The sequence below is a fragment of the Cryptomeria japonica genome, chromosome 6, assembly GCF_030272615.1.
Source record: "Cryptomeria japonica chromosome 6, Sugi_1.0, whole genome shotgun sequence".
Classification (NCBI taxonomy): Eukaryota; Viridiplantae; Streptophyta; class Pinopsida; order Cupressales; family Cupressaceae; genus Cryptomeria; species Cryptomeria japonica.
The window spans coordinates 173,776,034-174,064,391 of record NC_081410.1 but is presented as its reverse complement, the minus strand read 5'-3'; the positions used below and the strand labels follow the sequence as shown (position 1 = coordinate 174,064,391).

The window sequence follows — 288,358 nt, the reverse complement described above, 5'->3', positions numbered from 1 at the left end:
CTTCGAGAGGAAGGTTTTCCCAGGGTAAACTCTGTGCATTTGTGTTTGATTCGTTGTCTATCTAATCTTATCATTAAAACATAACATGGTATCAGAGCCACGGTGAAAGAAGATTATGATCAGATTCCCTACAACTTCTAAGTATTCTCTCCTCTTTCTCTCTCCATCGAGCAGTATCTCTAAGTCTCGAAAATGGTGAACGATCTTAAAATCGAAGATAGGTTTGAAGGCGCATCTAACTTCACCTCATGGGAGTTTAGAGTGCTCATGCACTTGAAGAAAATGATCTTCTTCAATTCGTGGAGGAAAAGGATTTATCCGAACTTGAAGATCATGAGGAGAAGCTTCAATTCGAGAAAAATGCCATCAAAGCAAAGAAGATATTAATCGACTTCGTGAGGGATCACTTGGTGCCTCTCATATCCAAGATGGCAACTGCAAGAGATATGTTTAAAACCTTGGAAAATTTATATGATATCAACCACATGAGTAGGGCTCTTGCCCTAAGGCAGCAACTCCACCAAGTGAAGATGGCAAAAGGAGATTCAGTCATCACCTACTTCATGATAATTTCATAATTGAGAGATCAACTAAGCACAATTGGGGATCAAGTGATTGATAAAGACCTTGTAATGCTAGCTTTGAATGGCCTACCTCATTCATGGGAGCCATTTATCCAAAGCATAAGTGGAAGATCCAAATTACCTAAGTTTGATCGACTCTGTGTTGATTGTATTCAAGAAGAATCAAGATCAATCGCTAGAGGAATTATCAAGAGTTCTGAAAATGAAGATACTCATGTTCTTGCCACTCAATCTACCAAGAAACGTAAGTATTGGAAGAAGGGTAACTTCAAAAAGAGTAAAGATTTCAAATCAGATTCTACACCTGATTCTAGGAAGAGGAAGAAAGATCTCTCTCGCATTTAGTGTTTTAGGTGTGACAAGTTTGGTCACTTTGCAAAGTATTATTTGACAAGACCTAATCATCAAGAAGCAAACATCAATGAAGTCTCATCTCATGAAGATGTTGAAGATAACTCCAATGGTTTTCTTTTCATATCAGCATTATCAAGCAATGTTCCTACGGACAATGATACATGGTTAATTGATAGTGGAGCCTCTTAATATATCACTGGTCATCGGGAGCACCTTTCTGATCTAGTGGAGAAAGAGTCACATCTCCAAGTTATTATTGGGGATGATGCACACTATGATGTAAGAGGATTTGGTGCTACATCTCTAAACCTTGAATCTGGAGTTTCTCTACACCTAAGTGATGTATTGTTCATGCTAGGGATCAAGAGAAACCTTGTGTCTATTTCAGCCTTGGAGGATAAGGGCTGTCAAATTACATTTTCTGAAGGAAGAGTTCTTGCTTGGCCTAAGAACTCCAGCATCAAGACTGCTCGTGCGATCGGAAATCAACATGAGAGTTTATACAAACTGTCCACTCTCCCTGTTCAAGCTCTTATTCATTATTCTTCCAGTTCTAGCAAACTTTGGCACAAAAGACTTGGACATCTTCACTTCAAGGCTCTTCCATCATTGGAGAATATGGTAAAAGGTATTCCTAAACTTATTCATGTAAACGATGGTACTTGTAAAGGTTGTGCTATGGGCAAAAATATTTAAAGTCCTTTTCATAGCAGTGAAAGTAGGTCTAAAGAAATACTAGATCTTGTACATTTAGATTTATGTGGTCCAATGTCAATTCCATCCCTAAGTAGATGTTTGTATTATGTAACTTTTATAGATGACTACTCTAGGAAGACTTGGATTTATTTCTTAAGGTCTAAAGAGTGTGATGAAGTCCTAGGTAGGTTTAAAGAGTTTAAAGCTCTTGGAGAAAATTTATCTGGAAAGAAAATTAAAATTTTAAGGTCTGATAATGGAGGTGAGTACACCTCGGGTAGCTTTCATGATTTCTGTATTGAAGCAGGGATCAAGAGGGAGTTATGTGTTCCTTACAACCCTCAACAAAATGGGGTTGTTGAAAGGAAGAGCAGATCTATTGTTGAAGCTGCAAAAGCTATGATTCATGATCAAGGCCTTCATATTTTTCTATGGGCAGAAGCCTCTAGAAAAATAGTGTATGTTCAGAATAGACATCCTCATCAGATATTACAAAATATGACTCCTAAAGAAGCCTTTTCAGGTATCAAGCCTGATATCAACCACTTGAGAATATTTAGTTGTCCTGTGTAAGTTCATATTCCCTAGGACAAGAGAACCAAGTTGGAGCCTTCTGGCAATAGAGGAATATTTTGTTACTATTTACTAAGTTGTCATTAGTTTTATGCCCAAAGTCATCCTATATACACTAGTCGGTTTATACTACCGAAAAGTCCAGTCGGTAAATACCAAGGCTACCGGTGTCGGTTACTGAAGAGAGACAAGTAACTAAGATGATATACACCGAGCTATGAACTGAGATGAATACATATGTCTACCGAGCAGCAAAGAAGGTATACTAAGTTAATCTGAACCGAGTGGAAACGTGTTACCAGATTCAATGAACCTGGACACACATGTGAAACATGTTACAAGATTCGAGAAGATGAAACCGTTATTACATAGGAAATTGCATTTAAAGATTTTGTATGATTTTGAGGAAGAATATCCAATGAAATAATTTCTATGTTTATTCATTCAATAAAACATGTTTGTATGATCGAAGCATGAACAAATCACCGTCTCAGAGATCTATATAAACATAATGATTTGAGTATTTGAGACATGAAATGGAAAATCAAGAGAAGTGATGATATAGTGAAGAAAGAAGATTGACAGAAATATTCAGAGGTCACCGAGAAGATTTCAAAGAACAGTTTAAGGGACAGAGTATACAGAAGTGGTTACTGAGTTTATTTATCAATTATCGAGGAATGTTATGAGCAAGGTAATTTTATATTGAGCACATAGAGTCTGCTATAACATTTCAGATGTGAAGTTGTAGATATTTTGTAAAGATTTTGATTGAATTATTAATTTGTGTTAGAAACCTTTAACAGGGTAAAAGACTCTAATAAAGTCTATAAATTGTAAAGTCTTTAACCAGGTACAACATTTTGTAAAAGTGTTTGTAAAATCCTTTAGCAAGGTAGATCTAAAGATCTTTATATTCCTAACAGGGTAAGCTATCAGAAATAGCTAAACATGTAGCTCTAACCGAGCAATCTTGATTACTGCAGTAGTGAAGTTGTGGGTGCCATCCCCACCGCAGTTTTCTCTCTAACCAAGAGTTTCTACGTGACCAAAAATCTTTGTGTTATGGAGTGAAATTTTGATGGATGTTATTTCTATGATTATGTTTCAGTGTTATACATTTATGAGATCAGCAATACTTAGTTTGTGTTTATCTGTAAAATTGTTTTTCAAGAAAAGTTTGAAGTACTGATTCACCCCTCCCCTCTTAGTACATTATCTTTCCAAGTCAGACCTAACATATTTGTGGGCTACAATGAAACCTCCAAAGCCTACCATATTTACATTCCTGTCAGAAGCAAATAGAAGTTTGTAGGGATGTCACATTTGAGGAAGATGTTGCATTCAGTAAATCAAAGGGCTCATGCATGGAGATAGATGATGAGACCCCTCAAGACATGGATGTTGATCATGCTCCCGAGATTCAGAGGGAGACTATAGAACCTGATATGAGTAATGACCCAATTGGACCTTTGGATCCCACAGATGGGCCTAGAGATATTGTTGTGTCTTGAAAGAGACCTCTTTGGGCATGAAACACTATGCAGGAAGCAGAACAATTTGCCGCTCCTAGAGGCACATTCAGAGAAAGCAAAAGACCACAAAGATTTTCTGGTTATGTTGCATTAATGTGTAATCTTATTGAGTTTGAGCCTTCTAGTGTAGAGGAAGCCGCAAAACAACAAGTTTGGAAAGATGCAATGGATGAGGAGTATCAATCCATTCTAAAGAACAATGTGTGGGATATTGTGCCTAGACCAAAAGGGAAGTCTGTTGTATCTTCCAAGTTGTTGTACAAGATAAAACATGTAGCTAATGGTAGCATTGAAAAGTACAAGGCTATATGTGTGGCTCGTGGCTTCTCTCAATAAGAGGGAATAGACTACGAAGAAACATTTGCTCCTGTTGCTCGCTATACTTCCATTAGAACCATCATTGTCATTGTAGCAGCTAAGGGATGGAAGTTGCATCAGATAGATGTGAAGACTGCCTTTCTCAATGGTGTGATTGAAGAAAAAGTTTGCATCGAGCAACCTGAGGGGTTCATGATTCATGGGAAAGAGTCTCATGTGTGTAGATTGAAGAAAGCCCTATATGGTCTTAAACAAGCTCCTTGGGCTTGGTATGAAAGAATTGACAGATACTTAGTGGGTTTGGGTTTCTACAAGAATGATGTTGATCCAAACCTTTACTTCAAGATATTCAATGGTGATATGTTGATCTTGGTACTTTATTTTGATGACCTATTTGTTAGCGGAGAAGATCATCTCATTGATAGATGTAAGAAGGAGTTAACTTTCGAATTCGAGATGAAGGACTTAGGACTCATGCACTTCTTTCTAGGGTTGGAAGTTTGGCAGAGGACCAATGGGATTATCCTAAGTCAAGGAAAATGCACCATCGATATCTTGAAGAGATTTGGAATGACATATTGTAAATCTATGTCCACACCAATGGAAACTAACTTGAAGAAATTGAGGGAAGCTGTAGCTAGTTCAGATCTTGTGGACCCTACTATGTACAGGCAATTGATTGGGTCCTTGATGTATCTAGTTAACACTACACTAGATATTTGCTATGTAGTGAGTGCACTTAGCTAGTTCATGAGTAAACCTAAACAGATACATCTAGTTGTAGCCAAGCATACCTTGAGATACTTGCATGGCATAGTTGGATATGGTTTAAAATACTCTTCTAGTGTGGACCTAATTCTTGAAGGATATTCTAATTCTGATTGGGCAGGGAGTGTTACTGATCGGAAGAGAACCTCTGGTTGTTGTTTTAGCTTGGGATATGCTATGATTTCCTGGTGTAGTAGGAAGCAATCTCCAAAAACTCTGAGCACTACAGAGGCGGAATACATTGCAGCATGTGTGGCAACTCGCAAAGCAGTGTGACTTCGTAAGCTCCTTGCAAGATTGTTTTGACAATCATTGGAGCCTACTACCATGCATTGTGATAACCAAATCTATGTGAAGCTTTCAATCAATCCAATATTTTATGACAGAACGAAACATGTAGAGATTCAGTACCACTATATCAGAGATATGGTACAAAGGAATGTTGTTATGTTGAGACATATTTGTATTGAGGAACAAATGGCTAACATTTTCACCAAGCCTCTTGCGAAAGTAAAATTTGTGCATTTTTGAGACAAGCTTGGAATTGTGGAGAATGAATTCCTTGTTGAGAGGTAGTCTCAACATCAATGATTACTTGATATGTATTATAATGCATTCTTCTTTGTGAGAGAAGTTTGAGGTTGCAAGCCCTTGTCATGCATTCTTCTCTGTGAGAGAAGTTTGAGGTATCAGCCCTTGTTGAGCATTCTTCTTTGTGAAAGAAGTTTGAGGTATCAACCCTTGTTATGCATTCTTCTATGAGAAAATTTTGAGGTATCAACCCTTGTTGTGCATTCTTCTCCGTGAGAGAAGTTTGAGGTTTCAGCCCTTGTTCCACCCTCTACGAGTAGGTGTGGTGGATGTCATGAGAAAGGCTCCATGACTTAGCACTTGTGCTTATTCACCCCCTGGGAGTAACCATGGAGGATGCCACTATGTAACTCAGATATTGAGAAGGATTCCTCCCTAGCTTAGAGGGAGTGTTGATGGATAGCATCATTCGGATTCTCAAAGCTGACTTTACCATCAAATGTGTGAAGGACCTTTTCGGTCTTACACATTTAATCAAGTTCAATATATTTCCGACTTTCATATTGAAATGAGTTGCTAACAAAACATAACTAATTATAACATGCCACCTTGGAAGACATGTTAGTGATTGAGATGTGTCATTTGGCATTGGATCGGTTCTTGAAGAATATGTGATGATTGAGCCAAATTTTGGAAAGGTCGTGTTTCTTGGCGCCACCCATGTATGGGTTTATATAGATTCATTCCCTCTCACTTCCAAATCATCAAATATATACAATCATTATTCAGGAGTTCCGAATATATTCATAAGCATATTGAATAAGTCTCACATCTAGCAGATCATAGAATACATTCTCTAGCAAATTGTATATCATCCTTCAGCATATCGAATAGCAGTAGTTCATATTCATTCATGACAGTTTGATAATTTATCAAGGAAGATCGAGTTCATTGTAGATCATACATTCTATATTGCAGATTGGATTTTCTCTATAGCAAACTATTGTAATACATATATAGCTTCAAGTGTGAAGCAAATTTCTTGTAAAATCACTTGACATAACTAAGATAATAAAGACACATTTCATTGCTGGGTTTTTTCACCTTCTAGAGGAAGGTTTTCCCAGGGTAAACTCTGTGCATTTGTGTTTGATTCGTTGTCTATCTAATCTGATCATTAAAACTTAACACTGGGATCTGCACCTATTTGCACACATTTATCTTGTTATTGATTCAAAATTCTACATATCTATTATTGATTGTGAGAGTTAGGGTTGCACATCCCATGCTATTTTCATCATGTGTAAGATTGATTTCACACAATATGGATATGATTTGAAATTCAATTTTTTTAAAGTTAAATCACCAACTTGCACCCTTTTTCATTAGTCATTGGAAGTTGGGCTGGTTTATAATTGTATGATGAGTTCAAATCACCAACTCTCACCTTTTTCCATTAGTCATTGGGAGTTGACTTGATACACAATTATGATGATTCCTTATGTCTTAGTTTTTAAAGACATTCATTTATGCATTTAAACACATTAAAGGCTTGTTTTTTAATAATCATTTACATATTCTAAGAATCAACGACTATTCTTAGGAAAATATAAATATAATTCATTAAAGAACAAAACTTGCATTAGAATATGTATTTACATCATTTACACAATAGCTTGTTGTTTGCAAACACTTGCCCAAGGCCATATTTGTTAATCAATCAACAAGGTTGATTTAGGAGAATGTGAACTTTCAAAATTCAACTATCTCTCTAAAGTATTTTTAAATTCTACTAGTCATTAACCATCAATAGAAGTGGGAATCGATGCAAATCAATTTGTAGAAGAATACTAGTTACATAGAAAATCCATATAGAACAAGATTGATCCAAAGTCATGGAATTGACCATAAAAAAGTCTTGTATCTATAGAGGTTGAGAACAATTTACACTCCAAGGTCACTAATTTTTATATGGTGAATTAATTTTGTAAGTTAACAACAATCATAATACATCTTTGATGCAAGAGATGAGTACACCATTCATTCACATATAGTTTCGTAAAATGGGATTCAATTATTCTAATATTTAGTCAACTCCATTATTTAGGTTAGTTTTGTGTTTATTGGTAACATTTATTGAATTAGCCTAGATAACATATTTAGGAAAAGTATTTTTCCATTATATTTTTTGTGGAATTATCTAATATTAAAATACCTTGTCTAATATGAAAATACCTTATGAGTTTTTCTTTACGATCTATACTTCATTTCTTTTTAGGGTTTCATATCTACATTTTCTAATTGTTGTGCCATTTTTTAGAATTTGCTAAGGTTTGGGTTCTTACCTATCATTATTTTATTGCTATATATATTCCAATTTAGGGGAATCTCAGTTTGTGATCCTCATTCTTGTCAACATTACCCACCCTTGGATATCATATTAGGAATTCATCTTTAGATCTAATTATTCACTTTTTACTCAAATTTCAAAATCTAAAAGTAAATCATGTTAGGGTTTTCACTCAACTCCAAGAGCCAATCTACAAACCATCCTTCACAACAAAGAGAGAACCAAAAACTAAGATGCTATTTCACCAATAAAAAAATGTATTGAGATGAGAGGTGAGAAGTCATGTACATAAGCCTTTCTTATAAAGGCAAAGGCAACAGGTAGGAGTACACAATATTTTGACATGTGTCTTAATCCTATGTGAGGGTAGGTAAAGTACAAATACCCAACTAAAACTATTAAATTCATTTGGTTACCTAAGTTGGACTTAAGTATACATAAATAGAATTAAAATATATTGCTTTATCTCCCTAGCTCTCATTGTCATCTTGTAATATTTAATATCACAAGTTACTTGTCATCCCAACATTCCTTTGAGAAGGAGAACTCGCCTAAACCCTAATATGGTTTCCCACTCTAATGATATTAGATTTTTCTTCAATAATCATGTTGAGAATAATGCACAAATAATATTGAGGTCATGAACTTGCTAGTCTGGGTAATAAAGAAAAATATTAAACAAATAGAAGGCATGTTTCATGTTGGTAAATAGTTTGGAAAATTTTCAAACTCAAGTGAGGTAAAAAATAATTCTATCTTTCTTAAAATAAAATCAATCTTCCACAAGGTGTATATTGTTAGGTCATTATCATGTAGGATAACTTACTGATTTATGGCATTATTCCAATTCAAATGGCCTATAGTGTGATGATTATAGCTTAGTTAAAATACTTGTTATTTGCCCACGTAAATTAGTTCTCTTCATTTTTTATTTAAAACACATTAATTCGGTAACTCATTGTATTGTAACATGTAAAAATTAAGATTGCAGATATTCTGGGATGCAAGTTAGGATCTTTGCCTGACTCCTATCTTGGATTACCACTTTGCTCCGACCCGAAACCTGATGTTTTTGGGTCCAATTTACTTAATCGGTTTCAAAATAAGTTGGCGGGTTGGAAAGGTTCTCTTTTGAGCCAAGTCGGTAAGCTTCATCTCATCAAGGCCTCCTTACAGAACTTACCAATCTATGTTATGAGCCTCTTCAAGGTTCCTTCAAAATTTACTGAGCAAATTAAAAGAATTCAAAAGAATTTCCTATGGACTGGTACTGAATCCAAAAACCACCTTCATCTGGTGGCTTGGGAATAGGTTTGTTTGTCAAAGAAACTTGGTGGTCTTGCTCTTAGGCATATTTGTGATTTCAATAAAGCCCTTATGGTGAACCAACTTTGGAGATGCCTGAAAGAATCCAATGAATGGGCATCCATTGTCCATTAGAAATATCACTAATGGTCTTCAAAGTGTGTTGGAAGACTATAATTTGTGCCTCGCTTCCACTACTCTATGGGGAAACTTCTTCAACACCAAAACTATTATTCTACAAGGAACTAGATGGATTCTTGGGGATGGTAGAAAAATTAGTTTTTGGGAAGACTGGTGGGCTGGAGATGGTCCGCTGATTAAATTTCAATGGGCTACTCAATTTAGAGGGAGATGTACGATGCAAATTGGTTCTTGGGTTGTGGATTATATTAGAGATGGGACTTGGATCAATCTTGTTGGTCTGGATCCTTCCTTGCTTCCTCTCCAGATTTGGCTCTCCTTTATTCATATCCCCTCCTTCCCTACGGAGGACTATGTGGAGTGGATCTTCTGCAGGAGGATTCTCTATCTCTAATGCCTTTCATCTTCTCATGAGATCCTTCTCTCCTACTCCTTTCTATTCTTGCATATTGAACAAGCTATTGATTCCCAAGATTAATATTTTTTTTTGGCTCTTTATGCAGGATAAAGTTCTCTCAATTGATAACTTGTGTAAAAGGGGAATGGCTATTCCTAATAGATGTTTCTTGTGCAAGGAAGATGCTAAAGATGTCTCCCATTTGTTGCTCTAGATTGTTCCTTCTCTAGAGATGTTTGGGCATATATTTTTCAACTTTGGGGTATCTGGTGGTGCTTGCCTAGTAATACTCATGATTTTTGGGCCTAGTGAATTTTTCCTTCGGATAACCCTCTCTCAAAATTTTATGGAGCTTTATGCTACCTCATTAAGCATGACGATTATGGAAGAAAAGAAACAATCGAATCTTCGGGGATATTGAGTCTTCTGCCTTGTTGGTTGCTCGTAGGATTCAGAATGGGATCAAGGAATTTTTTTTATCAAGTGCTTCCCTTCACGTAAGGGTGACCCTCCCCTTATTACCCTATCACGGGATTGGGATATCATCAAAAGGTGGCATATCAATTGGGATATTTGTGTTCCTAAGGGTAAGTTAAAACAAGACAGGAACAATATTGTTTGGATCCCCCCCCTTCTAGTGGGTGGATCAAAATCAATGTTGATGGGGCGGCCAAGGGTAACCCTAGGCCGGCTGATTGTGGGAGAGTTGCTCGGAACCACATTGGTAAGCTTGTCGCAGCGGTGGTGCTCCCTCTAGGCACCCAAACAAACCACCTCACTAAGGATAATGCCGCTTACATTAGACTACACATGGCAATCAAGAAAGGGTTCTAGAAAGTCTAACTGGAGAGTGACTCAATGAATATCATTAAATATATTAATAAGCAATCTGATCCTAGATGGATGATCAAATGCTTAATTGAGGAGTACCATATCATGATTGATAAACTATATGATTTCAAAGTCTCCCACGTGTATAGGAAAGGTAATATGGCGGCGGACCACATGGAAAATTTTGGTGTGGATTACATGGAGGCTCAGTGGTGGACGAAAAGGGGAACTATCCTGAAACACTTGTGTGATCTGATGAGAAAAGACATTGTTGGTATCGACCATTCATTACTCATTAATGATGACAAGTAGGATTATGAATGGTGTGTTTTGGTGGGATTTGTTTTCGAATCCCAATTTCAGAGTTTCTAGACTTTTATTCAATGCCTAGTTCTACATTATGTGGGTCTGGTTTGTTGTGTATACCTAGAAATGTAGAGACAGAGATTGGATGGGTGGGGACAAAAATAGAATGGAACCCACATCTTATGAAAAACTAAAGATGAATACGAACCTAAAATCTCTAATGGGGCTCTTGTTCCCTATCTTGAGAGACTCCATGGGAATGATCCCAAAAAGACTGAAGATTTTGTCAAAGGATGGAATAAGGGCATTCTCACTGCATTTGGGGTGGAGTTCAAAATTGATGAAGCTTTCATTGCTAATATCATGGGTATGAAGATGGAAGGAAATAAATTCTATCGTGAGAAGAAGTTGGCTGAGGAGGCTATATCCAACTTCTTTGATAAGCAAAGTGAAAGATCTACATGGTTCACAAGATGACAAATGGCGGGTATAACAAGAAATATTTGCAAACCCTATGGGCAGACATGGTGGAAGTTATTATGAGGTATATTACCCTTTATGGCTATTTTGCTGGTATATTTTCTTATCATTCCATGATGATTAATCATTTTAGGAATGGTAAAAGGATTTCCATTCCCTTTTATTTTCTTTCTTCCCTGGAGCAAAGTCTGGCTAACCATGCCAAGAATCTGGTTAATCCTATGTAACATGAAGGATTAATTGTTCTTATCATGGACTATGCTAAGGCTAATGAGGTTAAGCCTTCCCCGGCTATCAAAACCCCCATGTCATCCACCAACCCTAAGGTACAGGTAGTGTCGGATACAAATATGGAGGGAGAGGAGAGTGCTATGGCCATGGACTGGAGGGATATTAAGATTTTAGAAGACCCTGACTAGTGTCCCACTCAAGAGGAGGATATCGCCCATATGACCCCTAGGACTGGCAGTACTAGGAGGAACAAACATCCCAGATGGACAACTAGTAAATATAGGACTCTTGGAGCCAAACCGTAGGATTCTGACCCACCAAAAACTTAAAAAACTAAGTTGGGGAAATCTGGTGATGGCAAGGGAAAGGAACGGGAAATTAAGCTTGAAACCTCTATTAATGTTGACCAAGGAAAATAGGGGATGACCACTATTGCTTCAAAGTTGGATAAACTTATCAATAATTCTATTAGTGGGCAAGAGAATTGCTTCCTGTGGGTTGGCAAGGAAATTAACATGTTGAAAGAGGGTATCAAGGGTATCATTGATATGTTTGTGAATAACCCTGAGCCAAGTAAAATTGATGAGCTAGTCCAGATGACACAAAAATTGACTGAAGATGTGGAGAATATGAAGTCTAACCATGAGAGTAGAATTGGTTATCTAGAATCAAGCGTGCAAGAAATAAAAGGGAACTTGAGGAAATTAGTGAACATTAGTAAGGAAGCCATGAACAAGAGTGCAGAGGGCCTCAAGAAGGTCAATGCAATCATTGTTGATCACAAAGCTCGACCTTTAGCTACCATTCTACCTCTAGAAACTAAACAGAAGAAGAAATTACAGGGTTCGAGTGTGCAAGGTACGAGTTCTCAGACTATGACTAGCCCATATACTAGAACCAGAAGAAGGAATTAGGAGAAGGGTACCTCCAGGTTCATTATGGATGATCTTGAAGACATAAATCAAGAGATGATCCAGAAGAACTCGTAATTGGTGCACTCTTTCCAGTTGGGTGTTGGTGTTTTGTTTTGTGCTTAGCTTGCTTTTTTTTGTAGTTTTTTCACTTTGTGGGCTGGGCCCCTGTCTCATGATCTGCTGGTGAGCTATTGGTTTTGGTATGTTTTGTGTCTATTCTTTGGTTGTAAAAATTTGGGTTTTGGGTCCCCGTAAAACCCATTTACCTTAATCAAAAACATGTAAAAAATTTAAATTGGTAATGAATTAAAACTTTTATTCGATAAAAATATATATTTAGTTTTAAATTGTGCATGTAAATTTCTAGTTCTAAACTTGGTCTAACAATGTGCTAAAATAATTATTAAAACATTAGGTTGAAGAGAGAAACAAGCAGATATTTTATAGAGATAACAAATATGACACTATTGAAGTAACAAATCCCTTGTTAAAAAACCAATCTTGCTTGGTTAGTATCAATACAACCATGGGAAGAAGATGGTGCAAAAGTATAAAGGAAATTAGCAATGAAGAATAATGAATATATATATATATATATATAAAAGGCTGAAGCCAAAGAATTTTATTAATTAAAAAATAGTTACAATTACAATTACACCTCCATTCAGTGTGGGCACCGGTAGGAAAGAATGGAGGAAAGAAAACCTCTGGTCTAGCCCAGATCCTTTAAGGATCAGAAAAAAATAAAACTTAAGTTACAATAATGGGGATGATAATGGTTCCTTGTCCAGGATAGTCTTGAAGAGGGCATGTGAGAATCCTTCCTGTAAATTAGAGCAACAACCTGCCGATCTCTTGGGGTGACCCTTCTTCATGTAAGCGACATCCCTGTCTTTACCTAAAATAATAGGGTGAAGCAGGACCTACCCCCTAAGTTGCACAAATACTCGAGATATTTCTTACCAGAGTGTTAGAAAAGGAAAAACGAACAGAGGTCAGCTTCTAATCTAAAATTCACAATTGATCATACATGCAGGATGGTCACCCTGTTAACACAAAAACTCAAGATATTAGACCCAAAAAATTTCCAAAGAACATAAAGTATTGTCATTGCTCAAGACCCCTTGGAGATTAATGGATAAGCTCAATGTACAATCAAGAAGCAGTCTCCCATTAATAATTCTGCATAGAGAGCACGGTGGGCTACCATCCATCATAGAATTTAGTTCATATAGAGAGCCATCCATGCCCTAATTGTATGTCATGGGAAAGCTTAAGTGAAATGAAAAACTATCAAAGTGGCCCCAGTCCTAAAGAGCTAATACTAGAGATAACTAAGAAGAAACTGAATTTGAATGAAAGATTATATATATCTGAGCCTATATATCTTAAAAAGCTTGAGTAAAAAGGTAGACATTTATGTATATATATGAACACATATAAATATATCTATATATAAATATGGATATATAGATGTATGTCTATATATATTCCTTATATATAAATCTATATTACGGCAATAAAAGGCATTTAAAGCCTGAAGTTCACAAAGAGATAGATGTAGCAAAGCATAAACATATTTATGAAACATCTTATCAAAGATTTCTAAGCCAAGTAAAACATCCAAATGTCATTTTGGTCTGATACTTATGCAAAAATCTGGATGCTTGCCATCCAGAAGGAGCATCAACCCTTCTTGCCTGGCTTGTGAGGAGGCTTGGAGCCGGAGCTCTCTAGTTTTGTTGCTGAAGGGCCAATAGGGGAGCGAGGGATTGGCACATTATCCAAGATAATCGTGATATTCTCCACCTCTAGATAATTAATCAGCCATTTCTCACGAGGAGGTTTTTTGACTTGTAGAAACCATGAGAGGAAAAGGAAGTTTTTGCTTCTGACAGGGTGGTGGGCTTTGAAGGCCATGGGGTCGTTGATCAACAGAATGGGGTAGCAGGGAATTGGGTAATTCATTCTAATAAGAATATCATAATCCTGAGGTTTGGGAGCCGTAATTTCCTCATCTATGTTGATAACCACCCTTTCTAAATCACCCAGGATGTCTTTTATGAAGACATTCTTGCATAGATTCATCACAATATCCATGTCTTTCTCAAAATGCATTGCAAGGGCTAAAAACATTGCTGAAATATCAGGGTTCGCTCTAGTCCGCTCCTCATTCATGATGAAGTCCTTCCCTAGAAATTTCATTACAGCTCCAGAGATCAGAGGGTTCTATTGGGAAAGAATGCCCCTCATTCTTTCTTCCTTGATCTCACCAACAAAGGCCATCTGGCGCTTCAACCCTAGAAGCCTGAGAGGGGTATCCATGACAAGGAAGACCAGCTTAGCATTCTAAATAGAACTTTCTCTTTTAATGCTTCATAATGAGTAGCTAGGTTGGTCGAAGATGAAGGATTATGATGCAAGGAATGTGATCTCCAAGGATCATGGTCATAATTACCACCGCCTTTAGCCATCAATCTGAGGGTACTTCACCTATCAAATCAGTGAGGGAGCATCACCTCGGCTTTGCAAAGGAGCCATCATGAAGATTTGATCGAGAAAGAGAGCTTACGTATGATGTCTGACCCAGGACATTTCATACAACTGCTGGGACTGGCTAAATATAGAGGTTCTTTAGGAAAATGGAGAACATGATAGCTAGGGAAGTTTTAATCCTAGTAGAAAGCAGTATCTGCATGAATAGTAATACCTATATATCCATGACTACATATATTTGAGTTGTGAGATATGCAGGCACGTTTATATACCTATGCCTATTAATGTTTGGTATTGCCTCCTCCTAGTCTTAAAACTTATCCTTACTAAGCAACAAAATTGTATAAGGCTTGGTCGAAGAATGACTAAATTCAGGAGTTCTCAAGTAATTAAGAATAAATGAGACCTGCGAGTATATATATATATATATATATATAAATAAATAAATATGAATCTATAAATATATATATATATGTATATAAAATATATATATCTATACCAATGTGTATATAAGTGTGTATATATATATATATATATATATATATATATACCAAGAGAATATTAATACATGGGGAGAGATTCACAATTGATCCTATAGTTATACCAGAGTATGTGAATGCCTATCTATCCAGAGTTAATTCTGTAAAAAACCCCAAACTAAAAGAGTATGCGAATATATCTACATATATATATAGGGATATGTGTGTGTGTGTGTGTGTGTGTGTGTGTAAATACAGATATAAAGTTGTAGATGTTGATATATATATATATATATATATATATATATATATATATATATATATATATATATATATATATATATATTTCAAGATCTATATATATAAATATCCAAATGTATCTATGAAAAAATATTGTAAATTGAACCTCTAACCAGGCTTAAAGGATGGAGTGTCTAAATGAGTGAGAATGAGAGAATATACTATGTATATATATGTATCCATATTTAATGTATATACATCTCAAAAGAATTTACCTAAATGTATGAGTATATGTCTGTGAATGTATATATATGAGTATACTTATATGTATATATATATATACACTTATATATATATATATATATTATATATATATATATATATATATATATATATATATATACGAAAGATCATGAAAAGGTCTTCTTGGAGGGAAATTAAGGCGAGACTGGGATTAAAAGTTGATCAATAAAGGAATGGGAGGGAGAGACATGCTAACGAAATCTGGGCGAGAAAAACATAAGGAGAAGTGGTCTTAGGGAGGATCATAGAGGAGTTTGATGCCATCCGCTCCCATGTTGGCCAGCTCATCCACTCTTTTGTTACCTTCCCTATAAATATGATTGACTGTGAGCCTATCAAAACCTTTGCATAAGTCAATAGCCTTTGACAAGCAAAGTGTTTAGTCTCCAATTAGGCATGTTGCCTTTCCTGAGAGCATTGACAATTATAGTCGAATCCCCTTCAATATCCAAATTTTTAACTCTTGATTTCCTACACAGGTACAAACCCTCAACCAGGGCCATCAATTCTGCCCAATTGTTGGTTTTTATGCCTACAGGGGAAGCAAGGATAGCGATTTCTTTTCTTTCCCAATTATGAACAAAGCATCCTATACCTGCTTGCCCCGGATTGCCATGCACTAATACATTTGGACTAGATTTCCGACTAAGGTTTCCAATGGAGAAGGTATATTGAGGCCAAATTTGATTTTTCTTTTTAAAAATACCCGCATTCATCATAATTCCGATGGTAATTTCCCATTTAGTTTCGTCAAAGAAGGCATTAGCAATGAGAATTTTCTTTTTTTCAAAAAATTGCTCGAGTTTGTCGTAATTTCAATGACAACGACCATTACTTAAAAAAAAAGAAGAGGGTAATTCATTTGTGCATTGCAATCTCCCGTAGGTGTTTGTGATGACTTCAACCCCCAAGAACATCAAACCCACATCGAAGGCATTTGTGGCAATGCTTGCAATCCCGTGCAGGAGGTAGATTCAAATTTCCCTAGTTCTTAATTTCATGTTGTAAAAAATATACATGTGGTGGTTGATTGCCCTAGTTTAATCTCGTAAAACTATAGAAATGTGATTGAGGAGTGAGCGTTCAATTTTGTAGCAGCAATCCCTTCCTCCCGTATACACGTGTGTTGATTGTTCACATGAGATCACATCTCTTTGCGGCATCGTATCAAACAATTCACGAGCCTTGTCCATGATTCCACATTTTGCATTCATGTCAAGCAGGGCATTTGCAAGTACAACACCTAACAAAATTCCTCTATCTGTTATGCTTTGATGGATGTCCATACCCTGTTCCAAAGCTCCCATTTTTGCACAGGCAGGGAGGATGCTGGCAAAGGTTGTGGAATTTGGCTTTATGCCTTCCAATTTCATTTTCTTGAAAGTGTCTAAAGCCTTTTCGACAAATCCATTTTGTGCATATTCAGCAATCGTTGCAGTCCACGAGACAACATTTCTTTCAGGCATTCTATCAAACAGTTCACATGCCTTTTCTATGCTTCCACATTTTGCATACATGTCTACCAAGGCAGTTGCAACTACAACATCTGACAAAATTCCTCTATCCTTTATGCTTCGATGAATGTCCATACCCTGTTCCAAATCTCCTATTTTGGCATAGGCAGGGAGGATAGTAGCAATGGTCGTGGAATTTGGCTTTACACCTGCCAATTGCATTTGCTTGAAAGTTTCTAAAGCCTTCTCAACAAATCCATTTTGTGCATATATGACAATCATTGCAGTCCACGAAACCACATTTCTTTGAGGCAATCTGTCAAACAATTCTGGTGCCTTGTCTATGCTTCCACATTTTGCATACATGCTAACAAAGCAGTTGCAACTACATTTGACAAAATTCCTCTATCTTTTATGCTTTGATGGATGTCCATACCCTATTCCAAAGCTCCCATTTTGGCACAGGCTGGGAGTACGCTAGAAAACGTAACTAAAGAAATGCAATGATCAGCTCCAAAGACATCAAACCACTACTGACAAAACCGAGAGTCTAAAATATGATAGGGAATAGTGTGAGTTGTCCTGAAATAAAATATTTTATTTTCAATTTCAACTAAAACATAATTACTCAGCCATTTAATGTTATTAATAAGTGTTTAATTTATGAAAGAGATAAATGGTTGGCCACAAGTACATGAGTTACTAAATGCACACAAATAAGTGAATTTGATATTCAAAACTATCTACAATGAATTCAATTCTTGTCCATTAGTCATTTATGTTTGCAATAAGCATCTTTCTTAGTTTTTCTTAATCTTTATTCATAGTTATGTGCATATTTCACATTCTATAATTAGGATATCAATTTCTATGGTTGAACACTAGCATGATGTTTGTGTTGTAGTATAGATGCGTGGAAACATAATTATGGGATTGTTATATTATAGAGATCATAAATCTAGATATCGCATATTAGTTCTAGCTCTTCTTCAATTGAGTCTAAAGTTGACATACAATCATAAAGCCATTATTAGCAGATCTATCCATTTCCAGTAAAGACAATTGAGAAAATCATTTTGATATTGAGAGTTTCTTATCTGTTTACCTATTCATCATTATTAAGCCATAATATTTAGGTCTATTTATCTCTCTTGCAAAACCTCTGTAAGTGTCCTAGATTGTCCCTACTACTCACTCTTCAATGAAATAGTGGAGTTCTAAAGATTTGTTGCACAAGATGGTGTTGAACGTATCAACAAGGCTAGCATGGAAGGCATGTTCAAGCTTCCACTTGTACAACTTACAACAAATGATTTGTTGATAAAAGAAATTGTTGAAATAGGGATACAATCAAAAGACAAGTAAGTACATACAAACCTCCTCAGTTGAAAGTAAAATCTGTGTATAAAAAGAGTAAATTGAATCCCAATCCATAAACACAATAGAGATACCGATGGAGACTTAATTGGATGTATCATGTCGCACCAAAGTTGTTAGAGTACTCTAAGATAGTACATAATGTTTCCTAAAGACACATTAGTATTTTACCTAGATCATTATCTACCAAAACTAACTATAGTAATCCTTTTGAGGATTCATTTCATGGTGCTAGATCTTCATTTAGTTCCACTTCTTGTTGGAGAAAAGAACAATTATTTCTTGAGGTAGATGAATATCCCATCAACAAAGTACAAGACCCTTTCTAGAATATAACAAATTCTACTCCAACAAAAGATCATGGGGGTTTCACTAGAGATATTGAATAAGAGATAGACTTTTACTGCTGCATTAAAAGAATTGGCATGTTCTTCATTTATTGATGTAAACTCTGTATGATGCCACCACAAACAACAAAGGTGTAAAAAGTTGTTTGCAATGCATGGATTTTTAGGATTGTCCTTTGAGAAAACATAATTAAAGTATGGAAGTAGGATCTGCCAGCTCCTGAGGGAATCTTGATGAAAAATAACTGTAAAATATTTGGGCGAGCTTATATGCAAAAACTCATGCTTCTTGATGGGTTTATGTACATAAATAAGCACGAATTAAGTGGTAAAGGGGCTTCTGGAAACAAGAGGGACAAAGAGGCAGTGGAAGTGAAAACTTCTGGTGTTGTGTCTGCTCCATATCAAAATGGGAATGGCGAAGGTGTTGTAAGAGGAGCTAAGAAGGGTGTTGGAAGAAGTGGGGGTGTTTACATTCGCCCATTTAAGCTGGCTAAAATGATGAAAGATGTGGAAGAAAAGAGCAGTGTCGAATACCAGAGCATGACATGTGATGCCCTTCGGAAGAGTATCAATGGGTTAGTAAACAAGGTAAACACATCTAACATCAAGAAGATCATTCCAGAGTTGTTTGCAAAGAATCCCATCCATGGGAGGGGTCTATTTTGTAGGTCTTGTATGAAATCCCAAATGGCATCCCCTAGATTTACATATGTTTTTGTTGCGTTGGTTGTTGTGGTAAATACAAAATTTCCTGAAGTTGGCAATCTACTTTTGCAAAGAATTATTTTGCAGCTTAAGAGGGCATACAAATGCAATGACAAGCACATGTTGATAGCAGCAGCCAAATTCATAGCTCATTTAGTGAATCAACAAGTTGCACACGAGATAATTGCCTTGGAACTTCTCACCCTTTTACTAGAGAACCCCACAAATGACAGTGTAGAGGTTGTTGTTGGGTTCATGAAAGAATGTGGTTCTTTGTTGCAAGACCTTTCACCCAAAGGTCTCTATGGGATTTTTGAAAGATTTAGAGGTATTCTCCATGAGTGGGAAATTGACAAACGAGTATAGTTTTTAATTGAAGGCCTTTTTGCAATTCGCAAAGCTAAGTTCGAGGGTCATCCAGCTATGCGTCCAGATCAGTTAACACATGAAGTTTTCCTAGAAGATGAACATGATCAAGAAGCTGGTTTGGATGTTTTCAAGCCAGATTCTGATTTCTTAGAGCATGAGGCGACCTGTGAAAAACTAAAGAAAGATATCCTTGGAGATGCTTCTTCAGATGAAGCAGAAGGGGAGAATGATTCAGGTGATGATAATGATGATGATGATGATGATGATGATGATGATGATGATGATGATGATGATGATGATGATGATGAAGAGTAAGGTGAGGAAGCACTAAAAATACAGGATGAGACAAAGACAAACTTGGTCAATTTAAGACGTACAATTTATTTGACAATCATGTCAAGTGTTGATTTTGAGGAAGTTGATCATAAGCTACTAAAGATCAAGCTTGAACCTAGTCAAGAGAGAACATAGCTTCGTTATAATGGTCTTCTTGGGTAAAGATTTTGTATGATCAATAAAATTTATGAGGAATTTTTTGATGTGTTTTGTACAACATTATTCTATGATACACAGACTGGAAACAAATAAACTATGTAATGTTGCAAAGTTTTTTTCCCACTTACTTGGCACAAATGCTCTTCCATGGCATTGTCTTGCTTATATATGTCTGACAGAGGAAGATACTAATTCCTCTTCCCGTATTTTTATAAAGATTCTCTTGCAAGAGCTGGCAGAGCAGCTTGGTATATTGTTGCTTAATGAAAGGTTGAAGGATCCAACAATGCAGGAGTCTTTTGATTCAATTTCTCTAAAGGACAATCCCAAAAATTCATAGTTTGCTATTAATTTCTTTACTTCTATTGATCTTGGTGGTATCATTGAGAGTTTATGTGAGTATTTGAAGAATATGCCAAGGTTTGTAATGCAGCAGAAAAAGTCTATTCCTGAGTCAGATGAATCTACCTCTAATGATGATTCTTCTAGTTCATCAGGTTCATCAGATTCTAATACATCATACTCAGATTCTGAGAGTGAAACTGACAGTAAGAGCAGTAAGGAGTCACCAAGAAAGAAAATAATTCAAAGCATGACAATGAGTATGAAAAAACAAGAAGAAAGAAAAGGGCGAGGGCATCTAACTTGGAGGATGGAAGTGACAGTGAAAAAATCAAAAGGAAAAAGAAAAGGAATTAAAAATCTTTCAAGTCAGTTATTCAAGGCTCCAGTAGACATCGTTTTCCTAGACTGTAACAAACAAAAGAATCACTCCCAAGTGCTTTGGTTTTATAACAAATGATTATAAGATGCTACAATGCTGTCTTGTGTATTTTAATAGCCATGGGTTTTAGAGTTCTATACTTGACAGGTAATGGATAAATAGTGTTAGGAGGAGAAAATATTGAAGGCCAAGTGCAGATTGTGATAATACTAGATCAATGAATCCTGTTATTTATTGAGTATTTCTTGTTTTCCATGTTGTGTGATGTACCATAATCAAACTAGAAATATAAATTCAATAAGATTTTTTGTTCAATGATGATAATTTCTATTTTATTGCCTGTGAAGAAAGACCATGTCAGACAATATCAACGAACAACAAAATAAGGAGACAATTGCTAGATTGTGGTCTAACTTGAAAAGAAAAGGTGATGGAAAATGTTATTGTCCGTACAAAATTTGTAAGGGGTTAAATACTAGAAGACTTCTAATCAAAATAGAGAAGAAACATTGTAGGCTGCATGGTCACATTGAAGGTGGACATGATTATCATCCATTGGTAAGTTTTTCATTATATCGTTTTGACAATTTATATACATAATAAATCATGTGATGATGAGATCATGATCATGGTTTATTTATGTTTATTAATTTTATATAGGTTGAGTACCCCAGAGCACATGGTATGGATCAACACAACCCTAAGAATATGGTTTTCGAAGTGGACGAACATGGAGGTGTGAATATCGAAGCTGAAGATAATGATCCCATAGAAGATGACAATCATGAGCCAGAAAACACAATTGAAGATGATGGTACAAATACATTGATCTATGACTCATTTAGTACTCACGCAACTGATCATGATGATGAAGATGACCTTGATGTTGTTCATGATGTCCCTCTACTTGAGAAGGCATCTGAGGCCCTTTATGAAGGCTCGTAGGCAACTCTTCTCTCCGTTGTATTGTTGTTGGTGAACTTGATGTCACGAATCATTTAATTTAATAATGTGCAATTTAAAGATGTAATGTGATTTTGAAATTTAAAATAGATTAGATCATTCATAATCTAGTATGAGGAAATATAGTATGCTTTTTACTCCTGCAATTGATATGAAATTCGACATTTAATATTCTTTTGGGTTTGTCAATACTGATAAATTTTTGAGTGCAAGTAATGCAGGATGAGGTGAAGGAGGTCGAAGGTGAGAACATGAATTAGGTAGAATTGCTTTTAACTAAATGACTTCAATGGAAAAGGGAATCTCTCACACACCACATTAGGATTTATAATTTGCATCTTGAAAATATGGATGATTTAAATGACCTTATTTGAGTGTTTGTTCAAATTGAAATGATGAATTTGGAATGAGAAGTAGATTGATTTAAATGTTTATACATGTGCATTAATTGCATGATGTGAGTAGTGTTTGAATTAAATCTAAGTTGTGTGAGTAATTGTGAAATATTATGCTTTATTGTTAAAAGAGATAAAATGTATAAACAATTCAAAAAAAATGAATATTGACCCTAGGTTTAATGTTCTTTTTAGATATGTATAAATGTATGAAAATTGTACTTATGAGTTTACCTTTGTAAATTGAATAATAGTATAATATATATATGAGAAATTTATTCAATCATATACATATATCATTATCCAATTATCGTGAAATTTGACTTCGTCAAGAATTTTGTCTATACATACGTAATCATTTGAGATTAAAAATATATACGCATTATATATATATATATATATATATATATATATTTGTGTGTGTGTGTGAATTCTAATAATAATTTGATTATGTACTTGTAAACATGTATGTAAATATTGTATATGTATTTTTGAAATTAAATTATGTAATGAAAATCCGATTTATATATTTTATTAAAAAAAAAGGGGGGGTGGGGGTTTATCAAAGAATTTATTAAACAAAGTTTAATGTTTAATATTAATGAAAAGTCATTTAATATATATATATATATATATAATATTAAACATATTAATAGTAAAAGGTGGCAGGTTAAGGTAGTCGACCGTTTGAGGCCGAAGGAAGAGCCGCTTTGGTCGGTTTGTTAGCAGACTCCCTCCACCCACGGTAGCCGCTGTCAAAGCAATTACGCAGGCCAAAGCACGATGGAGACTTAAACACTCCCACAACCCCTTTATGGGTGACTTGGCATGCAACGTGACTCTTCGATGGATAAGCTGAGAAGTCGATAGATTCCATGTTCGACTGATGCAGCAATCAAGCTCCAACTAAAACAATTGGAGGTTTTTAACAATAAAAGACTTGAGCTTGCCACAAAACGAGGGTGGTATTTAATTCATAGAACTACATGGAGATTAAAGTTACAACCACATGACAATAGAAATAGTGGAACAATAAATAAGACCCAAAGGATAGTATCAAACATAGCTAAAGATTAGAATAAATAGACGTATAAACACACACATTGGGCATTCTTTCTCACACGAGATTAGAAGAGTGATAATTTCTTGAAGGGAAGGTTAGAATAGTTGGATATAGAGGAGAAGAATAGTTGGATAGAGATAAGAATAGTTGGAGAGAGAGAGAGAGACTTGTGATCAAGGCGTGGAATCATTTGACGAAGAACGATGAGGTCAAAATATTACAATCCACTCTAAGTTTCCAAGAGGTTAGAATCCTTTGTTTATGTTTATTTTATTTGTTATATTTGGTATAAAATGTGTAGAAATGGAAGTTTAGATAATAGGTATGTTCGTCCAAATGGGTAGCAATTATTATTATCTTATTTGAAATGCTTTGTAAACCATTGTGGAATAGAGGAAAAGAATTTGGAGAAAAGATGTTGTAATATCGTATTTTGCATAAAAATAATTAGTTCTAATTCTATTTTAAGAATGTGTTTGCGTACTTTAGGTTATATATGAGATTAATTTCATACATGTATAACACCTTCTTTTGTATGTACTTTATTTTAGATGAAAGATTGATTTTAAGATTATTGCTTATAAAAGTTTATCGTTTTCCAAAATATGAAAGATTGTCTTCGATAGATATATTAGACAAGTAATGATTATTAAGCAAAAATGATATCTCTATTTTTGTTTTAAAAGAAAGATTGTATTCTCAATAGAATTTGTGTTTGAAGGAATCAAGCTAGGGTTAAGCTTGAGTTAGAAAATTTACCTTTCGGGACGGGTGCCGAATGTGGATGTTTTAGGGAGAATAGTTGTTTTTTCCAACTATTATTTTGCTATGCATGGCATATACTTGGCTGAGTTATTGTTTGAATTATCCGTAGAAAAAGATGGAAATTCCTTATTTATACTCTCTACCACATCCTAGTATGATAGCGAATGTTTGTTTCTTAGAATAAAGTAGGAAAAATGAAAATGCATATATTATCTAGGCACGCACCAGATTCCCTCTTGCTTTCAAATTCTTTGGTTAAACCAATTCATGTAGGGTCGGCTATTCTTGATTGATCAAGAATTCCGAGGAAGCGTAAGCTTCAAGGTTGGGCGGAAAAAGCGCCTAATTCTTGTTCTCATCTGTGTTCAAAAGACAGAAGGAAGCGACTCAGACTAAAGATCGACGGATGCATCTTCTTGTATATTCTTAAGGCAATTTGGAAGCCTAAGTAGGAAATAAGAACTTCTTAGTATTGGATATTGTATTATTCATGTGCATTATTATGATATATTCCATGTTTGCTTATATCTTGTATAAAATATGCTTAGAGATTGAAATTTTAAGTTTATTTATGAATAAAGAGTAGTTTAGGGTTAGATCCTAGATTGATGTCTTTACACTTGAAGGTTTTGAATGGTTTATCCAACATAACAATGTCACGTATGTTAAGGTATGTCATATATGTCATAATAAACTGTGAATCATGTTGTACCATTAATATTCTTTATTATAACAAATTATATTTTTTTATTGTAGATTGATAGGTGAGTTTTTGTTACCACCATCAAATATTCTACCTCACTCATACTGAGAATTATCTGTCGTTAAGAAAGATATTGGAATGGAGTATCAAGCAATAAATGCTTGTCTCAATGATCATATTATATATCACAAACAACATGAATTTCGAACTGAATGCCCAGAATGTCATATCAGTAGATATCGAACAGATCAAATAACAAAAAGGGTTCCTCGCAAGGTTCTTCACTATATTCCCATTATTCCATGTATGCAACGATTATTCAAGTGCACTAGCTTGGCACAATTTATGGATTATCATGCATGCAATAGAAGTCGAGATGATATTATTCGAATGCCTGCGGATGGTTCAGCATTTATGGACATAGAGGAAAAGTGGCCACACTTTAAAGAAGAACCTCGTAATCTCAGGCTTTCATTGGCAAGGGACGGTGTCAATCCATTTGAAGAGATGAGATCTATTTACTCAGTGTGGCCTATTTTTGTTATCAACAATAATATTCCTCCATGGATGTCAATAAAGAGGGAGCACATAATGTTGGCAATGATTGTTCTAGGTATTTTATCATTTAAATATAGTCATCTAAATTTAATTATAAATATTGCAGTAAAATGGTCATAATAATTATGTAATGTTTTTGTTCATTCGATTAGGTAAGTACCAAGTTAAAGATATGAATGTATATATCGAGCTTCTTATCGACGAGTTGTTGGAGTTATGGAATGGTGTCACTATGTATGACATCTCTAGACCAATAGGACAAAGACAATTTCAATTCCATGCGATGCTTCTATGGACAATACACGATGCCCCAGGGTTAACACATTTTTGTGGTATGTTATAGTGTTTAAGTTGTGCATGAACATTATAATTCAAAAAATTATCATATTTAATCCAATTATACATTATCTTGTAGGTCTTCAAACAAAGGGAAATTTTGCATGTCCTGTTTGTGGTCCAAAGATGAAATCTCGTCATTCAAAAAGTTTAGGAAAGTAGGTGTTTGATGAGTATAGGCACTTTCTCCACAAAAATCATAAGTATCGAAATATTGAAAAACATCTTTTCAATGGGAAAGAAGAGAATACATCAAAGCCACGAAGAATGACACCTCACCTATGGAAGTTGGAATATAATAGAATTAATTGTCAAGGTAATGCCATTCCATCTATTGGTTTGTCATAAAACATCTTTTCTATTTTGTTTTGTTTACTGATGATGTGATTGATGATCATGAAGGTCGTGAAGGCATAAATAACCACCTTCCTAAGGAACTAAAAAGTTATCCCCGACAATTTAGTAGGTTGCCCTACTACGAGCAGTTACAAATTGTTCATTTGTTTGATACTATGCATATTGGAAAGAATATAACAAAGAAAGTATGGAAAATATTGGATGGAAGGCATGACAAAGAAAAAATTGTCAAAATATGTAGTCACATTCAAGATTCCAATCATGCAATGATAAATGTCATTCAATCAAATAGCCATGGAGACCGGATTAATATAAGTGATCTTCCTTGGTTATTAACGGACCAGAAAAACAATGCTATAAAAGAAGTCATACGAAAAATTCGATTTCCCACAGGATTTGCTGCGAACATAAACAATCTCATATCAAAGAAAAGTGAATTTGGGCCAGGGATGAAAACGCATGATTGGCATACCTTCATTAAGGTAATTCATGTTTTTGTGTTTTTAGTATGTCTTTAAGTACTGCGCGTACGTGTACTTTTCATTATGTTACAAAAAATAAAAAGATAATTGTTGCAGTGCATTCTACCTCTATCTCTCCCAGACGACTTCAACAATAATGTCAAGCAGGTCATATATGATCTTGGAAAATACATGAGGTACGTAGTGATATTTTTTTAGTTCGTTGTATAGATATTATATTTGCGATTTGTTTTACTTGTTATGTAATATATTTTTTTGCGTCTTGAATACCTTGTAGGTGGTTGTCATGTAAATAAATCCATAAAGATGATATAAAATATTGGAAGAGAAAAATTCCTCATTTAATGTGTGAAATACAAAAGTGTCTACCTCCAGCTTTTTTCAATGCACAAGAACACTACCTCATACACCAAGTTGAGGAGATTGAATTGTGTGGACCTGTACACACTAGGTCAATGTAGATGGTTGAGAGGCACTTGAAATTTTTGAAGGCTTTGGTTTGACAAAGAGCACATCCTGAGAGTTCTATGGTGGAGGGATATATGGTATACCAGACTGTGGTGTACATTTCTGAATATCTTCCTAAGTTTGCAGCAAAGATGCACGTGGATTGCATTTGGGATCCCAACACCATTAACAAATTCAAAGGGAAGTACTTGATGGGGAAAGGTAGATTGAGGAAAGTGAGAGGTAATTATAAGATGTTATTGTAGTTAATTAATTCTTAATCTTCAAAATAAATCGATTGTAAGACGTTTATTTATTTTTTGTATAGTTGGTCAAGAGTGGGATGCACTACATTTGTATATTGCAAACAATCTTGATTGGATGACAGTATGGATTGAACGTTGTCAACATTATGGACGCACGTTAACATGGGAAGGTGTGGCTTCATTGGTTAAAGAAGCACATCGTAATGGAGATTCCAATGTTACGCAAAGGGAAATTGATTTAGCATATGGTTTAAGAGATAAACAGGTACGTATAAATTTATTAATCACCCATATGTTTATCAACTCACAATGCAATAAATTTTACATGTTTGGCATATCGCAGGTAAAACACCACAATGCTATGTGCTACAATGGTCATAAATTTTGCATAAAAAGTTGGATGACACAAAGAAAACTTGTGATTCTGGCATCACTGCAGTCTTTGAGGTGACAAATATTTCATCAAGAAATGGCATTCATCCTCAACAGTCTCAAAATTGATATTATGGCATTTTGGATTATATACTTGAGTGTGACTTTAATTCCTTCAAATTAGTTTTGTTTGTCATCAAATGGTACAGGCTACAATTGAATAAAAATGATCCTGATAGAACTGTTATTGAACATGATAATGGTTTTATAATGCTAAATACAAGGTCATTTGAACTAGTTGGGGATGAGCCCTATGTTCTTCCAAGCCAATGTGAGCAAGTATTTTACTCAGAGGTTCCACATAAACCGGGTTGGTCATTTGTTGTTAGACATGATCCAAGAGGAAGGCCGATAAAGTATAATGTGATGGAAGAAAAAGATACCGAAGAAGAAGATATTGAAGAAATAGAAGATGAAGTGGATGATGATCACGATCGACAGTTTCTCAATGATGATGAAGAAGAACAAGAAGAAGAAGATGATGATGATGGTGATGGTGATGGTGATGGTGATGGTGATGGTGATGGTGATGGTGATGGTGATGGCAAAGACGTTGATGATGATGATGATGATGATGATGATGATGTTGGCGATGATGACCTTGATGTTCATGATGATGAAGAATGAAATGTATGAGGTATGCAATTAGTATATTATCTAATTCATTATGTTTTGAATTCTAATGCCATTACATAATTAATTCATGATGCACCTTTTAATATGGAGATGGAGATGGCGATAGGGAGAGTGACTATTTATGTGACAATTTTTAAACTGTGTTTATTTATGGAAATTGGATTGTTTATTAGCTATGTGATGGATGTTGATTTAAAATACATATGTGATGGATCACATGTTTATGATGATGCATGTGACATTTTTTGAACTTTGCGTTTATTTATAGAACGTGGGATTTTTATTACCTATGTGATGGATGGTGATTTATGATACCTATGTGATGGATTACATGTTTATGATGACACATGATATGTGATGCTAATTGTGATGATCAATTACATATATGATGACACATCATGTGATGCTTTTGATGCTTATGATACGTATGTATTTATTGTTTATCAACTTACCAATGTAGTAATGCTTATGATGCTCAATTGATGGTGTTGATTTCAGGTATAGTCCCTGTGTGATGTTGTCACCCTTGGTGGGAACAGGTCATTGACTACAGACATCTTCAACCATTTAATTGAGGATCCTACATAGTCTACATAAAGTAAAGGTAAGGAATTAAAAAATTTACAATGATTTTGATGACATCATTTTATTATTTAATACTCTTTTTGTCTACAAAGTTCATGTTGTTCATGTTGTGTGCTATGTAATTTTTAGCTAACATAAGATAATTGAATTACATTGTACAGGACCCTGAACCCCTTTGACGAGGATCCTGCACAGTCTCATGGATGGATGGGTATAACTAGTCAATACACCCTATAGAAACAGTTTATTTTTTTTAAATTACTTGGAAAACAAACTTCCTCAGTTTTTCAAACCTCGACATTAGCAGCAAATCTAATACAGTTATCAATACTTGAGGCCCCGGTTGGACTTATTCCAATTTTCATCCCAAAATCAACTTTAGGGCTGACTTCTTCATCAACATTACCCTCATTTGCAAAATTTCTCTCTCATTACCAATTAACTCTCTCATTTCATGGAGTGCAGGTACCCCCAAATAGGTATTTGTCAGATCTGTCTTCGTCGAGTGAGGAAAATGAAGTAATAGAAAATGAAAGTGACACATGTAGTAGGTCTACAATAGGGAGATCAACAAGAGGTCAAAAGATTAGAAGAAAATTCAATAAATTGCTCAAGGGGGGTCATGTTCTTATGATGATGAGACCAAAGGTGACATTGAGGTGCCACTGAGGTACAAACATCTACAGAAACAATGGTTGCCCAAGGAACTTCCTCCAATAAACACCGATTTTTGTGTTAACGATAGGATATATCGCATAGCACCTTCGCCATTACATGGTTTAGGCTTATTTTCCATGGATGACATAAAGGTCTATTACAATAGAGTTGCAGAATTGATGGATTTTGTTGGACCTTGTTACAATTACAAACATTGGATGCAGATTGTTAAATATAAAAAAAAGTATGCATAGGTATCCATTGTCAACAAAATATATACAACAGAAAGATAATGATCAAAGTAAACTAGTGGCTGTATACATTGATGGTTGGCCAAAAGTAATAGGGAATATTGCAAGTTTTATAAATAGTACGCGACCTGGGTCAACTAATAAACAACCCAATTGCATATTTGAGGCACGTGAGGGAAATCATGTATTTGTATGTACGATAAAATCAACAAGTGCAAGCGAAGAGCTTCTAATCGATTACAATTTGAATTGTATAGATACAAACAAAGTTAATATCATGGGGGTGGTATGTACTATATACCATTTAAATTAACCAACCTCCAATTAATGAATCCAATATACCATTTTATTATGAATTTTTTTTGCTAATTCTATTGGTTTAATTTCACTAATGTTTTTAATATTTTTTCTTTGTCACAGGCCGACATGGATCCATCACATATCACAGATAGAGATGTAGCTTGTGACACTTCTACCGAGCAGGTAAACCTCATTATAATTGTACAAATTAGATAGAAGCAAACTATTACATTATTATGTTCTTTTTTTTAGTGATTTATACTAATTTTGTAATTGTTAATGATATTCTTGACACAGACGGATGTTCGGGGAAAGGGAAAGGGAGTTGCAGTACCTGAGCACCTTCCTAGGGATGTGGAATCATTAGGTTTAAGCGATGATGACCCTGAAGATCCCACATACCTTATGAAATTCTTTAAAATGCCTCTTATAAAAATTAGAAAAGAGATTGTTTCTTTGGCAGTCGTGCATCCTATCACTGATGAGATATGAGAGAGGGTGGAATTATTGCTTCAGACAGTAGAAAACTTACAAGTAAGTAGTAATGAAAGCTTTAATTATAACAAAAGTTCAATAATGGTTTATATTTTATTCTATTTTATGTCATTAACTAAAATATGTACGTATTGTTTTTACAGCAATTTATCCGCCCTCATCAAAGTCGTTCCCACGATCAGGGTGTTGTAGGATCTTCAGGTGATGATGATTTTCTTGTATCATCACTTGCTTGGCTTATCACTCTGAGTACCCAAAACACATCATACTTGATACTGTCAATTTTCAAAATAAAGGTTCATCCTTGTTTACAATTCTTGCACTTTTCATATATTTAATGTTTGATATATTTAATGTATTATTCTTTAGGTGTTGTCAATGTTACTGTGCAAATGCCGCCACCACCTCATCAGAGGTTACCCTCACCTGTATTGCCAACTACAATGTCGGCAACACGTAGCATGCAAACATCCTCTAGTGCACGTCATATTGGCCTGCCCACTGTTGGTAGATCCCTCTTTTCCTCTGTCTTTTGTCATGTGCTTATTTCCCTTCAAGCATTCTTTCTTGAATTCTAATGCCATTTTATAGTGGATTCATTTTTTGCAAGAGGAGATGCACATGAGGATGTGCCAGAGGCGACTACTGCTGATAATATACCATCATTTCCTAGATCTTCTCGTATTGCTAGTATGGGAATGTTGCAAGCCACATTGGTGGTGAGTGACGAAGAAATGATTCCCTTAAAGATGCAAAAGGTTCCAGGTACTTTAAAATTATTATTATATATACTCTAATTGTAATTTACTTTATGATCACTCGTTTTGGACTAATGATCCCATGAATGTTTTGCAGGCAATGATATTTTCTATAAACATCTTAGTGACATTGCATTGCAGATATTTGGGCCCACCATATGTAAAAGGTGGCACATCATATGTGAACTAACCCTAATCCACTTTTGATTTCATATCATTGATAGAATAGTTTTCCTTTGATCCATTTCTTGAAGTGTAACAAATGTAGCTTCAGTTCATTTTTGAATCTAACAAGTTTGTTTTTGCTTTAAAAGGTGGAATGACCAAGAAAAAAGGTTAAAAGATGAATTGACAAACCAAATGGTTGAGTGGTTTGGAAATGACACCTTTGACAAAACCAAGCTCCTTGAAAAAGCTGGCACATATCTAAAGTATGTGAGGGACCAATACAGGACCCATTTGGAGAGGAACCTAAAGTACGAGCGTCCCCCCATGATTCCAGAGAGGGAGTGGAAGGACCTGATTTTGGATGCCAAGGAGAAAATTGAAAGGAAAAAAGGAAATACACCACTAGACGCCAGAAGAAGGTACGTGATACTATTAAGAATTAAATTATGTACTAATTAATTACTCTTTATATTTATATAATATAACATATTTCAAACTTTTTATAGACTGAGTGACATGTCAAAGGCAACAAAGACAAGGCAAGAAAAGCACAAGCAACACAAACTCGGCTCTGGTGGTATCATGAAACTTCTGCACGAATTGTAAGTATCTCATGTAAACGAAATATTGCATCAAAATATTAATAAATTGCAAACGTTTTTTTTATCAAACAATGCAAGAAAAATTCACGGTACCAAGCAAAAATGTAGGGCTCTGAATTCAATAGAGCACCCATAGAAGATGAAAAGAGAATTGCCTACCAGTAAGGCTATTCAGCCATGGCTGATCGGCTACGAGTATTGAGTGGGCATATACAGCATTCGAGTGCATCCGTCACACAGGTAAATATGCTAAATGGAAGTTGTTTCAAATTGAATACTTTACCAATAATCTAATTGATGTTGAGTTCCAACATAAAGTGACTATATTTGTTTTAAATAAGCAAGCAATGATAACAATGTGCATGCCATTGGAATGCAGCCTACTAATTGTGAAACACCACCTGCACATGAAGATCTATATGTGCATCCTAGTAGTGGATGTATTCATTTGCTATTCAAATTTATTTATTTAGCTATTAATACAATTAAACATCTTAATTTGTAATTAGAGTAGTAGTTAATGTAACCTTTTTTGTTAATATTTTAGAGCATGTAGTTAGTGGTGAGCAAGTGGAGCATGATCTGGGTACACAACATCAAGAACGTGATGTTTCCCACTCAGGTAAAGAGGACCACTGTTATTGCTTTAAACAAATATAATTGCAATTGGTGTTCAGCATTAATATAACCTTTAGTATTTCAACTCCAGATGATCTAGAGGGTGTTCAGCATGTTGAGGTTGAGGCTACAGAAAATGATGTGGCCCCATTAGGTAAAGAGCACAACAATTATGTTCTCTAAATTAATGAAATACTTGTAACAATAATTTTTATTTTTTTTGAATTTAACCCATTTCTTTGTTATTGCAAAGGACCCCCCTTCGCTTCAATGTCCTCGTCCTCAGTATAGGACTAGGCATACATCGAGATCATGAGTAGTTGGCGGAACATCTGCAGAGGGGGAACATGATGAAGAAACCGATGTTCCACTTAGTCTTTTCATAGCTTCAAAGAAAAAACAAAGAAAGAAATGATTGTAATCTAACTTATTTGATAATGCCTAATTTTTATGTGTTAGTGAATGTAATTATGTGCTAATTAATTGTTATGGATGATATGTGTTAATTAATATTGATGAATGTTGCATGTTAATTAATGTTAATCAATGTTATGTGTTAATGAACGTTATTTGATATTAATGAATGAATGCTATATTTTATTAATGGTAGAAAGAATGAATGAATGAATGTTATAAGATGTTAACGGGGAATTTAGAGTGATGTTAGGGGGGGGGAGGGGCCAAATGAGCTTCCACCTTCACGTGGTTGGCCCTATTAAGTAGAGAATATTAAACTATTCTCAAAACCAAGCGAAGCTCAACAAGATAACACACTTTTCAATATTTCATTATGTTGCACAGTTAATCTTATTGAATAATGTATATTGAAACTTAATTGCAAGGTCCAACAGAGCCAACACGAACAACAACACCACAAGTTGCTGGGTATAATGAACTCCCATATTGTCTTTTCTATACACGAACAATATGAGTTGCTTCTAGTGTTGATATCCAAGGTAGGACTGCAAAAGTTATGAATATGCCTCATCCTTGTAAGTTTTTTTATTACTTGTAAGTAATGAATATGCCTCATCCTTGTAAGTTTTTTTATTACTTGTAAGTCATGAATATTGCTCTTTAGTTGATTAAAATTAAATGAAAATCTTTAATGAATACACAAAACTATATACATATGCAGGCGCACCATGGTTGAGATGGTCCAACTCCCTAGTCTCACTCTACACCTAATCTCATTCCATATCTAAATCAAAGACATCTCAAATACATCATCGGTGGCAAGATGCAAAATGCCATTTTCATACATAAGCAAGGCATACACAATTGGGCACAATCACCAAGAGAATAGTAAAAAGTGTGTTTGAGATTGTATCATGGATGCAAAAAATCTCTTCATTAATCCTTGACTCATGATTGCTATAATACTTCTTTAGACTTCTCATGTCATTTGTTGCACTTCTTCACTATTTTGGACTGAGTTTCAACTATGTATTTGCCTTGACTTATGACTGTACCTAGCTTTGTCCTATCTTTGTAAAATTCCTCTTTGAATTGTGGTTGTAGCTTTGATAATACCTTTTTAATGTTGCACTATTTGTAAGGAGGACAACTCCTAATGCATGTTGCAAATTGTGTTCTAGGACTGAGACAAACCTTTTTGTACTTGATGTTTTTGACTAGTTGTCATAACCTCTGACTTTGATGCTTGTGCCTTAATAGAACTAGATGTTTCTTGTATGCATACTTGGTCAAGGACTGCATTATGATGCTATAGGGCTACAAACTAAGATTATTTATTGTATTGATTTGCACATTTGACATGAGTTGCCCTATGACTGCTATGCCTCTTGAGGTTTTAAGGTGTTGTTCTTGTCAATTTTTGACAATGCTGCAACAATAACGTGTTATTTGTTGTTAAGGTTTGAAAAGACCTTTTAGAAACTTATACCCTGCTCTTTTTCACTCAGTAGACTTGATTACTATCATTTTATTTGGTACTAGGTATGACTGCCTACTGGCTTTACTATAGACTGCAATCTCTCTAGACTATATTTTCTGAGTGTTGTTGTTCTATACTTGACCATCTATTAGGAAAACATAGCTTGAAATGTCCATAACAATTAATGAATGACTGCACTATCACCAATCTATCTTGAAGATTTGACTACTCTTTAGATTATGATTATAACTGTCATGATAATTCATGAGACTACTCTATCACCATATGAAACCCTTTGTTCCCACAAATCAATGCTTTGAACTTGACTGCAACTTTATAGTGATCACTGTCTTTGTATAGTAAGCTTGCTACTTTCTCAACTTTTGATATATTGGAGGCTCCTAGGATGGTTTCTATCTTATAGTCACAATACCTTGCTATAATTTGCATTTCAAATCACTGATCAATGATCATATGATGTCTTTGTCTTCTGAATTTGACTCTCGAGCTTGCTCTATTTCTTGACCTTTTGAATAATTTTGGGCCACTATTCATTACTTTTATTACCCTGTATGTAAAAGACCTTGCTCACTGCTTCCCGTACTTGATCTTTATCTGGTTTGTGTCAATCCTACTATTGCACCTTTTCTATTTATGATTGAGATTTTCTTTGGGATTAAAAACTCTTGATGATTTCACTAAATGACTTTTGCATGATTGTACTTTCTAAGCTATCCTAGGGAACAAAAGAGACCTAGGGATTTGCTCACTTCAAGGAAAAAGGAAATCTAGCAAGACAATCAACCCTTTTAAATAATATGTGGAACCCTTATGGTGAGCAAGAAAGCATTGACAAACTTATAGATGTTGTCATAACACAAAGCTGAAACTATATTATTTTTTATAGATAATCAGATTTCTCCTTTAACCCGACTTTTGCTTGAATCATTACTGTAGGCGTATCCAATGCATGATTTAAACAATAAGATACTAAAAATTCTAAAATAGGGTTTTGAAAACCCTACCTCCAAATGTGGATATCTACTGTTATGACTATGACAATTTCTCTCCAGAAGCTTTGATGCTAACTTCTATCATGCCTAAACTCTGCATGTGGTTTGCATGGTGTTGGCATGAGGTGCTTTGTAAATGTCCTTATGGATTCTCTTCATATTTTTATGAAAATCCTTCATCGAAGAGGTAAACCTCTCATTCAAACTTTGAAGTAACCCTTTGACTGTTGCATGCAATCCTTTTCTTATAAACCTTCCTCCTTGCAGTAACGTGCTAGGACATAAACTGAAGGTGTAGCTTGTGGAACCTGTTGAGCATCAAATCTAAATTAAGTAAAATATCTTGATTTGAGAGATTAAATCATAGAAGCCATCTATCTTTGGAAGAAATCATCATTTTCATTGATACTGTAATAACCCATAAGTTATCAAACAAGTCTAATAGCATTCTATCGAAATATCCAAAATTCAAATAGTATTGATGAGACCCAGCAATGTCTCATCGATATAAAAAGGGTATCGAAGGAAAGGTAACACCGATTAACTCTAAAAGGGACTCATCGAAAGAAATGATTCCACTGAAAGAGGATATCGAAGAAAGAAGAGACAGTTTTCATCGACAAGAAAAGGCTTCCGAGGAAATAATACCATCGGCGCAACATGAAGGAAACTTACTGAAAGAAGCGTTCTTATCAAAAGAATGATATCAATCAAATAGAAGGAAGCTACATCGATAAAAGATATTGATAAGGATATGAGTTTCGAGGAGGCTAAAAAGCATGTTACCGATATGTGTGGTTTTACCAATGCAACTTTATCAAGGAAGATTACTAATGAGCTCATCGATGAAAGATGATAGTAGAAGCAAATTATCAAAAGAAAGATGGCCTCAATAAAACAATAGACCCATTCATCGAAGGAGTGTAGTGATGTCGATAGAAAAAGTGTTTCGATGGAAGGATAAAGGAAGTTATTGAAGCCCAAGGTTTCTTCGACATGAAACCCGATGGACATCAGATATATATCGATGAGGAAATAGGTTTCGAGGAGGCTAAAAGGCATGTCTCTGATATGTGTTGTTTCACCGATATAACTTTATTGGTGGAAGACGACAAGAGAGGATAAAGAAAGGCTTCGGTGAGATAATAGATCCATTCATCAACGGGGCATAGTTAAATCGATGGAAGAGGTATTTCAGTGGAAAAATAAAGGAGGTCATCGAAGCCCAAGGTTTCTTCGACATAAAAACTCGATGGATATCAGATAGGTATCGGTGAGGAGACAGCCACAATGACTGAATACAACATTTCGATGAAGGGAGAAAGGATGAAATAACTGTGTTAGGACAGCAGATATACATTCATCTCCTCCCAATGTATAAAGGATGAAATCCTTCTCATAGTTAGGATTTACTAAGGTAGGATCCTAAGCAATGGTCTACTTCCTATGGGAGAACTTTGCTTCATCTTGCAGGAAGTCCACAAACTACTGATCAGAATCAAAGACCTACCAATTTACTTGGTTATCAGGCACTGTAGGTCTTGCCACAAGTTTGATCTATTGTTCTTTCTCAGTTGCAACATGATATGGAATGTTATGTTGGGCACCAATTGCTACTAATTAGTCAACATGTTTATTCTGATTTCTAGGGACACTAGAAATATTGAAGGCTTCAAATCCCTCAATTAGGTCACATGCTCTATGCTTGTAGGACTTAAGAAGGTTGTTCTGAGTGGTTCTTTGAGCTCTAATATGATTTAAAACCAACTCGTTGTCTCCATGCACCTTTAAGGATTTGATCCCTCTCTTTTGTGTCATTTGGAGACCCAAAATCAGGGCTTCATACTCAGCTACATTATTAGTGCAACTAAACTGAAGTCTGAAAGAAAAGTAATATTTCTCCCCCTTGGGGGAGGTCAGCAATACACCAGCCCCTACACCATTCTTGTTCCTTCATCCATCAAATAACAAGTCCCATATCCCCTATATATCATTGTCTTCCTTTGAAATATTGGGAATGGGGGTCTCTTGCTCATATATACAATATGTGCCCAGGCCGGTGTTATTTTCCTCGTCAATGAGATCAAATTGAAATGCATTTGCCCACTCATCAAGTAGGCAATCAAAAACCTCATCCAACTGAGTTGCATGCTCTCTTACTAAAATTTAATCTTTCTCCTCATGGAGAGTATAATTCATGTCGATGGGACTTAAGGTATAGGGTTCTATATGATCATTGGCAACAAGTTCAGCCCTAATAGTTACTTTGGTACCATATCTTATCCTAAACAACATGTGTTACCAGTCAGAAGATAAGTAGACACCTATCTTGGTAGTGAAATATCTAGACAAACAAATAGAAAAATAAGTAGGGAGGTCAATCACTGAGATGTCTTGCAACACACTACAACAACAATCTTAAACTCATCTTCTATATCTCCATTCTAGGAATTGATGCCATTCTGAGATAGGGGGAAGTCAAATCAAGACACTAAATCTGCTATGAAAAGCATTAGTTGAAGGAACAGCTAGTGAGTAGGTATACCCGCCTAGGTCCTGCAGAGCCTAAAGTGAGAGAGTTAGTAACCAAATAGGTTCACTCTATAAGTTGGCCAAGTCAATTGAAGGGTTTGATCATAGGAGTTGGCATTTCCTTAGAACCTATCCAATCTGTTGATTTGAGACCCAACAAAACCCGAGCATAACTTCTAAAACCTGGCTATAAATGGTTCTTTTCATTTGAAACAGAATGCAAACCCTAAAATCACATGAAAGCTTATACTTTTAGCTTTCTATTTCCCTCCAAGCTATGCATGAAATCGATTTTCTTGATAATCATGTGGAAGGAGGCCTTTAGAAAACTTTTGTAAATAAATAAAGAATTTTATTTGTCTTTACATCTTTTGAATTAAAATGCCTTTTCAAGTGAATTATTTTCCCTCCAAACCTTGCATTGTGAAATCTCATCCTTTTAAATAAGCTCAACCTTATAGACACCTTCAAGGTATTTAATAAATCCTTTCTCTAAACTTTCCTAAATTCATGGTAAGACATGAGGTATATAATAATTCTATTTTTTATCTCTTGAAGTCAAAAAATTGGTAACAAAGTCACGCCTTCAAACCTTAATTTTTAGACAGTTAAATGTTCATTTTACATTTCTAAAGAAATTGGAGGTCTTATGATATTCCACGTGATGGCTACATGTTGACAAAGTTACCCCTCACAACTACTAGTCCCTCTCCCTAATAGGGTATTTGCATGAAAACCCAAGTCCAGCTATGTCAAACCCGAGTTTGACTCCTTCAGACTCAAGTTGATCATTGGTCACATGTAGAACATGCATTTGAAGACTTGAATGACCTTCCCTCCAAAGTATTTTCTTTTGGAAAAAACTTTTGCTTTAATGAAGTCACATGAATGTGCTTCTTTTCTAAAGTTTTTACAATATAATCATAAGAATATAGCCCTTCTTTTCATTTATAAGGTACATTTGAAACCTTTTGGAGCCTTTTAATGAGATTTCCAAAACAACAAGGACCTAGGACCTTAGAAAAGACTGGAATAAGCTTCGGGATATTAAAATTTAGACTCAAAGCATGAAGATGCTAACAACAAAAAAACTCCTATTAAATGCAATTGACATATAAATGAAAATTGGATAACAAAAATAAATAGGGATATAACATTAGGTATTATAATAATATCATATGTGAAAACAACTAATAATAAAATCAAACCAAATGATATATAGGATTTGGTCATATATGTATATGTAGATATATAGATATATACATCATATGTATATGTATATGATGCTCTGCAAAAAGAAGGATAGTTAGAAAAACCTATTTGATTGCTACACACACAAAGAGAAGCACAAGAAACAAATGTTAGTCATTAGGGTTAGCAAATCAAAGATTAAACACTATCATAATCAAGCATATCAAGAAAGACACTACACAACAAATAAAAAGCTTAATGAATATAAGAAAAGTTGAACTTTATGGTCTAACTACCAAAGATAGCAATAAACTCTCCAACCAAAGCAAGGGAGACAAAACCAACAATCTCTGCTTAGGGAGGAGCTCTAGACCCCAAATCTGAAGAAAGAAACAAAGCTAAAGTAAGTGAATTGGATAACAAAAAGAATGTAAAGTGAACCCCTAATTTGCTAACCAAAATGCTCAAAATTAAATAAAAATCTTTAATGAATACACAAAACTATATACATATGCAGGCGCACCATGGTTGAGATGGTCCAACTCCCTACTCTCACTCTACGACTAAGCTCATACCATATCTAAATCAAAGACATCTCAAATACATCGTCGGTGGAAAGCTTCAAAATGCCATTTTCATACATAAGCAAGACATACACAATTGGGCACAATCACCAAGAGAACAAAGTGTGTTTGAGATCATTATCCTAATTGTGGTGTGGTTACAAAGAGGTTGAAAAATTTATGGTGATCTCTTCGTGACCACACCACAATTAGGACAATAATCTCAAACACACTTTTTACCGCTCTCTTGGTGATTGTACCCAATTGTGTATGTTTTGCTTATGTATGAAAATGGCATTTTGCAGCTTTCCACCGACGATGTATTTGACATGTCTTTGATTTAGATATGGCATGAGCTTAGTCATAGAGTGAGACTAGGGAGTTGGACCATCTCAACCATGGTGCGCCTGATCATATTAGCTTGAAACCATGCGCCTCATATTAGCCTCAAACCTATGCCCCTACTGGTAGGTGGTGGGGATAGAATATCATTCGCTGTACATATCAATGACTGGATAATAATTTATTTTTTTTATAAAAATTATCATCGTCAGAATTACAATGAATACCAAGCTTTCGACTGATGATGTAATCGATGGACATACAACGTTCTCGTCAGTGAAATGTTATGGAGTCATCGCACTTCCAACTCAAACCACACAAACATCCGACGAGGATGGTGTACATGCGATGGCACTTTGTAGTTGGACAGTCGTTGATGTCTCTGAATGGACCAATGACACAAGCATCGGATAAACAACATCACCGTTGGTACGAAGTTCCAAATCGTCATCGTCTTTGCAATGAAATCTACTGATTCTGACGACTTCTTTGACCATTGGCAGAGTCCATTGGATTGTCGTATTTCCGACGGGCATGGCATCGTCGACCAATCCGACACCAAGTTTTCGATGGTTGATTTTGTCGGCACTCCGACGAAAATTAGTCGCAAATCCGACAAATGGCTATCGAAAATCAGCTCCGAATGTACTAGTGATGGGATGCCCCATCAAATTTTAACTTCACCCATCCTTTGCCTGGGGGCTGCCATCTGCATTCAGCTCTTTATTAAAGACTTTCAATAGGACCATCCCCTGCAAAGGGAGGAAAAGATAAGCCCTCCCAATGTTTTTTCATCTTTTCATCCCAGTAGGTTACTGAGCCATTCTTTATTATGTCAGATGAAAGCCTATTGTTCATGAGCTCAGTGGTAGCAGACTCAATTCTATTGATGATTCTGTGAACCTCAAGTTTTTCATTTCTAAAGAGACATCTGTTTCTTTCCTTCCACAACTCCCACATTATGGAAGATGGGAGAGATATCCATAATCCTTCAAAGAGACAACCTCGCCTAAGGAGAGGCCAGGCTTTGAGCATCCCAGAGATGGTTTGGGGGAAGGCAGTAGACCACTCAAGTTTCTTGGTGAACCAGACCCAACATTGGTAAGCAAAAGGGCAATTGAGGAGGAGATGGTCGGTGTCTTCTTCATCTGCCTCACAAAGAGGACATCTACTGGGACCGTCATACCCCATTCTCCTAAATTTGTCTGCAATTAAGAGCTTGTTCTGAATCGCAAGTTAGGAGAAGATATCGGCCTTAGGCAAGCAGTATCTATCCCAACAGAGTTTCAAGGGAAGCTCAGGCATAGGTCTTATATACCTTTGGATATATGAGAGTAACCATCCTTGGAGTTATATTCCCCACTTAAGGATCCATCCCATACAAGCTTATCCTTAAGATGACAAAAGGTTGTGTTCCTTGTCCTGAGAATTGCCATGAGTTTACTTTTATCCCCTAATGGAATATCCTCATTATCCCTCTCAATCCACTGCCATCTAGCCCCTTCCAATGAAGGGGAGATATAATTTTTTAACAGGGGTCCTCTATGTGATTCAAGGAGGTTACGAGTGGCAACAAAGTCAAAAAAAATTCTCAATTGCCTTATACCCACTCCATGAATCAGACCAAAAAAGGGCTTTATCCCCAAACCCTAGGTTCCAAGTAAGTTTGTCTGTAATAATACTCCTATAATCTAGCAAGAAATTCCATAAGCAAGGCCCTTTGGGAGGGTTGATTTCTCTGAAGATTTGGATAGGATTCCCTCCATTAAGGTATTTATGGTGCAACAACCTTGCCCATTTGAGGTGGGGGTTTCTGAACATTTTCTAAACTAACTTGACACCCAGGGCTCTTCCTCGATCACAGAGGTTTTTAATGCCAACCCCTCCTTCTTCTTTAGGTTTGCATATCTTGTCCCAAGACATGAGTGATATTTTCTGGTCATCATTAGAGTTCTGAGATGCTTGTTGAGTTTGGCCTGTTTGGTAGAAGATAGATGTTGATAGGAGAGCTAGTAAATGGGCATAGCTGACAAAACCGATCTAACCAGGGTAGCCCTACTTGCAGATGATAGCCATCTTCCTTTCCAGGTGTTAATCCTAGACTTGATTTTATCCACCAAGTTGTCCCACAATTTTGAAGATCTCCTTCCCTTGTCAAGGGGAATGCCTAGATATTTGCAAGGAAGGGTCCCTTGACTGATCTCTAGGACTTTGCAGATCTCCTTCTCTAATGAAGGGTCTATGTTGAACATAAAAACTATTGATTTTTCTAGATTCGCCTCTTGACCCGAAGCTAACATATAGGAATTGAGGATGCCTTTGAAGGCACTCACTTCCCTTGTACTTCCTTGACAAAAAAGCATCGTATCATAAACAAATTGCTACCATATACATGTGCAAAATAGGTGCATATGACCTTCACATCCTTTCAATTCATCAAGTATTTGATGAAGCACTTATTTCAATTTATCAAATTTAGACAAGTTGTAGAAAAGTATGATAACAACATAGATTTTTTTTTTGAAAACTCTAAAGAATAACATGAAAATGGAAAGAAATGGCTAGATAAGTCTAAAACTACATAATCAAAGAATTTACAATCCTCACATAGTATTTATAAACATCAGCTTACAAATTAGTCTTAACATCACGAGAAAACTAACCTATTTGCCTATCAAGGGCTCTAATTTAAAATATGTAATCATCTAAAACAATCATGAATTGATGTCTTGTGGCAATTGTGGTAGGATTCTTCTCTTCATTTCAAAGGTTTCTCTTTATCTCAAATATATTTTCATATGTTAGAACAAGATGGTGCCCAAATTTTTCAAATTTGGATTGCTCCCTTTTTGGGATATATATTCATGCAGCATGTCTTCCTTAAGAAAGCCTCTATGTAACATAATTTATAAAAAAAAATTCTTAGGATAATATAACTCCCTTACCAAGCACATTGTCCACCATGGGTAAACTAAAGTCTCATGAATTAGAATAGGCTTAAAACTCTTCATCTTATGTGAATAGTACCTCTTAACATCCTTGAGTCGATATCAAACTCCATATCAAGATTTATATCTCTTAAGACATATATTTTGCCAAGATATTTTATGGAAACATGACTCTCACTATTCTCTCATTAATGTAATATCTCACCATTCTATGGAAAAACATTCAATTATACAAATAAAAGTATTCATAAAGGTAGGGAGATGTTTGTAGATCTAATTAACAATCAATATTTTTCGTGATGACACTTTGAACACTCTATTGTCACAATCATTATAGAATTTGTTTTAACATAAATTCTAAAGGAAAGTATTTATGGCCTCCATGGCTTCATAATCCATGTCAATAGGTTTCTTCATGTTTAACATTCAAATTATTTTAGGCCACAAGGTTTGTAAAGTTATTTATTTTTTGATTAAAATAAGTGGTCAAGTTCTTCATGTTATTACAAACCTCCATGACAACTTATTCATGTTAAACCTCTTGTAAAAGTATTTGAATAAGCCAAGTATATTTTTCATTTTTATACAACCCTACAATCATGACACAATTAGAAATATTAAATTTTCTCATAGGAATTTTCAATTGAAATACCTATTAGCAATAATGGAATCATTTTTTCAGCTCTTTAGAGTGTGTAATTTCTTGTCAAAAAACATTTGATTGACTTCATAAGTATATCCTTTTGTTTATAAAAACATATTGACTTAAGATTAAAACTACATTCAAGGCTAGTTAATTGTATATATCAAATTGTGAAATGCAAGTAAACAAACATGATTTTTATTCACTACCAAATTTGATGTTTCCAATAGAAACCTCATCAATTTCTCTTCATGGATATGTATGAATTTGTTTCATTTATATTCTATATATAATTTTATTCTTAAAATTGTATTTTTAATGTATCCCAATTTCTAAAATTCTTAGTAGCTACAAGCATCTCATATTTTCCAAATTCTTTCATTGAAAATATTTTTTGAAAGGTTTTTTTATTTAATAATATAGTATATCAAGTTTGTCAAATATTTTCTATCATTTATATTGTCATGCAAACCAAAAATATATATTGTTAAATATTTTTATATATCTTAAATAAATGAAATATAATGTAAATAACATCAATAAATGTAGAAAAAATTAACATATTCATGTCACTTAGAAACCATGTTTTGTTCAAACTCTTCAATTATTTTTATGTTTGCACTCACATGTTAATCATGAAATTATGCCTTTTTTATTTCCACATGAAAGAAATAAAGCATATAAAACTAGATTTTTATTTTTGGAAAGATATAATCTATTGTAGTCATGTCCAATCATAGTAGAAAGTTAGCTGAAATGTTTTAAGCATTGGATATATATGGCTAATTAGAGCATTGACATATGCGAAACACAAGGGACCAAGTGGCCTCCATTATTCTAGACATCTATTGTGATCTAAATAGGTTTTTCCAAGTGGGAGAATTGAAAGATGAGCAATTAAACGGCTTCCAATGAGAAAAAAAATCCTTTCACATATCCTAGACATGTATGGGGCCAACATCTCTTTATAAGGTCATTGTGTTATAGGTGGGATGATTTTATCCATGTTTCACATGGTTATTGGTTTAGGTTTAGTCACAATTTAATGAAGTAAAATTATAACTAATCTTTAGGCACTAAATCTAATATATTAAAATTTCTTGTAGGGATAATCAAGTCAAGACAAGGTTGATGGGACCTCAATCCTAACACTAAGCTCTAGAAAGATCTAAACATACATTTTTATAACTAGAATGTAAGAATAAAGCTCATACATGTTTCAACATCTCATCCATAGCCTAGTTTTGTTATTTCCTTGTCTTCTCCTAGAACTATACAAATTTTCTCATCATAGAGTAGAATAAGAGTTCAATTCAAACACAATAATTTTGTCTTTTCAATTGCAATATTTATTAATATTTTCTATCTCAAAATAAAACTCTAACTCTTGAAACTAATTTAGGAATGAATCTAGGTTTAGTTAAACTTTGAAATCTAAACTATTAGCTTTCACCTTATAGACTTGTCAAGATATTAATTCAATAAGCCTCCTTATAGGATCTACTATCTCACCTACATTTTTCAATTTCTTGTAGTGTCCCTCCTCGACACACTTTTATTTTGATGCATTGTTAGACATTCTTGGATTATTGAGATACTTTTATGATACTCTTGGTAGATGCTTATGGTTTTGGTCCTATGACTGATGATACATTATATACTTTGGTCTATGTTGGGAATTATGATTTGGTTATTTATGTTTATTCAGTGCTTTATGGATTATTATAATGTTGTGATGTTATGTGTTAACCATGATTTATGAATATATTAAATATGTTGTTATCAATGATGTGTCCTCATTATGATGTATTTTGTATGTGTGGAAGGTGATTTATGAATATATTAAATATGTTGTTATCAATGATGTGTCCTCATTATGATGTATTTTGTATGTGTGGAAGGGATGATGCCATGCCACTCATTGCAAGTGGGGTGTGACATTACAATTTTTTACCACTAGTGTGTATACTCTATGATTGTATTTATATTTATATGTTGTGCATAGACAGTTGGTGTTATGGAAGTTTGCAGGTACTAGACATCAACTTCACCCGGCTTCACAGGTCTTGGTGTGTCTTTATCCCAATGGCAAGTTGATAATAGAGAAAGATATAATGTCCTATCACATATTAGGTCTAGTCGATACCTTGTTAGTTCTAGTATTTTTGGTTAAGTTGTTATGTGGTGTTTATTTAATTGTTAATTGGGTTAATTTTACTATGGTAATTAATTAATTAATTAATAATTTTATAAGTTTTAATCTGTAATTAATAAATAGTATTTATTGTGAGATTAATATTATTTAATAAATGTGCCACTTCGTGTTATAAATGTGTGACTCTATGTTATAAATGTGCGACTTCATGTTATAAATGTGTGACTTCGTGTTACAAATGCACGACTTTGTGTTATATGTGTTATTTTGTGTTATATGCGCTATTATGTGTTATATGTGCATTTTTTAGTTATTTTTCTGATTTTCACTAGTCTGAGTAAGACCAGAGACTTGATTTTAGACTTGAGATTATTTGTGATGTTTTTGATAATCAGTTTATTAGATTTTTGATGGACATTTGTGATATTTATTGATATGGCATAAATTGTATTCAAATGGTATTATGATTGTGAAACAGTTTTATTGTGATAATTCAGTTTGTTCTTTGGGAGCCTTTGATTATGCATATCATGAATTTTATGTGATATATTGGTGATTATTGATTATTGAATTATTTCTAGATCATAGGAGCATATTAGGGGAAGTGGCTTTCGGTTGAGCATCGAGATCACCACCAAGAGGTTCCTTGTAAGGATGCTTGGGGGACTACAAATAAATCTCATTGAAAGTTATTTGTAAACAAGTGATAACCTTAATTAATTTACTTGGTTTGGGGAATTATTCACATAATAATATAATAATATGTATTGGTACCTCACTCATAAGCTAGAGTGCTAGTTCAGGTTTAGGATGAGATTGGAAAGGCCTTGATGGCATGACTGTACTCCCTTGTCTACATGAGAGGTTGAGATGGTTCCGCATGGGTTTCTTTTACCAAAAGATTCCTTGTAAGGATGCTTGGAGGTGTAGATGATAGTATGTGATGAGACTTTCCCCTAACTATGTGTCTATGGTCTTTGCCTTGTTTCATGGTAGTCTCTGACAAGTCTTGATTTATATTTGAGCCTATGCTTTGTGTTGGAATTCTTGGTTTATGTTATTTGGTTGTGTTTCTATGGGAGTTAGGTGTTAGTTTAAGCCTAGTATGTGTGGGATCTTATATCATTCTCCAGGCACGAAGGGGTGGTTCCTTTTGATTCCACATGGTCAGGTGGTTGTGTCTTTTCTTCCATTGGGATTCATCTTCATTGGATGTTCATGAGTGTGATGGATACTTCTACTTTTCTTCAGTTATTATGCTATGGATTCTTGAAACATATATATATTATGATTTACTATTTGGAGAAGATATTGCATATTTGTATTGGTTGTCATTACATGATGAGATAAGAAATATGTAATGTAATTATGATCTATGTAATATTGGTTTTGAAAGTAGTTCACGAACAAGTGTTTTAATGGCATTTTAATATGGTTGTATATCTCTTGTTGTATTGTAACTAAGTAGTGGCGTGATGGTACCCTAGGGAAGGATGTTTATATATTTAGATATTATTTCTTCTTGTGCACTTATGATGATGTATTCTTAATGAGTAATTGTAGTTAATGTATTATGGTATCTTTTTAAAAAAATGATTATCATTATTTTCCTAGATTATGTGTTGGTTTCTCTAGGGTTTTGTGACAGGCATTACATTTCTCATGTTCCTCTTTAAATTTATCCAAATATAGACTAGCCTCCACAACTTCTAAACTTATAAAACACTTATCAACATTATTCGTTTAAAGACTTACTCTCCTCCTACATCTCCCTCCCTAGTTTATACATATTATCTTTTGGACCATTTTTGTTTTCCCTCAAAAAAAAAAATCCTCTACTCCTAGAAGTTTATCTCTAATTACCTCACATTTCTATAATTAACACTCAACACTACATAAAAAAAAGAATCATAACGGATAAAAAAGAATCATAATAGAAAAAACAAGATAGATAACAAAGATATTTATATGCCATTAAACAAAATTGAAAAATATAAGAAAAGAAATACATTTAAAAATATAGCAAAAAATACACAATTATATATCTTATTTCCTAGAAAAGAAAGCTTTAATTCTCTTCTTTATATCTGGATTCGATTGTGTATGCAATTTTTTATCATCAACGTTTCAAATCACACTTTTTGATTCTTCATCGGGATGACAAGGAATTCCAAGGAGATGAAAGAATCACGGAGTGTGATACGAAACATTGATGATAAAAAAATTGCATACACAATTGAATCTAGAAATAAAGAAGAGAATTACAACATGGATTATGGAAATCTCATAGCATTAAAAGAAAGATTTACAAAGTCTTTACCCTTGCCTCATCTAATCTCCAAGATAAAACAAAAAGAAAAGAAACATGCATTCCTTTGAACCTAAAAGTATATCAATATATATAAAAAATGCATAAATATTAACTTTTGTATTCATAATTAGCAAATATTTATTGTCGTTTACTTATACCTTTAACAAAACAGAGCAGTTACAAAAGACTACTACAATTATTAAATACAAACTCGTAATAATTCACTGAAATAGTTACAATATGTCCAAAAATATTCTAGAATAGATAAATAATTAACATTGATTTAAGTGCAAACATCTTCATTAAGGAAGCTCCATATCATATACAAACCAATTTAGGTCATTTGTCTATTTTAGAATATTTACACACCTATACAATTATTAAAATTGTTCACATAAACAATATAAATATTAGGTATTGGATATGTTGTAAAATCAATTTATAGTCAAAACCTATTGTGTACATAAATATAGATTAATAGATAAGTTCGACATACGATGGAGCTGAATCAAAGATATGAGATTTCTTTAATTTATTATAAATGAACTACCATGCTGCTAGTTAAAACGGTATAAGATTTATTTTGTCAATATTTAAAATCCTATTCCATAATCTATCATCAAAACGAAGAAAACATAAAATTATGAAAATCGATTTACAAATCTAAATATCACTATCAATGACAATAGTGATCACATAAAGACATTTGAATAATAAATATTAAATAAATACTACATTGTAAATCGACCAAGTCGAAACATATAATGTGCGTGATGAAAGAGAATTTAATTGTTCAAGGTCCCGCTGCCGCGTAAAGTGCCGTCGTACGGAGGTTAACTTTTGCTTGGCCCGTGATCAGTGACTTACAAGTCGCTTGATAATCCGATTTCCATAACGACGATAGAAAAAATGCAGGGATTATGAAAGTAGAATGGGACTATTTTGTGGTATCGAAGAAGCCCGATAGAGAATCGAGAAGGGATTGTTATCTTATGAAACATACACCTGCCCAACTTCTTTTGTGGGATCCACACAACTCACAAGGCCATGCGACTTCACATGTCGACTGCTTCCATTGTTTTCCATCACTTTTTCTTAAACCCTAACCCTAATTGGATCCTACAAATCAAATCATCCCTAAAAATGTTTACTAGGTAGATTTCAATTTACTAGCACCTTGTAATTAGATTTACACACAGCTTTCTTTTCCAGTGCCATGAAGGATGGCTTACCTTCATCAATTGTAGTTCTATGCATTAGCTTCTTACAACAACATTCCTTGGACTCTTTCAATACTCTATGGTGAAGCATGCTTCTTAGGAGCATGACCAAGGTAAAATACTAATTGTGTCATGGGCGCTTCTTTCTTCCACTTTTTAGACACAACGAGTATTATAGTAGGTTGTAGGTGTGGTGACAGTTATATATAGGCTTTGATGCAATTAAGTACATAAGATGTGACCATAAAAGTACAAGACATAATCATGAATATAAGACACTTTTTTTTTTCTATTAGGACACCTCTATGGATAGAGGAGACATTTGTGCCTATCATGACGCCTTCATGGCATAGAAGACACTTTTGCACTCTTATGGGGACACTACCATTTGAGATACAAACATATTTTATTCTCACACAATATAAAGACTTCTAGAGCACAATTTTTTATGTTTAAAAACTATAAGAAATAATTTGGAATTGAATAATGGAAATAAAATAAACCTTTTAAATATTCATATTCAAAACCACTACAAATCTCATATAGAACTCGAATTACAGTTCAAAAGAAAATAACAAAATCATGAGTATTCAAAACAATATCATCATAAACTCCAATATAATTTGATTTTCTCTATTGATTATTTGTATATGGATGCTCTTTGTTTGAAGATTACCCATTTTGATAGAATATACTAAGCTCAAAATGTGATGATGAAACTAATGAGAATGGCCTCAGTTTATAGATTTTTGGGAGAGACAATAAATGGTTCAAATGTGATGGAAGATGAATGAGAGAATTTTCTTAAGATTGAGGAGAGAATGGAGGATTGAGATGGAATTTGTTGGAATGTGAAGGGCTAGGATGCATTTACAAATTTTAGTAAGCACTGCAATCATGTGACATAAGGGACAAGTTTACTTAGGACAAGTCTTTATTCTTAGAATTGGTGGAGAGAATATTGAAACAATGAAGACAAGTGTTCTTTATTCTTGGAATCGGTAGAGGCAATACTAAAACCATGATGATAAGTGTTCCTAGGTGCCCTTTGTTTTTGGGATGAGTGAAGAGAATACTTGACTATAATTACATAATAACAATTAATAAATTTAGTCATGTGGGAGGGTTAAAATAGTTGTAAATAATAATTTATTTATTTATTTGTGTGAGATGAGATGAAAAGGGGGAGTAATTAAATTATAAAATTATTTAATTAGATATGGACATTAGGTGACTAGATGACTTGACTAGGTGGTTGATTAGGATAAGGATATATTAGAGAGATATCTAAGAAAATATTTAGGTGTCTACAAGAGCCTTTAAGTCCCATCACCTTCTCATCCTTCTACATCTTTTTGTAACTACTGAATTAGGCATGCTTCTTCTAAATTTTACTTCTAGTTCAAACCTTAATACTAGATTTCTTTCATTTAATTGAATCAAAAGGTTAATATTGTTACATAATTGTAAAAAATAGATTGAGTGAATTAACATTATACTAATTGAAGATAAAAAGTTTTAGTTTTTTCTTATTTCAATCTACACCGTGTAAGCAATAACCTTATGAAACATTTAATAAAAGGGGAGAGAAAGCATAGCTACAAGAGTCCCATGTCTGTAGAGAAATGGAGATAATGGACAAAATTGTGGTAGTGTTGAAAGAACAAATTTCGAAATTAGAGGTTGTTATTGCTTGTAAAATGAAAGAATTATTAAGATACTTTTTTTCAATACTTTAATCTAAACCATGCTATAGTAATAAAATAGAAAGAAAAAATATATTCGAATTTACCAATTAGACATAATTAACTGTTGGGTGAAAATTTTGTAAATTGTTGAAGGCTTACAAAATGTGAGTTTCACGACAATACACGAGATAATACCTCTCAAAAGGCAAGGTATAATCTCTCCTACTTATAAGGTCAAACCCATGTGAATATGTGGAGGTATCATTTGAGTTATTTTATGATTTTGCATGTTTTATGGTTCTTCATTGATTTGTTGTTGAATTTCATTGCAGATCTAGGGTTTTCTGGTTGGAACTGGGGTTTGCAATATAGAGAGTTCAAAATCAGCATATACAATCACTAACCAATTTAAGAAGATTACATTTTTTGAATCTTCTTATGGTGCCATGTGTGCTTGGTAGTACAATGCAAGGAGGGATGAAGATTACTCAAATCTTGTAGTAGTATTATTGATCTAGCCACTCATTTTTATTCTTCTCCTTAACTTTTCTTTTCTTCCAAATGATGCAAAGTAACCAAAAGACCAATCTATCCCCCAAGAAAAATGCACTTCCACATGTACTTCTTCTATCATCAACACATGTAGCGCAATCAACATCAATGTAATTATTCAAAGAGAAGTCATTATCCCTTTTATACCACAAACCATAATTTAGAGTGCCCTTCAAATATTAGAATATCTTTTTAATGGCCTTCTCACCATATTGGTTAGGATTGGCTTGATATCTTGCAACCAAACATATTGCATGCATAATATCAGGGTTAGAGGTTGTCATATAAAATAGTCCTCCAATCATAGATCTATAAAGAGTCTAATCAACTCTTGGAGACTCGTCATCCTTGCTCAAATGACAACCAATATGAAAAGCACATGAATATACTAAGAGGGGGGAGGGTTAATCAGTATATTAACAAACTTTTACCTTTTTAACTTCAATCATAAGCATATAATTCATCTCATAAACATATTTATTGTATATTATCATGACATGAGATCTAACTACCAAGCATCACAAATAGAACACAAGATATAAGTGGAAACCCTAATGGGAAAAACCACAACAAATTGATGCTTTTATATTTCTTCTTTTACAATGTTTGTAGACACCAGCCTACAAGAGGCACTAACCCCTAACTTTGTTTGTGAACGCCAACTCCCACCTCTAAATTTGTGAGCATCAACCCACTGGAGACATCAATCGCCACAATTTACAGGCACCAACCCCCACTACTAAGCACCAACTTATTGAGAGGCACCAATCTCTTTTTTAGGATGCATGAACTTCCAAAACAAAACTAGGTTCTATCTTCTTGGATGTTGCTTCTTCGACGGATGATGGTCAATTCGATTCACTTCATATATCCACTTCACAATTCTATACTTTATTCTATACTTTATTTCTTATGTTATCTTCATGCTATATACTTATATGTATTCTATACTCTTCCTCCTTCAAGTTAGCATGTATCCCCTTCACAAAATCTGCTATAATCTCTTCATATTATTTTCTCAAATCTAAAATAATCTTCTCATGCATAGCCTTAGAAGGTCTACAAATACGCTTCTTACAATCTTTTCACTGCTTATATTTTTTATATTTTCATATCCTTATATATCTGTGTCTTTTCAATCTTCTAATGTGCTGTGTATATATCATAAACTCATATTTCCAACACATACATTTTGTCACAGATCTGCTTTTAAATCTCCATATTACATTTCTGCCAGTATATATTATATATCTTTTGTCACTCAATACTTACAATACACACTACACTCTTGAGGATCTTCTTTCCATACATTGCAAATATGTTGCAACTCAACATGAAGGCGACTTTGTAGTCACTGCCTCCCATCGTTGTGCATTAAAACTTTCATCTATGCTACTCCGTTATCTTAAACTAAGTGGCTGCTCTCTTCATTTCTGTGCATTTCCTTAGTTAATCGGCCTTTATTATAAAGTCGCCATTCTTAATAAGGAACTCGCCATTCTGAAATAACTCGCCTATTTTCTTATATTTTTCTTTGTCTCCTTTACAATTAAACGTTGCACTTGTGACCATTATCTACATCTTCGCAATCGGAAATGAAATTGCTCCATTTGAACATCGGCCAGCATTAATCATGTTTGTTAATCACATTTCTTGTGTAACATTTGTTTGATATCAATGATAACATTTTCAATATAGTAGACATGGGGTACTCATTCATTTAGAATTCTCCATACCAAATTTTTTCAACATCTCTTTAATGTATTTAGCTTGAGCTGAGCAACTTGCAATACAAGAATGAAAGAAAACTTATCAATCATAGACATCTCAAACTCTTTTTGCATTTCTTCTGAAAAATTCTTACACACACTGTCATCTCCACCAAACATAATGTCATTAACATAAACAATAACTATCAGAAATTTGTTTTCTTCAATCTTAAAGTAAAGATTGCTATCTATGATACCTTTCTTCAAACCATGCTACATTAAGTACTTGTCCAACCTTGCATACCAAGCCGTAGGGGCTTGCTTGAGACCATACAAAACCTTTTTGAGTATGCACACTATACCTAGATCTTTTGGCTACTAAAAACCATCAGACTGGTCTATGTAGACTTTTTCATCTCGATCACCATTCAAGAAACATCTTAATAGCCTCCAACCTTGCCACCAAAGCAAATGTCTCCTCCAAATCAATACCTTCCGCTTGTGAATATCCTTTGTAGACTAGCCTTGCCTTGTTCCTTGTTAATTCTCCTTCCTTATTCAACTTGTTCTGAAACACCCACTTGTTCTTATGACATTCTTGTTTGCAAGTCTAGAGACTAAATCCCATGTCTCATTCTTCTCAATCTGATCAAGCTCTTCTTCCACTGCTTTCATCCATCCTTCATCCTTGCTAGCATCACCAAAGTTCTTGGGCTCTACTTTTGAAAGGAGACAAAGGTTCACTAAGGAGGCGACCAATTGGGGATGTCTTTCCATGTGATCCAAAATCTATCAAATATGTAAAATAATCATTACTATTATAATTTGTACAATGATTTTCCATTGCAACTACATTGTCTTTTGTTTTATATATAATACAAGATGTGATTGCACGCCTTTCTAAATTTATCAACATGTTTTCAATTAATAAATTTTCATCCAAAAAAGTCTATAGAAAAAACAGTTGAAAAAATTGACTATTGAATCCTCTCACATTAAATCCTTTCTTTTAATCATTAATTATTTTTTATTTTATTTATAAATAGATAAATATCCATTTTACATTTAAAATACAGAGATCTTACAATATTCTAGAAGAGATCTTATGCTATAATCCACATATTATGAAAGTTAATCCTCTACTAATACACATATTGTGGAAGTTAACACACAAGACTACCGAATCCACATATTATGAAAGTTAATCCTTAGGACTACTAGTACACATATTGTTGAAGTTAACCCACAAGACTACTTTTCGTGGTCGTTGAGAATTTGGCTCCAAGGAGCCGACCAATTGGGGAAGTCGTACTCTATTATGCTCATTCCCCATACGTTTTTCACTGGATAATATCTGTGCCTCTTAAATTATTTTCATGGTGCGTACGGCAAAGGGCTTTCTTGGATTATTGGGCGTGAAAATTTCCAGGAACCTTCAGAGATGTTTTGCGATGTTGTTGATGATGCCGCAGCCCACAAATAAAACACAGCTCTCTGTTAACTTGTGTGGCTTCAAAGTTTTGAATCGTACTGGAGAGACGTCACGGACCATGTGGGCCAAGAAACTTTTCTCTTCTTCGTATCTTCGTACAGATTTCACAGTGAAATATACCCATTACTACTCTAAGCAGCTACAGCAATGGGGCACGTTATAATGTCTGGCTAGCAGAAGAAAAAAATTCACACTCCAATGATATGATTTGTATGTTTATATGAGGTGGGTATTTCTTGGCCTTCAAGATTTTGCTTTTTTCTGTTTGCGTCGACTGGTTATCGTGAAAAGGGGAAAGAGGAATGGAGAATTCGGGAGTTGTGGTAGAAGCAGATCAGAAAGACAAGGATCCGTCTCAGGAATTGAGTTTGGTTAGGGAACTGGGTCAGGGACATCTGAGTAGAGTCTTTTTGGCCTTGCATCGCATGAGTAAAGAGCTCTATGCTGTGAAGGTCGTGCGTAAACCCAGTCTCTTTCAAAGAGTGGGTGCCTTTAAATTGGCGTTAAGGGAGAAGGATATCCTCTCCAGTTTAGATCACCCATTTCTTCCTTCTCTTTTTACCCACTTTGAATCTGATAATTATATCTTTCTCGCTACCAAATATTGTTCTGGAGGAGATATGAGCATGCTGCGTCTTAGACAGCCCAATCAAACATTTTCTGTATCCGCCACAAGGTATGCGTTAAACGAGATATTAGGTTTCGAAGGTCTATTGCACAGGTAACTTCGTAAGTTGTAGTTTAAATCTTATCATTTTCTTAATTTTATTTATTCATTAGATTATTTAGTTTTCATTCTGTTATTTATCAAATAATTATCTATCCATCAAACAAGATAAACATCATCACCATAGTTTTGGACGTATATTACGTTCTTTGAGTGTACAGATTCTAGTGATAAACGGAAACTTTCATTTAACATCCATGGATTTTCTTTTCTGAAAATGAACAGATTCTATGCTGCGGAAGTGGTTCTTGCGCTGGAGTATCTTCATAAGAAGGGGATCGTGTACAGAGATCTAAAGCCAAAAAATATACTCGTTCAAGATAGCGGTCATATTATCCTTACTGATTTCGATCTTTCCCTCCGCCTCTCTTCCATTCAGCAGAAAGAAACTGAGAAGCTGCTTTCTAATTCCAGGCCCAGGATTGGCGAGTGTTCCAAAGATTCCGACGGGTGTAGCTCCCAACGGTCACATTCACTGGTGGGAACGAAGGAATATATGGCGCCGGAGATCCTGTGGAACACTGGACACGCTTTTCCGGTAGACTGGTGGTCGCTGGGAATTGTCCTGTACGAGATGGTATACGGTCGGACTCCCTTCTGCGGGGCTAACAGAAAGGAAACTTTTTATAACATTCTCTGTAAAGATCCATTCTTTACGGGACCCTTTTCCACACTGCAAGATTTGATAGAGAAACTTCTGGTGAAGGAGCCCTCCAGAAGATTGGGGACTGCCAGAGGGGCTGAAGAGGTGAAAACACATCACTTCTTCCACGGCCTTCGATGGGAGGAATTGGAATTTGTGTCCAGGCCTCCATTAATTCCCTCTAATTTTTCTTCTGATCAGTGTTCTGTTTCTTCACAGCAGCGTGGCTTGATTCCAAATGAGAATTTCAGTGCCAATTCTTGCAACCCACAAGATTCTATTTTTCAACATTTTTAATTCTTCTCCGTTCTCAAATGTCCGTCAAAGATAGGCTGCCATTACAAACTGGTCTGTCCCACCGTACCAGATATGGTACCTTGTTGGAAGTAAGGCTCAAATAACTCCAACTCTCTCTTTAATGAATATACACCTATCTACTTGCTGGTTGGTTGTACTGCACCTGTTATAAACTTCATGTGATATCTGGGCCACCAGTGGAATGTATTGTGTCTTTTTAAAAGAAAAATCAGTTTATGCTTCATTTCTTGAATTGAAACTTCTTAATGTTATAATTACACCGAAGGTGTTTCCTTATTTGAGATGAAAGAGCTGATTTTACAATCTGATGGGCCATATCATAGGAGAGGCTTGCAAGACCATCACAGTATTTTGGATCATTAGATTTTGCACTTTTTTCAACCATTGCTCGCTGCATTAAAAGCTATTTTGAAATGACTTGCAATTTGTTGTGAGTGGACGGTACTGTCCTGTCATCATTTCCACCAACCTATCTTCCCAGGCACGTTTCCCTGAAATACTTCACACGTGTGAATGCTAACTATAATCGAGGAGACAATGGAGGAGACTCTCAGGGCCGCCGACACTATTTCCGCCTTCCATATCTCTAAAAACAAACAGATAACCCCTGGAAAAGTGACTCCCTCTTCTGGCCCTCCACCCGAAGCCTTGAATGGTTTTATGAAAACCATAGAATGGCTTATTGATGGGAATAAGAAAACTGCGAATGAGTACAAAAAACTCTGCAACAGGGTCCTGATCCTGGAGACCATTAACATTGGAGAGGGGAACACTATAGCCAATTATATCGAGGATCTGAAGAAAACTATTGCTAAAGCGGAAGACATCAGAGATGCCTTTAATCCCCGGTTTGAGAAAATTGAAAAGGAGATACAGGACAGAAAAACCCTAGCGGAAACTAGTGAAAAAACGCTCTCGAACACAGTCGCCAAAGTGGAAAAGATAGAGGATTGCCTTAAGAACATTGCGGAGCAGAGCCTCAGCATTCTGAAAATCTCGGCCAACAACACCCATACCCTCATCAGCAAGCTTGATGACGAAAAGGAAATCCAGGAAATTGACCTGGACGCTGAAGGAACAGGGGAAGCCCAAGGTCCCAGAACCCGCACCTGTGGGAAGAGGAAGGAAAAGAAAGTGAATAAGGACCTGGAGGAGCTGAAAGCAATTGGGGCGACCTATGATGAGCTGGTGACAAAGGCAGAGGATCTGCTAAAGAAAATTACTATGTAGTGTCTCCTTGGTCTCTTTGTTGTTTTTTGTTATTTAGCTGTTTTTTCTGTTCGCTGGTCTTTTGACCAGTCGCTCTGTATGTGGACTCTTATTTTCTCAACTTTATTTCTAACTATGTTGTAATGGTTTCGGGTCCTTAAAACCTGTTTTTCAATCAATAGAACTATAATCGTAGGGTCTTAAATACTTCACACGTGTGAATGCTAACTATAATCGTAGGGTCTTTTTCCACTGGTTTCTTTTGGACTTTGTTGTCTACTCATATTTTCTGAGCACAGACAGGAAAGCCAAATGCATTTTCAAGCATATCATGAACAATTGGTGGTAGACATGCATCTACACATTTGCAATTTAATAACATACTAGTGGAAGGTTAATAATATTGTTAGTCTTTACAAAATACTAATATACATGTTGAATAGCTTTTAATTATTTTCATTACAATGTTTAGTTAGGTTTCATTTATGATTTGATTTTTATATAAATTTATTTTTCATTTATTATTAACTTTAATAATTAGTTTTACTTTTTATTTATCAGTGTAATTAATTTATTATTTATAATTATTGTTTAGATTTTTTATTTTTTTATATTTGGATTTTGATATATGTTAATTTTTTAATTTAGATTTAAATTTTAAATTTACTCTAATTAACTATTTATTAATTTTATAAAATAAATCTTTATTAGTTATAATTTTTACTAATTTTTTTTTTTTTAATATTAGTAAATTTTGAAATATTTTAATTTTGAATTTAGATTTAAGTTTGAAATTTAATTTAGTAATTTGAGTTCTTTTTATGCAATTATAAATAATAATTAAATGCTATTAGAATTAATTTAATCATTTTCTTATTCTCTTCTTTTTTCTTTGTCTATTATACTTTTGAAGAAGATAGACTTTATATCACATTATCTATCCATCGTTTTGGATGTCTATTTGACAACATTTAATATTCAATTAAGACCTTTCCACACGATTACAATGAAATTCGAGTGGAACTTCCAGTTAATTCTTGCAAGTAAGCCTTGATCTCGATTGAACTATCATGTGTCCCACCTAGATAAGGAGTGGATTTCAAATTTTATTTAGATATTTCATGTCAAGCACTCAAATAAATGGCCTTATCAAGATCAATACACCATATTTTTCAACATTGATCGAATATGCTTACTTGTATTCTCATATTAACTATGATCTGTTTGCAAGAAGAGTGGTATAGATACAACATCAACAAAAGATATCAATGTCTTGACAAGTAGAAAACAATTATTGAAATAAAGTAGGTAAAAAATAAAATAGCAAAAAGAACCAAATCAATAATGATCCAACGAGTTTAGACATAGTAATCATCTTGCACGTCTCTACTTAAACATGTACCAACAATCTATGTTAGTTTATTTGATTAGTATAGTGAATGCAATACAATACAATATAAGGTTGTTGTGGTAAAACATTACCATAATTATTATATTAGAAATAATATTTCCTCTTTGTCTTACTCACTTCATATCTCTTGTTTTCTAACTATACCTCTTTATTTCTCAAGCTCTTTATCTCCCTCTCACTCCTCTATATCTCTTTCTATTTATCTCTCTCTCTCTCTCTCTCTCTCTCTCTCTCTCTCTCTCTCTCTCTCTCTCTCTCTCTCTCTCTCTCTCTCTCTGACTCTATCTCACTATTGGGTGAGTGCACCAAGATGGTGAACAGAAAAGTGGCCACATGCAATAAAAAAAATAAAATTTCTCATAACCTGTGCATGTTCTAGAAATTCAAAAATGCGCTAGGCTTGGTAACACCAAGCCTAGCAAAAAACAATTAAAAAATAAAAAGTTTCTCAAAACCCGTACTGGTTTTGAGGAAAATTATATTTTATAATAAAAAATCAAAAGTTCCTCAAAACCCGTACGGGTTTTGAGGAAGATTATATTTTATAGTAAAAAATCAAAAGTTCCTCAAAACCCGTACTGGTTTTGAGGAACATTATTTTTTATAATAAAAAATCAAAAGTTCCTCAAAACCCATACTGGTTTTGAGGAACATGATATTTTATAATAAAAAATGAAAAGTTCCTCAAAACCCTTGGACCATTATACTTTTTAGAAACTCGCAGGTTATGCAAAACTATAAGTTTTTGTCTTAGTTTTGCATAACCCATACGGGTTATATAAAACTAGGAACCAAATAGGAAGTGGGGAGAGAGAGAGAGAGTAGGAAGAGTGATAGGATAGGATAAGGAGGGGGACAGAGAGAGTTAGAGACAAAGAGAGAAGGGGATAGGAAGAGAGAGAGAGAGAGAGAGAGAGAGAGAGAGAGAGAGAGAGAGAGAGAGAGAGAGAGAGAGAGAGAGAGAGATGACATGATTAAGAGAGGGAGAGGAAGATAGAGAGAGTAGGGAGTAGGAAGAGAGGGATAGAATAGGATAAGGAGAGGGGGACAAAGAGAAAGAGTTAGAGTTAGAGACAGAGAGAAGGGGATAGGAAGAGAGAGAGAGAGAGAGAGAGAGAGAGAGAGAGAGAGAGAGAGAGAGAGAGAGAGAGGGAGATTAGGAAAAGGAGAGGGGGAGAGGGAGAGAGAGGGAGATTAGGAAAAGGAGAGGGGGAGAGGGAGAGAGAGGGAGAGAGAGAGAGTAGGAGATAGGGAGAGGGAGAGCACAGGATAAGGAGAGGGGGAGAGATAGAGGAGAAATTAGGAGAGAGGGAGAGAGAGAGGGAGGGCGGAGATGGGGAGAATAGGATAAAGAGAGGGATATTGGGGAAAGGAGATGGGGAGAGCGAGAGAGAGGGATATTGGGAAAAGGAGGGAGGGAGAGAGAGAGAGAGAGAGAGAGAGAGTAGGATAAGGAGAGGGGGAGGAAGAGAGAGGGGGAGAGATAGAGGAGAAATTGGGAGAGAGGGAGAGTGAGAGGGAGATTGGGGAAAGGAGAGGGGGAGAGGGAGAGAGAGGGAGATTGGGAAAAGGAGAGGGGGAGAGGGAGAGAGGGAGGGAGAGAGAGGGCGATTAGGAAAAGGAGAGGGGGAGAGGGAGAAGGAGAGGGGGGATGGAGAGAGGGAGGGAGATTGGGAAAAGGAGAAGGAGAGAGAGAAGGAGAGAGAGAGAGAGAGAGAGAGAGAGAGAGAGAGAGAGTAGGGGATAGGAAGAGAGGGTGATTGGGAAAAAGAGTGGGAGAGAGGGAGAGGGAGAGAGAGAGAGAGAGAGAGAGAGAGAGAGGGAGAGAGGGTAAGAGAGAATAGGGGATATGAAGAGAGGGAGATTGGGAAAAGGAGAGAGAGAGAGAGAGAGAGAGAGAGAGAGAGAGAGAGAGAGAGAGAGAATAGGATAAGGAGAGGGGGAGAGACAAAGGAGAAATTGGGAGAGAGGGAGAGGGAGAGGGAGGGCGGAGATGGGGAGAATAGGATAAAGAGAGAGAGAGAGAGAGAGAGAGGGGGGGGGGTAAGAAGAGAGGGATAGAATAGGATAAGGAGAGGGGGAGGGAGAGAGTGTTAGAGATAGAGAGAGAAGGGGATAGGAAGAGAGTGAGAGAGATAGGGAAAGAAAGATAAGGGAGAGAGGGTGAGAATAGGATTGAGAGAGAGAGAGAAGGGGATAGGAAGAGAGGGAGAGAATAGGATAAGGAGAGGGGGTGAGAAAGGCAGTTAGAGAGAGAGTAGGGGGAGAGGGGGTAAGATAGAGAATAGGGAATAAGAAGAGAGGGAGAGAATATGATAAGGAGAGGGGGAGGGAGTGAGAGGGGGAGAGAGAGAGGAGATTGGGAGAGAGGGAGAGGGAGAGGGAGAGGGAGAGATAGAGAGGGTGGAGATGGGGAGAATAGGATAGAGAGAGAGAGAGAGAGAGAGAGAGAGAGAATAGGATAAGATAACGAGAGGGGGAGGGAGAGGTAGGGGGAGAGGGAGATGTAGGGGAGAGAAAGAGAGAGAAGGGGAGAGGGTGATAATAGGATAGGATAATGAGAGAGAGAGAGAGAGAGAGAGAGAGAGAGAGAGAGATGAGGTAGAGAGGGTGAGAGACATGAGGTAGAGAGAATGAGAAGGAGAAGAGGGTGAGAGACTTGGCAGAGAGAGAAGTGTGAGGGGGAGAGAGATGAGATAGAACTCAAGAAGGATAATTAGAGCTCAGAATAGACAGAGACGGTGATGGAGGAAGGAAGACGAGAGAGAGGAAAAGAAGAGAGACATGCATGTATACAAACATATATACATATATCTATATAAATATATGTATATATATAACTATAGATATGCATATATACGTACATAAACACCTATTATATATGTATTTTGTGAAAATCAAAATAATGGTTTTTCATAACCCGTATGGGTTTTGTGAAACTCAAAATGATATTTTTCATAACCAATACGGGTTATGAAAAACCATAATTTTGGTTTTCCATAACCAGTACGGGTTATGGAAAACCATATTTTTGGTTTTTCATAACCCGTACGGGTTTTGGGAAATTCAAAATGATGGTTTTAGTTCTACATAACCCATATAGGTTATGTAGAACTATGAATGGTACTTTTGTTTTTCAAAACCCGAGTGGGTTATATTGCACATCAGAACCCGTGCAGGTTTTGGCTTGGTAAGAGGGTTGGAAAATGACCCTAAGACTTGGAAGCCCATTTTCCCTCCATTTCTGTTCCTTTACATATTTTTTCATCTTCCAACATGATTTCTCAACTTCATCATCATCAGGTTTACAAATGATCAAGTGGGTATCTCTAAAATTACCACCATAATCTCACACGTCTTCTCATCTTTCTGACCATATAATTTTTTCTATTTTTAGACAACATTAGCATAGTAAACTTTAATTTTCTTTACCAGTGCCTTGACAATCCTCACAGACATACATCTACCATTTTTTTAATAAATTTTGATATACTTAACCAAATTCAAAATAAACTACATATTATTGTTCTACATTAGATTCTATATAATTTTAAAAAAAAGGTTTTCATTTTCAATTATTTTGATGCAAGTTATGCCCAGCACATGAACAGGTACCAAATTTTCAGGATGTGGTCACTTCAAAAAATCATTAAAAAACAAATACTCAACAAAAAATTACAAAAAAATACACAACTTCTAGATCTCAATCTTACCTATCATCCTACCAAAGGGTTTTGCAAAATACTAAATCTAATTATATATTTTGTGCAGTGCACAAAAATAGCTATGTTATATTTTTCAGAAAAAATCAGGAACAGTTTTTTGTGCGAGAGAGGTTTGAACCTCTTAATCTTATCTAATTTTAAAAAACTTTAGTAGTTTAGAAACTAGATTCAGAATACTACAATTCTTATTCTTTTCTCAACTCCTAGTTTTGAGTGTGTGACCTTCGAATATCTCTTTGAAGTTCAGGTTTACCTGTTTTCAAAAAAAAAAAAAAGTGGCCACTTATACCCCCCTTTTGTTCACCTTCTTGGTGCACTTACCCTATTTATATCTATCTATATCCTTCTTTTCCCTCTCTATATATTTATCTCTCACTATCTATCTCCCTATCTCTATCTACTTTATCCATCCCTCTATATCTATCTATGTGTTTCCTTCTTCCTCTCTCCTTCTATCATCATCTCTACCTCTATCTTCATTTATTTGCCTATATCTCTAGATGTGTCTCCCTTTCTATCCATCGATTTCTCTCCCTCACCCTTTTCCTAGATCTCTATATCTATATCTCTTTACCTCTCTACCTCTCCCCATATTTCTTCATTCATCTCTCTCATTATCTTTATTTTGTTATCTCTACATATCTCTCTACGCCCCTCTCTCTCCATCTCTATATCTATCTCCAACTATATCTCTCTCATCCTCTATATCCTTATCTTTAAATTTTAAAAATTGGCAATGGAAGTGAATTTCTTTATATTTAAGAAGGCATTCCCTTATTTGAAAGGGGCGACCTGATTTTCGACATCAACGGTCTATAATGCTTCTCAAGGCTGCAAGATGATCAAAATTATTTGCATCGTTTGCTCATTTAATTTTTTATCATTGTCATTCATTATCGTCGTTTCTGGTTTATTTGTGACTACTCGCAAGTGATCGTGGTGTCACTTACAAAAGGAAAAGATGGTTGGCAGAGGATTTAACGTGAAAGGACATTGCGTACTTAATTCTATGTGATAGCTACTTTATTCTTTGTGTGCTTCCCTCTACAAATCTATGTACCTAACTCAACGAATACAAAGTTACTTTTACAACTTAAGAAAAAGTTTGAATTACATAGCGTAGCTCGGGGAAAAAGTTGTTCACACTACCCATTTTATCTTTAAAGCAAATATGCAATTCATTTTATTAATTTTTTTTATGCAATGGAGGGAGAGACTTTAACAACGACGTACACATATGACATGCCACTATCTTAGAAATATATAGATAAACATTACATTAGGGGAAGAGCACTAGTAGTCGAGCATGTATCGATTTTTGTGAGGGTTGTAAACAACTTCAAAGATGTTCTTATATACATGATGATAGTTGTTTATTTGATTATTTTTGTTGTGGATTGATGTAACAATGGCTAATTTTGCAAAAGGGTTCACTTTTAGACACAAGAAGATAAATTTGAATTTAGCATATTAGATCTTGATGTGTAGCCTAATATTGATCTAGATCATACACCATTTATCCAGTACAATATATTTATCAAGTGACTATAAATATACAATGCCGAAAATATACTAATTGAAAATGATAAATAATTGATAAATACTAAATAGAAATCAATTTGTCTACCAAATAAATCACATCAAATACTATATTTATACATTAAATAGTAGACTTACAAAACAATATAAAACAAAAATGCACTAGTATGTATTGATGGCATCCTCTTGTTCTTGAATATATCCCTTTGTCATCTTATCCAATCTTGCATTTATCTTATTATTCTTGAAAATAAAAGAAACATGGATCATATAATAAAAAGGTATTCTACATGATATTTTTTCCCTTGTGGCAGGAGGTCACATCATGTGTCCTTGTCACCAGTCACTGCATGCATGGGAAGGGAGAGTTTGGATGAAATTCAATCTAGTAGATCCTTATCTATCTGACGAGGCTTCCTTATCTATAACATTTTGGCGGATTTTTTCTCATGTCATGTCTCTCCCATTGCTCGACATGCTTACAGTCATGGCACATTGACTCTGGAATCCTTGTGAATATAAGTTGGCCATAGTCTTTGAGAGACAGATCTGCCCACCTCGCTAACTCTTTGCCCTTGCTTTAGCCTCATAATGCAGGGTTCGATTTTGTTTTTCGTTATAAACCTAGATAACATCTTAGGCAAATGAATATGGCAACAGTGAAAGAAGTAATGAGAATGAGAGTGTTATACAACCCTTTGCAATAGATGATGAGAGTGGAGATACAAAAGAAGAAATCCTTGATGAAAGGACCCTTATTCTTTGGGTAGAATATGAAAGCAATGTAAATCTGGTAAATCGGCATAGAGAGTGGTGTATAACATTCTGCAACAAATGAAGATGGATATATGCAGTAGTACTTCAAATAGATCTGAGTCATTAAACCTAATGTCATATTCTCACATGCTTCTTGGATGGTTAATTGCATGCTATTTGGACGATGATTGGCTCTCCTCTTCATCTCTATCTGTTACTCTATCTATGTCTATTTCTCTCCATCCCTCTCTCCCTATCTCTATATATCCTATATCCATGTCTCTATATCACTTCATCTCACTATCCACACTTCTACCTTTCTCTCTCTATTTTCCTATGTTTGCCTCTATTTATGTATTCCTCTTTATCTCTCCATCCTTATCTATATATAATTTTTTTCAAGTATATCTATCTCTCCTCTCTTTTTATGTCTCCATATACTTCTCTTTATATCCATCTCCTCTATCACCATCTCCTTCTCCATCTCTATATCTATCTTTCTCTCTATCATGTTTGCAAGGATGCATAGTTGATTTCAAGTTGTCACTTCTCCATTGAGACCTTTGTTGCACAAACAACATCATTTGCTAAATGACCTACCACTTCACCTCATGTACTATAAAAATATTTGCAATTAATAGAACGAAAAAATCCTAATTGACCTTCCAAACCTTTTCGGCATACCCAATCCTAATTGACCTTCCAAACCTTTTCGGCGTACCCATTGCACACCAAGGTGCAATTGCTAGTCTTAATGTTAATGTTTATAAAAGTATCTATCAAAAGAAATGTTAAAATATATTAATTTGAAGTTTTTTTATTTAATAAAAATTAAAAAAAAATAATTTGATGTGTTTGTGAATGTCAATGAAATTAAATTAAATAACTTAAATGAAATAAATTAAATAACATTATAATATTTAAGCTAATTAAGAATTGTTTAAGAATTAAAAAATAAATTGAATTGAATAACTAGAATTAAAATTTTTAAAATAACTTAAATTAAATAAAATAAATTAAATGAATAAAATTAAAGTAACTATTGCACCTTGGTGTGCAATGGGTATGTCGAGAAGATGTGAAAGGTCAATTACGAAAAAATTGGTCTATTTTTTACACAAATGTGTGTAGTGAATGAGTTCAATTGGTATGCTATGATGTTGTTTGTGCAACGAATGTTTTGATGGAGAAGTGATGGAATAAAATTAATTATGCATCCACTTAGAAGGATCCAATCATAATTGAAATAAAACCTTTGAATCAAGAAGATAATCAAGTTTCATTAGCAACATGCTCATGTTATGTTTGAAATAGGGTGAGAGGGAGATAGAGGTAGAGATAAGGCTAGAAGGAGGGAGGGAAATAAGGGGGATTAGCATGAGAGAGATGAGTAAGTAGATAGAGATAGAGAATAATATAGAGATACAAATAGAGATATAGATAGAGCTAGAGACAAAGATGGGGAAGGAGGAGAGAAAGATGGAGAGGAGAGAGATGTGGAGAGATAAAGAGAGGGACAAGAGAGGAAGAGATAGAGACGAAAGAGAAAAATAAATATAGTGTGAGAGAGGGAGAGATGACACATAGATATAGAAAGTGATATATATAAAGAGAGGCAAAAAAAATATAGATTGGTTTAAAATGACCGAGGAGGACATAGGGAGTGAAATAGACAGATGGATAGAGGGGGGAATGTTTAGAGATAGAGGGGAGAGAGGAAGATAGAGGTAGAGATAAATATGGAGCAAGAGAGGAAGAGGGAAAAACAAATAAAGAGATAGAGAGAGGGGGAGGGAGAATAAAGATAGAAAGATAGGATAAAGAGGGAGAGATAGAGAGATTTATATAGGAAGAGGGATATATATATATATATATATATATATATATATATATATATGTGGAGATATAGAGAGTGGTAAAGAGAGATAAAGAGATGGAAAAATAGAGAGAGCTAGAGATAGACAAATATAGATGGAGAAGGGTGAGAGAAGTAAGGAAAATAGAATAGGGAGGGGGATATGGGAGGAATAAAGAGGCGTAGAGAAAGATGTGGATATAAAGAGATGGAGAGAGGAAAGAGAGATCAATAGATAGTGAGGTGCAACAAAGAATCCTTGAGGGGTGCCATTTACTATCACTAAGAACTTGGTTTGAGATATATAGGATTTGATCCATTTACGCTACTTTTGATCAAACCCTAGTTTGATGAGAGATTTGATAAAAAAATTCCCAATTAAGTTTGTCGATTAGATCCTTTCTCCTCTAGTGCCATTGAATCCTCTCTCTTACTCATTAATTATTTTTCTATTTTATATAAAAATAGATTTGGGGGTAAATGGTGTGGTGGTTGAGCCGAGCAATGGGGGAGTCATATTCTATTATACAAAATAAACGACTTGCAAAAAATCAAATCCACACAACATACAGTATTTTGTTGGACTTTTTAGGTTTTAATAGTGTTGTTAAGGTGGATTATGAAGATTGAAATGATGAAAATCGTGTAAAAATCCATTGTATTTTGTAAATTTTGATTTTCATATCAAAATCTTTTTTGTATAGAGATTAGTCACATCCTACCTGTTCCTCTGAAAGTATTTTAATTGTGCATATGACAGAGGGATTTCTTGAATTATTCAACTTCTAAATTTTGCGGCAATGGCTATGTGACCCTTTAAACAACACCCCATAGCCCCTATTAGAATACACAATATTTTATGCACCCCTTCCCCTCCGTATATGGATGCCATACCTACCTGGGTCTTCGATTTTTATGTCTTCGTTGTCATACCCATACCATGCCCTCTCTCTTACCAGAAATTCTCTGCCTGGGTCTTCGGTTCTATTGGTTTAATATTTTATATTATTTATTTAATAAATTTTTAATTATATTTTCAATAGATTTTTAATATTTTTTTTATATAACTTTTTTTAATATATATATATATATATATATAACTGTGCTTTATTTATACTATTTTTTTATTATATAATATATTTATTTATTTTATATTTTTAAATATATTTTAAATTTAATATATTTTATTTATATTTTAGTTAATAAATTTAAAAAATATTTTTTCAGTTTATTTTTAGTATATTATTTTTTATAATATATTTTCTTAATGTACTTTGTTATAATTAGAAATTGATAATTAGGGTTAAAATCTTTAATTCTAATCTTAATTGTGACCCTTATTCTAACAATTTCTAATTATAATTCAAGCAATAACCAATTGTTACACTTGAAAATTTCTTTATTTGCCTTTCTACATTGTTTCAAATTGTATCCTATAATACTTGTATTTGTAATGATAAAAAGTATATATTTATATTATTTACAACAACTTACTAGGCAAGTCCCCTGCTTATAACTAATGATTCAAGGTCACATCATCAAATTTGATGCCACATCAATAGGGGAAGCGGGGAGGGCCAAATTTCTAATTATAATTCTTTAATTCTAATCTCAAACATGACCCTAATTCTAAAAATTTCTAATTATAACCCAAGAAATAACCATAACCATAATTTTAACATTAATTATAACCTTAACCTCAACTCTGACCCTAACACCAATTCTAACCCTAAATCTAATTAGAACCATAATCCTAATTCGAGTCCTAATCCTAAACTAAATTTTATTTTTATTTGATCCTAATTATAACCCTAGCTTTAATTCTAGCCTTATTTATTATCCTATTTGTAATTCTAATCGTAAGTTTACTCCTAATTTTGATTATAATTCTAACCCTAACCCTTATTCCAATTCAAACCCTAAGAATAAGCCTAATTTTAACCCTAAACCTAATCCTAACACAAAAAATAATCCTAACATTAATTGTACGCTTAACTTTAATAATGATTCTATCCTTAGCCCTATCCTTGACCCTAATCATAAGAATAACCCTAAAACTTATTTTAATCCTTACTCTAATTTTATTATAACCCTAACCCTTACTCTAACCATTAACCTACTTCTAACCTAACCATAAGCTTAATACTAATTTTAACCCTAATTATAATCTTACTTCTAAGCCTAATCATAACTAGTAGTTGAGCACCTTAACTTTGCACTTCTCATAATCCTAAATAGAAATTTCAAATTATTCCTAATTTTTTACAGCAACTTACTTCAAATGACAATTCCCATGCTTATAACTAAGGTTTCAAGGCCACGTCATCAAACATGATGTCACATCGGCATGCTTTTTGCTAAGGTGTCCAAAATAGCCCAAAAAACAATGAGACCAATAGTCGTGCATAAGGGGCCTCCATACTTGTCTAGCTAATGTGGCATCACATGATTGGTTGCTTTTTACAACTAAGGGTACATTTCATTCAATTATGGATATTCAAGTCACAACTACTGGTCCAATATTGTCAAAAATAAATTAGACATTAAATCAACAAGTATGGATATTAAATCAAGAACTGTTATTACATCAATTGGAAGGTCCTCTCTCTTATTCATGATGTAAGTTTTGAGATAGCACATGGCAAATCACCTTTATGGTACACTAATATTTGGGGAAGAAAGAGACTATTTCAATGTGAATGTGTAATTACCTTCCATTTTGACAACGAGAGCTTGGAGGGGGTATCTTGAAGATTCAAGATAGAGAAATAAGTGATGTATTATACTTTTGACTTATTATTCATGTACAAAATTGGCTCATTGGCCTGATTATAGTTAATGTAATATCTATTAATAGAATTGTTTATAAAATCGACTCATTGACTAAATTGACTCATTGTTTGTACTTTTGTTATTGGGATATTCTACATTAATAGAATTGTCTTCATTTTTTGTTATGTATTATTACAAGGGAGCAGAGATTGACAAGTCTTTCAGTAGTTCTAGGCAAAGATAGCTTAAATTTTCTAATTTTTTATAAATTTTAAGGAATATTTGTAATGTAGTCATTAATGAACCTCGACCTCAATGCCATAATTAAGCAACCTTAATCAAATTATTGGCATGATTTTGACTTTTTTCTTTTATGACTAAATTATAAGGTGATAAATTTTAATCAATTAGATACTCAATATTTAGTTTTGCTTTATGTTTGTATAACCTGAAGTTATGACAAATTCTACAATTACATATGTTCTTGATTTCACTTGTCTCAATCCAAGCTAAATGTAGATACAAACTTAGATAATTTAACAAACGAGTCATTTCAGTGTTTTTTAACCCTTAAGTGCAGAGGTTAATTTCACAATGAAAGTGGTATGCATTTATTATGGTGGAGTTGTGGTAGTTGCAACAATGTATATACACATTTCTCAGCTTGTCTCTCATAATTTCTTTAAAAATATAAATGTGTTTATGTATATGCATATGTTTCATGGTAGGAAAATCTTGTGGGCTATGAAGATAGTGATGAGGAAGAAGAATTTGCCAAGGGAGATGATGTTCAAATAGGGGAGAGGATCTAGTAGTTGAGAACCCTAACTTCGTACTTCTCATAATCCTACATAGAAATTTCAAATTACTCCTAATTTTTGCCACATCAACATCAAATAACTAAGGTTTCAGGGACACATCACCAAACATGATGCCACATCAACATGCTTTTTGCCAAGGTGTCCAAAATAGACCTAAAAAAGGTGAGACCAATAGTCGTGTATAAGGGGCCTCCATACTTGTGCAGTTGATGTGGCATCACATGATTGGTTGCTTTTTACAACTAAGGGTACATTTCCTTTAATTATGATATAAAGTCAGAACTATTAGTGCAATGTTGTCAAAAAAAAAATTAGACATCAAATCAACAAGTATAGGTATTAAAAAAATAAAAGAAATATACCCTAAATAAAATATATTAAAAAATTAAAAAATATAAAATAAATAAACTACACTAAAAATAAAGAAGATATATTTAAAAAAAATATAAATAAAATATATTAATAAATTAACTAAAAATATAATTAAAATCCGTCGCAGGAACTGAGTCTAGTTAGGGAATTGGCGCAGGGACATCTGAGCAGAGTCTTTTTGGCCTTGCATCAAATCTCTTGCCAACGCGCATGAGAGTCCTTAAAATAGTCATTTCGAAGCATTACAGATCAAGAAGTTGGTGATTTGGGAGCTATATTACGTTCCTTGGCGTTTACAAACTGAGAATTCCATTGACATCCATGGATTTTCTTTTCTGAGAAGGAGCAGATTCTATGCTGCGGAAGTGGTTCTTGCGCTGGAATATCTTCACAAGAAGGGGATCGTGTACAGAGATCTAAAGCCAAAAAACATACTCGTCCAAGATAGCGGTCACATTATGCTTACTGATTTCGATCTTTCCCTCCGCCTTTCTTCTACAGAGAAACTGCTTTCTTATTCCAAAGATTCCGGCGAGTGTAGCTCTCAACGGTCATATTCATTGGTGGGAACGAAGGAATACATGGCGACGGAGATTTTGTGGAGCACTGGACACGCCTTTCCGGTAGACTGGTGGTCGCTCGGAATTTTCCTGTACGAGATGGTATACGGCCGGACTCCCTTCGGCGGGGCTAACAGAAAGGAAACTTTTTATAACAATCTTTGCAAAGATCCATTCTTTACGGGACCGTTTTCCGCACTGCAAGATCTGATCGAAAAGTTTCTGGTGAAAGAGCCCTACAGAAGTTTGGGGTCTTCCAGAAGGGCTGAAGAAGTGAAAAATCATTACCGATGGGAGGAATTGGAATTTGTGTCGAGGCCTCCATTAATTCCCTATAATTTTTCTTGTAATCACTGTTCTCTTTCTTCACAGCAGCGTGGCTTGATGCCGAATGAGAATTTCAATGCTGATTCTCTCAAACCACAAGATTCCATTTTCGAATATTTTTAATTCCGCTCTGTTATAAAATCTCCGTCAAAGCTAGGCTGCCATTACAAACTTACACATAGCAGAGCTTGTCGATCCCACCGTACCAGATATTGGTTCTTGTTGAAAGTAAAGGCTCAAATAACTCCAACCTCTCTTTAATGAAGTTTGTATCTGATTCCAGGTTAGTCGTACTACACCTGCTATAAACATGTGATATCTGTGCCACCAATGGAATATACCTATTATCTATCATTTTAAAAGGAGAAATTTGATTTATGTTTCATTTGTAAAATTGGAACATCCTGAGATGTAAATGAGTATTAAAAAGATATATACAATAGTTAAGAACAAGTGTGTAATAGTAAAAACAGGAATATGTTAATAATTATTTTATTTTAAATTTGATTGTCATATATATACATCTATTTAAAGGAATGTCTTAGAGATATGTCAATTTGAAATTATTTGATTTAACATTCGATATTAGAGATAAACAACTATTTTTTACATTTTTTAATTTTATTAATTGAAAAAACTATCATTTGATAATTCTACTTTTTTTAAATCAATTATTTACATCTTATTTTTTGTATTTATATTTTAAAGAAATACTATAGTACTAGCCTTGGTCTCTAACACCAAAATAGGACACTAGTTCCATTCTAAGATGTGTACTTGGGATGCTAATATCCCACTTGGGTGCTAGTGTAGGTAGTGTACCACCGTTGTACAACAGATTTTGAGTGACATCCTAATTCCAAAAGATTCTAGTATGTCACATCTGATATCAAGGATCAGATTGCAAATTTCCACACAGACCCGCATTTTCAAGTCAAACTTATGTTCACAAGTGCTTCTTTGATTCTCCTATTTAGACTTTTCTTCGTGCCTCTATGTCTCATCTATAGCTTGTTGTTTCATGTCAATTCTTCATTATTCACCCTAGATCTAACATTCAAATATAATCAAATCAATTTCAACTAGACAAAGGAAAAAGAACTTGATTTGCATTCAATCCTCTTGCATTGGATCAATTAAGTTTTCGACCTTCTTTAATGTATTGTTTGAAAAGTTAGTACATTTCTTAGTTGACAAAGTTTAACTTATGAAACCCTAATTTTCCATTCAATACAGTAACCAAATACATTTGATAGTTTTTGGTGGATAGTTGTACTCTACCTACCCTCACATAAGATTAAGATACATGTCAAGATATTGCGCATACTCCTAACTATTACCTTTTCCTCTATAAGCAGGACTTATGTATATGTTTTTTCACCTCTCATCTCAATACATTTGTAAATTGGTGAAAAATCATCTAGTTGATGATTCATGAGTTTAAAAAGGAAGGCATAAACCAGAGGAACCCAATGGAAAGTTGAGGTCAATTTTACGGAAATGAAGGACGCGGCCACTGTAATGCCAAGCACAGATTCCGTGTAATTGTACGTTAATGGAGTCAATCCATCGAGGCCCTGCTGCCGCGTAAAGTGCTTCATTGACGTGGTGAGATGGATGGATGAGTTACCGTGCATTTGGTTGTTAGTAGAGAAGATAAGGACGACGCAAATGAATGTTAGCTTTTCTAGTAAGGTCACAGTAGCACGGCATTGAAGCGGCCAATCCACCCATTTCTTCCCTTTCTCAGGCTGGGCGGTGGAGGCGGGGACCGGAATTTTTCAATGTCCTCAAGCTCCAAATGGTTGGTCGTAACAGTTTAATGTTCAATATTATCTCATTTGTCGTTAAAGTTGTGTAGTTTTTGCTGATTTAATGTTCAATATTTTTAGTAATGAATTAATAGTTGTGACTTTAAAGTATGTTAATGTTGATCATGAGTACTCATAATTGAACAAAATGTATTTCTTACATCTGAAAAGCAACAAATCATGTGGTATTAGGGTACCAATGAAACATGACCTATTCCAAATATTGGTCTATCTTTTTTTGAGGTCTTTTTGGACACCTCAACAAAGATGTAGCATCATATTTGGGGATGTGGACCTAAAACTTTAGTTATAAGCAAGAGACTTGTCAAGTAGGTTTTTTCAACAAAAAAAAAAGTGATTTGAAATTGTCAATGTAGGACTTTGAGAGGTGCAAAACTAGGGTGCTCAACTATTTATTCTTCTCTCCTAAGAAGTTGATTTCTTATGATTTTGGATTTTGAGTTGGTGAGATTTTATTAACCAAAAGGTGTAAAGACTAAAATATATATTGAGTTGGTGTTCATAAATTTTATTTAATTAGTACAAGAATTTAAAGATTTCATTAGATAGTTTTTTTATTAAGGGAAAATTAGGGTTTGAAGAGACCCCAAAACCCTAAGAACAAAGAGCTAACAATAGGAAACACACAGCTAACCTGCAACTCAACAACAACAACAAAACTAAAAAAGAAGACCTCTAACACAACAGGCTTAAACACAAAGAGCAGTAGACATTTAATAAAGATTTTTCAAGGCCTCGACAACTTCTACTTTCATTTAGTTCAAATTATGAGACGGGTTCTTCAGATTTTGCAACTCGTGCTTGGCCTGCACCCTAGACTTTTTAAGCTTCCCTTGGGTTTGAGTAGAAGGGCCATTGCCATCACTCACTTTCTTGCCCTTGTCCACCTTATTAAATGTCCATTTTCTATAGTTTGTATCAGATTTGCACAAATTACATTAGATGTATTTATTCTTTAGGAAACTTGCAATTTTATCAAAAACTGTGCTATCGGGTTATCCCAAATGGCTCCAACTTAACCAAATAACAACACAATTTCATGAATCTAAAAATGGAAGTTTTTATTAAAATTTTAGTAGCATAATGACATGTAAAATGATACTTTCAGATCTTCTCAAAATAGATTACAAAATGGCCTCCGAAACGGGGCTCAAATATGCATGGAATTCAATGGAAATTATCAGAAACACACAAGAAACTCACACCAAAGGCCACCAACAACCCAATACATTTATTGGAAACATAAATGACAACAATATTATTGTACTACAACAACAAACCAATCTGAAAACACCAAACCCAATAGAGAACAACAAAACCCTTGCAAACCCCACCTGGAAACACACTCAAATCACACACAAATCTGCATTGTTCAACACAATGGCAAACTCTACATGAGCTTGCACATGGAAGATCTTTAAACTCCCATCCTTAGCCTTCCTAGAAACCTGCAAACTCTCGTTCTTCAGTCTCCTTCTCCACAGGTTTAGCAACCCCTAAAGAAAAGCAAAGCAATGAGCAAAATCAAGTCTAGAAATCCACCAAAATGGTACCAAACCCTTTAAAAAGCTTGCACAACCAAAATCACAACCAAAAAGGGTAAATAAATCCATTTCCAATAATATGTAATGCCTCACATCCCATTGATTGCCAAATAATCAAATACTTTCCCTAAAAAATGTTTTTTTAATACTCCATCGCCATGACAATAGTTTTTTTTCATTTTCCCAAAATACTCCTCCACAAATCATGCCACCTTTGGCTAAAAGGAATTAAAATATTAATTTGATGATTGAATATTATTTATTTAATTAAAGCATCAAATAAAGATCGTTAATTTCCCATTTGAACTAATAATCCCAATTAACTATTTTGACAACCAATGCTAAAACTAGCTGGAACTATTTTTTTGAAAAGGGGACATGACAAGTCCTCCCTCCCAAATATTGCTTGTCCTCAAGAAATGGAGGTTGGGATACTCAAGAATCTCGACTCCCTCCCAAGTTGCATCCTTCAATGGCAATCCCTTCCATTTGACTAGATACTCTATGATGCTCATATTTCTCAATCTTATCTCTCTTGTTTCCAACACCCTCTCTAGTATTAAAACTAATTTCCCTTCATCATCAAGAGGTGGTAACTCTATAGATACTATGACCTACTGTCCCATAACCTTCTTTAAGTAAGAAACATGGAAAACATTATGTGTTTTTCTATTAGGTGGAAGCTCCAATTCATAAGCTACCTCTCCTACCTTCTTGGTGATCTTGTAGGGCCCATAAAACCTTGGTTTGAGCTTCTCCACCCCACTCCTCTTCAAGGTTCTTTGCTTATATGGCTGCAACCTAACAAATACCAAGTCTCCCACCTCAAAAGATCTTTCTGTTCTCTTTTTATCTGCATATAACTTTTGCTGATTTTGTGCATGATGTAGGTTATCCTTGAGAGACCTTAGTATGTCTTGGCTTTGCTTAATGAAGTCATCTGCTACAGGTACTCTACTATCTTAAAGTACTAGATCAACAAAGGAAAGGGCATCATAACCATAGATAGCATGGAAAGGAGGCATACTAATACACATATGATGGGATGTATTATAGCAATAATCCCCTAGATGCAACCATTTTACCCAAGCATGCTGCTGATTTGAAACATAGTTCCTCAAATATCCCTCTATCCATTTATTAACTATTTATGTTTGTCCATCAGTTTGTGGGTGATAACTCGTGTTGGGGGTGAGTTATGTTCCTATCAAATGAAAGAGTTACTTCCAAAAATATCTAAGAAATCTATTGTCTCTATCACTGGCAATGTTCTTAGGCAAACCATGTAATCTGGAAATTTCTTTGAAGAACAAATCCTGCCACTTGTGATGCCTTGAAATCAGATGTGATAGGAAATAAATGTGCATACTTAGTTAATCTATCTACCACCACATATACACAATCCTTACCTTGAGCCTTAGGAAACCCAGTGATGAAGTCCATGGAAATGCTTTCCCATTTTTGTTTGGGAATGGGGAGTGGTTGCAATAACCCCACTGGAAAAATATGTTCACTCGTATTCTATTGACATACCATGCATTTCTTAATGTGTTTAAACACATCCTCCTTCATACCCTTCCACACAAAACGCTCTCGGATCTTCCTGTATGTTTTGAAATACCCTTAATGACCAGCCAATGGTGTGTCATGAAAGGCCCTCAATATCTTTTCCTTAATCTTTGATCTTGGTACTAAGAACACCCTGCTCGTGTAATAGATCAATCCATCTAAAAAAAATTGTATCTATCATCTCCCACTAACTCATCCAAAATATTAGTAGCGTAGGAATCCTTAGCATATTCTGAAATTATGGAGACTTTCCGATCATCAGAAATAGACGTTAAAGAACATAGAGTGGGCTTCCTTGAGAGAGCATCAACAACTACATTTTTCTTTCCTTTTACATATTCAATCTCAAAATTATAAGCTTGCAATTTACTCACCCGTTTTTGTTGGCGGTCATTCAAATCCCTTTGGTTCAAGAAGAACTTGAGGCTATTATGATTTGTCTTAACAAAAAATCTCCCACATACCAAATATTGTCTGAATTTGTCAAGCGCATGCATGATTGCCAATATTTCTGATGCAGGAGCATCCCCGGTTCATAGCAATCTTGCATCAACCAAAAATATTTTCTTTATGTTTTGCTTTCTGTTTGCAGTTTTAGTTTTCCTTTCTATGTGTCCCAGTTTTGGCTCACTGGATCCTATGGAGTTGGATTCTTCTTGAAGGCTTGATCATCTTTCTTTCTTTCAGACCACATCGCATTTGGATCATTTTCCGGCAAGATATCGCTATCAGTTTCCTTGGCAGTTTCCTATTACCGGTTGGCAGTTCTTATTACTGGTTGCCTGGACCTATTTTGGTGATCTATCAGAACCCCTTCCAAAGCTTGTAGAGCCTTGGGAGTTGATTCTGATGTTCCTTGGTGTGTGGCTGACCTTTTCCCATGATCTACATTTCATCCTTTGGTACCTCCTCACCGGTGACTGCTTCAATTTCCTTGTCATAGATGGAATACCCTCTCTCTAATTGATTCAGTTTTATGCTCTCAAATGCTATTGGATGTCCCCTTTGAGTTAGGACAACCCCTATACCTTCTCCAGAAGCATCACATTCAACAACAAAAGGTAAAGAGAAATATGGAATTGCAAGCACAAGGCATGAACTCATTACCTCCTTAAGCTTGTCAATTATTTTTTGTGCTACTTCTATCCATACAAAGACTTCTTTCTTATTCAAATCAGTCAAAGAGAAAGCAAGTTGAGAAAATCCTTTGACAAACCTCCTATAGTAGCTACACAACCCAAAGAACCCTCTCAATTGTGTAAGATTGGTAGGTGGTGGCCAATCCAAAATTGTTTGAATTTTTTGTTGATCAACCTGCACTCCCTTAAAGCTTATAACATGTCCCAAGTATAGTATCTCAGTCAAAGCAAATTCACATTTGGATAATTTAGCATAGAAGGATTGTTGCTCCAAGATGCCCAAAACAATATATATATGCTCTAGATGCTCTTTCCATGTTTTACTATAAATCAAAATATCATCAAAGATCACCAAAACAAATTTTCGAAGTTGTTTTTTGAATACCTTATTCATACAAGATTGGAATGTTGCTGGTGCATTAGTGAGACCAAATGACATAACAAGAAATTCAAAGTGACCATAGTGACATCTGAAAGCGGTCTTCTCCACATCTTCCTTCCTCATGCAGATCTGATGGTAACCTGATCTCAAGTCAATTTTTGAAAAGTATACTGCACCATGTAACTCATCAATGATTTCATATAAGCATGGTATGGGATACCTGTTTTTTATGGTTCTCTTTTTTATAGCCCTCTAGTCTATACACATTCTCATTGTACCATCCTTTTTCTTCACAAGTACCACAAAAGATGCAAACAGGCTAGAGTTGGGCCTTATGAATCCCATGTCCAAGAGTTCCTTAATGGTCTTTTCTATTTCCTCCTTATAACCCTTGGATAGTGGTATGGAGTAGCTATAACTAGTTTGGCACCTTGTTCTAACTCTATAACATGCTCAAATCCCCTATCTGGTGGTAATCCTGGAGGCAAATCATTGAAAACTACACTATGCTTATCAAGAATTTCCTTAATTTCAAAATGAAAATTACCTTGTTTATTAGAAGATCTTGTGGGGTGGATTATGATTCCCACTACCCATGCTACTCATCCTCTTCGAAAAGTCCTCTCCATCCTCTTTGCAGTGACCATCCTACGTTCTCCATTCGATAAGCCTCTCAATAGGACTTCTTTCCCATTGGACTGGAACTTGAACTCCATGGTTTGATGGTTCATGTAATAGCCTCCAATGGAGTGCAACCATTGAACTCCCAATACAATATTTGTTTCCCCACTGCCAACAACATAGAAGTCATCACATAGCTCATAATCTCCTAAAGTCATCCTGAGTTATTTCACCACTCGTGTGCAAGGCATAGTGAACCCATCAGCTACAGTAACATTGAATCCCTTGCAATATTCTTCTTTATGTCCTCTCTTCATGAAAAATCCTTCATCTATAAAGTTGTGAGTTTCCTCACTATCAAGAAGGAGTGTCATCCTCCGCCTTGCTAGTACCACTCGAATTCGGAAAGGATGATACCTTGGTGCCCTTGATAATGCTGCCAAAGTGCCCTCCTTGTTGATTTCTTTTTCTTTCTCTTCTTCTTCTTCTTCCTTAGTGTCATGAAATTCCTCATTCTCATTTGAATCAGATTCGGAAGCAACCTCAATATAGTCCACTTGACCTTTCCCCAGACACTTTTTTCTCGGAACCCATGATTCTTTGCAAGTAAAGCAAATATTTTTCCTTCGAAGTTCACTCTTAGTCTCTGCATCTATCTTCTTATTTGCTGCATTTGACACATTCTTTAATGGTGGAGGTGGAAATGTATTTTTCTGAAAATTTCCCTTATGTTGCTAGAAATTTGGAGGTTTTTGATTGGTCATTGGTTTCTTGGGCATGGAAGTTTCAAGGTGCAAACTTCTTTTGATAGCTTCCTGTAATGTTGAGGGTGAGAAAGCCTTAACCAAACCCCTAACTCGATCTTCAAGACCCTCAAGGAAAAGATAAATAATTCTTTTTTCTGTCATATTAGGTACCATAATAGCCACTCTCTAAAATTCTTCTACATACTGATTAACATATTTGGTTTGCCTCAAATTTGACAATTCTTTAAAATACTCTTCCTCATCCTTGAGTTCAAATCTATCTATCACTCTTTGACTAAACTCATCAAAAGTAGTTACCTGATCATGACCTTGAGTAGTCATTCCATGATACCACCAGTCATAAGCCGCTTCTTCCAAATGTAGAGTTGCAAACTGAACTGCATATTTCTCCTTCATGGGATTAAGAGTAAAGAAGGTTTGTAATTTTTGTAACCATGCTCTAGCAAAAATTTTGCTTGTTCCATCAAAGGTAGTGTTGGGAAAAATGGTGTCTCAACCTTGCATTTATATGAGGTTACTATTTATAGTAAGTTTTTATTTGAGCACGAAATGGTGCGAAACTCTCCCTGAAGCTTCTGGTTGGCTAGATAAGCATTCCGGTAAAGTTTCGTCGCAAGGTCACAGCTAGTTTTGAAGATATTAAAGTTTTCATCTTGGAGGGGTGCAATAAAATGTTTAAACTTAATTTTGGGGACTTTAGAGGCTCCAAAACGCCCTAAAAAGTGGCCGTAACCGGCGAAGCTGGTTACGAGGTGATAGAGCACTTCGCGAGCTTTCCGGCGCTTCAAACGGTTCGTCAATCGGACACCCGGTTCTCAAGTTATGGCCTCCGGAAGTTTGTACTCCTGAAATAGGAAAAATAATTTGTATCGAATACATAAATGAGCTGTAAAAGGGAGCGACACGTGTTGATGTGTGCTTTAACATGTCATAGAAGGGAGATAAGGTCGGCTACACCTTATTGGGTGGTTTTAGCCCATGGTTTTGTAATACCGTTTGACGGTTTCTTGTATTGTATCTCCTATTTATGAGGTGTGTGAGATAGAGGTTGTGTGTAAAGAGTCCTATGGCTATTGAGTTGCCTCTGAATCTCTGATTAGTGGTACTCCTGTGAAGAGCTTGCTCTGCAAGTATTTTGTAATCTGTTTTTGATTGCTGAATAAAATATTGAGCTGCTTTTGGAGGGTGGGGTTTTTCTCCCGAAAGGGTTTTCCCCACGTAAATCATTGTGTTGTGGTATGAATGCTATTATATCTATTTCTATTTTCTGTAACTGTTGTAATGATCTGAAAAAGTTTTGCATTACCCTCCTCTCAAGGTTAGTGTAGGAAGTTGTTTCCGCTACTTAACTTCCTTACAGGTAGGGGCTGAAAATTTTCTTATTTTATTTTTGAGTTCCTTCCCACTAGTATCTTGGTCTCTCCTATACTCTTTCTTGGGAAACAAAGTGTTCATCATGTCCACATATTCTCTGAAAGGTACCGAACCTCTAAAGTCATCATCCAAGCTATTGTAAGTGGCCCTCATTGCAACCAGGTTTCTAACCTCTTCCATAGGATTAAGGGATGGATTTGATACCGATGTCTCTTCTGCAGGTAAGAACATACTTTTTACTGATTTAGGGGATGTGGATTTCAAAATCTTTGGCTCCACCAAAGTGTTTCCTTTCTCATTAGTAGACACTTCTCCTTGGAGTTTTTCTGTCAATAACCGTAGGAATTCTCTAGTTTCTATCAAACTATATGCAGTTTTCTTTCGGTTGTTCTACATGTCTAGAAAAAAATTTCTACTCGTTTCATATGGGTCAGCCATTCTTATTTCTTCTTTGGATTTTGTATATTTATTTTCAACCAAATATTTGTTCAAAATTTCTTTATTCTTCACTGCAAATACCTTTTTTCTTGTTCACTCGATTGCATGCAAATTGGTATAAACCCTCAGGATGGCAAGATCATAGCTCTGATACCATTGAAATGTCCCTTTTCTTTATTTTGTATCATATTTGCTCAAATTATATCAGATTTATTTATTCTTAAGGAAACTTACAATTTTATCGAAAACCATGTAATCGGGTTATCCCGAATGGCTCCAACTTAACCAAATAACAACACAATTTCATAAATCTAAAATGGAAGTTTTTATTGAAATTTCAGCAGCATAACGGCCTGTAAAATGATACTTTCAGATCTACCCAAAATAGATTACAAAATGACGTCTGAAATGACGCTCAAATATGCATGAAATTCAATGGAAATTATCAAAAACACACAAGGAACTCACACCAAAGGCCACCAATGACCCAATACATTTATTGGAAACATAAATGACAACAATATTTCTATACTATAGCAGAAAACCAATCTGAAAACACCAAACCCAACAGAGAACACCAAAACCCTTGCAAACCCCACCTGCAAACACGCCCAAATCACACACAAATCTGCAATGTTCAGCACAATGGAAAACTTTGCATGATCTTGCACATGGAAGAGACTCAAAATCCCATCCTTAGCCTTCATGGAAGCCTGAAAACTCTCGTTCTTCAATATCCTTCTCCACAAGTTTAGCAGACCCTAAAGAAAAGCAAAACAATGAGCAAAATCAAGTCTAGAAATCCACCAAAATGGTACCAAACCCTTTAAAAAGCTAGCACAACCAAAATCATCACCAAGGGGAAACAATTCCATTTCCAAGAATATTTAATGCCTAACATCCCATTGCTTGCCAAATAATCAAATACTTTCCCCAAAAAATGCTTTTTTTAACACTCCACCGCCATGACAATTTTTTTAATTTTTTTTTCGAAAATACTCCTGTACAAATCATGCCACCTTTGGATAAAAGGAATTAAAATATTAATTTGATGATTGAATATTATCTATTTAATTAAATCATCAAATAAATATTTTCAATTGCCCATTTGAACTAATAATCCCGATTAACTATTTTGGCAACCAATGCTAAAACTAGCTAGAACTATTTTTTTGAAAAGGGGACATGACACCTTATCAAGATCAATGACAATATTCTCCCTAGATATCAAGGCTTGCATTTTCTACCATTTATCAATAAGGATTGTAATCCCTTCAACACTTTTGTGAATTGGATAGATGATAGGTATATCTATAAATAATTTTGTTGATTGAATATTGCACTTTTAAAAAACATTTAATTTTATATAATGTGTGGTTGATAGGATTATTTATATATGTGTGTATGGACCATCTAATGGTACTCTCATACACTTCTACTAATTTATGACAATCTCGTAGGTTTAATAATTTGAGTGATTTTGATGACTTCTAATGTATTATAATTTATTAATAGATCATCACTATTTGTAACAACATTAAGAATGGCTAAAGAAAATCACACAAATTTTATTAAATCTCTATTAAGTAATGCATCTCTATATAACAATGTGAAATACAACAACATTAAATATGTGTGTACATGTGTATGTCATTAATATATTCTAGCACTAGTAAGGTCCATAGACTCTCACTAAGATCCATATCCATAAACACAAGGCATGACCTCTAAGACTAGAAATATCATCATATACTTACTAGGAATCATGTCATTAACACACATAACATGGCCTCCAAGACTAAAGATCCTCAAATACTTACTAGGAGTCATGTCCACGAGGGTTTGTAAGTCACGAGGCTAGCAAGTTGTGTTATGATAGGTGGCTCATGAACAAGAGAAGACATCATGAGCTAGTAAAAATATTCATTTTTTCTAGTTGAGCTTCATGCCAATGATATCAAAGATTACTAGCAAAGAAAAATACTTTGTTTGCTCGGTAATCTTGATAATGTAATAAAAAAGAGGTTCTACAATATCACAAACAATTTTGTGATATGTGGTCAAGGTGTACAATCAATCTCACTATGTGTGCACAAAGTAAGACACATAGAGGAATGTATGTCCCCACCTTAAACCAACTATGTATGCCAATCGTGAGTAATTGCCAAGTTAAGGTACTATACATTCAAAGACAACCACATGGCAACAACGAAATGCCCCAACATAAGAAATTAAAGATGATGCCACATATAAACAAGATCTCAAAAGAGTACATAAGGGATCCAAATATCTAGGGTCGATACGAATATGAGATAGATAATGTCTACGATATGATTGTTTTGAATTGACCTCATCCCTCAAATACAGTAGAACTATGAGCACAAAGGAGGAGGAGCATATAAAAAGAAACAAAGGGATTTTGGGTCAACATGTGAAAGAGATCTAAATGCATCAACATTTTGCATTGTCCCCAAAAGATAATACAAACTTAGCATAATTACAAAAAGAACACATTTACATCACATTTATGAAAAAGAGAAGAATGAAGATACAACTAGAATAATTTCACAAGTGACTAACTCCTATTAAGTTTAATAGGTTGATGTAAAAAACTAAATGCATGCATCTCAATAGTCCAACAGATCCCCTATCAAGTAACTTATTTTATTGGAAAGGTTCATTTAATTACCTATCGGAGACGTGTCGTATTGGATGATGCTGGCACTACATGTGTAGCAGAGGGATCCCTAAGTTATCTTTTAGTTATGTATAGGAAAATAACTAAAATCTATAAACTAAAGAACAATGTAAACAATGTTGAAAGTGAACCTGTCTACAAAGAAGTGGTTGTTGGGTCACTAGTTAATTGACACAACAATAGTTTTAGGTAATTTCTTATTATGCCTATGTTGTACACCTATGAAGACACACAATCTTATTCTAATGATGCTATTAACTAATTATATCAATTTAACTAAAGAGAAATAAACATAATAATTAACCTATCACAATAACTAATTTGAATTAAATAATATTAATACTAACAATTTATATTATAAAGAGGATTAGAGTACTCAACTATCGCTTTCTTGAGTGTTATAACGTATGATTACACTGCTCGATCTAACTCAGAATATCATAAATATTTCACTTTTATTCAATATTCAAAAAGGATGCAAACTGATAATAACAACTTCACTTGATTGACAAGAAAAATTGATAGAATCTAATAACTAAAAATGACTAATATATTCTCGATAACCCCAAACTCCAACAAGATCTATTCATACCTTCAATAGGGGTGGGTCTGTGTGTGTTTCGTTATGTTTGTCTATAGTCTTGTTTGTCTTTGGGTTTTCTAGTGTTTGGTTTTGGGTGCCCGCTAGTTTTTGTTTCTTTGTGGCAACTAGCATTGGGGTTTTGGGCTCCCACTCCTTGTGAGTCCCATGGTTTTTCTCATTTTTTTAATCCATGTAGCAGTTATGTAATTTTTTGGGTCTCTCCTGATTTAATCTAATGAAAATAAGATCTAGAATTTATACATCATCCTGAAAGTGGGTTACTTAAGACACTAAATAACCTACTAACAATTGATGATCCTCTATGAAAATAAGGACAAATAATCCTCCTCCATAATTATAAATAACAATCTAGCTAATTGGAGTCACAACTCCAATTAGACCTTATTACAATTAAATAGAAAAGATAGGAAATATGCAAGATAGATAAATATCATTACGAAGTATATTTCATTATCTCAAAAGTTACTCCTTGTCCTTTGAGAATATTTATTCTCTAATAAAAACTTCAATATAAATAACATTTGGTCACTCCTAGTCTTGATAGTTGCATTCCATTCGGAATCTCCTCAGTTGCTACCTCATGAGCTGCAAGGGACACCATGTTGCGGGTATTTTTCTTTAACTTAGGGTCAACCGTTGCACTAATTGTTGCAATTTAGTATCTCACAAAGCATTTATCCACCTCAGTACTATTTATAACACCCATAAGATCATACCATCCATTAATATTCACAAAATACATGCATTCATTATATGACATATATCATCCATAAACCTTTAAAAAAATTAACAAAGTTTAGGTCAAAGTCTTACAAGCATATAAAATGTCTTGTGGAATATGAAATAAAATATGTACTTTATGAGGTAAATTCTAGATCCCATAAACAATTTGGGTCCCTTTGAATCCTTATCCCAATAGAGCATCAAGGTTTTTCCAAAGAGAGCTTAAAAATAAAAGGCATTCCAAGCAACACATCATGGGGAAAACATATCACATAAAAAGAGTCAATCTATGGAAATTTGTCCACCTTACCTTCAATCTCATCATAAAGAGGAGGTGGGTAAGATGCCAAAGGAGATATAACTAGTACACTACAAGAAGCTATACCTAGTTCCAAACATGGATCATTCTGTAAGGGGAGATCACTATATGTGGCACTAGGAGCTAGAGTTAATTATTTAGATAATATTGAGAAAAACTCAAAATAATTCTCCATAATTTCAACTATGTCATCCAAATCATTACCCAAGTTTATAACAATAGATGGCACAATACTGCTACTAGTATCATCATGAGCATTATCCACCACAATAGAAGAAGGTATGAGAATAGGAATAAAAGCATACGTTAGAATTGACAAATTAAGATTTTGGATAGTTTGAGAAAGGTAAAGGTCAATCTTAGGATTAGATGAAGGTAAGGAAGGTTGAGGAGGTGGGCCATATCAAAAATTGACTACTTAGGGGAAGACTTACTTCTTGCAACAAGTTCATTAGCCATAGCATGATGTCATATCATGCATTTTCTTACAAATTTACAATTTTGTTGGTTATTATTTTAAAGCTTTTGTATGATGTAGGGTATCATTAAACATCAATTCACTTTCTTCCTTTTCTTTAGGAACAAAAGGAGGGATGAAAGTAACCTCTAAATGTTGAGAGATAGGAGTAAGGCAATATCCACTAGTAACATATTGTTTTCTTGTAGATTTGAACAAAGAATTACTTGAGGAACAAAAGTAGTCCTAAAAGGACAAGGAGGTCTAGATGGTGTCAAGAATTTTCCTCACTGTCCTTTATAGGATGATGGAGGTGGATCCAAAATATACACACTAGATTCTCTAAGAAGGAGAAGGATACCTTATCCAGGATGTTGTTCACTCATATTTGTAGGGTAGAAAGATTTACTACCATATCCATAAACAGCCTAGTATCCTTAGGGGTAGTAGTCAAAGTGGGACCCAAACCAATACCTAAGAATAATTTAACTATTCTCTTTGCTTTAAAGTTATGATAAGAAAGGAACAAATTATCCTTGCGAGATCAAAAGGATTAGGTGACTGCAACCAAAAGCAGTCAAGTGTAAAATTTCCACATCCAAACAAGTAGATGTATGTAATATATGCACTTATCCTACAAATGAAAAATTTAAACACTTATGGACTACGAAAGGGATTACTTTCATGGAAATAAGCCAAAGATGGCCCAACTTCACACAATATTATTTTTGAGGTATGAACTATGGTAAAGGGAACATCCAAGCTTTTTGGTCCAACCTAGACATGAAGGCTTATGGAACCAATAGTGGGGAAAGTGAAACCATCTTGCACCTTAATCAAGACTTCAAATTTGTCATAAGTGTCATGATACAATTCATGTGTAAAGGAACTCCTTTGTAACCGTATTTACCATGCAAATTGCATCAATGAGAACCCAATGTGTGGGTTTGTCATTAATTTTAGTGGTAATGTACAATGGTCCATCAAGTTCATGCCTTGAGTTATCACTTTGGGTAATAATAATAGTAGGTTCAAGCTTAGGTTTTTTTTTGTTAAGGAAAGATTCTCACATTAAATAAGATCTCAAGTTGGTTGGTTTGAGAATAAAAATGTATGGAATTGGCATTTGGTTCAACAAAATAATGAACACTATTAGAGATATATCCATACCTTATGAATGAAATTTATTGAGAAAATTAAGAATAATTAAAGGAAATAGGATTTACAAGTTTGATGGAACCCTAATCATAACATTCCCCCATTTCATGTCATACATTGTAAATACATCCATAGGAAAACCAACAAGGGAAAACAAAAATCTTATCCAACTATGTAACACTTTATTATATTCAACATGCTTTTGTGCTACAAAAATATACCTACTACAACAATCAAGGTAATCATAATCTCAAACAAGAACTCATTTCATCCTCCATCGTGTCAACCCATGATAGGATAAGAACCATATGAAAAGGGGTATGTGCACCATGATGGTGAACAAAAAAGTGGCCACTACTAAAAAAATGCCTTAAACTGGTGAAATGCATACGTGTTTTAGATAAATTCAAAAACCACATACGTGTTAAGGCTTGAAAAATCCAAGCCAAAATACATATGTGTTTTTTATTCAAAATGTGTATGCATTATTTGAGATGAAAAAACCTACATGTTTTAATGAGAAAAAACCATGCATGCATTATAACATGTATGTGTTATGATAACGAGAAAAACATGTATGCTTTTTGTTGACATAAAGCTAGGAAAGGAACATGTCCCTAGATGCTAATGCCTTTGGCCTTCCGTTAGTTTTTTTTCATTAGGACGTCTACATAAAATATAATATTTAAGTATAAGTTATATTTTATGTATATATTGGTAGGATGTTAGAGAATAGTTTCAAATCTCTAGGATTCATAATGCAAATTCTAGATTTTAGGAGATCTTATAACTTATCAGACTTAGTCAAATTTCAATAATCAGTAGGCTCTTATCATCATTCTCTTGGTATCTCTCTATCTCACACTTTTTGTCTCCCCTAAGATCTAGACCTATATATTTTCCTATCTCTTTTCTTCTTCTCCCTCTCTACCTCTCGTTGTCTCAGTCTCTCCTCTCTCCCTAAGCTCTACATCTAATAATCTCTCAAAATAAAATTTTAAAGGTTGAATGATTGTTTTTGTTGGTTTTATGTGTCTCATTTCTGTTGCATGTGTTCATTCATTATGGTTCATTGATTTTGTGTTCATGATTGTGATTTTAGAGCTCAATTGGTTAAAGGAATGATTTGTGATTCAGAAATGATGTTATGGTTTAAATTATGTTATGGAACCAGTGATTTATGATTTTATGATGTTTCATGTTATCATGTATGGATATTTGGATTTGGATTGGTGGTCATAGGATCAATCCCATGCTTGATGATAATGAATCGGTGCTATGCATATGATGTCAATTAAGGACTTAACCCCTTTCATGATTAGGTTCTTATGGAAGTCCTGTCTCTATTCATGACATATTTATTTATGAAATGGTGTTGTGATGACTCATTATTTGTACCATGGTTTTTATGAAGTTGTCGTGATCCTCTTGTTGTACACATAGGTTAGTGGTGTCTAGGTGCACATTAGGGGGACTCTCAAGTGAGTGTCGGGGCCCTAAAGTGGCTAACGGGAGATCTCATTAAGAGTTGGTTAATCAAGTGATAACATTAAATTAAATGAACTAAGGGGTGGGATAAACACACATTAATAAGATAATTGTTGGTGCCTCAGTCATGTCCTGTGTGCTCGCATAGACAGAGGATGAGATCTCATGGCTTGGAGTGCTCATTTAGACTTGGGATGAGACTGGGAAGGATTGTATGGTAGATCAACTTCTGGCTTCATTTTGTCATTGATGGCAACATGGTATCTTGTTTCGGCTTCATGTTTTGGTTCACTTGTGTACCGATAGGCACTTCACAAACACTGCACCAGCACCGGTAGGATAGAAGGATTTCTTTGGTTACCGGCAATGCAGGACGACATGGTTTAGAATAAGGTTATCGATATTGGAGGCCGACATCACTTGGATCCGGCATCAGCAAGTTTTTGATATTCATGTATTTATATAATTTAGCCGACATGTATATTGATATTGTAATTATCTTTGTAAGCTGACATAAGGCATGATAAGTTGTATAAGGTATATAGGTCAGTTGGATTAGATCATTTGATATAATCATGGAAATAGAAATGTAATAGAGATGTGGATGTGATATGATGCAAAATATATCAGAGAGATTATGTATGTGAGGATATTTATGTAAGGGTTATTCTGGCAAAGGTTTAGGGTTTCAGACCGAAACAGACAGAGCTTAACCAGAACTGTATTCTGGCATAGAAGATGTTATTTTTTGCAATTCAATGCTTCTCCGGATTGTAGTATGGATTTATATGTAGTCAGTGAGGCTCCTTTTGTGATTGAGCAGTGTGTTCTAGATTATAAGCCTTCATGCAAGTGCAGGCCCCTTATATTTTGTAATATCTCTTCATATGGCCAGTGGATTGATATTGTGGGTCACAAATCCCACCGTGGTTTTTCCTCTTTGAGGTTTTCCACATATAATTTTGTGTGTTATGGTTCTCATTTTTGTGATTGGCTTATTAGTTGCTTTACTTCTTTCAATTTTGTATGTACCGGTATATCAGTTGGTATATGCATGTTTTAATAAGGCTATAATTGATCATTCTGATATAACATTGATTCCCCCCCCCCCTCTCAGTGCTATTGGATTCCAGCAATTGGTATTAGAGCCTTGTGCCTCAGAGGAAGTTTAACAGCTTGAGGAAGATCCTGGATCTGGAATCCATGGACATGGGTTTGGAGAAACTTGAGATGTCACTTGAAGATTATGATGCTGAAAATTTGAAGAACTTAAAGCTACAAGATGGATTGAATTCTGCTAAGGAATTCATTCTTTTCCTACAGGAGAGGCTATCATTTGTTCAAGCTAAGAGGAAGGAACTTTTGCAAAATCAAGATGATGAAGAGAAAGATGCACTTAAGGAGCAATTTCAGAAATTGAGTCAGGAGAACATGGTTATGAGAAATGAAATGCAAGCTATAACTATGAGAATGTCTAAGGAGAGTCAAGACCGAAAGAAAAAGGAATAAAATCTTGTTGTATCCCTGAAGAACAAATTTGAAGAATGTGGTAGGTTGGTTCATGAGAATGATATGTTGAGAACTGATTTAGTACAATCCCAGAGTAATGAACAAGAGCTTGAGAGACAAATGATAATTCTGAGAGATGATCTAACTACTACAAGTGAGTACAAAGAGAAATTCAAGATTAGTTTAGCACAACTAGATGAGTTATTGAAGAGACAAAGGCATATTGGAGATTCCATTGGACTTGGATTTGAGAAAGGACAGAGTTCCGGTAGTACTAATGAAGATCAAAACCATAAGGCACCGATAAGGAAATTTAATGGTAGATGTTTTGTTTGCAATAGATTTGGTCACATGGCTAGGCAATGTAGAAATAGAGCAAATCAGAACCCTGATCCTACTCCCGGTCAATGTTCTAAATGTAATAAGTATGGTAACAAGATAGAAGATTGCAGAATGAATGTTAAATGCTATGCATGAGGAAAATTTGGACATATGGCTAATCAGTGCAGGTCAAGCAATTATACCAGTTTTAGCAAAGCAATTCAAAGGAACAATGTTACATGTTATGCATGTAATGAGGTTGGACATATTGCTAAATTCTGTAGAAGCAGAAATCCACCGGTTGGTAATGGAAGATCAAATGAGAAAGGGAAAGAGAAGGTTAGTGAAATCCGGCGAGATCATACTCAGAGATGGGTCAAGAAGACTAAACAACAATCAACAAATGGAGATGCACTAGTTACTTATCCGACAGAGGAGGTTGCTCCTGCACCGACAGGTAGCTCATCCGGTAACTAAGGCAGATGCCTTAGGGGTAGGCAAAATTCATGAAGTTAATGCATATGCCCCGAGAATAGATTCTAGAAGATGTTCTAGACATTGGAGATGCTTATCCGGCATGGATATGTTTTGTTCGAGATCTGGTATCTTTCACCGATAGTCATTGATGTCAATGAAAGATTAGGGTTTTTCTTGGAGGATAAAAGATCAAATTCACTTCATTTTTTATCACCTTGCATCCAGAGTGATTCAATGTGATTAAGAGCAATTTAGAGCATTCAAAGGCTATTCAGTACGATCAGATATCTTCTTGAGCGATTTCACTGACGACTGGAAGAATTTGTTAAGGTTTTCACCGGAAGCGATCATCAGGTATTTATCCTTAATCATGGAAGCAGGATCATCATCTATTCATATCTTTATTGCAAATCTGACTGTAGTAGAGGTCAAGGACCGTCCCAAGCCAATTTTCAAGCGTTATCCACATGTGGCTACCCTGGAAGATTCACTTGGAGCATTTTCCCATTTTCCAAAGGGAGTTGTTTATGTTGAAGGTCTTAGGGCATACATACATTGTCACATTGAGGATTTGGGGACATCTAATATAAAGAGGATGTACATGAGTGAGCTTATGGGAGATTCTAGAAAGATCAAACCGGCATACAAGCACATTGAAGACTTAGGGTTTACCGGCATTCTAGACATTCTGGAATTCGAAGATGAAATCATTAGGTATGTTTTGAGCAGAGTACATGGAGAGTTTATCTGGTTGGATAGACCTTACAAGATCACCAAGGAAGCCATCAAGGCAATCACTAGTTTACCACAGGTTGGGCAATGTCCAGACAAGAAGGTCTCTAATGATTATGTCAACAAAATTATTGGCACAACATCTGATAGGAGATCTATCAGAAAAAGAACTATCACCGAGACAGACATCAGATTCGGTAACATGATCATCGATTATAAGATAACTTAGTCAAACCGACTGAATTCTGTTTCTAGCTCCTGCATTTTCGCAGCTTACAAAATGATGAGAGAAAATGAGAAATTAGATCTATGTGGTTGGATGTTAGATGAGTTATTAATAAACCTAGGAAAGATTAAAGGTGAAAAGAAAGGGACTTTCCAGTATGGTAACTTAATTGTCTATTTAATGTTATTTTTCATGAATGACACTCCCAATTTTGGGAAGAGACAATGGGCATTTGATATCCCAGTAGGAAGACAATTGAAATAGACAATTGCTACTTTAGGCAGTCAAAGGGATGATAAAGTATGGGGATATTTTAAGGGATTCCATAAGTCTATGAAATCAAGGGAAAGGGTTCCTAAGCATATTGTTGAGAAATACTCAATTGACATATGCTTCATGGTGAAGAAAGATGAAATACTTATGGAAGTGGTTAAGCCCCAGAAGATTTGGATTGAGGAAATGGGCTATGAAGTTGATGTACAGATCCTTGAGGCTTATGCAAAAATGTTGATTGATGTACCTGTTGATGAGGCTGAGAAGCCTTGTGGTACTACAAAATAGAAAAATCAAGAGGTTGAAACAGAGCTCAACCGGAAGAAGAGAGAGAAGAAGGAAGGAAAGGCAAGCAAGTTTGTAAAGAAGGTTTCACAAGACATCAAAGCATTAATTGATGTTGTCCCAGAGAAAGGCAGGAAGAGGAAAGAACTAGAAGTGTTCATTGAGTCTATCACAGCTAAGTCTGAATCTAAGGGTGACACACCCCTGGCATTCAAGAGGGTTGTAAGGAAGAAAACAAAGGAAACAAAAGTAGAGGCTAAAAGGCAACCAGTTAGGAAATTTACATTCAAGTTACCGACATAGAATCGAGCACCAAAAGCAACACCTTCAACTCCATCCGGTACTGCAAAAAGGAAGAAGAAGAATGGCATTGACACAACTATTTAATTTGGTAATGTAATTATCATTCCACCAAAAACTTGTGCAGGATTAGTTGATGAAATAACTAAGGATGGCATGTTAAAGAATGTACAGTTTTATTATGAACATTTAGAGGATGATGAACAAAGAGAGGTAGAGGAAGCAATATTGTTATATTTGGATATTTATAAGAAAGCCTTAATAGAAATTGAAGATCAAATACTGGCAGAATTGTATGATATGTTAGATGCTAAGAGACTATCAGCAATGCAAGAAGATAGACACATAAAAATTCAAGAATTGTTATCTATTTGTGTTTCTATTACTCTAGAGGAAATGGTTAGGACACTTAAGGTGGCCGATAGAAAAGTCTTTAACAACAAACATAGAATAACTAGTCTAATGCTTGGAAGGGTAAATAAGATAATAAAGGAGACTCACAAGGCATGGGTTAAGTTCTTAGGAGAGAACCGAGGTTTCTTTACTTCACCGGAATCAAAGACAGACGCTACAGACACCCCGGTTGAAGGAAAAGGAAAAGGTATTATGGGTACTTCACCCTCAATTTTGAAAAACATTAAGATAGTAGAAATTAAGCCCTCGGTAGATACAAATGTATAGACAAATGTTGAGATACCAGCTAATACAAAGATTGAAAAGGTTGATAATGTACAAGATACTAATGTTGAGGATAGCAGTCCTTTGGATACAAATGTACAGGTTGATATTACAGTTCCTACAGGGGAATTAGTAGTTACAGAGACTAAACCAAGTGGCGAAGCCACCGGTGTAAGTGAGGAAGCTATAAAGGATAAATAATTAGAGGAGAAGAAAAGGGAATCTGACAAGGAACCGGTAGTAGGTCCATCATTGTTGTCAATTGACACCTCACAGGTTGTAAAGAAAAACATAACCGAGATGAGTCCTATTGAACTCATGATGATGGCTGCACAGAAATTAATGAAGGAGGGATCTACGGATAAAGGGATTATTGATCAATCTATCACTTTTTTACACAGACTAGTCTCGGATTGCAAGATTGATAGGGAAGCAAACCCATCCGACAATCTTAAGACAATTACTGAGCACATTTCAAAGGATTTTCAATCCTTGCAGCAGATTTCAAACAGGCAAGCATTGGAGAGGTTCACATAAGCTAAAAGAGTTGCATTTGATCAAGTGATTGAATCTGAGAAGAAGAAGATTGATGAAAAGATGAAACAGATAGATAACTCTTTAAAGCAATGTACAAATATATATACAGGGTATTTTGTAACACATATATACTTACAGTTAATGTGGATAAGAAGATAAAGGAATTTTAGGAGAAAATTGCAAGTATAGCTAATTCTTTTGATGGATTGACTTCATTGACTACATCCATTGATGGTCAAATGTTGGTTTTGGAAGCCCAAATTTTGATTCTTAAGAAGGAAAAAGACAAAATCATAAGAAGAGCCAGAAGCCTTAGAGGCTTGGTGAGTCCCTAGTTGGATTCACTCAGTGTACATAAGGAGTGTATGGACATGGTTGGAAAGCCCACACCGACAAAGATAAGTGAGAAAGAATCATTTGCACATATACTAAATGGACTTGTATCTATTTCTAGCACTTTCAAGTCTGGTTGGGATACTTATCTTGATATATTGGATAAGGCATATCTGGAAATTTTCAAATTTGTTAAGCTCCGGTAAGATATTTTTGGGATATTCATTGTACAGTTTTTTGGATCTTTGACATTCTTTTTAGAATTTTTTATGGCATTGATGTCAAATGGGGAGTGATATAGATGTGAAAAATAATAGAAGAATTTGTATACATTAAGGGGAGATATGGAGATATGGAGTATATTCAGCTCAAGGGGAGCAGGCACGATGAAACCTTGACCATTTTTTACATGATTGTTGCCATCAATGCCAAAGGGGGAGATTGCTGGCAATTGACACTCAGTTTGTTGGTTTCACTATGTTGTCATTGATGGCAACATGGTATCTTGTTCCGGCTTCATGTTTTGGTTCACTTGTGTACCGGCAGGCACTTCACAGACACTACACCGGCACCGACAAGATAGAAGGATTTCTTTGGTTACCGGCAATGCAGGCCAACATGGTTTAGAATAAGGTTATCAGTATTGGAGGCCAACATCTCTTGGATCCAGCATCGGCAATTTTTTTTTATATTCATGTATTTATGTTATCTAGCCGACATATTGTAATTATCTTCGTAAGCCGACATAAGGCATGATAAGTTGTATAAGGTATATAGGTCAGTTGGATTAGATCATTCTGATATAATCATGGAAATGGAAATGTAATGGAGATGTGGATATGATATGATGTGAAATATATCAGAGAGATTGTGTATGTGAGGAAAATTATGTAAGGGTTATTCCAGCAAAGGGTTTAGGGTTTCAGACCGAAACATACAGAGCTTAACTAGAACTATATTCTAGCATAGAAGATGCTATCTTTTGCAGTTCAACACTTCTCCAGATTTTAGTCTGGATTTATATGTAGTCAGTGAGGCTCCTTTTGTGATTGAGTAGTGTGCTCTAGGCTATAAGCCTTCTTGCTGTTAGGCCCAATATGGAAAGCTAATGTACTAAGAGGGGAGGGGTGAATCAGTACTTCAAATCCTTTCTTGAACAATATCTTTACTATTATGCATAAACCAAAAACTGTTGTAACATAACATAAAGCTAAAACAAATAAATAACAATCATACATGATTCACTCCATAACACATATATTTTGGTTACACAGAAACTCTTGGTTAGAGAGAAAAACTGCGGTGGGGATGGCACCCACAACTTCACTACTGCAATAATAAAGAGTGCTCGGTTAGAGCTACATGTTTAGCTATTTCAGATAGCTTACCCTATTAGGAGTATCAAGATTGTTAGATCTACCTTGCTAAAGGATTTTACAACACTTATTCTAAATGTTGCACCTGGTTAAAGGCTTTACAATTTATAGACTTTGTTAGAGTCTTTTACCCTATTAAAGGTTTCTCTTACAACTCAATATATTACAATAAAATCTTTACAAATATCTGCAACTTCACATCTGAAATTTTATAGCAGATTCTATGTGCTCAAAATGAGATTACCTTGCTTATAGCATACCTCGGTAACCCATAGAATAACTCGGTAAACCCTTCTGTTTACTCTGTTCCTTGACTGTTCTCTGAAATCCTTCTCGGTGACCTCTGTGTCTCTATAACAGTCATAACACTCAGTGCTTTCCCATGATTTTGCCTTTCACATATGTCTATCTTCACACTCATACACACACACACCTCTATATCTCTCATTATCTGATCCCAATTCATGTTGTATAAATAGATCTCTTATGTTCGTGATCTGGTTCATTGCTTCGATATTACAAACATGATTTATCGAATGAATAACCATACAAAATATTTCATTGGATAGACGACCTCAAAATCATACACAATCCTTAAGTGCAATTTCCAATGTGATAACGGTTCTTTGTTACTCGATCTTGTAACACATTTCCACATGTGTGTCTAGGTTCAATGAATCTAGTAACACGTTTCACTCGGTGTATCATTATTGCTGCTCGGTAGACATAGAGTGTTACTCGGTAGACAGCTCAGTGTATACTGGGCTCTATGACTACTTTCTTCTATAACCGTCTGCTCTGTGCTTACCGACTGAATATTTCAGTAGTAGTAACCGACTAGAGTATATAGAATGACTTTGGACATAAAACTAATGGCAACTTAGTAAGTAGTAACAATCTCCCCTTTTGACATTAGTTGAGATGTTTGACAAAACTTCTTTCAAAGTCATAGCTCAAAAATCTATATACTTACAAAATTTGATTAAACTGACAGTATATACATTTGTCAATGAAATAGTATATTTAGATATACTCCCCTTATCAATATATTGTACAAAACTATGATTTTGCATGCTCGGTGATCAATGTTTTGTATTAACTGCTCGGTTCACTGCTCCCTGTCAATTGCAACTGTGCATTTGATACTCTATTCTACTCGGTATACTCCCCATGTATACTACACTCCCCCTTTGATACTTTGATACTATACTCCCCCTTTTTGACAAACATCAAAACTTAGTTACCATTCGGTGGAGACAACTGGTCAAAAATGGATTTGTACTTTGTCCTTGCATCGGTAAGAGCGGCAGAGAGGGCATCCTTGACACTATTCATGAGTGAATTCTGAGCTGTAATGTCAGCTAATAATGAAATCAGTCCATCTAAGGTGCTTCCCTCTTTGTTGAGTGGATAGGGAGGTAGCCTTGTTGATCTGCTCTTGGACGGATGAAAGATGAGGAATGAATAATGTCTGAAGAGTCATTATATCCATCCTAATCTTGTGCTCTTCATTCCTAAGTTCCAATTGTTGAGCCATGAGCTTTTGTAGCTTGGTATAGAAATTATGAATAGAGTTTGGCTCAGTGGTCAACTTATTTGAGAGATCGATGATCTCTTTCTCAATCACTTCTGTTTTATTTTTGATATCTTTAATGAATAAAGAGAATGTACATAGTTTCTGAAATAAATAAAGAATGTGCTTGAGTGTCCCCAGCAATAAATTTGACAAGTTTTACTTTGCCAATAGCAATAGCTTTCTGTACCTCTTCAATCATTTTAGCAGTGAGCTCTTTGTCCTTTAACTTTCTCAAATATTTAGATGCGTCTACTCCAGATGTCTCAATTTTAGTTAGGAGTTCATCCAATTGAATATGGATGGCTGCATCTGTTGTCACTGTAGCTTCAAGTAGCATATCTGTTAATAGTGCTTTCACCTTCTGAAGTACTTTGTTTTTCTTTTGAATAGCCATTTGTTTTTCCTGTTCTACTTTGGCTTTGCATAGTTCACCGAATTCAATGAGTGCTTGCCCTTTTAGTTTAGAAATGTCAACATTTGGCAACACTATTGGTTTTGACAAATCTAATTTGGAACTATGCTTTTTCATTTTCTTTTCTTTAGATTTCACCGGTTGAACTAATACAATGGCTTGGGAGGCTTGATTACCCTCGGTAGGTTGCTCGGTAGAGGCAACACTTTTGTCCGTTCTTGTAGCCTCTGATTTCTCCTTCGGTGCTTATGTGCTTGTGTTCTCAGTTGTAACATTTTCAATGCTAAAAGGAGCTTGAGAATTTTGTTCCCCGGTGGCCTAAGAAGTAGCTTCTCCTTCTATAGACTTGTGACCCTCTGTTCCTTGTTCAGTATCCTGAGGGGCCTCGGTTGAAATAGGCTAAGTGACCGGAGGATAGGGCTAAACTTGTTCGAAAACTGACTCACTAGATACTAGTTTGGCATATGCATTCCCTTCTATCATTTCATGTTCGTGTCCCTCGGTGTCCATGATATCCTCATCAATTTGTATAGTGTCAGCAGGGTCTTGCTCGATGATATCAGGATCTTGCTCAGTGACATCAACTGTTTCAACTTCAACTTGCTCACCATCATTCTTGATTCAAAAGATTTCCTCCCATTTTGCCTTGGTCTCATTCTCTACATCCAAATAAAATCCATTCATCAATTTCAAGGCTCTTTGCTTGACTAGGAAGTTTGAGTGGTAGTTTTTTAGATGTTCACTTATTTCATTTACCGACATGTCTGGAAAGAGATGTACCAGACTTCTTTCTCTCATCTTCTTTTCCGAGTCCATGGCATATTTCCACCTGTTATCAATATGCAAATACAATTCTTTTGGAAGAGAATTAGTTACTTCCAATGGGACCAATCGAAATTTCAGAAGAGTGCAGATTATAGCTTCTTCTATTTGTCTCTTTTCTGCATCAGATCTAGATTCATATTTTACATATCTAAATGATCCAAATCCACCATATTGTTTTAGATTAGCACAAAAGTTATCAACACTATGTACTTCTTCCTTTTTGCTCTTAACAATCTGAAATTTGCTTGCATCTTCAGATTCGGTGTCACTAGATTCTTTAGTCAAAATGAGTCTCTGAGTAGATTTCTTATAAGTTTTTGTTATCTTTGGTGCGACAACATTCTTTGGTTTCTTACTCGGTGACGTTGCAGATGATCTTGTGTTTGGGCACTTGACTGAAGGAGTCGGTGATACCTTTGATGTATCTTGTTTCTTCCTTTTCAAAACTTTCCCTTTAGGCAACTCGGTGCTCAATGTAATAGCTGCCTCTTGGGCTTCAGATTCCTCCTCGGTGATGCCTAGAGTGCCCTTGACAAGTGTGGAGGAAGAACCTTCTCCAAATTTCTCCATTAATGCCTTGATCATTTTTGTTGCTTTCCTTGTAGCCTTTGGTACTACAATGCTCATCTTAACTTTCTCTTTCACTTCTTCATATGTACTATATCTCAGCTCAGTAGCATGCCTTGGTAAAGTAAGAAAAGCATCTATCTGCTATTGTGTGATGTCAAAATCAATCTCATAACCCATAGGTGGCAAAGATTGAGTTCTTGGTTCCACAAAATTAACATAGCAGTAGTCGGTGTCTACTTCAAAACATATGTCATCCTTGTATTTCTCTACTAACTGGGGTGGAATTCTATACTTGTTATGCATCCTTTCCTGAAACTTGCTAAAGTAATCATCCATAATATCATTAAAGTTATCACCTAGCCGTTTGATGAAGTCATTGATTTGATGGGTGATTGGTCGTTGTAGCTCCCAAACTACATTACCGACTGATGGAAAGAATTTCTCAAAATAGAAAAACATGCATACTAACAGTGATCCAAACTTCAGTGTGTTAGCTGAGTTGTTCTTCTTCGACTTCCTTATGGTGTTTAGATTCTCAAACAGGTTTTTCAATAATACTGCACAAAGATCAATTTTCATTCCTTTCTTCACAATTTTATATGCTAAATCGACTGCTGCACAGGGTACACTGTTTTCCCTTGCCGATTGAAAGAAACAAAAACCTATGACTCTAATGGAAAACTTCAGCTCTGCATCTGTCACATTGTTCAGTTTCAGTCCTCTACAATCAGATTCAACCCCGGTTAAAGTGATCAATTCCTTTTGTGATATCATTTTCTGAGCTCGGGCATGATCAAAAATAGGGTAACTGGTGATCAAATGAATGATTTCCTTGGTGATTTTGAATGGTTGCTCCTCTAACCACATGAAATCATCATGAACTTTGCTCAGAACAAACTTGACCCATTGGGGTTTGAAGAGACGGGGATAGGTTAGGGCTTCGGTCAATCCCTTGATTTTACTGTGTTCATACTTGCTATCCAATTTCCCATCGGTACACAATTCATCATATGTGTCCTTGATTTCAACATGACCCAGTTCCTCAACACGACACTTAGTGAAGAATCTAACATCCTCAACTAGTAAAACCTTATCCTGAATGAGTGAAAATGTAGTTTTATCATCCGGTTCAGATGCTACTTTGGGAGTTAGAGAGTATTTTAGTGAGGGCTTTTCAATGTTCTTAACAACAATGGGCTTCAGGATCTTAGGTGCCATTGCAGATTTAACAAAAGATCCTTAGGGTTTGAAAACTTTTAAACGGAAGACACTTCCCACTTAGCAAATGTAAAACAGATATTCACAACTAATATGATCGGTAAACTAGCTTGACAATGCGTTGTGATTGATGTAAATATCTTGAATTTCGCTTCGGAGGAGGTTTGATCGCCTTTGAATCGCTTTGCTCTGCTTTCTTGAAAACTTGGTAAGTGTAAAATGACTGTGTAAAAGCTTTAAGTACACAATATACCTTATCGGGCTTCATGCAATTAGGTCAAAAGACATTAAATGCACTCGGTACCACTTCCTTTTTTTATGCTTTTACCGAGTAGCCAGACTTCTTGTATTCACCGACTAGATAGGCTTCCAAAAGACTTGATAAATTTTCAAATTTCCTAATGCATCTTTAGCTATGCAGATTTTGAATTAAGTGCATGATAAAATAGGAACTGTTAAGATTTAACCTTGAGAGAATGCAGTCCCTTCATACCTTTACCGATTAATTTGGAATAGGTGCACCTAACTTGGTAGGTAAGGTGCTTTCTTCATTTGACACAATTTCCTTCTTTTTCCAAATCATCTGGAATTTGCCTTTTATTTCTTCAATATCTCCTCTAGGTTGATCTCTGCAATCTCTAGCCAAGTGTCCAACTTTGTGACAATGAAAACATGCCATACTAGGATTTCTCCATGATCTTCGGTTGTTCATTCCAAACCTTATAAAACAGTTGGCACTTATAAGTCCATATCTTCCACAACATTCACACCATATCCTTGTATTATAATCCCATGGTACTGCAGAATACTGTCGGTTAGGATTTGTGTGAGTTCAATAACCTCTAGCATTTGCTTGGTGTGCAGCCCACATATAGTTCTTTTGCTTAAACCAACACTTCTCGGTACTATGTCCACATCTATTGCAGGTTTTACAAAACCCTTTGAATTTTGTCTTCTAATAATTGTTAACAAACTTTGTCCTACATTGGCTAGATGTGTGACCATATTTATTGCAATTGTAACAATAACCATTAGACCTAGTGACATTCGGTTGCTTACCTTTTCTGATTTGGCACAAGTTGGCAGTATGACCTTGATTTCCATAGTATTTGCAAATAGGTTTCTTTCCTTTGATGATTCTCCTCTCTTGATAGTGTGGATTCCCTTCTCGATAGAGTCTTTTCCTTTGTAGCCGAGTCCTGCATCTTTGTTGGGTCTTCTTGTATTTAGTTGCTCATCCAACATCTTCGATGCTTCATAACTCTTCTTCAGTGTTTCTTTGGATTTCTTCTCTGTTTCAAGTTCATCGATCAACCTTGGTACTTCAAGTTTCAATGCTTGATTCTCATTATCCTTTAGATTTGCTTCATGATGTGCATAACCCAATTGATCAAACAGATTACTTTGTATTCCAGTCAACCTAGTGATTTCATCATTCTTTTTAGACACTAATGCTTCAAGTTGATGTTTTTCTCTTTCTAGATCTCTTACTTTATCCTCAACCATCTTCAATGCATCAAGATTTTCAGTCATCTGTGTGCTGAAATGTTCATGTCCTCTTTTCATTGCTTTTAGCTGATCAGTCAATGCTTTGTTCTTTTCTTTTAGTTCTCCAATCATTTCTTCAGTCTCTTCAGATATACTGTTCTTAGATGATGTCTCAATTTGTTCCACTAACTCTTGTGAGTCCTGTAGATCATCAGACAATCTTCTTCTGACTTTCAATGATTTTTGCATCTGTCTTTGCATGTCTGCAATCACTTGATTAGCATGATCCAACTCTTCTTGCAAATACACAATTCTCTGAGATTGTTTATAGCCTTCCATTGATAAGATCTTTTTCTTTAGGCTGTTAAACCCTTTTCCAAGATCAAAGCTCTAATACCAATTGTTAGGCCCAATATGGAAAGCTAATGTACTAAGAGGGGAGGGGTGAATCAGTACTTCAAATCCTTTCTTGAACAATATCTTTACTGTTATGCATAAACCAAAAACTGTTGTAACATAACATAAATCTAAAACAAATAAATAACAATCATACATGATTCACTCCATAACACATATATTTTGGTTACGTAGAAACTCTTGGTTAGAGAGAAAAACTGCGGTGGGGATGGCACCCACAACTTCACTACTGCAATAATAAAGAGTGCCCGGTTAGAGCTACATGTTTAGCTATTTCTGATAGCTTACCCTGTTAGGAGTATCAAGATCGTTGGATCTACCTTGCTAAAGGATTTTACAACACTTAATCTAAATGTTGCACCTGGTTAAAGGCTTTACAATTTATAGACTTTGTTAGAGTCTTTTACCCTGTTAAAGGTTTCTCTTACAACTCAAAATATTACAATAAAATCTTTACAAATATCTACAACTTCACATCTGAAATGTTATAGCAGATTCTATGTGCTCAAAATGAGATTACCTTGCTTATAGCATACCTTGGTAACCCATAGAATAACTCGGTAAACCCTTTTGTTTACTCTGTTCCTTGACTGTTCTTTGAAATCCTTCTTTGTGACCTCTGTGTCTCTATAACAGTCATAACACTTAGTGCTTTCCCATGATTTTGCTTTTCACATATGTCTATCTTCACACTCATACACACACACCTCTATATCTCTCATTATCTGATCCCAATTCATGTTGTATAAATAGATCTCTTATGTCGGTGATCTGGTTCATTGCTTCGATCTTACAAACACGATTTATCGAATGAATAACCATACAAAATATTTCATTGGATAGATAACCTCAAAACCATACACAATCCTTAAGTGCAATTTCCAATGTGATAACGGTTCTTTGTTCCTCGATCTCGTAACGCGTTTCCACATGTGTGTCTAGGTTCAATGAATCTGGTAACACATTTCACTCGGTGTATATCAACTCAGTGTATCATTATTGTTGCTCGGTAGACATAGAGTGTTACTCGATAGACAACTCGGTGTATACTGGGCTATGTGACTACTTTCTTCTATAACCGACTGCTCTGTGCTTACCGACTGAATATTTCAGTAGTAGTAACCGACTAGAGTATATAGAATGACTTTGGACACAAAACTAATGGCAACTTAGTAAGTAGTAACACCTGCAAGTGCATGCCCCTTATATTTTGTGATATCTCTTTATATGGCTAGTGGATTGATATTGTGGGTCATAAATCCCACCGTGGTTTTTCCTCTTTGAGGTTTTCCACGTATAATTTTGTGTGTTATGGTTCTCATTTTTGTGATTGGCTTATCGGTTGCTTTACTTCTTTCAATTCTGTATGTATCGGTATACCGGTTGGTATATGCATGTTTTAATAAGGCTATAATTTATCATTCCAGTAAAACACTAATTCACCCCCCCCACTCTCAATGTTATTGGATTCCAACAAAAAGAACCTTTAAAGTTAGGTGTATGGGCTCAAAAAAGGTCTCCCATGTCATGTTAGCATATCATCCACATCCACTATGTGTCCCCTCCACAAGGAGGCTCTTACTCTACATCCTCATCTACTCTTGCATAATAATAATGTAAGTATCTTGCAATGTGCACCCAACTCATAATGCCAATACAAAATGATACAATGAGAATATCTCAAATCAAAGTAATCAAATATCACTATCTAAGTCCAAGTCCAACATAAAACTATCAAAATACAAACACAAGAGGCATTCCATAAAAACTAGAAAAAATTGACTTGTAAGTTTTACATTTGCAACTAGACCATGTATAGTTCATTTGGGTTTTCTCATAAGGTCCTATTAGGTTATAAATCCCTATAAATGAAGAAAATAATATAAGTCTCCCTTTTGTAGAAACCCAACACCCAAATGAACTTCCCCTTTTAAGTTGACAAGTTTGGTTTTGTTTACATTTTTTGCATGTCTAATTAGAGTGACCTTTTCCACACACTTAATATTTTATGATTTCTTGATGGCCATCTAAACACCCTATTCAAAATTAACTATCTAATTTTATTTAAGTTTTCCTACACATAACCAATAATTGATCATATTTCATTGTGTTGTAGAAATCTAAGATCCATCTAGAATTGATTGTTTGTATTTTAACTTAAGTTCAATTCTATTAGATTTCACAACACTCAATAATTCATAAGCCAAGTTTAAATATTCAATGCCCTACCAAGGACCCACGCGACATTAACAAAGAAAATAATATATAATTATTTTAAATAAAAATAATGCACAACACTAACAAAACCATGGTGCCATCACACACAGTATGACTAATCATGATATCATTATTGTCATATGAAAAGACACAAGTGAAACACTCTAACACAACCAACACACCCTGGCCTATAAGAGGTGTAGTAAACACTAAAATGGTCACCAATGAGGGGTTTTGACCTTCACAAGACTAGGAGAATTTGCTCTCTAAGCCTAGAAGTGAAAATAAGATACCTTCATGTGAAGGCACATATCTCAAGACATATGATAGCTTAAATTTTCAATGATAATATCTATGAATATTTTCTAAAATCCGAGAGAGTGACAGGACTATGGGGAATAACTTCCATTCATAGGATTTTCTCAAGTATGGGGTTGTAAAATTCTCATTCTTTGATGTATGGGGTTGTAAAATTCTCATTCTTTGATGTATGGGGAGACTACAACCTAGGAGGATTGAAATGCGCAAGTGGTAAACTAGCAACCAGGTAGGACACCGGCACCCAAGTGGGATATTATCACCCCAAGTGCATCTCTCACTAGTGTCCTATTTTAGTTTCAGAGACCAGGTCTAGCACTATAGTGTTTCTTAGGTGTTGTATTCTAATTTAGGTAATAATGTCGTCTTTTGGTACCAAAGTCTAGGTCTAGTGCTATAGTATTTCCCAAGTGTGGTAGTTCAATCTTGGCACTGGTGTCCTAACTAGTAAGAAATCCAATGGTAGAAATTTGTCCCCATGGCATACCAAACACCATGGGACTACCTAGAATAGCCTACAAAACCATTTAGACCTATAAATGTCAAGAATGACTTGAAATAGTATACTTCCTACCATCTCAAGCACAAGACACCTAACACATGCAATAGAGAAATTTTACAAGGTCATGGTGTCCTCCTCAAGGCTTCAACACATTTTCCTAAGCAAGAGGGACAAGAGGGAGGTGGATACCAAACTTCTTGTTACAACATCATGTAAGAGACCCCTAAATGCTCCCAAAATGAGCCAACTCCCTAAAAAAGGGACACCTAAGAACTCTATAACTACTTGGGTTAATCCAGCATTGCTTAACCAGTCTCTAACACAAGTTTTATTTATAAATCCCAAATAGCTAAATTTATTTTAAAACCACCATGAAAAATCATATAAAAGATACATGAGGAATGCATGCTTTCCTTCAACACCTAAGACACAAAAACAAGACACAATTTGGGCACCACTTAAGTGGCACAATTATAATTTGTCCAAATATGAGGTGCAATTAAATCAATTACAATATACAATTGAGGAGTCAATTTTCTCACAATAATTTGCATCCTTTAAACAAGAAGGGAAATAAAATTTAATAAAATTTATAAAGTTTATTCCAATATTCAATCTCCATCCACAATCATTCAATCCCCAATGATGGTTTCAATGCCACCAAACCATCACCCAACCATGCTAGGAGATGGTAAAAAGGTTCAAACACACTCACACAATACACAAGGGGGGTCTTGCACTCAAATTATACATAGAGAAGACATGCGACAACCAAAACATACAAGATGAATCAATTACAACATAACAAGTATAATATCTTTTAATAGGTACTACTCAAAATTACACAAGGATTAGATCTTAGAGAGTGAATATGGAGTATCATTGCAATAACCTAGGTAACTTACTAGCTAAGTGGAATAGAGTACACCTCTCACAAGAGATGAGGCTACTCAATATTACAATTCCAATGCTCCTCAAGTGGGCATTGTCTTCTACACCCATTTGAGCCTTTACAAACACTCTAAGGTAAGTTGTAGGCACCTTTATCTTCTTTAATTGTTAAATATCAATGTGTTTCATTAATTATCACTTGCTTACGAGACTTCCCAATTAGATATAAATTTATCCACTTTGGGCCAAGAAAATATTGAAAGGTCACTCCCATATAACTTTCTATCACCTACGTCCTTGGATCCTCACATCCTCCAAAATGAGTGTGGCTCAAAACATAATGCAATATTTTGGTTCAAAGAAAATTTCAACATGATTCCAATGGATTTTTCTTGAAAAAACATGCAAGAGACAATCTTTCCCTCATCCCAAAACATCATACTTCAATTTGAAAATTTTAATTTTAATAGAATTTACTCAACACAAAAACCAACAATTTTATTGAACTCCATTAAAATACCTTCAAATTTCACATTTTCTTAAAAATTTAAAAATTAAAAAATAAAAATAAAAAAGTTCCCTTTGTATCTAAATATGCAAAGCAACCATTTGCAATACTCCGAGTCATTTTTCAAACATCTTCCAAAAAATGGGCATTATGAGGGTACAATATTGTAATATTTTTTTTTTCAAAATAACTGTGGTGCCCCTCCATGATTCATACTCTATGATGGTTATTATAGATAGTGGTGGATTTTTTTCATGTCTTGATACTTCTTGTTTTCATGCTTTCCTCTTTCATATGTTGAGATACTTTTTTATATCAATGGACACATTATGATATTTATGATGATGATTCTATATTTAGGGCTTGATGATGTTAGCATTTACTATTAAATGGACTTTATGATAATGCACCTCCTAGATGATATGGTTTATGTTCACTACTTATGGTGTTATATCTTATGTTAACCCTAATTCTGATAATCTCATTGGATATGGATGATGATTGGTTGATTATGTTATATCTATGTTTATGATGTTTTAGTGTCTACACTCATCATGAGAAGGATGTGATGTAGTTTTCTTTCACCTGACTAGACACACACACACACACACACACACACACACACACACACACACACACACACACACACACACACACACACACACACACACACATGCACACATATAGATACATATACAAATACATATATATATGTATCAATGTATGTGTGTGTGTGTGTGTGCGCGTGCACATGTTTTGTCCCATGTTGATGTTGTGCAAGAGTGCAAGTACTTGCACTGACTCCACCTAGTTCCACAAGTTCGAGCATGTCTCCTTTCCCAATGGTAGTTGATCGGAGATGACACTAAGGCCCTACCACATCTAACCATAGCCTATTTTTTTGGTTTTGTTCTTTTGTCTTGATTGCTTTATCATTGACCTAATCTTTGCTTTATCATTGATCTGATCTTTGTTTTGTGGATGGTTATGTGAGTAGTTGTGTTTTATCCTTTTTATTATATTTTAATTTATTTGAGATTTATTATGGTATAAGGTTAATTATTATTAGTATTGATTTATTATATAAATTAAATGTTCATTATTTAAGATAAGGTGTAATTATAATAATAATGTCCCTTGTATTATTTGTGTGCATATCTTGGTTTAGTGGTATTGAATTATATGTATATTTGCATTTCCTATTTTCTATCCTACTTTCTAGGAGGAATTATTTGATAAATTATTATGTTTTCTTGGTGGCATTAAATATCAATAAGCATGAAATAATATAAGTGGGATATTATAATATATGATTATCATTATGTGAATTTGGATTAGTGAATTAATGGTTTAGTTTTGATTGGTTGGGGAATTTGTTCATTTCCAATACAAACACCAAATCCCATTTTGGGAATAGTATTTGTTCAGGAAATGGCATGGTTTTGGGGTTGATTTTTGTTGGAAAAATTCTTAGTTTTGGGGAAAAAAATTGTGAGGTATTTGCAACCCTATCAGTGTTGATTTTGGAGAGGATTTTTGTGAGGTTTGTGAAGAGATTTTGAAAGGATATTGTTGGAGATTTGTTTCAATGAATTTCATGATTGGAAATCTTGCTTCATTGGCCGGATTTTCTATCTGTGTGGAGTTGTGCATGCAAGAGTTGTTCTTCATTCTCTCTTTATCATTTTATCCTATCTATATGTTGAATTCTCAAACCATTTTATTTTTATGTATTGAACCATCGATCAACAATTATTTAATTAATTCGCGCTAACCCTCTTCTCCTATTAATTAAATAAATTATTGAATTTATTTGATTTAATTCAATTAGCCAAATTCTAGCTTTAAATTAAATAAATCATATTTTAATTAAATCCTCCTTTCACAATTAATTAAATACCCCTTTTGACATTTAAATAAATTAATATTTATTTAAATCTATCAAATGCAAGTTGCAACCAATAAATTTAAATAAATTAATTTTATTCTGGAATTGAAAATCCTAAAATCCCTCCCACTTTCATTTTCCTACAAAATCCACTTGCTCACTAGCCCACCTTCTAGATTCTTCTAATCCCTTCTAATTAGCCTAATCCCCTCCTAAACATTTGCACATTCCTTAAGTAGGCGTCGCTTCTCAAAAACATGCAAAGTCTTCATAAACCATTAAAGGCTAAAACCAACCTAACTCACCTTTAACCCTTGCACATTCCCCCAACCCTTGGTTAAAGGCTTATCCCTTAACCTAACCATCCATGGTAACCCTCAATTCCCCTCAAGCCTTAAAGGTTTTGACCAATCTAACCCGTTAACCCTTGCACATTCCTTTACCTCTTGGATAAAAGCTTTATCCATTAATCTAACCTTAACCTAACCACCCACGGAACCATCATTTCACTTCAAGCATTTAATGTTTTATCCCTCTCCTCTCAAGCCTTCACTTGTTGACACTTGTCAACATGTGATTGGCTTGAAGGGGAGCACATGGATTGAGGATCACCAATTCCTCAAGTAATCCTAACCCTTCTTCAATCAATTGAATCTCAACCCTTCATTTGCCCATTTTCTCTATAAATAAGCCTCATTCCTTCATTGTTGGGATACACACACACACATAAGAGTTACCCATGCATTATCATTGTTACTTAGAATTTGAATGTTTTGTAAGAAGCCATTGTATTAGGTTCTAGCTCTTCCACTTGTTGGAATTGCTATTTAACCTCTAATACTTCATTTGCATCCCCATTCCACTCTCCACAATCATCAACCACTTCAAACCTCCATTTGCCATCTTGGTGTGAGTATTTAAGCCGAGGGCATACTTCATGTAGCCACAAGATCTTGAAGAGGACAAGGACAAGGAAGAGCCAACATCATCAAGCATAGGGAGAAGTATTAGAGTTATCTAGTTCTTTATCTTCCTATTTGCTTTGTTACTAATCTTTCTTGATATGCTTTCAATGAATTTATCTTGATGTTATGCTGGTGGTTGAAAGTTTACTAACATGATTTCATTGTGACTGTCACTAATCCCTGTTTTCATTGCATCATTTGATGAACCCAACGTGAAGTTTGTAGGCCAATCTTCTCTGAGATATCATGAAATGATTAAATTTGTATGCTAATGGTTGGGTTGTTCTTATAAATTTATTTTGATGTTTAATGATTGAAGCTAACAGTACATCATTTTAGCATCACAGTATTAGCACTATGCAACGGATTTCTTTCTTTCATAACCTACACTCATTGTATGAAATCTTTTAAAGCCTTTTCACTTCAAAAAGCATATCACTCTCTATTGATGTACCAATGCACTGTCTCTAAGAAAATTTACGTATAAGCATTTGAGTCAGTCATTGACAGAGAGACGTGTATCTATATACTTATATTGTCTCAGCTGGAAATATATATACGCTGCATGTGGGGGGTGCATAATATCCATAGCCATCGTAGCCTTCCACGAGATTACATATCTTTGAAACCTTCTGTTACATCAAACACGCCTTCTCTTTGATGTACGTACACTGTTTTGAAAGCGCCCATCTTATCACGTTAAGGAAGGTCTGTCAAATCTAGCTCTACCCCTGCCAATTGCAGCTTGCTTGAAAGTTTCTAAAGCCTTTTCAACGAATCCATTCTGTGTGTTCCTGCAGTCAATGTGAGAAACTATCAATCCCAATTGCTTGAAAGTTCTAAAAGTCTTTTCAGCGAATTCTTTTTAGCATGTATCCTGCAATCAATGTTTTCCATGAGACCGATATTTCGAGGCATTCTTGAATTTTTTTTTCAAAAAACAAGCCCGTTTCAAAAGCTTACGTGAGGGCTAAGGCTAAGAGAGTAGAGCATTTCTTTTACATTAGTTATCTTTTTTTACATTAGCTTTTTTTTTAATTGGGTTTTAAAATAGTTTTTTTTAATTGGTTTTTAAAATAGATTTTTTTAATTAGTTTTTAAAATAGCTTTTTAATTTGTTCTTTAAAATTGTTTTTTTTAATTAGTTTTTAAACTAGCTTTTTAATTAGTTTTTAATTAGTTCTTTTTTTAAGTAGTTTTCTAATTAGTTTTTTCAATTAGTTTTTACTTTTAAGTTTTAATTTAGATTTTAAAGGGGTTTTAATTTAATTTTAGTTTAACTTTAAATTAGTTTTGTTAATTTAGTTTTAGATTAGATTTAACTTTGTTTATTAATTAGGTTTGATTTTTATTCATGTGATTAATTTAATTTTTTTTTAGTATGTTATTTTATTTGGTTATTTTTTACTTCAGAAACTAATCTTGTGTTTACATCTTGTGCAGACATCAAGGAGCATTTTCCTAACACATCACCTGCAAGTTTTGGAAGACTTTCAAATTTGCATATTTTTTGTGTTAACACGTTTTAATGGTGCAAATTGACCAATCTTAGGATAGGCAATTTTTATTTTGTGCAACAATTGGTTTAAAACGAACAATCACATTGCTATCTTGGTTTAAAACAAACATTCACATTGTCTTATTTTGTGCAACAAATGGTTTAAAATGAACAATCACGTTGCTATTTGGTTTAAAACGAACATTCGTATTGTCTTATTTTGCACAACAATTTGGTTTAAAATGAACAATCACATGGCTATTTAGTTTAGAACGAACATTCACATTGTCTCATTTTGAGCAATGATTTGGTTTACAACAGACAATCTCATTTTGCCACTTGGTTTAAAAAGAACACTTCATTTTGCTATCTTGGGTAAAAAGAACACCATGTTTGTCGGAGCAACATCTCCAAGTAGCAATTAGATAATATTGCAATGGGATAAAAAGAGCACACTTGTATATCATGATTAGAAAGTAATAGGTCTATACTCTCCCCTTAATTGAGTGATCAAAAAGCCAAACTGACTCTTGTTTTTCTTATGGAATTAAGATAAAACCTTTAGCAGGCCTGCCCTCCCAAGAAACCCATCAGGTCGGTGAGAGGGAAACAATCTAAGTGGGGAATGACTAATGCCAACTATTCCAACCCACTATAATCAAATGTGGATTGTGATGAAAATCACATTCAATGGTTTTGTTCATTGATTAGCCTTCCCCCAGTATCCTTGAGATACGTAAAGCATTTGTTATAAAGCTTGGGAAGCCTCCTAAGGGATTTTATCATTGAAGACTGAATGAAATCCTTACTAAAAATCTTTAAGAGAAAAAGTCGAGTCATTTATCCAAACATTGGTAATATCATAGTGTAGGGGTGGGGAAGAATCTGCCCCCTAGATGATTCTCTCAGTGTATCTCTACATCTAGGATCAATCATCCTAAGGGGAATTACTAGGCATTATAGATAGGTTGAAACTAGCTCTTTAGTGCATCCTCTCATGGTTAGGTAGCTTATGATTTATAAACACAAACCTTGCTACACCTCATCTCACAATTGTTGAAAACCAAGAAAGCAATTTTTAAAGAGGACTTTTTTAACATCCAACCCTTAGTAAAAGAGATCTCTCATCCATAAACATCTCAAACTCATCATCACCATCATAAGAAGGGGATCAACCACCCACTTTTCACACACCTCACTTCCACAAATACAAACTTGAAACATGGCTAGGACTAGGTCTCAAAGTCAGAGACACCTGCAAAATGAAATATGGGAAGAGGAAGAGGACATCAAGCCCTTTGGATCTCCTAAACAAGCAGAAATAGAGGAAGCAACTAGTAATCCCAGGTTCAACAGGCTCTTCAATGAGATTCTTAAGGGAATGTTAACGCTCATTTCCTAAGACTTGCTCAAGAGGGTGCAAAACTCCCTAAAGACTTTGATGTATCACAACTTAGGGATGCACTAGAACAAGCCCAACATAGTCATCGACAAGAACAAAATCAAGACGATAGGAGAGCAAGGAATACCCACAATTATGACGACAACAACTATCAACACGAGAACATCCTGCCTCCTCCCTCAGAAATGGATATGTTGAGACAACAAATACAAGACCTCGCCCAACAATTAAATTCAGGGAAGGCATGGATATTCTCTTGAAGATATTTGTCCTTATCCATTTGATAGGAACATGATCATGCCCCCTTTCCCATGAAATTTCGAGACTGCAAAATTTGACAATTACAAAGGAAAGGGAGATCCAAGGGACCATGTGAGAGAATTCTGCTCCACTTGCTTAGAAGTTGGATATGATGAAACATACTTAATGCACCTCTTCCACTAAAGTTTATGAGGCTCAACTATGCAATGGCTCTCACGCTTTCCTGGCAGGATTAGGACATTTGATGACTTAGTGCAAGAATTCGTCACTCATCATGCACATAACATAGAACGTTATATCTCCATGGCCAATTTATGCAATACTAAACAAAAGAACAGCGATTTATTCTCAACATTATTGCAAAGATGGAGACACCTTTCTAGCAGACGTTCCTTCCCCATTCCTGAGGAACAATTAGTTGAAATCTTAAATTTTAAAAAAATGAAGAAATGGAATTCCACTTAGAAGTCAAATGTTTAGATTCTTTTAAGGACGTAATAGCCCAAGGACTCAAAATTGAGAAAGCCCTTATCAAGAAGGGACTTGTCAAAATCTACAAGGACAAAAAGGACATTCCACGACCAGCATATAACAATGTCAAACCCAAATTTTGGTGCAAGAACAAAAATATCGTCAATGATGGTATTGTAGATGCAAGGACTGTCAAAATCGCTCAACCCATAGTCAAAATAGTCGAGCAAGCGGATAACCATAACAACCACACTACCAACCAAAGAAATCCCTAAAACAATCAAGGAAATCAAGCTCCCAACACACAACAAGAGCACCTAAAAACAGGTATTCTACCTACAAACCAAATCTAACATACACACCCTTGGGAGAACCTCTATTTGAGAAGATATTACAGCAACTTATATATTCTGATCTCATCACGTTACCTAAAACATCAAACTACAAACCATAGGTTAAATCTTCATGGTGGAGGGATAATGAGTATTATGAATTTCACAAGGGAAAAGGACACAATAAAAAAATGTCATCGGTTAAAAGATATCGTTCAAGACCTCATTGATCAAGGTGACATAGAAGTGGATAGCCACAATGAAAAAACTTCAAACACAGATCATACCATGTTCAAGAATCCACTCCCATCATATGAGAAACGGGGTCCCTCCCATCAAGTTAAGAACCAAGATAACAAAGAAAACTATACACATGCACCATATACCTATACCGTCAATAACCTTTATGATGCCAATGAACAAGTTGCAACCATTACGATCAAAGGCAAAGATCTTGTATGCAATGTTGTTACCCGTCATAGCAAGATTTGGTTTGTCGTGTGCATCCGAGTGGGTAGTTTTATGCTAGGCATGCCCTTGTCATGTATCCCAAAGCACCAAAACGTTGAGAGTCATACCATACCGGGGCGATCTCTCAAGTGCCCTGAGTCCAAAAAATTATCAAAAACTAAGATAGGCCATTGTAGAGGAGCCTCACATGACCCCACGGGTTCAAATGGATCAACCATATGTGTCTTGGATTGGAATAAACAGTCCGTCAAATTTTGATAATTTTTTGGACTCAGGGCACTTGAGAGATCGCCCCGGTACGGTATGACTCTCAACGTTCTGGTGCTTTGGGATACACGACAGGGGCATGCCTAGCATAAAACTACCCACTCAGAATTCTCAACAACAGAGAAGCCACTGCATCATCATCCTACATCCATCCAAATTCTCTCACCAATGTTAGAGTTATCTTGTATTAGCTAATAATTATTTATTTAATTATTAGTCTATTAATCTCTACGCTTAAGTAAACTTAGGCATTTAATAAATATTGTAGGTATTTAATAATTATTCTAATTATTAAATACACATTACCCCTTTAGGGTTTCTTTAGGGTTGCTATTATCCTTTTATAAGGATTGTATTGTACTTTTTCAAAAATTGATTCCCTTTCTGAATGATAATTTTCTTCTTCAGAGCATTTATGCTTTTTTTCTTTATGTGCCTCCATTCTTCTCTTGTGACAGGTATTTGCATGCAGGTGTTCTTGGGATCTCTAAAGTTGTATCTCATCAACTTCTTCATGCTATCAAAGCCTACATCTATTGCTACTTGTTCCTGATTTTTTAGAAGATTTTTTGGAGGAGGGTTTCAAGTTTTTTTTCAGAGTTTTTTTATTGGATTTGGAGTAGCTGTTTTGTTTCTGATCATTTTGGGCTCAAACGGACCTCATCGTTGAGCTCAAAATGCCCGAAAACCCCCATTTCCATATAAAATTTGTCAAATTTTGACAAATTTGGGTTTTGAAATTTTTTCTTTGGTTTTGCCTTTTTTTGCACGAATTTCGAGAAATTCATCAAAAAAATCAGAGCAGTTTGGGCCAAAAAAAACCTCACCATTGGCTTTCGAAGGGCATTTCCAATCATTTTGATATATAATTCGACCTATTTCGGTGACAAGTGCATCTGGACCATGATTTTTTATTGGCACGTTTTTTGAGGCACATAAATCCATATGGCTGTACCTGCAAATGCGTCAGAAAATTTTCATCAAAAAAAAAATTAAAATTATTATTATTATTATTTTTTTTTTAAATCTTTTTTATGCCCTAAAAGAGGGGTTTTTTCTTTTGGCCATAACTTGGTCATACGGAGGCACTTTTTCAAAAACCTTATATTGTCGGAAAGATCTTTTCGAGCTCTCTCTAGATCTCGAGTTTTGATCTTCTGTTTTTTCTTTTTTGATGGTGTTTTTTGTTGTCAAAGTCAGAATTTCATTTGTGCACTCCGGGAGACATCACTTGAGCAGCCATCCGAACTCCATTTTTCGAAAACTTTATATCGTTGGAAAGATTGTCCTGTGTACTTTCCAGCCATATGGTTTTTCTATCCAGATTCTACTTGAGGAATTTTTTCTTTAGTTTTTTGTTTTTCAGCACTCTGTGAATACCTTGGTTGTTTCAGGTCTTGGGATCTCTTCTCTAAGTAGGATGTCTCATTTTTTTGTTGTTCTTTTTGTTTCCACTCTTATTATCATTGTAGCTTCTTTTATGCAAATGCACTGAGATAAAGTGCCATCGTGCATTGTTTACTTGGGATCTTGCACATCTTGTGCCTTGTTGAACATGCACTACTTATAAAGTGTCATGAGGGGGTTGATGTTTGCCTTGTTTGCCATCTACCTTTGTCCAGTGAGTGTTCCTTCCATGACATTCGCCTTATGTTGTGTGTCAAGTGAGTGTTCCTTCCACGACACTATCTACTTTCTTTGCACCTTCGATGTTCCTGGTTCTTCGTCATGCAGTTCTTGTTGGCCGTTCTTTTCAGTGTATCTATTCCTCTCCCTTTTCAACATTATGAGGAGGTTTGTCCTGTTGGTTCTAATGCTTCCCTGGTTCGATTGATCAGCTCTTCAGGCTTTGGTGTCTCATGCCATCTGTATTTTCGAGTTTAGTTGTTTGCCTTTGTTTGCCATCTTATTCAAGTAGGGTCATTTGAGGGCACTCATGCAGATTACAGTCTTCTCTACCTAGTCATGTTATATTTTAGTGGAGGTTCTTCAGATCAGCAGTTACTCTTCGACAATGTTTGCAGCTATTTCCTGCTTCAGTGGTGTTCTCCTCGCTTTTCCATCTCTTTTTGGAGTAGAGTTTTTTCCCACGCGGTTTTCTCTATTTCTCCAGTTTATAGAGATTTGATTGTGATTGGGTACCTCATCAAGCCTTGTTGCCAGGACCCAAATTTGCCTTCATCATGTAGTTGCATTTTTTGCTTCATGCATTTAGTTTTTTAGCTACCCCCTAAGTTCATCTTAAGGGGAGGTGTTAGAGTTATCTTGTATTAGCTAATAATTATTTATTTAATTATTAGTCTATTAAACTCTATGCTTAAGCTAAACTTAGACATTTAATAAATATTGTAGGTATTTAATAATTATTCACATTATCCCTTTAGGGTTTCTTTAGGGTTGCACACCTTTAGGGTTGCTATTATCCTTTTATAAGGATTGTATTGTACTTGTTCATTAATTGATTCCCTTTCTGAATGATAATCTTCTTCTTCGGAGCATTTATGCTTTTTTGCTTTATGTACCTCCATTCTTCTCTTGTGACAAGTATTTCCATGCAGGTGTCCTTGGGATCTCTGAAGTTGTATTTCCTCAACTTCTTCAACCAGTACATTGATCCCTACACCCAAACAGGGTAAGCTAAAGATGAAGGTAAAGGATGAAGGCCTAGGAGAGTATAACAATAGTCAACTTTTTTGTGTTGGCCAACTACCCCTCTCACCTCAAACTCATGGCAAACCACAAATTTCACTCAAGCCACCTATTGCAATCAATACTAATACACTTTATGGAGTCATCCCAAGAAGATCACAAGAACAAGAAACTATTGATGAAGACTTGGCAGGGTGGATCTACACAGACTCTTCTGATAAAGGTAAACAACAAATAAAGATCCCTACAGAGAGGTATAGCAAAGGTTTTAGCATGATGCAAAAGATGGGCTATGATGGCCATAGCACATTAGGATTCCACAAGCAAGGTGTACAAGAGCCATTACAACCCTTGTTACAACCAAGAGATAAAATGGGACTTGGATTCAACTCTAGTTCAGGGGGCTCTTCTAAGCTCAGGCTTACAAACAAACAAAAGCAACCAACTTATAAATTCATCTCTTCCAGAAGAAGGATAATGTCCATTGCAAATCAACCTACAACATCAGAAAATCCAAGTCATGCAAGCACTTCTCAAGCAAAGTCTGCACATGCAACAAACAAGAAAAAAGGTTATGTTGCACAAAAGTCAATCACTTCCAAGATGTCACTTTTGTCCATCTCAGATACCCAAGCAACACCAGCAACCCTGTCAGATAAAACACCTGTAGTTGTTGTCACCAAAAATTTCACACCTGGAGGCATCCCTATTATCTACAATGATAGTATTATATAAAGTGACTTGGAGATGGATTCACATGAATATGAATGTGGTTCTTTAGTTTCACATGAATCTGAAGAGGAGTCTCTTGATACTTTTGAAGATAAAGGAGTTGAAGGAGAGGCATGGATCAAGACCTGTTGGAATCCAAATAGTGATGATACTTCAAGGACAACTAGGTCACCTCCCGAGCCCAATTACAAAGAAGACAATACTCACGATGACCCTAATACCTCCATCGTAACCATAACCGGCACATCCTATGAACTCAACCTTATTGATGAGGTAATGCCAATAATCCAACCCAAACTCATTGACTGGGACCAGCAAAATCCCTCGTGCCTTGACACCTTCCAAAATGATGACAAGATAATAGACTTTCTCGAATTACGGGATAACATACCAAGCGGGAATCAAAAGGCTTTTCTTGAATTACGAGATAACATACCAAGCGGGGATCACAAGGTTGGGTATGCTATTGAGCTCAACAATGCAGCTTACTTTGGAGAGAATGCCAAACATTTCAATCGCAAAAATATTACAATCAAAATAGGATCTTCAAATGAAAACCACACTGTGGCACTTTTGGATCCAAAAAAAAAAAGTAAAAACAAAGGACCCATCCAAGGGTGAAAACCTCTCCAAGGTGCCTGAAGATGGAATGTTTGACATTCTCCCCTTTATCACTAATCGGGAGAGATCATCCATTCTCATAGAGGAGACAAAGGAAGTCAATCTAGGAACACCAGAAAATCCACACATAATACATCTAGCAAAATCATTGACTCTAGCAGAAGATCCTGATTTTGTAGAGTTCTTTCAAAAGAGACAAATCAATTTTGCATGGTCCTATGCAGACATGCCAATACTAGATCCAGAGCTAGTAATGCATCATTTGAGAGTAGAAGAAGGAGCAAAACCAGTAAAACAAAAGCTCAGAAAGATGCATCCTCAGATCACATTGCTAGTAAAAGAAGAACTCAAGAAGCTGGTAGACGGTGGTTTCATAAGACCCATTGATTATGCGAAATGGATCTCCAACATTGTACCAGTGGCAAACCCAATTGGGGACATCCCTAAACAAAGCATGTCCTAAGGATGACTTCCCTCTACCCAACATTGATATGATCATGGACCTCACAATAGGACACGCAATGATATCACTCATGGATGGGTTATCAAGATACAACCAAACTAAGATTGCCCCAAAAGATCAACACAAGACTACTTTCACATGCCCATGGGGTACATACTATTGGAATGTAATGCCATTTGGTCTGAAAAATGCAAGCGCCACATATCAAAGGGAAATAACTACCATCTTCCATGACATGATCCATACACTAATGGGATGGAAGACTATGTGGGTGATTTACTAGCTAAATCATTAACAAGAGAGGATCACCTCACAGTGTTGGATAAAATCTTCACCAAACTAGAATAGTATAATGTCTACCTCAATCCAAAGAAGTGTGTCTTTAGAGTAACCTCTGGGAAGCTCCTAGGATACATTGTCTCAAACAAGGGCATTGAGGTTGATCCTGCAAAGGTAAAAGTAATCATGGAGATGCCACCTCCTAAAAACATTATTCAGTTGAGGACATTACAAGGGAGGCTATAGTCAATCTTTCGCTTCATTGCACAATTGGCTGATAAATGCCATCCCTTCACACATCTGCTACATAAGAATGTTCGCTTCAAATGGGAAGAGAATTGTCAGCAATAATTCCAACAGCTTAAGGAATGCCTAATGACACAACCATTTCTATCACCAACATCTCCAGATAGACCATTATTGTTATACATATCAACTACAACTACGGCCTTAGGGGTATTGCTAGCACAACATAATGCAGAAGGAAAATAATGTGCAATATACTATATCTCTAGGACACTAGTATGGTATGAACTCAATTATACGCCTATTGGATGAGCTTGTCTTGCAGTAATTTTGGCAGCAACCAAACTAAGACACTACATTCTAACCCATAAGATATAGCTCATCACCAAGATAGATCCACTCAAGTACTTACTCAATAAAGCGGCGCTAACTTGCCGCTTGGCAAAGTGGGTTATGATCCTCAATGAGTTTGACATAGAGTATGTGGACCGTAAAGAAATCAAAGGGCATGTAATTGCAGATCAGTTGGTTGAAGCACCACTCATAGGAGACCATCCGCTCATCTCAAATTTTCCAGATGAGTAAATCTTCATAGTCATGCTAGCACAACAATGGAAGCTATATTTTGATGGATCATAAACTAGGCATGGTTCAGGAGCTGTCATTCTCTTCATCACACCTCAAGGTAATAGCATTCCAAAATCATAGAGGCTAACATTCCCATGCACAAAAAACATAGCACAGTATGAGGCCTTGATCACAGGACTAAGAATGGTCGTGCAATATAACTTGAAGGAGCTACAAGTCTACTAAAAGTTACAACTGGTCATCTGACAAGTTAATGATGATTACCAAACAAAGGACGATAAGCTCATGCCTTAAAATAAAATGTTTGATATTTTCAAGGAATTATTCACATCTATCACCTTTGATTAGATTCCTCGAGAGCATAATAGAGCTATAGATGCAATGGCTACCATAGCCTCTCTTCTCAATCTTCCACTGAACTCAACACACTACGAGTTCTTAGTTGACCAACTTTGGATCCCTGCTTATGATATTCTGGAATCAGAGATGGTGTGTCAACTCATCGGTTTCGATTCCCCATGGTATGGTTAATTTTATGCTTACCTACACGATCAAATCCTTCTACCAAACCAATCGAACAATCAACAAAAAACCTTCATACGCCAATATGCCAAATACATAATCATTGTCGAAACCCTATACTGCTAGAGTCGTGATGGTACTCTCCTTCGATGTTTAGAGAAAGGTGAGGTGACCATATCTTTAGAATAATTTCATGAAGGTATCTATGGGGCCCACTAAAGCAACCCTTCATTGGCTAAAAAGATCATGAGGAGAGGATACTATTGGCCCTCCATGGAAAGAGACTCCTACTACTTTGTCAGAAAGTGCAAGAAGTGCCAAGTACACGGAGATTTGATACACGCACCTACGCAAGAAATGCAACCCATTGCAACACCATGGACCTTTTGTTAGTGGGGACTTGACCTTGTGGGTAAAATTCATCCATCTTCATCCGCTAGTCATAAATTCATCATTACTGGCACTGACTACTTTACAAAGTGGATCGAAGTCATTCTACTCACCAAAGTCATCGGCAAGCAGATCGCCTCATTCATCCTAAATTAAATCATCTGTCGGTATGGTATACCCATGTCCATCATCACAGATAACGGGCTTCCCTTCAAAAATCAAGATGGCCGAGAACTTTGTGAGAAGTTTCATATCCAACACCGTTTTTCCACCCCATATTACCCACAAGGAAATGGTCAAGCAGAATCCTCGAACAAGAACATATCAAGGATCTTAAAGAAGACAGTCAATGATGTCAGTCATGATTAGCACATACGTCTGAATCCCACACTATGGGCATATCGAACCACCATTCGCACCCCTACAAGTGCAGCCCCATACTCACTTGTTTATGGAGCAGAAGCTATCTTGCGTATTAAGGTTGAATTACCATCCATGTGGGTTTCCTTGCACAAACTAATTAATAATGAAGAGTACTGAGTCTCCCATCTTCATGACTTGGAACTACTTGATGAGAAGCGGCAAGCTGCCTACAATCACCTTAAATCATATCAGCAGTGCATGAGAAAAATCTATAATCACAGGGTCAGACCTCGCGCATTTGAGGTAGGAGATCTTGTTCTTAGAGAGAATCCTCACAATCAACCAAACAGAGAACACTAGAAAAAATTTGAATCCAATTGGTTGGGTCCATATGTCATCACCGCCATCTTCGAGTCTAGGGCATATCAATTAGCAACTTTAGAAGGGGAACCACTGGCAGATCCAATTAACAGCATACATCTTAAAAAGTTCCATCAATAAATTGTGCAGAGCATCAGGCTCGTAGCAACTCGGAAAAGAAAAAGCATTTAGAAAAAGTCCTGAAAAAAGTACAAAAAAATTAAAAAACAAAAATTAAATCAAGAAAATAGTAAAGAAAAGTCATTCATCCAAACGGTGAAAACAACTTCGATGGTGCCTTGGATAAGTATGGTGGTAAAAACCTGGCAAACAGGTTTCATTCGTAAAGATAGTGGCTCCATTGTCTTTCAAAATTATTGCGATCACATCCATGCATCCGCTCATACATCATATCTACCATGGCTTGTTATTGATCTACAATCAAGGTTATTGTCTCATGTGTCTTGCATCATGCTTTCACACCAACACCTAATTGTGGGCAGCTTTTTAAACCTAACAATGGAAGAGGATTATCAATATTGATGATTCGTTGAGTTACTCAATCGAAAAATGTTCTAAAATAAAGACCAAAAACATTCAAAAAATGTCCTAAAATAATTCCAAAAAATATTCAAAAAACCCAAAAACATCATAAAAGCATCAAAATCAATGAAAAACATTGCAATAAAATCATTCCTTGTACATAAACATCGAGTCATATGCAAAACAACATTTGAGCTACCTAAACGATTACCAATTATCAAATCAGAAAACAATCAAACATCTAAGCAAAAACATACGCACAACCATCTTAAACAAGGATACTTCTTTCCTTACAACAAGACATGATGACATATCTCTTTGACAAGAAGATTTTGTTTGGCTGATAGGCACTTGGTTAGATTATTGCTTTTTATATATTAGGTTCATATGCTACTCCAAGATATCCACATGTGATTAGAGTAGCATATGAACCTAATATATCTTTTGCAACACCAAGAAGTTGAAAAGATAGGAGTGCAAAATTCACATAACACAAACAATGAATCCCAAACTTCAAGATCACATTTGCAAACACGAAGGAATGTGAAGCATTCTCTGGGACAAACTTCACAACACTATCTTGTGTTACCATACTTTATCAACTTGCAACAACCAAATCAACCTTGTAGCAATAATTGCTCACCCATGAGCAACAAGAGAGACATCACAATAGTTTGTAGCAAGTACAAAACCATCAACACCATTAGTAACATATCCACTTTATCATCATGCTTCTAATCCTCATCTAAATATGATATCATAATAATATATTTACCCTCATCAGTGTCATCATTGTTCTTCAACACATCAACGTCATCATATAGACATCATCATAAGATACTGGGTGTGGACATCAACACCAAGAAGGTGGACATTCACAGCAAGGAACATCTTTAATCATCACTCATCTACACTATCTATCAATGACAACACCTTGCCAACACCTGAGACATCATTCTCCTTCCATCGGCATGTTATTAATGACTACACACATAGGCTGAGGGTTGACATCAATGACAACACTTACTCATCAATGACAACAACTGTCAACATTATTTTGATCTTAGAATAAAGCTAATTACATCTTTAAAACATATAAATTGAAGAAATACTTTCTAACCAGTTTCTATTGTATACAAAAGGAAATTATGCAACAACCAATTGATCTACCTATCAAATAATTTTTATTAGAACCCCAAATGCTTACTAATTGATGTGTTTGTTAAAATTTAAGACAAAAAAATAAAATAAGTATTTGAAGTGGGCATTATAATTAATCATTAAACGAATTCAATCCTATTTGTTTACATTGTTTATCTCATCTTAGAATATAGTTTTGTCTTAGTTTGAAGTTCTAATCTTAATCTTAAACCAATGCTCCTTATCCCAATTTGTGAAATCAACTAAGTTTTTGCAACTACTATTCTTTTTCTGTAACTCCTGGTTTAAATTAAGTCATAGCTTTGCTTTGTTTATTGATGAATTTAAAAAAAAATGACTGACCTAGACCAAGTGATGCCACAATTGGGGGACTTGATTCCCAATCTGAATGCACAACAATCCAAACTTGTGAGGATGATAGCCTAACAAGGGCTCAAAGCCTATGAGTACACCACCCAACAATGGTATGCAGCAAAAGCGTGAAATCTTGCTAAGTAACCTAGCATAAACGCCCACAAAATCAACACTAAGGTTCAAACCCCCTCGAGCACATCGGAGTAGCGAAAGCACAAGCTTGTGATCACAATCATCCAATGAGAATTTGGACCTTAGTGGCCATAATAACAAAGCCACTTAACCATCACACTATGAGATGAACCCAAGTCATAGCTTTGTTATTTGCATTATGTTGAATGGTAGAATTCGTACAAAATTTGCTATGAATAAGTTATTATATATGACAACATAATTTCCAAATAAACTTCTAACTAGATCTCAATAAGTTCCCACAATACTAATTCGATTCTTCCTATTAAAAAATTTGATCTCTCTTTAAAATAATTTAAGAGTTTTTATCATGGTAGACATTCGCTATCTTCTTTTTCATTTGAACTTGTCTCTTATTTTCTTTTATTTAGAATGATGCACATGCACACACAATCATTATATAATTATTTTATATTTACTTATTTTATACATACAAATGGGTATATATATATATATATATATTTTGCTCAATTTTTTTTAAATTATATTTTATGTTATGTGTGAATTAAAAAACATCAAACCTTCTTATATGATATTATATTTTATGTTATGGGCATTTTTTGAGAGAAAGAATATATATGTATACACACGTGTGTGCACAGAGACATGCATGTGAACATACAGGTCACAACTTGTATATGTAGGTTGCCTGCACAATGAGGTGTGACTTGCTCTCGTCAAAGGCCCACAACTTGCATATGCAAGTCACCCCATAAAAGAAGGTTCGATGTATTTATAAATACATATAATATAATATAAGAAGGTTCGATGTTTTTTAACACGCGCACACACACACATACTCACATGCACATACACATACATAAATCCCATCTTTTTTTTATCAAAACTAATTTCAATTATGTAACAAAAAAAATTTATTATTGATGAGACGAGGAAAACTTTTCTTTTTCTTTTATAGTTACAAATTTTTGTATGGTTATTCAATTTGTGATATATATATATCTTTGAGAGAGAGAGATATATACAAAAGTTATTTCTCCCTCAGGACCTTTTTTAATTGCTTGATAAAATTTTCTTAATCAAATCAACCAAATAACAAAATCGTCTAATATAAGTATCTAAATTTGAACTCAAACACCTAGATTTGTACTAACTTTGAACTTAAAAATCTTTATTTATAAATTTGATGCACTCAAACATCTAGATTTGTAATAAGTTTGAACTTAAAAATCTGATATAAGGATCTAAGTTCAAACTCAAACATCTAAAGGATATATTGAAATAGTCAAGGTGCAATACGTTTGACAAAGAACCCTACCCATTGAATAAGTGAAATATATTGATGTGCATTAATATTTTGTTAGTGATGTGATTAAAAACAAAAGGTTATTATTATGGAAGGTTGATACCTTAAAGAAAGTTATCTCATAGATTGTTTTTTAGTAGCAATAAATTTCTTAGTGCAACAAATCAATAAATCTAATTATTGTTCTAATTGATCAAAAAATAGAAGACTTGTTAGATGGGTTATACTTCACATTCGTAAACCTTTATGTAGTGCAATTCCTACAATTGTTAATGAGGTCTTTGGTATTAGATTTGGGGCTTTGACATTCCAATGCGATGTTTCAAGGGCAATGATCTCAAAAATAAAACAAAAGAATTGGGCCCTTTTTTAAGATGTTTTTTCAACCAATGGTTTTATATTTATTTTATTGTAACACTACAATTGTTATGTATATAGATGTTCCTAATAATACTCTTATATGGAGTATGGTTAAACACAAGCAAAACATATGATTGTATTGTGGATAGTTGAGTTATACTTGTTGGAATTTGTTTTCCACAAAGAGTTTCCAGGGTAGATAATTGTGCTATAATGTAAGTTGGCCATTATTGTTTGTATCACATCTAAAATTCCCTTAATTAACATTGTTGCTCTTGCATAGTTTTATTGGTGATAGTTTTGTTTAAACATTGTAGATCATCAATACCTTGCATTCCAAGGGAGGTCTAAGGCTGAAAGTTATTCCTTTCAATCTTAGGCAATTGTGTGTGGTGTGCTCTGTCATCTACCCACTTTTGTTAGTTATGGGGCACTTTTTTCTACCAAAAAAAGTATACATAGTTCCAAGGCAAATGAATATAAGTTGTAGTAGGGGGGGAGCACCAATACCCATGCGCATTCCAATAACCATGCACTCCTTGTAAATCCAGCCCCTCAATTACTAACTTTGAAGAAACCAAAAAAATGATAACTAAAATCCCATTAATAAATTTCACATTTACCAATAGCCAATCACTTTTTAGCTTTTTGCTCCATAGTTGGCCCATTTGTGCACGACTATTGCAGCATTTATGCACAACTACTAGGTCATTAAGTATTGGCAATTTTAAGTGCATGGTTATTGGGGCATATACGTAGGTATCAAGCGACACTTTGAAATGTGTACTTTTTGACCCTTGCGAGCCTAGCAGATCCCACAACACGCATTTTTACTACCCAGAAGCCAAAATAATAGCTATAAGTAGTTAAGTTACATACGGAAACAACAACAACAAAAAAATCAAAATTTGTTGTAAGGTTAAGGATCCATAGGTACACGAAGTTAGCTATAACGACCACTGATACACTTCCCCTAAACCAACTAAATTGTAGAGAATGGATATCATCAGAGAAAAGATGAGGACCTTACTATTTTTGGCGAGGCATGACCCATAGACCCATGCAAATAAGGAATCTATTAAATTTGTTGATCAAAATGACAATAGAACTTCCCAAACTCTTAAAATCCCAATCAGGAGACCTTAATAAAAAGAACTGTATTAAGTTAATCATATCTCAGGTAACATATAAATTCCAGCTAGTTGCATCTTATCTCAGATAAAATATGAAGTTCAACTAGTTAAATCGGATTTGTTTCCTGCGTGCTCCAAGCTTTAATGAGAATTTTTTCTACAATGAAAAGAATTTTGTAGATTTCTAGTAAACACTTAGTCCAACGACATATTGATAGATTTTGTTTTAAAATAACTGATCTAGATATAAAGACATTTTTTCTCTCATTATGCACTTCAAAAAATTTAAGAGGAACTGGTTTTCACCATGACTACCATCTCCTTAATACTACTAAATAAAGCTTCACATACCACCATCAATCTCGTCGATACCAAAAAAAAAAATCTGTTAATTTCACTATCACTATTTCAGACTTCTGATTGTAATACAAATGTAATAATGTTATTTGGGACATAACTTGTGCTAATAATAATATTTTAATAAAGGTCTTAATCAGATATAAGGGTGCATCTCTTGCACCAATAAAGAAATCTGAGCAGCAGCAGTTGCTCCATAACATACCATCAACAATAAGGAGCCTCTTATAGAATTTTTTCTTTCAATCGTCGTTGAGAAATAAGAGCTTTAATTTCAACACATAACCACAAATGCAAAAAATTTCCCTTTTAAGTGAAATTTGAGGATTGAGAAATGTGAATTATAGTTAATTAAATCCCCTAATACTAATTTCAAAATGTTCCATACGTATTATTAACTAAGCGTAAGTAAAAGAAAACTCAGAAAAATGGACCCCAGCTCATTGCAAACATCTTAAGCAGAAAGCCACTACCATGAATAAGGGTATGTCTTTATGCCAGTCTCCCATGTTTGGACATGTACTGACTCAACTGGGTAAAAAGGTTACTCGAGAAATTTCTCCAAGTTCTTAAGAACATGTATCATGTGTAAGAGAGAACTATTGCCCTTTGTACTCAGCATTCCTGGATTGAAGTTCAACGGCAAACAAATTTCAGAAGAACAAAACCTCAGCAATTGTGGTGCATCTGAGATGTGAACCTGTATATTAGAATGTTCACATAAATTCCTTTAAGATGTCCCAACCATGGGGAAATAGTGATAATGACCTTTAAACTGGAACTCGAGCACTGGCCTTGAATGTCTTCTATTAAAAATGATCTTCCAGGTTTCAATATTCAAAGCTCTTTTCACCATCTTGCTATAGGCTCTCCCATTCGGACCCGATCACCATTTTTGAATAGAAAATTTAATGCAGGTGAGCTACCTTCCTTCTCAGAATCAACACCTTGGTGAGATTGGAATGTATTTGTGGAGGGAGCTTGAAATACTAGAACGACGGTAGAACCCATATTAAAAACAGCAATCTGTTTGGATTTGAAAGAATCTATCAGATATGCAGAAACAACAAAAAATAAAAACTAGTTGAAGGCCTTTTGCTTTAAAATGTAAACTACAAAATTATTTGAGCTCCCACCTCTTCGCCCTTCTTAAGAACCAATCCTGCGTCTTTGTCACCATACATACGCTCATTGGGAGGTTCAGTTTTGAATAAGCTTAGTTTTGGCCTATTTGTTTTAAGTTCTGGCTCAATCAGAAGCTGCAATGCCAAAACGAAACATCAATTCAAATTACAAATATAGAAGACAAATTTAGATCCCCATTGAATGTCAACTATACACCAATAAAAAATTTAAAAAAAAGGGACTTAGAATAAGCATATGAATATAGAAGACGAACGTGACTTAGAAAAGCCATATGAATATTGAAGAAAATGCATGCACTAAAACCCCTCTATAGAACCACTTTATTCCAATACACATCCCCCATATTCCCAGGCCCTGGGACCTCTCCTCTCATCCTTACATTTGTGGTGTTGCAAGTTATGTGTTAAAGGGAATCGTCCTCCTCGAACTGGTACTTCTAGCTTATCTCGCAAGGTTTGAGTTCATATTGGGCAAAGGGAAAAAAATTGGTGATGCCTTATAAATTCAATTTTTTTATTATATAGGTATATATATAGAGTACATTAAACTTATTTAAAACAAAATAATACTATATTAAATTTAAATAAATTATTATGAAATTAAAATGTTAATAAGATTAAAATTTTAATTCAAATATTTAAATTTGTTAATTTTAAAATAAACAATATTATAATTGTTTATTTTAATTTCAATTTGTTAAATTTTATATATTAATAATTAAAAAACTAAATTAAACCTATGTTACCCCAAGTTTCTGGAACAGGGCAACGGATTTCTGGAACAATTTTTGTGTTTTTGCCATTCAAAGGGACGGGAACGGCAGAGGAGAGTCAGGAGACAGCTATATAAAAGAATAAGGAAAATTTAAAATATATAGGAAAATTTTGAAATACAAATATATTCATATGATAACAATGTAACATTGATAAATCTAAATTAAAATTCTAAAATTTAAATCATTCATCAATGCATCATATACATTATACATAGCAATTGAGTTGAAATGAGAGTTCAAACGTGAAATTCATAATCATATGCATACATAAATATAATTCATATGCATACATAAATATAATTCATTGAATCTGGAATTACTGTCAATATCTTGCATATAATCATATCAATATCAAAATGCCCAAAGGCTGCAAGTTTCAATGCATATAATCCTCTCTTTTTTCACTCCTTCAACATGCTGCTTCTTTAGATTTTTTCGCTCCTCAACCAAATGAAAACACTGATAAAATTAGGGGGTTTTGCCCATTTAGGGTGACCTGCAGGTGTGGAGGCTACTCAGCAAAGAAGGAATAATATTTATTTTTAAGTTTTGTTTGTTTTTTGTTTTTTTTAAAGTGGCACATCCAGAGGGACAGCCAGCCGTCCCCAAAACAGTCGAGGGTCATCCTGGACGTCCCCCCGAACGTGCCCAACGTTTTTGGGTTTCCGAAACATTTCCTGCAAACACTCAAAATTTGGGGATGGCATGGGAACATTTCCAGCTGTCCCCCATCCCCGAAACGTCCCCTTTTCCAAAACGTGGCAAAAACAAGGGGAAACGTGTCCCAAATAACACTAAATTAAACATTTTAAAATGTGAAATTTTAAATTACTAAATGTTAATATTGAAAAAAAAAAAATTAAATAAAATATTATTAAATTTAAACATATAAATCTTATTTTAAAAAAATTATGTTAATAAAATATTACTTAATTTTTATAAATGCCCATTACTAAAAATTAAAATTCTAAAAAGAAAAGAGCCAAATTAAAAACCTAAATAAAAGAAAAGTTAAACAATAAACCATAAAAATATAATTAATGTGAGTGGCCAAGTTTCGACGAGAGCATCAATTTGAAGTCAACGTGCAGAAAACCATAAAAATGTTATAAGGGGGTATATCCATTCGAATATGCGCCCTGTTGCTATTGAGCTTGACACCGCCCGTTTTTTACGGATTTTGTCCCACGAGGTCTCTTGTGTGCGCAATGGTCCAGATCAATGTGAGTCGCGACCGAATCGATCCAACATTCTGAATTCGATCCTAGTTGGATTCTTGTTGCCTTACCGAGTTGGTTTGCAAGCCAAGCACTCGACAAGCTCTGTGAATCATAGGCACTACTAGATTGTGCGCAACTTGAGCTCGGTCGACATGAGGTCGCATTCTCATTGGGAGGTGATGTTTGCATGTTGAGTTGAGTTCTATGTTGTTCGATTGTAATCCAATCCGCGCTCAGCCAAGCCATTGAGACCGTGCAATGCATTTTGTGTTTTTGGGATTCTTGGAGCCCACAAAATCTATAAAGTGCGCATTGTGCACTATTGTAATCACGTTGGACTGATTATTAGCCTTTGTGTTAGTGATGTGAATTCTAAGTGCTAGATAGGAAATTCTGAGTGCTGGGATTCTTTGAGATTGCGACTGACTTGTGGGCATGGGGACTTCTTGTTGCCAAGTGCTTTGCATTCATGGGGGTTAGGATAGCTGTGTGAGCGAATCCATTGAAAGCCAGGCATTATCGGTGTAACCCGACCTGTGCTCTTCGAATCTGGGTTTTTGTAATTGTGTTGTTACATAATGGATAAATAACAGATCTTTGCCCCAATTCATGTATATGCGTAAATTCTTGCATTGTTGTAGTTCTTTGTGTTGCAAAGATTTCTTTGTGTTGCATAGCGTAATTCTATGCGATCTTTGGTGCGGCTTGTTTGGTTTAATTTTGCGTTGAATTTCTTTGATCTGGCTTCCGCAAGATGTAGTCCAACCTGCAAGCTCCTCGAGTCTTCTTGAGTCAAGCGAGACACAAACTTGGTGTCATGTTGTGCGTGAGCTCGGCCCTGTAAAAGTTGGTATCATGGTGCAAAAGTGGTGTTTTCAGACAGTGTGCTCCAAGAATGGCTCAGCGTGCGGACAATGATTTCACTCCTGAGGAAGAGGAGCAGGAAATCGATCCTAGGGAAGCAGTGTGCACCAGACGCGGCAACGCAATCCGTCAACCCAAGACGAAAACCTAGCTCCACAACCTCGAGAAGAGGATGTTTGTGATTGAGGCATGCGAACTGGATGACCGCACAACAAATCTTGAAGCCGCTATTACAGACCTGCAAGAAAATTATGTCAAGGTCATTGAGATGTTGGGTTTATTGCACAAGGAATGCAATTTCTTTTGCGATGGGCAAGCTTTGCATCACGCCTTCTTGTGGTAGGGGGAACTCAGCACCCTCAAGGCCGTGAAATCCATGAGCCCTATGATAGCAAGCACGATGATAAGCGCTCAACAAATTTTTTTGGGACATGGAGGAATACTTCTAGTCTTCTCCAATGTATTTGGGTTGTCCAATGAATCACAATTGAAGAACGTTTGTCAGGCTTCTCACCGATGGAGCCAAACTATGGTGGCGAGCCCACGCTGCCAATAAAAGAGTCGGGAAGCCTATTGCAAAGATCAAGCCTTGGAATGACTTGAAGGCTTTAGTGGAACCAAAGGTGATGCCAGCGAAAAAAGAAAAGCAATTTGTCCCAGTAATAACAATCGCAATCACGCCCCATACCTAAAGTGAAATCAAAATGGCAAGAAGAAAAAAGGTGCAGCTCTGAAGGTGGATCGCACTACAATCCCCGAGAAGGAGTGCAATGCTTTATTTGTGGCCGCCTTGATCACCGGGCTAAGGAGTGCCTGAAGTGCCAAAGGATTAACACTACCCTAGCCCAAGATGAAAGCATGTCAAAAATGGGAGTTATGCAGCTCCTCAACATAGTCCACGATGCCCCGAAGGAGGTGCAACTCAAGATGCAACGGCTAGACATGAGCTCTACTTCGTTGAAACCTTCTTTGGGTTGACCAAGATATTGGCCATGGTGGATTCGAGAGTGACCCACAATTATATCTCAATGAAGAAAGTCAAAGGCCTTGGGTTGAAGATGACCAAGGGAATCGATCTTTCAAGGTGGTTAATTACCCTTCTTAGGAGTGTGTCGACGATATCCAAGATGACTCGATACAAGTTGGAGCTTGGCGAGGGACTGTCAACCTAGTAGGAATCAAGATGACGAATTTCGACTTGATTCTTGATCAAGAGCTTATCAAGTAGACCTACATTGTGCTCGCTCTGCATTTGGGATGTTTGATCTTTATGGACCCCAAGAAGCCCAGTATGGTGTCGACCATCAAGTTGGGTTACTCGAATAGCATTGTGAATGAAATGAGTCTTCGCCGCACAACCGCAAAGATTCGAACAATCTTTATGTAGCTCAACTTCTTGGAGAGTGGGATGAGTAAGGTGAACCTGAGTCTTCTAATCCAAAAACAGTGCGAGACGTCATTGACTCTTATGCTGATGTCCTATCGGAGCGACTACCCAACGAGCTTCCCCCGCGGAGGCACGTTGATCACAAGATCGAGTTGGAGGTTGGTGTGTGGCCTCCTGCCAAAGCACCATACTGACTTTCCAGCCTCAAAATGCAAGAGCTCAAGAAGCAACTTTGCAAGCTCACCGAGGCGGATTTCTTGCATCCTTCGAGATCTCCTTATGTAGCTCCTATTCTTTTTCAAAGGAAGAAGGATGGCATGCTCCACCTGTGTAGACTACTGAGATTTGAATAAGCTCTCCATCAAGATTAAGTATTCGTTGCCCCTCATTGCAGATAGCTTTGACCGATTAGCCGAGGCAAGATTTTTCACCAAATTGGACTGCCAAGGCTAGTATCATATCAGAATTGCTGCTGGAAATGAAGAAAAGACTACGATCACTATGAGATACAGCTCCTATGAGTTCTTGGTGATGCCTTTCAGACTCACCAATGCTCCTGCCACCTTCAGCACCTTGATGAACGATGTCTTCCACGACTTGCTAGATCGATGTGTTGTTGTCTATCTTGACGACATTCTCATCTACAGCAAGGTGCTAGAAGAGCGTAAGAAGCATTTGGCTGAGGTGTTTGAGCAACTCAAGTGGAGCACTCTCTTCGTTAAGAAAGAGAAATGTACGTTCACCCAAACCAAGGTGCGGTTTCTTGGGCACATCGTTGGCCACAAATTTCTAAAGCCTAATCCAGCAAAGCTCCAAGCAATTCAAGAATGGGAGGCGCCCCTTAATGTCCATGAGGTGTGCCAATTCCTTAGGTTGGTGAATTACTATCACAAGTTTGGCTCTAGCTATTCAAAGATTGTTGACCCCTTGACCGATCTTCTAAAAAAAGACCCACAGATGGAAATGAGGAGCAAAGCAACAGGATTCCTTTGACCTGCTTAAGCAAAAACTGACTATAGAGCGCGTGTTAGTACTGTCAAAATATGGAGAGCCTTTTGAGGTTCAATCTGATGCATCCGACTTCACAATTAGTGGTGTGCTCATGCAGGGAGGGCACCCAGTTGCCTATGAGTCCCGAAAATTAAACAACCGAGAAAGAAATTACTCAGCTCATGAGGAGATGACGGCCATTGTGCACTGCCTTTGGCGGCAGTATTTGCTTGGAGTCTCGTTTGTGGTGAAAACTGACAATGTCAGTTCAACCTACTTTAAGACTCAACAGAAGCTAACCCCGAAGCAAGTGCGCTAGCAAGAATTAAAGAGTTCAACTTTGAGTTGGTTTACAACCCAATATGTCACAATGTTGTTGCAGATGCCATTCAAGAATCGCCTAACAGTGGGGTGAGTCAAATTAATATTGTTGAGCATGTCCAAGACTGAATTAAGTAGGGTTTGGAGAATGACTCTCAGGTGCACCAGATTGTGGTGCAAGTTCAATTTGACCGCACACGTTGATTTCATCTTCCGAATGGCTTGTATTTTGCAGATAATCGACTCTATGTCCCAAGATGGAAGGAGCTTCGCATGGAGCTTCTTGCAAAATGTCATGATTCGCTTTGGGCGGGTCATTTGGGCCAGAAGCGAACCTTGACTTTGTTGGAACGTGGATTTTTTTGGCCCAACAGGAGGGAGGACATCGAGAGTTAAATGCGGACTTGCATTACGTGCTAGCAAGATAAAGTTGTGACACAACTATCAAGTGGATTGCTTCAACCACTCTCGGTCCCTGTATGCCCTGGGCATCAATCAGCATGCACTTCATTACTCAGCTGCCCAATGTCAATGGATTCACAAGCATCTTGGTGGTGGTCAACCGATTTTCAAAGTATCCGACTTTGTGCCTTGCAAGTGCCTATCACTGTTGAGGCCACAACAACACTTTTCTTTAAGTTTGTTGTTAAAATAAGGGGTGTATCGTTGAGTATTGTCTCGAACCGAGATCCAAGATTCACTTCAAACTTTTGGATTGATCTCTTTAAGTTCATGGGAACAAAGTTGCTCATGTCTATGGCCTACCATCCACAAACCGATTGACAGACAGAGCGGATCAATGGAATTCTAGAAGATTTCTCGAGGCACTTTGTTCATGCAGACCAATCCAATTGAACTCGACTGTTGGTTGTTGCACAGTTCAAATACAACCTGCATAAGTCTAGTGCAAGCCACTACTCACCCTTTGAGTTGGCTACCAGCTAGTAACCCTTGACCCCACAATTTGTTATGCATGGCTACCAAGGACCCAACTTGGAAGCCACAAAATATGTGAAGCAATCGAATGAAAGGGTAGACTTGGCACGGTACCACCTAACCAGAGTCGTCAATCGGATGAAGCATTTTGAAAATGCACATAGGAGGCAAGTCAAGTTTAAGGTGGGGGATCAGGTTCTACTCAGGATGGAACCAAACCAATTCAAGACACCAAAACGATTGAGCGGATCTTTGATACGACGTTGGGATGGACCATTCAAAGTTACTTAGCGAGTTGGGAAAGTGGCTTATTGGTTGAATCTTCCATTACATTTAAAAGTGCATCATGTTTTTCATGTGAGTCAGCTCAAGTTGCATAATGTTGATCTTGATGATCCACTCCAAAACATTGAGTCGAGGTCCAACGAATGTCATTGATCAACCTGATCAAGGGGTCGAGGAAAAATTGGCCATGCGGACCCGAGGATACGGAGTTAAGTCTTACAAAGAGTTCCTCATTTGGTGGTGCGGTAAGCCGAAGAATGAAGCTACCTAGGAGCAAGCTAAGTCGCTATGGCGTCACAAGGAGAAAGTTTTGGAGTTAATTCAAGGGAGCTCCAAACAGTTTGAATAGGACCAAGCACCACACCCCTGTGCAAAGATGTCTTTGTGTGGAGTGAAGATCGAGCACCCACGTCGAGGGTGTCGCCTAATTTGGGTGGGGGGGAATATAAGGGGGCATATCCATTCGAATATGTGCCCTGTCACTGTTGAGCTTGACATCACCCGCGTTTTAAGAATTTTGTCCCACGAGGTCTCTTGGGTGTGCAATGGCCCAGATCAATGCGAGTCGCAACCGAATCGATCCCAAATTCCAAATTTAAATTTGAGTTGGATTCTTGTTGCCTTGTCGAGTTGGTTTGCAAGACAAGCACCCAAAAAGCTCTATGAATCGCAATGCACTATTGGAATGAGTGTGACTCGAGCCCAACCCACGCAGGGAGGTCGCATTCTCATTGGGAGGCGCGTCTGCATGTCAAGTCGAGTTCTACATCATCCGATTATGATCCAATCCGAGCTCAACCGAGCCATTGAGACCACGCAATGCAATTTGTGTTTTTGGGATTCTTGGGGCCCAAAATCTATAAAGTGTGTACCGTGCACTATTGTAATTACATTGGAGCAATTATTAGCCTATGTTAGTGGTGTGAATTCTGACTACTACATAGGAAATTCTGAGTGCTAGGATTTTGTAATATCTCAAACTTGGATAATGCTTCAAATCTAATTTGGATTTTGATTTTTGCTCATGTTTTGTTTCAGCATAATGTAATATTGCAACATGCAAACAAGCAGATTGAGCATGCAAGATGAACCATATAGATTTCCAAGAAAACGAATCAGTGAAATACAAACAATCTAAATAAGTCAATGGGTATTCTTTTGATATAGAAATGTACTGCTGTTTATAAACACCTGCTGTTGTTACAAATTAGAGAATGCATAATGTCGTCATGTAACAGATACCGAAATGTCTCCATACATAAGATATCAAATCCTCTGAAAAATCTGCAAGATAGATCATCACATCTCCATGAAAATTGAACAATGATGTGCAATTGTGAATCCTGAGATGAATTCACCAGAGGAGCTGATCTGGGTTTTCGTCCAAATAGGCAAAACCTCTAGAGTTTTTGTCCTAGGGTTTGCTAAACCTGCAAGCTAAAGCTCTCAAGGAAAAGTTTCTTTCAAAATAATAAATCAAGAATGAATCCTCATTGCACTTTTTCCTCCTTTTATAATACTTTTCCTTTTCGAAAGTAATACTTTTTTTATTTCTCTTTTAATTTACTTTTTCCCTCAAAAGTGACTTGACTTTATAATTTGTCATTGACATTATTATAAAGTCACTTTATAAAAATAAAGAATGTCCAGCTGATAATTAATTAAATTAAATAAGCCCATAAGACTTAGGACTATTTAACATTTAATTGATTAATTTATTCTCTTAATTAAATCCAATTAGCCTACAAGAGTAAAATAGGCTAATAATCTCTTCTAGGTGATCACTCAGAGAAAAGGGGACATTACAGTCCTCCCACCCCAAGATTGTTTGTCCTCAAGCAATCACATGTATCAAATCTGCATTAAGCTCAAATAATCCAACCCAGGCTTGCAAAACTCGGCGAGCCATTAAAAAACTCGCGAGTAATCGCGATCCATAATGGCGTGCGAGTTAATCGCGGAAATACTCAGCGCGATTTTTTTGTATAGTCGCCGCGATTTTTTTGACAAATACTCGCCGTTAATCACCAAAACCCGCCCGAAAACGCGGCACAAAACGCGAGAAAAATGCGACTTAAGTCGCAGGCAAAAAAAAAAACCTAAGTCTTTATTCCATTTCGTGCGACTCCGGAAGGCAAAAAACGCCACGTGATTTCCAGTAGGGTTTGCATTTGCACGCGCGACCAGGTTTTTACTTGTTTATTCGTGATCTTTTTGTATTGTTTTATTTTGAATTCACAGTCATTTTAAATTTTAATCGAATGACTGTGTAATACACAGTCATTTGAAATGACTGTGTATTGTTTGCATTTGCACGCGCGACCAGGTATCTTTTTGTATTGTTTTATTTCGAATTCACAGTCATTTTAAATTTTAATCGAATGACTGTGTAATACACAGTCATTTGAAATGACTGTGTATTACACAGTCATTTACACAGTCATCATTACACAGTCACAGTCATTTGAAAATGACTGTGTATTACACAATCACAGTCATTTCAAATGACTGTGTAATACACAATCATTAGTAATTACAGTCATTTCAAATGACTGTGTATTACACAGTCATCAGTCATTTGAAATGACTGTGTAATACACAGTCATTTGAAAATGACTGTGTATTACAGAGTCATTTGAAAATGACTGTGTATTACATAGTCACAGTCATTTCAAATTTTCAAATGACTGTGTATTACACAGTCACAGTCATTTCAATTTTCAAATGATTGTGTAATACACAGTCATTTCAAATTTTCAAATGACTGTGTATTACACAGTCATCATTACACAGTCACAGTCATTTCAATTTTCAAATGACTGTGTAATACACAGTCATTTCAAATTTTCAAATGACTGTGTATTACACAGTCATCATTACACAGTCACAGTCATTTCAAATGACTGTGTATTACACAGTCATCAGTCATTTCCAAATGACTGTGTATTACACAGTCATTTTCAAATGACTGTGTAATACACAGTCATTACAGTCATTTGAAATGAGAAATGACTGTGTATTACACAGTCATTTTCAAATGACTGTGTAATACACAGTCATTACAGTCATTTCAAATTTTCAAATGACTGATGACTGTGTAATACACAGTCATTTTCAAATGACTGATGACTGTGTAATACACGGTCATTTGAAATGACTGTGTAATACAGTCATTTTCAAATGACTGATGACTGTGTAATACATTAATCATTAATGTACATTGTACTTAATGACTGTGTATTACACAGTCAATTGTGAAATGACTGTGTAATACATACTCATAGTCATTTGAAATGACTGTCAACTGTGTAATGTCAACGTGTATTAAAGTATTTCATTTAAATTTAAATTTGAAGTTAAAAACTTAAAAAAATACACAACCAATTAAAAATTTTAATTTTAGATAGTCATCTATTAATAGATGACTGTAAATAAAATACAGTTATAGAGTCATTGTAATTTTTGGATGTTCGTGATTTTTTTTGGTAACAATGTTATTTATCTCTAAATGTTGTCTCTCTTTTGCTAGGTTCTTTTCCACATCTTTTTGAAAGAAAATGGATTCAGCTTCTACAGTTAAAGTTGGTGGCAAAAAGAGAGACCCTTGTTGGAAACATGGGAGACCAGGTCCAAAACGAGGAGATGTTTTTTGCAACCATTGCAAAAAAATTGTAAAAGGTGGCATTAATAGGTTCAATTATCACCTTGCAAAAATTCAATGCCGAGATACCACAAGCTGTACGGAATGTACTGAAGAGGCTACGAGAGATGCAATAGCAACGCTTGAAGCATATGATCAAAGGAAGGCAACAAAAAAGAGAACAGCAGAGGCAATGGCAGCCCCAAGGGCAGATTTGAGTTCCATAGGGTCACATACAGATGTGGCGACATCTGGTTCTTCCCTTGGGCCACGGATACGAGCAAAGGGAACTTTGGACAGCAACATGGAAAACTTCTTTATTCCACGTAACACTCCTGGTGCACAACCTAGATTGCTTGGCACTGCATGGAATAAAGAGGCTCACCAACAAGCCAAGGTGGCGTGTGCTAGATTTTTTATCTACAACGATGTTCCGTTCAATGCTATTTCTAGTCCATCTTGGGACCAATTGGTCACCGCGTTGACTGTGGCAGGTAAGGGGTTCAAATCCCCAAGCCGTTACGAGGTAAGTGGACTGTTATTGCAAGATGAGGTCCAAAACACTCATGCATTAGTGGAAGAGCAAAGGACTATTTGGGAAAAGAATGGCTGCACCATTCTTTCTGATGCATGGACAGATGGTAGGAATAGGACACTCATCAACTTTCTAGTTGCTTCAGGAGGACAGTTAGTATTTTTAAAATCAATTGTTGCCTCCAATGAAGTGAAGAATGCGGAGACCTTGTGCAACATGTTGGATGAGGTGGTGATGGATGTGGGAGTGCAGAATGTCATCCAAGTTGTGACTGATAATGCAGCTGCATATGTGGCAGCCAGCAAACTTCTAATGGCTAGACATCCGACATTATTTTGGAGCCCTTGTGCTGCCCATTGTCTTGACTTTCTCCTTGAGGACATAGGGAAACTAAGTTGGGTAAAAAAAGTGGTTGAAGATGGAAGGAATATCACCAAATACATCTACAATCACACATGGGTCCTGAATCTTATGAGAGAGCACACTGAAGGTAAGGATCTTGTGCGGTCGGGGGTCACACGCTTTGCTACCAATTTCCTCACCTTGTAGAGCATACTTGCTACATTGCCCAACCTGAAGTGGATGTTCGTGAGTGAAAGATGGTTGGGGAGTCCTTATGCTACAAAGCCTGAAGCAGAGAAGGTTGTGATTGCCATTTTTGATACTAATTTTGCCAAGATAGTGGAGGAGATCATCAATGTAAGTTTTGAAACTTTAATTGATGATTTATTATTTAATTTTCTAATATTTCAATCTGCTGATTTTGTTAGATTTTTTATATCTAGGTGTCGGAACCGTTGGTGAGGGTGCTACGAATCATAGATGAAAAACTCGGATTTTGCAATAACTCGGCAAGGCCAAAAAATTTTAAAAACTCGGGACTCGCCAAAACTCGGCAAAAAACTCGGCAAAACTCGGCAACTTTATCGAACATTTGAAAATACATTTTTTTTTTATATATAATTCAAAAACACACATTTACACCAAATTTGTATAACATATATGATTTCCATGATATATAAATCAAATTTTTTTGGTAATACATAGCAACAAATGCAAGTATCATAGCATAAACCAAAAACCAAGTGCAACATATGTATAAGAGTTCAATACATATCAACGTATCATAGTGACAGTCTCATAGAGTTATAGAGTCATAGACCACAAAACAAGAACCTCTGAAATTCTGATTACATATCAAGTTCAAAGTTTGGTATCAATGAAATTATGAAAATAAGAAATCATAAATTGCGTCTACGACTAAAGCTCAAAATAGATTGTGGCCGCTGGGTAGGTGGTGCTGAAGTAGTGGCAACATCCTCAACACTAACAGGTGCCTCTTCTGCATGATCAACCTCCTGCTCCTCCTCACGTGCTGCCACTTCCGCATCCCATTCCTCTCCTGCCCTCTCCAACTCACTCAGCTGCTCATTAGTAAGGAATGGATCCAAATCATTATCAACATCATCAGGAGAAGCAACCCATTCTGCTGCATATGGATCAATGTCATCCAAGTCAAGTGCTTCATGTGAATCTTGCCCTAGCACCTTCTTCTCATGTAATCGAATGTTGTACCGCACATAGACAAGATCATTCAAGCGTTGTTGAGTCAACCTATTGCGCTTTTTTGTGTGGATGTTCTCAAAAACACTCCAGTTGCGCTCACAACCAGAAGCACTACAAGGCTGTGATAATATGCGGATGGCAAGCTTTTGAAGATTAGGCGTTGTGGCACCATAATCTTCCCACCACAAATCTGCAAGGATACAAAATGTGATTTATAACTTGTAAAGATTTCAATAATCTTAAAGAGAGAAATAAATGGTAAAAATTAAACATATGTTTTTTTTTACCTGGTCGTAAGGTGGCTCTCCTACGTTTGCAATCAGGTGAAGAAAACAATTCCCCTAAGGCCTTCTTATAACTCTGCAACTCATCAAGTATCAGGTCTCGAAGGATCTCATCATCAACTAATCTCCGAATGCATGTGTCAAGGCCAATTCTAACCTCTGCATCTGCTTTGAAACTCGGAGAGTAAAAAAACTTGGGATTCAAGAAGTAGGCAGCAGCATGAATATGTTGGTGGAGTTGATGGTTCCACCTCCGATCAATTATGCGCCATATGGGTTCATACTTGGTCTTGTTTGACCCATACAAGTGTTGAATCGCCTCTTTGGCCTTATCCATGGCCTCATATAGATACCCCATGGAGTTATGATCCCCATCCACCATTCGTAGCACCCTCACCAACGGTTCCGACACCTAGATATAAAAAATCTAACAAAATCAGCAGATTGAAATATTAGAAAATTAAATAATAAATCATCAATTAAAGTTTCAAAACTTACATTGATGATCTCCTCCACCATCTTGGCAAAATTAGTATCAAAAATGGCAATCACAACCTTCTCTGCTTCAGGCTTTGTAGCATAAGGACTCCCCAACCATCTTTCACTCACGAACATCCGCTTCAGGTTGGGCAATGTAGCAAGTATGCTCTGCAAGGTGAGGAAATTGGTAGCAAAGCGTGTGACCCCCGACCGCACAAGATCCTTACCTTCAGTGTGTTCTCTCATAAGATTCAGGACCCATGTGTGATTGTAGATGTATTTGGTGATATTCCTTCCATCTTCAACCACTTTCTTTACCCAACTTAGTTTCCCTATGTCCTCAAGGAGCAAGTCAAGACAATGGGCAGCACAAGGGCTCCAAAATAATGTCGGATGTCTAGCCATTAGAAGTTTGCCGGCTGCCACATATGCAGCTGCATTATCAGTCACAACTTGGATGACATTCTGCACTCCCACATCCATCACCACTTCATCCAACATGTTGCACAAGGTCTCCGCATTCTTCACTTCATTGGAGGCATCAATTGATTTTAAAAATACTAACTGTCCTCCTGAAGCAACTAGAAAGTTGATGAGTGTCCTGTTCCTACCATCTGTCCATCCATCAGAAAGAATGGTGCAGCCATTCTTTTCCCAAATAGTCCTTTGCTCTTCCACTAATGCATGAGTGTTTTGGACCTCATCCTGCAATAATGGTCCACTTACCTCGTAACGGCTTGGGGATTTGAACCCCTTACCTGCCACAGTCAACGCGGTGACCAATTGGTCCCAAGATGGACTAGAAATAGCATTGAACGGAACATCGTTGTAGATAAAAAATCTAGCACACGCCACCTTGGCTTGTTGGTGAGCCTCTTTATTCCATGCAGTGCCAAGCAATCCAGGTTGTGCACCAGGAGTGTTACGTGGAATAAAGAAGTTTTCCATGTTGCTGTCCAAAGTTCCCTTTGCTCGTATCCGTGGCCCAAGGGAAGAACCAGATGTCCCCACATCTGTATGTGACCCCATGGAACTCAAATCTGCCCTTGGGGCTGCCATTGCCTCTGCTGTTCTCTTTTTTGTTGCCTTCCTTTGATCATATGCTTCAAGCGTTGCTATTGCATCTCTCGTAGCCTCTTCAGTACATTCCGTACAGCTTGTGGTATCTCGGCATTGAATTTTTGCAAGGTGATATTTGAACCTATTAATGCCACCTTTTACAATTTTTTTGCAATGGTTGCAAAAAACATCTCCTCGTTTTGGACCTGGTCTCCCATGTTTCCAACAAGGGTCTCTCTTTTTGCCACCAACTTTAACTGTAGAAGCTGAATCCATTTTCTTTCAAAAAGATGTGGAAAAGAACCTAGCAAAAGAGAGGCAACATTTAGAGATAAATAACATTGTTACCAAAAAAAATCACAAACATCCAAAAATTACAATGACTGTATAACTGTATTTTATTTACAGTCAAAATAGATGACTCTCTAAAATTAAAATTTTTAATTGGTTGTGTATTTTTTTAAGTTTTTAACTTCAAATTTAAATTTAAATGAAATACTTTAATACACATTGACATTACACAGTTGACAGTCATTTCAAATGACTATGAGTATTTCACAATTGACTGTGTAATACACAGTCATTAATTACAATGTACATTAATGATTAATGTATTACACAGTCATCAGTCATTTGAAAATGACTATGTATTACACAGTCATTTCAAAATTTCAAATGACTGTGTATTACACAGTCATCAGTCATTTGAAAATGACTGTGTATTACACAGTCATCAGTCATTTGAAATTTTGAAATGACTGTAATGACTGTGTATTACACAGTCATTTGAAAATGACTGTGTAATACACAGTCATTTCTCATTTGAAATGACTGTAATGACTGTGTATTACACAGTCATTTGAAAATGACTGTGTAATACACAGTCATTTGGAAATGACTGTGTATTACACAGTCATTTCAAATGACTGATGACTGTGTAATACACAGTCATTTGAAAATGAATGTGTATTACACAGTCATTTGAAATGACTGTGACTGTGTAATGATGACTGTGTAATACACAGTCATTTGAAAATTTGAAATGACTGTGTATTACACAGTCATTTGAAAATTGAAATGACTGTGATTGTGTAATGATGACTGTGTAATACACAGTCATTTGAAAATTTGAAATGACTGTGTATTACACAGTCATTTGAAATGACTGTGACTGTGTAATACACAGTCATTTTCAAATGACTGTGTATTACACAGTCATTTCAAATGACTGATGACTGTGTAATACACAGTCATTTGAAATGACTGTAAATTGTAATTACTAATTACTAATGATTGTGTATTACACAGTCATTTGAAATGACTGTGACTGTGTAATACACAGTCATTTGAAATGACTAAGACTGTGTAATACACAGTCATTTTCAAATGACTGTGTATTACACAGTCTTAGTCATTCGAAATAAAACAATACAAAAAGATACCTGGTTGTGCGTGCAAATGCAAACAATACAGTCATTTTGACTGTGTAATACACAGTCATTTCAAATGACTGTGTATTACACAGTCAAAACGACTGTGTATTCGAAATAAAACAATACAAAAAGATGCCTGGTCGTGCGTGCAAATGCAAACAATACAGTCATTTTGACTGTGTAATACACAGTCATTTCAAATGACTGTGTATTACACAGTCAAAATGACTGTGTATTCGAAATAAAACAATACAAAAAGATACCTGGTCGTGCGTGCAAATGCAAACAATATAGTCATTTTGACTGTGTAATACACAGTCATTTCAAATGACTGTGTATTACACAGTCAAAATGACTGTGTATTCGAAATGAAACAATACAAAAAGATACCTGGTCGTGCGTGCAAATGCAAACCCTATGCAAATCGCGTGGCGTTTTTTTGCCTTCCGGAGTCGCGCGAGCCGCGAAATGGAATAAAGACTTCGGTTTTTTTTTTTGCCTGCGACTTAAGTCGCGTTTTTCTCGCATTTTGTGCCACGTTTCGGGCGGGTTTTGGCCATTAACGGCGATTATTTGCCAAAAAAATCGCGGCGAGTATATAAAAAAATCGCCCCGAGTATTTCCGCGATTAACTCGCGCGGGATTATGGATCGCGATTACTCGCGAGTTTTTGAATTGCTCGCCGAGTTTTTCATCTATGCTACGAATAGTGGATGGGGATCATAACTCCATGGGGTATCTATATGAGGCCATGGATAAGGCCAAAGAGGCGATTCAACACTTGTATGGGTCAAACAAGACCAAGTATGAACCCATATGGCGAATAATTGATCGAAGGTGGAACCATCAACTCCACCAACATATTCATGCTGCTGCCTACTTCTTGAATCCCAAGTTTTTTTACTCTCCGAGTTTCAGAGCAGATGCAGAGGTTAGAATTGGCCTTGACACATGCATTCAGAGATTAGTTGATGATGAGATCCTTCGAGACCTGATACTTGATGAGTTGCAGAGTTATAAGAAGGCCTTAGGGGAATTGTTTTCTTCACCTGATTGCAAACGTAGGAGAGCCACCTTACGACCAGGTAAAAAAAAACATATGTTTAATTTTTACCATTTATTTCTCTCTTTAAGATTATTGAAATCTTTACAAGTTATAAATCACATTTTGTATCCTTGCAGATTTGTGGTGGGAAGATTATGGTGCCACAACGCCTAATCTTCAAAAGCTTGCCATCCGCATATTATCACAGCCTTGTAGTGCTTCTGGTTGTGAGCGCAACTGGAGTGTTTTTGAGAACATCCACACAAAAAAGCGCAATAGGTTGACTCAACAACGCTTGAATGATCTTGTCTATGTGCGGTACAACATTCGATTACATGAGAAGAAGGTGCTAGGGCAAGATTCACATGAAGCACTTGACTTGGATGACATTGATCCATATGCAGCAGAATGGGTTGCTTCTCCTGATGATGTTGATAATGATTTGGATCCATTCCTTACTAATGAGCAGCTGAGTGAGTTGGAGAGGGCAGGAGAGGAATGGGATGCGGAAGTGGCAGCACGTGAGGAGGAGCAGGAGGTTGATCATGCAGCAGAGGCACCTGTTAGTGTTGAGGATGTTGCCACTATTTCAGCACCACCCACCCAGCGGCCACAATCTGTTTTGAGCTTTAGTCGTAGACGCAATTTATGATTTCTTATTTTCATTGATACCAAACTTTGAACTTGATATGTAATCACAATTTCAGAGGTTCTTGCTTTGTGGTCTATGACTCTATAACTCTATGAGACTGTCACTATGATACATTGATATGTATTGAACTCTTATTCATATGCTGCACTTGATTTTTGGTTTATGCTATGATACTTGCATTTGTTGCTATGTATTACCAAAAAAATTTGATTTATATATCATGGAAATCATATATGTTATACAAATTTGGTGTAAATGTGTGTTTTTGAATTATATATAAAAAAAAAATGTATTTTCAAATGTTCGATAAAGTTGCCAAGTTTTGCCGAGTTTTGGCGAGTCCCGAGTTTTTAAAATTTTTTGGCCTTGCCGAGTTATTGCAAAATCCGAGTTTTTCAAGCTTGATCCAACCAATAATTGGATCCCAAATTAATCTAGGACCTTGGTATGTCTTCTCATGTGTATCTCCTTCAAGCTTCCGCTCAGAGTTGCCGAAAACTCCTTTGTCCCTCCCTGGGAACGCGTTTTCCCATATCCGTTCCCGTTTCTAAAATGGATACGTATCCGATACAGCCCAGATACACGTCGAATGTTGTACCCACGCATGCCCAAAAATCCTTGGTTTACAACCATGCTAAATACTAGTGTGGTTTGATTTTTTTTTTAAATTGACGTAAATCTTCCTAAATTTAATTTTAAAAAACTTCATTAATGCATTTTTTTTTAAAAATGTATTAACAAAACCTACACCAAATGAGAAAGACAAATGAAATGTTTTTCTATTTTACTGACCCATTTTTTGGGTTATCTTCCAATGCAACTCTTCTATTTTTGCATATTGTAAAATGTTAAATCAACTTATCATTATTTTGTAGCAATTATGTGTCTATATTGCTTTTGAAGTAATGAAAATCTCCTTGAATAACTTAGAAAATTGTGTTAAATATGTGTATGTGTTTTTTATGAATGACGTGTCCAGCCATATCCATATTGCGGGTCTTGAAAAATAGCCGTATCTGTATCGGATACCATACCCATGTCCATGCAACTTTGCTTCCGCTGCTTCACTTTGACATAAACATCATTATTCCCAAAGCTGGGAAGCAACTCATCATGATCCCAATGAAGTAGTGCACCAAACATGCCAATCCCAAGATCCCAAATCAGCATGCTCTCACACCAACAAAAAGTGAAGGAATAGCTGTCCCTTATCATGCCACCAATGCCAAATGTCTATCTAAATCTGAATGAGCTCCCATGGATGTGAAAAATTATCATTGCAACAATCATGTCAATCCACCATATGCTGCTGGAAATCCCACTCAAAATGATGCAGCAAGTACCTCCAATGAAAGGATGATGGAATCTAATCACTATACCAACCTCCAACAAAGAAAGAATGATCCCAATCTTTCCAAGTCCTCCAACCAGTTGCTGTCCTAAAGGACCAAACTGAAGTCTTTGTGATCAGTAGTGTGAAACAACCATCTATTGCCATTGTGAGAACTCTAACCTAATGAACTATGGCTGAAAATTCCATGCTCACAAATGTAGAACAGCCCTCTATCCTTGTGATGTAACTCAAAACCCAAAGTTTCGAACATGAAGTACTACTGTCCTCTACATGCTCCGCGATGTCTTCTTCATTTACCAAATATACTCTCCAAGTGTAATCAAGGAATTATATTGTTATGAAGCAAAGGCATAATGTCAAACCTTGCATGCAATGTGATTCTTCAATTCTTATCACATGTTCTTGCATAACAACAGGATGAATGAAACCATGTAAAGATGGGAGATGGCTGATCATCAACATGAGACTCCTTTATTTTGCACCTTACAAATGTGACTTCATAGATGCTATCATAGGCTGCTGTCCCAAGGTGTGTGACTTACTAAAAACTCCGTTCAAGAGCTGTCAGACTTCCCACCTCAAGGCTTCTATCAAGTGAACGTGTCTCCACAGACTCCAATCCAACCCAAAAACTGATGTAGACCCAGATAAATCTAAAAAATGCAATGTATAACCATGTAGGACGGCCACATGTCAACCATGAATCCATAAAAATTATGTCACAAACCAACCAATAAACAGCTGCATAAGCATATAAAATAGGTGACAAATCCATAGTTGTATTGTAGTTGTCTCCATTAATACCCAAAGTCAAACCATGAGTGGTTGATCCACTAAACATATCACCCATAAAATCATGATAAAACCTCAATGAAATTGTCAACATCAACTAAAAACTCAGAATTTTGGATGTTAGAGAGCTCTTGCTTCTCATCATCCCCGGAGTCGTGTGAATCACAATCTTGTTGAAGATAAAGCTTGGCTTGATGAGTCATCAACATGGCATTCCTTGCCTTCTCCAGCCAACTCTCTATCATTCTTTGGGACTGATTTAATGTTACTGTCCCAAAGTTTACAAATTCAGTCCTCTTATAGTATGAATTATCACAAATTTTATGTCTAACCTTTGCATCTTGTACACCATTAATTGGAGAGTCAATAGCACTTACATTTTCATGAGTATAGACAGCTTACTCATGAGTATAAAGAGAGATAGTGCTGCTGGCCTTAATCAGAGATTTAGAGCTGATTGTACCTTTTCTTTCAGTGCCTTTGAAGTCTTCAATGCTAGAGTACACTTGCATACACTTGGCAACCCTATCTTGTAGAATTCATGTCTTGAATCTATGTCATCATCATACTCCATCAAGGTAACAACATCACAAGTTGATTCATGCCCTTCTTCAACCACTGGTATGAAATCAGATTGTTGGCAAATTGAGGTTTCACCCTTTACCTCATACTTATCTATCTACTCATGAATGTCTACCATGCTACACTTCTTGTCACCACTATCCTTCTTGGATTTGTGCCCATGTGATGTCACAAGACTGCTGTCCCAACTCAAAAGACCGGAACCTTTCCAAAGTGTCTTCATTGCTCTTTCTAGTATCTTTTTTGAGGGAAGATTGTTCCTTCACGAGTGCTGGCCTATGAGGTGTATCGTGCTGCAATAATATAAATTATTAGCTGCTAAAGCTGATCTGTTTTTCATTACTAACCATCTCCACAGTGTAGTATGCAAAACAAACCAAACATTATCAAATTGTAAGATCTTCCTATTAGGCAATCTCTTAGTCTCTATAATCAGCTCTCTAAGACAAAATGCCTCACGATCTTAGCAAATGTTCTTCCATTGTGGATGATACATGTTTAACCAAAACGGAATCAATAATGTTTCCTTCTACAAGAATAGGTATAACACTAGTGGCTGGTCCACCAAGTGTGTGTCCATTATCATCATAGTTTTGAACCTTCGAAGGACTCTCTAAAAGAGGAAAATCATGAACCTCAGATGCAAACAAAATACCCAAACTGAATTTTCAGAATCATACCTCTTCTCTTGTTCACACACATCAACATGTTCTTCTTGTTTGCTTACCTCAAGAAGATCTTCCTTTGCACACTCAACTTGTATACATTCTTCTCTTGGAAGAAATAATGATCTAATGTATGATTCCCTTTGTTTCCTTGCATTATCTAGCTGGTTGCATCGTTCCTTGACCTCTTGTAGGTGCTGTCTTGCTTGGCAGCAAGCATCTTTGCCTCCTTAGCTCTTTGTAACTACCCACCACACGTATCTTGTGTCCTTTTAACATTTTCCATAGTATGATGTACAAAATTAGAACCTTTGCAGCTTGAATCCACAATATATACTTCATGTTTGACACCTTCAACTTCAGTTCCAACATTGGAAGACTCAACAATACCATCATCTTCATGTGTAATGGATGCTACCTCATGATGAAGCAAGGATTTAGAACTGCTGTTGCAAAATCAGAATGGATGTCATACCTTTGTGTCATGTTTTCAACATTCACAAGAATCTCTTCATCTCTTGTAGAATGCTTATTAAATTTCTCATAAAAAATTTTACAAACCTCACTTATGGATGAACCAAGCAATTATTTTCCATTGAATATCATTGTTTCCTTGTACAATTTGTCACCCTCTTTAGGTGCCTCCTCTTGATCCAAACTCTCATATAGTGGAAGTGATCTTGTGAACAGGGTCTCACCTTCTTTAAGAATCCTACATGATGAATAATCTTTGCCTTCCATATGATCACTTGTAGGCTGCAAAGGCCTGTCAGTTGAACAAGTATGTCTCCTCTCGTGTCTAGGAGATTCCATCACACTATCAACCACCGAAGAGATCCTGCTTCTCTCATGGCTACTAGCAACTGAAAATATCTATCATGTTTGTGATGTCTAGCATTTTTATCACCCCTATCTCTAGGCCAATCCAACTCCAATCTGTCAAGGGTACCGACAATCCTATTCAAAGACTGGACAATCAACTATTGAGTATCAACAAGTGTCCTCAAAAACTGACGTACATGCAAATCATCCTGCTGTCCATGAAAATCCCTTCGTCGGGGACTCTAACTACCTCCTCGTCTATCACCCATAGTGTCACCTACACTTGTAGTCTCCTCTATATAAGTCTCAATGTGCTGAACTGACGTATCAAAAAGCCATTTCTCCCACTATTCAGCTTCTCTTTTCCTTACACTCTCTTGGTATCTTTTTCCTCTGTCATTGGCTCCCATAGAAAATGCTCAAACTCAACATGCAACAAATGCCCACTATCATGCAAGGCTCCAAAATGGCATGCAAACATCTGGGTAGTCTAAAATCTAACATACAAAGTAAACCCACCTTCTGGAACTAATCTGAACTGCCATGCAATCAGACCCACAAATCTGTACTTATTTGGAAATGGCATCCAAAAGAAACCCACTTCATAAAACTGATTTAAACTGTTATGCAAATATCTGGTTATCTAAGTAGAAGACATGCACTGATAGGAAGCAACATGCAAGACACTGGATCACCTCCAAACTGACATGCAAGAGCCTGAGTCACCTCCAAACTGACATGCAAGAACAGCTAACTCACATGCAATTGAAATCTCTGTCATGCACTGATAAACACAACAGGCTAGCAGGAATACCAACTCTGATAACACTATAATTTCTCAGACTTGGATAATGCTTCAAATCTAATTTGGGTTTTGATTTTTGCTCATGTTTTGTTTCAACATAATGTAATATTGCAACATGCAAACATGCAGATTGAGCATGCAAGATGAACAATATAGATTTCCAAGAAAACGAATCAACGAAATGCAAAGAATCTAAATAAGTCAATGGGTATTCTTTTGATATAGAAATGTATTGCTGTTTATAAACACATGCTGCTGTTACAAATCAGAGAATGCATAATGCCATCATGTAACACATAACGAAATGTCTCCATTTAATATATAAGATATCAAACCCTCTGAAAAATCTGCAAGATAGATCATCAAATCTCCATGAAAACTGAACAATGATGTGCAACTGTGAATCCTGAGATGAATTCACCAAGGGAGCTGATCCAGGTTTTTGCCCAAGTAGCCAAAAGCTCTAAGGTTTTTGTCCTAGGGTTTGCTGAACCTGAAAGCTAAAGCTCTCAAGCTCTCAAGAAAAAGTTTCTTTCAAAATAATAAGTCGAGAATGAATCCTCATTGCACTTTTTCCTCCTTTTATAATACTTTCCTTTTTGAAAGTAATACTTTTTTATTTCTCTTTTAATTTACTTTTCCCCTCAAAAGTGACTTTACTTTATAATTTGTCATTGACATTATTATAAAGTCACTTTATAAAATAAAGTATGTCCAGCTTATAATTGATTATATTCAAATAATCCCATTGGACTTAGGACTATTTAACATTTAATTAATTAATTTAATCCCTTAATTAAATCCAATTAGCCTACGGGAATATAATAGGCTAATAATCTCTTCTAAGTAATCACTCGGAGAAAAGGGGACATTACAGATTCATTGAGAGTGAGAGCAACTTGTGGGCATGGGGACTTCTTGTTGCCAAGTGCTTTGCATTCATGGGGGTTAAGATAGTTGTGTGAGCGAATCCATTTAAGGCCAAGCATTATCGGTGTAACCCAACCTATGCTCTTCGAATCTAAGCTTTTGTAATTGTGTTGTCACATAATGGATAAATAACAGATTCTTTGCCCCAATTTGTGTGTATGCGTAAATTCTTGCATTGTTGTAGTTCTTTGTGTATTGCAAAGATTTCTATGTTGCGTAGCGTAATTCTATGTGATCTTTGCTGCAAATTGTTTGGTTTAATTCTGCATTGAATTTCTTTGATCCAGCTTCTGCAAGGCATAGTCCAACCAGCACGCTCCTCAAGTCTTCTTGAGTCGAGTGAGACAGAAGCTTGGTGCATGGAGTGTTGTGCGCGAGCTCAACCCTCTAAAAAATGTTGTCTAAAGGTGTCGATGCTCCAATCTTGTGTGGATCTCAAACTGTTAGTTCTAATGGAAGAAACATGTAAATTGTAAACTGTTAGCTGTGACAGAAATGACTCGTGCCCTAGCCAAAAAAAAAAATGTTTACTACCCAAGGCTTGACTGTAGCCTTGGTTGCTTCTTTCCATACAAACTCAAACAAATTTCAATGCTTTTCATAAGTTTTTTTATGTTTGCCAAATTTCTAACTTCAAGCATGAAGTTCGATGAACCCTATGAACTAAGCTTCTAGCCAAACCCTCAAAAAGAAATACAACTAGATGGCCCCCTTAAACTAAAATTAAGTCCTTCGCAAAAAGTAAAAGCCGCTAAGAAGAGTTTGTAGGAGAGCACTAATAGATACAAAGAATCAATTGTTTCTTCTTTTAACGATCGAAATAATTCCAACAAATGCAATGAAGCAAATTGATTTTTGATTCCTCTGCATCGATACCTTAATATCACAAATCTCTAAAGCTTGGAGTATCATTGCAAAAAGCTTAAATTATTTTGAGTATACATTAATATTTATGTAAGCCATGTACAATAGTTAAATGTGTTTCCCTCTTAAAAGGGTTGTCTCTATCATAGATTGTAGACTTGGCAAGCACTCGCAGACAAAAAGCCAAAAAGATTTAATCCTCATGGGAACTTGTGACACTGTTTTCTGGTCTTGTGTTTTTATTGCCAACTAAATCAACCAATGAACAATGTAAAGCAAGATGATTTTAAATTGACTAAAGGATGACAATAAGTCGATGTAGGATAATTGTAAAGTGGGAACAAAGAAACACAAAAATTGCTGAAAACGCACAATTCTTTGGTATTTTGCAATGTTCACAAATGTATTATGTTACCGATTTTCTATGTTCAGGTGCCTAAGGTTTCTAAACGTTGAGTGAAGACCATTTTGCACATAAAAGCATCTAGGACCAGTTAATGCCTTTTTAAGGAAGTTAACATTTTTTTTTGAGTTGTTGAGGTTTGCCAAAGTTTTTGCCTGGTCAGTTTAGTTGGTGCTGGTAAGAGTAATACTGGTCAAGTTGATAAAGGACTTGTGACTTAGGTACCCAATGAGTCCCAATGGGTACATTCCATCAAGTTTATGAAAATGAGGGAAAAAATGCATAAAATTTTGAAAATGCTTAAACATAAAAGCATGAATAATGAAAGTCAAGCATATTTTGGAGGATTTGGATGGTTAAAAGTGAAAGAATCATGAAAAATGGCATGCACCATGATGATTTGTGTGATCTCAAATTCTTTAATTTAGGCTTCGTTGAAAGACCCCCAGCTAGGTTGCACTGAAATTTTTCTGATTTTTATGCTGCTGATTGAAGATTTTAAGGTTGTTTACTGAGTTTTGTGCTTGAGATTTTGTTGCCAATGGATTGTATAGGGTTTAATCATAAACAGTGCCAATGAACCACAACTTTTGAACTCAAAATGCAGAAATAATATTGATTGATAATTAATTCCAGAATTCTGATTTAGGCACTACAATATAATAATTTTCAGATTTAAGAATTCTAATTTACTGAGACAACAAAATTGCATACCACGAGTCCAACGCCTAGCCTGGAGTGGGTTTAATTGAAAGAAGAACACAATCTATGAGCTCCCAACTGCTGAAGGTGGCTCCAAATAGTTTTATTTGCTCCTACAACAATTATCAAAAACTGAGTTCCACGCTTGGCTCCTAGGTAGGATTATTCAATTAACTAACAAAAACAACAATCTGGACTAAAATGAACCCCTAAAGCCTGCTGAAATCATCAATTCTATGCAAGAAGATGCCGACAATGAAGATCATACAAGTTTCAACCCTTATCTGAGCTGGTACGGCCAATACTTGCAACCTGGAGTCTGCTGAATGGTACGTCCAGCAATGGGAAAGGTACGGTTGGCTTAAGGTTGCACTGGAATGCTGATATATGCTAATAAAAATCTATGATCTGCAATTATATTATGATATCTCACTGTTGTAACCAAATCTGAGTGCAAATCAACCTGTACTGAAGTCCAATGATGCCCAGATGAAGACCCTGTGTAGATCTTCCCCAATAGTGAATTGGGTTTCTGTCCAATTCACAATTTCTTCAAGGGTTTTTGTCCTCAAAGAACCTAATTTCTGGTTATGACCAGTTACGTGCTTGGATTGGCTTATCTTTTTCCTTTTCATAATCAAGGTGAACAGTGTTCGCATTGTTTTCTACCTGATCTGGCACTTGGATGATTTAGCATATCCCTATCATCTTTAGAGACAACTTGGAAAACATTCTTTTCTTGATCTCAAAATCATAGATGGCATTAGCCCAATAATCTTCCAGTTGTATCCCATGCTTGTGCCTCATGCCAGACACCATTCTTATCTTATTGTACAAATCAAAATCCGATCTTGCAGTGTGGGGTGTGACGTGGTAGAATTGCAGCTCCTCTGTTGTTGCCAATAATGGGCACAATTCATAATAATTTCCCATGACGATCGGAAATTTGAGCCCACCTTTCTTTTTTTGAATCTTGTTACAGGCAATCAGGCGTCTCCTTAATTCAAGCAGCACCATTTTATCTGTTGGGTATCTTGGGAGCCTATAGGGCTGGGAAGAAAATCCCTGGACTTGGATGTAAGTAAATCTCGAAAACTAGATGAACCAAGCCTCGTACTTCTTCACCAATTTCCTCACTTCCTATGACACCCTTGTGTGAACATGTCCCTATAAGGACCAGACAATGTGCATAGTAAAGGTGTCGTTTAATTGCCTTGGACTGCATCCCATGGGTCCTTTGCTTGATAATCCACTGAACTTGTCCATTCTTGCCACCATATGAACAATGTAGGAGCTCATGTAGAAGGATTGGGACTGCTTCAAATTCTTTAGTTGTTCGTCCAGGTTGTTATTGATCATCCTTGCCCAATCCACCATCTTTATGGCATCCATCACTTCCTCAATGAAGTAAAACATCCATGGCTCAAAGATGTATGCCTGTGGACATCCCATAATCCGGCTCATCATCAGCACAAGATCAGCGTACTCTTGCTTGAAGTCCATGTTGATAAGCTGCTTGGGCATTTTGGAATGGTGAGGCTTTGGCTTTTGCATCCACTTTTTGTTGATGATTCCAACACACTCCTCTATTCCGGAGTCATAGAACATGGCCACCCTTTTCTTAGTCTTGAAGATCATGGATTGAAACACGGGGATTCCAAAAGCCTCACCAATTGCTTCAACGGTGAGATTTGCCAAGAGTCTATCATCAAGTGCAACAAATGCTCTTCTTTTGGCATCGTAGTGTTTTGCAAATTCAATGATCAGCTCCAAACACTGGATAGCAAGAGGCAAACCGGCAGCTACCACAATTCCACTTCTAACTATCTTCTTGGTGACAACTGATGAAGGATGTCCATCGTGACCACATATTCTTTTCCTGAATTCTTCCAACTTGAATGTTCATGAGTTGATGTCACTAACTTCCCTCCACTTTGAAATGATCTTTGACTTGGGGAGGAATCCCTTTTGTTCATTTTTTATCTGTGTATGCCTGGAAGCGTTCGCCACCTTGCTTGACTTTGAAGTGGTCATCATTCCCCAAACTTCACCTGTTCAAACCCACAAGCTGAAAGGCCCAACAAAAGCAGAAGGCTTGCAAGTTCAATGGCCCAGCAGGGGTTTGAATCTTAGTGGCTGCTTCACCAACGGAGTGTTTCTACCACAGCAATAAATGTATATAGATATAGATATAGATATATGGTTTTTAATTTATATAGATATAGATATAGATATATGATTTTTAATTTATATAGATATATATATAGATATAGATATATGATTTTTAATTTATAATTGATATAGTTAATTTTTGCTCAAACAAAGACATACAATTCATCATGTGAGCAATATATCCAAAGTGCTCCACGAAATAAATCTGAATAACAACAAACAAGCTTACATACTTGTAATAAAACAGCCTCCAACACCTAATCATTAAAATTTGTCTCTACCTAAAATAGTAGTTGCAAGGTAGGTATTGCCAAAACCAGTGGCTTTCTAATCTTTTACTTCAGCTAAACAAATGCCTTTTGTTGAATTCTACCCCATATAAAAGACTTACCAATTGCCATCAGGGAATATAAAGCATTGCAACTGTGGAATATGATTTGATAAGCTTTCTCAAATATTGAACTACCCCTAGAAAACTCCTTGCCTCAATCACAATGAAACTGTGAAAGTTTTGGATCCCTTCAAAATGGCTTCCACTTTTATTAAATTCCTACCAATAGCTGGATCGTTGTCTGATAAATTTTGATCTCAGCTACTTCATAGACTTTTCTAATCTTTGATTTCAGACTTAGATAACTATTTGGTGTATTTGGTGACTGCCCTTTTAAAAAGTTAACTGAATATAAACAACAAAAATCTATTTTCCTACAATTCATGGGTTAAACTCTATTTTATTTACTCTCTATATCTCTATGCTATGGAAATGCCCTTTAAGTTTTTTTTAAAAGTAGTTTGTGTCTATAATCAGCAATATGAATATAAACAACAAAAATCTATTTTCTACAATTTATAAGTTAAACTCTATTTTATTTAATCTCTATATCTCTATGCTATGGAAATGCCCTTAAGTTTAGAAAAAAAGTTGTTTGTGTCTATTTTTCTATAATTTTTTACGATTTTTTTAAATTAGATTTTTAACCCATTTTTTCAAAAAATCTTATACTGTTGATTTGCCGATTTTTTCCCCAAACAATTTTTGCTGCTATGATATAAAGCATTGCAAGTATGAAATATGATTTGGTAAGATTTCTAAAATATTGAATTAACCCTACAAAACTCCTTGCCTCAATCACAATGAAATTCTTGGATCACTTCAAAATGGCTTCCACTTTTACTAAATTCCTAACAGTAGCTGGATTATTGTCTGTTAAGTTTTGATCCCAATTACTTCATTCTACAATTCACAGGTCCCATTGAACTCTATTTTATTTGCTCTCTATATCTCTATGCTATGGAAATGCCCTTAAATTTTTATTTTTTTAAAGTTTCTCTTTTTCTAAAATTTTTTTTTTTTTTTTTTTAAACCAATTTTTTCCCAATGTTTTCAAAAAATAATATACTTTTGGTTTGCCAATCTTTTCCCCAAATGATTTTTGCTGCTATGGTCATTAAATAACTCATCCAATTTGTAGAAAGCAAAAAAACTTAATCGTAATCAAACTTTGATCACATTGGGATGATACTGAAGATGTCTGATGATGATCAAAGCTAACAGAGTGACTTACTAAAAATAGACATTCTTTCCAAGAAGTTTGGAGAACACTCCAGGAGTCCAAAAACACTTTTGAAAGTGCCATAATGATCCATGCTACCAACTAGGCTCATCGCCAAAAATAAAAAAATCCTAATATATAGAACCAGCATTCTCTGAGAAGTTTAGAGTTTTCCCAACACACCTAGAAGCTTGTGGGAAAACTCAGAAACTGGCCAAAAGCTCACAAAAAAATATAGCTAAAAAAGGAAACATTACCATATTAAAAGGTTAACAAATAGAAAATCTTGAATTCCTACGTCAAGTGCTACAAAAACCAACCCATTTAATACTAGTCGATCAAATTGAATGAAGTAATATTCTATTCATAAAAGAAATTTATCATATTGAACTGTTGGGTGCAACTAAAGCTTTAACCCATTAAGTTGGGTAGTATGTCACTAAAAGCATGTACTTATAACTTAACAAATCACTTGACTTCTTAGGAGGGCCTATGAAACATAAGCACCATCTCTCAATGAAATCTTGTCATTGCAAAGGGTACATAAGCATGAAATCCCTCTTCAATGAAGCTCTCATCAATGAAGAAATACCCACCAAATTTGATAAGACCAGGTAACATTTTTTTCAGATATAATGAGATAAACTACTACGTGAACAAAAATATATTTTTTCTAAAACGGTTCAACAAGACTGGTACCTCAATAGAGCCAACATTTGTTGCACCGATTGCAGCAACAGCAAAAAATCCTTCAGACCACTTGCCTTCAAGCACCACCTAGTCATAAAAAGTAAACCAGTTTAAAACTTGAGAACATAGAAACTAAAATTGCAAGCAGGACTTGCCTGTAAAATTATAAGTTTTTCTGAAGCACATGACATGCTAACTCATGATTGTGTGAATAACTTAAACGTTAAACCCTAAATGAAAAAATCATTCAATTTCAATTTCTATGACCTTGACACACAACCGGAAGCTAAATTTATGACAAGCTGATGCAAATAGATATTTGACATGAATAAAGGCAAACAGCAGCACAGATGTTCAAATTAACAAGAAGGTAGATATGTTCATGATAATCCCCAAATAGATGGCACAAATGGTAAAAACACTTATGGAAGAAATGCAACAAGAGCTTAATAAACAAATAAAAACTTGGCTAGGAAGGATCTACATGTAACCAATTCATGTTAACCTTTCGTAAGTGTCAATTCATAAAAAAGACATTCACCTAGTAAATGGTCTTCTAATTGAGTAGACAACATCACAACAAATCTTATGTATATGACAAAATGAATTAGAAAATGCCTAATATGCATTTCTATCAAAGAATTAAAATGAAATTATTCAAACATAAGCTGTAAAATTTAGAAACACATCCAGATGATGATAATAAGCATATAACAAGGAAGATTAGCAAGTGTGCCCTGTGCGAGTTCATTAAGAGCTAAATGGTAGATAATGAACAAAATATGGAAAGGAAATAGCAAGATCCTAGGTTAATCCTAAGAGAAAAATAATGATAATAGTTTTGATCTGCACAAATTTACATTAAGTAACAACTTTAATAGCAAAAGTCTACAAGATATATCCTAGGAAAACTCTTACAGGAAAAACATCAGTAACAAAGGAATGCACTCAATGTATTCATCTCAAATATAGGATTACAAGACAATGCAGAGTTCAGTGTTTCAATGGAGATCTTCAACAATATGTCTAGAGCAATTCCAGTTGCATGACTCCTACAAAATCAGAGAGCATGCAAACTCCATCCCTCACATCAAATATATAGGCCAAGGCAATCTAGGAAACCATCCGATACCATGAGTAAAAACAAGGGACCTAATTTGGAGACAAAAAAACCAATGCCCCCACTTATGAATGCGTCTCCCAAGAATAGAATTGAAATCCCAAGTGATGCAGTCCACCCACCAAACTTGGGCACTCCAATTTGGTCCCTTGAAAACCCTTACAAGATGCTCTTATGCATGTTATAATTACTGTTTAAAGATGCTCTTCCAAGTCTGCTATGTACCCTCCTTACATTCTCTTACACACACCATAAAATCTCTTGCACACCTTACAATGTACATAGCATAGATGCTCTTATACATTATAATACAAAGTGTAGTAGTCTCATATAAATAATCTTGAGATTCCTCCTGATTGTGCCACCCCATTCCATACCAGCCTAAATATTGCAACAAATTCCAATTAATGTTTTACATGGACTTGCAAAGTTTACAACAACTACTCCTTGCAAACTGTTTGAACAAATTATTTCAGTACTGACAAGGTCTGCAAATAAGTCAAACTAGTAACATAAAGCTTATGGTTACTGAAACATTACTTATCATAGGAAACAAATCTTAACAGGAAGAGGTAATTTATGGCAATTCAAAATTGTGAGATTTTGCCAAGATCAAGAGCTCAATGAAATGTACAAAATAGAGACACAATATAGGACAAGAATAAACTGTATTCTAAACAATAGAAAATGATCAATAGTTCAATAGTTACAATGAATATGAGCCTGCTTATATACGCAAGGCTATATGGATATGTGAGCACACAAACATGACATGTGGCTCAATAAGAAACAAGGGTAGGTAGGAAATAGGTGTGGGTAGGTAGGAGAAACAATATAATAGTCCACATGAGGTGGATCACCCACCGAAAGTGGAATTATCACTCCACAATAAGTGGCTATGATAAAGTAGTAACAAGATCAACACCATAAAAGGTGGAATTTCTCCTACACACACTATCCCAATGTGGCACAAACACCCAAGTGTCTCATACCCAAACTACTATGAAATGCATTTCCTAAGTAAACTTAAGTGTAATAATATCCAAGATGAATAATTATTTACACCAACACCCCCCCTTAAGTGCAACTTAGGGGAATGCACTTAAGTCTACAATGAAACTAAGCAATGCAAGATGAGTCCCGACTACTAGGCCATGTTAGGTACTGTTGATGTGTCTTTTGTACACAACCAAACACAGAATAAAATACCCAGAGGTATCTTATCCTCTCTTGAATAAAGTTCCCGAATGCTAAAGATATCACAGAAGGATCAATCGGAGAAACTTCAAGGTTCTGTTATGTAGGATCTCTACTCGTGGATAAGCTCTTCATGGTATGATGTGATTTGTTGGAATCACAAGGGGACTTACACTCGATGACCTGAACGTCTGATTTGCTAGAATCACAAGTCCTATTTACTAATTGGAAGACAAACAAATGGTAAAAGATGCAGGGTTCGGGAAGTCTACTCTACTACCTAGAATGCGAGAAGATGGATGAACGACTAGGTGGAGTCCTACTGGGCTGGGTCTCACCATCAGGCTTGAACAATCCGACACCAACTCAATGCGATCTTCTAAGGGATGCTTTCAATACGTTCAAATCGTACACCATCAGACATTGATCACCATTCAAGATAATGCATGAACAATAGACGTGTAACGACTTAAGATTAAGCTCATTTTATGCCACTTGACCACGCAGGGTGCACTTACAATTAGTAAGAGGCTAGTGGTATGGATTAGATGGATTCCATACAAGTGCATTCAACAACTTCTTTCATTCAATTTAATTATCTATCATCTAAAATGAAGATTCAACAAGAGACCATGCATATTGCAACGAAACAACACATTTCACCATAACTTCAATGAAAATGGAGTTTGTTTACAATCACTGGCAACAATTTCTTGCCTTGTCCTCCTAATTTACTCTAATTGCTATTCTATCAACTGACTATTCACTATTGCTAACTATTCACCCACTATCAACTATTGACTAACTATTAGCCTTTACAAATGAGGAGTCAGGGCTTATATAGTGCTCTCAATACAATTCAATGGCTCGGATCAATTTGAGATCAATGATCGAGATTTTACAATGAAAACCCTAATTAGAGTTTGTTACAACAAACGTAATTCTAGCCAATGAAAAAATTGCATTATTTGGACACATGTCTTCTCTGGAATATTCGACCAATGGATAACTGGGGTAGGTACATCAAAGTTTGTGTCATCTTTGATGAGTCAGGTACATTGAATCTGGACACGCTGAGGTGGACCAATCCAACTGGAAGAATGATGACTGGGACGCCACCCTGTCCGACACTTGCAACTTGGTTGATGTTTCAATTTGATGATGCTGAAAAGATAACTTTAATTAACTCTTCTGAAACTATTGGCTACTTCAACGGACCCTTGCTTTAACCTCCTTTGTCTTTGATGTGCAGGATGGATGGTGAACCTTTCCTTGAAATGCTGGACTGGAAGAGGTCGTCCCTGATGATGCTGAACTGGAGGAGGTCGTCCTTGATGATGCTGGACTGGAGGAGGTCGTCCCTGATGATGCTGGACTGGAGGAGGTCGTCCCTGATGATGCTGGACTGGAGGAGGTCGTCCTTGATCTGGCCTGGTCTTCTTTCATCTGCAAGACAAACCATAAGATGATTAAGGACACAACATATTTATTCTAACATAGCATTTTATACCTTAAATCATCAACAAGAAGACATCAAAATGAAGTTTTCTCAAGATTCTTTCCAGGGACAGGCTCCATAAGAATTTCGCCCTAGACCCTTTGGAAGGGTTAGGAGCGAAATTCAAGTTTTAGGTCTCAGCTCTTCATTTCCTTCACTCCAATTTATCTTGTAGGGCAAAGCAACATCATTTCAACCTCAATCACGCCTTAGGACTCAAAGTCTTGACTTGACACAAGGCGGAAATAGGTAGATTAAAGAATTTCACTCTGGACCCTTTGGAAGGGTCAGGAGCGAAATTCACCTTTTAGCTCAAAATTTTTATTTTTAATGTCAAATATCTTTCCAAGGCATTCCAAATAGCTTCTCTCACCCTAGTCTAGGCCTGACTTCACTCAAAATTTGGAGAAAAGGATGGTTTTAGTGTTTTTCGCTCTGGACCCTTTGGAAGGGTCAAGAGCGAATTTCTCTCTATGCTTGTTTTCCCTCACTCAACTCCATTTCTTTCACTTTCTATACTTGGAATCTCATCTTTGGATCCCTTTCCCATGCTTGCAACATTTTGTTTGATCTCAAAATGACTAGAAAAGAGAATTTCGCTAGGAATCATGGCCAGGGACAGGACCTATAATGAATTTCGCCCTGGACCCTTTGGAAGGGTCAGGAGCGAATTTCTTCCTCTAGCCCAAAATCATCATTATTGGAGACAACAATCCATTCAAGGGCAATCTCAAGGGCTTCTACCATCTTTGTCTAGGCCTGGCTTGGCACAAATATGAAAGGAATAGATGGATTTTAGAATTTCGCTCTGGACCCTTTAGAAGGGTTAGGAGCGAAATTCTTGTTTTAGGCTTATTCCTCCATCTTTCAACCTCAACCAACCTCAAAAGGGCAAGAACATCAATCCTCACATTCATGCAAGCTATAAAAACCCAAGTTTGACTTGACTTTGTAAGGAAAATAAGTGATTTTAGGAATTTTTCTCTGGATCCTTTAGAAGGGTCAGGAGCGAAATTCATGATTTGGCTCAATTCCTTTAAATTTGATAATCTCTGGCAAGTCAAAGTCACACCTAAGGACACCCCCAATCCTAATTCACCTTGGACCACCCTAGACTTGGCATAAAATTGAGGGAAAAGATAGGTATTGCACAATTTCGCCCTGGATCCTTTGGAAGGGTCAGGAGCGAATTTCCATTTCTAGACTTGATTCTTCATCCTTTCAATCCAATCTTCATTGCAAGGTAAAATTTCATCTCTTTTCGCCCAAGGAACAAGGTTTCAAGCCCAAGCAAGGTTAAAAATATAGGTTTGCAAGAATTTCGCTCTAGACCCTCTGTAAGGGTCAGGAGCGAAATTCACCTTCCTGGACAAAATCCTCACTCTTCAACGCTTCAAACATTCTCAAAGGCAAAAAACATGTCCAATCTTCCTTTCATCATGCCTTGGATGTCAAAATTTGGTCAAACAAGGAAGGGAATGAGATCTAGGAGGATTTTCACTCTGGACCCTTTGGAAGGGTCAGGAGCGAAAATCATGATTTGGGCTAGATTGTTCGTTTTTCAAACTTCAATCTTGTTTTGGGAGCAAACATAGATCATTTTCCACTTAAGGAACAAGGTTTTAAGCCCATTCAAGGTAGCAAATGAGGTTTATAGTGAATTTCGCTCTGGACCCTTTGGAAGGGTCAGGAGCAAAATTCATCTCTTAGGCAAAATCTTGATCATCCAAAGCATCCAACTCCCTCTCAAGGCAAGAACATACCCATTCATCCTCCATCATGTCAACACCTAGCCAAAACAAGGAAGAAAACAAGAGCTATAAGGATTTTCGCTCTAGACCCTTTGGAAGGGTCAGGAGCGAAAATCATGTTTTTGACCTTGATTCTTGATTTTTCCAACTTTAATCTTCTTTGGGAGGCAAACATGGGTCGCTCTTCTTGCATCTCCATCTTAGTTCTGACTTTGGCAAAGGGGAAAAGGAGTGTTTTCAAGAATTTCTCTTTGGACCCTTTGGAAGGGTCAGGAGCGAAATTCATCTTTTAGTCTAGAATCCTTCATCTCATCCACCTTTTCTCACCTCCTAAGACTTAGAACAAGTCAAAATACTTCCATACATGCCTTAGGACTCAAAACTTGGCCTTGATAAGTGAGAAATTGAGGTTTAAGGGGATTTTCGCTCTGGACCCTTTGAAAGGGTCAGGAGCGAAATCCCTATCCTTGGCTAGTTTCTCACCTCGGTTCACTTCATTCTCCTCCAAACTTGATCAAATCAACTTCCTTCTATTGCAATCCAAACAATCCATCATCCAACTGGGTCTAGGCAAGGTCAAACTAAGTTTTTAAGGCCAAAGGAAGGCAAAATGGAGGATTTCGCTCTGGATCCTTTGGAAGGGTCAAGAGCGAAATTCTCCTCCCAGGTTGATTTTCATCATTTCAAAGCCTTAAACCTCCTCCTCAAGGCAAACGTGTCTAAGGCCCCCAAACCATGTCTTAGAAGTTACAAATTTGGTCATGCCAAAGAGCAAAATAGAGGAAATATGAATTTCGCTCTGGACCCTTTGGAAGGGTCAGGAGCGAAATTCTCATTTTAGGCTCATTTCTTGATTCCCTTCTCCTTTCCTTGGCTTGGACATAACTTGTTAGGCCTCCTTTGATCTCTATCAAGTTCACCTTGGCATCCATTTAGAGATTTTGTGAAGAAAATAAGGTTTTATATGAATTTCGCTCTGGACCCTTTGGAAGGATCAGGAGCGAAATTCACCTTAGGCTATGATCCTGACTTCATTTTTTCGCATTTCTTCATTCGAACAAGTGCTTTTACCTTCATTCAAGGCTAGGAATGGGTTAGCTCATAGCCTGGGTTAAGGTGGGGTGTCCTGTGGAGAAATTCGCTCTAGACCCTTTGGAAGGGTCAGGAGCGAAATTCCTCTTTTTAGGCTTAATTCACCTCCTTTTCTACTTGACTTTGCCCTAGGCTAGATCCTTGATCCATTTCCTTCCATGTCCTAGCCAAATTTTCCCAATTTAGACCTTCAAAAGACAAAATTCCCCAATCAAAATTCAATGACCACCTGACACCATAAGCAACAAGAGCAGAAACTAAGCTTAAGGGAGACTTTCAAATAAACCCTAATTCTGGAGCATCGCGGACTCACACTGACTTAAGCAAAGCCTGCTATCCAGTGATCCCCCTGACAGCACTCATCATGCAAAGGCTAACAGACAAAACCCTAAAAGCCCCAGAAAACAAACCCTAGAAAGCAAAAAGCAAGGGTCCCCATTTGCAATGGGGCGATGTGTGAATACGTCACAACAGGTACCCATGTACAAATGCAAATGCATGCAAACCAATGCAATGAAATCTCTCACAAAGCGGGGAAAGAGAGAAAAACCCAATGGGAAAAAACCCTCCCCCAAAAGAGAGATGAAAACTAGATACAAAGTACTCTCATAGAAGTATGTGAAAGACAAAACCCCATGTGAGGAAAAAGTCCCCCCCATATGAGAGAAGAAGAAGGAGAAGAAGAAGAGAGACTAGGAAGCCCCCCCTCAATGTGGAATCTGCACCAATGATAGAAGCTCGATGTATGAAGAAACTGCTCCACAAACGTTGAACAACATTCCTCCCCTTAGGAATAAACAAAACCAAAGGTGTATCCATGAAGTCCCCCCAATCATGAAGGGAAGATGTATGAAAAAAACTCATGATGAATGGAATCTCTGAAAACTGCTCAAGTGTCCCCATGTCGATGCTGAAACATACCCCCTCCAAAGGTGGTAAACTGTGCCACACTGCTGAAAAAGGCACTCCAAGATCTAGTGCAGAAGGATGTAGAACATGTCCCAAAGACTCACATGTCTCCTCAAAAGATACAGAGACCTCCTCCAACTGTTGTACATAAGTATCCACAATCATGTCAACCTCAAAAGAATGATCATGTAGAGAATGAACAAGAGGGTCAGAGTGTGCCCTCGCAACAATCGAAGAAGGATCATCTTCATCAAAGAGAAGATGAATGTCATCAATAATGTCTCCCAAATCTGCAATGTAGGATTCCACAAACAAACCTGCAATGTCTGTCAAGTAATCATCCCATGAATCTGAAGTTGGAAGACAATGAATATCCTGCTGCACTGAATCACATGAAGGCAAAACTGTCGCACTATCCGCATCATCGGGTGCAATAGGTGATGTGATATCAATATGAGGAGATGAAATACAAGTCTCAAGAACGGGGTCACATGTGAGAATCCCCACGTTCAAGTGCCCAAAGTTCTCCTCAAAATCTGAACCATCACAAGAAGTGTGATCATCATGTGTAGAATCATCAAATGTGAAATCATCATCATCAACAAAATCTGAAAAGGAGTATAACCGAGATGCATGATCAACCACCCCAGTCGCAATGATAGCTCTAGTCTCCAAGTCTCTAATGAAAACTGACTCAGGTGTGAACTCCACAACTCTCTTAGTTGTGCCATGTGTGATTTGATAGATAGAAAGGAGATTGTTTGTCAAGTGGGGTACACACAACACATCATTGAAGGAGTTATCCCCAATGGCAATAGATCCTTTCCCAATCACATCCATGTATGTATGATTGCCCATCAAAATCTGCGGCATGGTGCAAGGCTCAAATGTAGAGAACATAGACTACGAAGATGCCATATGATGAGCAGCCCCTGAATCTAGAAGCCATCTCTCTGAATCATGACTTGTTGTAGCACAAAGGGCTTTTCCTTTTCTTGTCCCAAAAGAGTGAGTCTTCCCACTTGTAGAAGCCATGAATGCTTGCCCTTTTCCTTTTGAATGTGTGGAAGTGGAAGTTGATGAATCATCCTTCTTGTAGACATTAGGCAAATCAATGTTATGCTTTTTGAGGATATGTGTGAGCTCATCAATCTTCTTAGAATAGCAACGACGCTCCTCATGACCAAACTTTTTACAATAGGCACAAGTAGGTCTCTCCCTCTTTGGTGAGTTATCCCTCTTGGAAGAGGATGAATCTCCTTGTTGTGCAGAAGATGATGATTTGTCCTTAGGCTTTGATTGCCATTTCTTCTTGTTTGAGTTGTCCTTACCTTGATAGCCTTTGTTCCCTTGATTTGCCACTAATGCTTGAGACTTAGAGGCCTTAAGAATGCCCATGCTTATCAACTTAGTTTGTTCCATCATCAACATTTCATTGAAAGCATCAAATGTAGGCATTGTGTAGCTTGAACCCATGGTCATCCTATGGGTTTGGAAACTAGAAACAAATGTTGCATATTCTTGTGGAAACTTGCCCATCAAGTTGAAGATCAATTGAGTATCCTTCTTATCAATGCCACAATCTTTGAGTTGTACCCTCAACTCATTTGCCTTAGTGACATAATCTTGTATAGTATCAAAGTTTTTGGGATCTAACATAGTGGGATCACTATCAATCTGATATCCCCTAATCTCATCAACTTGACCATACAAGTCTTGAAACTTTTGCCAAGCATCATTGATTAGAATACATTTCTCAATATGAAAAATGAGATCCTTTGATACATACTTTCTTAAGGTACCAATTGTCATGATATTTTTAGTAAGCCAATCCAAGTGACCAACTGGATCAACCTTAGGATCAGCGGGAGCAACAATAATTCTATCAATGTAATGAGTTAGTCCTTTTTCCATAAGTTTACTCCATGCATCAATTTTTCAAGTAGCATAATTATGAGGAGTTAAGAGAGGAAACTTAGAAGAACCCATAGCAGCAAAAAGGAAGGAACACAAGAGCACAAAAGCACAAGAGACACCCCCCAAATTCACTCAATCAAAGTACCCCCCCAAAAATGATGATTTTGGCACTTTATATGTAGTGCGTGTACAATAGGCCACTTGCAAAAAATGGCAAGGTGGACTTCTGATTTTGTTTTACAACTACCCCAATAGGCTGAGAACTACAAAGCAAAAGATCAGAAAGATAGATCTATGCAATACAAATGCCAAATTGGCCAAATAAGACCATATGATGAAAGTACAATTTCTACCCAAAATTGTTGAAAACTGATAGCAGATTATGAAAGTAGATGAAAAATTATGCACTTTAAAAAAAACGGCACCTAAAAAGGAGTCCATATGAGCCCAAATGAAGCCTCCAAAGTTGTAAAAATCGAGATTTCATGATTTCCGAAAAACCTGTATCCGAAAATCCGAAAAATCCTGCACAATTGTACAGATCACAAAATTCTACCCCAAAACAAAAAAATATTGCTCGAAAAAAGGAGTCCGGATGAGTGAGATATCACTATTTGAAACTTGCCTGCAAAATTATAATTTCTGAAAAATTTCTGCCGCGGCTTCAAACTTCAAATGCCTCTAGATTTGGCCTCCGAAGTCCGATTTGGATGAAACAAAAGGCAAAACTGACTTTCTTGGACCTCCTCAATCCAATGGTGACCTCAGATTTGACCCATCAAGCTTCAATAATAACCTGCAATAGAAAGCTCCAAAATGCAAACCCCAAATAGCATCAAATTTCTCTCAATTGGCAAACCAATGACACTCTAATGGCTCCGATACCATGTGAGATTTTACCAAGATCAAGAGCTCAATGAAATGTATAAAATAGAGACACGATATAGGACAAGAATAAACTGTATTCTCATCAATAGAAAATGATCAATAGTTCAATAGTTACAATGAATATGAGTCTGCTTATATAGGCAAGGCTATATGGATATGTGAACACACAAACATGACATGTGGCTCAATAAGAAACAAGGGTAGGTAGGAAATAGGTGTGGATAGGTAGGAAAAACAATATAATAGTCCACATGAGGTGGATCACCCACCGAAGGTGGAATTATCACTCTACAATAAGTGGATATGATAAAGTAGTAACAAGATCAACACCATAAAAGGTGGAATTTCTCCTACACACACTATCCCAATGTGGCTCAAACACCCAAGTGTCTCATACCCAAACTACTATGAAATGCATTTCCTAAGTAAACTTAAGTAAAGTGTAATAATATCCAAGATGAATAATTAAATAATTATTTACACCAACAAAAATGAATGCTTCCAGCAGTAGCACCCTCCAAAATGCTAGTAAAAATATTGAATATCAAGAATGAACAAAATGAAACTACTTTTAATAAATAAACTTAGAAATATCTTTAAATTACAACATGTTGAGTATACTGAAATCTTGTTATTATTCAAAAAAAAATTATTACAACTTTATCTTTTAAAAAACAGCAATGCCTCACAATTTTTTCAAATTATGTTTTGTTTCTAAATCATGTAGTTTGCTTTTATTCCAAACAAAGCAATGTGGTAACATTTAACTATTTTGCTAATAAGCCAATCATCATTCAATTTAGAACCTGCATGACAAAGTTTAGCTCAAAGAATACCGTTCAAAATAGTTCTCCTTGCCAGAAAATATTTAGAAATTTGAAAGCCAGAGACAGATATGGATTACATGTTTATTTAACCAAAAACAAGGAGATTGGAAGAGTGGAATGTACTCGCTCATTTTCAACATGTAGGTTTCTAATGGTCCGTGCAGCACGTTCATTTACCGGATAAAGACGACCTACAAGAAAAAAAAACAGCAACACTAGCTTCCTTAGCAGATTTGAAGTAAAGATAAGATTAAAATCTTATACACAAGATCCATATTTAAGTCAGTATACTAAGCACGGTTCAGTGCGAGTGGATAAGCTTGTAAGCTGATGCTTATCAACATTAAATGCACTTCAAAGATTATAGTATGAGTGTATGTTGTAAGAGCAAGTGCCACGCAATGAAATATAAATGTATCATCACATCTAAAAAGAAAATAAAAAGAAAATGAATTGCAGAGCAGACAATGGTGATAGCAATGTCAATAGAAAAGAACCTGAAAAGTGACAGCGGCGCATCACATGCCAATCCACTGGAGAATGAACTCTATGATAGTCTCCTGGGCCAAGATATAGTACACAATAGAAAAGACCCTTGATTGGCCTGCAAAAAATCAATCCAAAAAGTAATTAACAGTTTTGCAGTACATGAGAACAAATGCAAAGGGTTCTATTGTTTCCTAGCCTGCTTCTGCATGTTCATCTGTATGGTTTTAAGGTCAATACAAATTTATAGAGTTCATACAGTTGATCTTCTTATATGCTTTATTCAGAATGGACTTCAAACCCAGATGTAAATGTTAAATATGGGACTTAACAAGTAAAAAGAGATGATTTGAGATCAGACAGCTAAGAGGCATAAGATATGTGACAGACAAGTCACAAGTTGCGAAAGAATAGAGAGCCGAAGACATGGTGCCAGACAGCCATTAGCAATGAGTCTATGACCATGTCAATGCATATAAGGGAAATGATTTACTCTTCTGAGTAATATTAACGAAATAGAAATAAACACCATCACCAAATTTAATACAATTGGAAATTTTCTTATACTTGCAATATGGAAAATATATAGAAAGTGACTATGCATTAACCCTCCATCCATATTTGCCAACCTGGGTTCATAAGGCATACAATAATCTGAAGAGGGCATGTCTTGGCTTCATCCTATTTCTGTAGCCTTGGCATTTTTAACATATAAAGCTCAACTAGTAGTCTAGGAAGAAACGTAGAGGTTTCCATTATTGCACTTACGGAGCTTTTACTACAGATTATTGAAAATGACTAACCAATCATGATATACTAGATATCAACTAATACTTGAGGGACACAAATTCCCACAATTTCATACTAGCCAACAATGAAATCTAACCTTAATCTAGTTATAAATCCAAACCTAATAGATGTTTGATGGAACATACATTCTTCACTTGTTTTGGCAGTGGCCAATGATATTGCTGCAATCTATGTTACCATACCCATGTCATCCCCAAATCGGGTCCGCACCAATTATGGCCTCAGTTTGTCCAGGATATGATCCCAGACTAAATCCTGCTCAAGTACATCTGGGATGCACCCATCCAAGACCGACAGTCTAAGGTCATATCTGGGCCAAAAAACAATTCTTTAATGAAAAATGAAAAAGTCCAAATTAAAGAACCGAAAAAGTTTGACCAGTATGATGATTTGTATTGAGTTTTCATGTGCAATGCATATTTCACAACTAAGTATACGGACAAACCAGGTAAAGACCCACTGTCTTGTATTGTACCAAGGCCCAAATACAACAGTTTTTGTAAAGAAAAAATTTTTAAAATAAAAATAAATCTTAACTGTTTCACAAACATTTACGAGACAGAAATTTACAGACATTAGGGGCGTCTAAGGCACTCCCTAGATGATCCTGAGCATTCTCAGGCCCAGATGCTCCTGAAGTGGACACGGAACCTGGTTTCAAAGAACCCAGTAACATAGGATTGAAAAGCACTGGCTGGCATATTTCTGTCACAACTCAAATGGCATTCCAACTGTTGGAAAGCCTAATGTTGGGAAGGACAACCATGCACTCTAACATTTGTTTCCAACTTACGAAAATAGATAAGCATGTTCCTCTCAGTTATCCATAATTTTATCCATCACTATAAACCGGTATTCTACTTTATCCAGTGATATAATTTGGGTACCTTTTAACATGTTTACAGGCATTTGCATTGATTTCATGTAGTCCAGAAGCTGAAATTCTGCTTTATATGGTATATTTGCACTTAGAAAGAAAGAAAGATATTATATTAATGTGCACAACTAACCAAGAAAATGTCAATGGGACTGGAATCTACAATAGCATAACACTAGGACAGAAAATGCTCTAGACTCAAAGCAAACAAAACAGAACTCAATACATGGAAAATTTACCTTGGAGAAACCTAGTGTGAGAAAAGCCCTAAAGAGTAAGGCCTTGCCTTCTCTTGCCACTACTTGATTTGCAAGTTTACAAGGTTACTGCCTTCCAAAAGCCTTCAGAGGCATTACCAGCATATTAGCAATATGCTTACAACTTTTAATACTCCACAACTTGCTTCAGAGCACAATCTCCTATTTACATGCTACAACTACCTAGAACTCTAAACCAAGAAAAATTGAATGTATCTCTATCTGATTGAATGATGGAAAGACTCATGGAGAGCATACATGAATGAATTCAGCAAGAATGAATCAAACAATCATTCCAAAATGCCAAAGAAAGGGAAGAAGCGTGTCTTCAGCTGCTAGTGTTCTTTTCTGTCTGACACGACTTCTTTTCTGTCTGACACGAGAAGAGTTACTGCCACATACATCGTGATAGAACTGCCAAAACACATCTGCAATCACCATGATATTAGCTTAATTGCCATGACACTAACACAACTGCCACCCAGCTACTACTGACAATTTTGTCTCTTTACAAACTGCTCTCTATTTTCTTCCCTGTTTCAAGAAACTCCTTGAGATTTTTCTTGACCGTATTTTGTCCAAATCACATTAGAACCATTTGTAACTACCATAGTTACAAGAATTGCCTTCTACACCCTAAGGCCTAAACACATACTCATTTCGCTTCGAAACACAAGTAGTGAAAAACTAGTTTTTGATCAAACATTAATATGCCATTGGAGAGAAAACCAGCACATTGGTAAAGTAAAAAGAGTGACTGAAGATCATTTGGGCAGGTTTGTAGCAGCCCTTGATGCATCCAGAGTATGCATAAGGAGAATTTAGAAGAGCAAAACATTGATTTGGAGCTGCCGACAATTATTTTGGAGCAGATTTGAACAGGTAAGTTTGTAATCTAAAGTTTTTGTTTTGTTTTTTGTTTTCAAATTTCCATCATGTTCTTAATTTTTCTTTTCATTTTAGGTTAATGGAACAAAGAGCAAACCCTACCTATTTTTTATATCTTTTCTTAATTTTTTAGCTGCAACTCCTAGTTGTTTTTAATTTATTTTTTTAAATTAGAAAGTGTAAATTTTATTTTATTTTTCATTTATGTCTTATTGCAGCATATTAAACATTTATAAATTTTTCCAAATATTGAAGCACAATGTCAACCCCAATTAAAATTGCTTGGGGGAAGTATTAATTGATTGAAGATCACATACAATGTCATGATGCTAAAACATGGCCAAAAGCGCCTCTTGAAATTATATGTGAAGCACAATGTCAACTAAAAACTTCTGCGCAACAAAACAAATTAAAAAAGAGGTGTAAAAATTATGATAACCATTGGTGGTGCGACTTCTTCCATTCCTCCATTTCTTGGATCTATGATTAGTGAAAGTGACAATGGCAGTGGTAGTGTAAGTATTGGGCATAGAATTCATAAGTCTTCATCTAATTTAGATTCATATTTTATTCCACGCACTACTCCAAGTGCCCAAACATCACTTGAGACCATGGGTTGGAACAAGGATAAGCATGGGACTGCAAAAAGTGCTATTGAAAGCTTCTAGTTCTATTGCATCATTCCATTTCATGCAAACACGTAATTATTATTATTTTAAAATATACAATTTGATTTTTGTGTATATTGAACTTTTTCATTTAAGGTATGTTGCATTGAAGATTTTAAAGTCAAACTCTTTAATTTAAAATACTTATTTTGTTTATTTTATTTGCTTTAGGTCTCCTTATTGGAAAAATATGATAAATGTCATTACTTTTTGTGGGGCGGAGTTCAAAGACCCTTATGATGAGGGGATAAAGGGCTCCATTTCGAGTCAAAAGGTAGCTGATGTGAAAACTAGAATGGACAAGCAGTGTGACATATGGAAGAAGGGTTGCACCTTCATAGCTAATGGTTGGACTAATAGAAGAAATAGAACATTGCTAAATTATTTTGTTTCTTCCTCAAGTAATTGTACTATTAAAGTAATGTTGTAATATTTAGTTCATAATGGTTTGTCATGCCCCTGCCATATTAAAAAGAAAAGAAAAGAACAATCGCTGCCTTTTTAATCAGATCGTAGCCTTAATGACATAAAGACTAGGCAATGAAATAAAGAAAAGAGGAAATAAAATAAAAACAGAATCAATAAAGATTTGAAGAATCGGCAATATTAAAGTTTGTTAAGTCAGCACTTAGTTAATGAAGGAATGTGACTCTTGCAAAGGAAGAGGTGTGACCCACTCCCATTCAATGGATATAGGAGGAAGAACAAATTATTCAAGGGGCGTGAATTGGACAATTACAAATTAAAAAATCAAGTGAAATTGAGACATAAAATAGCTATTGGAAATAAATTTTGGTTGCAGCAAGAATAGTATTTTGAAATAAGTTTAAAGAAAAATCTTAGAATATAAATTAGGAATCAAGTTATTGCAGCCACTTGTAACTTGTAAGTAAATATATTGCATTTCCACTGTAATACTATATTAGCATATAATAGCAAAATCCCTTAGCAATCTATTTTGAATTTATTGGAAATGTCTTGCAAATAGAAAGGACGGCAAGCCTTCCAGTTCATGAGAGATGAAGCACCGATCATTCTTCATCAAGTATGCCACCCCAAGATGGATGGATTGGAGATCCTGACATGCTCATTGGCCAGGAGGCCGAATGGACCAGAAATCCATTACGTTCTCTTGGGCTTGGTGAAAGAGGGCAGTCTTCATGTGTCTTATCAAGCATGCCATCCCGAGACGGATGGATTGGAGGTCCTGCCATGCTTGTGGGCCACAAGGCCGAATGGACTAGAAATCATTTCCGTGCCATTAGGTTTGGTCAAGGAGGATGGCCAATCTCCAAGATGGACCGAGGGATGTAATGGATCAAAAATCATTCCATGCTCTTGCAATACAAGGACGACCATCCTTGAGGTTGTGGATTAGAAGCATTTCCAATTAATTCCTAATATGGTTGACTATAGGAATATGCCTTGGAATAAATATTAATGATGCTAAGATATTTTGATTTGAATATGAATGATGCTTATATGAATTTAAATGTTATCATGGATTCTTGATATTTAATGTCAATACTTAAGAGGATTTAGATATTATCATGAATTCTTAATATGATAATTTTCCGCCATAGAATTGTAGGGGGGATGGTAAGTATCAAAAGCATAATCTATGGGATCAACAGCTTGATATATCAATCCCTAGTATTGTTTGTAGGACCTAAACCAGGATTATCTTATATAGTGCATTATATTTGTAAATGAACTTTGTTCTGCAACTTAAGTTGGAATTGTGTTTTAGGGCAAAAATCAGAAATATCCCAGGAAGGGACATTACATGGTCAATTAAGTCTTTAGGTTAGACTTTAGGAATATTTTTTATTCTTAGTTAAGTTCTTATCCTTTTCTTTATTAGTTGTCAGTTTTATCCTTTATAAATAGATCTTTTGTATCTCTTATTAAAGCAGACTTTCACTCCTTTGTTAATATCAACTATCATGGTAATCATTTTGTGTTTTGTACTTTTTGTAAAATGGTATCAGAACCATCTATGAAAATTTCTTGGGATCAATGATCACATGAAGATCTATGAATGGCTTTCGACAGTGACAACTCACACGCATGTAACACATAAGGACCAAAGGGTTGCTTGTATAGAACTGTACAGAACTATATGGATCATCATTCAGGGCAAAACTCAGACTTATTTCTTGTGAAAATCGTATATAGTTTTTGTTAAAATCATGTGTTTTTTATGTTGGAAATCGCATCTTCCTTTTAAGTTGAAATTGTGCTATTTTAATCACAGCATTTTTTTCTTTTGCAAATTATTAAATCCAAAATTATACCCCCATTTTTTGTGGAAAATCCAGTCATTTTTTGAAGAAACCACATCTTTTTTTCTTGAAGAAATTGCAACGACCAATGTTTCTTGTATATTTTTTTTATGCTTTTTATAAAAAATTGTGGATTTTCTGCTCCTTTATAGGGCCACGCAACACTTTTTTTTGCAGATATTTTGATGATTTTTTACAAGATAGCACTGTTTTTAATGATTTAAGCAAATTTTACTAGAATCATGGTTATTTGGTAGTGCCTAAAGTTATAACCGACCTATCCAAAAAACAATTGCAGGTTTTTAACAAAAAAAATTATCAAATAAGGTTTTTTCATTTCTTGTGATTTTAGATTGCAAGAGGGATGACTTCATTACCTAACATCATGTTGGAAGGTAGCCAGTGCTTCACTGGCAAAAATTAGAAATAGAACACCTGGATATAGTGCACACTCACAATTTTCGAGTAGAGATGCCTCGATAAGATCATCATTGGTACTAACACTCATTCAACAATTGCAGGTAAAGACCAGAACAAGTTTGATGAGCATAATCAAGAAATTGTTGTGCTAATCAAGTTATCAATAACAGATGAAATGCTTTCAGGGGATCAAATAGCTCTGCTGAGATATGGAAGCATGAAGAAGTTGGGCCCTTTCAATTCTCTTCAGAGGTCGAGAGTACTGAAGATCAATCTCTTAAGGGTAAAGATTTAGGTGTGCAACTTTCATTAGCTCCACCTAATGGGGGAAACTCTGATGGTTCTAAACGTGAGGAATCTCATTTAAGCATGCTGGATCTCCCAGACAGGTAACAATTCCAGAAGATTTTCTTCAGGAGAATCTGGATCAGCATCCAAATGACATAGAACCAGGAAGCCCAAGTCATGATTTGGCTAGAGAGGTTTCTCAAAAGAGACTAGAATGGTGGGAAAAACTCGTTTGTGATGTTCAGAATGATGAAATGATTGAGGATAGATCATCCAAAGGCAAGAGAAAGCAGAACACGGTTAACTTTTCTCTTTTAGCTAACATTCAAGAAATTTATGAGCCACAAGTGTTTGAGGAAGTAAAAGGTAAACTTAAATGGCAAAAGGCCATAGAAACCGAACATTAGAGTCCTATGGAAAAAGACTTGGATTCTTTCAAATCTTCCACCTTAGAAGAAACCCATTGTCTGCAAATGGGTGTACAAAGTCAAGTACAAAGTTGATGGTATATTTGATAAGTACAAAGCACGGATGGTGGAAAAAGGATTCTCACAAAGAGAAGGTATTGACTAAAAAGATACCTTTGCTCCTACAGAAAAGATGAGCACCATCGGTTTAGTTCTAGCCATGACAACACAATTTGGTTGGAAAGTCCATCAAAAGGATGTGAAGAGTGCCTTCCTCATTGGTGACTTGGAGGAAGAAGTGTACATGTCAGCCTCAAGGTTTTCAATTTGTAGGCAAGGAGCATCAAGTATGTAGACTAAAAAATGCTCTATGTGGCTTGAAGCAAGCACCCAAGGCATGGTACATTAATACTAACAAGTATTTGGTTCAACAAGGTTCCAGCTAAGTCCTTCAAATCAAAATTTGTATGTCAAAAGCGCCAGCAATGAGATCATTCTACTAGTCATTTATATAGATGATATCATCATTATAAGTAGTGAGGCACATTTTATTGAACAAATCAAATGCAATTTCTCAATCTAAATATGCAAAGAGTTTGTTCGACAAGTTCAGAATAACATATCGCAAAATCTCATCTATACCTATGGAGAAAGGACTGAAGCTTTCAGCCAAAACAAACTCAAAAGTAATCAATGAGTCAGCATTCAAGCAACTATTGGGCAGCCTTATCTATCTTACAAACACTAGACCTGATTTGAGCTATGTTGTGAGTTAAATTTCTAGATCGTTGCAATTCTCATCAAGCCATTATCCACTAGTTCAGCCTGCCCAGGCATGATATGATTCACAGCATGTGTGTGTGGGCGTTACCATCCATTTTGAGTATTTTATCATATCAGTCAAATGTGTGTTGATATTTTCAATAAAATACTGTCATAACTGTAACAGCCATTAGGAGTTAAGTATTGGTATCAAGGTTTCATGATTAAACATTCTTGCATATATGTTTGATCTTCTAAGGAAGAGACAAACAATTTTCATACATTAAGTGGTAATTCGTGTGTTAATCATTATTGTTGTTTATATTAGAAAATACAATGTTTTCATTATATTCAGAAAATTCAAAGTGAATAATCCCTTGCCTTGTTCACCGTATGCTATCACTTCACCCTCACAAGATCTTGGTGATCAGAAAGTGGCAAGTTCTTGACCCTAGTCTGGACAGCGACCTAGAAAATTTGTAGAGTTCTATAAAATACTAAAAAGAGACATTACAATCAATTCCCCAAAGATATAATCTGCAAAGTGCTTCAAGACTTCGGCTGCATTCAATTTACCACCTCCCACTATCTCTTCCACCCATTTCTCAACTTTTTCTTTAATTTCTAATTTTCAGTTTCAACTTCCCCTTCAATTTTTCTGCTACAACATTTGGTTGATGTATAACCAGTTTTCTTTCTGTCTTTGTACATATAACATGAGGAATCAAGCGGAAATTTTCCTCCATAATTATAGAATTATGAAAAGATGAACCATACCTCTTGGGGAGTTCTTTTCGAACATTAGGTGCTCCAAAAGAAATTCTCCACCATGACCTCTGATTCATATTTTTCTTAACTTGATTATCTTCATATTCCTCTGGCAAAATCTCTTGAGTATCCGAGGTGGGAAGCACAGATTCTGATCCAAGCAATGAAAATGCTGAGTATGAAAATCCTTTGACTTGTTCTATCATAGCTCCCGGCCCTCTTAATTGTCCACACCTCAAGACAATTCCATCAACTGGACTCACCTGTCAACAATAAACCTATTAAAATGATGTAAATATAGAACCATTAAACTAATACATCTTTATAAATGTATATGATTAAAAGTTCATGTTTTACACAAGTTTGCAATAACATTTCAAGCTAGAAATAGCTGGTTACCAGTTACCAGGCATTTTGGGTCTTGATCAAGAGGACGGGAGCCTTCTTTAAGGCTACGAGCAAAAAATTCACGAAGAGAACCATATTCTTCCAAGGGCAAAGCCACTTCATTCATATCTGAAAAATTAAATAGTAAAAGCTTTGTCATGAACAGAAAAAACAGAAAATTGAAAAATTGAAAATTGAAAAAGAAACATTATTTCCAAGGTTTTTAAATATAATGTTCATTTTCTGTTTCAAAACCATGTATTCTAAAACAAAAAATATTTTGTCTTTTATACTTTTTGGTGTAAGAGATTTATTCACTGGATTTAAAACAACTGCCAAATTCATTACTATTGTATATGATAAATAGAACGCTCTATGTATATCAGATGTACAGCAAATGTTTGTTAGTTTATTAATTTAATAGTATATAACCCCTACCAAATAAGTCTGATATATAATGTATCCATATCATTAGAAATTATCATCCAATACCAATTTGAAAATATTTTTAGAAGCCATTTGTTAAACCATGCAACTAATCAACACAAACATTTCCTCAGTTTTTAAAGGTGAATAGTAAAATCATTAAATTCGTCATAGAGCATTATGTAAAAGAATACCAAGAATTACAACTAGAAAAACAATAAAGCAGTACTTTATCTATTTCACCATTTCATGAGACATCTAGCATGATTGTAATCATATTTTCTATTTGAACTGCAGTTTCTGACTAGATGATTTCCCAAATCCCTTTCCTCTTTAGGTCATGTATCTTTGGCAGGCGATTGAGAAATAGCATCAAAAGAGAACACCAACACAAGAAGTTGCCATGTTATGGAGCCAATATCGCTTTTAACCAAGATAATTTATAAATTTATGATGCCAACAGTTTCAAATGTGTGAAGAAGACAACCAAATTACTTTGCCATGTGATTGTTGACTTTTAAGGGAGGGGAACAATGACCCTGCCATGGAAGATAATATCAAACATCTGGTCAAAATGCCATACAATTTACTAAGAGTTGGCAGTTTAGTTTAGCTTTGCTGATATTTATGGTTAGTATAACTCATCCTACAGTATGCATGTACTAATAAAGAACTAAACCAGTCAATAATGAAAGAAAGAGAAATAGAATATGGCATCCATAGATGACCAACAATTGGTGAATAAGATGTTTATGAAAGCACAATAGCATCTAGCAATAGGAGATCCGAGAAAGTGTAAATGGTACAAAGAAATCTCTGCAGAAGTTCGTGTTGCAAGCAACTTATCACTACAAGATATATTTTCCAGACATAGGGCTGATGTTAGAGCATATCAAGCATCAATTACTGCAAATGAAATGCCCTAGATAAGGGGATTTACAATCCTGGTCATAATTTTATGAGTACAATAGAGAATGGTATATTTCCTTTTAGAGGCGAAATGGACTTACCAATGGAACACCCAACCCTAGAAAGAAAAAAAATTCACAGAATGGAAAACATCAATTGCTGAATGGAAAACATCAATTGCTGAAAACCCAAAATGAACAGTAACATATTGTACATTTGAATTTAGCATTTTTAAAACTAACATACCTATCAGGTGTCAGTTCAAAAAATAGTTAAAACTTAAAACAATAGCTTTTAATCTGTAATCAACATCAATATTTGATTGTACAATTCATTAATGCAGATTTATATCCTACATATTCAAACCATGCTACCACATACAACGGAATTCTTAAACAATTCATAAAACATAGAGAAACCTTAAAAATGTATAGCTGCTCATCCTTGTATGCGACAGATTCTTATCTACTTATGCTATGAATGTTAGAAAATTACAAGGAAATAGCATAAGCAAGCAGTAGAAATCATCACATGAAAATATAATCAACAAAGTGGTTACCTTAAAGAAACTCAATTACAGAAAAAACTCCATAAACAATTTACTATCAATCAATTATTTCAAGTAGGATTCTCTACATGGGGGCCCTCAAGAACATCTATGATCCTCAATGCATCCTCTCACTTCTTACAAGTTCCTCTCACCTGCAACATAGTGAATGGACCTTGACTCAAAAATTAGGAACTACATCTATGACTAAGGAACACAACCTTGTCAGCATCTATGGTGGAATTGGATTACAATTCTCAAATGTATTCAGAAATATCACCAAGATCCCTCTCTATCCTATCCATGAATAGCTCACATACCCTAATAAGTATATATATGCTAAAGGCTGAGCACAAGAGTTGACAAGGGGCACTAGAACATCTCCCATACAAAGTGACAAAGAAAGAGCCAATCAAAAGAACAATTTCAGCTACTGGCTGGCTGTCTAGCAGACCTGCTCCTGTCAATGACATTTCTCTAGCTACCAAAATAGCACAAAATTTTCCACAGATACCAAAACACTAAATAATTATTTAACATACCCTTCCAATTGGTGTGGCTCACAAGCCCAATGCACCTATTCTTTCTCTATTTTGATTCTGACTCTGTCCTGAAACTCACTTCCGATGGCTGATCAACTCAATCAATTAAAACTGAATAACTTTCTGATCAAGTTGAATATCTCCCAAATTGGGGAAGTTTGATCCCACAAAAACCTACAACAAAGATTCAATTTTAGCTTTCTCTAATGGGAAACAGCTCTTCTCTCTTGAGGTCATCTTCGACCAACTACACGAAGAAAACAGAATGTTGTAGAGCCTATAAATCCCACTTTATCATCTCTGACATTTTGGTCTCCAACCAAAACTATCCTTCATTTTTTACCCCAGCCAAAAATGTCATCTTTGACCATGTTTTTCCTAACTTCACCTCTGCAACTTTCTACTGCCTTATATATGCCATGTTTCTTCTACAATTTCACTACTCTGAGTGCTACTCATCTCTATAAGTGCATTTTCTAATCGTGCTCCTACATGAGTTAAAGGCTCTCCTACTTTCTTATACAAGTGGGGTTAGTTGCTTACTTATGTCATCGAAAGAAACCATTAACAAATTTGGAGTTAAATATATGTCACTGCTCAGAATTTTTTATTTTTGCAACTATCCTTTTAAGGAAAGACTTCAAATTTAATTTAATTCAAAGCTTACATAAGGTGGAAAGAGCTTTCCAAAGCAACATTAATGACTTCCTAGTCATCAAGCTTACAGAGTGATGCAAAACTGCAAGCAAGTCAAAGGAACAACTGGCTAGCAATTGCCCACAATTACAAAATGAAAGCACAAGAAGGAAGAACAGGGAAGAACTGGGAAACAAGTTCAATATATTATTGCAGAAGAAATGTGCATTCTGTGGTCCACTCCAAAATTGATGGAACCCAACCACCCTATGTCACATAGCCCAATGAGATTAATTAGCTTGCTTGCAAAGACTCTGTGGTACAATCAGTTCCCTTCCTACACCAACCCAGCTCTGCCTAAGAACCACTTTGTTCTCACCCTCTGCTCAAACTCACCCAGCAAATAGACTCCCTCTCTTCTTCAGCCATTAAACCTAGCCACAGACAACTCAATCACATACACAAGCTTTGAGAATTTACATAAAACTTTGCACAAGCCAATTAGCAAACTATTCTTACCTCAGATCCACCTTGACAAAACCCACTTTTGATTCTGTCTTCTAATGCACATTTGTTTGTGGCTTGTATTTGGCACTATTCACCTCTGATTGCTTTTTTATTTCTACATGCATTTCCTTCATGTGCCACCTGAAGTCTTCATCATCTACTCTATGGCACCATCCACCTACGACAAGTATGTGACATCCCTTGGTGATGTCCTATACACAATTTGGCACAGATATCTACCAATTGACTATTTGCTGAATTAGTGTACACATTTTGCTTCCACCAACGTGGAGTCCCATTGCATGGGCTTATCTTCCACCAAAAAAAAGAATAAGTTGCTAAGGCTCCTATTGAAAACCTTTGTTTGCCCATCTATCTATGGATAATGCGCCGAACTATAGTTCAACTATGTTCCCAACTTCTTGCATTAAGTTCACAAAAAAATAATATTAAGTCTTTGAGGTAAGACTCTGTAGCAATGCATGCAACCACACCACCTCATTGAAGAATAGATTTGCCAGCTTTGATGCATCACTTATTTTCAAACAAGGAATGAAATGTGCCATCTTTGAAAACTTGTCAACAACCACAAAATTTGAGCTGTTAACTATTTGTATTCATAGTAATCAAATGACAATGTCCATCAATAAGTCCTCCCAATGTCTTTCTGGTGTGGGAATCAGTTCATACATACCAGAATTATGTTCCACTCTATTAGCATTATGGCAAGTTTTGCATCTATCCACAAACTTAAGCACAACTTTGCACAAATGAATTCAATGATACATCTCCTCCAACAAGCTTCCATCATGTCACTCATGAAGTGACCTAATCCACAACTATGCAGTTCACTAATGGCATTCTCCCTCATTGAACTATGTGAGATACAAAACTGTTCTCTCGTGAACAAGTACCCCTCTTGTATGTAGTAGTCTACAAATAGGCCTCTTTCTACAACCCATGGCTCTATGCATGCATTTCGTGCATTTGTGGAATCTGGATTTGTTTCATACAAATCAATCATTTGATCCATTCTAAGAATAGCAATCTTGAGGTTTACAACAACCTAGAGAAAAGAGTCACCTGTTGTGACCCTCAAATGAGTAGAGGAAGATACGTACACATCAACAAAGATTCTGAATGGATATCCATTCTAGCAAAGGATGAAGTGTTGGAAGTAATGTGAGACACTATGAAGTAGTGTCTTGATGGGTACAAGGTGCACATAAAGAAAATCCATGTCCTTAAAATTGGTGGTAACATGAGGCAATATGCAATAGTTTCATGTTTATGTGACAACATATGATACAATTAGAGGTTCATGGTGAATCGACAAGTAGAAGGATCACTACTATGGATGTGCAAAGGTCTTGTAGAGGATAGTCTATGTCCACCTATGTTGGGTAGGTAACAACTTGAAATAAAAGCAAGAGCAATGTATATCCTTAAGACAGTGAGCTCCATTGAGAGAAGGAAGCAATGAAATTTATGATGTGTGGGAACAATATAGAGTAGCCACTCATGGATCTAATAATTCTCCTTTCTATTATTAAAGAATTGACACCTTCTACAAATTATTTTGTTGTGCTTGTGCAACTTCCATTGTGTGATTGATAACTATGTGATAGCTGTCCTTTAGTGGACCCCTACTAATTCAATAATCATCATGGACAACAAAACATTACTTGATTTGACTTGCCAAACCTATGATTAAATACAATGGAATAACCTTGCACATACTCTACTCACCTCATGTGTCTCTAGTTTAGCTTCTCTTGGTTATTGGTATTCTACAAAGCCTAATGGTATCTATAAATAGTGAACTCCTTGGTACACAAATAGTGCCTCCAATTCCACAAAGCTTGAATAATGGTTTAGAACTCTTGGTCATACAATGAGTGCTTCTTTCTAGCATCAGTTAATTTCTCATTGAAGAATAAAAGTGTCCTTCTTGATTCATTTTTGGTTTCCTGGCATCACAATCAACTTGAAATACCTTGCTAAAATTTAGCACTACCAACACAAGCTCCTCAATCACCTTCTTCTTCAAGAGCTCAAAGCTCTTGGCTATAGCACTAGCCCAATCAAACCCACTTTTTTGCCTATGGCAAATTGTTTGAAAACAAATAACAATGAAGTTTCTTATGAACTTTCTATACAAGAATTGCAAAGCCCTGGAAATTTATTCCTTCTATGACACTTTATGATACCAACCACTCAACTATTGCTCTTCCCTTGGGTCCATCCTCAACTTGTCTTGAGATATAACAAATCCCAAGTATGAAAACACCCTGATTCCATGAGGATGCATCCCCCCAAGAAAACCATGTGTTTTTTAGACGTGGACATCCCTAAGATGCAAAAATGCCAAGGGAACGTCCCCCCATCGTCCCTCCACCACGCACCCTTCACTATTTCCAAGATGTTTCCTTTGATAAGGGACATCTCTGAGACAGTTCATGCTAGGAAATGCCAGCAGGGGATATTGGAATGTCCCTGAGATGCACAAATGTCCCTTGACCTTAGAAGGGATGCACATAAGTTTCCCCTCAACCCCACCTTGTATCGCAACAAGGAGCGCACCATGGGCGCTGCCCCCAAACCTGTTGTGACGTATTCACACATCGCCCCATTATAAATAGGGACCCCTATTTTTTGCTTTCTGGGGTTTGTTTTTCTAGGTTTTTTAAGGTTTTGTCTGTTAACCTTTGCATTTTGAGTGTCGCCAAGGGGATCACTAGGATGGCAGGCTTTGCTTGAGCCAGGGTGAGTCCACAAGGCCCCAGAATTAAGGTTTCTTTGAGAGTCTTCCTTAGGGCCTGGTTTTGCTCTTGTTGCTAATTGTGTCTTGCTTAGTGAGTGAGTATCATCCTTGAAGGTTTGAGTTAGGTCAAATTGGTGAGTGATGAAGTCTGGAATGTCATCCTGATCTTCAAATACCTTGAAATTTGGCTAAGTCTGGAATGTCTTCCTGATCCTGAAATTCGACTGTCTGGAAAACTGAAGAATCCTCCAAAAACTAGATTTTGCATTATAACTCCTGGAGGTACGAAACCACTCTCAAACATCCTGACAGTATATATGGAATATAACTTAAAGTATAAGAAAGAAGAAATACTTAAATGTTATATTCCATACATGAATCCTGACGAAGAGACCAAAATGTCAAATTTCGCTCCTGACCCTTCCAAAGGGTCCAAAGCGAATTTCACTCCTGACCCTTCCAAAGGATCCAAAGCGAATTTCGCTCCTGACCCTTCCAAATGGTCCAGAGCGAAATTCTCCATATGACATTCTAGTTTGACCCAAACTTAGAACTAACTCATTCCCAGGCATTATTGAGGGCAAATCACTTGTTTGGATGAAGAAAAGTGAAAAATGAAATCAAGATTTGAGCCTAAATGTGAATTTCACTCCTGACCCTTCCAAAGGGTCCAAAGCGAAATTCTCCCTAGACACCTTTTTTTTCCTTGTTTGCACTAGAAACCTTGATTCCTTGGGCATGGTAAGGGCAAATTGACATGTTCTTGACTTAGGAAGTGATTTGAGGTGTTTGAAAGTGTGGATCTTGTCTAAAGCATGAATTTCACTCCTGACCCTTCCAAAGGGTCCAGAGCGAAATTGACCTTTTCCTCTATTTTGCTCTTTCATATGGCCAAGTTTTGGATTTTGAGGCATAGTTGAGGAGACTTGGATGCATGTTTGCCTTGGAAAGAAGGTTTAAGACTACAAAATGGTGAAAATAAACCTAGAATGGAAATTTCGCTCCTGACCCTTCGAAAGGGTCCAGAGCGAAATCTTCCATTTGACCTTCTATCTTGCCTAAAATGATGAATAGAGTTTGAAAGAACCTTGAAATTGATCAAGTTTGAGAGAGAATTGGATAAATCAAGATTTTTGCTCCTCACCCTTCCAAAGGGTCCAGAGCAAAAATCCTCATAACCCTCATTTCCTTCCTAATTTTGGCTGTGTTGGTCTCTAAGGCATGTATGGAAGTGTTTGACATGTTTTTTGCCTAAGGGAATGACTGGAGGTGGAGGAAATGGAGGATTCTAGCCGAAAAAATTGAATTTCGCTCTTGACCCTTCCAAAGGGTCCAGAGCGAAATTCTTGAAAACGCTCATTTTCCCCTTAGACAAGATCAGGACCTTGGTGGAGATGCAAGAAGAATGGTCTATGTTTGCATCCCAAAGAGGATTGGAGTTGGAAGAATCAAGAATCAAGCTCAAAACCATGATTTTTGCTCCTAACCCTTCCAAAGGGTCCAGAGCGAAAATCCTTATAGCTCTTATTTTCTTCCTTGTTTTGGCTAGGCATTGGCATGTTGGAGGGTGAATTGGTATGTTCTTGCCTTGAGAGGTAGTTGGACGCTTTGAAAGATGAAGATTTTGCCTAAATCATGAATTTTGCTCCTGACCCTTCCAAAGGGTCCAGAGCGAAATTCTTTATTAACCTTATTTGCTTCCATGCTTGGGTTTCAAACCTTGTTTCTTAGGTGAAGAGTGATGGATTTTTGCCTTGTAATCAAGATTGGGATTGAAAAGATGAGTGATCAAGCCTAACCCAAGATTTTCACTCTTAACCCTTCCAAAGGGTCCAGAGTGAAAATCTACATAGCCCTCATTTTCTTCCTTCATTGATCAAATTTTAATATCCAAGGCATGTTGAAAGGAAGAATGGACATGTTTTTGCCTTCGGGAATGTTTGAAAGAGATGAAAGGTGGAGATTTTTGTTGGCGGCAATATTGTACATGGAAATAAAACTAGTTAATTAAGTTGTAATTGTGTTGGTTAGTTGGCAACCGAGGGGTGGTAGTTGCGGTGCGACGGTTGGCGCTCGCACCCCCTCAGCATCTTTATATACTTCCGAATGTAACTTGTGTAGAACACTTATGAATGGAATAACATCTGATATCTATGGCAGTATTATTCTGCATTACGTGCTTTATCTATGTACTTTAAGTTATTCACCCGAGGGGGCAAACAATTTTGTCCTAGAAATGGAAATTCACTCCTGACCCTTCCAAAGGGTCCAGGGCGAAATTTCACTAGAACCACCTTTTTTCTCAATCTTAGACCAAGCCTAGTGTGGGCTAAGGTAAATTCAAGAAGGAGATGTCCCTAAGAATGACTTTGAGTTGCTAGTGATCCAGGAATTTGAAGGAATTGAGCAAAATAGTGAATTTCACAAATAGTGAATTTCGCTCCTGACCCTTCCAAAGGGTCTAGAGCGAAATTTCTAAAATCGCCTATTTTCCCTGCAGGTCAAGTCAAACTTTGAGTTTTTATAGCTTGGATGAGTGTTAGGAGAGTTGTTCTTGCCCTTTTGAAGTTGATTGAGGTTGAAAGATGGAGGAGTAAGCTCAAATCATGAATTTCGCTCCTGGCCCTTCCAAAGGATCCAGAGCGAAATTCTTCAAAGCACCTATTTTCTCCTTGTATGAGGTCAAAACTTTGGTTCCTATAGCATATATGGAAGTGGAGTGATGTATTTTTGCTTGGCAATATAGATTGGAGTTCAAGAAATGAAATATCAAGCCTAGAATGTGAATTTCACTCCTGACCCTTCCAAAGGGTCCAAAGCGAAATTCACCAAAACCACTTTTTTCCTCAATTTTATGCCAAGTCTAGGGTGGTTCAAGGTGAATTAGGATTGGGAGTGTCCTTAGGTGTGAGATTGACTTGCTAGTTATTATCAAAATGATGGAAATTAGCCTAAACCAAGCATTTCGCTCCTGACCTTTCCAGAGGGTCCAGAGCGAAAATCCAACGATCACCTATTTTCTTTGCAAGACAAGTTAAGTTTTTGGTTTTTATGGCCTAGATAGGAGTGAGGCGATGTGTCCTTGGTCTTGGAGGTGGATTGGAGTTGAAAGAATGAGGAAATAAGCTCAAAACAAGATTTTCGCTCCTGACCCTTCCAAAGGGTCCAAAGCAAAAACCCTAAAATCCATCTTATCCTTCAAATTTTGTGCTAAATCAGGCCTAGATCTAGGTGAGAGAAGCCCTTTGGATTGCCTTTGAATGATTTTTGATCACCAAAAATGCAAGTTTTGAGCTAAAACATGAATTTCACTCCTGACCCTTCCAAAGGGTCCAGAGCGAAATTCTGGATAGGTCTTGTCCCTGGCTAGGATTTTGAGCGAATTTTCCTTTTCAAGCCTTTTTAGGATCAAGCAAATGTTGCCAGGTTGAGAAATGGATTCAAGTGAAGGAGTTTAGAGTAAACAAAGTGAAAAGAATGGAGCTAGGTAGGAGAAGACAAGCAAAGCATGAATTTCACTCCTGACCCTTCCAAAGGGTCCAGAGCAAAATTCTTCAAACTACCTATTTCCTCCTTGTGTCAAGTCAAGACTTTGAGTCCTAAGGCGTGGTTAACGTTGAAATGATGTTACTTTGCCTTGCAAGATGAAAGTGAAGTGAAGGAGATGAAGAATTGAGACCTAAAACTTGATTTTCGCTCCTGACCCTTCCAAAGGGTCCAGGGCGAAATTCACAAAATGTCCCTTTTTCCTTCAAGTTTGAGCTAAGCCAGGATAGTGTTCAAGGAGGATTGGACTTGGAGATTGCCACAATCATGCATTTGAGTAGGTTTTGAGTCCAAGAGGTAAGGATTTTGAGCTAAAGAGTGAATTTCGCTCCTGACCCTTCCAAAGGGTCCAGAGCGAAATTCCCAATTTCACCTAAATTGCTCATGATGAAGATCAGGAGATGGATTCCCAAACCTTGGTGGAGAGAAGACTAGTGTATGCTTGCCTTGGAAGGCATTTTGGAGTAGAGGCATGATAGATTTTGTCTTAAAACGTAAATTTCACTCCTGACCCTTCCAAAGGGTCCAGAGCGAAATTCTTAAAACCTCTCTTTTGCCCCAAATTTACATCAAGCTTGGTGTTGGTTGAGAATGAGGGCATCCTTGGGCATGTATCTAAGCAAGTACGGTCACAAAGTGAGAAGAATTTGAGCCAGGAATGCAAAATTCGCTCCTGACCCTTCCAAAGGGTCCAGGGCGAAATTCTTATAGGGCCTGTCCCTAGGGAGAATCTTGAGCAAGCTTCATTTTAATATCTTCTTGTTGATGATTTAAGGTGGAAAATGCTATGTTGAAATGAATTTATTATGTGTCCTTAATCGTCTTTTGGTTTGTTTTGCAGATGAAAGAAGACCAGGCCAGATCAAGGACGACCTCCTCCAGTCCAGCATCATCAAGGACGACCTCTTCTAGTCCAGCATCATCAAGGAAGACCAATTCGCCAGCTACCTCCAGAACCCTCACTTTGCCACACTAAGGAACCACAAGATGACAATGAAGGGCGTTGCCAGCATTTCAAGGAAAGGTACACCACCCATCCATCACGTCAAAGACAGAGGAGAATCAAATAAGGTCAAAGCAAGGGTCTGTTGAAGAAGCAGATAGTTTCAGAAGAGTTAATTAAAGCTAGCTTCTCAACATCATCAAATTGAACATCTACCAAGTCACAGACGTCAGACAAGGTGGCATCCCAGTCATCACTCCTCCAGTAGGATTGCTCCACCACAGCGTGTCCAGATTCAATGTACCTGACTCATCAAAGATGACACTAACTTCGATGTACCTACCCCGGTTATCCATTGGTCGAATTTTCCAAAGAAGACATGTGTCCAAATAATGCAATTATTTCATTGGCCAGAATTGAGTTTGTTGTAACAAACCCTAATTAGGGTTTTCATTGTAAAATCCTAGCCATTGATTCTAAATCAATCAAAGTCGTCTATTTGTGAAGGGTTTCTCTATATAAGCCCTAGCTTCTCATTTGTAAAAGCTAATAGTTAGTTGATAGAGGTTAGAATAGCTAATGATCGATAGTGAATAGAATAGAAATTAGAGTAAAGTAGGAAGAGGAGGCAAGAAATTGTTGCCTTGATTGTAAATGAACCCTTTTTTCATTGAAGATATGGTGAAATGTGTCATTTCTTTACAATACACATGGTTGTTTACCTTACTAGGTAAACAGGAAGAATACAGAAACTGAACAGCAATGCACAATGCAATTACAAAGGAAGTACCAGAATAAGCTTTCCATTAATGTCAAAAGATGTTCATATTATAATCTGTCGTCAACATTACATGTCCCCCAACACCCGGAGGTGGTACAATATATGACAGTAGAAGGGGTGCGACACAACCATCGCGACTCCAACTACCTACCCGTCGGCTAACTAACTATCAACAATTAACATTACTAAACTATACATATTTTCCGATAACATCATCCCCCCCAAAAAGAAGTCGTCTCCGACGACTCACAACAAAATGGAGACAATGCATATATACACCCAAACAAAGTCAAGGAGGGGGCTGAGGAAGCGTCCCTGAAGTCGAAGGCTGGGATGCTGGTGTCTGGGCTGCCAGGCGAGCGCGGAGGTCATAAACCTGCTGAGTGCGTGCTGCCACATCCCGCTCCGCCACCAACACTCTCTCCAAAGCCGTCTTCACCATATGCGCAGCTTCCAGCAACTCCTTCTCCTTGGTATCCGCGGACTCTGTCATACCAACCAACTGAGTCTGCAACAAACCCCGCTCTGCAGTAACAGCATCCAACTCCTGCTGCACAAGGCTCCGCGCACTCTGCTCCTCCGATAGGCGGATGCCAACCGCAACCTTCTCTGCACAGGCTGTCTCAAGTTGTGCGAACAACTGCGTCCTCTCGGCTGCCCAAGAAGCCTGTTGTCTGGCGAGATCTCTCTCTATCTCTGTACGAGCAGCCTCGCAGACCGTGGACTCATGCTGCGTCTGCCGCAGTGCATAGTAGGCCTCCCTGTAAACCTGCTCAATCTCGCGAACAACTGCCATCACCCAACCCTCCACAACAGGCTGACGCAGCCTCCAGGCCTGGAGCATCTCCTCTGTCTCCGCAGTCGGCCACCCCTGAGACTCAAAGCAGGTAGCAAGGGCTGTCGAGCAATCCACCCGCATAAACTATAGGACCTGCTCAAGCTCCACCACCACCTGCTGCAATGCTTGCGTCTGAGCGGCGGCCACTACCCGCCTACCCCTCGTTACCATATCAGCCATGTCCGCGAGATAAGTCTCAACATCCTCTCCCACCTGTGCTGAAGACTGGTAAATCCCTAGTGGAGCGGTCACTACTGTAGCCTGCTGCGAAGGTACTGCCTCCGCCACCGAAGGTGCACCATCTCCTGGTGCCTGCCCAGAGGTGACCTCCCCTGCCTCGTGCCCAACGGTGAGTCCATGTGCCTCCCCTGACGAGTCATCCAAGTGGACTACCTCCGCTCCCGTCTCTCGACGCGGTGAAAATACAACAACTCCCTCCGGCTGTGCCAGTGTCATCTGAAACCGCTGTGTGAGCAAGCTCTGCATAGCCTCAAGGTCAGCACGCATCTCTGTGACTGGGGGATGGGTCGCTGTGGTCGGCTCCTCCAACAACGAAGCAGAAACAGTCACCACGGCGTCACCACCCACGACCTCCAACCGCACGTGAGACTTGGTAGCCTCCACCTCCGTCGGCCCCTGCTCGACCACTACCCGGTGCGGTGACTCCTCGGTCAGTGCCGCTGTGGCTGGGCCCAACGGTGCTCCCTGTTGCTCGTGCTGGAGGGGACCCAATGTAACAGGCGTATGGCTCTGCCCGAAGGCCGGAATACAAGTGCCGCCTACTCCAGATGCTGGCACAGTCGTGCCCATCGATAACAGAGGTGGGGCAAACCGGACGCATACAGGCTCCTCCGTTGCCTGACTGCTATCGTCCTCCTCATCTTCCTCCTCCGAATCCTCTGTGCTGCTGGACTCCCTCCCGCTGTCAGGCTCCCCTGAGGCCGAGGCCGTATCCACCGCCCGTTTGCGCTTCGCGGAAGAGTGCCCAATGTCCAAGTGCCTCCAATACATGATTGGAGGCTCTCCCGCTGCCAACGGTCCCTGCGGCCGTACCTCCAACTCATCCTCTGGCACTACTTCCCGTGTGGCCTCCAGGAATAACCCTATAGCATAATGATGCATGTAGAATGTGCGATGCTGGAGCGTCAGAAACTCATACATACGCTCTGCCAGTAACGCTGCCCAGTCATACACGATGCCATTCATCAGCCCATTCATCAGCATAATCTGAGGGAGGGCGATGTCTGACGCCCTACCCAACCCTGTCAATCTGCTCTTGATAACATCCATGATGCACCTCCAGTGGCCCTCCGCAACAAAAGTCTTGCGGATTCCCCGACTCTTCGTGGCTCTAGCCACGTTGTCCAACTCCGCTGTGGTCAAATTCCGGGAGACTAATTTAATCCACCGCTCCTTCTCCTCCTATGTCATCTTCTTGGCCTTCAGGTCTATTTTCTTGCCCTGGCTGCCCGGAATGCCGAATACCCTCGTGAAATCCCTCGCTTTGAAGGATATAGTGACATCCCTCCGGAGGTATTCAAATGTGCTGGTGCATGTATGTCTGTCGAAGGTGTCCACCATGAAGCGTAGGGCACCCTCGTACTCCCGGATAGGGAACACAGGCATCCGGATAGCCCACTCTACCTGTGCCTTCCGGAGGTTTTGCTTTACCAGGTCATTCTCGGGGGTATCCTGCCACCATTTGCGGCATTCCAATCCATTCAGGCCCTCGAAAGTAATATTCTGTGGCGTCACTGTGTTTTTCGCACTTGCGGCAACCTATGGTGTTTTCTGTTTTTGTTTTTGCCGAGCGCTGACGTCCATGGTGCCATCTGCAACACGGCACTCCTGAAGCTAAAATCCTGATATTGCTACCTCTATTCTTCTGGCTGCTGCTGGAAGAAGCGTGCAGCTGTTTCTTCCAACTCCTCTTCCCGGCTGAATCCATTGATCTCCCCGTAACTGATTTGTTTAGAAAAAAATCCACCCTTCGTAACGGCCCTCTCTTTTTGGCTGCCGCCATGCGGCTGGTCTACCTGTGGCTCTTATTCTTCCCTTTGTGACTGCTGCGCATAACCCTTGTTGTGGCTGCGTGCAATTGTGCGGACTTGGTGTGGCCGTGCGGTGGTAACTACCTCCAAAAAAAAAAAACGCACGACACTTGTACTGTCCGCTAGGCGACGCCGCTCCTCCCGTTTTCTTTGTTGGCCAGCGTCTTCTTTCCTTCTCCCTTCGGCGTGGTGTCTCCCTCGGTGTGCGGCGTTTCAATCATGCGACGCTTTATGCTTCTCGCAGCCTTCGGTGGCTACCTTGGTTCCCTTCGGTAGTGTCTCCTTGTTTCCTTTCGGCGGTGTCCGACGTCCTTGTTTCTTCTATCCTCGGCGGTGTCTTGTTTCCTTCGTTCGGTTTATAGCTTGTGCGGCGTTTATATTCTTTTTCGTGCGCTGCACGGGTGTCTCCTTCATTCGGTGCGCGTGGTGTCTCCTCCCTTTCCCTTCGGCGATGTCTCTTCCCTTTCCCTTCGGCATGGCCTTTTATGTTTGCGTGGCTTCCACCGCACGGTGGTCCCACCGTCGGTGGTGCCACCGTCAGTGGTGCCACCGCACGGTGGTCCCACCGTCGGTGGTCCCACCGTCGGTGGTGCCACCGTCGGTGGTGCCACCGTCGATGGTTCCATTCCACCGCACGGTGGTCCCACCGTCGGTGGTGCCACCTGCGGTGTCCACCGTACGGTGGTCACTTTTTTTTTCTCTTTTTTTTTTTTTTTTTTTTTTTTAAATATATATATTTTTTTCAAATTTTCTAATTTTTAGGAGCGGCTGACTGACTGGGGGTTCCCGGTTCCCTCCGTTCGTGATAGATTTTCAGTTTCGACCCGTTGACTGCATCTGATATCTCCTTCCCGTCCAGCGTCCATAATTTTATCGCCCCGTTCGTGTTGACCTCACGTATCCGGAAGGGCCCTAACCATCGGACTTTGAATTTCCCCGGTTTAATTTCGTTTCGTCCATTATATTTCAAGACTAACTGCCCCGGGGTGAACCTCGCTCGCCGAATGTGTTGGTCGTGCCAATGTTTCCTTCGTTGCTGGGCCACGTCTGTCACCCATTGTGCCATCAACCTTCGTTCATCGAGTTTGTTTAGGGCATACAGGTGCTCCCTCAGGCTCTCCATATCACCAAGTTTATTCTCAATAGCAATTCGGAGACTTAGCACCATGAACTCCATCGGTACTACCGCTTCCTGTCCGTACATTAATTGAAATGGTGTCTGGCCCGTCGTTACTTTGTAGGTGGTGCGGTATGCCCATAACACCGACGGTAGTCGCTCCTCCCAATCTTCCTTTTCTACCCCGCACGACTTATAGATTACGGAAACCAGAATCTTGTTGGTCGCCTCCGCTTGACCATTGGCCCTCGGATAATACGGACTGGACAAGGAGTGAAAAATTTTGAATTCTGTCGTAAGGAGTCTCACCACATGGTTCACAAAATGGCCTCCTCTGTCACTGGTTATCTGAAGCGGAATTCCATATCTCGTGATAATTTGTTCATAAATAAATCTGGCTGTACTCACGGCGGTGTTATCAGGTAGGGCCTGTGCTTCGACCCATTTTGTCAAGTATTCCGTAGCTACCACGATGTATGTACATCGCCGCGGTCTGCTGACTTTTAACGGCCCCACAAAATCAAGCCCCCAGCGTTCGAATAACTCTTGTGCCGCTGAAGGGTTTAATGGCATGAAGTCTCGTTTTAGTGGTTTTCCGGCCCTCTGGCATGTATCACAGCTTCCGACCCATTCTCTGGTGTCGCTGTGTAGCATGGGCCACCATAGTCCGGCTAACAGTACTTTCCTGGCCGTCGTGTCCGGCTCCATATGACCTCCTGCGGGTCCTTCGTGTGCTTCCTTCAAAATCCCCGGTATCTCTTCCTCCATCACGCATCGGCGGAGTACTTGATCTGTCCCCATTTTGTAAAGGAGTCCATTGATCAGTTGGAACATTCGGCTCCTTAGGACCAATTTGCGTCGTTCCCCTGGTGGTATGTCTCGAGGGAACTGGGACGTCGATAGGTACTCGCCAATACGAGTGTACCAGGATGGTAAAACCGCAATCCGGAATAAGTGCGCATCCGGAAAATCATCATTCACCCCCTCCGCTCGTTCTCCCGACTTGATTCATGACAATTGGTCAGCGATCACATGGCTCTTCCTTGGCCGTACTATAATGTTGAATGTGAATTCTTGCAGTAATAACAGCCACCGACTCACCTGTCCTTGAATACTAGGTTTATTCACCAAGTACATCAAAGCTTGGTGGTCTACATAGAAGGTGAAGGGTGTCGCCAACAAATAATGCCGGAACTTCTGTACTGCGTAAATCATGCCGAGCGCTTCCCGTTCCATTGTACTGTAATTCCTCTCAGCTTTCGAGAGTAGTCTACTGGCGAAGTAGACCGGGTGATCCAACCCATGATTCCCAACTTGTGCTAATGTTGCACCTATTGCATAGTTGGAGGCGTCGACGTGCACATGAAATTCTCTGTCCCAGTTTGGAATGGGCCAATATTGGTGCCGCCAACAGTCGTGATTTCAATTCCTTGAAGGATTCCGACTGCGTTGTTCCCCATACGTACGGTTCCCCTTTTCTTGTGAGGTTATCCAAGGGGTAAAATATCTGGGAGAAATTTTTTATAAACCTTCGGTAATATCCGATGTGTCCCAAAAAAGATTTTACCCCAGAGACATCCTGTGGGGGTTCCATCTCTATAATCACCCGAACTTTATCCGGGTCTGTTTTAAGTCCCGCTTTACACACTATGTGTCCGAGTAGTCTACCCTGAGGTACCATGAATCTGCATTTCTTAGGGTTCAGTGCGAGTCGTGCCCTCCGGCACCTGTCCATACATTCTCCGAGTGCCTTCAGATGTGTCTCCTCCCCGCTATAGATGGACCAATCATCTAGGAACGCCTTGAAGTTACCCACAGACATCTTATCAAAAATGTGGAGAATTATTCGTTGGAACGTTGCCGGAGCATTGCAGAGACCGAAGGGCATCCGGTTGTAAGCATATACTCCGTCCTCCACCACAAATGTCGTCTTCAGCGTATCTTCCTCTGCTATTGATATCTGATTATAGCCGGAAAATCCATCCATAAATGAATAGATTTCATGGCCGGCCACCTCTTCAAGAATAGAGTCCGTGAACGGTATGGGAAATGGATCTTTGATGGTAACTGCATTGAGTCGCCGGAAGTCGACACAAATCCGGATCTCGTTAACATCCTTTTTGAGAGATATTACGATGGGGGATACCCATTCGCTATTATGCACCCTAAAGATAATCTTGGCCTCCAGCATTCGTTCAATCTCTTTTTGTACTTTTGCAGCATAGTTTTTATTCATCCTGTACGGTCGCTGCCGTACTGGTACTGCGCCTGGTACCAACAGAATACGATGAACACATAACTCTAGTGGGACTCCCTTCAAATCCTTATAAGTCCATGCGAATACATCTTTGTACTCGGTGAAAATCTTGAATGCGGCCGTTTTCAGCACTGGGTTCCAGTCATCTCCTACCAGAATGATTTTCTTATCCGCCTCCGTACCTAGATTCAAAGGTTTCACCGTCGGTTCTTCATACTTCATGGCCTCCTTGTTTTTAAATTGATGTGCGGGTACGATGTCCATTGTAGCTTCTCCTTCCTTATACTCCCCGTATTCTGGGGGATATTGATCTGGCTCCTCTCCTTCGACGCTTAATACGTTACAGGAGGGTGAGAACATCTCATAGTCCTCCTGCTGCCAATGGAATAATCCATTTAGTGAATCTGTGTCATCCTCCGAACAGCAACCTCCGATTTTTAATATGCCTTCGGCATCTGGGTCCATCCCCTCTCTCCCTTCGTCTCGTGGGTCATTTTCCCTCTCGGATTCAGATCCCGAGGAAGAGGCAAGTTCCTCGTTCACCAACTGCGTCCGGAGATCAATAGTGAATTTCTTGCCTCCGCTCTCCATCGAGAGTGTATTTCGTTTCCAGTTGTGGTTTGCTTTCGCTGCCACCAACCATCCTCTTCCAAGTATGGCATCGTACCCTTTCTGTTTCAATGGAATGACCACGAAGTCGAGTACAAAAGGTTGTGCACCCACGGTGACTTGCTGTGCCATCAACATGCCGAGGGGTTTAATCCCATGCTGGTCTGCACCTAGCAGATTAAACTTAGGTGGCCACAGAGTGGGCTTTCCTAGCTTTTTCCATGTGTCCTCCGGAAGGACATTTACTCCGGAACCGCCGTCTACTATAGTATCCGTCAGGATGGTGCCCAGGATGCCCATCTCCACCACGGCTGGGTGTCGGCCATTGTTGACGGTAAGTACAACTGGATTTGTTGCCGAGCTTCCTAGTATGGGAGCGTCCATGTCTCTCGGTTTGGGTTTATCAACCTTTGTGCCCAACAGCACTGTCCCCAATTGCGGTATGGTGTGTAGGAGGTCTTCCAGTTTCACAGGTACCTCCATTTGGAGCATCTGCCGTACAATGTTCCTCTCCGCGTCTGTGCAGTAGGGTCCAGATGACTCGTGTGTCTCTCCCCGTTGAGCTTTCATGGCCCTTTCTATTTCCTCCCTTGCCTCCGTCATTCTCTGCTTCTCCGTGCGGGGATGGGGGTATCGGGCTTCCTTTGCCTGCCCTCGGGTAAGAGCAAGGATGGCTTCTTTACCCCGTGCGTTGCCTTCGATATCAATCAGATTGGCCCCTACGCCAGACTTCGGACAATCGGCATCTTCATGGTCACCGAGGCCACACCACCGACATAGCTTTTGAGCGGTGTCATTGTTATTACACTCTCGTGCGTAATGACCCCATTGATTGCAAGCCCTACATTGAATCATCGGGCGTCCCTTCGCATCATATTGGACCCTGTTTCTGGTGGAATTATTATTATTCCCCCGTCCGCCTCACCGGTTTCCTCGGTAGCCTCCGGAAGATGCATTATTGTTTGAATCCGATGTGGAGGGATGCTCATGTGCAAAGAGCACTTGCTGGTTACGTGCCTTCAGATTGTATGGGCATTCCTTCGTAGAATGTCCCATAATCTGGCAGATGTCACAGAATGCCTTCTTGGGACAGGCACCCTTTGTGTGGCCGCTCTCCTTACAATCCGTGCACCACAGTTCATCATCCTTGCTTGTGGCCCCCTTCATTGTCTTAAACTCTTTTAACATCCGTTCCATATCCTTCTGAAGGGCCGTGACTTTCTTCTTCGGCTTCTCATCACTGCTACTCTCTTCTTCCGACGTATCATCTTCAGAGGATGACGAAGATCTATTCTTCTTCTTTTTGGCCGTCTTATTTTCACTTTCCAAGTCCATGGCCCGGTTGTATGCATCATCGTAGGATGTTGGAGGCACAATTTTCATCTTTCGTCGTAGCTTAGGGTTCAGACCCTCGACAAACCACCGCTTCTTTAAGCCATCAGCCGGTTGGCTTTCCATCTTTCCGACTAATTCCTTTAGCCGGCGGCCATATGCCCGTATGGTCTCCTTCTTTCCTTGCTTTGTTCCATAGATTTCCGAGACTATCTCATTATCATCTCGGAGAAGCCGAAATTCCTTCTCGAATGCTTTCTTCAATTCATCCCACGTAGTTACCCCGGTTTTATCCAAGTCTGAATACCAGTCAATAGCCACTCCTCTTAGTGTGGCGGGGAACTGCTTCATCCATTCATCCTGGTTAGTCACCCTGTTGGCTGTCCAGATGGTTTCGCAGGTACGGCAATGCCGTGCGGGATCATCCTTGCTATCCCCGTTGAACTTGGGCAACTTCTGTTTGGTCGCCATTGATGGAAGTCGTCCACTTGGAGGTGGTTGTGGCCGTGTCTGCCCTCCGGCACTGCTCCCTCCGATGTCGTTGATGTCTCTTGTGGTGGTGACCAAAGGTACGGTGTTTTGTCTTGTACCTACCGTGCGGTTAGCTTCCCCTTCGCCATCACCCGTGCCCGGCTCCCTTCGGTGATCCTCCCTTTGTGGCGTGAGAGCCACTACCGTGCGGTTAGCTTCCCCTTCGCCGTCACCCGTGCCCGGCTCCCTTCGGTGATCCTCCCTTTGTGGCGTGAGAGCGACTACCGTGCGGTTAGCTTCCCCTTCGCCGTCACCCGTGCCCGGCTCCCTTCGGTGATCCTCCCTTTGTGGCATGAGAGATAAATTTTTGAACCGATCTCGAGTCTCTTCCACTAGTTCTCTCCGTAACCTAGTTTCCTCCAGAAACTCTTCGAGGCTTCTCGCTTGACAGTAGTCTGGCGACGCGTAGAAATTCCCCTCGGCTTCTGCACCTTCCGTGACACCTCCTTGGTTCCCTTCGGGCAACCCTTCGACAGGTCGTCCTTCGGCAAGTTGCCTCAGCCTCCGTCTACGTTCTACACGTTGTTCCAGAATCAAAGCCTTCTGCGCAGCCTCCCACTCGTCGGTTTCTAATTTCTTATTTCTATCTTTATTCAATAAATTGGGCATTAATTGTGGTACAATTTCATGTTTCACAACACATAAACCAAAACACAACACGTCTTTATTAATTCATTCTTTTGTATACAATCAACATAATTCTTCTGCTTCTAACAGTGTTCTTTATTTGTCTCCCTTCACAATTTAAGGATTATTTGTCCTTCATCGGTCTTCCCTCCGTCCGTCATCCTGGCGCTCATGAAATTCTCGTAAGATTTGTTGTCGTCGGTTCTCACGGTAGGTGTCTTCTCTGTGGTTTTGAAGAGCCAAAAATGCTTGAGCCAGAAGGTTAGGCAAATTGCTCATCAACCGATTCACGGCCGGGCTTTGTTGACGTGTATTTTGTACACAACCTAACACAGAATAAAATACCCAAGGGTACCTTATCCTCTCTTGAATAAAGCCTCTGAATGCTGAAGATGTCGCGAAAAGGATCAATCGGGATGACTTCAAGGTTCCTGTATGTAGGGTCTCTACGTGTGGATAAGCTCCAGTGGTATGATGTGATTTGCTGGAATCACAAGGGGACTTACATGTGATGATTAAACTTCCGATCTGCTTTGCTGGACACAGACTCTTACTAATTTAGATTAAAAAAAATGGGAAAAGGATGGGGGTGAAGAGAGGATCTAATCCTAATACTAAGAATGTAAGAGCAATGATTTGATTTTTGATGAAACTCTAACTAGGTCTTGTTTTGACATCAATGGAACATCTACACAAGGCTAGTGCGATCTTCTAAGGGAAGCTTTATGATGTTCAAATCATCACCGCAGGCATAGATACCATCCAAGTTGATGCATATCAATGAAGAAGCGACAAATTGAAATTGAGCTTAAGCTGAACGATTCTAGTTGACTACACAAGGCAAGTCTGCAATCAACAAACTGCTAGTAGTATGGATATACGAATTCCATCATCAATCAATCACATTTCCTCCATTCATCTAATCATCTACCATCTAAGATTGAAGACTCAACAAGAAACCATGCAAATTGCAAGAAAACGACATATTTCACCATTACTTCAATGAAAATGGAGTTTGTTTACAATCAATGGCAACAATTTCTTGCCTTGTCCTCCTATTCTACTCTAATTGCTATTCTATCAATTTCTAAATACTCTCTACCTACTAAATGCCTTTAACTATTTCTATACTATCTCTCTAAATTCTCCCTTTTTACAAATGAAATGTCTGGGCTTATATAGTGCCCACAATACAATTTGATGGCTTAGATCAATTCGAGATCAACGGCCAAGATTTTACAATGAAAACCCTAATTAGGGTTTGTTACAACCATTACATAACATTTAATGCTTGGCCAATGATAAAATTGTATTGCTTGGACACATGTCCTCTCTAGAAAAATCGACCAATGGATAGCCGGGGTAGGTACATCGGAGTTTGTGTCACCTTCCATGAGTTAAGTATATTGAATTTGGACATGCTGAGATGGACCTCACTGATTGGAGAAATAATGACTAGGACGCCACCTCATTTGACACTTGTATCTTGGCAGATATTCAACTTGATGTTGTTGAGAAGCTTGCTTTAATTAATTCATCTGGAACTATTTACTTCTTCAACGAGCCCTTGTTCTAACTCCTTGTATCCTTGATGTGTAGGAAGATGATGTACCTCGCCTTGGAACGCTGGATTGAAAGAGGTCGCCCCTGTCCTGGCTTGATCGTCCTGGCGAAGACTGTCCTGGCGAAGACCGTCCTTGATCCGGCTTGATTTTCCTTGAAGAGATCTCCATTTGATGCCTACACAACATTTCAAAATTAGTACCATGATTTTGCAATACATAACATAAATTAGAGAGCAAATTTTAGGAAACTTAATGATAAGTCCTTTATTAATCATTTCCTAAAAACGATTGAGCTAGGGGAAAACAAAATTTCAAGATTCAAAATTTAAGCTATGACGATCAAAATTCGAAATTAAAACAATAAAGCAATATCGCCATACCTCAACTTGAGAGCTAACTCTAGAATGCAAAATGAAGAAAATCGCCTAGGCAAAATTTGAAATTAAATGACTTTGACGTGATCTTGAAGGATAATGAACGTCCTCTTTGTCCATTCACCACCCTTGGGGATATCTTTGATGTGTTCCTCAATGTCTTTGGCAAGTTCGCCTAACTTGAAACTCGAACTCCTTTGATAATGCTTGCACCTTCCCTTATATACTCCAAATCGCATATGAAAGAGGATGCTTGAATAATGATTTAAAAATGAAATAAACACCTCCTTTTATAAGCACTCTCCTCATGCATTACCTTAGGCCGACTTGGTGAAAACAAAGATAATTAAAAGCCTTTTTTAATCAAAACCAAGGCCGACTTTTGTAAAATAAACCCAAGCGCTCAACTTGTTTTATAATTAATTAACTTTATGCCTTTATAATTAATTTTTTCGATTTTTAATAGGCAAAATTAATTAATAAATGTTATGCGTTATTTTTAAATGCCACTTAATTAAATTTTCAAAACCTATCAAATTTAGCATTTAAAATAAATTCAAAAAAAACTTGTTTGAACGCCAAATTTTGAAGATGAAAGATACGTACCTCATCGCCCTGGTCCCTGACTGAGGGACAGGAGCGATCCATCAATTTGGTCTTGATCCTTGCATTCTTGATCTCAAATCTCCATCATAAGGTGAATAATAACATTGTTCCTTTACTCCATGCTTGTCTTACTTGACTTTCACAAGGCAAATTCAATGTTTGGAGGATCATCGCCCTGGTCCCTTGGAGAGGGACAGGAGCGATCCTTGTCTTCTAGCTTGCAACTCTTCATTCTTGATTTTAACTTCTTCGTCCATCACCTTTCAACCTTTCAAAAGACGTCTCAAACCTTTTGCAACTTTGTTTTAACATAATTTTCGAAGGATTATAAGTGTTTTGGCAAATATCGCCCTGGTCCCTTCCTGAGGGACAGGAGCGATCCTAGTGTCCTGGCTCAAATTTGCAAACTTTTGATCTTTGTTCTTCGTTCATTGTCTTCCAAAGGACGTCCTTGACCATGCCTATCTTTGCCTTGTCTTGGTTTTGACGGAACATAAGTGTTTTAATAAAAATCGCTTTGGTCCTTGTCCAAAGGACAGGAGCGATATAGGCTCCTTGGCTCAATTGATGATCATTTAACGTTCGAAACCTTTGCATATCATCTTCAAAAGACACCTTGGACCTTTTACCACTTCGCAAAACCTTGACTTAACGTGATTTTTGAAGGAATTAGCAACTATAATCAATATCGCTCTGGTCCCTTCCTGAGGGACAGGAGCGAACTTCAACGTTTTGAGCTTGTCCTTGCTTCCATCAACTTGCCATCACTTTCATCGCGTGGAATGAAGTCCCTTTGATCCCCTTGGATACTTGATGTTTAATAAACTTTCAAAATTTAGGGCCTCATGAGGATTTCGCTCTGGTCCCTTGGAGAGGGACAGGAGCGAACCTAGGTTTTTTAAGTGCAAATCCTTCATTTCGGCGATCCTTGTAACTTTGTGCTTGATTGAGACGCTTCGAAATGTCCTTGCCACCTCTCACCTTGACTTGGAGTGGTTTGAATTTGAGGAAAAGGCAACATAACTAAGATATCGCTCTGGTCCCTTGGAGAGGGACAGGAGCGAATTTGTACTTGTAGTCTCCATCACACTTCGCCAACTTCCAAATTTATCTTCAACGGTCTCGTAACGTCCCCTTTCATTCATCCATGCCTTGGAATTCATTGTAACTTGGCAAGAAATTTGTCTAAGACAAAAATCGCTCTGGTCCCTGCCTGAGGGACAGGAGTGAACTTGGGCATTTGGGTCCCTTGTTGACGTTTGATAATCTTCAATTTGTCTTCAATGGGTTCAATTCATCTCCTTTCTTACCTTCAAACATAAAACTTGCTTGATCTTTGCCCAGATCGTACCTTATGAAGAATTTCGCTCTGGTCCTTCAGTGAGGGACAGGAGCGAATTTGACCCTCTAGGCAAAAACTTCATCATTTCATTGTTTTTGATCAAGTCTGGATGCTCTATCATGCTCATTTTGTCCTTCACCATGCTTTTGATGTCTCAATTCGTCCAAACAAGGTCAGGAATGGCTCCAATAAATATTTTCGCTCTGGTCCCTTGGTGAGGGACAGGAGCGATTCGCCTTGGTCCTCCTGGGAGGGACAGGAGCGAAATTTGACTTTTCGAACTCTCTATCAGGATAATTTTTATGGAATATAACATTTAAGTATTCTTATACTTTAAGGTATATTCCATATATACTTTCAGGATGTTTGAGAGTGGTTTCAAACCTCCAGGAGTTATATTGCAAAATCTAGTTTTTGGAGGTTTTTCAGTTTCTAGACTTAGTCAAATTTCAGGATCAAGACATTCCAGACTTAGCCAAATTTCAGGATCAGGACCTCACTCAAGCCGGACTTGCTTATCCATGTGATCCCCGGGCGATACTCAAAATGCAAAGGCTAGCTAACAAAACCCTAAAAAAACTAACCCTAAAAAGCAAAAAACATGGGTCCCCATTTGCAATGGGGCGATGTGTGAAAACGTCACAACAGGCTTACACCAAGCGCACTCCACACAGCATCCTCTGGAACAGCCTCAATGGTGGCTTCCCTCCGTACGTGTGTTTCGATGGCCGCCTGAAGGATGCAAGCGAAATCTTTTGTGAGTGCTCGTTCTCCTTCGAACAGTTCTTGGTGATCTTCGTCAGGGTTACTGCTCGTCCCCTCGGGCAATGGTTGTCCCATTATCCCTGTGCCATGTAGTATATTCCCGTCCCTCCCGAAATAATTTCGGCAGCGGCGCCAAATGTTTACCTTACTGGGTAAACAGGAAGAATACAGAAACTGAACAGCAATGCACAATGCAATTACAAAGGAAGTACCAAAATAAGCTTTCCATTAATGTCAAAAGATGTTCATATTATAATCTGTCGTCAACATTACATGTCCCCCAACACCCGGAGGTGGTACAATATATGACAGCCGAAGGGGTGCGACACAACCGTCGCGACTCCAACTACCTACCCGTCGGCTAACTAACTATCAACAATTAACATTACTAAACTATACATATTTTCCGATAACAATGGTCTCTTGGTAAACCTTCATTGTAGATGGTAAATGATTAGATTGAATGAAGAAAATTGTTGAATGCACCTGTGTGGAATCCGTCTAGTCCATACCACTAGCCTCTTATTGATTGTAAGTGCACCCTGCATGGTCAACTAGCATAAAATGAGCTTAATCTTAAGTCGTTACACGTCTATTGTTCATGCATTATCTTGAATGGTGATCAGTGTCTAATGGTGTACGATTTGAACGTATTGGAAGCATCCCTTAGAAGATCGCACTGAGTTGGTGTCGGATTGTTCAAGCCTGATGGTGAGACCCAGCCCAGTAGGACTCCACCTAGTCATTCATCCATCTTCTCGCATTCTAGGTAGTAGAGTAGACTTCCTGAACCCTGCATCTTTTGCCATTTGTTTGTCTTCCAGTTATAAATAGGACTTGTGATTCCAGCAAATCAGACGTTCAGGTCATCGAGTGTAAGTCCCCTTGTGATTCCAGCAAAATCACATCATACCACGAAGAGCTTATCCACGAGTAGAGATCCTACATAATAGAACCTTGAAGTTTCTCCGATTGATCCTTCTGCGATATCTTCAGCATTCGGGAGATTTATTCAAGAGAGGATAAGGTACCTTTAGGTATTTTATTCTGTGTTTGGTCGTGTACAAAAGACACATCAACAAAACCCTACAAGGGGCTCTACCCCTCAACCCCATTGGGGGCTATACACCAAATCCCCACAAGGGGCATTGCCTCTTGACCCCAAATCTCCACCCACCATTGTTATTGTCAATGCAATCATTGACATGTTTTTATGTTTATTAGTTTAAACTTTAATCTTCACTTGGTATGCCAAAGTTTCATTTGCAATTGTCATACTTATTCTTGGTTTGCTCCCAAAGTTCGAAAACTCTGCCCACCATTGTTAATGTTCAAATTTCGATGCAATCATTGTGATGTTTTTAATGTTTATTAGTATAAAACTTTAAACTTTACATAATTTATTTCAAAGTTTCATTTACAATTCTTATACTTAATCCTTATACATCTATTTATAACTAATTTTTCAAGTACTATATATATTTGTGCCACTGTTTAACTAGCCAAATGCAATTGCTAACTTTTCACAGTGGTGGCAGATAAATAGTTATTTTTCCTCGCTTTCACAGTATTAAACAATTGTCTCGAATCTAGAAATACCCTATTGCATTCAAAATTTCCCCAACTTTGCATGGATCTCTCATGTCAGTGGATATGATCCATCTCCTATATTCATATATGATCTATAGAAACCAAGCAAACACGTTCACATAATCACCACAGTTCTGCATGGCATTGGGTGTCCTCAAGATAGCCACCACGGGCGTGAAGGTCGATGCCTATCGATCAACTATATATGCAGTGTGATCGGAGTACGCACAGCCCTTATCCATGAGCCAGAACGCAGACAAATCTTACAATGTGAGGATGTGTTCAAGAGTATTTCATAAATTCATAAACTTTGAGAGCTTTCTTGTGAAATCCATTTTGTGCACATTCTGTGATCATTTCATTTCATTCCTTGAGATGAGATTTGTTTGAGGCAGTCGGTCAAACAGTTAGGTGCCATGTCTGTGCTTTCCCATTTTGCATGCATTTCTAATTTCATCCTTTTATTCCTAATACTTTGATGAATGGTCGTACGTTAATCAAAAACTCCCACTTTGAATGCAGGCAAGGTGGATGCAAGAAAGGTTGTGAAATTTGGCACTACGCCTGCCAATACACCTTTTTTATTTGAAAGCTTCTAAAGGCTTTTCAACAAATCTATTGATTTCATATAACATTCCAATCGATCTTTTTCTTAGACAAAGCTCTTTCCATGGTCCAACCTTGTCTATGCTCCTTATTATGGTGCAACTTTTATGTTTTGAATACATTTCTTATTGTTGAACAGTTCAGATTTGTAGTCTATAATTCCACATTTTCCATACATTTCTACCAGAGCATTTCCAACTATAATATCTGCCAAAACTCTACCAATATACTTTGATGGATGTTCATAACCTGATCCAAAGGTTTCATTTTGCGCAGGCAGGGAGGATAGTAGCATAGATTGTGTAAAGTTGATGCTTTGTTAGAAAGTTACTGAACTTTGTTCAACAAACCGTTTAGTGTATCCCTGTAATCATTGCACTCCATGTGAGGACATCACTATGAGACATTCTGGCAAACAGTTTGCTTGACTTGTCTATGAATCCAAAGTCATTTATGCGCCCATATTTCTTTGAGTTATTTTGCCAAACAGTTTACATACTATAGCCTATGTTTCCACATTTTGCATCCATTTCAAGTAGGCATCTGACAAATACTTATTTCCTTTATACTTAGATATATGTCTACAAGTTGTTCCATAGCCTCGTTTTGCGCAGGCAGCGAGAATGCTAGCCAGGTTGAGAATTCAGCTTTACACCTCCCAATCTTATTTGCTTGAAAGTTTCTAAAGCATTTTTAACATATACATTTTGCACTCCTTCTGCAACATAGCACACCAATTAACACTTGCTTGGAAGTTTCTAAAGCTTTGCGGCCTGCAATCATTTCATTTCATTCTCTGAGACATCTTCTCCTCGAAGCATTTTGTCAAATAATTAGCATGCAACCATAGCCTGTTGCGTGACCACTTTTCTCCAAGATTTTTCATCAAATAGTTGACACGTTTTGTCTATGCTTGCACATGTGCATGCATGTTTATCAACTATCTGCACCTATTATACAAACTCTTCCATAATATAAGAGTTTAGTCAAAGAGAACGTAACTTTCTTTGTCAAATCGACATAAACAAAACCTTATTCATGAGCATATATTGTTTGGTATAGAAGTTGCACACATACATAAGCTAAACTGACATATCTATCAAATTCGGAACAGGTTGGGGAGTTAGATTGACGATGAGAACGGCATGACCATCAATAATTCCAATTGCACATGTTGTTAAAAGTAGCCAATCGACTTGACTGCAATGATATAATCTTACCTATGGTGCTTTCAAAAGCACAATAGAAAATCCATCGTTCGTATATTCTGTCTTCAGGAAACAACTGCCTACTCCAGCTCCCCCACTTCTTATGGAAGTTAATATGCTGTCATGCACAGTCTGCATAAATGTGTCTCTATAGTTGATGTTATATCCTCCATATCTCTCAGATACTCCAAACTCAGCAAAAAGTACAAGCATGTTGAGAGTATTTTCTGCATCTTCAATATCAGCCTGTGTCCAACTCTTCACAAATGGCAGGTGTCTTGGAATAATGTATTGATCAATCCAGCCACAGTGTAGATATGAACAGAGACAAAATCAATCCCAAGGGCTTGGTGATTTCTAATAAAGTCTGTACCCTCATCTTGTGTAGTACTATATGGATTGAATTGTAATATGTCTAGAGTTAAGAGCTGTCATGTCCCCTAAATAAATGATTGACGAATGTTAAAAAAATATTAATTATTTTATATTAACCTTCCCATTCATTTATATAAATAATTAATATTACATGTATTATGGTTAAAAGGCATGTTCTTTAATTACATGTATTATTGTTAAAAGGCATGTTCTTTAACACCGTAAATAGTCTTAACTATTACGGGATTTTTAACCAACTTGATGTTAAAAAAAGAATGGGCGCCAGAAATGGAAGGATATTGGATGTTATAAAAAGATTGCTTGGAAGAAATGTTTGATAATCTGCATGATATCAAAACATATTGAATAATTCCTTTCGCCAGCCTTCAACTGGCCTATTGGAACTGCGAAGTGTCGTGGCCCAAGGAGAGATCTTTCGGTGTGAGTATTGTTTTACAAGACAGGAGAAGCCTATCAGAATCTCAGCAGGAAGACACGCAACTCTGTACATTTCCTTGTGTTCCAGAAAACTGACAGCGGGTATAGCATTTGGCATGCAAACGTTCCAGAAACCTGACAGTGGGTGTAGCACTTGGCATGCAAACTCTATTCATCGATATCGAGGGTAGCATCTGGCACGCATAATCCATTCACTTAGTTGTGTACCGGGAAACCCGATATCGGGTATGTTACTAAATTATTCCTGCAGACGCGAGGGACCATGGAGTCGCGACATCACGTAAACCTTGTTTCGTATGCATTTGATGCGGAAGGCCGCCGCTAACACGCGTCACGGTGAATTGCCGAAGACTCTCCGATGACCGACAGCCACGTGAAGGGACATCAACAGCCACGGCTAATCAACAGGTGCATCATTTTACGTTATTGAATACTGTAAATGACTGTTCAGTAAATGTTGTGAATATCAATAAACATGAAATGTAATTTGGGCTGCACGGGTTATACTGCTAAATAAAATTCATAGGCCTTTCAATGATCAAACGGCTAAGTAAATACTATATCTCTGCATAAACTGGTCATGTACATGTATTTGCAATCAGTTCCTAGTGAGGAATTTTACAAGAGCCCATAAAACCCTTCCATTCCTATCTTTAGCATATGTTTTGAATCCACCGATTTTACAGAAGAAGCCATTTCTACGATCCATGCCTACAATCACTTCATTTCATTAGACTATGTTTCTTTATGGCATTTCCTCAGACAGTTCACGCACCACCATGTCTCTGCTTCTATATTTTGTATGCATAACTCCATAAGGCGTTCTGTCAAACAATGCAGATATGTTATCTATGATTCCACGACTTACAAGCATATCCATGCGAGCATATTGTCATTGGTACATTACATGAGAGGACATATCACTGTATTCCATTCCATGAAATGACATCTATTTGATGTATTCTGTCACAAGACTTCATGTGCCTTGTCTATGGTGGCATGCTGATTTACCAGGGCAACAGGAACTACAACATCAACAAAATTCCTTAATCCTTCACGCTTTAATGAATGCCTATGCACTGTAACAATGTTCCCCTTGCTGCTAACTTTCCAACCCTTTGACAGTTCTTGAAAAACAGTTACGAGTTCTTGAAATAATCTCAAAAATGACCAAATAAGAAAGTTCAGAAGTTAGAATTTCGGAGCATCCAAGCATTTGAGCACTTTAAGGTTCAAAAGTTAGAATTTTAAAGCATCTGAGGATTTGAGCACTTAGATTTTCAAAAATTATGATTTTTGAGCATCGGAGCATATTGAGGGTTCAAAAGTTGGACTTTTGGAGCATGCAAGTAATAAAGAGTTCAAAAGTTTTCGAGCAATGGGGTATTTGAGCACATTGGTGTTTCAAAAGTTAAAAATTTGGAACAACAGAGCCTTTGAGAAACTTGAAGGTTCAAAAGTTAGAAATTTGGAGCATCGCAGTATTTTGGAGGAAGAGGCAAAATATTTTGGAATTTCAAAGTTTTGAGCAGACAAGCATTGGTGCACATTTGAAAATAGCTTACGGAATATTCTAAATTTCTTCCCCAAATTATTAAAATAAAGGTCAAGGGGGTATTGATTTAAAATATTTAATATTTCCCATTATGACCTTGATGCTCAATTCACAAAAACAGGGATAACTTTCGACTAGCAAGGTATTTTGCTTCAAAATTTTAACCAGACAAAAGGTGTGGAGGGTGACCATAACCCGGAAAAATTTCTTCATGACAATATTCCAAGGGCAAAATTTTGATGATTTCCGAATATAGGCCGATAACTATTTAAAGCATTAAAATCTTGCAAACGGTGAAGTGGGTTACCACAAAAATTGGTCACATTGCTTGGAATGGTACCAAAGATGCTCATAAAATGGTTTCTCTTGACGCTTTATAAATTTCAAGAATTAATCATTTTCGTGTTTTGGCCAATACAAAAGATCAGCTCAGAGCATACATAGGGGGCATTTCATGATTTGGCACCTAGGATTGAGCTTGACATTATCAACGTGGACCAATCATTTAAACTCGGGTGCTTGTAATGAATTCAACAGCTTGGCAGAAATACGACACATGTTGGCCAATTCATTACAAGACTCGGAATGAAGGCTTTGGACTGAAACCTCATAATCACTCATCCTGAAAACTCTTGATAAGTACACATCATAGATAGGCCAGACATTAGATTTAATGCAGAAGTTCAAAATTTGGTTGTTTGAAAATTGGGATAAAACAAATGGCAATGAACTTGGCAGATGGGGTGTCTATTAATGATGTATTTGAGCTTCTTTTCTTGGTTGTTGGTGTTCGTATTTAGGCTGCAGTTCTTGTTTTAGCACCATTGTTGGTGGCAGGTGGGCTTTTACATGTTATTGATCAGTTTTTCAGGTAAAGCTTTGATTTTCAACTATTATGTCTCTATTGCTCATCTTCTCAGGCAGGAACCCTAATAGAACCTCCACTAATTATTCAAAAATAATAAATATACATATAATGTTAAGGCTGGCTAGCCCCTCAAATATATTTTTTCATCTTTTGAGTTAATATAAATGGGGAGTAACCCACCTCCCTTACACATCAAAAGATTGATAGTATTGAAGTTTTGAAGTTGATAAATAAAAGTCTTAAATTTGTTAATAATAAATATTAAAGTCTAAAACATTAAATATTAATAATGAATAGAAATTCAATATAAAATATACTTTTAACAAATATATTACATAAGTAATATAATAAATAATAAACTATGTTCAATGGTGTTTCCGTGACGGGGACAGTAGAACAGCAGGGGACGCATTTCAGGGAGGCCAATCCAAGGACTATTTTTTGGGGATGGCAGGGGGGATGGTAATATATATGAATTTTTTAATATATATATATATTGAGAGAGAGAGAGAGAGAGAGAGAGAGAGAGGGAGAGAGAGTCAAATTTCTACAAGTTAATGAACATCAGTATAACAGCAGCAATATAACATGACAATGTTAAAATGATGTGAGATGATATTTGCAGAAGCCTGCATGCAGTTTTGAACCATGGGACTTTTTTGAACAGTGAAATCATAAATTCAAATTATCACTGTTTGTGTTAACTCTTATATAACTTACATCATTAACTATGAATCTGAATCAAGATATATTTATTGCTGTTATACTACAGATGTTGCTGTCACTGCTGTCATGAATAATTTAATTGCTGTTATACTGCTGTGATGATATATTTTTTGCTGTTGTTATAATACTGTCTTAATATATGTATTATTTAAGAGTTATTTTTTAATTTTATGAACAATTTCTTTTTAAAATATTATAAAAGATTACTTTTCCTCAAGGGACGCCTGGCCAGTTGAGAGACATCTAAGACATCCCTAGCCACCTCAGGGATGGTTAGGCATCCATCCCCAATTTTAGGAACATGTTCTGAGACATTTCTGGATTTTCTCAGTTGGGTGGGGATGGCTAGGGAACAGGGACAGGGGTTTGAGGGGTGGGGATGTGTCCCCATGTAACACAGATAATAAACTTAATATTTTTTTTTAAATGATAATCCACCAATCAAGGGACTATAAGAGATCAATTTACGTATAATAATAAATGGAAGAACATAAAATGGCCCCCTCCTATTGCGGAATTCTTCAAATTGAATTTCAACAGGCCTCTCAAGGCAATCCAAGACTATCAAGAGCTATATGTATTGTAAGGGGCAATCAAGTGTGATATGTGCAGCCTACAAGAAACTGCAAGATGGGACCAACTATGAAATTGAGGCACAAACTACCCTTCTTGACTTTAATTTGTCTCAAGACTTTAATATCCTCCATTGCAATTGAGGGAGACTCTATAATAATAATAATAATAAATACAATTCGGAAAAGATCCTACACCTAATTGGAAAATTGGCTAACATCCTATTGATGGTCTAACCTCTTATTGATGGTCTAACCTCTTTGGGGTAAACTATGGTCTTACACCATAAATCACAGTTTAGGGATGTAATTGGGGAAGTAGATTTTGTGGTAAACTATGCAATCAAACCCAATAACAAAATCATTCTCAATAATTCCCCCCAGCTTGGGATGGTTTTGCAATAAAATTTTATTTTATTTTCCCCCATGTAAAGGACATTGTTATTTATGATGGCCAGCCACATGCAACAGCTGGCAAGTGTTCAAACTTAACAAAAAAGTGGGTGAAAGGTGTTCTCTCAACATTTTCACATTCTTTTGCATTGGCACCATTCAAAGTGTGGAACCCAAATTCCACCTGTCTTCCAAGCAAAGACAAAAATGTTTTCAATTTCAAGTCTGGAGCAGCTGAGCATGCTATAAGAATGGTTATGGTTATGGGCTGCAGCTTGAAAATTCCAATTGTCCAACCACTATATATTTTTTTACTTAAGGATTTTTTTAACATTTTTGGGTTAGTATTATTCAGATATGGCACAGATGACAAAGGTGTCATACCCATAGGTATCCAACACAGCAAAATTTTGGAGATTTTGGAGTACAGTCTTTGGGCCATACCTCACCTATATTATACCTGGTAAGACGATACACATACAAGAAATTTAAACCAGGCATTTCCTGTGACTTTTACCACAGATTGAGATGGAGAAAGGACAACCACTTTTTGCTTGCCAAGAGTGTTGGTAGAAAGTCCAACTAACTTTTTTCCATTTCTCTTTTTAGTTTTCTACAAATTCTTTTTTAGTTTTCACGAGACAACATAAAGAAAAAATTTCAAAAAAACCCAAAAACAATAAGAGCACCAGCACTTCAAGTTCTGGCAATGAATCTAAAACATCAGCTGACTAAGTCGACTAAAAGAATGTGAGGGCTGTGTTGCAATTAAAGTAGGATGGGAAGTAGGGCCACGAAATGTAGGAAAAGCCTTCTTCAATACGTTACTACATTTGACTGATAAAAAGAAAACAAACAATGTCAAATCATAACACTGGATACATCAAAAATGCAATATCTATGGTACAAGACCACCCCACATGCATAAGTTAAGGTAGAGAATAAATTGCAAACAAAAACTCTTGAAGAGGAGGTTGAATGTTTTCAGTTGCTGCAAATAGAAGGAGAAGCTAAACAAAAAATAATTTCTAGTGAGAACTAAGAACACCTCTTAAGTGTCTAGTCATCACAACCACAAAATAGACTATTTACTCATGATATTAATAGAACAAATCAGCTTGACAAACTTTACCTCAACTAACTAAAATAAAATGCTACTGCAGCAAAGCAAGATCAACAAGATGACATGAAAGTTAAGTAATTTACTTGAATGAAATGCCCAGGCCCAGCTTCTGTAAACATATGGACGCAACCAAACAGGAAGTTCCTACAGCAACATCATAGACCACGATCTATCAGAATACCAGCACTAGATGTAGCAATTGAGCATGAAATGTAAAAGAAAGTAATCAAGTGCTCTTCAGAATAAGTGAATATTGGAAATGCTGATAAGTCAAAGTGAAAACATAGAATAAACAAAACTCAAAGAAAAGTAAAAGGCAATATTCAATGAAAATCAGACCAAGCCAACCTTGTATGTGCATGCACCTGCAGATTTTGCCTACCTTTTCCTCAAATTGCATAATCATTGTAGTTAAATACAGAAAAGTAGAAGGAATCTATTGATGCTTTTCATAAGTGCCTGTTATTAGAATAATATCTTTCTCTTTGTGTTATTAATGGTCATTTAAGTTGTTTCTAATTTCGCCTCTAGTTAACGATTGTTTCTTTTAGAAACATCGTCTTTGTACCTCTATTTAAAGGAGCTTTGTCTCCTCGATTAATTGAACAACATCAATTCTTTGAAATCCATATGCTTTTGCATCTGTATTATGGTATCAGAGCAGAAATGATAATTTGGTTTTTTTTAAAAATTATCGAATAAAATTTTTCATCACTGAAAAAACAAATCCAGGGCCTGTGATTTTTTCAGAATTCGAAATTCAAATTTTTTTTCTAAAGGGTTTTCTTTCAGGCGGTTTTTTTTTACTGTTCTTCGTGTTTTCTGTGGCGGATTTTTTTTTAACCAGACCTTCGTCCCGCGACGCCATTAATCCTCTGCGCGTGACGTGATTTTTTCCACCTGCAAATTTTTTTCCATCCATTTTTGGACGGAAATCTGCATTTTCGATTAAGGTTTTTACTTGAAGTCGAAATTTTTTTCCTATTGCAGATTCTTGGTGGGTTTTTCGAGAGTTCAACTGGGTTGTTTTCAGAATTTTGTGGGTGCGTCGTTTTCCGTGCCTCAAATTTCGTGCCAGCGGATTTCAATTCTGATTTCAGATTCTTTCTGGGTTTTTCACAAAGATTTCTGGGTTGTCTTCAGATTTTTTGGGGTCAGCCGTAATATTTTCTCGAAATCTATGCCAGCTGTACTTTATCTGTTTTTTGAAGTCTGTACCTGTATCTACCTCTATTTTTTGCATTGGAATTTGTGCCTAGACTTGTCTCAGTGCATTGAACCTCATACCTCAAGTTTTGTGCACTTAACATTTTCTTAGTACCTCGTTTTTCGTGCCTTGAAAAGTGTGAGGATGGCTTATGGGCATCGATGTTTGTTTCGGTTTTTAATATTTTTTTACCTGAAAAAAATTCTGATGGGTTTTAATATTCGTTTCCCTTAAAAAAAAGTCTCTGGGTTTTTAAATATTGTTTGTCCCTGTAAAAAAAAAATCATGGGAGGGTTTATGATTTTTTCCTCAAAAATTGTATTTTGCTGCAGTCTGTTTTTAGTCGCACCTGGAGTTGTTGTGCGAACATCTGCACTAGTCTCTTGTTTGCAGTCTATTTTCGAGCATCTTGCTCATCTGCAATAGTTTGGAGGGTTTGCCGATTTTTTCCTCAAAATCGTGACAACTGTTCTTGGTGTGTCTCTACTTACAGGGAGGAACAATTCTCCAACATCAAATTGGACGGTTGGTGTTGTTTTGGGTATCTCCAGAAGTTCTGCAGTTTCTGAGAGGGTCGGTGGCAGACTCATCTCAAGTGGCAGAGTTAGTGGCAGGCTCTTGTCTTCTATTGCAGCGTGTTCTGAGAAGAAGAGGGCAACCTTCTCTATTATTTCTCTTGGTAGTTAGAACAATGACCATTAAGGGAGGGTATTAGAATAATATCTTTCTCTCTGTGTTATTAATGGTCATTTAAGTTGTTTCTAATTTCGCCTCTAGTTAACAATTGTTTCTTTTAGAAACATCATCTTTGTACCTCTATTTAAAGGAGCTTTGTCTCCTCGATTAATTGAACAACATCAATTCTTTGAAATTCATATGCTTTTGCATCTGTATTACCTGTGTACCAAGTTACAAGTGCCTGAGAAAAAGTCACCCAAGTTGGCGACATGTAGGCATACGTAGGACTAAATAGCAACCTATCCACTCTCAGATCAAAATCTAAGAGCTTAGCCACATTGGTAATTTTTCATGGCCTACTCATCTGCTAAACTCATATTTTTAAATCCTGGAATGCTACTTGTGCACGACATACAAATCCTCTAGCTTTGAATTTAGACATATATGGGATCATTCCTTTATGGTACGTGCATTTTCATTCCCTATGCCACCAGCCTTAGAGCACGGGCATAACAGAATAAAAAGAAGGCAGGTTCATCTTGCTCATGAATAAAGCTTTTAGCATAAACAACTGAAGGAATCTGTAAATCCTAATAATCAATAATGTCTTTCCATTTGTAATCATGGAAAAAAAATTTAAGCTCGATACTGAGATAAATTGAATTCCTTGCTACTACAAGGCAATAGAGCACATATTCAATAAAACCGAACACAACTAATAGATTTGACCTCTACATAGAAATCAGGAAAATTTTCTCTCACTAATTAACCTGACAAAGGATGGAACATAAGCAGAACACAACACTGACAAGAACATTTGGGTCCTCAAGAATGCTACTATAATCAAACAACTATCTTGAAGGAAAAGCACAAGCAGATACCTCAAGAAATATCTTTTGAGCATCAGAGTTCTATACAAAGGATAATCAAATGACTAAATAAGGCCAGTTTGTAGGATTTGAAATCTCAAGAAACAAAGTCTTTATCATTTTTAAGGTGCAATTGCATAGTTTGTAACTTCACAGAGATGATTGATGCACATTTCCACATTTAGTATAAACCTACCTTATTAGGCCCTTGGGTCACCAGTTGTGGGTGTGCCTTGGGATGCTCAAGGATAGAACTTCATCTAGCACAATGAAGCAGTAAAGTGTGCTGTCACTAGAGATATTGCCTACCTAATCCAAGGGATACAAATTGAAGTAACTTGACATTTGGGTATTTTGGGCCTACATTGATATAGTAGATTAATGGCCTGTATTGGTATGGTAGATTCATAGCTCACCTTTTCAAAAATTGAGATTGGATTGCATCAAACTGATAAAGTTGTAATTTGATACTCGGGCGGTACCATCATTATGCTTTGTGTTATTTTCTCCCAATGGCATCTTTACTACATTTCTTTGTGGAACTCATAGATTGTAAGGACACATAGGAACACATTCCTACATAATCCAAGGGCTTCAGGTTTGAGTTGCCTAGCATTTTTTGAGATTCTAAATATTGAAAAAGGCAGAAAGTTAGAAGACTTCAAAATTTTGGAAAGAATTGATTTGGTTAAGAATTTCAAGAATGGAAGACCCTATTTGTTTTCAGAGATTTTATTTCAGAAAAATGTTGCACTTCTAAAAGCACATGACTTTCAGTCTTTCAGCAGAGGTGTATGATCGAAGCAATTGCAAAGGAAATTTTTAGTAGATAGATCAAGCATTCGTTTATATAATTCATGAATTATTGAGGGAAATATGGCCTTTGAATTTGATTTTAGATTTGGTGACTTTCTCCCCACACAAGTTTTAGGAATTACAAAAATCATCATATCTTACAATCCAGGTAAGAAAATTTTTATGACATGGTCTATTGGAAATGGAATTTACTATGCTCCACCAAGTTTCCAGGGTAGGAATGGCCATTTATGATGCATTTAGGACAGATTTTCTGGAGACCATTTTAGGTGACAGCAAAGGAGACGGCTGTTTTAAAATAGGGAAATTTCAAAAATTCATATAATAACATTGATGAGGCATGCATCATATACATTATTGATCCTTAATACATAGCATTTACAACAAAATGCCCAAAGGCTGCAAGTTCCAATTCCAAATGACAAAAACATAGAAAATGTGCTGCTACCCCTGCACTTGTAAAGAACTTGTGCAATCAATGGTTCTATCTCCCTTGTCTTAGAACTGGAGTGGTTGACACAAGCAACAACAAGTTCCTGACTTTGTATTGAGATTGGAAAGGGCTGCCTCAAGAATACTGAAACTTTTGCCATCACATGTTGCAAACCTTCAAATTTGAGACTGAAAAAACAACTAAAAACAGTTGTTTTCAATGATAGAAAACCACTATCTTCAGATTGAAACACCACATTGAGAGATACAAATGAAGCTTGAAATCCTAGATCCTAGATATTGTTTTAACTTTTGCCTGATTTTATCTTGGAAACCTTCTATTTTACCAACTGAAATGACTGAAAACTACTTTCAAATCTCACAGAGTCAACGCTAACGATATGTGACTGTCATACACCATAAAGGAGCTTGAAAATTTGATGGTTTTGCAGACCAAAATCTCTCAATTAGTGCTGAGAGTGGTGTGGGGAGCCACAAAAGAACAAAAATAATATTTTAATATAGTTTGGGCCTTTTTTTTAAAAAAATTGAGTGTAATTGCAAGGGGATGGCTAGTTGTCCCCAAGATGTTCAAGGGCCGTCATTGACATCCCCAACTATCTCAGGAACGGCAAGAATCCCTACATTGAAAGGCATTTCCAAGACATTAGGGCCAAAAAAAAAATTGAACAAGGATGGCGGACCCATGACCATATAAATCAGCTTTACACCAAACATGCAAATTTGCACTAACATTCACCCTTAAATCAAATTGTATGACAAGGAAGTTGGCATCACAAAAATACCATCCCTTGGAGACAGGCTTCTTAAAGAAAACGAGGAGACAATCTCCTCCATGTTTGACAACTACAAAAAAACTCTAGAAACTAGTATGGCATCATAGTCTTTGAATCCAACTCAATCAATGCTCAATTACCTGAATGAGACTATCATCAAATTTTTACAAACATAGAGAAAAAACCAACAAACAAAACTAAATTTCCTTAAGTATAGATCACAAAACACCACCAAGGAGAAAAATTTAATCAACATAACAAGGTCAAGAAAATCATCCACAAACTCTACACAATATTGTGAACCTTGGGGCAACACATGCAAATCATGAGAGCTCACTCAAAAGTTACTAAAGACCACACTGAACAAAGGGGGGCTTATGAAAACAGCAAACACCTCTACCACAAACCAAGGGAACTAACCTCAAAGCTACTAAGACCTAACAGGAACAAAAGAGGTTTACCTAAGGGGCCAAGAGAAAAGAGACCACCAATGCCTTAATTCAAAACCAATAAAAACCACACAACTCCTCCATATCCAAAGTTAGTTAGATCAAGAAGAAATAAAAATCCTTAATAGAACATCATAAGACACAAGAAGCAACTCCATATGGGGCCACACAAGTTGCAAGAAGCAACTCCATATGGGGCCACACAAGTTACAAGAAGTGACTCTAAATTTGGGAAGTATGCAAAAAATTAAGCATTCTGTGTCATATGTAAAAGCTTCAAGCCTATCACCACAAAACTCTTCAATTTTGTGTTCCAAAGAAATAACCCTAAGCAATACTCAAATGCAAGTAAGCAAGTTCCAACTTCCTATAAGCAACAAACAACCAAAAGGTACAAATGGCTAAAAAACACCAATTTTATCCACCCAATAGCAAGAAGCAAAGCACGGCAGCATCAGAAATCATCAGAATAAAGTCCATAGGCCTAGAGTGTGGATACCCATACTATACTCATATGCTCAATAACACCAAAGAAGAACAATCAATGTAAAATCATAAAAAGGACCAATTAAGTTATTACTATGTCAGTATCATTTAAGTACAACAGCTCAATAAAAGCAATGGCATTCATGGCATAGTGTCAAAATTATCACTGTATCGAGAACCCAAACAGTGTTCAGGAAATAACAGGGAGTCGAATTGTTGTCTTTTGCATTGGCAGATGGAAAACTAGGAGATATTTCTAATATATTTTTTCTGCCTCAATATAGATTTAGATCCAATGGGAAATGCTTTAAGGATAGAATCAAACTTATATACTACGTGTGGTTCAAATTCTACACACAACCCCATTGTTCATCAAAACTGCAATGCCTCTCCCGTTTGCTCTTCTGCATTGCATGTTTCTTGATGTGGATTCGGCATTGTGCTTGTGGTTGTACCATTTGAAGTTTGGTGATGTGGATAAATTGTGATGTTGTGACCTTGTTTCTAGATGCCTCGTTGCTGCATGTTGCTTTTGGGGTGCTTACTCTATGTTCTACTTTTATTTATGTTATGTACTCATTTTAGCCCAGTGACATGGTCGGACTGCTTCTTGGTGATCATAATTGTGTTGTTGCTTTGAGATGTGTGCATCCCTTCCTATGCATAGTTGTGAGGACCTATGTGTTGTTATTGATTGTATTCCTGATCATGATGTGATGTGACATTTTACCTGATTTGGATTGTACACCTATTGATACTAGTGTATGGACTTAATGTGTTATAAATGTGCTTTTGGCCTTGTGATTCGTGTTGAAATAGATTTACAATGTGATCTTTTAAATTATCGTATTTTGAAATATTGATGTTGTGATTTGGGATTATTATATTTGAGATGTTGATATAAATGTTGAAGTGTAATGTTGATTTGATTTATTATCAAAATGTAACAAGTGATATTTTATGATATGTACTTACGTTGAAAATGCTAATGCTTATAGTTGCAATTGATGATATACTTGTTAGATTCAGTAGTTGATTATATTCAGTTTGATATGGTTATATTATGGTGTACTAAGTTACTAACAATGTTATTATGTTAACCCCTGTTGGGGAATATTTATATTATGTATATGCGCTTCGGCTATGAACATGCACAGGTACCCGTAATGTTTGTTGGTTATGTAGGTACAAGACGTTGACTCCACCTAGCTCCACAAGTTTGCGCATGCCCATTTCCCCAATGGTGGTTAACAGGAGATGGCACATTGGCCAAAATATTCCCAAGCCAAAATCCGTCATTCCTCAGTAAGGACAATTTCCTTGTGTTTTGATATTTGAGCCCCGACTGCCGCAATTGGTAGTGTGTAAAGATTGTCTGTTCATTTTGGGTTTATTTGCAATTTATTGCTGCGTTTTAATATATTAACATGTTTTAATGATATTTCCAGCAATTTAATAATTCAATGTCTTAATATGCCTTATATGTATTTAAAATGAAGGTAACTGCCTAATTTGAGTACTTGGGCTATTTTGGGAGATTAAATATTGATTTAAGTCATGGTTTGAATTTTTATTATTTTATTTCATTTCAAAAAATGAGTTTATAATGGGGAATTAGAACCAATTTCATACTTAACCATTTCAATTGTACTTTTGCTCTCCACAAAAACCCACTATATTGTTAAATTGCTCTGCTTGTTGGGAGAGATGGAATAGGAGAAATTTTGTGGGTGAATGCTTGTTGGATTGCCCTTGAAGAGACCTTCTTGCTGTCCAAAGGAATCGATCATCCATTGTGAGTTTGTCATTTTCTTCAAGTTTGAAATTTGCTCAAGTTGAGTAGGAAAAACTTTGATTTCTCCCTATTTACTCATTCTTCTTGATTCAAATTTGTTTCCTTGGTTTAGCGAAATGATTTAGAGCAAATTCTTAGTTTGAATCAAATGGTATTATGTATTGTATAATTTACATTGTTTGAAAACTCAAAAACGAGCCCTAGATAGGGTTATTCCATCAAAATTGAGATTAGTTGCATGAATTGTGAATTTTATTGTTGGAATGTGATATTGTTCATTTTAGAACCAAAAGGGTATTGTTACATTTTGGCTTTTTGCAATTTGATTTTTGAAGCTTATTGGAGGTCCTTTAATGGTGGCAAAGTCATGGACGTGGTTATGGGTCAATTTTGAGATATGAAATAAGAGAGGAATTTAATGATTTTTTATATAATGGAAATCCAATTGAGGATCAAATTGGATCTATCTCATGTGATTAAGGCCAATTGGGCAATTGTGATATATGTGGAAATGATGATATAATGGCATTGGAAATCTATGTGATATAAATTGATTGTGACATGACTTGTTTCCTCATTTGTTGTGAATGGGATGAGCCTTAGGATTAGGTACTAGAGTGGATCGTGGGGGTGGATCTCAATGACGGTCGTGGCCCAAAGTGGCTTCCAAGGTAACCCATTTCAGAGTGGGAGTAAGACAAGTGAAAACTTAATTAAACCTTGGGATGGATTAAAACATTAAATAAGATAATTGGTGCCCTAAGCATGCCTTGAGCACTAGTGTGAGACCAAGGATGTATTAGGAAGGCATGCCTACACATGTAGGCATTGGATTTTACTCGTACTAGTATGCTCGCACATGTAGCACGAAGACTTGCAAGACCGCAATTCTTGTCCATCTGAGAGGATGCTCAATTCCATGTGGTGTGTCCTCACGAGCACACATGATGATGCTCCCTATACTATTACTCTAGTATCTAAGTCCTAGTAGTTGAGTAGCACCTAAGAGATTTATTGTTGCTTGCACATTTCGGTTATCGCAATGTAATAGTGTGCCTTGTGGCAATTTTGGTGTTGCTACTTGATGGCACCTCCTTGACTTCTAGTGTTTCTAGTTGAGGATGCTTCCTCTGGTATTTGATGTTAGATTATTGTTGATTTGGCAAATTTCTTATTTGATGTTGCTCTATAGCGATGGTGATGTATTGTTGTCGGCATCTCTTTACTTGATGTTGCATTATGGTTCATGTATGGTGTGTGTTATTCATGTTGAGTGTATATTTCGTGTTGGCGTTCATGTAAGCCTTATCCCTTGTGCCTTCGTTGTGTGAGTGTTTGGTCTGTGTGACTATCTCCATGAGCACAATGGGGTGGACCTAAGGGTTCCACATGGTCGGGTGACGTTGCAAACAACCATTGAGGACCAATGGACTTGGTTTGGAGGATCGACATTGAGAGTTGTTGTCTCTCCTCATTCTCCTTCTTGCTCTTCATTTCTTGTAATTGTAAGCTACGTACATTGAACCAAAGCAATGTAATGTGTATCATTTGTACATTGGACACTACATATGGAGATTGATGTAATTGAATATTGTTGTAATTGATTAGACTAGATTGCATGTACCGATGTTGGTATCGGGCATGGTTGTTATGCTTTCCCTTCTTATGCTCAACATTGTATGATGGCATTACAAGTAGGAACACTTCGTTTGGCGCTTAAAACGAACTTAGTCAGTGTCATGTGGTGTCTTGAGGGTGTCTTAGTCCCCTCTCATTGTTTTCTTGTGAATTCAATTGGATTCAAGCGAATCCAGGTGGGAATCGAGTGCATTAGAGACGTTTTAGGTCCATTTTGGACAATCTAAATGGCCTTGTAAAGTGTCCCAACTTGGTTTTACGGTAATTGTGACTTGTCTAAGAGTGTTGGAAGTGGTTTAGGGAAGTTTAGGGTTGATTGGATATGTTTAGGGTCCACCTAATTCTTGTCTATTCTTGTAGGTGTCACCTAGTGACCCAAAGACACTTTTGCATATCTTGTCTCCACACCTTTTTGTCATTTTCTCTCAACTCAAGTGTCATCTATGTATTTTGTCTTCACTTATGTCTTTGTGGTGTCCCGAGGTCCTTACTATCCATCCGAGAAGCTCATTGCCCTAGACATTTGCACAAACAAAGGACAACAACAAGGGTTTACCAGTCTTAGAGTATGCTAGCGCAGATTAAGGACACTAGCACAAGTCAGGGACACTGTAATGTCCCCTACTAGATATAAGCCTATTTATTAATAATTAATCTTATATTGGATGAGTGTAGTCTTGGAAGGACCACCTACACCTAAAAGGAAAGGCAAGCGCCTACATACATGTTCAATTATAATTAGACTTAATTTACTCTAATGCAAAATAGATAGAAATTGGTATATGAAACATGAAAGGGGTCGCACGGGTCCGTTGTCTACCAAGCCAAAGGAATGGTTGCTTCTGACCTCCTTGCTAGACTTGGCAACCCATGTTGCTTACCCTTCCAGCCCATTACCCATACACACAACATCATTTGAGTTCGGCATGGGGAGTGCAATCTAGTTCCTCGACTCCAAGGGTCCTTATGACCACTTGTGAGCCCCTCGTTACCACTGGATTACACCTCAAACCTCTTCCCACAAGATGCAGCAAAGGATTGAACCACTTCTTCAAGTGCATACATCTCATATGGAATAAATCTAAATAAATAATGCTACTGTATTTACAAAGATATCCAGCTTGGAATCAATTGTAATGAATATTTACTTATAGATATGTCATATAAGGCTGCTACGTACCTCAATCCCTGCTTCTACAGACTTAACTAATATAATTGGTGTTGATGCTAGGTTGCTGGTATAAGTGACGCCACATACCTGGCCGTATGTTGTTTGCAACTATAAATCAATTTCACTGAATGTTTGAGAGCCAGACTTATCGCTGTCCTTTCTTCTAGTTGGAATGATTATCTTATATACTATTCAATGGTAATGAAAGTCATGTTGCAAAAGACATGACCCTTGGCTGTTCATAACCACCACTTTCCTTACACCCTTTCACATCTATTAGCCACTGATTATTCTCTTAATTAATTCACTGTCAGATGATAATAAACCGTGGATTCCAGGTATCAGTTAGATTACAAATGAATCGAATTATCATTAACATTATTTATGGTTTGGTGTTTGTCTTAGACAGCAATTTCAATCTCTATATATATTTATTTTATGCTCCCTTGGGTCTGCTAATGCATATTCTCATTTCACAATAAATTAATATATTATCATAGAATTCAGACTGTTGTGCGAATGATTGTAACCTTGCTTGTATTACTATTTTTCTTGCTGATTGATATTATTCTAAACGTAATGTCGTATCCTTCCTGTTGTGAGCTATTCACACATCGCCCCATCACAAATGGGGACCTGTTGATGTGTATTTTGTACACGACCAAACACAGAATAAAATACCCAGAGGTATCTTATCCTCTCTTGAATAAAGTCTCCGAATGCTGAAGATGTCGCAAAAGGATCAATCGGGATGACTTCAAGGTTCTGCTTTGTAGGATCTCTACTTGTGGATAAGCACCAGTGGTATGATGTGATTTTGCTGGAATCACAAGGGGACTTACACTTGACGACCTAAACGTCTGATTTGCTGGAATCACGAGTCCTATTTACTAAATGGAAGACAAACAAATGGCAAAAGATGCAAGGTTCAAGAAGTCTACTCTACTACCTAGAATGCGAGAAGATGGATGAATGACTAGGTGGAGTCCTACTGGGCTGGGTCTCACCATCAGGCTTGAACAATTCGACACCAGCTCAATGCGATCTTCTAAGGGGTGCTTCCAATATGTTCAAATCGCACACCATCAGACACTGATCACCATTCAAGATAATGCATGAACAATAGACGTGTAACGACTTAAGATTAAGCTCATTTTATTCCAATTGACCACGCAAGGCGCACTTACCATCAGCAAGAGGCTAGTGGTTTGGATTAGACGGATTCCACACAGGTGCATTCAACAATTTTCTTCATTCAATCTAATCATCTACCATCTAAAATTGAAGATTCAACAAGAAACCATGCATATTGCAAGAAACAACACACTTCACCATAACTTCAATGAAAATGGAGTTTATTTACAATCAATGGCAACAATTTCTTGCCTTGTCCTCCTATTCTACTCTAACTGCTATTCTATTTGCTATTAATCATTAGCTATTCGAACCTCTATGAACTAACTATTCACCTTCTAACTATTAGCTTTTACAAATGAGGAGCCAGGGCTTATATAGTGCCCACAATACAATTCAATGGCTTAGATCAATTTGAGATCAATGGCCAAGATTTTACAATGAAACCCTAATTAGGGTTTGTTACAACAAACTTAATTCTGACCAATGAAATAATTGCATTATTTGGACACATGTCTTCTCTGGAATATTCGACCAATGGATAGCCGAGGTAGGTACATCGAAGTTAGTGCCATTTTTTATGAGTCAGGTACATTGAATCTGGACATGCTGAAGTAGACCAACCCGACTGGAGGAGTGATGACTGGGATGCCACCTTGTCTTTCCTTCAAATGTTGGACTGGAGAGGTCGTCCTTGATGATGCTGGGCTGGAGAAGGTGGTCCTTGTTCTGGCCTGGTCTTCTTTCATCTGCCAAAACAAACCAAAAGATGATTAAGGACACATGATAAATTCATTTCAACATAGCATTTCCAACTTAAATCATCAACAAAAGATATTTAAATGAAGTTAGTTCAAGACTCTTTCCAGGGACAGGCCCTATAAGAATTTCGCCCTGGACCCTCTGGAAGGGTCAGGAGCGAATTTTGCATTCCTGGCTCATTTAGACCTCCTTTCAACGTTACCTCACAATTAGCTCCTCGCCTGGCCCCAACAAGGTGAAAAATAGCAGTTTCAAAGGATTTCGCCCTGGACCCTTTGGAAGGGTCAGGAGCGAAATTCCTTCTTTAGGCTTTATTTTACACTTCCTTTACTTCACTTCACCCCACAAGGCAAGAATATCTCACCCCAGCCTCAGCCATGCCAGAGGTATCAGCATTTTAGCTTCACTCAAGGGAAAAATGGTTGATTTGGAGAATTTCGCCCTAGACCCTTTGGAAGGGTCAAGAGCGAATTTCTCTCTTTGCTTGTTTTCCTTCACTTCAACTCATCTTGCAAGGCTTAAACAACCTCTCTCCAGTCTTTTCATGCCTTAGGAATCAAAATCTTGTCTTGACACAAAGAGGAAATAGTGACTTTGATGAATTTCGCTCTGGACCCTTTGGAAGGGTCAGGAGCGAAATTCACTTTTTTGCTTGCCTATTCACACTAAATTTCACTTTCTTCACTTCACTTCATCTGGAATCCCCCATATTGAACCCACTTCTCAACTTGGCAACATTGGTTCGATCTTCACCAGGCCCAAAAAGGAGAATTCGCTCAAGAAACTAGCCAGGGACGGGACCTATCTAGAATTTCGCTTTGGACCCTTTGGAAGGGTCAGGAGCGAAATTCTCTCTTGAGCTCAAAATTCACATTTTTTGAAGATCCAAATCTTTTCAAGGCATTCCAAATGGCTTCTTTTACTGCAATCCAAGCTTAGTTTTACTCAAACCTTGAAGGAAAAGGTGACTTTAGTGTTTTTCGCCCTAGACCCTTTGGAAGGGTCAGGAGCGATTTTCTCCTTTTGTAGCTCATTTTTTATCATTCCAACTTCAATCCACCTCACAATGCTAGGAAATATCTTTCTTCTTTCACCCAATCCAAGTTTGATTTCGTTTTGCAAGGCAGAATAGGAGATTTTAGGACTTTCGCCCTGGACCCTCTGAAAGGGTCAGGAGCGAAAATCCTCCTTTGGCCTAAAATCATCACTTTTGGAAACCAACATCAAGTCAAAGGTAGTCTCAAGGGCATTTCTTACCTTAATCAAGCCTTGTCTTAGCATAAATTTGAAAGGAATGGGTAGGTTTTAGGATTTTCGCTCTGGACCTTTTGGAAGGGTCAGGAGCGAAAATCTTGTTTTAGGGCTATCTTGCCATCCTTCCAACTTCAAATCACTTCCAAGGCATAGAACATCTTGTCTTCCTCCTTCCCATGGTATAAAAACCAAAATCTTATCTTGAATTGCAAGGAAAAAGGGGAATTTTAGAAATTTCGCTCTGGACCCTTTGGAAGGGTCAAGAGCGAAATTTTCATTAGGCTTTCAATTTTGCATTCTTGGCAACCAAAATTCATTCTAAGGCAATCCAAATGCCTTTTCACACCCTTGTCCTGGCTTGGCCTTGCCCAAAATTTTGAAAAAACAATGTTTTCAAGGATTTTCGCTCTGGACCCTTTGGAAGGGTCAGGAGCGAAAATCTTGTCTAGGCTCAATTCCTTCATCATTCATGGTCTTTAACAACTTAAAGTCATTCTTAAGGGCATGCTCTTCTTGATTTTGCCTCATCCCACACTTGACCTAGCAAAAAACTTGATAGCAAAAGAGGTTTTGAGAAAATTCGCTCTGGACCCTTTGGAAGGGTCAGGAGCGAAATTTTCATTTTTGACCCAAAATCATCATTTTCTAAACTTGAAACTTCTTTGCAAGGTAGGATTTCGCCCTTCATCACCCTAGGAATAAGATTTCATGTCCAAAAAAGGTCAAAAGGTAGGTTTATAGGGAATTTCGCCTTGGACCCTTTGGAAGGGTCAAGAGCGAAATTTCCTATCCTAGCTAGAATTCTTCATTTTCACAATCTTCTAATCATCTCGAAGGATTTCAACATGTTCATACTTCATCTCATCATGCCTTGGACATCAAATTTTGGCCAAATAAGGCAAGAAATGCGTTTTAGAGAGATTTTCGCTTTGGACCCTTTGGGAGGGTCAGGAGCGAAATTTTCATTTTTTGTCCAAAACCCTTCATTTTCAATGCTTTCAAACCTTTCAAAGGCAATAAGAACGTCCCAGCTTCCTTCCAAAGTACCCTGCAAGTCAAAGATTAGCCAAACTTAAGATGAAATGTGCTTTGGGAAGATTTTCGCTCTGGACCCTTTGGAAGGGTCAGGAGCAAAAATCTCATTCTAGGCTAGATTACTCACTTTTCAAACTTCAAACCACTTCAAGAAGCAAACTTAGATCATTTTCCACCTAAGGAAGAAGGTTTCAAGGTCAAACAAGGTAGCAAATGAAGTTTATAATGAATTTTGCTCTGGACCCTTTGGAAGGGTCAGGAGCGAAATTCTCCTTTGGGCCAAAATCTTGCTTTTCAAAATCAATCAAACTCCCTCTCAAGGCAAAAACATACCCATTCATCTCCCATCAAGCCAACGCCTAGCCAAAATAAGGAGGAAAACAAGAGTTATAAAGATTTTCGCTCTGGACCCTTTGGAAGGGTCAGGAGCGAAATTCCTGATCTTGGCCAAGATCCTGACTTCATTTTCACATTTCTTCATTCAAACAAGTGCTTTTGCCTTCATTCAAGCCTAGGAATGCATTAGTTCTAGGTTTTGGTCAAAGTAGAATGTCTTATGGAGAATTTCGCTCTAGACCTTTTGGAAGGGTCAGGAGCGAAATTCGCTTTGGACCCTTTGGAAGGGTCAGGGGCGAAATTTGACATTTTGGACTCTCCGTCAGGATAATTTTATGGAATATAACATTTAAGTATAAGAAAGAAGAAAGATATACTTTAAGTTATATTCCAAATATACTTTCAGGATGTTTGAGAATGGTTTTGGCCCTCCAGGAGTTATATTGCAAAATCTAGTTTTTGGAGGATTCTTCAGTTTTCCAGACTTAGTCAAATTTCAGGATCAGGACATTCCAGACTTAGCCAAATTTCAGGATCAGGGCATTCCAAACTTAGCCAAATTTCAGGATCAGGGCATTCCAGACTTAGCCATTCCAGACAGGGCATTTGAAGATCAGGATGACATTCCAAACTTCATCACTCACCAACTCGACCTAACTCAGACCTTCAAGGATGATACTCACTCACCAAGCAAGACACAATTAGCAAAAAGAGCAAAACCAGGCCCTAAGGAAGACTCTCAAAGAAACCCTAATTCTGGGGCCCTGTGGACTCACCCTGGCTCAAGCAAAGCCTGTAATCCAATGATCCCCTCGACAGCACTCATCTTGCAAAGGCTAACAGACAAAACCCTAAAAGACCTAGAAAACAAACCCTAGAAAGCAAAAAGCAGGGGTCCCCATTTGCAATGGGGTGAAGTGTGAATACGTCACAACAGGACCCCCACTTTTTCCTGCTTTCTAGGTAGTGTTTGAGTCTTTAGCTATTAGCCTTTGCATCAGAAGGGTATAGGTGGTCAAAAGCTAAGAGCCAGGTGGATAACCTTGTATAAATGTGAAGTGAGTTCAATCATGAGTGAAGAAGGATTGCTAGTTAAAGGTCACTTCAAGTGCTCCTCTTCAAGAGTGAACTTCACTTCATGTGCACCCCTTATGTAGCGAACTTCTTGCACTTCTCCCACAGAGCGAAAACTCATTCTAAGACCTCATGTTGAGCATGTTATTATATATTGAAGTTGAGAGAGTAAGTGAAAGTGAGCAAAGGAGAGTTTAGTCTTGATTCAAAATCCACTTCATGAACTCACCTACATGTGCGAACTTCATGAACTCACCTACATCAGCGAACTTCAAAATTTAAGGGATATGAGTGAACTTCATCAACTCCACTAAATGAGTGAATTTCATGTTGAACTTTATGATTTGATCTATATGAGCGAACTTCAAGGATTGAACCCCATGAGAAAACTTCAAGGATTGAGGTAGATGAGCGAAATTCATCATGGAAGAGTGAAGGAGACTTGAAAGCATTTGTCTTAGAGTTGACTCAAATTGAAACGAACTTCACAAATTGGAACCCTTGAGCGAACTTCAAGAATGGAGGTAGATCAGCGAACTTCACAATTTGATGCCCATGAGCGAACTTCATGAGTTGAAGGAGAAGAGCGAATTTGGTTGCCTACAATAAGATGCAAATAATAGATCATTTCCTTGAAGTTAGTTCCATGCCTCAACGCGTTTAGAAGAGAATGATTTCGAATTTGGGATAATGAAAGGCAAGTTAATTTCATGTTTGAGGGTATATGAGCGACTTCAAGCATCAAGGTAGATGAGCGACTTCAAGAATCAAGGTATATGAGCAACTTCAAGAATCAAGGTATATGAGCCAACTTCAAGAATCAAGGGAGATGAGCGAATTTCATGTTTGAGGGTATATGAGTGAGCTTCATGACTTGAGGTGGTTGAGCGAAATTCATGATGGAAGAAAGAAGGAAATTTGAAAGTGTTTACCTTGAATTAATTCAATTTGAAACAAACTTCACAATTCAATGATGTGAGCGAACTTCAAAAATCAAGGGATATGAGCGAACTTCAAAAATTGAAGTATAAGAGCGAACCTCAAAATTTAATAAGGATGACCGAACTTCAAGATTTGATGAACATGAGTGAACTTCAAGGATTGAGAAGGATGAACGAACTTCAAAAATGAAGCTACATGAGCAAATTCTACATTTTGAGGATGAATGAACTTCAAAAATGGAGACCCATGAGCGAACTTCATAAATCAGCATAGATCAGAGAACTTCATAAATCAGCATACATGAGCGAATTTGTCTCCTTTACTCACAACAAGATGCAAGGCAGCTAATAAGTCATTTTCTTAAGATGATTTGATGCCTTAATTTCCTTGAGAGGGAACAATTTAGAATTTAAGATGAGGCAAGGTGAGTAAGAAGTTAACTTCAAGAATCAAGGGGGATGAGCGAATTTCATGTTGAACTTCAGGAATCAGCTCATATGAGCGAATTTCAAAAATGAAGACACATGAGCGAATTTTACAAATTGAGCTTCAAGAGGGAATTTTTCAAGTGAGTGAACTCTACTCCATGTGTTCCTAGTTGAAGGCGAAGTTGCAAGATTGGTTACATGACTACTACCTTAAACTGATTTGAAGTTTGGAAAGTGTCATTTTGAGTTAACAAGATGAAGATAGAAGTTCAAAGATTACTTCATGTGAAGAAAACTCAAGGCAAACTTCATGAGCAGCACTCTCAAAGAAAAATTCCTATAAGAGACCTCTCCGAAAGGTAGTTCTTCATGTTGTCATCAAGTAATGACTAAAAACTTTAAAGTTGAAAATAAAAAAATGGAGAGCAAGTTCAAAAGACAAGGGCAATTTAGTGAACATCAAGGGTGGAGTAAACTTCAAGAGCTCCTCTGTAAGAGCGAAAAACAACTTCAAATGCTTCTTCATGAAAGCAAACTCTCTCTAAATCCTCTTATCAAAACTGCAAATCACATAAAATCGAGGGCTATATCAAGTTAAGAAGAACTATTAAAATTATATATTATGTATTTGATATCATGTTTGTTTTGTTTTGCAGGTGAGAGAAGATGGTGATTGCAAAGCGGAAGGAGAAAGATTATAAGATCTACATCCCCATGCAAGGAAGAAAACTTCATCTACAAGCATAGAATGCCCAAGAGGAATCTCAACTCTTACAACACCAAGGAGTCACAGAGAAAGAATTCCAAAGAAGAGAAGCAGTGGTGACATCAAGAATTCGTTCCAAGGCACATCAATACTTCAAATTCAAGATTTATACCTTGCACTTCCATGATCAAGGCATTCAAGAGGATAGTTTCAGAAGAGTTAATCAGAGTTAGAAGATCCTTGTCATCATCGTTGAAGCTGGAAATGTTGAGTATCAAGAAATATTCCTTCATGATGATCTATCAAGTCTACAAAGTGCAAGTTAAAGGTGGAATCATCATCCCAGTCATCATCCCACCAATCAAAGGAGTTCCACATTAGCATGTCTAGATGCAATGTACCTGACTCACTCGTGATGGCACAAACTTAGAGACACCTACCCTCGTTATCTATTGGTTATGTCAAAATGTTGTAATTATTCCATTGGCCAAGAACTGAGTTTGTTGTAACAAACCCTAATTAGGGTTTTCATTGTAAAATCTCGGCCATTGATCTCAAATTGATCTGAGCCATTGAATTGTATTGAGAGCACTATAAAAAGGCTCAAATCTATCATTTGTAAAGGCTAATAGTGCTAGAATAGTGAATAGTAGTAGCTATAGTGAAAGATGCCAACTGAGATATTGGCACAATCTGATTTGGTTTGTCTCAACTGAATCTTTGACCAGCTTTGTAATTTTTGGCTTTGATGAGGTTCTTTTGGTTTTTATGCGTTTTTTAAGTTTTTGAATGATAGAATAAAAAATTCAATTTTCGAAAGCAATATAGAAACAACTTACAACTACTGAAATTAATTTTCAGAAGGTCTGATTTATTAACAGCAACTAATAAATTCCAAGAATAAATGAATTTCAACTCTAACATGCCAAATTGGCCTACCAGAGGTCCAATGCCTTGTCTGGAGGGCTTCTTTATTGACTTCATTGAATGTAATTGCTGCTACCGGAGCTTCCAATGTGCATCAACAACTCCAATGGCCTTTATTCTTCATAACATTAATTATCAAAAACAATTTAATGGAAGAATGACTGATCTGGAGCTTATTTTGAAATCTTGCCAAGAGAGATCACCAAAATTGTTCCTTTTCCCCTCTAATTTGCTGATATCATCCAAATGTGTTGGGGCTTAACCAAATTGACCACAAATCTGCCTAAGTTATTCCCTAACAATAATTTCACAAGAAAGAGCTGCTCCAAAACCCTTCCTATTTATTTATTTGCAATCCCAAGCTGCTAGAAATGGTACGGCTGACCTAGGAATGGTACGGCTGACTTGAATGTGCATTAAACTTGCTGAAAAGTGTGACTAAATTGCTCAAATCCGATTGTCATTACTAACCCTGCAATCTGATACAAAATTCTACATGATTTGACCCTTGAATGGCCTGAAAATTGATATTTCCTGAGTGCTGAAGAAGGATTAATGGTTGGGGTATCGTCTAACCTGCCTGTAATTGAAGGTTTTCGTCTCCAATTTGGGCTCAGACACCTGCAATAGATGTTGCAGACCTACAATTGCAAAACGCTCTCAAAATAATTAAATTCCGATGATGCCAAATTGTACGTTCAAGGCTCTTTTATGGTTTCCAGCCCTAATTAAACTTCGTTAGGGCATCCAAAGAATATTCCAAAGCATATTTTTTCCCTCCATGTGGTTTGCCCAGCTTGAGGGTCAGCTTATCATTGCATAATGAACACTTTTTATTATAATATAATCTCCTAGGGAAATGTGCAAGGTAACTTTTTAAATAAAGTTACTTATTCATAAAGTAACTTATAAAGTTACTTTTATTAAATTTTGAATAATAAAGTTATAACTTCATAAAGTTACTTGCTGATGTAAAAATGAATCATAAAGTAACATTTGGGTTTCATTTTTTAACACCTTACTTTCATTTTTACATCAGCCATATCTAAGATTCTTGAGTGATCACTAGAAAAATGGAGACATTACAAATAGAGAAATAGATAGTTTTCAAGGAATAGAATAGTGAATAGTAATTAGAGTAGAAGTTAGATTAGGAGAAGGCAAAGATTGTTGTCAAAGCCTTGTTGTAAAGAACAATTGATTTCATTGAAGTTATGGTGAATTTGATTTGTTACTTCAACAAGTCACATGGTCTTTACTTCTCAATTTGCTTTCATGTTGATTAGATTGAGTGGACGAATTTGTTGAATGTATTTGTGTGGAATCCGTTTAGTCCATACCACTAACCTCTTGCTGATTGTAAGTGTGCCTTGCGTGGTCAACTAGAACGATATGAGCTTAACTTCAAATTGTTATGCGTCCATTGTTTATGCATTAACTTGAATGGTGAGCAATGTTTGATGGTAATGATTTGAACATCTTTGAAATGTCCTTAGAAGTTTGCACTGAGCTTGTATCAAATTGTTCAAGTTGATGGTGAGACCTCGCTTAGTAGGATTCCATCTAATTGTTCACCTATCTTCTTACATTCTAGGTCTTAGATTGCAATATCAGATGATCAAGTTCCAGCGATTCAAGCGTTCAACAATTCAACGGAAATCCCTTTGTGATACCAGCAATCACATCAACCAACAAAGCTTATCCACAAGTCAAGACCTAACATATAAGATCCTTGGAGTTGTCTCAAATGATCCTTAAGCTAATCTTCAACATTTGAGTAACTTTGTTCAAGAGAGGATAAGATACTTTTGGGTATTTTATTTTGTGTTCACATGTGCGTAAAAAACACATCAACACTTCCCCTCCATGTCCTTCTACCAAGAACAAGGATGTTGCTGCCAGTAACTTAATAACAGTTCTGATCTGATCTGATCCATGATGATCTCCCTGGATACTTTTGATTTTTTTCCTTTTTGTCTCTCAATGTGAGGGAGAGGTCGCACCTCTTCATCATATATGCCCTTTGGCAAGAGACACAGCCTTTTACCATTAGCACCCTTTGGAAGAGTGCAACTCTACCCTTTGAAAGGGACACAACCTTTCACAATCAGATCTGCACTTCTGATTCCCAAATTATCCCCCCTCAAATGATGTTCTCCTCTCCCTTTTATATCTCATGTTTGAGGGAGTCAAACTTTTCATTCCATCTCTTTTGACTATTCATTAACTTAATTAAATTTTACTTATATTCTTTTATATTTTAATTTTTAATTTTATTATTATTATTTACCATTAAATTATATTCCAAAGTGGGGACATTACAAACACTAGCGCACCATGCATTTGTCCTCCTAGCGTGCAATTGTTCTTTATGTGCGCCATAGTCCAAGTTTGGCACCAATATCCAGTGGGATAGTCCAACAGGGTTTCAGAGAGCCCAAGAGGTTTGACCAAGTCAAGGTGTCTTTGGTATCTCGTAGTGTCAAGTGAACCTCCGAGGTCTCTCTTAGATGTTTTGAGTGAGTTCATGTAATGTCCCCTCTCTAGTTGATAGGGAGTTGAGCAGGATTGGCCTATCATTAGGGTTCCCATAGGCCAGCAGAGTGGATAGGTGACACATCCAGAGGTTTGTGGAGCTATGCAGAGGCTTTATAAGCCGTTTTGGGCAATTTGTGATAGTCTCCTTATTTTAAGGAGGGGTTCCTAAATTTTAGGGATTGACTGGGAGTTGACCGAAACACATCAAGAGACCTCAGAGATCATTTTAGATGTTTGGGTCGCAATTCCTATTTTTTAGGTAGGATCCCTATTTTTTAGGAAGGGGCTGTTAGTTTGCCTGCTATATTTGGGCATCACCAAGATGGCGCGTGCATCATCAGTTTTCAGTTCAAAATGGCTAGGTGATGTGGTTTGAATAAAAAATAAAATATTAAAGTATTGGCTTTAATATTTAATTAAAATAAAATAAAGTGATCAATATGTCACTTTATAATAAATTATTAAAGTAATAAAGGACCCCTTGTCCTAGTTGAAATAATTTTGTTTTAAAAGAGGGCCATCAAAGGGGTGTTAGTGATGAATAAAATTTGATTGTTAATAATGGCACAAGGGACCCATTTTCCAATGCCCAACCTTGAGGAGTTATATTTATTAAAATTTGACTTTATGAATTTAATAAAAAGCCCATGATTTGGGGAGCATAATTTTATTTAAAATGAATTTTTATTTCATTAAAGTGCATGGAAAAACCCCTAATTAGGGCGTTGGCTTTTGAGGAAGCATAAAGTAACATTTGGGTTTCATTTTTTAACACCTTACTTTCATTTTTAAATCAGCAAATTGGGATTTGAGCTCTCGAGATGAATTTCAGCAGCAAATCAGACTTCTGGGAATGAAAACTCCCTAGAGATAGGTGAATTGGACGAAACCCCATTCATAGTTGAGGGAAATCCATATAGGGTTTCTATTGGTGCTTCAAAAGACATTAATTTCAGCAAGTGACAGAATTTACATTGCAGATTTGGAGGGTTTGGAATCACCTCAAGGCAGCCGCATCATTCCTAGAGCAAGCCGTACCAATTCCTTTGCTGGCCATACCATCTAGCAAGCTCCAAGTTGCACATCTTGGCCATACTAGTCAAGAAAGGATTTTGGATCTCATACAGACTTTCTAATCAGCACCCTCCAACAGTGAGTTGGTGATCCCAGTAGGCTACAGGAGTCGATTCTGATTCAGATCATTATTCCTTCAGTAAATTGAATAATCTTGCCTGAAGGCCAGATGTGGAGCATAGCAATTCCCCTATTTCTTTCAGTATTTGTTTTTGATAATTATTGTAGTTGCAAATAAAGTCATTTGGAGTCATCCTTGCTAGTTGGAAGCTCACAGACTGTGATCTCTTGAATTCATCAATAAAATCCCTCTCTTGGTTAAGCACTAGACTCCTGGTATGCAAATTATTGTTGTGGTGAATTGTTTCTCTTAATTCTCAAAATTATTTTGCTGTTCCAAAAATCAGAGCTTAGAATTTTATATCAGACATCTTTAATTTTGCAATTTGGGGTTCAAAGCATTATTCTCTTGGTTTATATTTCATGTCAAAACGTTGTTCATGCATTGGCACTCAAACTCAATCAAAACACTTGAAACCATCTCAAAAATCTTCAATCAGCAACTTTAAAAATCAGAAAATAATTCAGTTCAGACTGACTGGGGATCTTTCAATTCAAGTGGTGTGAAGAGTGTTCAGGTGCAAGTCAATGCTTGTCAAAGATTGTCGATGACACCTATGACCTAGTAGCTCTTGTTTTGTGAATCAAGTATTGTAACTTTGGGAAGGGCCTCGTGTGACTCTAATCATCTCATTAACCTTAGCCTAAGGATTTGGAGACCTTTCCCCTCATTCCATTGATGTTCCTTGTGTTAAGTCTTCCACTTGTGCAGTGTCGCATGTCGACATGATGTTGTGATCTTGAGGTTTGAGCTTTGGAACTTATAAATGATGTATGTCTTATACTTAATCACTAATATTTCCGTGCAGTTTTATGTGTATTTAGCTATTATCCTTGGAGATTCCTTGGCGGGGCATTACAAATACCAATGGGGAATGCTACAAGGACAGAATCAAACTTATCTACTACTGCCTCATGTGGCTCAAATTCTACAGAAAACCCCATTGTTTAGCAATACCAAGTCAGCAATGCTGAAATATCCCACCCTATTCAAAATATTTAATTTCTGATTTTGAGTTTTCTGATTTTTGTGTGTTTTTGCAATTTTCTAAGTTTTTCTGGTTTTTGCATATAATGGAAACCAAAGCTGAAAAATGAAATTGAATAAATTTTATTTCTAAGAAACAATTTTTGTTTTCCAGTCTGAAATGTTATTTGCATTAAATCAGCATTGAAAACATACCCCAGTCAAGCACCTAGGGTTGGCAGGCAAAGCTACAATCTACAAGGTCCGACTGATAAATGACCCTATGTTGATGATGATTGGATGGCTAAAGGTTAGTCTGGTACAGCCTAATCTAGGGTCTGATACAGATCTGAAAATTGCCTCATTAAGCCCACACATGAGCCCTAGGGTTGGTACGGCCTATTTGGAGAAAGTATGGCCAGCCAATGGAGATTCCCACACCTCCAATCTGCAATTTATTCCTTAAATATGCACGCCTTTATTCTCCTAAATTTCTAATCAGATCATTGATGATATGATTTCAATGCAGCACAGTTATAATCCTTGAATGAAGTTATCAAAATAAGCTTCCTTGGGTGATCTTCCACACCTGCAAACACTGTTCTCTTTGAGGGATTTTGTCCTCAAAAGGCTATGGCTTCTTGGACCAGCAAACACTTGTTGTAGCTCTTCTCATAAAAATGTAATCAATAATGAATAATAAATCTCTCAAATGAACTTATCTCTCCAAATAACCCATGTCCATTTTGGCCTTTTTTATCAATTGAATTATTGGCTTTTAATGTTTTTAAAATCCCCATAATTGGTGTCCACTTTTGGCTTATAAAAAAGTCATCTAATGAAAAGACTTTTAATAATCAATTTGACCCCCTTATATCATCACTTTATGAAATGACTTTAAATAATCATTTTGACCCCTTATATCATCATATCATATAGTCACTTAATATAATTTGATATTATTAAAGTAAATACTTGATAAGACTTTGATAAATTAAATTAAATCATTAAATCCTGATAAATGACAAATACCAATTCAACAACTGATTCTACCTGATAAATGCCAAATACCAATTCAACAACTGATTCTACCAACTTCTCGGGTATAACCATAGTGCCCATGATCATCTCTAGTGACTTACTATATATAGTAAGTATGGACCCCAACATCCAAGTGACTTACTAAAAATAGTGTCTATCAAATAGATCTAAATGATACCTAGAAGGCAATCCAAGAACCAATTAATGAACTGAGCTGGAGAACACCAGAAAAAACACCAAAGTGTCCATTGAAGAACCCTTAATGACCCTCTAAGGGCCTCCTAATCACCACATTAGCCTACGAGGACCACTGATAATAGGCTAACCTCTGAAAATAACTAATGCTAAGGAAGGTGCAAATATGGGGACATTACATTCCACCCTTCCCAAAGATTGTTTTTTCTCAAGCAACGCAAATGCAACCCCACAATCATTGATTGATCCAAAATGAAACCAAGAATGATCACTAGATCCCAAGTCAACCTAGGAGACATGTAGCACCCTCTACACAAGGCATTGTCCTGCAAGGTAATAACATAGGAGACCTCAAGAAAACCTCTTGTAAGAAGAGCAATCAAAAAAGGTGCAAGCTCAAACAACTCCTCAGAGAATTGCTCTTTCCAAAGAGCCATCCCGATGCACCATAAGGTTAAACTCCAATAAGCCAACACTTGCTCCCTCAACCTCAACTACTGAACTGCAAACCCATGTGATCCCAAGATTCCAAATCAATCTCACAAAGGAGCCACCATGCTGATGATGCACTCCTCTAATCAAAACTGTCAACCCACCATGCACCGACCACACTCTCCTCTCCTCAGTGAAGTCCAACTCAGCAATCCCACTGCCAAACTCAATCCAAGCAATGGAAAAGAAAAACTACTCAATCATAAAGTATAAATGCCAGCATATCCCTTCGAGTTGTCCCTAAAATGAAACTGATCAATCATTACCAAGGGACTGGCATAGAAAATGTTAGCATAACCAACTCTAAAATCTGCTAACCACCAAATATTCCACTGCTGGACCAAAATGGTATACCAACTCATCTATGTGTCAAGAACCAAAGTCCCATGGAAGCTGATTGGCAAGTGGACAGTGGCGCTAACACTCACAGTAACAACTCCAAGGGCCTCTGAAAAATGAACCACAGCATACGAAAATCCATTGCCCCGAACCAACTCTGAAAGAAAAATGTCAAAGCTTACAACACAAACCTTCATAAGATGAACTCCCTGAGTTTGGAAGGTCTGAAATAAAAAATAACCACTGCTGCTCATGACTAAAATCAATGAAGCACAATCTGATTTAAGAGCTCTACACAGAGAACAACAATAATATCCATGGAAATCCCAAGTATGTGCATGTAAGATGAGCATAGTGTTGCAGCCAAACAACTTAGAAGTAGCTAGGAAACACTCCCAAGCAATCTCCAATTGATGATCTTCACTTCTTTGACAAAGAATAGCATGCCAACTCCCCTGAATGAGAGCAAACCATGATGTGACTGACCTGCGACCAATCAGCAAGCTCACAACTAAAAATCTGAGTCATTCTTCGCCAAAGAACACTCCAAAGAGTATCCATTTGATCAATGCTCGATTCCTTACTTAGAATCTCTCTCCAATCCACCCGTAGATGAACAAATAAAATCAGATAATGGCTGGTAAGAAAAGGAACAGCTCTCTTAAGTCTGAAATTTTGATCCTTATCACTCCAAAGGTTACTCCCATGACTCAAAATAAACTCCACAAATTCTTGTTGAAGATCCCAAGCACGGATACCCAACCAAGAGTGAACTCCACCATATCTAAAAAGGTACCCATCAAAACTCTGAGTGCCATCAAAAACAAAAACATCATAACTCCCTATGCAATCTTCATCGGATGCCTCCTTAGCACATTTCATATCTAGAGGTCTCCCGGGAGGGTAACCAATTTCCTCATATGTGAACTACGATCAACACCAAGATGGAAATCACACTCCAACTTAAGTCCTAAATACCACACCTTGATATTTTCACCATGTGCAATACAATAACCAAGAGTTGATTCATCGCCCAACTCAAAAAGTGAATTGTCATATGTTTTCTCAACACCCATGTCAAACAATGAATTATCAATGGATACCACAAATTGGTTATGCAAAGAAAGTGAACTATTGTATGATGGATACCAAAATCAGAACTATTATACCTGTCATCTGTTGGTGTTGGAAATAAGCCACACCCGGACTGACGATGGGCTGGTCCAAGAGGGGCCAGTAGCTCAGTGGTAGGGCACTCCAACAGTGTATGGAAGGTCCTAGGTTCGAGTCCTAGCTTGTCCATGTCTCAACATGGTATCAGAGCCAGGTCCAGGCTAGGACCCCCAAGCACACGAGAGGTGTGGCTTAAGGGGGGGTGTTGGTGTTGGAAATAAGCCACACCCGGACTGACGATGGGCTGGTCCAAGAGGGGCCAGTAGCTCAGTGGTAGAGCACTCCAACAGCGTATGGAAGGTCCTAGGTTCGAATCCTAGCTGGTCCATGTCTCAACATCATCAAGGTGTCCAAGGCAATCAAACATCAATTGTGCCTTTCCATTAACATTTTCAACAATAAACTGTGGGTCCCATTCATCAAAGAAACTAAACCTCTGCTCAAAGTGAACTCCATGCAAAGATAAATCAGATTTTCCCTCAAGAATAAAATCAACTCCATCATTGTAACGAGATAAAGAATCATCATTGTTAGCTGTTTTGAAAACTTCATCCTTTTTTTCTTCAACAAGCCCATCATCTAAAGGTGAATTAATGATCTCATATACACCAGTTTTTGTACTAGTGTCAACAACTTCACTGGAAAGCTTTAGAGGTGTATTCAAGGCCATTTTTATGTTATTTTTTTTAATCTAAAACCTAAGTTGTAAGTTTGGGTTCGAACACCGGTTCGCTGGTTTGACTAAATTTTGGAAAGGGGTTTGGGTTCGTTAGTACAAAAACTATATATATATATGCAGCCTAGAAGCATGAATTAAGATTAAAATGTCACATAGCATCATATGAACAACAAAACCACCATAAACTTATTAGATCTTGTTTATGACTTACAACTGAAAGTGTTCAATGTATACAAATCATATCAGACTGCTAATGATCATGAAAGTGGCATGGGAATAAGAAGCTAATTGCAATATAGCTTATAGGAGAAGATTGGGACTCTAAATCTGTGTGGAAATCAGCTATTCTATTAAAATTATTGTGTATATCTCAGATTGTAAGGTCTGATACAAGTTCACGAATTTCTGTATTCAGTGAGTCCAACTGCTTAAGTGTGTAACTGTAAATCATAAGTGAGCTTAGGAACCTGAATATTTCTGTTCGTGTTCATAAGCCGAGGATTGTAAATCAGAATGAGCTAATGCATGGGTATTCTATTATTGTGACTGAGCACTGGTGCTCCAGTACATTGTATAAGGTTAACAAGTAAGAGGTCAAAACTCAATTTTTTGCTGTTTTGTTTTATCTTGCTTTAGACAGATAAAATTTGAATAAATCTATCAATTGTCTGTTGCTGTTCTTAATAATTTTAAGTCTTAAACCTGCATTATAACTTGCAAAACAATTACACAAATCTGCAAATCTGAAACACATATCTCTACAAACAAAAAACCATCACTGCTATAAATTTTATAAAATTTTGCAAAAAAACTAGTAAATTTGGGCATCCAGGCATCCAAGTTCGCCTTGGGTTCGCCTTAGGTTCACCCCAAACGAACCAGCCTACCAGGCACAAACACTGGCAGAACCCAAAGGCGAACCAAACCAGGACCCGAACCTGAACCGAACCGAACCAATACCAAGCCCTGAACCCGGTGAACCCTGCAACTTAGTCTACAACCTTATCAACCATAGCTGCGTATATTACCAAAGTGACATATTGTGGCTTTGTCTCACATTCATCATGTTTCGGTCTTGTCAATGTCTTAATAAATCCTTTTATATCCGGGTCCTTCATAAGCTTAGAAAGTTCTTGCATCAACTTGCCTATAGACTTATCTGTTGTAGACATTCTTCCGACTGTATTATGCAACCAATGACCACTACCCAACAGGCTGGCAAGGAAAACGTGTGTTCTGATACCACTAAAATATCCCACCCAGTTTTGGATATTTTTGTTTTTCTGTGTTTTCTGATTTTTGTGCAATTTTCTGATTTTTGCATCTAATAGAACCAAAGCTGAAAAATGAAATTGAATAACTTCTATTTCTAAGAAACAATTTTTTTTTCCAATCTGAAATGTTATTTGCATTAAATCAGCATTGAAAACATACCCCAGTCAAGCGCCTAGGGTTGTGTTGTGACGTATTCACACATCACCCCATTTTAAATGGGGACCCCTACTTTTTGCTTTCTGGGGCTTGTTTTTCTAGGTCTTTTAGGGTTTTGTCTATTAGCCTTTGCATGCTGAGTGTTGCCAGAGGGATCACTAAGATAGCAGGCTCTGTTTTAGCTAAAGGTGAGTCAATGGATGCTCCGAGTTAGGGTCATCTTTGAAAGTCTTCCTTAGGACAAAGTTTTGCTCTTGTTGCTAATTGTGTCTTGTTTGAGTTTGAGGAGGTCAATGAAGCTTGGTGAGTGAATATCATCTTTGAAGGTCTGAGTTAAGTCAAATTGGTGAGTGATTTAGTCTGGAATGTCATCCTGATCTTCAAATGTCCTGAGATTTGTCTAAGTCTGGAATGTCATCCTGATCCTGAGATTTGACTGTCTGGAAAATTGAAAAATCCTCCAAAAACTAGATTTTGCATTATAACTCTTGGAGGTCCGAAACCACTCTCAAACATCCTGACAATATATATGGAATATAACTTAAAGTATAAGAACTTTCTTATACTTAAATGTTATATTCCACAAATGAATCCTGACAGAGAGGCTAAAATGTCAAATTTTGCTCCTGACCCTTCCAAAGGGTTCAGAGCGAAATTTCACAAAGGACCTAAATTCTTCACCTAAATCATTGAATGGTTGAGCAAATTTGCAAGGATATGGAAGGAAATGGATCTCGGATCAAGTCTAAGACAAAGTCAAGTCAGTTTGAAGGTGAATTGAGCCTAGAATAGGAATTTCGCTCTTGACCCTTCCAAAGGGTCCAGAGCGAATTCCTCTATAAGACACTCTACATTGCCCAAAGCCATGAACTAGCTCATTCCCAAGCAGAGTGAAGAAATGTGAAAGTGAAGTTAGGATTTGAGCCCAAGGAGAAATTTCGCTCCTGACCCTTCCAAAGGGTCCAAAGCGAAATTCATATAAAACCCTATTTTTCACAAAATCTTGAGCTATGTGTCAACTTAAAGAGCAAATTTGCATGGTCATGATGGAAGGAAGCCTAACAAAGTGTGTCCAAGGCATGAAAAGGAGAAAGGAAGTAAGAAATTAGTTCAAAATGAGAATTTCACTCCTGACCTTCCAAAGGGTCCAAAGCGAAATCCTCATTTGACCCTCAATTTTGGCCTAAGGCATTGAAAATGAAGATTTTTGAGCCAAGTGGATGGCAAGTGGACTTGAATATGGTGAGAGGAGGGTGAGTTTGATCAATTTTGAAGATGGATTGGATGAAAGAGGTGAGAAATCAATCAAGAATGTGAATTTCGCTCCTAACCCTTCCAAAGGGTCCAGAGCGAAATTCTTAGAAGACACCTTTTTCTTCCTTGTTTGCACTGAAAGTCTTGTTCTTTGGGCATGGTGGGGGTAGATTGATATGTTCTTTCTTTAGGAAGTGATTGAAAACATTAAAGAGTGAGGATTTTGTCCAAGATTGTGAATTTCGCTCCTGACCCTTCCAAAGGGTCCAAAGCGAAATTCTTCATAAGCCTCATTTGCTTCCTTGTTTAGACTACCAACCTTGTTCCTTGGGCGTATTTGGAAGGGAAGTGATGTGTCTTTGCCTTTTGGAGAGGATTGGAGTTGGAGAAGTTAAGAATCAAGTCCAAAACAAGAATTTCACTCCTGACCCTTCCAAAGGGTCCAGAGCAAAATTCCTAAAATCTATCTTTTCCGCTCAATTTTGTGTCTAGCAAAGTGTGGATCAAGATTGAAGAGGTCCTTAGGCATGGTTTTGAGTTGCTTATGATCACCAAACGTGAAGGAATTGAGCTAAAACTAGAATTTCGCTCTTGACCCTTCCAAAGGGTCCAAAGCGAAATTCTTGAAGGATACCTATTTTCCCTTTGAGATGGTCAAATCCTTGGTTTTTATGGCATAGATAGGTGTGGAGTAACGTGTCCTTGCCTTTTGAGATGGTTTGGAGTTGAATGAATGAAGAAATGTGCTCAAAACTAGAATTTCACTCCTGACCCTTCCAAAGGGTCCAGAGCGAAATTCCCAAAATCCCTCTTTTCCTTCCATTTTTGTGTCAAGCTAAGTGTGGATCAAGGTAGATTGAGCTTGGAAGGACCCCTAGGCATGCCTTTGAATTGATTGTGGCCACCAATGAGCAAGATTTTGAGATTAAACTAGGATTTCGCTCTTGACCCTTCCAAAGGGTCCAGAGCGAAATCCTAAATAGGTCCTGTCCCTGGCCATGATTTTTAGCGAAATTCTCCTTTCTGGCCATTTTGAGGGTCAAGCAAGTGTTGCATGCATGGGAGAAGGATCCAAATAGAGAGTCAAGGTAGATCAAAGTGAGAAGAATGGAGTTAAGTAAGAGAAATCAACCTAAAAGGAGAGTTTCGCTCCTGACCCTTCCAAAGGGTCCAGAGCGAAATTCTTCAAACCACCTATTGAAATCCTTGTGTGAGGCCAAAACATTGGTTCCTATGGCGTGGTTGAAGGTGGAGTGAGGTATTCTTGCCTTGTAAGGTGAATTGAAGTGAAGGAAGTAAAGAAATAAGTCTAAAACTTGAATTTCGCTCCTGACCCTTCCAAAGGGTCCACAGCGAAATTCTCAATTTCACCTAATTTGCTCATGATGAAGGTCAAGGTATGGATTCCTAAGCCTAGGTAGAAAGAAGACTAGTGTATGCTTGCCTTGGGAGGCATTTTGGAGTGGAGAAATGATAGAACTTGAGCCTAATCAGCAATTTCGCTCCTGACCCTTCCAAAAGGTCCAGAGCGAAATCCTTAAAAACTCCATTTTGCTCCAATTTTGCATCAAGCCTAGTGTTGATTGAGATTAAAAACATCCTTAGGCATGCATTTGATCAAGTTGTGGTCACAAAATGTGAAGATTTTGTCCTAGAATACAATTTTCGCTCCTGACCCTTCCAAAGGGTCCAGAGCGAAATTCCCTATAGGTCCTGTCCTTGGCCTAGGTCCAAAGCGAAATCCTCTTTTGGGTCTTTTTGGGAGTCAAATCAATGATATCTTCAGGAGAAAGCAATTCAAAGGTCAAGAGATGTTCAAGGCGAGGAGATGAAGAAAATTGAGCAAAATAGCAAATTTTGCTCCTGAACCTTCCAAAGGGTCCAGAGCGAAATTCTTATAGGGCTTGTCCCTGGGAAGGATCTTGAGTGAATTTCATTCTAAAGCCTTTTTATTGATGATTTAAGGTAGAAAATGCTATGTTAGAATGAATTTATTATGTGTCCTTAATCACCTTTTGGTTTGTTTTGTAGATGGAGAAAATCAGGCCAGGACAAGGACGATCTATTCTAAGCCCATCACCATCAAGGACGTTCCAGATGCATAAAGGAGGACTCAAGGTTTTTTGAAGCGTTGGAAGACTTCAAGTGTTCGAGGAGTTGCAAGCTAGCCTCAAGACCTCATTCTACCACATAAAGACCACAAGATGATAGAGAAGAATGACCTTACCAACACTTCAAGGCGAGGTATGCTATCGGAGAAAGAAAAACTTGACAGTGAGGAAGCCTCATCAAGCACATGGAAGTCAAGGAGGTACATCATTCTTCGCATCAAGGACAGAGGAGGATCAACCAAGATACAAATGTCAAACAAGGTGGCATCCCAGTCACTTTTCCTCCAGTCGGATTGGTCCACCTCAGCATGTCCAAATTCAATGTACCTGACTCATCAAGGACGGCACGAACTTCGGTGTACCTACCCCTGCTTCCTATTGGTCCTCATTCCTTGAATGTAATTTTCTCATTGGCTAAAGGAGTTTGTTATAACAAACCCTAATTAGGGTTTCTATCTTGTAATCCTAGCCATTGATTCTAAGTCAATCAAAGCCATCGATTTGTAAAGGGCTCTCTATATAAAGCCTTGGCTCCTCATTTGTAAAGGTTAATAGTTAATAGTTAGAAAATAGGAAATAGTTAGAGAGGATAGTCAATAATTAGTAGCTCAATAGTAGATAGCATTTTAGAGTAGAGTAGAAAGAGAAGGCAAAGATTGTTGCCAAGAAATTGTTGCAAAAGACATGTAAACTTCATTGAAGGAATGGTGAATTCTGTGTGTCGATTCTACAATTTGCATGGTCTCTATACTTCTCAAATTTAATTTCATGTTATTAGATGAATGGAAGAAATTTGTATGATCAATGGTGAAATTTGTATATCCATACTACTAGCAGTTTGTTGATTGCAAACTTGCCTTGCATAGTCAACTGGAATCATTCAGCTTAAGCTTAACTTCAATTATCGCTTCTTCATTGATATGCATCAACCTGACGGTGTCTATGCTTGTAGCGGTGATCTGAACATCATAAAGCTTTCCTTAGAAGATCGCACTAACCTTGTGGAGATGATCCTAGCATGTCAAAGCAAGACTTAGTTAGAGTTTCATCAAAGATCATCCATTGCTCCTACATTCTTAGTGTTAGAATTAGATCCTTCTCCAACCCTTATCCTTTTCCCATTTTTAAAAATCAAGGATCAGTAAAGACCCACGTTCTAGTGATATCCAAAGTAAATCAGACGCTCAGGTCATCGAATGTAAGTCCCCTTGTGATTCTAGCAAAATCACATCATACCGCAAGAGCTTATCCACACGTAGAGAACCTACAATCAGAACCTTGGAGCTACTCCGATTGATCCTTCTCCGAGATCTTCAGCATTCGGGGAAGCTTTATTCAAGAGAGGATAAGGTACCTTTAGGCATTTTATTCTGTGTTTGGTCGTGTACAAAAGACACATCAACAGGTTGGCAAGCAAAGCTACAATCTACAACGTACAATTGGTAAATGACCCTTTATTGATGATGATTGGATGGCTGAAGATAAGTCTAGTACGGCCTGATCTAGAGTCTGATACAGATCCGAAAATCGCCTCCTTAAATGCAAATGTGAGCCTTAGGGTTGGTATGGCCTCCTTGGAGAAAGTACTACCAGCCAATGAAGATTCCCACGCCTCCAATCTGCAATTTATTCCTTAAATCTGCATGCCTTTATTCTCTTGAAATTTTAATAAGATCATTGATGATTTGATTTAAATGCAACACAATTATAGTCCCTAAATGAGATTATCATCAAATAAGTGTCTTACAAACAAACACTCTTCTCTTTGAGGGATTTCGTCCTCAAAAAAGTTGTGGCTTACTAGACCAGCAAACCCTTGTTGCAGCTCTTCTCATAAAAGTGTAATCAAGAATAAATAATAAAGCTCTCAAATGGGCTTTTATATCTATCCAAAAAACCCACGTCCATTTTGGCCATTTAAATTATTGACTTTTAATGTTTTTAAAATCCCCATAGTTGGTGTCCACTTTTGGCTTATTGAAAAGTCATTTAATGAAAAGACTTTTAATAATCAATTTGACCCCCTTATATTGTCACTTTATGAAATGACTTTAAATAATCATTTTGACCCCTCATATCGTCATATCATAAAGTCACTTAATATAATTTTATATTATTAAAGTCAATACTTGATAAGACTTCAATAAATTAAATTAAATCATTAAACCCTGATAAATGCCAAATAAAAATTCAACAACTTTGCCAACTTCTCAGGTATAACCACAGTGCCCCTAAGCATCCCTGATGACTTATTATATATAGTAAGTATGGACCCCCACATCCAAGTGACTTACTAAATATAGTAAGCGTCTATCAAATAGCTTTCAATTATACCTAGAAGGCAATCCAAGAACCAACTAATGAATTAAGCTAGAGAACACTAAAAAAGATACCAAAGTGTCTGCTGAAGAGCCCTGAATTATTCTCTAGGGGCCCTATTGTGAGGTATTCACACATCGCCCCTTTGCAAATGGGGGACCCCCACTTTTCTCCTGCTTTCTAGGTAGTGTTAGGATCCTTAGCTATTAGCCTTTGCATCAGAGGGGTATAGGTGGTCAAAAAACCAGGAGTCGGGTGGATAGCCTTGTGTGAGGTGTGAAATGAGTGAGTTAGAACCTTCACTTCATGTGCATACCCTCAGGAGTGTATTTCATGACCATCACCCTTGGAGCAAATTCCCTTAAAAGCCTTATTTGAATGCAAATTAGAGCATTTGAATGAAGATAGTGAGCATGGTTTTGATTTGAGATCACCTTTTCTTTGAAGCAAAGTTTACTTCATGAGTTCCTTGATAGGAGTGAATTTTGCATTTTAGACCTTCATAGGGAAAGTTTGACATGGTATTGTGAATGAAAGCTTAAGAAACCTAAGGATTGAATTGGTAAAACATTGAAGTAATGAAGGAGGGGTTCATTTTTATTTTCACTTCACCTTCAAGGCAAGAGAAGCAAACTTCAACTTCATGAACTGAGGTACAAGAGCGAACTTCAGGAATCAAGGGAGATGAGCGAGCTTCATGTCTTGAAGTAGGAGAGCAATATTCATGTGCAAAGGTAGTGGAGCGAATTTTACTTGAGCCAATTTGATTTGGAGTTGAAAAGCCAACTTCATGTTTGGCCATACATGAGAAAACTTCACAAATCAAGCTACATGAGTGAACTTCACAAATCAAGGCAATATGAGCGAACTTCATGAATCAAGACACATGAGCAAACTTCACAAATTAAGGTACATGAGTGAACTTCAAGAATCAAGGGAGATGAGCGAGCTTCATTTCTTGAAGTAGGAGAGCGAAATTCATGTGCAAAGGTAGTGGAGCGAATTTTACTTGAGCCAATTTGATTTGGAGTTGAAAAGCGAACTTCATGTTTGACCATACATGAGCAAACTTCACAAATCAAGCTACATGAGTGAGCTTCACAAATCAAGGCAATATGAGTGAACTTCATGAATCAAGACACATGAGCAAACTTCACAAATTAAGGTACATGAGCGAACTTCAAGAATCAAGGGATATGAGCGAACTTCAAGAATCAAGGCATATGAGCGAACTTCAAGAATCAAGCACATGAGCGAACTTCACAAATTAAGGTACATGAGCGAACTTCGAGAATCAAGGCAAATGAGCGAACTTCAAGAATCAAGGTACATGAGAGAACTTCATGAACTGAGGTACATGAGCGAATTTTCCCTAAGAGCCTTGTTTGAGTATGTGTGAGTGTGAATTTGAGCGTTTGAATGAAATAACTTTAAGAACCTAAGGATTGAATCAATGAAGCAACAAAGTGATTAAAGACAAGTTCGTCTGAAATCCACTTCATCTTCAAGCCCACAAAAGCGAACTTCACAAATCAGCCTACATGAGCGAACTTCAAGAATCAAAGCACATGAGCGAACTTCATAATTTGAAGGATATGAGCGAACTTCACAAACTGAGCTTCAAGAGCAAATTTCAAGTGTAAAAGTTATGGAGTGAACTCTACTCCATGTGTTCCTAATTGAAGGTGAATTTGCAAGATTGATTACAAGACCACTACCTTGAACTGATTTGATGTTTGGAAAGAGTCATTTTGAGTTGAGAAGATGGAAGGTGAAAGTTCAAAGATCACTTCATGTGAAGCAAGGTCAAGGCGAACTTCATGTGCGAGGGTTTAGGAGTGAACTTCGTGTGCTCCACTCTCAGAGCGAAATTCGTAAATGTAGTTCGTCATGTTGTCATCAATTAATGACCAAAAGCTTTAAAGTTGAGCTCATAGAATGAAAGAAAATGAAGGAGAACAAGTTCAAAGACAAGGGTAACTTCATAAACATCAAGGGTGGAGTGAACTTCAAGAGCTCCTCTCTTGGAGCGAAAAACAACTTCAAGTGCTCCTTCATGAAGGTGAATCTTCTCTAAATGCTCTTATTAAACAAACCACATGAAATTGCATAATTATATCAAACCAGGAGGTTATACTAGAAGGTATATCATGTGTGTTGATGCTCATTTGTTTGAATTGCAAGAGATGAAGAAAGAAATCAAGAGGACCACATTGAAGGAGGATTGAAACAAGTCGCTCAAGGATCAAATTCAAGGAAGATATCCTCAAGGGAACTTCATAGACAAGCACAAGAAGGTGATTACACAAGAAGCATTCACTTACACAAAGACATGATCCACAACACCAACAACATGAAGGGAGTCAAAGAGAAGGAATTCCAAAGCAGAGAAGCAGTTGTACCATCAAGAATTCCTTCCAAGACAACATCAATACTTCAAAACTAAGAAAAAGATAGGATCTACACCTTGCACCTCCATGATTGAAGCCCTCAAGAGGATAGATTCAGAAGAGTTAAACAAAGTTAGAATATCATCATCATTATCGCTTAAGTCGGATAATGTTGAGTATCAAGAAATATTCCTTCATGATGATCTATCAAGCCTACAAGTGCAGGTTGAAGCGGCTTCCTAGTCATCATCCCAGTCACAACTCTTCAATCAAAGGAGTTCCACATCAGCATGTCTTGATTCAATGAACCTAACTCACCTGTGATGGCACAAACTTCGAGGCACCTACCCTTATTATCTATCATTCATGTCAAAGTATTGTAATTATTTCATCGGCCAAATTGAGTTTGTTGTAACAAACCCTAATTAGGGTTTTCATTGTAAAATCTCGGCCATTGATCTCAAATTGATCTGAGCCATTGAATTGTATTGAGAGCACTATAAAGGCTCAAATCTCTCATTTGTAAAGGGGAATAGTTAGAAATAGAGTAGTCAATAGTGAATAGAGCTAAGATAGTAGCTAGATTAGAATACAAGTTAGATTAGGAGAATGCAAAGATTGTTGCCAAACCTTGTTGTAAAGAACAATTGATTTCATTGAAGTTATGGTGAATTTGATTTGTTACTTCAACAACTTGCATGGTCTTTACTTCTCAATTTACTTTCATGTTGATTAGATTGAATGGAAGAATTTGTCGAATGCATTTGTGTGGAATCCGTTTAGTCTATATCACTAGCCTCTTGCTGATTGTAAGTGTGTCGTGTGGTCAACTGGAATGATATGAGCTTAACTTCAAATTGTTATGCGTCCATTGTTTATGCATTAACTTGAATGGTGAGCAATGTTTGGTGGTAATGATTTGAACATCTTTGAAATGACCTTAGAAGATTGTACTGAGCTTGTGTCAAATTGTTCAAGTTGATGGTGAGACCTCACCTAGTAGGATTCCATCTAATCATTCACCCATCTTCTTACATTCTAGGTCTTAGAATAGAACTCCCCAACCCTTCATCTTTTGCCCTTTTTTTTCAATTCAAGTTAGTTTAGGATAGAAAAGCATCACAAGATTGCAACATCAAATGATCAAGTTCCAGCAATTCAAGCATTTGATAATTCAATGTAAGTCCCCTTGTGATACCAGCAATCACATCAACCAACTGTGCTTATCCACACGTCAAGACCTGACATATATGAACCTTGGAGTTATCTAAAGTGATCCTTAAGCTAATCTTCAGCATTTGAGAAACTTTGTTTAAGAGAGGATAAGATACCTTTGGGTATTTTATTCTATGTTCGCATGTGCATGAAAAACACATCAACATGCCCCGTAATCAGCACATTAGCCTAAGGGGACCACTGATAATAGGTAACCTCTGAAAATAACTAATGATTAGGAAGGCACAAAAATGGGGACATTACAAATGCTCAACTCATTAGTGAACTTGAACTGGCATATAAAAATTCAAACTTTAGGACAATGCCTATCTAGTTCAATTTGGAGTAAACTGCAAATTCACAAACGATCATGCAAAGTCCCATTCTAAGTAAAACTCAAAGATGAACCATTTAGCCTATTTAATTCCCATAGGCTAATTTCACGATATCAAGGAATAACTTGAATTAATTAATTAAAATTATCCAATAAAGTAAATTTTGCGGATAGCTTTATTTTAATTAATTTATTGAAGTAACTTAAGTGAATCTTGAAAAAAAATATTAAAAGTCACTATATTAATGTGCTTTAATGAATTATTTTAAGCAGGAATTTGAATAGCCCTTCAGGAATGTTCTAAGGAAAATATTAAAAAAAAATTGAGAGCTCATTCGGGCATGCTTGGTTATTTTTCTCTCTTGTGGATTTTGAGCTTCTTGTTGGAACAAAACTCTAGGAAGAAAACCCTAAGGTAAATCAATTTCAGTGGTGAGATATCCTCCCTAACTGATTGCAGGTGAAATAGTTCAGGTTTCACACTTGGATTGAACATTTGGACAATTTGTGAAGCCTTGCAGGCAAGACAAATTGCTAAGTAATTGCAGAAATTTTTAGGAAAACAATATTAGCTGGTTGGGTGTGAAATTTCAGATTTGCGGAATGTTTGTTCCTTCTACCTAGCTGCCTATCTTCTACTAAGCTGGATGTTGGGTTATGAGGAGGTTTCTAGACAATTATCATGATATGTTGCTCACCATTAAACATTGGATGGATTAGGCATTTGGTTTGGTCTGCAATATTGGATGCCACATTCTGAGAAGCTGCTGGGCACTGGATACCTTCATTTGCGGGCATGATTTGCATTTCTGGCTGAGTGTGACAGCTCTTGTAGGCTGGGTGAGTTAGATACCCTGCTCGACATTAACAGATTTCAGGCGCTGAAGGTACCTTTTTGGCTGGGCAATTACATTCCTAGGGCTGACATGAGGAGTTTGGAATGCAGCAGCTGCGTGTGGTAGTTTGTCCAATGGAGCTGGCTGTCCAATCCTGGAAAAAGAGGGCATCACCTCAAAGTTCCTAGGATGTCGGAGACATCATCGAAACCCCCATGGACAAAACCATGTGAAACACAAATAAAAACCAGGCAACTTGCCACTAATTGATTGAGCACCCATAGATCCAATTAGAGCTAATTGTTTGCCATCAAATCATCTTTAGTTGGTTTTTAAGTAACCAAAAGTAAAACATGTATCAGAATTATTAATTTAGAAGGTATGTCATTATAAAAAAATTGTTTAAAATTATTATTCTGTGTATTCCACATGTATCAGAGATGACTATCTCAGAATAAAAGTGTATTTAATCATATGTATAATCCCTTGTCAACTTAAAAAAAAAATCCCACAGATATGACTGCCTTCTGATAGAATAGCTGAGAATATACAGATATTAAGCCAGTTGAGTAAATGTGCTGAAACAACTTACCACAGCTGTGATGAGACCCCAGACACGTGAAATGAAGCGCAATGGTACCATCTTTAGGAACGTTGCCTATTCAGAAGGAATTCAGAATAAAACCATGCACAGTAAATGTATGTTTTATCAGTTCCCAATGCTGGTGAAGGATTTGAGCTTGCAGCAGACAAAATCCAATAGTATTACTTACTTTTACATCAGGGGAGAATTCTGACTCTAACCCTTTTGCCCTGGCCTCTTCCATCTGTGCAAAAAGTTTGAAAAAACATTTTTAAACATAAGAACATTGAATAATGTCTCCCTGTTGGAACAATACAAAGGAACTTCAAACATCTATCCGAATTCCATACTTGGATGCTTAAGTAACAATGACTAATGTCAAGCTTACATAGATCATATAATGGGGTAGCAAGTTTTTTATGCCAGTTTAGTGGTTGTCCAGAAACCAACTTTTACTTTGCACACACAAGTTTTCCAATTTCAACATATCAAATCACTTGTTTTCAGAGACAAAAATATTCACATGATGATCAAATGGTGTTAAAACAATCATCAGGCTGGACAAATAAAAATGTTAAAAATACAAAAACAGACTTGTTCTTTGCCTATAGTATTAGTGCCCGTAGCAGCAAAAATCCTTTTTGGGATTGATTTGGCAGAACAAAAGATAAATATTTTTTCAGTCAATCAAGAAAAACTATGGTACAAATAGGAAAACTTAACCACTGCAAAATTCATAAAATATAATGCTGTCTTTTTCATTTCATGCCAAATAGGATTACATTGCAATTTTAAAGACAAAATAACAATTAAATTACAATCAGATCACAAATTTGTGCCAACTTCTGGTGCCTCAAAATTCATACCCGAGTAGGGCCAAAAAACAGGTGATCTGATTCAGAGTGCATTGCCAAACCTGCCAAGTTTTGGTTACTCACGAGTAATCATGATATTTTTTTTGAGTTTTTCTACATTGTGAGTACCACTTACAAATCCATCAGATATATTTGCAGACATATTACGTATAGCAAGATTAAGAAATTCTACCCAAAACTTATAGGAAAATGAAAATGAGAGGAAAATGAAACAAAACATAGAGAAAAAAACTCAGCCATATGTGTATGATTGGAGTAAGCCAAATGAGGTTTTCAATTTTTTCTAAGTGGCCTCCTGCTCAGAATCAGCAGGAATTTTGCCACAGTAAATGCCTCAACCTATCCACAAGGTGGAACAGCCTGCAGCTAGAAAGATTCAGAAATCAAAGAGTCAGACTCAAGTGAAGAAGATGTGAAAAATCTTAACATTTCAGGGATCTAGCAGAGAGTATGGGGACAGAAAGATCTTATCAGTCGAAGTTAGCAGATGTGGGTTCAAGCAAATTTACAAAGTGTCTGAAGAGATGGTTCTTGCACGGTGCCAGGAAACATGGAAAAGAGTCTATCAAGGTAACATTTCTTCATGAAGGGTATTTTGTTTTTAAGCATGAATCTCAGCCTCTTCATAAAGAAATTTTTGGATTTTTCTCGTATTGTCATTGATATTTTCTAAAGGTCTTCCGCTATCTTTTTTGTGTATTATGTTAATTGCATTATGTTACCTGGTGCATAATCTATTAACATGTCTTTCACTGAGATTGAATTGCCCCACATTCAACCTAAGATCTGTTGACATGTTTTTTAGGACTACATCTAACACAGAATAAAGTTTACCAACAGTCACTCTATTCTCTCTTGATCAAGGTTAGGTCATATGCTAAGATTGCAAAAAGATCAAACGGCTAACTCCAAGGTTCCTTTATGCTTCGGACGTGACTCAGTTGGCAGATGTGATATGCTGGTAATCCAAGGGGCCTTACGTCTGGACCGTTCTTTCACTTCTTTGCTTTGGCTGGAACGCCATCATCAGATATGGCGATTATGTGATGCTTCTGCTTCGAACGAACTAAAATGAAATGAAATTAAAGGGGAAAGGGTTTAGAAGGATTCAGGATTCAGGATACCATCTGAGGATCGATGTGAATTTCCAGACTTAGTCAATTTGCATGTTTCAGGAGTCAGGGTGCCACTTTAGGAACTGAGGTGATTTGCCAACACTTAGCCACTTTTGATTGATCTTGTCTGCTTTCTGACCTTCCGAATTTAGACAGATTCTTCAGGAATGCTCAGTCTTCATCGTCTGCTTGCGGGGACCTGTCACAAATGAACTTTCCAAAAATAGAAACTTTTCAAAATGTCAAAGTTAGAGCCCAAAAAAGGACGCGGGATGACTTACTATAAATAGAAACTTACTACAAATAGAAATTAATAAAAATAGTAAGTTTGATTTTTGGCAAAATGAAGACATTCTGGGACAGTAAAATCCCTAAAAAATAGGAACTTTCTAAAAATAGAAATTTGCTCCGATTTCGCTCAAATTTTACTAGGAGGTTCCTCGAAGGCACCTGATTCTAGTTCTACGTTCAGTTTTTTCAAAACCCTAAAAGAAACCCCTAAAATCTAGGACTGAAGGCAGAAACCCTAAAACTGATGAAACGAGCCCTAGACTTGACCAAATCCGCTCAAACGAAAAGCAGACTTAATCAATTTGATCCCCAAACACTTGCAAAGCAGAGAAACTAACGAGACTACTGCGAAAAGATCCCAAAACCAAAACCAAAAAACCGAGAGGGACTAAAAAGTAGGGGGTCCCCATTTGCAATGGGGCGATGTGTGAAAAAGGTCACAACAAGATCCAGATCACTGTCATTCTCATTAAAGATTTCATTTTCATTACAGTATCAGCTATGTCTATTGGTTTCATTTCTTTTATTTTACTTTAATGCATTCATAAAACTATCATTAAGTATCTGTAATTTTGTTTGTTGTCCACCAAATTGCAAATTATATCCAGATTACACAACTACAATAAAACACAGATGCAATTCCACAACTTACAGTAATGAACAAAGGATAACAATGAAAAAATAGAGATTGTTTCTTAACACATCATTCAAAGGATAAGAAGGAAAAAACAATAGGATATGAATACAACAAATTATAACAAAGGTGAAGGGAGGAAAAAGGAATTGAGGATGGTATAAGAGTGATTTTAAGAAGGAAACAGTGAAAAAAATATGGTATGACATACAAGATAAACTGATAGCAAACAACAGGTCTATGAATGGTTAACTATTTTTTGGGCAAGATGAGTTACTACTACAGCATGTAAAGAAACAGTTTCTAATCGTTAGAATTACATAGGTCCATAATCAAACAAACAATAAAATCCACAAGCATAAGAAAGACCACAGACGTGTAGTCAAGAGAAGCCTAAAGGCTAAAACAACCTCACAAATATAAATGTAATGTGAATATGAAATTATTGATTGAGTAGGTGGGAGGCATTGCCTCTTTCTATACACTTAACTAAAGAAGCAGAAATCATTAAAAATCACTATTAAATGCGAAACGGATATAGTTGCGATTTTTACCTATAAAAAATTACAATTCATTGACTATGATTTTTGATGATTTTTTAGGGTTTATATCACATGTAAAGAGCCAAAAAAACTCTCGCCAACATGCCATCTTGCCGCATGATTTACTTGTGCAAAATTTTCCCTATCTAAAACCCACAGCAGGCCATTTACAGAGTATTTCTGCACCATAGAACTCAAAATGTGAGGTAGGAATGGCGTGTCAAGAGATTTACCAAAAACACACCATCTGCAAGGATCTAGGGGGCGTAAATCTAGCAACTAGTCCATAAAATTATATTTTCCCTTGAAACTACACACACAACCCTCACATTTGCAGAGAATTATGAGCACTAAATTGAGAATTTACTGCCCTTTGGGGTTTCACCACTTAAGGAAAATAACATAGAAATTCTACAACAGTTAATACTTTTCTAAGCAATTTTGCTCTATTAATATCTAAAAGTAATTGAGGCAATCTATAGTAGAAATTCAAATGTATAGTGTACAGATTAGATTCCTCAAAATTCTTTGAGACTTTGGACTAACTTCCAAGGAGTCCTACATACTCCAATGTCAGTTCCGAAAAAGTCTAAGTTACCAAGTATGCCCCTCTACAGTCCTGGTCCCATACCAAATAGGTGTGGTATGGCTCCTGAGACAAGTGTCAGTACGGTTCGCCCAAGCGCCTAGGTGGAATGAGAAAACCCATACCACTCCTAGGTGAACCCAAGGGTGCCTCAAACCCTAAAAAAACATTTCTTTATAACATTTTTATAAACAAAAAAGTGCTAAATACCTAATTTTACCGTTAAGTGAAAAAATTGTGCAAAGGTCTCCACCATGAAGGTTTGTATGGTTTCAAAGGCCTTAATTTGGGCTTGGTGGCAAGGGCTCTACCCCTTGATCTTGCCCTATATCGCAATAAGGAACACATTAGGGGCACTACCTCTAGACCTCATGAGGGTCATTGCCCCTCGACCCTGTTGGGGGCGTTGCTCCCAAACCCCACAAGGGGCAATACCCCTCACCTCCACTAGGGGGATTGCCCCTAGACCCCCATGAGGGGTCCTAACCCTCAATCCCATTAGGGTCTCCACTCCCAGTCCTTGTTACATAAGAAACTTGATTACAATGAGAATGTTTGGGAGTGGAAACCAAAACTAACAACTTAGACAATTATCTTTGTGACTATCATAATATCATTGATCAACAATGAAGCATCATACTATCAAAGATTAAAATGCCATTACTAATAATAATATATGATATATCAAATGTATTTGTAATTTTGTATTTATTTATTTATTTTTTTGCACCCACACACACACACATATCTTACAGCTGTACCAAGTCGTACTATACCCAAGGAAACCAATGTACTACAACCCCATATCCATACCCGTACCAGAGCTGACAATTTAGAGAAGAGTCATAAAAGGGTCACCATTTAATCTCAACAACCATTTGCAATGCTCTAGTCATGCTCAGTTCTGTAGAATTTTCACAGAAGTGCATATTGAAAACTACAATGCCAACATTTTTAAAAATGTTTTTGTAGATTGTGCAAGGAAGTCACAACCTGGATTTCCAACATGGCCCAAACAATAAAAATTTGATTGTGCCCTATATTTGGTAACCATGTCCTCAATATGACAAATAATGAACTGAACTTTTTTAATCATCAAATTATGTAAACATTTTAACAAAAAAATAAAGACTCAAAGGTTCTTATTGCAGCCACCTGCCCCATTAGTACTATGATACTATCATCTACAGCTAGCTTCAGAGTTACGGATTACTTGCAAAGGCTTTGCCACAGGGTATTTATTTTCGGTACTTCACATGTCAAAATGTATTAAGTTCCCCAACAGATGACATATTCATTATTTTATTTCTATTTTGCTTGGTAACTCAAAACATTGAATTGGGCACCAGTCTGGTTTTCTAGGCAATGTCATAGGTTGGTCCACCTTACCTAAATGAGGCTTCAGGGCCATCCTGCTAGGGTTGAACCCAATTCCTTGGTCTAGTGAGTGCCCCTTATTCACTGGTCAGCATGTCCAAATGGATTGACAATTTCAGAGTTAATCATAGTGTTGATTTTGGTTGTAGAGAGCTATTATTTTACCTAACGGATTAGGTGCTTAAGATTTCTAATTACATTTCTGAATTCGTAAACTCAAAATTTAATTTCATTCTGTTCATTTAATCACAAAACATATTTTCCAATTCAATACAGTGTAATCAGCAATATGAATATAGAGTTATAAACAACAAAATCTATATTCTACAATTCATGGGGTAAACTCTCAATTTCATTTGCTCTAGATGTCTCTACGTTATGGAAATAGATTAAAATTTCAAAAAAAAAGTTTTTGTCCCTTTTTCTACATTTTTTTTTTTTTTTTCAAATCCAATTTTTTTCCAATTTAAATCCCATTATTTTCAAAAAATCTTATACTTTCAGTTTGCCAATATTTTCCCCATAAGATTTTTGCTGCTTTGCACCTAACAACACATTACATAAGTGTAGGCCAACCCATAAAAAGCACAAACCCCATACCATCTAGATATAATTGAACCAAAGGTATAACAGTGGAAAATATATTTATATAATTCTAGATTGCGATTGATACAAGAATCTGCCGTGCATTGTACATGTTTCAATGTATTTCAATTGCTACATGTTAAATAGACACAAGTAGTTACTGGGATATGTTTGTGCATATTTCAATTGTAACATACCGAATGTTCATCATTATTAGATTCATTGAAAAATTGCTAACACTGAAACATAAAATTTACATTTAAAAAAATCAGAAACCACATTAAAATTAAGGAAGTATGTCCTACATATGTGAACATAGCATTATTATCCAGATTATGAGATAAACAATAATCAGTTCCATCTTTGTCTAAGAAGGCTATATCCTCCTTGAAAAAACCTAACCTTTTTATCCTCATAAAGACGACGGCCATGAAGCACACCAAGCATCGCAAGTGTAGCCATTGTTGCCCCAGGAACAAGAAATCGATTTGCTAAACCACAAAATGGTTATAACAGATTAGCTTATCAACGAATTCAAAGCAAACGATACTCGAAAATAATGCAGCTACAAATAACATCAGAAATATTGGTGTTAAGGAAAAACAAACAGAGATCCAATTCATGGAAGACATTCTAATTATTCATAACAGCATAAAGTAATTCAAAATAGGATTTGATAAACAAAGAGGGAGATTGTGTTATTAGGATCCAAGAAAGCACTATAGAACACATTAAAGCTACAGAATTCAAAAAAAAGCTAATACTACATAACCAAATGTAGATCAAACTTTGATCCAATACATTAAGATAAAGTTTTAAAAGAAAGCAAAATAAAACCATTTGATATAAAGTCTTGTTGTGACCTAATCACACATCACCCCATCCCAGATGGGGACCCCCTACTTTTTAGGCCTTCTCGGTCATTTGGTTTTGGTTTTTGGGGTCTTTTGGTGGCAGTCTCTTCAGTCTCTCTGCTTTGCAAGTGTTTGGGGGTCAAATTGATTAAGTCTACTTGTTTGAGTGATTTTGGTGAAGAGGGCTCGTTTTGTTAGTTTTAGGGTTTTTGCCTTCAGTCCTAGAATTTAGGGGTTTCTGTTAAGGTTTTGGAAAAACTGAATGTGAAACTGGAATCAGGACCTTTCAAGGAACCTCCCCATAAAATTTGAGCGAAATCGGAGCAATTTCCTATTTTTAGAAAGTTCCTATTTTTTAGGGATTTTACTGAGTCCCGAAATGTCTACATTTTGCCAAATATCAAACTTACTATTTTTAGTAAGTTTCTATTTATAGTAAGTCATCATGCATCCTGTTTTGGGCTCTAACACTAGCATCTTGAAAAGTTTTTATTTCTGGAAAGTTCATTTGTGACAGGTCCTCGCAGGCAAATGATGAAGATTGAGCATTCACGACTATTTCTAAATCCGGAAGATTTGAAAAGAAGATAGAGTAAGCAAGATTTGGCTAAGTGTGGACAATCCATTCCTAAAGTGGAACGATCAAAAATGTTTTAAGTCTAGCAAGATTTCTTCAATTCTCTTCAAAATGGCAGTTCATCCGGAAATGATCAAGTTGGAAGAGTCAAGGGAATCCTGAAGAAGTCCAAAATCCTTGACCAATGCAAAAATCCGCCCTAGTCCTAAAGAGGGCGCCAAATAGGAGTCAGGGAAGAATGGAAAAGTTCAAAATTCCCCCTTCAATGATGAATTGCGCCCATGGAGGAAGAATGGCGCCAAACAAAGGAATCCATAAAGAGCGTGGAGAATGTGAAAATCCTTGCCTAAGTAGTTTTAGTGCCCATGCTTCACCAAGGGCGCCAAAGTGAATGGACCTTGGAAAACCATCAAAACAATGAATTCCACGCCTTATGAAAATTTGCATCCATGTATTAGTCAAGGCGCCAAAACATGGTCAACAAGAAGAGTTGAAAGAAGTGTGAATTCCTTGGCCATAGTCAAAATCCGCCCCAAGATAAGTAAGGGCGCCAAAGTGAAGTCAACATGGAAAGCACGGAAATATGTGAATTCCACCACTTAGTGAAAATTTTGCCCTACTCCTCAGGAAGGCGCCAAAATGAAGTCAGCAAGGAAAGTGAAGAAAAACATGAATTCCATGACCAAGGTAAAATTGCACCTAGGGAAGATGGAAGGGCGCTAGGAAGGAGGGGTCATGGAGGAATCAAATGTTAATGAATTCCTTGCCTTAAGTGAATTTGCGCCCAAGCACTTGATAGGGCGCTAAACTAAAGTCCTCAAGGAATTCATAAAAGTGAAGAAATCCATTGCACAGTGATTTTAGCGCCCAATTAAGGATGAAGGCGCCAAACGGAGGTATCCATGGAGAGCATGGAAGGAATGAATTTCCTCCATCAAAGTCAAAATTCTATGCCCAATTAGGAAGTTGAAAATTTTTCTAAGGCATACAAATGATGAAATTCCTGCACGCAATAAATTCCAAGTTCAAGATTGAAATTGTCTAAGGCATGAAAATCCAAGGGTTAAGGAGGAATGAAAAAGCAAGAAATCTCCTCGAGAAAAATTTTGAAATTTCCATTTTTAGGCACCAAATCTTATCAGAATTCGAAATATTTTGCAGATTTGAATTCGTGAGAGAATTCTCTTTCTCCTAGACCCGGGTCCTAAATTTTAGGGAAATCCCTAAAAAATAGATGTTGGAGAAGCGTGGAAAATTCCCTCCGGAGCAGGAAAAGTCAAGCCAAGATGATAAACTAGGTGAATCTTGAAGAATATTCCAGTTTCCCTCCAAAATTTGAAAAGAATGGAAAGTTAGTGAGTTGGCAAGGAATATTCTAAGTATGACGCATGACTTAGTGCATTAAGAGAAATTTCCAAATTTGAACTCAACAACAACGAAGATTCCATGCGCATGGCGAGATAAATGGGAAAGTATGATGCATAATGAATGAAATTGTCAAAATTGATGCCTCCTAACTTAGCAACACGATTGGAGAAATTCTATATAAGCATGGAGATACATTTAATTTCTCACGTGCGAGTTTTAAGCAAGAAGAGTTGGAGAAGAAGTAAAAGGTCATACTTAGTGGATTTTACATCATTTTCAAGGAGCTTTTCAGGATGGTGGAATCAAGCAAACAGCTACCATCACCAGGCAAGCACAGATAAAAGCAGAGATGAAGGGGTTTCTTCCAGTTTCCCAGATAAATTCCAAGTGGAAGGAGATCAGCAATATAAATTTGAGCACATTGAACCTAGCTGCCTTCAAGATCAGAATGTTTGGAACAGCAAGACATAATCCATCCCCAAGAACTGTCAAGTTTGTCCAGAGCGGAATTGTTGCGGCAGCTGGTTTTCCTCCTACTATTCAGTGTCCAGATTTGATTCTGGAATGTGCAAAGCATTACAATCCGGAGCGGAAGACAATTTCAACATCAGATGGCAGGTTGTTGGCGACATTGACTCTAGAGTCAATTGGTGAAGCTTTCGGAATTCCTTCACACCATTCCATGGCATACAAGACCATTAACGGAGCTCAAGCAGTGTATGATGCGGGTCCTGCCAGGGGTACGGATATAATCAACAAACAGTGGTTACTAAAGCCTAAGCCACATATCTCCAAAATGCCAGAGACTCTCACTATCTTCGAATTCAAATAAGAATATGTGGACCTGATAAAGATGTTGAGCAGGGTAATGGGATGTTCACATACTGTGAATTTTGAAACATGGATGTTCTTTTACATAGGCGAGACCATGAATGCAAATGGGCTAATTGATTGGGCCAGATTGATCAGTCATTACTTGCATGAACAGCTGAGGAATTTGAAAGAAAGGAAGTCCCAATCCTTCTTCCTGAGCTCCTATGTGATTTATATGCTTGCAAGAAGGGGAGGATTTGATGGTCTGCCAGCAAAAGGAATCATGGGTTGCGGACCAGCACAGCTGAAAGTGCATAAGTGTTATCCTCAGCTGCATCTTCACAATGTTAATTCTTACAAGCTCGCGAATGACACCTTCACTATGTACCTGACAAGACTTATGCAAAAAGAATTGCATACAAGGGTGTCGCCACAAGCTAGGGCCCTGGTTCAAAAGTATGGAGCCAGGTTCTTACAGTTTCTGAAATTCACCTATATCAGGACGCAGGTGTTCGCATACCAATCATACAAGTTGCGAAGGGATCCATCTGACAAGCTGGTACTATTGGAACTCATGAGGCAGTTGATAGCTTATGATCAATTGTAGAAGAAGAAGCAATCTATTGAATTCCCAGTTGTCCTAGGTGATTTCATGGAGGTGTGCCCAGGTTTGGAGGCAGTTGAGAAAGCAACAGAGGAATTAGCATTCTATCGCCTGGCATATTATACATCCAGAGCTCAATTTGATCCTTATCGCCAAATCAGAAAGGTTGCTAGAGTGAAATTCATACACAAATTTCACTTAAAGGATTATTGGGCAAGTGCCAAGGATGACCTTGAAGTCCGGAAGAAAATATATTCCAGACTGCCCCTTGACACCATCAAGATAAGTGAAATTATCCAAGTGTCGGATCAAGTGAAAGAAGATTCGGACTTGACGCAACCTGAATTCGAGAAACTGAAAGATCAGCCCATTCAGTTGCCAAACTGGTCTGAACCGGAAATTGATGATTTGGATATCCTAGCTAGACCTATGTTGAAATTTACTAAACACTAGGTTGATTGGCAGATAAGGAAGTTGAAGGAAGGAAATGTTCACTTGACCTATCAGTTGATGGGAAGTCTAAATTCCCATAGTGAAGCACCTGAAGGATCTTCACAAGCCCAGAAAGAAGGAGAAGTCCGGCTTGATAAAGGGAAAAGTGCTCCAAAGAGGCCAAGGACTGCAAGGAAGAAGGATGTTCAGCACAAAGTTCATCATGAAGTCCAACAGGAAATCCATCAAGAAGTTCGTCAGGAAGTTCATCACGAAGCCCAACAGGAAATCCATCAAGAAGTTCATTAGGAAGTTCAACAAGAAATGCAACAAGAAGAACGTTTGCAAAAGAGAGCAAGGGTAGAAAGGGTGCAGTCACCAGCAAGTTCTTCCAGTATACAGGAGGTAGAGATGTACACGCGGGAAAATCCAGTGGATCCACCTCTAGGCAATACTCCAACACCAGATATACTCAGCATCAATGCTTCACACAGACCCAATCAGCCAAGAAGTCAAAGACAAGAAAGTCCTCCGCACCAGGAATAAACTCGTCAAGATAGTTTCATAGAAGCATCCTTGGTGAAATGGAGGAAGAATCAAAGGAGCAAGAGCAGAATGGAAATCCATAGTCACTCCATTCTCGCTCCTGATTGGTTGATGGATAGACTAAGAAGGGAGCTGGAAAAAGAAATTGATCCAGCCCGAGAATTAGAAGAGTTGTTGAAAAGGATGGATCAGCAGGCAATAAAGAAGGCTCCCCAGAAAATTTTCCAAGGTCGTGAGGGATGAATTTGGATCTTGGACCTTGCACATAGCTGAGCCTGCAGTAGATAAGGACAGGAATGAAATTAGGCCAAAGGATTATGTTATCAGACAAGTTGATCTTGGTCATGCTTCCACGGAACAAGTAATTGAAGACTTCGAAGGATCTTCCTTAGCCATTAAGGAATATATGCAAAAAAACGAAGGCAAAATGTAAGAGGCTAAGGGAAGAAAATAGAGCCTTATGCGAATACATTAGAAGTCTTAAGCGGTCACTCAGGGAAGCAAGTCCCTCATTCATTCCTCCTTCTTCCCTCCCTAAGGAAATTGTTAATGACACAGAGGTAATCAGAGCAATGGCACAAAGTTTCAAGGAATGGGTAGAGGATGTCTACACTACAGCAGGAATATTCATTGAGGACTCGGCTCAGCTTCATTCTAGGTTTGTGGCCCTTCTAAACAAATTGGAGGTAGAAGAAGGTTTGTGGGAAGATGTTCACATATATCAGGACTTAACCATTTCACGGCTGAAGGCTCTAATGAAGATTCTGAAGCAAACACTGATTGATGGGAAAGTAATTCAAGAGAACGAGGTTTATGACTTTCCCCTGTGGTTCTGCGCAGTTTGCTCAGGAAAGAATACCTTTGACAAATTCAGCACGGAGCCTTTAACTTTGAAAGACTCAATCAAAAGGGTGCAGGAAGAAGTCATCAATGTAATTGAAGCACTATTTGCAAAGAAGCTCAACGAGGATGGAGTAATAGTGAACTCCCTAAAATCCCAGTTACACAAGTTCTTTTTCGTAGGTTCATTCACTAAGGAACATTTTGTAAATGTTTCTTTATTTTCTAGTAGGATGAAGAAGACACAAGAAATCATGATGGAGTGGGAAAGCTTCTTTTCCAAAAGTGAGGAGGAAATTACCTTGATAGAATATGATATTGAAAGTGTGCCAAGTGTCTCCATCGAGGAGCTGGAAGCCATCATCAGTAAATTCATTGCATATGCAATTAATGAGCGGCATAATGGTCGTCCATTCTTGGACAAGAATCTTTTGACTGAGTAGTGGCAGCACATTTACTACTAGTATTTTTGACTTAGCAACGGCCCGGTCAATGCATGTTAAATGCATGAAGAATCTTTTTGCATGAAGCCACCATATTAATGATTTTATGACAGATTCCCGTCGCATGTAGCCATCGCATGGGGGAATGATGGGCATTTATTTCTTGCATGGGAATATTTGTTGTATTTTGGGCAAGTTTGATGTAATGGGGTGCATTTAATGCATGAATGGATGCCATTTTTGGGCTTATTTGAATTAATTGTATGTTGATTCCCACCTTGTTGCATCTTGAGTGGAGAATCTTTTAGGGAAAACTAGCCAAGGCCAAAAGCCTATATAAAGGGGTGACCCCCCTCATTTGTAAAGGAGGAGAAATTGTTGTCAAAGATTGTTGCTAAGAGTTTTTGAAGCAAACACTTAATACATTGTTCAATTGTTGGTGTGTTCTTGTGTTGTTTTGAAGCTTGCATGGTCTCACTCTCTTCATATAGATTAGATTTCCTTTCATGTTGTTAGATGAACTAGATTTGATAGGGTGCTTGTTGCAAAGTCCGTGCTCATACTTTTGGTGTGGAGCTGATTATTGCATACTGTGCAAAGTTAGCCTGAGCCTCCATTATATGTGTATGCTTAACTTCGATTATCAGTGGAGATTGTTCGATTTGATGGTTTCCATTGGTGATATTGATAAACCTTTACACACCCTCTGAAGATTGCATTGCCTTCGTGTAGTTGTGCTCTGCTGGCAAAGCAAAGCGTGGTTGGATTTCACATAAGTAATCCCGTCTCCTTGTTCGTAGGATTAGATTAGTCTTAGCCTAGTTTTCTAAACCCTTCACTCGTTTACTTTCCACATATTTTAAACCCAAAAAATCCAAAAATAGAGCTTTCATTGCAAATCATTCATGTAAAAATCCTTGAACCCGCAAGTTTGTTAAGATCTTATGTGAGCATACGTAAGGCCCCTTGGGTTAACAACAAACCCATCAACTAACTGAGTCACGTCCACATGCAAAAGGAACCTTGAGATTCGCCGTTTGATCTTTCTTTGCAATCTTAGCATACGGTCTGATTTTAAACAAGAGAGAGTGAAGTGACCGTTGGAAACTTTATTCTGTGTTTGGCATAGTCCTAAAAAACACATCAACAAGTCCATCATCTATCTCTCACAATCTAGCTAGATCCACATGCATGCCATATATATATTAACCATCAAAGTCATGTCTATAGCCTATTTGTTTCATGGAATCACTCATCTTTGTTTTGGTTGTTTTGTGTACCACTGGTCTTCCCTATATTCCTTATTTGTGCTTGTATCTTGAAACTCTTCTTCCTTAACATCCTAAATCCATTTAACCAAATCTCTAGGTGCTCATAAAAAATTAACATGCACATTCAAGGGAACATCCAATTGACTCCAAAAGTAGAGACATTGAAACCAAATATAACAGTTATAAGTTGTCCCAAAGTGCAATTTTCTTAGTGTAATTCTCTATCAAGGTAGCAGTTATGTGCATATGAAGGCTCTTTACAAAAACCTGCACATCCAAATTTTCTTCTTAGAACTACCCAATGTACCCACCCAAAGTGCCGACACATTCAAGGTGATAAGTGATTATTTTTTCCATATTAATTATAATTACAAGACTCGCCCAGACTCGACAATATTAAAATAATGTAATGTTTCTTTAATGGTCATCTTAGTTGCTTTAGGAAGTTTCCTTTTCTGTCTTCAATTCACAATTGTTTCTTTTAGAAACATCGTCTTTGTAAATCTATTTAAATAGACTTCGTCTCCCTTGTTAATACAACATCGATTATTTGAACATGGTATCAAAGTGAAAGCCAATCTGGGTCTGACTCCCTCACAGGGGGGGGCCAAGATTTTGGGAGGGTTCAATCATTCGTAATCATGTGTGAATTTTTGAAAAATAATTTGCAGGGTTGTTTTTAGGTCTATAATTCGTGATTATTTTCGCGTGGGAATTATATTTCATGACCTTCATGAGGATCGCAAGCTTTGTTCGTGACCAAAAGGGGGCAACCTTCTATGCATTTGTGACCAAAAGGCCTGCAAATTATGTCTTTTGTAGGGTGGTTAGAATGATGACCATTGAGGAAGGGTATTAAAATAATGTAATGTTTCTATAATGGTCATCTTGGTTGCTTTAGGAAGTTTCCTTTTTTGTCTTCAGTTCACGATTGTTTCTTTTAGAAACATCGTCTTTGTAAATCTATTTAAGGAGACTTCCTCTCCTTTGTTAATACAACATTGATTATTTGAACGGCCCTGAGTCGAATCACCCTCGGTAAATCCTGGGGGCTTGAACTCAGACTCGGCCGAGTCTGGGTGAGACTCACCAAGTCTTGTCTCCTAACTCAGCCAAACTCAATTTTATTTTTTTTAAATCTCAAAATTTAAATGCTTTTTTGGTTTATGACATGCCCCCATAATATACATGAAATATAACATTTAACTCCTCATCTTTATCTTCAAGTCAGCCCATTCTCTTCATCAGAATATATACACGAGACATAACATTTAAGTATAAGTCACATTTCCCTTTGTGTTTTTCCTTTAGGGAAATGTGACTCATACTTTAAGTTATATTTCATGTATATATTGGCAGGATGTTTGAGAGTGGCTTCAGATCTCTAGGAGTTATAATGCAAATTCTAGGTTTTGTAAGATCTTATAAATTTTCAAATAGTTGAATTTCAATAATCAGCAAGCTCTTATTAGTATTCTCTCTCTCTCTCTCTCTCTCTCTCTCTCTCTCTCTCTCTCTCTCTCTCTCTCTCTCTCTCTCACATTATCTACCTTGAACTCTAGACCTATCTCTCTCCCTATCACTCTTCCTCTATCCCCTCTCTCTACCTCTCTCTATCTCACTCTCTCCTCTCTCCCCCAAGATCTAGGCCTATCTCTCTACCTCTCTCTCTCTCTCTCACCCTCAGACCCCCGCAAGTGGTGCTACCCTCAACCTTGTGTTGGTGTTGCCTCCAAACCCCCACCAAACTATAAGTCTAAGTAATAGGCCAATGATGAATCATGATCATAAAAATCTGCATATTACATATCCTTCGTTGCAAATCTCTACATATTCATAGTTAAAAAAATATTATGGCTACTACATCATCCAAGACCTACCTTAGATGCTTTCGTAGGAGGGATGCAGGCTACTTTGAGCCATAGACTTCTAGTTATTGTTTTGATATTTGTTTCGAACATTTGATGTCATGGATTTCATATTCCATGCGTTTTGTATACATTTGATAATATTTATATATCAAGTGTGTTATTTCCTTCAACTGCAATTTGCGTTTATACTTATGTGATAGATGTATACTTGTGTATGTGATCAAATTAGCTTCTATTTGATGATGTTATTGTGTCTTTAAGGTTTATTTAATAAAGGGTGCATGAAACAAGTTTTAAATGCTTAAAAATCTCTAAATTTCTTGGATTTTTCACTTGTCAAGTATATGCTGAGTATTTTTGTGGAGTCCCAAGTCTAGTCACCCTTGTTGAGTCCAAGTCTTCTAACTATGTGCAGAATCGTGCAAGAGCACATAAGATACTCCATGAAACTAATGACACTTTCATAATTCTACATACATAAGGAGATTGCCCACCAGAGTATGTGTGCAATACTGATAATGGGTGAAAAATTGTTCATTCACACTTGTTCATTAGAGCATGCAGTCATTACAACAATGTAATCCTCCTTGGGGCTAGAATCTTGTTCAAAATACATTGGAAGCATATGCGCCTAGTTGTAAGTTTGAAATAGCGACCCATTTCTTGACCACCCTAGTAGTCTTAACTGATTTCATGGGTATGTGCTTTACCACAACTATTTAATTCTCCTTGCAAGCCCACTTGGTTGATACTTTCATTATTGACCTTGTATTCACAAGTATCACCTAACTAATGATACCTCCTAGTGCATCGCACTGTTGGCATAGACATTTCCAATCAAATCATATTCTCCATCTAGTCATTTATCCATCATGAACTTAAACTTTATCTATTGTAGGCTCTATCTTATCCATACTACTAGAGGTGATTCTACACAAACCCTCTACACCATATTCTTCAATATGGATTGAATCCACATGTATTGACACTCACACTAGATCCAATTAAATGATAACATACTTTTCCTTGTTCTCAAAGCTCTTTGTATGCTACATGAAATGTATGTTTGCACCTTGTATTCTACTTTTGTCATGTCAATTACTTCAAAATCCACTTGAAATACAAACCCCTTAATATTGACTTCTACATCATTCGGCATGCCCATAGTTGTTTTGCACCTAATGTTCACCATGTAGAGGATATGTGGTGAAGGTACAAGCATAGCTTGGCCCATGAGCACCCATGCATCTCATATAAGCACATTAACTTCAAATCTTGTATTAATAATAACATTGCACAACAAATAAGCAATAACCATTCATCTCTTAGTTCAACAACAATTGGGTATTACACTCACATTCAAGTGTGCGCAAAAACTTCCTTGGTTCTATATCTATTTAGTTGTGGGAGCACACCACCTTGGCATAGGAGGTCTAAAATAGCAATCTCAAGATTCATATCTCCCTTTTCATTTGCATGTTTAGCTGTTATACCATGTGAGGATCTTGTGACAATCTCCATCCTTCTACAGGATCAATTGGTTGCGTATGCTAATCCACTTGAAACACCTTCTTGACGGCAAACACTTCTTTTATGCATATTCCAAGTTTTCAACTAACTCAATACTCAACAAGCCTATCATTGCTATTTCTTTCCAATATATTAATTACATCAATTAATTGTGCAGCATGCTTCCCTTTTACTCTCCCTATACAAATCATATATGTAGCCTTTTTGGGCAACTCTAATGTTTGCAATAGAATTTGATCATCTTCCATTCTATGAGCTGCATCACAAAATCTGCAAGTTGGGAACGCTGCACGTCAGCACATGGTATGGCCATTCTCCCCTCATTTATAACAAGGAAATCCTCAAGTTTGATTGTTATTTGTGCCACCCTAAGATTTGGACAGCCTAAGCCTCATCATTACCTTCATGGAGCATATTTGTTGGGACACATATTGTGGTTGAGGTGCATAATGATGTTGAGGCACATAGTGAGACTGAGTGTGGTACATCTATGGTGCATATTGTGGTGATGTAGGTGTCAGTTGTACACTTACATCTAAAACTTGCTTTATCCAACCTTCATGTAAATCTTGTACTACTTAGCAAGTATTAGTGTCATAAGTGGGGTTCTCACATACTTCATGCTATTTTGAAAGTAGGGTGAAAAACAGTGCCATGATGACCATGACATATTGCACAATTCCAAATTTACAAAAGAAAGATGAATAGAATCGACTACACAAACTCTCACCATTAGATCATTCATTATATGCCCTTCGAATGACACTCTATACACCACAATCCACATTAAGATTCTTGTGCAATGCCAATTGCTCCATGTGCATGGCCATCTCACCCACCTCCTCCAACATTGATGTTTCTTGAAAACCTTGTGTTTCACTAACTTTCAAGCATAAATCAACCTCCACCACCTCCTTCTAAGTCACAAGTGTGTGTTATACCAACTCATGATGTATATATGCAATTACACCTCCAATATGTTTGGATTAAGTGTGTTATTCACCTTGCAAATCCTTATAGACAATGTTGTAATCTAAATGCTACTTGGGACTATAATGTTGTCTCATTAATTTAATATGTATGTCTCTAAAGATTATGAAATGAGACACCCACATGGTAGATAGAGGCACATGGGGATGGAATCTTCTCTTGGAAACTTGGCAATTTTTTTTGTAAGAGGTATAATGTGGGAGGTTACATTGAATAATATGTTGTTGAGTGCATATTTCAGTTGGTTGAAACTTGAGACATATGTGTGGATGCACAACACCAGTTCAAACTAGTCAAGGTCTACACCACGGTCCATGTTTTTTCGTAGTCAGGTAAACCATTTTGCCAAGACATATCTCCAAGAACTACAATGCTTGTACAAAATCCAAGTTGTCAAGATCAACTCAGATGGTGAACTTCAAGATTGTTGCTTATAAGGAAATTAGCTAAATGCTAGTATGCTTAGTTGTAGTCTAAGATCACATAAACTATCAACCTTATCATATAGAAAGAACGGATTCATCGTTAGGTTGACACCACACATCGAACATGAATTGATTTAGTGCAAACGGCTATTCAAAAGGACGAGTTGGAGTATGCCTTATGTTTGGAAGCCATAGGATAACTACCATCTTTCATGTCAACTACACGTCTCAAGAAAAAAAAATGATTTAGATGGATGCAAAAATGGAATAACTTGAGCAGTATAGAAATGAAACATGTTTTATGGTGCATAGACTACCACAGCGAAGGGAATGTAGTGGCTAACCATCTTCTGGTCAAATCCTAGGATGTTAATGCAGCCATTCACCTTTGTCATTGCATGTGCCCAATTATTCTATTTGCCATAGGTATCATGACATAGAAGCTCAACTACTCTCGCATAAGTTGAAGAGTATTGTTGTCAACTGCCAGTGTGAAATTTCTGTAAAAATGCTACACGTGATATTACCATCTACAAGTTTATATGAGTGTTGTGCAAGTCCCAAGGAAAGCAGGTTCTTAACACAATTGTGCGACCTCAGTTGGAACCACAACAAAGCATGTCACGCTAGAAAGGATCAGGTGGTGGGCTGAATGGACATGGAAAAGATCATGTTGGAGATAGAGGTAGGGATGTATACTACTATATTTGTGGGAATCCTAGCCACACAATGTGCAAGTGCCCAAAATGCTTGATGTGTGGCTACTGTGGTGCCAAACACAAGAGTAAGGATTGCCCGAATTTACTTCAATAGTGGAAGAGTTGCAAGAATGTAGCACACATGATCAGAAGAGGAGAATCCATGCTAAGCATGAAGCATCAATGAAACAACTAGTACAAGTTCTCACCAATAGTGACTGAAAGGTTGAAGCCTCAAACTAAGTTGGACCATCATAGGGAGCACGTGCATAGATTAAGATCTATTTAGGCAACTCACCCAAGAAGAAGTTGACACCAATAGAATACCACTTGAGAAATGAAGTCAATGCAGCATTGAAAAATGTATCAATATGTTGGGAAAATGTTCAAAGAGACACAACACAAGCTCTATTTAAAGCATGACATTATGCAAGTAGATATTGGCATTCAATATGCCATTCTATGGTTATTGCACCAAGGTGGATTCTTGACACAACTCCTGCATTTTATAGAAAAACTAGCCATGGAAGATTGTAAGGAAACATGCAGTGCTAACATTGATAAGCCACGATGATTCATGCACACAAACGATTCCATGTATGTTATAAAAATTCTATTAACTTTGAAGATAAATGGTTTCTTCTTGCACAATATTACCATAGATACAAGTTAAAATCTTAACATCCTTGCTAAGAAAGCATGGATGGCCATGGTCCAACCTACCCTATGACCATAACCACATGTTATATATGGCCAGCAATACTTGTGAATACCCCTTCAGTTTATGAAAACATATTTAGTTAAATCTAGAAGTAATGACCCACATTGATTTTGGAGTAATTGAGAGGGAAAAGGCTGAGCAGAATCTTGCATTGCTTGGCTGCCCCTTTTATTTTCAGGCAAGCACAAATATGTTTCAAGAGATTGATGCTCATGTCTGCGAGGCAGAAAGACATGCAATTACATGGGACTCTTATGAACTAGTGATTTGATCCAAATAAATTATAGTTTGCAAATCAACGGTTAAGACAGCTGTGCTGCATGCCTACCCCACAGCTGAGTTTGAAATATATGAAAATTTCAGTTGTGTGTATTTATCAACATCTCCACCATACAAAAGTCCAATCACTTTCCCTTTGTGATGATTATAGAGATTATGTAAGTTGAGTTCATGCATTTTCTCACTAGCACCTATATTCCACCAAATGTTCCACTAATTGTGTCACCACTACACAAAGTCCCCCTTGTTACAAAAGATGAAGGACCTAAAGAGGAAGAAAAAACAAAGTAGCAACAAGAAGCAGTATAGTCATGTGCAAAGACAAAGGCAAGAGGATTGCACACACACCCTTTCCCCCACTCAAACGTCAGACGAGAAATGGGCATCTAAGAAAGATGATTCTAGTAATTACATGTCGGTGCAAAAGAAATGTGCACCTTTGCCAACTGCAGCAGCTCCAACAACAACAATACTACCATCAGTACATATGCCAACCATCACATCATTTACAAAATTACAAAAGCCTATGCAAATCCTATATACCAAATTTCAGGAGAGATATCAAGGAATCTATAGAAGGTCTGGGTACCACTAAAAACTAGTGTTGCATCAAATGGTAAATTTGGTGGTACATCCCAAATAAAGGTGAACTTGACACCAAATAGATGGGTAGCACCTTTTGGTGCTTCCTCTCCACTCATGTTTGCATTCCAAGAGCTATTGTAAATTCATATGCTAACGGCCAACATGGTGTCCATCCTAATAACTGGTACAGACTCAATTTTGGTGGAGGATGGGAGTAATGTTCTTTCTCATCTTCAAGGAAATGACAAATGGTGACCTTGCAGTTCTCCAAATGCTTCTTTTGGGTGCACGTGTGAATGTAGAACATATAAGAGACTAGTATAGAATAAATCACACAGACAAAGTTAGAGATGGTGGTTGCACTAGATGAGGTGTGTCAAGCACAAGTTAAGGCCAAGAAGAAAGGTCAGTCCAGCACAACATCAATCAACATGTTGTGTATTCCACAACCATGCAAACCAAGCTGGATGAGATGATTGATGAGCATAAAGATGTTTCATAGCATGCATGTGTTGCGATTGATTACCTTCAAACCATGCAACAATTGGTGATAAAGCTGGGCAAAAGCCTCTTTCTATAGTTATATGTGTTTTCATGCCTAATGTGCCCATCACTGTGAAATTGGAGACCTTGGAGAAGATGATTCTATAGCTATTGTTTGCTACCATGCACTATTGTAGGATTAGAACCAAAGTTGGCCCAACTGTGTGCCTAGTGTGAGCAGGCAGAAGCAGAATGTATTGTAACTAAGGTTTAAAAGAAGGAAGAAGAAGCGATGTAAAAGGTAGCTAAATAAGAAGTTGTCTATAAGCAATAGGAAAAATAGCAAAAGATCAAAGCACTAAAGGCTAAAGTAGATTCTTTCCAGCCAAAAGTCAAAATGGAACAAGCTAATGTTTCCACACTAAGTGTTGGTTATTCAAAAGACTTGACCATCATGCACAAGATTTCTATTAGCCCTGTTGCATTGCCATATTGGGTTGAGGCATGCATATCTCCTTTGTATTCTATAGTACTAACTTTCCAACTAAATCTCATCATTGAGAATCTCATAGACCGTAACATCAACAACATTAATGTGTAAGTTCAATCATTGTTTGCATGCATTGCTACTTAGCATACTTTTCCACTATTGCCCTCCATTGCTACTTAGCATACTTTTCCACAATTGCCCTCCAAGTATTCATAAGTTGTTGTACCTTCAACTATCATGTGTGGCATTAGAAATAATGGCATATCAACAAGAGTTAGATGAGCTCCAAGGACAATCCAGATGTTTTGCACCCATAGCCCTTGAAGTAATGGTCAACATTTTGGACATAGTGCAGAATGACCACAAGCATCACTATCAGTTGTGCCCAATGGACCAAGTTTTTGACTACAGAATTATTGATTGTTGCATCAAAGTTGTGTGAACTTATTTTTGTATGACTTTTGTTATTTGGCTCATTTATAGCAAGTTTGCTCCCCAAGGTGTTTTTGGCAGAGATTACTTTCTTGGAGTTCTCTATGGGGGATATTGTGGCAAATGTGCCAACACCCCCTTTCATGCTTCTTGTGGTTTCAACTTTCAACCATCTTGGCTTCTCTTCTTGTAACCAAATGAATCCTTTTTGAAGCTTTGAAGGTTTCTTTCTCTACTATGTGTAAGCCCTTAGTGACTGAGATGTTTGTTTCCCCAGCACCCTCATTGCAATTAGAGTTGGATCTTGATAGGGTGGTTTTGGATAGAGATGTTTGGGATATAATTTCAAATTGTAAAGCTACGTCCAAAAAGAGGGCAGTCACTCTAATCGTTTTGAGGTATCAATACAAAATGGCATTGTTTTAACTAGTTGATTTTGGGATTCTCTCCAACTTTTGTAATAGAATATATTGTCTTTTAGCATTTATGGTAGTTTCCCGTTGGGTGTGGACCCCTATAGAACCCACAACTTAATTATCGAAAAGAAAGGAACATATATATATAATATTTTTCTGAAAAAGACACTCATTCTTTCAACAGTGTTTCATACATGTCTAATATTTCATGCTTAGGCTTCCAAACTATCCTAGAGATGTGCTGTTGTACTTTATTCTTTACAAAGGTTTCTATACCTCCCTTTTCTTTGAGCAGCCTAACAAATCATGCCAAGTTAATTATCCAGCCATTTCCTCATTATAAGAGTTGTTGATCAACCCCACAAAAGCCAAGGATCACCTACAACCAAAATAACCTTCCAAACAAGAGAAGCAATGGAAAATTTATGAAGCAAAAGAATTCATTGGACACATAAATGAATCCAGTACAATATATAATGACAAAACCCTTAATACAAAGACAAGGATAAAAACCTAGGACATACTAAGATTGTGACAAGTGTCTTCATCCTATGATGTGAGATGAAAAAATAAATGGCCTAAGTAAGCTTAAGCATGTAAGTGTGAATAGGACCTAATATAAATGTGGTTAGGTAATATACCATGTTCACACCAACAATCGTTTAATAAGTGGAGAGCTACAAGTTGCAGACAACACTCGCGAATACTTGGATAGGGTGCTATTTATGTTGTTAGTGACACAAAAAATGCAAGTAAAGGTGTATTTTGAAATAGAGTGACGATGATAACAAGTGCACTCTCTTGAGAACGACCTTGGTGTAAAAATTTTAACCCAAATTAAAACTCCCTATACAAATATCCTCTTTGGACAAATTTTCTTAGGCTACTAGAGCATTACAGAGACCCTATTTAGAAGACAATTGAACCATTTGCTTGGGGATGCAAGAGTACACAGCCAATGGTTCCAAATGCTAGAGTGTGTTTTGACTATTGAGATCAAAGTAACCAGACTCACCTGGACTAGCCAAGACTCAACAATTCGAGGCGAGCCAGGCTGACCGAGTCTAGGAGACTCGACCTCTAAATCGCTCACAAACTCACTAAGTCTGGAGACTCACCAGACTCATCGGGTCTTGGTGAAACTTGACCCATAGACTCGCCAATTTTATTTTTATTTTTAACTTACAAAACTTCAATGATTGTTTGGTTTATGATATACCCATCTAGGATTTTAAAAAGCACGAAAAATGGTGTGCCATGAAGGTCTGTGTTGTTGGGCTTGGTGGAGGGGGCTCTGTCCCTCAACCTCGCCCTATATTGTGACATGGAACACACCAAGGGAACTAACCCCAGGCCCCACGAGGGGTGCTACCCCTCAAACCCATTTTGGTGTTGCCCACAAACCCCCAACAAACTATAATTCTAAGCAAGTAAATAAGCCAATGATGAATCATGAACATAAAATCCTACAAAATACATCTCTTGTTGCAAATCTCTACATCTTCACAATCAAAGCCACAATCAAGGATTATCTTGTTTCATACATTGGACAACTTGTTGAGCATACAAGGACCGCCATAGGCAATGTTGGCATGCTATAATCCTTGTATGACAAAATACAAGTGAAGTCATAGTTGGCAAGAAACGCCATTTTCATAATGCAAAATGTATTAATCATGCCTTGCATAGACAACTCATAGAAGAATCCCATCTATTAGTATCCTAGCTAGGGTCAAAATTGAACATAACCATTTATCTTTTTATTTAACCATTCCTCTTTGTTAATGAGTTTGCCAACAAAACATGCAATTTTGAAGGCTTCAAGAAAAATTTAATAATAAATTCCTCACTTGAATATACACATCAGTAATTGAGACACGAGCAAACATCATGGCTACATCATCATCCAGAACCTATCTTAGAGGCCAGTGCATGACTTGTCGTGAGGTTGGGATGAGTAATGCAACCTTCTTTGAGCCATAGACTTATAATTATAGTTTTGATATTTGTTTTGATGCCATGGATTTCATATTCCATGAGCTTTGTAATTGTATACATTTGACAATATTTATATATCTAAGTGTGTTATTTCCTTCAGTTAAAATTTGTGTTTATACTTATGTGATCAATGTATACTTGTGTATGTGATCAAATTAGCTTCTATTTAATTATGTTATTGTGTCGTTAAAGTTTATTTATTAAAGAGTGCATGAAAAGAGTTTTAAATCCTTAAAAATCTCTGAATTTCTTGGATTTTTCAATTGCCAAGTTTGGGCGCCGAGTCCGAGTCCGAGTCCAAGTCTCATAACTATGATTGAGATGGACATTTCAAGACAACACAACTCATTGATTAGGATCTTTTATGGAGGTTCACCCTATGTATAAGAGGTGATTTACCTAAACCTTCTTAGCTCTTAATTTGCTTCTGATTCACTTTCACATTTAATTAAACAATTATCTCGCTTCCTATGTAGGAAAACAGTGAGATCTTTGATCGTTTCAATAGGAAGACTAATTCTGTCCTTGTTTTAAGGGAAAAATACATTTAGAAGGAAGAGAATATGATAAAATTCAAGTAATGAGGCATAAATTTGCTAGATAAGCAATAATTTTCAAAATATAGCCTATCCATGAGTGAAGACACAACATCTACTAATAAGGCACCCATTTTGCAACATCGAGTACTAGAAAACAATATGTAACTCCACTGTCTCTTGAAAACTTGAATAATTTCTTGTCTCAAACAGGAACAGAACACAATGTTATATTATACTTTATCCAACAAAAATGAAATCACTGATCCAATTCAATAATATAGCAGACCCACCCATACCAACAGCAGAAAATAGTATCTTAGTAGAGCATATCCTCATATAGCGATGAAATAGATGTAGCATGTCAAACTGTGATCTAATGGGGTGTGGAATGGAATCAGAGCCCTTCGAAGGGGCAACCCCCAAAAGCACCATTAATAGAAAAACACACAACTTGATTCCTAAAAATTTGCATTGCAGTTTACTTGTTCAGAGATGAAACTTTCTTCAAATCCTCATATCAACATGAAACTGGTTACAGTCCTAATTCATGTACCACTTACAAGTTACAATCCTAATTCGTTAATTCTCTTTCCCTAAATATGTGCTAAAAATCCTAAAACTTTTGTCAAACTGAATAGGCATAATTATTGCCGTGGCACATGTTAGTGCTCATTCTAACATTCCTATTCACTCTATTCTTCAAAAAAGGACTTGTATTCATCCCATAAAGAAAATTTTAGTCAAAAGACTCAAAACACAGATTCCTTCGTCAAATATGAGTTCTCTCTCACATATGGATCCAAGCCACTCTCCACTCCAGAAGTCTTAAACTTACCATTACTTTAAACCTAAATGATGTAAACCTGATATTAATTTTCACTCAATTTCTCAAAAAGCATGTTAACTGTCATTTCAATATTACATGAGATCGCTGGCAGATGTAGTTCATTTATTATCAAGAGTTTTTGCATTTCATTGTAGATAGATTTTAGTCAATTTATATTTGAGACACCAAATTTATATTTAGTAATCACAAATACCATGCAATTCGTGTTCAATTTTCTCTCACTTGCCTGAAAACCACCCTAGAATGTTGTATCTAACTGCATTTCCATGTCACTTGCTAACATTTTCGTATAAATAAACAAAAGAAAAATTTACTAGCCTTTAAATTTTCAACTTGCCAACTTGAGAAAAAAAAAGCCAACGCAACAGTCCATAGAATTGTGTAGTAATAAATAAGCGCACACTGGCATAAGTGCCATCCAGGTTCAAATCTCCTCCATAGCAACAAAATAACCCATAATACCAATGCATGAGTATTGAGTTTGTAAGTTAACACTAGACAGTAATACAGTACATTCAAAAACCTTAAGAATATACGAAAACCTTATCTTACAAAAGGTTAAAGGTGGTCCATAACTTCAGCCAATACAGGACTCAAACCCCTTAAGAATACCGGTACTACCAATGTCAGGCTCAAAGAGGAAAAGTATCAGGATCTTTTGTAACAAAGCCACTTATTCAAATTTTGAGAGAAATGATTTTATTAAAATTAGGTAAATTAACATATCCAACTAAATGGGTGTTCAAGAAAAAAAATATTACTAATTTAAATTAAACTGAATGCAAGAAAAGATGCAAAACGAAATAGCAACCAACCGTCTCCTTTCCCGCCAGCATTATTTGAAGTGCCTGTTGCCTTGAAATGATCTTTTAGACGCATAAATGATCGGCGAGGGGGCTGAGGATGAAAGTGAATTAGCCTCTTATATATTGGCGGCAATCCAAAGTGATTAGAGTTCAATCCGAACATCATCTCCTTTGATGGGTGAACAGCTGAAGAGTTTTAAAGAAAGCCAAAAAATAACCGATAAGTCGATTCTTCAACTTCTACAACACCCCTTTCCCGTTATTTTCAATCCTTCGGTTACCCTGCTGGCCCGCGACAGACCATGCCCGCCTAACTAAACGAGTATTTTGGTGCGTTTGTTGGATATACTAGCAATTGCATCTTCGTGTCCACTATCAAAGAGTTGTGGAAGGTTAATTACCCATTCTTTTTTATTTATTTTTTAAATTTAAAGTCCTGCAATACATGAAAGTCCTTAAGCAAATGAATTGTGTAATTAATGTTTTATAGCAAAGTAGTAAATTTCGATCATTTGATCATTCATTTACATTAACTTTAGATCTATTTTAATATTTAAATTTTAGTTTCTTAAATTTAAACATCCTTAGAATCCTTAGAATATATATATATGTTTTCTCTAAGCCTCTCTCGTATTTGTATCTCATTCTTCTCTTTATGACCTCTCTCCATTTTTCTCTCTCTTCCTCTCTGTATCTCTCTACCTTTTTATATCTTTATATCACCCCTCTCATCTCTATTCCTCTTAAAACTCTTCATGTTATTTGATGAGTAAAAGAGCATGGCTACTCACAAGTTGACCTTTGGATTGTCTATTCCTCTTCCCAATTTTGCTCACAACTCTCTTTCCTCTCATTTTTGTGGCTTTATTGTTATACCCCATTTTATGACTTTTTCTATTTCATGAGCTTTCTATAATCATGATGATGGATCACAAAGTGTGATCTGAAACGTTATGCAAACAAATTCACACAATCTAATCTAGAAGCTATAGCAAGAACTATTATGGATTGTGGAAAACTAATATCTCTAATACTTTTAACTTTCATGTTAATGTGTGTGTAATTATGCTTGTCAAAATGATTTTATATGTGACAGATGTTTTGATATGAATATAATATGACTTGAATGTTCTCTTTTATTATTTGATAAATATGAATATAAGAAATTTGTTTAAATGTTTATATTGTCGTCTATGTAATGGGCTAACTACTATCATGATCTTTAAGTTGGATGTAGGATCCATCTTGCCCTCCAAGATGGAGAGGGAGAGTATCGCCAGAGAGAGGGTTATAGACTTTGTGAATGCACAAGTAATGCCATCTAAGTTCATCACACACCTTCACGTAGGCTTAATGTCGCCAATGGTATGCAGTTGAGTCTATATTTTTGAGATTATTTTGTATCACTTCAAATTTAGTGAACCTATGTTTAATCTAAGTTGTCTGAGTCTAGTATTGCGCTTTGGTTGAAAATAGAAACCATGTCTAGATCAACATTCTTTAAGTGCTCAATGTATATAATTGATGTTTATATTACTACATTGTGTTTATATTACTACATTGATTCCATCAATGCATACATATGTATATGTATGAATACACACACACAGTGTGTATACATCCAACCTTCGACGATCATGCAGAACCATGGGGATCAATTTACGCTACGGAAATACAACACCTGCCCCAGTTCAAATTTGGGCCCAATAATTGGGGAACCATGGCGCTATGAGTGTGTGTGTACATACATACATATGTATGTATGTATGTGTACATATATGCATGTATGTATATGTATATGTATATGTATATGTATATGTATATGTATGTATGTATGTATGTATGTATGTGTACATATATGCATGTATGTATATGTATATGTATATGTATATGTATATGTATATGTATATGTATATGTATGTATGTATGTATGTATGTATGTATACATATACTTATATATGTATATATATGTATATGTTTGTGTGTGTATGTGTACATACATACATATACATATGCATATGTGTGTGCATATGTATATGTATATGCACATACATATACATATACATATTTGTGTGTGTATGTGTATGTGATGCAGAGGTCCCGGTGCCGGTATAGGATAGGTTCCCCTAATCCAAGAACACACCAAGGAACCCAACAATCACAGAAAACTCTAGGGGTTAAGGAACATCAGTTGACAAGTCCCACATCCCTTCCTCTAAACAAAAGACTATCGGTACAAGGTCTCTTTCATTTACCGGTACAAAGTCTCTATGGCCAACAACAGTTTGGTCCCTTCTCCAATGCACAATGGCTAATTAAGGTTTGATTTGAAGTCCCCTAGGTTAGAGAGACCTCCTACAATCATTGAATTTAGGTTCCCTCTATTGGTTAGGGTAATTGCTATGACAAGGCCTACAAAACCTAGTAGCCCTGCCAGACCGGTTTTCTACACTTAACTCTTTATGTCTCCAAAGTACCAGACAACAAATCTCGGATTTGGATACCCTTTTTGGGGTCATAAAACATATCCTAAGGGTTCTTACCGATAGGGAACACAAGAATCCAAACCCTACTTGGTTAGGAGACCGGTATAATCCAATTAGGCCTATTTTACAAAAGAGTGTATAGACACAGACCTTAACTCGCCAAAACAACTCAAGGAATACTCTTAAGCCATTTCAAATACACCAATTTCTAAGTCTTAGCCATTGATCAGACCTTTAACCCCTGATGTGAGACTTGTTTGCTTACACTTGTCGGTGGCCACATGGAGTTGCCCACCTTAATGCATCAAACCCTCGCCTCCAACTGACCCTAACCTGCAAAAGGCCTTTAAAATCCTAAAATACATTGGCCATGCTTGCATCCCCTCCAAAACCGTGAACCACCAATGAAGGATCAGCAAGGTAAGGTCATTTCTTTGCAAAACCCTAGACAAAATTGTCAAATCTAGAACACTTCCAGAAATTTGATGATTTCTCCCTTGTCTTGGCGAATTAGGACCTCAGACTTGATGCATCTGAAAGGTGATTAGTCACTCTAACACATTCCACTAGTTTCCTAATTCAAAAATGATTGTACAATATGGTACACTATGTAGATTAACGGGATTGCAGGAAATTCTCAGAAATATATTACTTCAATAATGTCAAAGTTTACAAAGTCATTATCTCCTCATTCCCCTCTCTTAATGATGACCAGGGATGATTGTTTATACCTTCCTCGACGGTTATCAACCACCTTTTGAACTGAGGTTACCGTTGGAAAGAAGTTGCTATTTGCAACCAAAAGTTGTCATTAAAAGTTGTCAACAAAGTTGTCAAGTCTGAGCAACTTTTGACATATGTTAAATCCGCCTACATAGAGTACTTCAACATGTCCTAAACCTTTCTAAGACACATCCAACACATAAAACACCTAGAAACAAATACCCCTAGGCCCATATGCCCATGGTGGCTTATCAATTTGCCAAATCCATGTCATCGGGTAACAAGGTGGGGTTTATTACAAACAAATCAAACATCAAACAAACAAGACTATCCTATTACATAGACTGAAAGGTCACATTCTCATGTGTGTCCTTTAGCCTTTATTGCTCTTATTATTTTAGTCACGAGGTGCTCCTGCACCATACTCCCGAGGTGAATGAATCTCAAGTCCACTTGAGATGAGGTCATGTAATGTAGTGCCATGCTTCTTGATCTGATCTTCATCCAACCAAATGGCTTCAGAGTCTAGTTTTCCATTCCATTTGACCAAGTATTGTTTATACTCATTATTCCTAGTCTTCTTTACAATCTTGGTGTCCAACACTTTTTCAAGTTTAGGTGGCTCGTGTTTGGGAAAATCTATATCTATTGCTTCTTCTAGGACCTGTTGTGAGTTACCTGCATTAGAGTCACCTTTAAAAGGAATTAGATCACAAATATTAAAAATAGGAGATACGCCAAGGTCTGATGGTAATTGAATTTCATAAGCATTGGTGCCAAACTTCTTCAAGATTTGACATGGTCCTACTTTCCTTTGCATGAGCTTAATGTGTTTGCCCTTGGGTAACCTTTCCTTCTTCAAATTTGCCCAAACTAAATCTCCAACTTGAAACTGTATCTCTCTCCTTTTCTGACCTGCATGCTCTTTGTATTTTTCTGATGACTTTTGAAGTTGTATTTTGACCTGCTCATGAACTTCTTTTATGGCTTCAACAAACCTCTCACTGTCTGCAATTATGGGATCTGTATGGGGTAGTTTTCTCAACTCCAATACCCCTCTTGGATGCAACCCATACACAATATGAAATGGTGACTTCCTTGTGCTTCTGTTGATAGTGTCATTGTAGGCAAACTCAGCCTGAGGTAAGATTGAATCCTACTTTTCACCATGTTGCCTTTTAAGACATCTCAACAAATTCCTTAATGACCGATTTACTACTTTTGTATGCCCATCCGTTTGTGGATGATAGGCTAATGAGAAAGACAAATTGGTGCCAAGTTTCCTCCATAGAGTTCTCCAAAAATGGCCAACAAATTTGACATCCCGGTCAGAAACTATGTTCAATGGAAGTCCATGAATCCTTGCTACTTCTCCGAAAAACAAATATGCTATATAAGATTCATCACTAGTGGACTTACATGACAAGAAATGTGTCATTTTACTAAACCTATCCACTATCACAAATACACTGGCAAACCCCTTTTGGGCCCTAGGTAAACCCATTACAAAGTCCATTGACACACTCTCCCACGGTCTTGAGGGAATGGGTAAGGGTTGATAGAGACCATCATTGGTACTTCTTGCTTTTTTCCTTTTGGCAAATGGTGCATGCATCTACAAATTTTCTTAAATCAACCTGCAATTTGGGCCAAAAGTAGTGCCTTCTTACCAATTCAAGTGTCTTGTCCAAACCAAAATGACCTGCCATAGCTCCACTATGTTTTTCCTTGATGATGTTAGTCCTCACTGAACACTTTGGTATGCACAATTGCTCACCTTTGAAAAGAAGTCCATCTTGGATCAGAAAATCAAAAAACTCCACATGATACCTTTCACCAAATTTTGTACATGCCTTGTAAATCTCCTTAAACTCCTCATCTGCAGCATACATGTTTTTCATTGCATCAATCCCAATGCTTTCTAATTGAATTTCAGATATGGTTAGCACTCTCCTACTTAGTGCATCAACCACTTTGTTGGCTACTCCTTTCTTGTGTTTTATGGAAAAGGTATAGGCTTGTAGGGATTCTACCCACTTCATATGCCTATGTCTTGTCTTTTCTTGACTATTAATGAAACTCAAGGCTTGGTTGTTGGTATAGACCACAAATTCCTTTGGTAGCAGATAGTGTCTCTATTTTTTCAATGTTAGAACTAGTGCATACATTTCTAAGTCATAAGAAGAATATTTTCTCTTTGCCTCATTGAGTTTTTCACTAAAGAATGTTATAGGTTTGCCTTATTGGCTTATGACTGCTCCTATGGCCACATGAATAGCATCACATTCAATTTGAAACACTTTGTTAAAATTAGGTAAAGCAAGTACCGGTTGTTGAGCTACCTTTTTCTTGAGAGTTTCGAATGCCTCATCTGCCTCCTTTGTCTAAGAAAACCTTCACTTTTGACCACCTATTATGGTTTCCAACATTGGAGCACATATCTGACTAAAACCTCTTATGAACTTTCTATAAAATATAGCTAATCCATGGAAACTTCTAACTTCACCAATAGTCTTAGGAGTAGGCCAAGAAAGAATTGCATTTACCTTATCCCGATCCATCTTCAAGTGACCCTTGGAGATCACAAATCCTAGGTAGATGAGCTCTTCTTGCATGAACAAACACTTCTCCATATTGATCATCAATTCCTATTCACTCAACCTTTTCAAAACCATGTCTAGATGCCTCAAGTGTTCTTCCTTTGTCCTACTAAATACTAGGATGTCATCCAAATACACTATTACAAACTTCCCTGTGAATTCTTTCAAAACTTCATTCATGAGTATCATGAATGCACTTGGGGCATTATACAACCCAAATGGCATAACCTTCCATTCATACAACCCTTCATTTGTTTTGAAGGTTGTTTTCCACTCATCACCAAGCCTAATTCTAATTTGGTGGTATCCACTCTTTAAATCAATTTTAGAAAAATATTTTGCACCCCCCAAACAATCAAGCAAATCCTCTATCCTAGGCATTGGAAATCTATACCTTATGGTGATCTTGTTGAGAGCTCTTGAGTCGGTACAAAGCCTCCATGTTCCATCCTTTTTGGGTGCCAAAACTGTCGGTATTGCACATGGCCTAAGACTCTTTCCAATCAGATAAGAGTCTAGCAACTCTTGAATCTGCCTTGCCATCTCCTCATTTTGTTGTGGTGTGAGTTTGTATGCAGCCTTGTTAGGTAATGTGGCCCCTGGGATCAAGTCAATACAGCGACTAATCTCTCTCAGTGGAGGCAAATTCCTTGGTATGCCATCTACAACTATGCCTTGGTATTTACCAATGATCTCCTTCACTTCCGGACTAAGATCCTTGTCCTTTCCTTCTGCTCTGTCATCTGCAACAGGCTTCCCCTTTGAGGTTGGTATTGGAAGCAATGCAAATCATATTCCTTCTTCCATCTTTACCTCCTTGAGGAATGGTTTTCCCTCCATCATCATCACTTTGGACTCAGTTTCTTTCTGCTCTTCATTGTTTTCAGTCAGGGGCAGTAGCTCTATGACCTTGCCATTCTTTGGGATGGAATAGGTATTCCTAAAGCCATCATGGTGTGCTTTGAGGTCATACTGCCACGGTCTCCCAAACAAGAGGTGACAAGCATCCATGTTAACAACATCAAACAAAATATTATCTTTATATGCTCCTATCTGGAATTCTACCCATGACTGCTCTTCTACAAGAGTTTGTTGCCCTTTTGTGAGCCAAGACACCTTATAGGGGTATGGATGGGGTATCCTCCTCAATTTCAACTTCTACAAAATTCTCAGTAGACCCTGAGTCAGCCAGAACTTTACATACCTTTCCTCCTAATTGGCAAGTGGTGCGGAAGATAGACTTCCTTTGAGGTGGCTCCATAGGTGTTGGTACTTTCAAGAGGGTTCTTCACAACATTAGTGCCTCTCCTATCTTTGGATAACCATATGAATCAGGTTTACTACTGCCTTGGTAATCTAATTCTTGCGTTAGATTGGCTCTCCTTTCTCCTTGGGATCTAGACCCCATCTTCTATGGGCATCTGCTGGCAATGTGTCCCTCTTG

The 288,358-nt window shown here is 37.0% G+C and overlaps 3 protein-coding genes across 4 annotated transcripts; 2 read left to right on the top strand and 1 right to left on the bottom strand.

The window, feature by feature from the left end:
• Nucleotides 1–55,362: 55,362 nt before the first annotated feature.
• On the top strand, nucleotides 55,363–57,221 carry LOC131071786 (serine/threonine-protein kinase UCN). Its single transcript, XM_058007739.2, has 2 exons — nucleotides 55,363–56,075; nucleotides 56,352–57,221. Exons 1-2 carry the CDS (start codon nucleotides 55,702–55,704, stop codon nucleotides 57,064–57,066), a joined length of 1,089 nt encoding a protein of 362 aa, XP_057863722.2. The 5' UTR covers nucleotides 55,363–55,701; the 3' UTR covers nucleotides 57,067–57,221.
• A 14,907-nt stretch (nucleotides 57,222–72,128) lies between these two features.
• Nucleotides 72,129–72,557, top strand: LOC131071783 (serine/threonine-protein kinase UCN-like). The gene has a single exon (XM_058007737.2). The coding sequence runs from the start codon at nucleotides 72,129–72,131 to the stop codon at nucleotides 72,555–72,557; it is 429 nt and encodes a 142-aa protein (XP_057863720.2).
• A 55,126-nt stretch (nucleotides 72,558–127,683) lies between these two features.
• On the bottom strand, nucleotides 127,684–281,478 carry LOC131071809 (phosphatidylserine decarboxylase proenzyme 1, mitochondrial). 2 transcript variants are annotated; one of them, XM_058007767.2, is made up of 12 exons: nucleotides 281,115–281,478; nucleotides 260,650–260,738; nucleotides 254,433–254,486; nucleotides 254,252–254,317; nucleotides 214,299–214,359; nucleotides 179,145–179,254; nucleotides 178,748–179,001; nucleotides 170,320–170,426; nucleotides 169,946–170,013; nucleotides 158,633–158,710; nucleotides 128,808–128,930; nucleotides 127,684–128,697 (listed from the first exon to the last, which is right to left on the bottom strand). In XM_058007767.2, exons 1-12 carry the CDS (start codon nucleotides 281,269–281,271, stop codon nucleotides 128,521–128,523), a joined length of 1,344 nt encoding a protein of 447 aa, XP_057863750.2. In that variant the 5' UTR covers nucleotides 281,272–281,478; the 3' UTR covers nucleotides 127,684–128,520. The 2 variants fall into 2 exon arrangements, with proteins under 2 accessions (XP_057863750.2, XP_059063263.1); XM_059207280.1 differs by lacking the exons at nucleotides 254,252–254,317; nucleotides 254,433–254,486.
• Nucleotides 281,479–288,358: the final 6,880 nt, after the last annotated feature.

Coding starts and splice junctions, on each gene's coding strand:
- LOC131071786 (XM_058007739.2), top strand. CDS start 55,702: ATGGAGAATTCGGGAGTTGTGGTAGAAGCAGATCAGAAAGACAAGGAT. Junction 56,076..56,351: donor TTTTCTGTATCCGCCACAAG/GTATGCGTTAAA, acceptor GAAAATGAACAG/ATTCTATGCTGCGGAAGTGG.
- LOC131071783 (XM_058007737.2), top strand. CDS start 72,129: ATGGCGACGGAGATTTTGTGGAGCACTGGACACGCCTTTCCGGTAGAC.
- LOC131071809 (XM_058007767.2), bottom strand. CDS start 281,271: ATGATGTTCGGATTGAACTCTAATCACTTTGGATTGCCGCCAATATAT. Junction 170,427..178,747: donor CGAAAAGAACTCCCCAAGAG/GTATGGTTCATC, acceptor GATTTTTTGCAG/GCCAATCAAGGGTCTTTTCT. Junction 128,931..158,632: donor CAAATGTTGGCTCTATTGAG/GTACCAGTCTTG, acceptor TTGGCATTGCAG/CTTCTGATTGAGCCAGAACT.